General features: G+C 48.1%; 1 protein-coding gene across 1 annotated transcript; it reads left to right on the top strand.

Annotated features, from left to right (window-relative positions):
* The first annotated feature begins 61,832 nt into the window (after positions 1 to 61,832).
* AAK1 (AP2 associated kinase 1) lies at positions 61,833 to 273,677 on the top strand. Its single transcript, XM_038746417.1, has 20 exons — positions 61,833 to 63,187; positions 132,589 to 132,707; positions 152,688 to 152,796; positions 158,905 to 159,047; positions 166,392 to 166,513; positions 168,093 to 168,174; positions 169,537 to 169,669; positions 176,825 to 176,928; positions 181,663 to 181,742; positions 184,342 to 184,499; positions 189,619 to 189,815; positions 194,465 to 194,656; positions 200,338 to 200,567; positions 206,988 to 207,145; positions 211,978 to 212,085; positions 228,417 to 228,512; positions 235,556 to 235,657; positions 237,690 to 237,791; positions 243,642 to 243,752; positions 272,608 to 273,677. Exons 1-20 carry the CDS (start codon positions 63,001 to 63,003, stop codon positions 273,378 to 273,380), a joined length of 3,306 nt encoding a protein of 1,101 aa, XP_038602345.1. The 5' UTR covers positions 61,833 to 63,000; the 3' UTR covers positions 273,381 to 273,677.
* Positions 273,678 to 280,556: the final 6,879 nt, after the last annotated feature.

The following is a 280,556-nucleotide window of genomic DNA, read 5'->3' as shown; positions in this document are numbered from 1 at the left end:
CTGCTGTGTGACTTTGGGCAAGTCACTTCACTTCTCTGAGCCTCAGTTCCCTCACCTGGAAAATGGGGATGACGACTGTGAGCCCCCCGTGGGGCAACTTGATCACCTTGTATCCCCCCCAGCGCTTAGAACGGTGCTTTGCACATAGTAAGCGCTTAATAAATGCCATTATTAAATACCGTAAAAAAAAAGATTCACTAAATCTGTTTAATAGCTGATAAAGAACTGCAGAAGCCAATCTACTAAGTGCTTGGGAGAGTACAATAGTACAGTGCTCTGCACACAGTAAGCGCTCAATAAATACGACTGAATGAATGAATGAATGAATTGAACAGTGGACACGATCCCTGCTCTCTTAATAAATGCCATCATTATTATTATTATTATTATTAATTTATTTTTTAATAGCTTTCACTGAGCGCCTACTATGAGCCAGGCACTGTAGCAAGCGCTGGGGTAGGTACAAATTAATTAGGTTGGCCACAGTCCGTGTCCCTCATGGGGCTCATGGTATTTATCCCCATTTCACAGGTGAGGTGACTGAGGAACAGCAAAGTTAAGTGAGTTGCTCAAGGCCACCCGGCAAGACTGGCGGCAGAGCCGGGGCTTTATTTCTATTTATTCTGATGACTTGACACCCGTCCACATGTGTTGTTGTGTTGTCTGTCTCCCCCTTCTAGACTGTGAGCCCGTTGTTGGGTAGGGACCATCTCTATATGTTGCCGACTTGTACTTCCCAAGCGCTTAGTACAGTGCTCTGCACACAGTAAGTGCTCAATAAATACGATTGAATGAATGAATGAATACACTATAATTCTATTTATCCTGATGGTTTTGACACCTGTCTACATATTTTGTTTTCTGTCTCCCCCTTTTAGATTGTGAGCCCGCTGTTGGGTAGGAACCGTCTCTATATGTTGCCAACTTGTACTTCCCAAGCGCTTAGTACAGTGCTCTGCACACAGTAAGCGCTCAATAAATACGATTGAATGAATGAATGAATACACTATAAATCTATTTATCCTGATGGTTTTACCACTTGTCTACATATTTTGTTTTGTTGTCTGTCTCCCATTCTAGCCTGTGAGCCCGCTGTTGGGTAGGAACCATCTCTATATGTTGCCAACTTGTACTTCCCAAGCGCTTAGTACAGTGCTCTGCACACAGTAAGCGCTCAATAAATACGATTGAATGAATGAATGAATACACTATAAATCTATTTATCCTGATGGTTTTACCACTTGTCTACATATTTTGTTTTGTTGTCTGTCTCCCATTCTAGCCTGTGAGCCCGCTGTTGGGTAGGAACCGTCTCTATATGTTGCCAACTTGTACTTCCCAAGCGCTTAGTACAGTGCTCTGCACACAGTAAGTGCTCAATAAATACGATTGAATGAATGAATGAATACACTATAATTCTGTTTATCCTGATGGTTTTGACACCTGTCTACATATTTTGTTTTCTTGTCTGTCTCCCATTCTGGACTGTGAGCCCGCTGTTGGGTAGGGACCGTCTCTATATGTTGCCAACTTGGACTTCCCAAGCGCTCAGTACAGTGCTCTGCACACAGTAAGTGCTCAATAAATACGATTGAATGAATGAATGAATACACTATAATTCTATTTATCCTGATGGTTTTGACACCTGTCTACATATTTTGTTTTGCTGTCTGTCTCCCCCTTCTAGACTGTGAGCCCGCTGTTGGGTAGGAACCGTCTCTATATGTTGCCAACTTGTACTTCCCAAGCGCTTAGTACAGTGCTCTGCACACAGTAAGCGCACAATAAATATGATTGAATGAATGAATAAATACACTATAATTCTATTTATCCTGATGGTTTTGACATCTGTCTACATATTTTGTTTTGTTGTCTGTCTCCCATTCTAGACTGTGAGCCCGCTGTTGGGTAGAGACCGTCTCTATATGTTGCCAACTTGGACTTCCCAAGCACTCAGTACAGTGCTCTGCACACAGTAAGCGCTCAATAAATACGATTGAATGAATGAATGAATACACTATAATTCTATTTATCCTGATGGTTTTGACACCTGTCTACAGATTTTGTTTTGTTGTCTGTCTCCCTAGACTGTGAGCCCGTTGTTGGGTAGGGACCGTCCCTAGATGTTGCCGACTTGGACTCCCCAAGCGCTTAGTACAGTGCTCTGCACACGGTACACGCTCAATAAATACGACTGAATGAATGGACATAATTCCTGCCCCCCAGGAGCACTGTCCTAAGCACTTCGAAGTGGTACAATAGAGTTAGTTCTCTAGTTAGTTAGTTAGTTATTCCCCTTTTAGACTGTGAGCCCACTGTTGGGTAGGGACTGTCTCTATATGTTGCCAATTTGTACTTCCCAAGCGCTTAGTACGGTGCTCTGCACATAGTAAGCGCTCAATAAATATGATTGATGATGATGATGAGTTAGTGGACATGATCCCTGCTCTTAAGAAGCTTACAATGTAGCAGGGAAGACAGACACCAGAGTTCACCATTCTTATCTCAGAGTACTTTTACGTCCAAGGTCCCAAGATAATCGGTTTATGGATAAGGGTTTTTCCCAGGGATTCCTTGCTGTCTGGAAAACCTGTAGATTATCCACTAGTTTCCTGTTTTTCTCTCACTGAAATGCCAACTTCTTATCAAACCTCCCATGTCACAAATCCTTTTCGGTCTTTTATTCTTCCTCATTCTTCTTTCCCTCCACCGGCAGCGTGGGGCCTGACTCCAAGACTGGGAGCCCGAAGGACCTGGGTTCTAATCCCAGCTCTGCCACTTGTCCGCTGGGTGACCTCAGACGAGTCCCTCCATTTGAGTCTGGGCCTCAGTTTCCTCGTCTGTAAAATGGGGATTCCATCCCTGTTCTTCCTCCTACTTAGATCTCCTTCTTCTAGACTGTGAGCCCACTGTTTGGTAGGGACCATCTGTATACGTTGCCACCTTGTACTTCCCAAGCGCTTAGTACAGTGCTCTGCACAAAGTAAGCACTCAATAAATACGATTGATTGATTGATTGATTAGACCATGAGCCCCATGGGGGACCTACTTATCTTGTATTTATCCCAGCGCTTAGTATAGTGCCTGGTGCATAGTAAGAGCTAGACCAATACCACGATTAGTTATTATAATTATTATTATTGTGGAAATGATCTGAATGAAAGCAGATGAGACAAAAGAGTTGGCGCCTCTTATAAAAGGAACACATTTCCCCTGTGGTTTCCCAGTCTCACCCCAACTCTCCGACGAGATCTGAGCTTTCCAGCGTGGCTCAGTGGAAAGAGCCCGGGCTTTGGAGTCAGAGGTCATGGGTTCGAATCCCGACTCCACCACATGTCTGCTGTGTGATCTTGGGCAAGTCACTTAACTTCTCTGGGCCTCAGTTACCTCATCTGTAAAATGGGGATTAAGACCGTGAGCCCCACGTGGGACAACCTGATCACCCTGTATCCTCCCAGCGCATAGAACAGTGCTTTGCACATAGTAAGCGCTTAAAAAATGCCAATTATTATTATTATTATTATTATTATTATTATTTCCCAGAAAGAATGGAAAAGACCAATTCTGGTGACTTTTGTGCTCTGAAATCTGTTCATGACTTCCAACTCTGTTATATTGCTTTATTGTACTCTCCCAAGAGCACAGTAATAATAATAATAGTAGTAGTATTACTACAACACAGCACCTGTATATATGTTTGTACATATTTATTACTCTTTATTTATTTATCTTACTTGTACGTATCGATTCTATTTATTTTATTTTGTTAGTATGTTTGGTTTTGTTCTCTGTCTCCCCCTCCTAGACTGTGAGCCCGCTGTTGGGTAGGGACTGACTCTATGTGTTGCCGACTTGTACTTCCCGAGCGCTTAGTACAGTGCTCTGCACACAGTAAGCGCTCAATAAATATGATTGATTGATTGATTGATAGTAGTAGAATTCATTAAGCGCTTACTATGTGTCAAGCACTGTTCTAAGTGCTGGGGTAGATACAAGATCATCAGGTTGGAGACAGTCCCTGTCCCACATGGGGCTCACACTCTGAATCCCTGTTTTACAGCTGAGGGAACTGAGGCCCAGGGAGGTGAAGTGACTTGCCCAAGGTCACCCAGCAGACGAGTGGCAGAGCCAGCACTAATAATAATAATAATAATAATAATAATAATAATAATAATGGCATTTATTAAGCGCTTACTATGTGCAAAGCACTGTTCTAAGTGCTGGGGAGGTTACAAGGAGAGCAGGCTGTCCCACCGGGGGCTCACAGTCTTCAACCCCATTTTATAGATGAGGGAACTGAGGCACAGAGAGGTTAAGTGACTTGCCCAAAGTCACACAGCTAAGTGGCAGAGCCAGAATTCAAACCCATGACCCCCAACTCCAAAGCCCATGCTCTTTCCATTGAGCCACGCTGCTTCTCCCCCGTTTAGGCTGTGAGCCCACTGTTGGGTAGGGACTGTCTCTATATGTTGCCAACTTGTACTTCCCAAGCGCTTAGTACAGTGCTCTGCACACAGTAAGCGCTCAATAAATACAATTGATTGATTGATTCTCTGTCCTTCTGATTTCCAAGGCCTGTGTTCTCTTCACTAGGCCATGCTGTTACCCAAGTTCAGTGCTCTTCACACAGTAACTGCTTAATCAATCAGTCGTATTTATTGAGCTCTTACTGTGTGCCGAGCACTGGACTAAGCACTTGGGAGAGGACAATGTAAGAACATTACAAACGCATTCCCTACCCAGAGTAAGCTTACAGTCTAGACGGGGAGATAAACAGTAACAATAATAATAATAATAATAATGGCATTTATTAAGCGCTTACTATGTGCAAAGCACTGTTCAAAGCACTGGGGAGGTTACAAGGTAATCAGGTTGTTCCACAGTCTTATTCCCCTTTTTACAGGTGAGGTAACTGAGGCCCAGAGAAGTGAAGTGACTTGCCCAAAGTCACACAGCTGACAATTGGCGGAGCCGGGATTTGAACCCATGACCTCTGACTCCAAAGCCCGGGCTCTTTCCACTGAGCCACGCTGTTTCTCTAAATGTATCAATCAATCAATCGTATTTATTGAGCGCTTACTGTTTGCAGAGCACTGTATGTACTATAAATGAATACATTTCAGATAGAGACATAAGTGCTGTGGGGCTGAGTTGGAGGTGAAGAAATGGAGCAAATCAGAGTGACTCAGAAGGGAGTGGGAGAAGAGGAAATGGGGGCTTAGTCAGGGAATAATAATAATAATAATAATAGCAGTTATTAAGCACTTACTATGTGCAAAGCACTGTTCTAAACGCCAGGGAGGTTACAAGGTGATCAGGTTGTCCCACGGGGGGCTCACAGTCTTCATCCCCATTTTACAGATGAGGGAATTGAGGCCCAGAGACCTGAGGTGACTTGCCCAAAGTCAAACAGCTGATAAGTGGTGGAGCTGGGATTTGAACCCACGACCTCTGACTCCAAAGCCTGTGCCCTTTCCACTGAGCCACGCTGCTTCTCTAATTATTATTATTTAATAATAATAATGCTGGCATTTGTTAAGCGCTTATTATGTGCAAAGCACTGTTCTACAGTACGTCGGGTTGGACCAAGTCCCTGTCCCACGTGGGGCTCACAGCTTCCATCCCCATTCTACAGATGAAGTAACTGAGGCCCAGAGAAGTGAAGCAACTTGCCCAAGGTCAAAAAGCAGACAAGTGGCCGAGCCGGAATTAGAACCCATAACCTTTTGACTCCCAGGCCGGAGCTCAGGGAAGGCCTCTGGGAGGAGGTGGGCCTTCCAGAAGGCTTTGAAGGGGGGAAGAGTCACCATTTCCCGATATCGTCAATCATATTTATTGAGCGCTTACTGTGTGCAGAGCACTGTACTAAGCGCTTGTATGCGATATGAGGAGGGAAGGCGTTCCAGGCCGGAGGCAGGATGTGGGCGAGGGGTCGGTGATGAGGTAGAGGAGATGGAGGCCCAGTGAGAAGGCTGGCATTAAAAGAGCCAAATGTGTAGGCTGGGTTGGAGGAGCAGCCGCAGAGAAGCAGCGTGACTCAGTGGAAAGAGCCCGGGCTTTGGCGTTGGAGGTCATGGGTTCAAATCCCGGCTCCGCCAATTGTCAGCTGAGTGACTTTGGGCAAGTCCCTTCACTTCTCTGTGCCTCAGTTCCCTCATCTGTGAAATGGGGATGAAGACTGTGAGCCCCCCGTGGGACAACCTGATCACCTTGTCACCTCCCCAGAGCTTAGAACGGTGCTTTGCACATAGTAAGTGCTTAATACATGCTATCCTTATTATTATAGGAGCGGGCGAGGGGAATCCTTTAAAGCTGGTGGGAAGGAGTTTCTGTCTGATGCAGGGGAGTTTCAATAAACTCCCGGATTATCTTTGTCCAGAAACGCTCTGGGCATATTACTCCCCTCCTCAAAAAACTTCAATGGCTACCGATCAATCTGCGCATCAAGCAGAAACTCCTCACCCTGGGCTTCAAGGCTGTCCATCCCCTGGCCCCCTCCTACCTCACCTCCCTTCTGTCCTTCTCCAGCCCAGCCCGCACCCTCCGCTCCTCCGCCGCTAATCTCCTCACCGTTAGGCCTCGTTCTCGCCCGTCCCGCCATCGACCCCCGGCCCACGTCCTCCCCCGGGCCTGGAATGCCCCCAATCCCTCTGCCCATCCGCCAAGCTCGCTCTCTTCCTCCCTTCAAGGCCCTGCTGAGAGCTCACCTCCTCCAGGAGGCCTTCCCAGACTGAGCCCCTTCCTTCCTCTCCCCCTCGTCCCCCTCTCCATCCCCCGCCGCCTTACCTCCTTCCCTTCCCCACAGCACCTGTATATATGGATAGATGTTTGTACATATTTATTACTCTATTTATTTATTTATTTTACTTGTACATATCTATTCTATTTATTTTATTTTGTTAGCGTGTTTGGTTTTGTTCTCTGTCTCCCCCTTTTAGACTGTGAGCCCACTGTTGGGTAGGGACTGTCTCTATATGTTGCCAATTTGTACTTCCCAAGCACTTAGTACAGTGCTCTGCACATAGTAAGCGCTCAATAAATACGATTGATGATGATGATGATGATAAACAAGTGCTCAATAAATACCACTGATTGATTGATTCCCCCCACCCCCAGACCCCTGGTGTCCTTTGTTCCCCCGGCTCTCAAGTGACAAATGGCTTCCTCTGCCCTTCCCCTGGCCACTCTATGGCTAGGAGCCTTCGGCCACCCGGGCCAATAACCCGCTTGCCCACCTGCTTGCTAAGTCCCTGTTGGGTAGGGACTGTCTCTATATGTTGCCAACTTGTACTTCCCAAGCGCTTAGTACAGTGCTCTGCACACAGTAAGCGCTCAATAAATACGATTGATTGATTGATTGATTGCTAAGCATGGCTTAGTAGCTAGAGCCATGGCTTGGGAGTCAGAAGGTCATGGGTTCTAATCCCGGCTCCACCGCATGTCTGCTGTGTGACCTTGGGCAGGTCACTTCATTTCTCTGGGCCTCAGTGACCTCATCTGGAAAATAGGGATGAACCCGCTTGCTCACCTGCTTGCTAAGCGTGGCTTAGTGGCTAGAGCCCGGGCTTGGGAGTCATTCATTCATTCATTCATTCATTCATTCATTCAATTGTATTTATTGAGCACTTACTATGTGCAAAGCACTGTTCTAACCACTGGGGGGATACAAGGTGATCAGGTTGTCCCACGTGGGGCTCACAGTCTTCATCTCCATTTGACAGATGAGGTCATGGAGGCTCAGAGAAGTGAAGTGACTTGCCCAAGGTCACACAGCAGGCATGTGGCGGAGCCGGGATTCGAACCCATGACCTCTGACTCCAAAGCCCGTGCTCTTCACACTGAGCCACACCGCTTATCTAAATCAGAAGGTCATGGGTTCTAATACCGGCTTCACCGCACAATAATAATAATAATAATAATAATGGCATTTATTAAGCGCTTACTATGTGCAAAGCACTGTTCTAAGTGCTAGGGAGGTTACAAGGTGATCAGGTTGTCCCGGGGGGGACTCACAGTTTTAATCCCCATTTTACAGATGAGGTAACTGAGGCCCAGAGAAGGGAAGTGACTTGCCCAAAGTCACACAGCTGACAACTGGCGGAGCAGGGATTTGAACCCATGACCTCTGACTCCAAAGCCCGGGCTCTTTCCACTGAGCCACGCTGCTCCTGTCTGCTGTGTCTGCCGTATGTCTGCTGTGTGACCTTGGGCAGATCACTTCATTTCTCTGGGCCTCAGTTACCTCATCTGGAAAATGGGGATGAAGACTGTGAGCCCCCCGTGGGACAGAGACTGTGTCCACGCCGACTACCTCGTATCTCCCCCAGTGCTTAGAACGGTGCTTGGCACATAGTAAGCACTTAACAAGTACCATAATCATCATAATCAGTTCCCTCATCTGTAAAATGGGGATGAAGACTGTGAGCCCCCCGTGGGACAACCTGATCTCATTGTATCCTCCCCAGCGCTTGGAACAGTGCTTTGCACGCAGTAAGTGCTTAACAAATACCATCATTATTATTGTTATTACATATTTATGACTATTTATTTTACTTGTACATATTTATTTTATTTATTTTATTTTGTTAATAAGTTTTGTTGTCTGTCTCCCCCTTCTAGACTGTGAGCCCGCTGTTGGGTAGGGACCGTCTCTATATGTTGCCGACTTGGACTTCCCAAGCGCTTAGTACAGTGCTCTGCACACAGTAAGTGCTCAGTAAATACGATTGAATGAATGAATGAATCATCATGAACATCATGCTCAGCAAACAGTTTTCGCTCTAAGCCTCCATTTCCTTATCCAGGGGAAGGAAGGGGTGACTTTTTTTTTAAGTGAAAGTAAGAGAGAAAGTGCTCTAAAAATCCAACCCATCAAGGCCTAGGAAAGCAGGGCATTTCATTCAATCATATTATTGAGTGCTTACTGTGTGCAGAACACTGTAATAACAATAATCATAATAATAATAATAATAATAATAATAATAATGGTTATTAAGCGCTTACTATGTGCAAAGCAGTGTACTACTAATAATAATTATCGCATTTATTAAGCGCTTACTATGTGCAAAGCACTGTTCTAAGCGCTGGGGAGGTTACAAGATGATCAGGTTGTCCCACGGGGGGCTCACAGTCTTCATCCCCATTTTACAGATGAGGTAACTGAGGCACAGAGAAGTGATGTGACTTGCCGAAAGTCACACAGCTGACAATTGGCGGAGCCGGGATTTGAACCCATGAACTCTGACGCCAAAGCCCGTGCTCTTTCCACTGAGCCACGCTGTACTAAGCGCTTGGGAAGTGCAAATCGGATATATATATATATAGCCGATATTTCCCTATATAAATTCCCTATATATATATAGGGAAATATATATATATATATGTATATATATATATAGGGAATTTATTCAGCGCTTACTTTGTGCAACTATCCATCGTATTTACTGAGGGCTTACTATGTGCAGAGCACTGTACTAAGTGCCTGGGAGAGTCCAAAACAACAGAATTAGCAGGCACCATCTCTGCCCACAACAAACTTACAGTCTAGAGGGAGGAACAGACATTAATAGGAATAAATGAGTGATTTATAATATAGAATTTAAAGATATGGAGATAAGAGCTGTGGGGTGGGTATCGAATGTTCAAATGTCCAAAGGTCACAGATAGAAGTGTGTAGATCATCATCATCATCAGTCATATTTATTGAGCGCTTACTGTGTGCAGAGCACTGTACTAAGCGCTTGGGAAGTCCAAGTTGGCAACATATAGAGACAGTCCCTACCCAGATGGGGGGGGATGGAGAGGGGGATGAGGGGGAGAGGAAGGAAGGGGCTCAGTCTGGGAAGGCCTCCTGGAGGAGGTGAGCTCTCAGTAGGGCCTTGAAGGGCAGAAGAAGGGAGAGGGAGCCGGGTGAAAGAGGGCTTCATCAGTCCTTCTAGACTGTGAGCCCACTGTTGGGTAGGGACCGTCTCTATATGTTGCCAACTTGTACTTCCCAAGCGCTTAGTACAGTGCTCTGCACACAGTAAGCGCTCAATAAATACGATTGATGATGATGATATGGAGGGGTAGGGAATGCCAGGCTAGGGGGGAGGATGTGGGAAAGGGGTCGGCAGTGAGATAGACGAGATGGGGGCACGGTGAAAAGGTGGCAATAGATGCGCAAAGCCTGCGGGCTGGCCTGGAGTAGGAGGACAGCGAGGTGAGGTAGGAGGAGGCCAAGTGAGCCCTTTTAGACTGTTAGCCCACTGTTGGGTAGGGACCGTCTCTATATGTTGCCAACTTGTACTTCCCAAGCGCTTAGTATAGTGCTCTGCAAACAGTAAGCGCTCAATAAATACGATTGATGATGGACGGCTTTAGAGCAGATGGTGACGAGTTTTTATTCCATTGTGGAGGTGGATGGGTAACGATTGGAGGCTCTTGAGGAGTGGGGAGACGTGGACTGAACGCTTTTTTGGATAAATGATTCCCGCAGCAGAGTGAAGCGTGGACCGGAGTGGGGAGGACAAGCGGAATAGGATGAGGCCTTGGGTAAATCACTTCGTTTCTCTGGGCCTCAGTTCCCTCATCTGTCAAATTATTCCCCTCCTCCCGCTCTCCATCCCCCCCGCCTTACCTCCTTCCCTTCCCCACAGCACCTGTATATATGTATATATGTTTGTACAGACTTACTACTCCATTTATTTATTTTCTCGTACATATCTATTCTATTTATTTTATTTTGTTAATATGTTTGGTTTTGTTCTCTGTCTCCCCCTTCTAGACTGTGAGCCCACTGTTGGGTAGGGACAGTTTCTATATGTTGCCAACTTGTACTTCCCAAGAGCTTAGTACAGTGCTCTGCACACAATAAGCGCTCAATAAATATCACTGATTGATTGATTGATTGATTGAAATGGGGATCGAGACTGTGAGTCCCAAGTGGGACAGGGACTGTGTCCAACCCAATTTGCCTGCATCCACCCCAGTGCTCAGCACAGTGCCTGGCACATAGTAAGTGCTTAACAAATACCATTATTATTCATTCATTCATTCAATCGTATTTATTAAGCGCTTACTGTGTGCAGAGCACTGGACTAAGAGCTTGGGAAGTACAATCAATCAATCAATCGTATTTATTGAGTGCTTACTGTGTGCAGAGCACTGTACTAAGCACTTGGGAAGTACAAGTTGGCAACATATAGAGACGGTCCCTACCCAACAGTGGGCTCATGGTCTAGAAGACTATTATTATTATGAGTATGGTAGCAGTTTGGATGGAGAGGAAAGGATGGCTTGGATTGAGCACTTGGGAGAGTCCAATAGAGTCAGTAGACATAATCCCTGCCTTCGCGGAGCTGACAGTTTGTGCAGAGCAGTGTACTGAGCGCTTGGCATCATGCAATAGAGTTAGTATACATGATCCCTGCCTTCAAGGATCATCATCAACCTTATTTATTGAGCGCTTACTATGTGCAGAGCACTGTACTAAGAGCTTGGGAAGTACAAATTGGCAACATATAGAGACAGTCCCTACCCAACAGTGGGCTCACAGTATAAAGGGATCTTATAGCCATGGGCAGGGCACTGTATTGAGCACTTGGAAGAGTCCAATACAGTTAACACACACCATCTCTGCCCTCAAGGAGGTGACAGTCCAGCAGGGGAGAACTAGATCAGTTCGGATAGCGGCTTCCAGCAATATTCCAACCGTGTGTGTGACTCAACCTTTCTCTTCTTCACTTTTGCGGTGTCACATCTTTCCCCAGCCCCATGGAAATAATTTAGGACTTTGAGTTTAGAGGCGTCCAAAAAGGTTTGATTTATCCCTCCGGCATCCCCAAGGCAACGCAGTCAGCCCCCGCCAAACTATAATCCTGCGGACGTTGGTTCGGGGTAGGAAAGCCAGAACCAGATGTTTTTAGGGGCCACGTCGTTGGCTGAGCTCAAAACTCAAAGCAGACAACCACCAGCTGAGAATGACTTTGTTTTTTCCTGCTCCCAGTCCCCCAGCACTTAATCAATCAATCAATCAATCGTATTTATTGAGCGCTTACTGTGTGCAGAGCACCGTACTAAGCGCTTGGGAAATACAAGTCGGCAACACACAGAGACAGTCCCTACCCAACAGAGGGCTCACAGTCTAGAAATTATTAATCATATTATTAGTCATAATAATAATTCTGATATCTGTTAAGTGCTTACTATGTGCTGTACTAAGCACTGGGGTAAACACAAACATATTGTCACACAGCTGACAACTGGCAGAGCTGGGATTTGAACCCATGGCAATTTGTTGCCAATTTGTACTTCCCAAGCGCTTAGTACAGTACTCCGCACATAGTAAGCGCTCAATAAATACGATTGATGATGATGATGATGATGATGACCTTTTACTCCCAAGCCTGGGCTCTTTCCACTGAGCCACGCTGCTTCTCTAATCAGGTTGGACGAAACCCTGTCCCACGAGTCCCTGTCCCACGTGGGGCTCACAGACTTAATCCCCATTATACAGATGAGGTCCCTGAGGCCCTGAGAAGTGAAGTGACTTGACCAAGATCACACAGCAGACGGGTGGTGGAACCAGAATTAGAACCCAGGTCCTTCTGATTCCTAGACCCGGGCTCTATCCACGATGCCACGCTGCTTCTCCGAACACTGTACTACGCTCTTGGCAGGACGAAGGCCAGGGGTCAGCGGTGAAATAAATGAGATGGAGGCCCAGAAAGAAGGTTGGAACTAGAGGAGTGAAGTTTGTGGGCTGGATTGTAGGAGGAGAGTAATAATAATAATAATGATGGCATCTATTAAGCGCTTACTATGTGCAAAGCACTGTTCTAAGCGCTGGGGAGGTTACCAGGTGATCAGGTTGTCCCATGGGGGGGGCTCACAGGCTTCATCCCCATTTTACAGATGAGGTCACTGAGGCCCAGAGAAGTGAAGCCCTCTCCATCCCCCCCCCATCTTACCTTGGAGAAACAGCGTGGCTCAGTGGAAAGAGCCCGGGCTTTGGAGTCAGAGATCATGGGTTCGAATCCCGACTCCACCACATGACTGCTGTGTGACCCTGGGCAAGTCACTTAACTTCTCTGAGCCTCAGTTACCTCATCTGTAAAATGGGGATTAAGATTGTGAGCCCCACATGGGGCAACTTGATCACCTTGTATCCCCCCCAGCGCTTAGAACAGTGCTCTGCACATAGTAAGCGCTTAACAAATGCCATTATTATTATTATTATTATTATTATTACCTACTTCCCTTCCCCACAGCACCTGTATATATGTATATATGTTTGTACATATTTATTACTCTATTTATTTATTTATTTTACTTGTACATAGCTATTCTATTTATTTTATTTTGTTAGTATATTTGGTTTTGTTGTCTGTCTCCCCCTTTTAGACTGTGAGCCCACTGTTGGGTAGGGACTGTCTCTATATGTTGCCAATTTGTACTTCCCAAGCGCTTAGTACAGTGCTCTGCACATAGTAAGCACTCAATAAATACGATTGATGATGATGATGATGATGAAGTGACTTGCCCAAAGTCACCCAGCTGACGACTGGCGGAGCCGGGATTCGAACCCACGACCTCTGACTCCAAAGCCCGGGCTCTTTCCACTGAGCCACTCTGAGTAGTGAGGTGAGGTAGGAGGGGGCAGTGAGGGGTATTGATTGAGCGCTTGCTATGTGCAGAGCATTGTACTAAGCGCTTGTGAGTGTCCAATAAATATAACAGAGTTCGTGGTAGATACGTTCCCTACCCAAAGCAAGCTATCAGTCTGGAGCAGATAATGCCAATCATGGGCCAGAAATAATAATAATAATGATAATGATGGCATTTGTTAAGCGCTTACTATGTGCAAAGCACTGTTCTAAGCGCTGGGGAGGATACAAAGTGATCAGGTTGTCCCACGGGGGGCTCACAGTCTTACTATGTGCAAAGCACTGTTCTAAGCACTGGGGAGGCTACGCTTACTGTGTGCAGAGCACTGTACTAAGCGCTTGGGAAGTCCAAGTTGGCAACATACAGAGACGGTCCCTACCCAACAGTGGGCTCACAGTCTAGAAGGGGGAGACACACACATACAATGTTGCCAATTTGGACTTCCCAAGCGCTTAGTACAGTGCTCCGCACACAGTAAGCGCTCAATAAATACGATTGATGATACATATATACATCTTAGTAAAGAGCTTTACACAGTAAGCACTCAATCAATATGATGCAATGAATGAATGAATGATAAACACCACTGCCAATTTGTACTTCCCAAGCGCTTAGTACAGTGCTCTGCACACAGCAAGCGCTCAATAATACGTTAGATTGATGATGATTGATCCCCCATCTTACCTCCTTCCCTTCCCCACAGCACCTGTATATATGGATATATGTTTGTACAGATTTATTACTCTATTTACTTATTTATTTATTTTACTTGTACATATCTATCCTATTTATTTTATTTTGTTAGTATGTTTGGTTTTGTTCTTTCTATGTCTCCCCCTTTTAGACTGTGAGCCCACTGTTGGGTAGGGACTGTCTCTATATGTTGCCAATTTGTACTTCCCAAGCGCTTAGTACAGTGCTCTGCACATAGTAAGCGCTCAATAAATACGATTGATGATGACTGATTGATTGATTGATTGACCGGCTATCCCCAGCCAAGGAGCTCTCTGAGGACAAACATCTGTCTGCCTGCCCTGAGGATATTCATTCCACCACCGAGCAGATTTAGAAGCATCTTAGAAACAGCCCGAGGAGCCCAGCCAGCCAACTGTAATTATTGAGCGCTTACTATGTGCACAGCAGTGTCCTAAGCGCTTGGGAGAGTGTGGCGTGGCTCAGTGGAAACAGCCCGGGCTTTGGAGTCAGAGGTCATGGGTTCAAATCCCGGCTCTGCCAATTGTCAGCTGTGTGACTTTGGGCAAGTCACTTCACTTCTCTGGGCCTCAGTTCCCTCATCTGGAAAATGGGGATGAAGACTGTGAGCCCCACGTGGGACAACCTGAGCACCTTGTAACCTCCCTGGCGCTTAGAACAGTGCTTTGCACATAGTAAGCACTTAATAAATGCTATCATTATTATTAGCAGCTGAGTGACTTTGGGCAAGTCACTTCACTTCTCTGGGCCTCCGTTACCTCATCTGTAAAATGGGGATTAAGACTGTGAGCCCCACCTGGGACAACCTGAGCACCTTGTAACCTCCCTGGCGCTTAGAACAGTGTTTTGCACATAGTAAGCACTTAATAAATGCTATCATTATTATTAGCAGCTGAGTGACTTTGGGCAAGTCACTTCACTTCTCTGGGCCTCAGTTACCTCATCTGTAAAATGGGGATTAAGACTGTGAGCCCCACGTGGGACAACCTGAGCACCTTGTAACCTCCCCGGCGCTTAGAACAGTGCTTTGCACATAGTAAGCGCTTAACAAATATTATTATTATCATTATTATTATTATTATTATTATTATTCAAAGCACTGAGGTAGAGGTAGATACATGATGATCAGATCGGACACAGTCTCTGTCCCACATGGGGCTCACAGCCTAAGGCAGGGGGAAGAACAGGCATTACAGTTGTGGAAACTAAGGCCCAGAGAAGTGAAGTGACTGGCCCAGGGTCACCCAGCAGGCAAGTGGCATAGTAAGCGCTCAATAAATACGATTGATGATGATGAAGTGGCAAAACCGGGATTAGAACTCAGGTCCTCTGACCCCCAGGCCCAGCCTCTTTCCAGTAGGCCATGCTGCTTCTCAATAGCCACGCCGGCCAGGACAAGGAGAGTAATATTAGCCGCTATGAAAAGGAAAACCAGGGCCTGAGGGCAAGTGAGAAAACCCTATATCATCATCATCATCAATCGTATTTATTGAGCGCTTACTATGTGCAGAGCACTGTACTAAGCGCTTGGGAAGTACAAATTGGCAACACATAGAGACAGTCCCTACCCAACAGTGGGCTCACAGTCTAAAAGGGGGAGACAGAGAACAAAACCATCCTGTTTCAGTTCCTAAGTGTTAATTATTATTATATCCTCCACCTCAATCCAGGTTAGGGGTACTAAATGCTACTCATTAACAGAATCAATCACTCAGTGGTATTTATTGAACGCCCATTCTGGGCAGATAATTCTTGGGAGAGGTCAACGGAATTGATAATGCGATCCCTGTCCTCAAGGATTTACAATCTGCTGTGCGCAGTGCACTGTACTGAGCTCTTGGAAGAGCACAATAGAGTCCTGCCTTTAAGGAGCTTATGCGCCCTCCATTCTATCAATCAATCAATCGTATTTATTGAGCGCTTACTATGTGCAGAGCACTGTACTAAGCGCTTGGGAAGTCCAAATTGGCAACACATAGAGACAGTCCCTACGCAACAGTCTAAATTCTAGACTGTGAGCCCACTGTTGGGTAGGGACTGTCTCTATACGTTGCCAACTTGGACTTCCCAAGCGCTTAGTACAGTGTTCTGCACACAGTAAGCGCTCAATAAATGCGATTGATTGATTGATTGACAGATTGTCTCTATATGTTGCCAACTTGGACTTCCCAAGCGCTTAGTACAGTGCTCTGCACACAGTAAGCGCTCAATAAATACGACTGATTGATTGATTGACTGATTGTCTCTATATGTTGCCAACTTGTACTTCCCAAGCGCTTAGTACAGTGCTCTGCACACAGTAAGCGCTCAATAAATACGATTGATTGATTGTACCCCCAGCTCTGTGCTGAGCACCTTGGGGAGGGCAACAGAGTTTGTAGACATAATAATAATGGTATTTGTTAAGTGCTTACTATGTCCCAAGCGCTGTTCTAAGCACTGGCGTTGATACAGGGGGATCAGGTTGTTCCACGGGGGGCTCACACTTTCAATCCCCATTTTCCAGATGAGGGAACTGAGGCATAGACAATAATAATAACGGCATTTGTTAGGCGCTTACTATGTGCTAAGCACTGGCGTTGATACAGGCTAATCAAGTTGTTCCTCGGGGGGCTCACACTTTCAATCCCCATTTTCCAGATGAGGGAACTGAGGCATAGACAATAATAATAACGGCATTTGTTAGGCGCTTACTATGTGCTAAGCACTGGCGTTGATACAGGCTAATCAAGTTGTTCCTCGGGGGGCTCACACTTTCAATCCCCATTTTCCAGATGAGGGAACTGAGGCATAGACAATAATAATAACGGCATTTGTTAGGCGCTTACTATGTGCCAAGCATTGGCGTTGATACAGGCTAATCAAGTTGTTCCGTGGGGGGCTCACACTTTCAATCCCCATTTTCCAGATGAGGAAACTGAGGCATAGACAATAATAATAATGGCATTTGTTAGGCGCTTACTATGTGCCAAGCACTGGCGTTGATACAGGCTAATCAAGTTGTTCCTCGGGGGGCTCACACTTTCAATCCCCATTTTCCAGATGAGGGAACTGAGGCATAGACAATAATAATAATGGCATTTGTTAGGCGCTTACTATGTGCCAAGCACTGGCGTTGATACAGGAAAATCAGGTTGCCCCATGTGGGGCTCATGCTTTGAATCCCCATTTTACAGATGAGGTAACTGAGGCCCAGAGAAGCGAAGTGACTTGCCCAAAGTCACACAGCAGACAAGCGGCAGAGCCGGGATTGGAACCCATGTTCTCCGACTTCCAAGCCCGGGCTCCTTCAACTAAGCCACGCTGCTTCTCTCAATATTTATGGCATTTGTTAAGCGCTTACTATGTGCCGAGCACTGTTCTAAGCGCTGCGGTAGATACAAGGTAATCAGGTTGTCCCACGGGGGGCTCACAGTTTTAATCCCCATTTTACAGCTGAGGGAAGGGAGGCCCAGAGAAGTGAAGTGACCGGCCCAAAGTCACACAGCAGACAAGTGGCGGAGGCGGAATTAGAACCCACAACCTCTGACTCCCAAGCTTGTACTCTTTCCACTGAACACGCTGCTTTGACCCAGGAACAACAACGATGACAATAGTAACAATAATAATATTGGTTAAGCGCTTTTTAAGCACTTAGTACAGTGCTCTGCACACAGTAAGCGCTCAATAAATACGATTGATGATGATGATGATGTGTGCCAAACACTGTACTACCTATCTATTCTATTTATTTTATTTTGTTAGTATGTTTGGTTTTGTTCTCCGTCTCCCCCTTTTAGACTGTGAGCCCACTGTTGGGTAGGGACTGTCCCTAGATGTTGCCAACTTGGACTTCCCAAGCGCTTAGTACAGTGCTCTGCACACAGTAAGTGCTCAATAAATACGATTGATTGATTGATTGATTGATTGATTAGGGTGGATAGGCCCCAGACTGAGCAGCCCCTTATCCTCTGCTCCTCCTCCCTTCCCCAACGCCCCACCTCCCTCCCTCGGCCCTACCCCCTTCCCCTCCCCACAGAACTTGTGTCTATTTGTACATATTTATTACTCTATTTTATTAATAATGTGTATACAGCTATAATTCTCTTTATTTTGGTGGTATTGACACTTGTCTACTTTTTTTTTGTTTTGCTGTCTGTCTCCCCCTTCTAGACTGTGAGCCCATTGTTGGGTGGGGACCGTCTCTATCTGTTGCCAAATTTTACTTCCAAAGCACTTAGTACAGTGCTCTGCACACAGTAAGCGCTCAATAAATACGAAGAATTCCACCACTGAACCAGTCCATTATATATGTATATATGTTTGTACATATTTATTACTCTATTTATTTTGCTTGTGCGTATCTATTCTATTTATTTTATTTTGTTAGTACGTTTGGTTTTGTTCTCTGTCTCCCCCTTCTAGACTGTGAGCCCGCTGTTGGGTAGGGACTGTCTCTATATGTTGCCAGCTTGTACTTCCCAAGCGCTTAGTACAGTGTTCTGCACACAGTAAGCGCTCAATAAATATGATTGATTGATTGACTGAATGAATGAATAGGAAATAATCAGGTCCCACACAAGGTTCACAGCTAAGCGGGGAGGGAGAACGGGGATTTTTTAGTCTGACGGTCTAGAAAGGAAGATTAAGAATCAAACATGGGCTTGAATCATCATCATCAATCGTATTTATTGAGCGCTTACTGTGTGCAGAGCACTGGACTAAGCGCTTGGGAAGTACAAGTTGGCAACATATAGAGACAGTCCCTACCCAGCAGTGGGCTTACAGTCTAAAAGGGAATGACTGAATGATTGATTGCCCCTTGATCGCTTGCCCCTAATGAGCTGGACACCTACTTTACTGAGAAAATTAAAGCGATCAGGCGTGATCTCCCTAAAATCTCTTCATTCTTGCTCCTCTGCGTCACCGTCTCGCTCCCTTTATTCATCCCCCCCCACTCCCAGCCCAACAGCATTCATGTCCATATCTATCACTTCTCCAGCGCTTAGTACAGTGCCTGGCACATAGTAAGTGTACATATCTATTCTATTTATTTTATTTTGTTAGAATGTTTGGTTTTGTTCTCTGTCTCCCCCTTTTAGACTGTGAGCCCACTGTTGGGTAGGGGCTGTCTCTATATGTTGCCAATTTGTACTTCCCAAGCGCTTACTACAGTGCTCTGCACATAGTAAGCGCTCAATAAATACGATTGATGATGATGATGATAGTAAGTGCTTAACAAATACCATAACTATTATAATTACTATTATTTATTTATATTAATAATAATAATAATGGCATTTATTAAATGCTTACTATGGGCAAAGCACTGTTCTAAGCACTGGGGAGGTTACAAGGTGATCAGGTTGTCCCACAGGGGGGCTCACAGTCTTCATCCCCATTTCCCAGATGAGGTCACTGAGGCCCAGAGAAGTGAAGTGACTTGCCTAAAGTCACACTGCTGACAAGTGGCGGAGCAGGGATTTGAACCCGTGACCTCTGACTCCAAAGGCCGGGCTCTTTCCACTGAGCCACGCTGCTTCTCGATTAATGTCTGTCTCCCCCTCGAGACTGGAAGCTCGTCGTGGGCAGGGAATGCGTCTGTTTACCGTTGTACTCTCCCAGTCGCTTAGTACAGCGATCTGCCCAAGGTAAGTGCTCAATAAATGCGACTGAATTACTGTCCGGCCCGGGCTCTCTGTCCTAAGGCCGTACTGCTTCCCAACATCGTCAACATCCCGTGCAAAGAAAATACTAGAGCAGCCAAGCCACAAAAGCTTTCCAGGGAGAGGAAGATTTGAGCTCAGTCATCAGTCAATTCATGGTATTTACTGAACGCTTACTGTGTGCAGGGCACTGTACTAAGCGCTCGGGAGAGTACAAGATTTGTACTTAGTACAGAGTTGGTAGATGCTCTCTGCCCACAACAAGCTTACAGTCTAGAAGGGGAGACAAATCAATAAATCGTATTTATTGAGCACTTACTGTGTGCAGAGCACTGTACTAAGCGCTTGGGAAGTCCAAGTTGGCAACATATAGAGACGGTCCCTACCCAACAGTGGGCTCACAGTCTAGAGAAACAGTAATATACATAAATAAGTTCTGGCTATGGACGTAAGTGCTGTGGGGCTGAGGGAGCGGGGGGAGAAAGGGAGCAAGTTCAATGTTTAGAACAGTGCTTGTCACATAGTAAGTACTAAACAAATACCATAATAATTATTATCATTAGAGATTATCACAGTAAATTCATTCATTCATTCAATCGTATTTATTGAGCGCTTACTGAGTGCAGAGCACTGTACTAAGCGTTTGGGAAGTACAAATCAGCAACAGATAGAGACGGTCCCTACCCAACAACGGGCTCACAGTTCATTCAATCATATTTATTGAGCGCTTACTGTGTGCAGAGCACTGGACTAAGCGCTTGGGAAGTACAAGTTGGCAACATATAGAGACGGTCCCTACCCAACAGTGGGCTCACAGTCTAGAGAAACAGTAATATACATAAATAAGTTCTGGCTCTGGACGTAAGTGCTGTGGGGCTGAGGGAGGGGGGGAGAAAGGGAGCAAGTTCAATGTTTAGAACAGTGCTTGTCACATAGTAAGTACTAAACAAATACCATAATAATTATTATCATTAGAGATTATCGCAGAGTAAGTTCACTCATTCATTCAATTGTATTTATTGGGCGCTTACTGTGTGCAGAGCACTGTACTAAGCGCTTGGGAAGTACAAATCGGCAACAGATAGAAACGGTCCCTACCCAACAACGGGCTCACAGTTCATTCAATCATATATATTTTTAGACTGTGAGCCCACTGTTGGGTAGGGACTGTCTCTATATGTTGCCAATTTGTACTTCCCAAGCGTTTAGTACAGTGCTCTGCACATAGTAAGCGCTCAATAAATACGATTGATGATGATGATGATGATTTATTGAGCGCTTACTGTGTGCAGAGCACTGTACTAAGCGCTTGGGAAGTACAAGTTGGCAACATATAGAGACGGTGCCTACCCAACAGCGGGCTCACAGTCTAGAAGGGGGAGACGGACAACGAAACATAACATATTAACAAAATAAAATAAATAGAATAAATATATACAAGTAAAATAGAGTAATATGTACAAACATATATCCATATATACAGGTGCTGTGGGGAGGGGAAGGGGGTAAGGCGGGGGGAGAGTCAAATTACTTTGAGGGAAAGGACGTGCTTAAACCAAGGTAAACTTTACACTGCTTAGTGCCTAGCACATAGTAAGCGCTTAACAGATATCATCATTTGTAGAACTATCTGAACGTGAAAGAACTGTAATAACTGGCATGAAAGTTTTCAATGGCACGATCACAAAATTGTAATGGGGACTACACTACAGATATATACAATTAAAACTCCTACTGTAGATATGCATGTGAAAATGATCAATCAATCAATCAATCGTATTTATTGAGCGCTTACTGTGTGCAGAGCACTGTACTAAGCGCTTGGGAAGTACAAGTTGGCAACATCTAGAGACAGTCCCTACCCAACAGTGGGCTCACAGTCTTAAAGGGGGAGACAGAGAACAAAACCAAACATACTAACAAAATAAAATAGAGTAGATATGTACAAGTAAAATAAATAAATAGAGTAATAAATATGTACAAACATATATACATATATACAGGTGCTGCAAAAGTTCTTCACTTCTTTCCCTTTCTAATATCCCCATACCATAAATGATGGTATTTGTTAAGCACTTACTCTGTGCCAAGCACTGTCCTAAGTGCTGGGGTAGATCCCAGGTAATCGGATTGTCCCAAGTGGGCTCACACTTTTAATCCCCATTTTGCAGTTGAGGTAACTGAGGCACTGAGAATAATAATAATAATAATAATAATAATAATGATGGCATTATTAGAAGGGGGAGACAGACGGTTACTTTCTTTAAACAAGTACTTTATTTTTCAGTAAATACTATTAATTGACTCATAGGACCTTCTGCTGTGTGACCTTGGGCAAGCCACTTCACTTCTCTGGGCCGCAGTTACCTCATCTGTAAAATGGGGATGAAGACTGTGAGCCCCACGTGGGACAACCTGATGTCCTTGTATCTACAGGACAGTGCTTGGCACATAGTAAGCACTTAACAAATACCATCAATATTATTTTTATTACCCATAGAGTTTTCTTGATAAAAAACACAAAAGTGGTTTACCATTGCCTTCTTCCTCACAGTAAAAACTTCCCAGACTGAGCCCCCTTTTTCCTCTCCTCCTCCCCATCGCCCCCGGCCCTACCTCCTTCCCCTCCCCACAGCACTTGGATATATTTGTACATCAATCAATCAATCAATCATATTTATTGAGCGCTTACTGTGTGCAGAGCACTGTACTAAGCGCTTGGGAAGTACAAGTTGGCAACATATAGAGACGGTCCCTACCCAACAGTGAGCTCACAGTCTAGAGGGGTGGGCTCACAGTCTACATGTTAACTACTCTATTTTACTTGTACATATTTACTACTCTCTTTTATTAATGATGTGCATATAGCTATAATTCTATTTATTCTGACGGGTTTGACACCTGTCTACATGTTTTGTTTTGTTTTCTGTCTCCCCCTTCTAGACCGTGAGCCCATTGTGGGGTAGGGACCGTCTCTATATGTTGCCGACTTGGACTTCCCAAGCGCTTAGTCCAGTGCTCTGCACATAGTAAGTGCTCAATAAATACGACTGAATGAATGAATAAGTCTCTGGCATTGTCTTTGATAAACATTTTGATCACTCCATCATCCGCCCTAAAAACTCTTTCCCACTTGCTGCTGCCCGGCACAGGGGAATAGATTTTGTCTGACGCTTCGGCTTAAACCTTTCCATTAGGGATAACCCAGATCAGGGAATACCTCTCAATGGCAGACCTCTAAGCTTCACTGGCAGACGCCAACTCTCCTGCCACGGTAAGGCGTTGATTCACAGGATTCAAAAAGTTGCTATGAATTGGAAACGACTCGACATCATTCGATGATGATGATGATGATAATAATAATAATAATAATAATAATAATAATAATAATGATATTTGTTAAGCACTTAAGATGTGCCAAGCACTGTTCTAAGTGCTAGTGTAGATACCAGGTAATCAGATTGTTCCAAGTGGGGCTCACACTTTTAATCCCCATTTTGCAGATGAGGTAACTAACTGAGAATAATAATAATAATAATAATAATAATGGCATTTATTAAGCGCTTACTATGTGCAAAACACTGTTCTAAGCACTAGGGAGGTTACAAAGAGATCAGGTTGTCCCACGGGGGGCTCACAGTCTTAATCCCCATTTTCCAGATGAGGGACCTGAGGCACAAAGAAGTTAAGTGACTTGCCCAAAGTCACCCAGCTGACAATTGGCAGAGCCGGGATTTGAACCCATGACCCCTGACTCCAAAGCCCATGCTCTTTCCACTGAGCCACGACTTGCCAAAGGTCACAGACCAGATAAGTGGCGGAGCCGGGATTAGAACCCATGTCCTCTGACTCCCAAGCCTGGGCTCTTTCCACTGAGCCACGCTGATGACGATCAATTGGCTGATTATTTGTTAAATAATTGGCAAAAGCCTCCACTTAGAGACAAAGGGGCCGTTGATCATAATAATGATGACGGTATTTGTTAAGCGCTTCCTACGTGCCAGGTGCTGTATTAAGTGCTGAGGTGGATACAAGCAAACCAAGTTGGACCCAGGTCCTCTCCCACAGGGGGCTCACAGTCTCAACCCCCATTTTACAGATGAGCCAACTGAGGCCCAGAGAAGTGAAGTGACTTGCCCAAGGTCACTCAGCAGACAGGTGGTGGAGCCGGGATTCAAACCCATGACCTTCTCACTTCCAGGCCCGTGCTCTATCATCATCATCATCAATCGTATTTATTGAGCGCTTACTATGTGCAGAGCACTGTACTAAGCGCTTGGGAAGTACAAATTGGCAACATATAGAGACAGTCCCTACCCAACAGTGGGCTCACAGTCTAAAAGGGGGAGACAGAGAACAAAACCAAACATACTAACAAAATAAAATAAATAGGATAGATATGTACAAGTAAAATAAATAAATAAATGAATAGAGTAATGAATATGTACAACTCTATCCACTAGGCCAGGCTGCTTCGGGCCACCGATTAAACAATAGCATTTACTGAGCGCTTACAGTATGCAAAGCACTGACGATGCACTTGGAAGAGGCCAATACAACCGATTTGGTGGCCACGGGGCCCATTTTTGACCCTGCTCTAGGACACATATTTGCATCGCAAAACTCGTGGCAGGTGGGTTTCTGCAGCTGTGTCAACAGGTCTGGGCAGAACTTCCCGGCCCCCAGCTCCCAGAGGTCCAGTGGCTGGGGGGAGGAAGGAGGTTGTGGGGGGATCCCTGATCCTCCTAGGAGTGATTGATTCCCCCGGGGAAAGACAGGCAGGGAAAGGGGCGCACCAGGGACACCTGCTCCGCCTCTTTATCCTCCTCTTCTTCCTCCCCACCACCTTCCTTGCAGCCCCCTTCCTCCCTTTTCCCCCTCCATCTTTCCTCCTTTCATCCTTCCTCCTCCCTTTTCCTCCCTTCCTTCAATCCCTCTCCTTCGCTCCTTCCTTCCTCTCCCTCATCCCTCTCCTTCACTCCTTCCTTCCTCTCCCTCATCCCTCTCCTTCGCTCCTTCCTTCCTCTCCTTCATCCCTCTCCCACACTCCTTCCTTCCTCTCCCTCATCCCTCTTCTTCGCTCCTTCCTTCCTCTCCTTCATCCCTCTCCCTCGCTCCTTCCTTCCTCTCCTTCATCCCTTTTACTCCTTCCTTCTTCGTCATCCCTCTCCTTCGCTCCTTCCTTCCTCTCCATTCCTCTCCTTCGCTCCTTCCTTCCTCTCCTTCACTCCTTCCTTCCTCTTCTTCATCCCTCTCCTTTGCTCCTTCCTTCCTCTCCTTCATCCCTCTCCCTCGCTCCTTCCTTCCTCTCCTTCATCCCTCTCTTTTGCTCCTTCCTTCCTCTTCTTCATCCCTCTCCTTCGCTCCTTCCTTCCTCTTCTTCATCCCTCTCCTTCACTCCTTCCTTCCTCTCCTTCATTCCTCTCCTTCGCTCCTTCCTTCCTCTCCTTCATTCCTTCCTTCCTCTCCTTCATCCCTCTCCTTTGCTCCTTCCATCCTCTCCTTCATCCCTCTCCTTCACTCCTTCCTTCCTCTTCTTCATCCCTCTCCTTCGCTCCTTCCTTCCTCTTCTTCATCCCTCTCCTTCGTTCCTTCCTTCCTCTCCTTCATCGCTTTCCTTTGCTCCTTCCTTCCCTTCATCCCTCTCCTTTGATCCTTCATCCCTCTCCTTCGCTCCTTCATCCCTCTCCTTCACTCCTTCCTTCATCCCTCTCCTTCGCTCCTTCCTTCCTCTTCAACCCTCTCCTTCACTCCTTCCACCCTCTCCTTCGCTCCTTCCTTTCTCTCCTTCCCTCCTTCATCCCTCTCCTTCACTCCGTCCTTCCTCTCTTTCCCACCCTCTCTCTCTTTCCCTCCCTCCTCTCTCCTTCCCTCCTTCCTCCCTTTCCCCTTTTCCTCCACCCTCCTTCCCCCCACCTTGCCTGGTCTCATTTATTTCTATTAATGTCCTTCTCCCCCCTCTGGACTGTAAGCTCTTTGCAGACAGGAAACACCTCAACCGCCTCTGTTGTACTTAGTACAGGGCTGTACACAGAGAAGCAGCATGGCTCAGTGGAAAGAGCCCGGGCTTGGGAGTCAGAGGTCACGGGTTCTAATCCTGACTCCACCACTTGTCAGCTGTGTGACCTTGGGCAAGTCACTTCACTTCTTCTCAGTGACCTCATCTGGAAAACGGGGGTTAAGACTGGGAGCCCACCTGGGACAACCTGACTACCTTGTATCTCCCCCAGTGCTTAGAACAGTGCTTGGCACATAGTAAGCGCTTAACAAATGCCATTATTATTATTCTTATTATAGAGTAAAGCACTCAATGCCATTGTTTAATTGGCATGGATAGAATATTGTGCCAACCAGCCTCCCTTGATGGCTTCCCTGCTTCCTCCAAGCCCTCCACTGGCTCCTCGTGTCTCTCCACATCGAACAGAGAATCCTCACCTGGGCTTCAAGGCCTTCCATGATCTGCCTCGACCGCACGTCCCTCTTCCCTCTTCATCCATTTATTCCCCAACTGGCTGTCTGCCTGACCAAGAACAGCTTGCGGAGAAGCAGCGTGGCTCAGTGGAAAGAGCCCGGGCTTGGGAGTCAGCGGCCATGGGTTCCAATCCCGCCTCTGCCACTTGTCAGCTGTGTGACGTTGGGCAAGTCACTTAACTTCTCTGTGCCCCAGTTCCCTCCTCTGTAAAACGGGGATTAACACTGTGTGAGCCCCATGTGGGACAACCTGATCACCTTGTATCTCCCCCAGAGCTCAGAATAGTGCTTGGCACATAGTAAGCGCTTAACAAATACCATCATTATTATTATTATTCTAACCAGGAGTGGCCTAGTGGAAAGAGCCCGGGTCTGGGAGAAGGAACTGGGTTCTAATCCCAGCTCTGCCACTTATTCATTCCATCATATTTATTGAGCGCTTACTGTGTGCAGAGCACTGTCCTAAGCCCCTGGAAAGTACAGTACTGCTGTGTGACTGTGGGTAGGTCATTTCTCTGTGCCTCAGTTATGGGGAGGAAGTCTGTGAGCCCCATGAGGGGCTCACATGAGGGGCTCCCAGACTGAGCCCCTTCCTTCCTCTGCCCCTCGTCCCCCTCTCCATCCCCCCATCTTACCTCCTTCCCTTCCCCACAGCACCTGTATATATGTATATATGTTTGTACATATTTATTACTCTATTTATTTATTTATTTTATTTGTACATATCTATTCTATTTATTTTATTTTGTTAGCATGTTTGGTTTTGTTGTCTGTCTCCCCCTTTTAGACTGTGAGCCCACTGTTGGGTAGGGACTGTCTCTATATGTTGCCAATTTGTACTTCCCAAGCGCTCAGTACAGTGCTCTGCACATAGTAAGCGCTCAATAAATACGATTGATGATGATGATGATGACAGGGACTGTGTCTGACCTGATTAGCTTGTATCTACTCCAGTGCTCAGTACAGTGCCTGGCATACAGTAAGCGCTTAACAAAACGAGAAGCAGCGTGGCATGGTGGAGAGAGCCCAGGACTGGGAGTCCGAAGGTCATGGGTTCTAATCCGGGCTCTGCCACCTGTCTGTTGTGTGGCCTTGGGCAAGTCACTTCACTTCTCTGGGCCTCAGTTCCCTCCTCTGTAAAATGGGGATTGAGACTGTGAGCCCCACGGGGGACAGAGATTGGGTCCAACCTGATTTGCTTGCATCCACGCCAGTGCTTAGTACAGTGCCTGGCACAAAGTAAGCGCTTAACGAATGCCAAAATTATTATTGTTATTACCTATCTGGCTACTGGCCCCTGCAGGGGCCACGTGTCCGCTGTGTCACCCTAGGCAAGTCACTTCACTTCTCTGTTCCTCTAGTTCCCTCATCTGTAAAATGGGAATGAAGAGTGCAGGCCCCACATGGGACAGAGACTGTGTCCAACCTGATTTGCTTGCATCCACACCAGTGCTTAGTACAGTGCCTGGCACAAAGTAAGAGCTTAACAAATGCCAAAATTATTATTATTATTACCTGTCTGGCTACTGGCCCCTGCAGGGGCCACGTGTCCGCTGTGTCACCCTAGGCAAGTCACTTCACTTCTCTGTTCCTCAAATTCTCTCATCTGTAAAATGGGGATGAAGACTGTGGGCCCCACGTGGGACAGGAACTGTGCCCAACCCGATTTGCTTGTACCCACCCCAGTGCTTAGAACAGTGCCTGGCACATAGTAAGTGCTTAGCCAATGCCACAATTATTATTTACACAAGGGTGCTCTCAGCCCTGTCGGGTGTTGGAGCTTGGAGGCTGGGAGGACAACAAGCCATGCAGAGATGGGAATAATAATAATAATAGCATTTATTAAGCGCTTACTAGGTGCAAAGCACTGTTCTAAGTGCTGGGGAGGTTACAAGGTGATAAGGTTGTCCCACATGGGGCTCACAGTCTTAATCCCCATTTTACAGATGAGGTAACTGAGGCACAGAGAAGTGAAGTGACTTGCCCAAAGTCACACAGCTGACAATTGGTGGAGCCGGGATTCGAACCCATGACCTCTGACTCCAAAGCCCGTGCTCTTTCCACTGAGCCACGCTGCTTCTCTAAGTAAGCGCTTAAACTAGTCCTTGCCTCAGGCCTCAGCCCCCAAGCAGGACTCAGGCAGAGTAGGGGGCCCTACCCCCGTACCGGGCGGGCCACCAATCAATCAATCAATCAATCGTATTTATTGAGCGCTTACTGTGTGCAGAGTGCTGTACTAAGCGCTTGGGAAGTACAAGTCGGCAACACATAGAGACAGTCCCTACCCAACAGCGGGCTCACACCACCAGGGACCCTCCTGCCAAATCAATCCAGCAATGGCATTTTTTGAGCACTTACTATGTGCAGAGCACTGTACTAAGCACTTGGGAGAGTCCAATACAATACAGTGGGCAGACATGTTCCCTGTTCACAAGAGCATACAGATTATAGGGGGAGATGGATATTAATAATTATGGTGGCATTTATTAAACACTTACTATGTGCAAAGCACTGTTCTAAGCACTGGGGAAGGTACAAGGTGATCAGCTAGTCCCACGGGGGGCTCACAGTCTTAATCCCCATTTTACAAATGAGGGAACTGAGGCTCCCACGGCTTCAACTATCATCTCTACGCTGATGACACCCAGATCTCCATCTCTGCCCCCGCTCTCTCCCCCTCTCTCCAGGCTCGCATCTCCTCCTGTCTTCAGGACATCTCCGTCTGGATGACCGCCCGCCACCTAAAGCTCAACATGTCGAAGACTGAACTCCTTGTCTTCCCTCCCAAACCTTGCCCTCTCCCTGACTTTCCCATCTCTGTTGACGGCACTACCATCCTTCCCATCTCACAAGCCCGCAACCTGGGTGTCATCCTCGACTCCGCTCTCTCCTTCACCCCTCACATCCAAGCCGTCACCAAAACCTGCCTGTCTCAGCTCCGCAACATTGCCGAGCTCCGCCCTTTCCTCTCCATCCCAACCGCTACCCTGCTCATTCAAGCCGTCATCCTATCCCGTCTGGACTACTGCACCAGCCTTCTCTCTGATCTCCCATCCTCGTGTCTCTCCCCACTTCAATCCATACTTCATGCTGCTGCCCGGATTATCTTTGTCCAGAAACACTCTGGGCATATAACTCCCCTCCTCAGAAATCTCCAGTGGCTCCCAATCAATCTGAGCATCAGGCAGAAACTCCTCACCCTGGGCTTCCAGGCTATCCATCCATCCCCTCACCCCCTCCTACCTCACCTCCCTTCTCTCCTTCTCCAGCCCACCCTGCACCCTCCGCTCTTCTGACACCACTAATCTCCTCAGTGTACCTCATTCTTGCCCGTCCCGCCATCGACCCCCGGCCCACGTCCTCCCCCTGGCCTGGAATGCCCTCAATCCCTCTGCCCATCTGCCAAGCTAGCTCTCTTCCTCCCTTCAAGGCCCTACTGAGAGCTCACCTCCTCCAGGAGGCCTTCCCAGACTGAGCCCCTTCCTTCCTCTCCCCCTCGTCCCCCTCTCCATCCCCCCCATCTTACCTCCTTCCCTTCCCCACAGCACCTGTATATATGTATATGTTTGTACATATTTATTACTCTAATTATGTATTTATTTATTTGACTTGTACATATCTATTCTATTTATTTTATTTTGTTAGTATGTTTGATTTCGTTCTCTGTCTCCCCCTTTTAGACTGTGAGCCCACTGTTGGGTAGGGACCGTCTCTATATGTTGCCAACTTGTACTTCCCAAGCACTTAGTACAGTGCTCTGCACACAGTAAGCGTTCAATAAATATGATTGATGATGATGATGATGAAGTGACTTGCCCAAAGTCACACAGCTGATAAGTGGCGGAGCCGGAATTTGAACCCATGACCTCGGACTTCAAAGCCCGGGCTCTTTCCACTGAGCCACGCTGCTTCTTCTGGATCCTCGGGATAGTTGGGAACCCTCTCACCGGCTCCTCCTCCGCCACGGAAAGTCACCTCCGTCCTCGCTGAAAACAATTTACCAAACAAATGCCTTGGCCGGCGAAGGGAAATATTTCCAAATCGAGGGGGAGAACGGGGTGTTTGCAGAAAACAAATGAGCGCCTAGGGGAAAGATGAGGAGCGACCTTTGGGTCTGAAGGTGGGGGTGTTATGGGTGGGTGGAAGGATCGCCTGGTTGGAAACACTGAACCCCTGTTCTCCCTCCTCTACAGGCCTTGAGTCTCATTTTGGACTGGACTAATACTACTACTAACAATATTAATAATGTTGGTATTTGTTAAGCGCTTACTATGTGCCAAGCACTGTTCTAAGCGCTGGGGGAGAGAGAAGCAGCATGGCTCAGTGGAAAGAGCACAGGCTTTGGAGTCAGAGGTCATGGCTTCGAATCCCGACTCCACCACATGTCTGCTGTGTGATCTTGGGCAAGTCACTTAACTTCTCTGGGCCTCAGTTCCCTCATCTGGAAAATGGGGATTAAGACTGTGAGCCCCACATGGGACAACCTGATCACCCTGTATCCTCCCCAGCGCTTAGAACAGTGCTTTGCACATAGTAAGCGCTTAACAAATTCCAATTATTATTATTATTATTACAAGGTCATCAGGTTGTCCCACATGGGGCTCACAGTCTTACTCCCCATTTTCCAGATGAGGTAACTGAGGCACAGAGAATCAATCAATCAATCAATCGTATTTATTGAGTGCTTACTGTGTGCAGAGCACTATACTAAGCGCTTGGGAAGTTAAGTGACTTGCCCCAAATCGCACAGCCGACAAGTGGCAGAGCCGGGATTAGAACCCATGACCTCTGACTCCCAATCCCGTGCTCTTTCCACTGAGCCACGCTGCTTCTCAATATAATAATGGCACTTGTTAAGCATTTACTATGTGCCAAGCACTGTTCTAAAAACTGGGGGAGATACAAGGTATTCAGGTTGTCCCACAGGGGGTTCAATCAATCAATCGATTGTATTTATTGAGCGCTTACTGTGTGCAGAGCACTGTACTAAGCGCTTGGGAAGTACAAGTTGGCAACACACACAGTCTTAATCCCCATTTTACAGATGAGGTAAGAGGCACAGAGAAGTGAAGTGACTTGCCCCAAAGTCACACAGCTGACAAGTGGCGGAGGCGGGATTAGAATCCCTACTACTACCACTATAATAATAATAATAATAATAATAATGGCATTTGTTAAGCGCTTACTATGTGTCAAGCGCTGTTCTAAGCGCTGGGGTAGAGACAAGCTAATCAGGTTGGACACGATCCCTGTCCCACATTCATTCAATCGTTTTTATTAAGTGCTAACTGTGTGCAGAGCACTGTACTAATACCAACATTACCAAATACCAACATTATTATTCTAAGTGCTGGGGTAGATACAAGCTAATCAGATTGGACCTGATCCCTTTCCCACATTCATTCATTCAATTGTATTTGCTGAGCGCTTACGGGGTGCAGACCTCTGTTCTAAGCACCGGGGTAGATGCAAGCTAATCAGGTTGGACACAATCCCTCTCCCACATTCATTCACTCATTCATTCAATCATATTAACAATAACAATAATAATAATAATGGCATTTATTAAGCACTTACTACATACAAAGCACTGTTCTAAGCGCTGGGGAGGTTACAAGGTAGTCCCATGTGAGGCTCACAGTCTTAATCTCCATTTTGCAGATGAGGGAACTGAGGCCCAGGGAAGTGAAGTGACTTTCCCAAAGTCACATGGCTGACAAGTGGCAGTGCCGGGATTTGAACCCGTGACCTCTGACTCCAAAGCCCGGTCTCTTTCCACTGAGCCATGCTGCTTCTCTATTACTGAGCGCTTACCGCGTGCAGAGCACTGTACTAGGCGGTTGGGAGAGGACTAATGCAACAATAAACAGGCACATTCCCTGCCCACAAGGACTTGACAGTCTAGAGGGGGAGATTTACTCTACTTATTTATTTTATTTGTACAAATTTATTCTATTTATTTCATTTTGTTAATATGTTTTGTTTCGTTCTCTTTCTCCCCCTTCTAGACTGTGAGCCCACTGTTGGGTAGGGACCGTCTCTAGATGTTGCCAACTTCCCAAGCGCTTAGTCCAGTGCTCTGCACACAGTAAGAGCTCAATAAATACGACTGAATGAATGAATGAGAGCCTGGAAAGACCTCTGTTCTCAAATCCGACAATGACTCCTCCCCTCTTCAAAGCCTTACTGAAGGCCCATCTCCTCCCAGAGGCCTTCCCTGACTGCGTCCTCCTTTCCTCTTCTCCCACTCCCTTCTGCGTCCCCACTCCCAGCCCCACCCCACTTACGTCATTTTAGTTATTCCTATTCATCATCATCATCATCATCATCATCATCAATCGTATTTATTGAGCGCTTACTATGTGCAGAGCACTGTACTAAGCGCTTGGGAAGTACAAATTGGCAACACATAGAGACAGTCCCTACCCAACAGTGGGCTCACAGTCTAAAAGGGGGAGACAGAGAACAAAACCAAACATACCAACAAAATAAAATAAATAAGATAGATATGTACAAGTTAAAAAAATAAATAAATAAAGAGTAATAAATATGTACATACATATACATACATTCATTTCTATTCCTGTCTGTCTCCCCCTCTAGACTGTCAGCTTTTTATGGGCAGGGAATGTGTCCATTTACTGTTTCCTCTCCCAAGCGCTTAGTCCAGTGCTCTGCACAAAGTAAGGGCTCAATAAGTTACGACTAAATTGACAGAAATAACTAAATGACGGCTATGGACATAAGTGCTGAGGGGCGGTGGGAATGGGAGGGGATGGAAAATGTGTGCAAATCCAAGTCTAAGGGTGATGTGAAAGGGAGTGGGAAAAGAGGAAGTGAGGGTTTAGTTGGAGGAGGCATCTTGGAGGAGGAGGAAGAGGACAAGAGGGAGGGGAAGGGAAGGAGGGAGAAGGAAAAAAAGGAGGAGAAGGAGGAAGGGAAGGGGGGAGGAGGAGGAAGAGGAAGAAGAAGGGAAGGAAGAGGGATAATAATAAGAATAATGGTATTTGTTAAGTACTTACTATGTGCCCCCTTTTAGACTGTGAGCCCACTGTTGGGTAGGGACTGTCTCTATATGTTGCCAATTTGTACTTCCCAAGCGCTTAGTACAGTGCTCTGCACATAGTAAGCGCTCAATAAATGCGATTGATGATGATGATGTGCCAACTTGTACTTCCCAAGCACTTGTATCAGCCCCAGCGCCTAGAACAGTGCTTGGCACATAGTAAGTGCTTAACAAATACCATAATTATTATTAGTAGTAGTAGTACAGTGCTCTGCACACAGTAAGCGCTCAATAAATACGATTGAATCAATGAAATGCCAAACACTGTTCTAAGCGCTGAGGTAGATACAAGGAATAATGATGGCATTTGTTCATGATGGTATTTGTTAAGTGCTTACTATGTGCCAAGCGCTATTCTATACAGGAAGCAGCGTGGCTCAAGGGAAAGAGAACGGGCTTGGGAGTCGGAGGTCATGGGTTCAAATCCTGGCTCCGCCAATTGTCAGCTGTGTGACTTTAGGCAAGTCACTTCACTTCTCTGGGCCTCAGTTACCTCATCTGGAAAATGGGGATGAAGACTGTGAACCCCACTTGGGATAATCTGAACATCTTATATCCTCCCCAGTGCTTAGAACAGTGCTTTACACATAGTAAGCACTTAACAAGTGCCATCCTTATTATATACAAGGTATAATGATGGTATTTGTTAAGTGCTTACTACGTACCTAGCTGTTCTAAGCGCTGGGGGAGATACAAGGTATAATGATGGTATTTCTTAAGCGCTTACTATGTGCCAAGCACTGTTTTAAGCACTGGGGGGAGATACAAGGTAATCAGATTGTCCCAAGGGGGAATCACAGTCTTAACCCCCCTTTTACAGATGAGGGGACTGAGGCCCAGAGAAATTAAGTGACTTGCCCAAAGTCACACAGCTGACAAGAGGTGGAGCCAGGATTAGAACCCACGACCTCTGACTTGCAAGCCTGGGCTCTTGACACTGGGCCATGCTGCTTCCCAGGAAGTGGAGGAGAAGGTGGAGGAGGAGGAGGAGAGAAAAAGAGAAGGAGGAAGAGGAAGAAAAGGAGGAGGAGGAAGAAGAGGCGGAGGAGAGAGGAGGAGGAAGAGGAGAGAGAAGGAGGATCAGGAAGAGGAAGAGGAGAGGGAGGAGGAGGAACAGGAGGAGACAAGAAAAAGAGAAGGAGGAAGAGGAGGAGAAGAGGAAAAGGAGATGGAGGAAGAGGAGGAGGAGAAAGTGGAAGAAGAGGAGAGGGAAGGAGAAGCAGAAGGAGGAGGAAGAGGAGGAGAGAAGAAGAGCAGGAGGAGGAGGGAAGAGGAGAAGGAGGAGAGAGGAGGAAGAGGAGAAAGAAGAGAAAGATAAAGAGGAGGAGGAGGAGGAGAGAAGGGGAGGAACAGGAGGAGAGAAAACGAGGAGGAGGAAGAGGAAAAGGAGGAGAAGGAAGAAGAGGAGGAGGAGGGGGAGGAGGAGGGGGAAGAGGAGAGGGAAGAGGTGGAGGAGAGAAGAGGAGGAACAGGAGGAGGAAAGAAAAAGAGGAGGAGGAAGAGGAGAAAGAGGAAAAGGAGAAAGAGGAAGAGAAGGAGGAGGAATAGGAGGAAGGAGGAGGAGGAGAAAGAGGAGAGGGAAGAAGGGGAAAGAGAAGAGGAGGAGGAGAAGAGAAGAGGAGGAACAGGAGGAGGAGAGAAAAAGAGGGGGGAGAGAGGAGGAGGAGAAAGAGGAGAGGGAAGGAGGAGAGAGGAGGAGGAAGAGGAGGAGAAGGAAGAGGAGAGGGGAGAGGGAAGAGGAGGAGGAGAGGAAGAGGGATAATAATAATAATGGTAGTTGTTGAGCGAAACCCCGGGCCTCCCCGCCCCCCGGGATCCGACCCCCGAGACCCCCAAAGGCCGGGCCCCCGGGGCTCCCCAAAGCCCGGGCGGGCCTAGGCGGGCCCCGCCTCACTGCCAGGCCGGGCCCCGCTCCACCGCCCCCCGGGACCCCCAAGCCCCGAGACCCCCCCTCCCGCCGTGTCCCCCAAAGCCCCCCGAAGCCCCCCGTGCCGGTCCCCGACCTGTCACCGTCCGTCCGTCCGCCTGTCCGGGGGGAGCCCGGCCTGCTCCTGCCTTGCCTGGCCCGGCCCTGGCAGTCCTGCCCAGCCCTGCCCAGGCCTGCTCCTCCCCAAAAACCCCGGAGGCGTCTCCCCCAGCCCAGCCCAGCCCCTTCCCCGCCCCCCGGGAGGGAGGGCCAGGCAATCCTATTTTATTCATAATCATGGCTTTTGCCAAGCGCTTCCTATGTGCCAAGCACTGTTCTAAGCGTTGGGGGGGGGGGATACAAGGTCATCAGGTTGTCCCACATGAGAAGCAGCGTGGCTCAGTGGAAAGAGCCCGGGCTTTGGAGTCAGAGGTCGTGGGTTCAAATCCCAACTCCGCCAATTGTCAGCTGCGTGACTTCGGGCAAATCACTTCACTTCTCTGGGCCTCAGTGACCTCATCTGTAAAATGGGGATTAAGGCTGTGAGCCCCCCGTGGGACAACCTGATCACCTTGTAACCTCCCCAGCGCTTAGAACAGTGCTTTGCACATAGTAAGCACTTAATAAATGCCATTATTATTATTATTGGGCTCACGGTCTAATCAGCGTGGCTCGGTGGAAAGAGCCCGGGCTTTGGAGTCAGAGGTCATGGGTTCAAATCCCAACTCCGCCAATTGTCAGCTCTGTGACTTTGGGCAAGTCACTTCACTTCTCTGGGCCTCAGTGACCTCATCTGTCAAATGGGGATTAAGGCTGTGAGCCCCCTGTGGGACAACCTGATCACCTTTAACCTCCCCAGCGCTTAGAACAGTGCTTTGCACGTAGTAAGCACTTAATAAATGCCATTATTATTATTATTATTATTATTATTAATCAGAGAAGCAGCGTGGCTCAGTGGAAAGAGCCCGGGCTTGCGAGCCAGAGGTCGTGGGTTCATTCACTCATTCAATCGTATTTATTGAGCGATTACTGTGTGCAGAGCACTGTACTAAGCGCTTGGGAAGTCCAAGTTGGCAACATCTAGAGACGGTCCCTACCCAACAGCGGGCTCACAGTCTAGAAGGGGGAGACAGACAACAAGACAAAACGTGTAGACGGGTGTCAAAGTGGTCAGAACAAATAGAATTAAAGCTAGATGCACATTATTAACAAAATAAATAGAATAGTAAATAGGTACAAGTAAAATAAATAGAGTATTAAATCTGTACAGATATATATGCAAGTGCTGTGGGGAGGGGAAGGAAGTGGGGTGGGGGGTGGGGAGGAGGAGAAGAAAAAGGGGGCTCAGTCTGGGAAGGCCTCTTGGAGGAGGTGACCTTGCAACTTCCCAGGCGCTTAGAACAGTGCTTTGCACATAGTAAGCGCTTAATAAATGCCATCATCATCATCATCATCATTCCTGTAACCCACACAAATCCAAAGTAGTGCTGCCTCTTTCACTCAATCAGTGGTATTTACTGAGCGTTACTTGTGCGCAGAGTACTGCACGAAGCACTTGGGAAAGTCCAATAGACTTGGCAGACAAGATCCCTGCCCACGAGGAGCTTACAGTTCACAGTAAAGAAGATGAGACACAGCAACTCGAATTTACCTAAAATATCAATGCCTGTCATGACATTCTAATCCCAGCTCTGCCACTTGTCAGCTGTGTGACTTTGGGCAAGTCACTTCACTTTTCTGAGCCTCAGTGACCTCATCTGTAAAATGGGGATGAAGACTATGAGCCCCACGTGGGACAACCTCATCACCTTGTATCTATCCCAGCGCTTAGAACAGTGCTTTGCACATAGTAGGCGCTTAACAAATGCCATTACTATTATTATTATTATTATTAACCCCCATTTTACAGATGAGGGAACTGAGGCCCAGAGAAGTGAAGTCACTTCCCCAAGGTCACCCAGCTGACAAGCAACGGAGTCGGGATTTGAACCCATGATCTCTGACTCCCAAGCCCGGGCTCTCTCCACTGAGCCACGCTGCTTACCGTGCTTGGCACATAGTAAGTGCTTAACAAATGCCATTCATTCAATCATACATTCAATCGTATTTATTGAGCGCTTACTGGGTGCAGAGCACTGTACTAAGCGCTTGGGAAGTACAAGTCGGCAGCATAATTTTATTTTTTCTGACGATTTTGACACCCGTCTACGTGTTTTGTTTTGTTGTCTGTCTCCCCCTTCTAGACTGTGAGCCCATTGTTCGGTAGGGTCCGTCTCTAGATGTTGCCGACTTGTACTTCCCAAGCGCTTAGTACAGTGCTCTGCACACACTCAGCGCTCAATAAATATGATTGACTGAATGAATGAATGAATATAGAGACGGTCCCTCCCCAACAATGGGCTCACAGTCTAGAAGTCTAGGCTAGACTTGTCACAGTCTAGAAATGCCATTATTATTATTATTATTATTATTATTATTAAAATTGAACAATATAACACATATCCCTGGCCCACAACCAGTTTATAGTCTAGAGGGAAAGACAGATATTAATATAAGTAAAATCACAGATAGGGACATTGTGATTATTCAGTGAGCGGCCAATGAGGTCATGGGTTCAAATCCCACCTCATTCATTCATTCAATCAATAATCAATCACTCTCAGTCACTCAATCGTATTTATTGAGCGCTTACTGGGTGCAGAGCACTGTACTAAGCGCTTGGGAAGTACAAGTTGGCAAGATATTCATTCATTCATTTAATTGTATTTATTGAGCGCTTACTGTGTGCAGAGCACTGTACTAAGCACTTGGGAAGTCAAAGTTGGCAACATATAGAGACGGTCCCTACCCAACAGTGGGCTCACAGTCTAGAAGGGGGACAGAGAACAAAACAAAACACATTAACAAAATAAAATAAATAGAATAAATATGTATAAATAATACTCCGCCAATTGCCAGCTGTGTGACTTTGGGGTAGTCACTTCACTTCTCTGGGCCTCAGTTACCTCATCTGTAAAATGGGGTTAGGATTGTGAGCCCCCCGGGGGACAACCTGATCACCTGGTAACCTCCCCAGCGCTTAGAACAGTGCTTTGCACAGAGTAAGCGCTTAATAAATGCTATCATTATGATGATTATCATTAGTAGTAAGCGCTTAATAAATGCTATCATTATTATTATTAATGATCCCCATCGATTGATGGGCTGCCTGCCGCCCTTGCGCCCCCTGCTGGCCCGGCCTGGAAGTGTCCTCGAAAAAACAGGCCAGAAAAAGCATCAGGGTTTTGAAATGTGGTTTTGGAGAAGGTTTTGGCGAATTCCATGGACTGCCCCAAAGGCAAACAAATGGATTTTGGAGCAAATGAAGCTAAAGTGGTCTTTGGAAGTCCAGATGACCCGACTTGGATGAACCTATTTTGGACACATGATCAAGAGGACGGTTTCTCTGGAGAAGACACTAATGCTAGGAAAAGCCCAGGGAAAACCTGGAAGAGGCAGACAGGCAGCTAGATGGAGAGACCTAGCAACAATAACGGAAGAACTGTTAGAAAGGGTGCGGATTATGACAGAGGACAGGACGTTCATTCATTCAATCGTATTTATTGAACGCTTACTGTGTGCAGAGCACTGTACTAAGTGCTTGGGAAGTACAAGTTGGCAACATATAAAGACAGTCATCATCAATCGTATTTATTGAGCACTTACTGTGTGCAGAGCACTGTACTAAGCGCTTGGGAAGTACAAGTTGGCAACATATAAAGACAGTCCCTACACAACAATGGGCTCACAGTCTAGAAGGGGGAGACAGACAACAAAACAAAACATGTAGACAGGTGTCATATGAAGCGCTTAACAAATGCCATCATTATTGTTATTATAGTAAGCAGCTACCAATTGCGCAATTATTATTAGTTATAATAAATGAATGACAGCTAGGGACATAAATGGTGTGGGGTGGGGGGGATGAATAGAGGGAGCAAGTCAGGGTGATGCAGAAGGGAGTGGGAGAAGAGGAAAGGGGGGCTTAGTCAGGGAAGGCCTCTGGGAGGAGATGGGCCTTCAATAATAATAATAATAATGATGGGATTTATTAATCAATCAATCAATCGTATTTATTGAGCGCTTACTGTGTGCAGAGCACTGTACTAAGCGCTTGGGAAGTACAAGCTGGCAACATATAGAGACAGTCCCTACCCAACAGTGGGCTCACAGTCTAGAAGGGGGAGACAGAGACCAAAACCAAACATACTAACAAAATAAAATAAATAGAATAGATAGGTACAAGTAAAATAAATAAGTGAATGGAGTAATAAATATGTACAAACATATATACATATATACAGGTGCTGTGGGGAAGGGAAGGAGGTAAGATGGGGGTTGGAGAGGGGGATGAGGGGGAGAGGAAGGAAGGGGCTCAGTCTGGGAAGGCCTCCTGGAGGAGGTGAGCTCTCAGTAGGACCTTGAAGGGAGCGCTTACTGTGTGCAAAGCACTGTTCTAAGCACTGGATATTGCTTTGAAGGTTGAGGGGGGCGTCATTTTCTGTGGGGTTTGAGGAGGGAGGGGGTTCCAGACCAGAGGCAGGACGTGGGCCTTGTTTCCCCACTGTCGCAAGCCCCAGGTTCGTACCAACCAGGATCCTCCTGGACCGGAGGAGCCTCGGTGACGTGTAGTAGAAATCAAACCTCACCTCTGATCACTGAGGTTACCGGGAAAAGTTTTTTATTTAGTTTTACCAACGTGCAAGGGAAGGACCCATACGCACATTCACTAACTCCACTCCACCAAGGGTCCGATCCCGGTCTGCCGGTCAAGGGAACCCTTTCTGCCGACGCTTTTTTAGATTGTGAGCCCACTGTTGGGTAGGGACCGTCTCTATATGTTGCCAATTTGTACTTCCCAAGCGCTTAGTACAGTGCTCTGCACACAGTAAGCGCTCAATAAATACGATTGATGATGATGATTGATTGATTCTTCTTTCTACTTCCAAGTTCCGCTGCCTTCTGCTGCTTCTCCGACTGCCGCTCCAGTGCTGGCGTCTCTCTGCGTCTCCGCGGGCCTCTCTGCTGCTTCCAGAGAGGATTGATCGACTGGGTGTGAGTTGGGTGGCCAGGAGTTTGGTGACCGATCCACAGGCCTGTCCCCATTTTACAGATGAGGGAACTGAGGCACGGAGAAGTGAAGTGAGTTGCCCAGGGTCACACAGCAGACCCGTGGCGGAGTCGGGATGAGAATAATAATAATGATGGCATTTATGAAGCACTGACTACGTTGTCTCCCCCTTCTATTAATCAATCAATCAATCGTATTTATTGAGCGCTTACTGTGTGCAGAGCACTGGACTAAACGCTTGGGAAGTAGAAGTTGGCAACATATAGAGACGGTCCCTACCCAACAGTGGGCTCACAGTCTAAAAAAGTCTTCTAGACTGTGAGCCCGCTGTTGGGTAGGGACCGTCTCTATATGTTGCCAACCTGGACATCCCAAGCGCTTAGTCCAGTGCTCTGCACACAGTAAGCGCTCAATGAATACGATTGAATGAATGAATGAATATTTATTTTACTTGTACCTATTTATTCTATTTATTTTATTTGGTTAATATGTTTTGTTGTCTGTCTCCCCCTTCTAGACTGTGAGCCCGCTGTTGGGTAGGGACCGTCTCTATATGTTGCCAACCTGGACTTCCCAAGCGCTTAGTCCAGTGCTCTGCACACAGTAAGCGCTCAATAAATACGATTGAATGAATGAATGAACGTGCAAAGCACTGTTCTAAGCACTGGGGAGGTTACAAGGTGATCAGATTGTCCCCCGGGGGGCTCACAGTATATACAGCCCCCTTCTAGACTGTGGGCCCGCTGTTGGGTAGGGACCGTCTCTATAGGTTGCCAGCTTGTACTTCCCAAGTGCTTAGTACAGTGCTTTGCACATAGTAAGCGCTTAACAAATGCCATCATTATTATTAGTAGTAGTAGTACAGTGCTCTGCACACAATAAGCGCTCAATAAATACGATTGAATGAATGAATTCATTCGTTCAAACACATTTATTGAGTGCTTACTGTGTGCAGAGCACTGTACTAAGCGCTTGTGTTATCAAAAAGTAGGGTGCAATACAGGTTAACCGGTGTAAATGGGCCGCAGGGTTCGAGAACCCAAGGTGGTGACACAGATGGGAAAAATGATTCGGGGACATGAGTTCAAATGCAGCAGTAAAGGAGGAAGGTTGACAACCTGCCCATTCGCCTCCCGAGAGAGGTATGATTGGCAAGCAGCCCCGATCCCATTCCCACTGTTTCTTTTATTCAATCAATCGTATTTATTGAGCGCTTACTGTGTGCAGAGCACTGGACTAAGCGCTTGAGGTACAGCAACGCGGGAGCGAGCGATGGGAACTTCAGGGAACCAATTAGGACCGACAGGATGGTTGTGAATTCTCACTAGTCTCTGTTCTCACAGCCTCATACAGACGGGAGTTACTTGTCATTCATTTATTCAATCGTATTTATTGAGTGCTTACTGTGTGCAGAGCACTGTACTAAGTGCTTGGGAAGTACAAGTCAGCAACCTATAGAGACGGTCCCTACTCAACAGCGGGCTCACAGTCTAGAAGGGGGAGACAGAGAACAAAACCAAACATACTAACAAAATAAAATAAATAGAATAGTAAATATGTACAAGTAAAATAAATAGAGTGATAAATTTGTACAAACATATATACAGGGGCTGTGGGGAGGGGAAGGAGGTAGGGCGGGGGGGATGGGGAGGGGGAGAGGAATGGGGGGGCTCAGTCTGGGTTATCTGCCCTACGACTTTGCATATTCATTCATTCAATCGTATTTATTGAGCGCTTACTGTGTGCAGAGCACTGTATTAAGCGCTTGGGAAGTCCAAGTTGGCAACATATAGAGACGGTCCCTACCCAACAGCGGGCTCACAGTCTAGAAGTGGGGGACAGAGACAAAACAAAACATAATAACAAAATAAAATAAATAGAATAAATATGTACAAATAAGTACATAGACAGGTGTTACTTGTTACTGGCCTTGAAGACATCCTTCTGTTGTGGAGCCTTGCGTAAAAATACAAAAAGGAGTTGCTCTCAGCCTGCACAAAATGGAGGGTTACCGTCAGTATGCACAAAATGGAGTCAGTCATGCCAAGTCTGCTGGCATACAATCAGTCAATCAATCGTATTTATTGAGTGCTTACTGTGTGCAGAGCACTGGACTACTAAGCACTTGGGAAGTCCAAGTTGGCAACATCTAGAGACGGTCCCTACCCAACAGCGGGCTCACAGTCTAGAAGGGGGAGAGAGAGAACGAAACATATTAACAAAATAAAATAAATAGAATAAATATGTACAAATAAGTACATAGACAGGTGTTACTTGTTACTGGCCTTGAAGACGTCCTTCTGTTGTGGAGTCATGCGTAAATACAAAAAGGAGTTGCTCTCGGCCTGCACAAAATGGAGGGTTACCGTCGGTATCATCATCAATCGTATTTATTGAGCGCTTACTGTGTGCAGAGCACTGTACTAAGCGCTTGGTATGCACAAAATGGAGTCAGTCATGCCAAGTCCGCTGAAGGACAATCAATCAATCAATCAATCATATTTATTGAGCGCTTACCCGTTCACCTCCTGAGAGAGGTACGAGTGGCAAGCAGCCCCGATTCCATTCCCACTGTTTCTTATATTGAGGTACAGCAACGTGGGAGCGAGTGATGGGAACTTCAGGGAACCAATTAGGACCGACAGGATGGTTGTGAATTCTCATTAGTCTCTGTTCACACAGCCTCCTACAGACGGGAATTACTTGTCATTCATTCATTCAATTGTATTTATTGAGCGCTTCCTGTGTGCAGATCACTGTACTAAGCGCTTGGGAAGTCCAAGTTGGCAACCTATAGAGACGGTCCCTACCCAACAGCGGGCTCACGGTCTAGAAGGGGGAGACGGAGAACGAAACAAAACATATTAACAAAATGAAATAAACAAAATGAAATAAAATAAACTTGGGAAGTACAAATTGGCAATATAGAGAGACGATCCCTACCCAACAACGGGCTCATGGTCTATAAGATCGAGGCTTCCCCCACCAAGAGGACTGATCCCAGCCCAGACGCCTCAGGGGCAGCGGTCTTTGGGTCTCTAAGAAGGCATCTTGTTGTGGACTCACCAAACCCCCTCTTCCAAAACCTCCGGTGGTTGCCCATCCACCTCCACATCAAATAAAAATGGGGATTAAGACTGTGAGTCCCCTGTGGGGCCACCTCATCACCTTGTAACCTCCCCAGCGCTTAGAACAGTGCTTTGCACATAGTAAGCGCTTAATAAATGCTATCATTATTAACTAAAAACCCATCACCGTCGGCTTTAAAGCCATCCAGCCCCTCGCCCCCTCCTACCTCAGTAAGGCCCTACTGAGAGCTCACCTCCTCCAGGAGGCCTTCCCAGACTGAGCCCCCTCCTTCCTCTCCCCTCGTCCTCCTCTCCATCCCCCGGCCTTACCTCCTTCCCTTCCCCACCGCACCTGTATATCTGTTTGTACGTATCTATTACTATTTATTTATTTATTTTACTTGTACATATTGATTCTATTTATTTTATTCTGTTAATATGTTTGGTTTTGTTCTCTGTCTCCCCCTTCTAGACTGTGAGCCCACTGTTGGGTAGGGACCATCTCTATATGTTGCCAACCTGGACTTCCCAATAATAATAATAATAATAATAATAAATCAATCAATCGTATTTGTTGACCGCTTACTGTGTGCAGAGCACTGGACTAAGCGCTTGGGAAGTACAAGTTGGCAACATATAGAGACAGTCCCTACTCAACAGTGGGCTCACAGTCTAAAAGGGGGAGACAGAGAACAAAACCAAACATACTAACAAAATATGTTGCCAACTTGGACTTCCCAATAATAATAATAATAACAATCAATCAATTGTATTTATTGAGCGCTTACTGTGTGCAGAGCACTGTACTAAGCACTTGGGAAGTACAGGTTGGCAACATATAGAGACAGTCCCTACCCAACAGTGGCTCACAGACTAGAAGATAATAATGGCATTTGTTAAGCGCTTACTATGTGCAAAGCACTGTTCTAAGTGCTGGGAAGGTAACAAGGTGATCAGATTGTCCCACAGGGGGCTCACAGTCTTAATTCCCATTTTACAGATGAGGGAACTGAGGCCCAGAGAAGTGAAATGACTTGCCCAAAGTCACCCAGCTGACAATTGGCGGAGCCGGTATTCAAACCCATGACCTCTGACTCCAAAGCCCGGGCTCTTTCCACTGAGCCATACTGCTTCTCAATAATAATAATATTACTATATTATTATTATTATGGCATTTATTAAGCGCTTACTATGTGCAAAGCACTGTTCTAAGCGCTGGGGAGGTTACAAGGTGATCAGGTTGTCCCACGGGGGGCTCACAGTCTTAATTCCCATTTTACAGATGAGGGAACTGAGGCCCAGAGAAGTCAAGTGACTCGCCTAAAGTCACACAGCTGACAGTTGGCGGAGCCGGGATTAGAACCCATGACCTCTGACTCCAAAGCCCGGGCTCTTTCCACTGAGCCATGCTGCTTCTCTCCCAAGTGCTTAGTACAGTGCTCTGCACACAGTAAGCGCTCAATAAATACGACTGAATGAATGAATGACTACCTCACCTGGCTGCCCTCCTCCTCTAACGTCCACCTTCTCACTGTCCCTCCATCTCGTCTATCTCATCACCGATCCCTCTCCGTAGTGGATAGCACAGGCCCGGGAGTCAGAAGGTCATGGGTTCTCATGGTTAGAGAAGCAGTGGAAAGAGCCCGGGCTTTGGAGTCTGAGGTCCTGGGTTCAAATCCCGGCTCCGCCAATTGTCAGCTGTGTGACTTTGGGCAAGTCACTTCTCTGGACCTCAGTTACCTCATCTGTAAAACGGGGATTAAGACTGTGAGCCCCCCGGGGGACAGCCTGATCACCTTGTAACCTCCCCAGCGCTTAGAACAGTGCTTTGCACATAGAAAGCACTTAACAAATGCCATCATTATTATTATTATTATTATTGCAACCTCCCCAGCGCTTAGAACCGTGCTTTGCACGTAGTAAGTGCTTAATAAATGCCATCATTATTATTATTATTATTCTCATCCCGACTCCTCCACCTGTCTGCTGTGTGACCCCGGGCAACTCACTTCACTTCTCCGGGCCTCAGTTCCCTCATCTGTAAAATGGGGATGAAGACCGTGAGTCCCACGTGGGACAACCTGTTGACGTTGTATCTACCCCAGCTCTTAGAACAGCGCTGGACACGTACTAAGTACTTAACAAATACCATTATTATTATTATTATTCCGTGGCACAGGGGTTGTGGGTTCTAATCCCGGCCCCGCCACCTGTCTGCTGTGTGACCCCGGGCAACTCACTTCACTTCTCCGGGCCTCAGTTCCCTCATCTGTAAAATGGGGATGAAGACCGTGAGTCCCACATGGGACAACCTGATCACCTTGTAGCTACCCCAGCTCTTAGAACAGTGCTGGACAAGTACTAAGTACTTAACAAATACCATTATTATTATTATTATTATTATTATTATTATTATTATTATTATTATTATCATTATTATTATTATTCCGTGGCACAGAGGTTGTGGGTTCTAATCCCGGCTCCGCCACCTGTCTGCTGTGTGACCCCGGGCAACTCACTTCACTTCTCCGGGCCTCGGTTCCCTCATCTGTAAAATGGGGATGAAGACCGTGAGTCCCACGTGGGACAACCTGTTGACGTTGTATCTACTCAATGGAAAGAGCCCGGGCTTTGGAGTCAGAGGTCATGGGTTCAAATCCCGGCTCCACCAATTGTCAGCAGTGTGACTTTGGGCAAGTCACACTTTTTTTAGACTGTGAGCCCACTGTTTTTTTAGACTGTGAGCCCACTGTTGGGTGGGGACTGTCTCTATATGTTGCCAATTTGTACTTCCCAAGCGCTTAGTACAGTGCTCTGCACATAGTAAGCGCTCAATAAATACGATTGATGATGACTTAACTTCTCTGGGCCTCAGTTCCCTCATCTGGAAAATGGGGATTAAGACTGTGAGCCCCCTGTGGGACAACCTGATCACCTTGTAACCTCCCCAGTGCTTAGAACAGTGCTTTGCACATAGTAAGCGCTTAATAAATGCCATCGTTATTATTATTATTATTATTATTACTCCAGCTCTTAGAACAGCACTGGACACATACTAAGTACTTAACAAATACCATTATTATTATTATTATTCCGTGGCACAGAGGTTGTGGGTTCTAATCCCGGCTCCGCCACCTGTCTGCTGTGTGACCCCGGGCAACTCACTTCACTTCTCCGGGCCTCGGTTCCCTCATCTGTAAATTGGGAATGAAGACTGTGAGTCCCATGTGGGACAATCTGATCACCTTGTATCCTCCCCAGCGCTTAGAACAGTGCTCGGCACATAGTAAGCGCTTAACAAATCCCATCATTATTATTGCTATTACGTGGCACATAATAAGCGCTGAACAAACACCATTAAAAAATAGAAAAAGGAGGAATGCGGCCTGTAAGAGGATGAAATCCCGTTTTTCCTGGACTGGAGGAGGCGGCCCTTTGACCCGCCATTCCCCATATGTCCAGCGGAGGGCGCTGCTGTCACGTGGTTGGGTGGCTTTGAAGGAGGAGCCCAGATTTAATAATAATAATAATAATAATAATAATAATAATAATAATAATAATAATGGTATTTGTTAAGCGCTTACTATGTGCCAAGCACTGTTCTAAGCGCTGGGGGAGATACAGGGTTGTTATCGACAAGTAGGGTGAGAATAGGTTAACAAGATGGAGTCAGTCATGCCAAGAGAAGCAGCGTGGCTCAGTGGAAAGAGCCCGGGCTTGGGATTCGGAGGTCATGGGTTCAAATCAATCAATCGTATTGAGCGCTTACTGTGTGCAGAGCACTGTACTAAGCGCTTGGTAAGTACAAGCTGGCAACATAGAGAGACGGTCCCTACCCAACAGTGGACTCACAGTCTAACTTCTCTGTGCCTCAGTTACCTCATCTGTAAAATGGGGATTAAGACTTTGAGCCCCCCGTGGGACAAGCTGCTCACCTTGTAACCACCCCAGCGCTTAAAACAGTGCTTTCACATAGTAAACGCTTAATAAACGCCGTTATTATTATTAAGTCTGCTGGCGGACAACAAGGTTGTCCCAGGTGGGGCTCACAATCTTAATGCCCATTTTCCAGATGAGGTCACTGAGGCACAGAGAAGTTAAATGATAATAATGTTGGTATTTGTTAAGCACTTACTATGTGTCAAGCACTATTCTGAGCCCCGGGGGCAGGGGGGTACAAGTTTGTCCCACGTGGGGCTCACAGTCTTCATCCCCATTTTTACAGATGAGGGAACTGAGGCACAGAGAAGTTAAATGACTTGCCCAAAGTCACACAGCAGACAAGTGGCAGTGCTGGGATTAGAACCCACAACCTCTGACTCCCAAGGCTGGCTCTTGCCACTGAGCCATGCTGCTTCTCTACAATAATCCCCGGCTTCGGAATTGCCTAATTTAGGGGGAGGAACGTGGAAAGTACAACAGCCCCCTCAATGCCCTTTCCCATGCACTCCGTCCTGTAATTAATCATGCCCATTGTTCACCCTCAAAAATTCATTCGTTCATTCATTCAATCGTATTTATTGAGCGCTTACCGTGTGCAGAGCACTGGACTAAGCGTTTGGGAAGTACAAGTCGGCAACATATAGAGACGGTCTCTACCCAACGACGGGCTCACAGTCTAGAAGGGGGAGACAGACAACAGAACAGGTGGACAGGTGTCAAAATTGTCAGAACAAATAGAATTACAGCTAGATGCACATCATTAACAAAATAAATAGAATAGTAAATATGTACAAGTGAAATAAACAGAATAACAAATCTGTACAAATATATATACAGGTGCTTTGGGGAGGGGAAGGAGGTAGGGCGGGGAGGATGGGGAGGAGGAGAGGAAAAGGGGGGCTGAGTGTGGGAAGGCCTCCTGGAGGAGGTGAGCTCTCAGGAGGGCTTTGAAGGGAGGAAGAGAGATAGTTTGGCTGATGTTGGAAGGGAGGGCATTCCGGGATGTGGGCCGGGTTCCTCGAGGCGGGACGGGCGAGAACGAGGCCTAATGGTGAGGAGGTGAGCGGCCGCAGAGGAGCCGAGGGTGCGGGTTGGGATGGACAAGGACAGAAGGGAGGGGAGGGAGGAGGGGGTCAGGGGATGGATGGATGGATGGACAGCCTGGAAGCCGAGAAGGAGGAGTTTTTGCTTGATTCGTAGGTTGACAGGCAACCACTGGAAGATTTTTGAGGAGGGGAGTGACATGACCACAACGTTTCTGCACAGAGATGATCCTGGCAGCAGAGTGAAGTATAAACTGAAGCGGGGAGAGACAGGAGGACGGGAGATCAGAGAGGAGGCCGGTGCAGTCATCCAGTCGGGAGAGGATGAGAGACTGAACCAGCAAGGTAGCGGTTTGGATGGAGAGGAAAGGGCGGATCAACTAAGTAATCGATACTATTTATTGAGCGCTTAGAAATGACGCGGGCAGGAGAGTGAAGTAAGGACTGCAGAGAGGAGAGACTGGAGGCCGGGAGGCAGAAGCAGTAATCAAGGCAGGATTTAACGAGCGGTTGGATCGGTGTCTGTCACCAGTTCATGCCGATTCTACCCTCACAACATCTCTAGCGACCACCTCTTCCTCTCCCTCCCAACTGCTACCACGTGAGTGGCATCCAGCTTGATATTTATTTTATAATGGCATTTATTAAGCGCCTACTATGTGCAGAGCGCTGTTCTAAGCGCTGGGGAGGTTACAAGGTGATCAGGTTGTCCCACGGGGGGCTCGCAGTCTTAATCCCCATTTTACAGATGAGGGAACTGAGGACCAGAGAAGTTAAGTGACTTGTCCAAAGTCACACAGCTGACAATTGGAAGAGTCGGGATTTGAACCCATGACCTCTGACTCCAAAGCCCATGTTCTTTTCCACTGAGCCACGCGGCTTGCTCCCAGTGCCTCAGGTAAAGATGGGTAGGTGGCGTCCAGCTTGCTCCCAGCGTGTCTGGGGTGAAGGCGTTCAGCTTACTCTCAGTGGGGTTCATTCATCCAGTAGAATTTACTGAACGCTTACTATATGCAGAAGCAGCGTGGCTCAGTGGAAAGAGCCCGGGTTTGGGAGTCAGAGGTCATGGGTTCTAATCCCGACTCTGCCACTTTTCAGCTGGGTGACTTTGGGCAAGTCACTTCACTTCTCTGGGCCTCAGTTCCCTCATCTGTAAAATGGGGATTAAGACTGTGAGCCCCCCGTGGGACAACCTGATCACCTGGTAACCTCCCCAGCGCTTAGAACAGTGCTTTGCACATAGTAAGCGCTTAATAAATGCCATAATAATAATTATTATTATTTCCACACATAATAAATGTCATTATTATTATTATTATTATTGTTATTATTTCCACTGGGCCACGCTGTTGCCGAATTGTACTTTCCAAGCGCTTAGTCCGGTGCTCTGCACTCAGTAAGCGCTCAATAAATACGATTGAATGAATGAATCACTGGAGGTTTTCAAAGGGATCGTAGCGTCTGGCCTGGTCTGGTCTGGACTGGTCCGCACTGGTCCACCCTGGGAAGCCAGGCCCCAAGTCTGACTCACCGAGTCTCCAATCAATCAATCAATCAATCGTATTTATTGAGCACTTCCCGTGGGCAGAGCACTGTACTAAGCCCTTGGGAAGTACAAGTTGGCAACATACAGAGACGGTCCCTACCCAACAGTGGGCTCACAGTCTAAAAGTCTCCCCTCCCCTGATACCCCCACACCCCAATCCGTCGAAAGCAAGGCCATCTTTTAGACTGTGAGCCCACTGTTGGGTAGGGACTGTCTCTATATGTCGCCAATTTGTACTTCCCAAGCGCTTAGTACAGTGCTCTGCACATAGTAAGTGCTCAGTAAATACGATTGATGATCTGTCCCTCTGTCCGTCCCTCCGTTCGTCCTTCCGTCCTCACCCTCGGCCCTGTGGGGGGAGCGGGGAAAACCGGCCCATGGTGGGGAATTCAAACAAGGAGGACTCACAGAGAAGCAGCGTGGCCTAGTGGGTAGAGCCCGGGCCCGGGAGTCAGAAGGACCTGGGTTCTAATCCTGGCTCCGCCACTTGTCTGCTGGGTGACCTTGGCCAAGTCATTCGTTCATTCATTCATTCAATCGTATTTATCGAGCGCTTACTGTGTGCAGAGCACTGTACTAAACGCTTGGGAAGTACAAGTTGGCAACGTATACCAACACCTCCCTTCACTTCTCTAGGCCTCAGTTCCCTCGTCAGTAAAATGGGGATGAAGACTCTGAGCCCCATGTGGGACAGAGACTGTGTCCAACCTGATTTAGACTGTGAGCCCACTGCTGGGTAGGGACCGTCTCTATATGTTGCCAACTTGTACTTCCCAAGCGCTTAGTACAGTGCTCTGCACATGGTAAGCGCTCAATAAATACGATTGATGATGGTGATGATGATTTGCTTGTATCCACGCCAGCAATGCCTGGCACATAGTAAGTGCTTAGCAAATACCATTATTCTTTTTTTAATGGCATTTATTAAGCGCTTACTATGTGCAAAGCACTGTTCTAAGCGCTGGGAAGGTTACAAGGTGATCAGGTTGTCCCACGGGGGGCTTCCAGTCTTCATCCCCATTTTACAGATAAGGTAACTGAGGCCCAGGGAAGTGAAGTGACTTGCCCAAAGTCACACAGCTGGTAATTGGCAGAGCCGGGATTTGAACCCATGACCTCTGACTCCAAAGCCCAGGCTCTTTCCACTGAGCCACGCTGCTTCTCTGTAAGAAGTTTCTTCTTATTAAGTACCATAATACTATAATCATTATTATTATTATTATTATTATTATTATTATTATTATCCCCCTTCTAGGCTGTTGGGTAGGGACCGTCTGTATATGTTGCCAACTTGTACTTCCCAAGCGCTTAGTACAGTGCTCTGCACACAGTAAGCGCTCAATAAATACGATTGAATGAATGAATGAATAATAACATTATTAGACTGTGTCCAACCTGATTTGCTTGTATCCACCCCAGCGCTTAGTGCAGTTCCTGGCACATAGTAAGCCCTTAATAAACAACATAATTATTATTATCATTGCCTAAATAATAAAATTATTATCGCTGCTGATGATGGCATTTGTTAAGCGCTTTTTATGTGCCAAGCACTGTTCTAAGCACTGGGGCAGATACAAGGTAATCAGGTTGTCCCACGTGGGGTTCACGGTCTTAATCCCCATTTTACAGATGTGGTAACTGAGGCACAGAGAAGTGACTTGCCCAAGGTCACACAGCTGACAAGCGGCGGAGACGGGATTAGAACCCACAACCTCTGGTTCCCAAGCCCGGGCTCTTTCCATTAAGCGACGCTGCTTTTCATCATCGTCATCATTATTATTAGGGCGGAAGAAATGTTTCACACACCATCATCAGCATCCTCATCAAGGCATTTATTGAGCGTTCACTATGTGTCAAGCACGGCTTTAAGCGCTGGGGTGGATACAAGTTAATCAGGTCGGACACATTCCCTGCTTCACGTGGGACTCACAGTCTTCCTTCATCCCCCTTTTACGGATGAGGCAACTGAGGATCAAAGAAGTGACGTGGCTCGCCCAAGGTCACCCAGCAGAGACGAGTGGCGAGCCAGGAGGGGAAGCCAGGTCAATCAATCAATCAATCGTATTTATTGAGCGCTTACTGTGTGCAGAGCACTGCACTAAGCGCTTGGGAAGTATGTCAGCAACACATACAGTCCCTACCCAATCAATCAATCAATCAATCGTATTTATTGAGCGCTTACTGTGTGCAGAGCACTGTACTAAGCGCTTGGGAAGCACAAGGCGGCAACACATAGAGACGGTCCCTACCCAACAGCGGGCTCACAGTCTAAAAGGGGGAGACAGAGAACAAAAGCAAACATACTAACAAAATAAAATAAATAGAATAGATATGTACAAGATAAATAAATAGAGTAATAAATATGTACAAACATATATACATTTGATATATTCATTCATTCAATCATATTCATTGAGCACTTACTGTGTGCAGAGCACTGGACTAAGCGCTTGGGAAGTCCAAGTTGGCAACATTTAGAGCTGATCACATACAGTCCCTACCCAATCAATCAATCAATCGTATTTATTGAGCGCTTACTGTGTGCAGAGCACTGGACTAAGCGCTTGGGAAGTCCAAGTTGGCAACATCTAGAGACGGTCCCTACCCAACAGTGGGCTCACAGTCTAAAAGGGGGAGACAGAGAACAAAACCAAACATACTAACAAAATAAAATAAATAGAATAGATATGTACAAGTAAAATAAATAAATAAATAAATAGAGTAACAAATATGTACAAACATATACATATATGCAGGTGCAGAGTATTTATTACTCTTTATTTATTTATTTTACTTGTACATATCTATTCTATTTATTTTATTTTGTTAGTATGTTTGGTTTTGTTCTCTGTCTCCCCCTTTTAGACTGTGAGCCCACTGTTGGGTAGGGACTGTCTCTATATGTTGCCAACTTGGACTTCCCAAGCACTTAGTACAGTGCTCTGCACACAGTAAGCCCTCAATAAATACGATTGATTGATTGATTGATTGATTGATTGATTGAGGGGAATCCAGGTCCTCTGCTTCCTGGACCCCCGGGCTCTTTCCCCTAGGCCACGCTGCTTCCTTCGGTCTGGAATTTTCTTTAATTCCAGGGAAGGAAGGGGTGGGAAGGGGAAGGGGCAGGGGAAGGAGATTGAGGGGGCTTGAGGGGGAGAAGCGGAGCCAGGGAGAAGGAGGAATTTCAACCGACGATAAAGGTCGTTAAATGTGTTTTTCAGGCAGCCTGAATGTTTGCGCAGGAAAAAAGAGGCCGTTTATTTGGGAAGAAGGAACCTGGTTGGGAAGAAGGCCGGCCATTCATGAAGAAACTGGCAGGATCCTAGAATCGTTTCCTGTGTGACGTTTTCACGGGGAATGATTTCCAGCGCCTACCATCTCGAGGACTTCATCAATGGCTCCTTGTAGTCCCCCAGCACCTTTCTCGGAGGAACTCAAATCCCATTTTTACAGTCCTCCTCTTATCCACCCCCAGATTCCAATTTTGTAGATTCATTCATTCATTCAATCGTATTTATTGAGCGCTTACTGTGTGCAGAGCACTGTACTAAGCGCTTGGGAAGTACAAGTTGGCAACAGAGACGGTCCCTACCCAACAGCGGGCTCACGGTCTAGAAGGGGGAGACAGAGAACAAAACAAAACATTAACAAAATAAATAGCATATGTACAAATAAAATAAATAGAGTAATAAATATTAGGAGCTTACTATGAGCCAAGCACTACGGTGGATACAAGCAAATCAGGTTGGACACAGGCTGTCATTCATTAGACTGTGAGCCCACTGTTGGGTAGGGACTGTCTCTATATGTTGCCAATTTGTACTTCCCAAGCGCTTAGTACAGTGCTCTGCACATAGTAAGCGCTCAATAAATGTGATTGATGATGATGATGATGATCAATCGTATTTATTGAGTGCTTACTGTGTGCAGAGTACTGGACTGAGCGCTTGGGAAGATTCAAGATTCAAGATTCAAGGCAGGAGTGGTCCGGCCACTGAAAGGCGAATTCTTTCCCCAGATTAAACTCGGCAAGTTGGAGTCAGGGCAAGAAAGGCGATTCAGATTCCTTCAGAGTCATTAATAATAATGGCATTTATTAAGCGCTTACTATGCGCGAGGCACTGCTCTAAGCACTGGGAGTATACAAGGTGATCAGGTTGTCCCACGGGGGGCTCACAGTCTTCAGCCCCGTTTTACAGATGAGGTCACTGAGGCCCAGAGAAGTGAAGTATATATGTATATCATCATCATCATCAATCGTATTTATTGAGCGCTTACTGTGTGCAGAGCACTGGACTAAGCACTTGGGAAGTACAAATTGGCAACATATAGAGACAGTCCCTACCCAACAGTGGGCTCACAGTCTAAAAGGGGGAGACAGAGAACAAAACCAAACATACTAACAAAATTAAATAAATAGAATAGATATGTACAAGTAAAATAAATAAATAAATAAACAAATAAATAAATAAATAAATAAGGTAATAAATATGTACACATATATATACATAAATACAGGTGCTGTGGGGAAGGGAAGGAGGTAAGATGGGGGGATGGAGAGGGGGACGTATATATATGTTTGTACATATTTATTACTCTATTTATTTATTTTACTTGTAAATATCCATTCTATTTATTTGATTTTGTTAGTATGTTTGGTTTTGTTCTCTGTCTCCCCCATCTAGACTGTGAGCCCACTGTTGGGTAGGGACTGTATATGTTGCCAGCTTGTACTTCCCAAGCGCTTAGTAGAGTGCTCTGCACACAGTAAGCGCTCAATAAATACGATTGATTGATTGATTGATTGATTGATTGATTGAAGTGACTTGCCCAAAGTCACCCAGCTGACAAGTGGCAGAGCCGGGATGCGAACCCATGACCTCTGACTCCAAAGCCTGTGCTCTTTCCACCGAGCCACGCTGCTTCTCAAATTAGAAGCAGCCTGGCTTGACGGAAAGAGCGCGGGCCCGGGGAGTCAGAGGACCCGGGTTCGAATTTTGGCCTTGCCGATTGCTTGCCGTGTGACTTAGGGCAAGTCACTTCTCTGGGCCCCTGTTTCCTCAACTGGAAAATGGGGGTTCAATCCTTGTCCTCCCTCTTACTTAGACTGCGAGCCCACATGGGGCTGACGGGCTTCATCCCCATTTTCCAGATGAGGGAACTGAGGCCCGGAGAAGCGAAGTGACTTGCCCAAGGTCACCCAGCAGACAAGTGGTAGAGCTGAGATTAGGATGCAGGCCCTTCGCACTCCCAGGGCCGGGCTCTATCCACCAGGCCGTGTTGCTCGTGGGCAGGGGATGTGTCTACCAACTCCACTGCATTGTATTGTAATAATAATAATAACAATAATAATAATAATGACATTTATTAAGCGCTTACTATGTGCAAAGCACTGTTCTAAGCGCTGGGGAGGATACAAGGTGATCAGGTTTGTCCCACAGGGGGCTCACGGTCCCAATCCCCATTTTACAGACGAGGGAACTGAGGCCCAGAGAAGTGAAGTGACTCACCCCAAGTCACACAGCTGACAGTTGGCGGAGGCGGGATTTGAACCCATGACCTCTGACTCCAAAGCCCATCCTCTATCCACTGAGCCATGCTTGTATGTTAGAGAAGCAGCGTGGCTCAGTGGAAAGTGCCCGGTACGATACGATAAATACAATTGATTGATTGATTGATTAACCACCACCTTCTCTCCCGCTTCTGGGGGTCCTTGCTCCCAGCATACTCTGGGCCCACCAGACTGGCAAAATAATAATAATAATAATAACTTTGGCATTTATTAAGTTGACTCTGTGCCATTCATTCGATTGTATTTATTTATTGAGTGCTCACTGTGTGCAGAGCACTGTACTAAGCACTTGGAAGCAGGGTGGCTCAACGGAAAAGAGACCGGGCTTTGGAGTCAGATGTCATGGGTTCAAATCCCAGCTCCGCCAATTGTCAGCTGTGTGACTTTGGGCGAGTCACTTCACTGCTCCGGGCCTCAGTTTCCTCATCTGTAAAATGGGGATGAAGACTGTGAGCCCCCCGTGGGACAACCTGATCACCTTGTAACCTCACCAGCACTTTGACTGGTGCTTTGCACATAGTAAGCGCTTAATAAATGCCATTATTATTATTATTATTGGAAAGTATAACTCAGCAACAGATAGAGACCATCCCTACCCAACAGCGGGTTCAGGGACTGTGCGAAGCGCTGGGGTGGATACAAGCAAATCGGGTTGGACACGGCGCCTGTCCCACATGGGGCTCACAGTCTCAATCCCCATTTTACAGTTGAGGGAACTGAGGCACAAAGAAGTGAGGTGACTCGCCCAAGGCCTCACACAGTGGGCAAGTGGCAGAGCCAGGATGAGAACCCATGACCTTCTGACTCATTCATTCATTCAATCGTATTTATTGAGCGCTTACTGTGTGCAGAGCACTGGACTAAGCACTTGGGAAGTACAAGTTGGCAACATATAAAGACGGTCCTTACCCAACAGCGGGCTCAAAGTCTAGAAGAGGGGGCAGACAACAAAAAAAACCATATTAACAAAATAGAATAAATAGAATAAGTATGTACAAGTAAAATAAATAAATAGAGTAATAAATTTGTACAAACCTATATACGTATATACATAACTCCCAGACCGTGCTCTATCCACTAGGCCATGCTGGGATAAAAGCTGCTCCTGTGTGCTCTTAGTCTCATTCATTCATTCATTCAATCGTATTTATTGAGTGCTTACTGTGTGCAGAGCACTGGACTAAGCGCTTGGGATGTACAAGTTGATTGAATGAGTGAATGAACGAGCTGGATGCACATCATTAACAAAATAAATAGGATGAATGAATGAATGAACGAACAAGCTAGATGCGCATCATCATCAATCGTATTTATTGAGCGCTTACTATGTGCAGAGCACTGTACTAAGCGCTTCGGAAGTACAAATTGGCAACATATAGAGACAGTCCCTACCCAACAGTGGGCTCACAGTCTAAAAGGGGGGAGGGGGGACATCATTAACAAAATAAATAGGATGAATGAATGAATGAATGAATGAATGAATGAACGAGCTAAATGCACATCATTAACAAAATAAATAGGATGGATGAATGAATGAATGAACGAGCTAGATGCACATCATTAACAAAATTAATAGGATGAATGAATGAATGAATGAATGAATGAATGAATGAATGAACGAACGAACGAACGAACGAGGGTTCGGTGGGAGGGAGTGACGCCTGTGACGTCATCTGACCGGGGGTGAGCGGCTCCGCCCCCCTCGACCAGGACTACACTTCCCGGCAGGCTCCGCGGCGGCCGCTCCAGAACTACACTTCCCGGCAGGCCCCGCGGCGGCCGCTCCAGAACTACATTTCCCGGCAGGCCCCGCGGCGGGCAGGGCAGGAGGGGCGTGTCCCACTCCCTCCCTCCCACCCCCGCTGGACAACATTTAAATAATAATCATAATAATGATGATGATGATGATGATGGTATTAGTTAAGCGCTTATTATGTTCCAAGCACTGTTCTAAGCGCTGGGGAGGTTACAAGGTGATGAGGTTGTCCCATGGGGGGCTCACAGCCTTCAACCCCATTTTACAGATGAGGTCATTCATTCATTCATTCATTCAATCAATCAATCAATCAATCGTATTCATTCAATCGTATTTATTGAGCGCTCAGTACAGTGCTCTGCACACAGTAATTGCTCAATAAATACGATTGAATGAATGAATGAATGTGTGCAGAGCACTGGACTAAGCGCTTGGGAAGTCCAAGTTGGCAATATCTAGAGATGGTCCCTACCCAACAGCGGGCTCACAGGCTAGAAGGGGGAGACAGACAACAAAACGAAACATATTAACAAAATAAAATCAATAGAATAAATATGTACAAGTAAAATAGAGTAATAAATATGTACAAACATATATACATTCATTCATTCATTCATTCATTCATTCAATCGTATTTATTGAGCGCTGACTGTGTGCAGAGCACTGTACTAAGCGCTTGGGAAGTCCAAGCTGGCAACATCTAGAGACGGTCCCTACCCAACAGCGGGCTCACAGTCTAGAAGGGGGAGACAGACAGCAAAACCAAACATATTAACACAATAAAATAAGTAGAATAAATATGTACAACTAAAATAAATAAATAAGTAGAGTAATAAATCTGTACAAACATATACACAGTTGCTGTGGGGAGGGGAAGGAGGTAGGGGCGGGGGGGGATGGGGAGGGGGAGGGGGAGGAGGGGAACAGGAAGGAGGGGGCTCAGTGTGGGAAGGCCTCCTGGAGGAGGTGAGCTCTCAGTAGGGCTTTGAAGGGATGCCTTCCCCCCCCCCCCAACTCCGGAGCATATTTAAATGATAATAATAATAATAATAATAATAATGATAATAATAATAATAGCATTTGTTAAGTGCTTATTATGTTCCAAGTACAGTTCTAAGCACTGGGGGGGATACAAGGTGATCAGGTTGTCCCCCGTGGGGCTCACAGTCTTCATCCCCATTTTCCAGATGAGGTCACTGAGGCCCAGAGAAGTGAAGTGACTGGCCCAAGGTCACACAGCTGACAATTGGCGGAGTAGGGATTTGAACCCATGACCTCTGACTCCCAAGCCCGGGCTCTTTCCACTGAGGCACGCTGCTTCTCACCTGTATATATGTATATATGTTTGTACATATTTATTACTCTATTTATTTATTTATTTATTTTACTTGTACATATCTATTCTATTTATTTTATTTGGTTAGTATGTTTGGTTTCTTTTTCTCTGTCTCCCCCTTTTAGACTGTGAGCCCAATGTTGGGTAGGGACTGTCTCTATATGTTGCCAATTTGTACTTCCCAAGCGCTTAGTACAGCGCTCTATAGTAAGCACTCAATAAATATGATTGATTATTGATTGATTGATTCTCACATTTCTCACTTCTCACAGACTGAGCCCCCTCTTTCCTCTTCCCCTCCCCACAGCACCTGTATATATGTTTGTACAGATTTATGACTCTATGTTACTTGTACCCATTTACTATTCTATTTATTTTATTAATGATGTGCATTTAGCTTTACTTCTATTTATTCTGATGACTTGACACCTGTCCACATGTTTTGTTTTGTTGTCTGTCTCCCCCTTCTAGACTGTGAGCCAGTTGTTGGGTAGGGACCGTCTCTATCTGTTGCCAACCTGTACTTCCCAAGCGCTTAGTACAGTGCTCTGCACACAGTAAAGCGCTCAATAAATACGATTGAACTGTTAGCCTGATGTTGGGTAGGGACCGTCTATGTTACTGACTTGTACTTCCCAAGCGCTTTGAGAAGCAGCGTGGATCATTGGAAAGAGTATGGGCTTTGGAGTCAGAGGTCATGGGTTAGAATTCCGACTCCAAAACATGTCAGCTGTATGACCTTGGGCAAGTCACTTCACTTCTCTGGGCCTCAGTTACCTCATCTGTAAAATGAAGACTGTGAGCCCCCCGTGGGACAACCTGATCACCTTGTATCCCGCCCCCCCAGCTCCTGGAACAGTGCTTTGCACGTAGTAAGCGCTTAATAAATGCCATTATTATTATTATCATTAGTCCAGTGCTCTGCACACAGTAAGCGCTCAATAAATACGATTGAACTGTGGGCCCGCTGTTGGGTAGGGACCGTCTCTCTATGTTGCCAAGTTGTACTTCCCAAGCGCTTAGTACAGTGCTCTGCACACGGTAAGCGCTCAGTAAGTACGACTGACTGACTGACTGAATGAATGAATGAATGAATGAATGAATTTCCCAGTAGGCTTGGCGGCGGCAGCGGTCGGTCCCCTCTCTGTACGTAGGACTACATTTCCCAGCAGGCCTGTCGGCGCCCCCCCCCCCCCCCCGCTGCAGGACTACAATTCCCAGCAGGCCTGTCGGCGGCTTCCCCCGCTGCAGGACTACAATTCCCAGCAGGCCTGGCGGCGACTCCCCCTCTGCAGGACTACAATTCCCAGCAGGCCTGGCGGCGCCCCCCCCCCCCGCTGCAGGACTGCAATTCCCAGCAGGCCTGGCGGCGACTCCCCCTCTGCAGGACTACAATTCCCAGCAGGCCTGGCGGGGACTCCCCCTATGCAGGACTACAGTTCCCAGAACTGCAGGACTACAATTCCCAGCAAGCCTGGCGGCGGCTCCCCCTTCCCCGCAGGACTGCAATTCCCAGCAGGCCTGGCGGCGCTCCCCCCTTCCCCGCAGGACTACAATTCCCAGCAGGCCTGGCGGCGGCTCCCCCTCTGCAGGACTACAATTCCCAGCACTGCAGGACTACAATTCCCAACACTGCAGGACTACAATTCCCAGCAGGCCTGGCGGCGTGCCCGCCGTGGAGGGAGGAGGGAGGAGGGAGGAGGGAGAAGAGGAGGAGCCGTGCTCGCGCCCGCGCCCGTGCCCGCGCCCGCCGTGAGCCGAGCGGAGCGGAGCCGGTGCCGCCTCCCCCGTGCCCGCGCCCGCTCGTGCCCGCGCCCGCCGCCGCCGCCCCCCGGACCGGTCGACCCCGGTGAGGAGGGGGGAGGGGGAGGGGGAAGAAGGGGAGATGGGGGGAGGGAGAGGAGGGGGAGGGGGAGAAGGGAGATGGGGGAGGGGGAGGGGGGAGGGAGAGGAGGGGGGAGGGGGAGAAGGGAGATGGGGGGAGGGGGAGAAGGGAGATGGGGGGAGGGGGAGGGGGAGAAGGGAGAGGAGGAGGGGGAGGAGGGGGAGGGGGGAGATGGGGGGAGGAGGGGGAGGGGGAGGGGGGGAGAGGGGGCTGGGGGGAGAAGGGAAGGGGGAGGGGAGGGGGATGGGGAGAAGGGAAGGGGGAGGGGGATGGGGAGAGGGCTGGGGGGAGAAGGAAGGGGGGAGGGGAGGGGGATGGGGAGAGGGCTGGGGGAGAAGGGAGGGGGGGAGGGGAGATGGGGAGAAGGGAAGGGGGAGGGGGAGGGGAGGGGGAAAAGAAGGGGAGGGAGGGGGCTGGGAAGAGGGGAGGGAGCTGGGGAGGGAGGGGAGGGAGAGGAGGGGGTTGGAATGGGAGAGGTGGGGGCTGGGGGCAGGGCAGGGGAGGGGGGTGGGGAGGGAGAGGAGGGGGAGGGGGCCGGGGCCGCCCCCCCCCGGGGGTCTTCCTCCTCCTCCTCCTCCTCCTCCCAGCAAAGCGCTGGTCGCCGGACACGATGCGTTTTCTCGGGCGGATGACTTCCCCCCTGGCTGCGTCCTGGGCTCATCCTCCTCCTCCTCCTCCTCCTCCTGGTCCTTGTCCTCCCTCTCCTCCCGGTCCTCCCCGCCCCCCTCCTCTCCTTTTCCCATCATAGGTCGGTCCCCTTTTCCCGAGCCCAGCCTGACCGTGGCAGCGGCGGCAGGAGGCAGGAGGCAGAAGAGGAGGAGACCCGGGCCCGCGGAGCCCCCCGAACAGGCCCTTCGGGGCCCCCTCCCCGGACCCCGCCGGGCCGAAGCGTCCCAAGAAGGCCCGGAGTGGCGGGCAGAGGGCCCGGGGACGGGGATTGCCCACGGGCGCTGGCGGTAGGCCTCTGCAGAGGGCCTGGTGACGGTGGTCGCCCACAGAGTCCGGTGGCAGTCATCCGCAGAGGGCCCGGTGACGGTGATTGATTGCCCACAGAGGCCAGCAGCAGGCATCTTCAAAGGTCCCGGTGACGGTGATTGCCCACAGGGGCCGGCGGCGGGCATCTTCAAAGGTCCCGGTGACGGTGATTGCCCACAGAGGCCGGTGACAGTCCTCGGCAAAGGGCCCGGTGACGGTGATCGCCCAAAGGGGCTGGCAGCAGGCATCTGCAAAGGTTCCGGTGACGGTGATCGCCCACAGAGCCCGGTGGCGGTCATCCGCAGAGGTCCCGGTGACGGTGATCGCCCACAGAGCCCCGTGGTGGTCATCCGCAGAGGTCCCGGTGACGGTGATCGCCCACAGGAGCGGGCATCTGCAAATTCCCGGTGACGGTGATCGCCCACAGGAGCGGGCACCAGCAAATTCCCAGTGACAGTTATCTCCCACAGGCCGGTGGTGGTCATCCGCAGAGGGCCCGGTGACAGTGATCGCCCACAGAGGCCGGTGGTGGTCATCTGCAGAGGTCCCGGTGACGGTGATCGCCCACAGGAGCAGGCATCTGCAAATTCCCAGTGACGGTGATCGCCCACAGGAGCGGGCGTCTGCAAATTCCCAGTGACAGTTATCTCCCACGGGCCGGTGGTGGTCATCTGCAGAGGGCCCGGTGACGGTGATCGCCCACAGGAGCAGGCATCTGCAAATTCCCAGTGACGGTGATCACCCACAGGAGTGGGCATCTGCAAATTCCCGGTGACAGTTATCTCCCACGGGCCGGTGGTGGTCATCTGCAGAGGGCCCGGTGACGGTGATCGCCCACAGAGCCTGGTGGTGGTCATCTTCAGAGGACCCAGTGACGGTGATCGCCCACAGAGGCCGGTGGTGGTCATCTGCAGAGGTCCCAGTGACGGTGATCACCCACAGAGCCCGGTGGTCATCATCTGCAGAGGTCCCGGTGACGGTGATCGCCCACAGAGGCCGGTGGTCATCATCTGCAAATTCCCAGTGACAGTTATCTCCCACAGGGGCCGGTGGTGGTCATCCGCAGAGGGCCCGGTGACGGAGATCGCCCACAGAGGCCGGTGGTGGTCATCTTCAGAGGACCCGGTGACGGTGATCGCCCACAGAGGCCGGTGGTGGTCACCTGCAAATTCCCCGTGACAGTTATCTCCCACAGGGGCCGGCGGTGGTCATCCGCAGAGGGCCCGGTGACGGCGGTCGTGCCCAGGCCCCGGCGGGCCCCCGCGCCTGGTCACCTGGAGTCGGCGGCCCCCGCGGCCCCTTCCTCCCCCGGGGGGAGATGAAGAAGTTCTTCGACTGTCGACGGGAGCAGGGAGGCTCCGGCTCCGGTGCCAGCGGAGGAGGAGGAGGAGGGGGTGGCGGAGGAGGAGGAGGGGGCGGCGGAGGAGGTGGCGGCGGTGGCTTCGTCGGACGGGTCTTCGCCGTCGGAAGGCACCAGGTCACCGTGGACGAGGTCCTGGCCGAAGGTGAGGCCCGCCGGCCCGCGGATGCTCCGCCGTTGCGTTTCGGAGCCCCCTCCGGCCCCCCCCAAATCTCTCCCATCCCTCCCACGTCACCCCAGATTGAGAAGCAGCGCGGCTCCCTGGAAAGCGCGCGGGCTTGGGAGCCGGGGGTCGTGGGTTCAGATCCCGGCCCCGCCACTCGTCGGCTGCGTGACCTCGGCCGAGTCACTTCTCTGGGCCTCAGTGACCTCTGTCTGTAAAATGGGGAGGAAGAGGCAGCGTGGCTCAGTGGGAAGAGCGAGGGCTTTGGAGTCAGAGGGCGTGGGTCAGTTGTCAGCTGTGTGACTTTGGGCAAGTCATTCCACTTCTCTGTGCCTCAGTTACCTCATCTGTAAAATGGGGATGAAGAGTGTGAGCCCCCCTTGGGACAACCTGATCCCCTTGTAATCTCCCTAGCGCTTAGAACAGTGCTTTGCACATAGTAAGCGCTTAATAAATGCCATTATTATTATTATTATTATTATGAAGACTGTGAGCCCCCCCGTGGGACAACCTGATCACCTTGTAATCTCCCCAGCGCTTAGAACAGTGCTTTGCACATGGTAAGCGCTTAATAAATGCCATTATTATTATTATTATTATGAAGACTGTGAGCCCCCCGTGGGACAACCTGATCACCTTGTCTCCTCCCCAGCGCTTAGAGCAGTGCTTTGCCCATAGTAAGCGCTTAACAAATGCCATCCTTATTATTGTTATGCCAAATGGGCACCCCCCCCCCCCACCTTTCAGGGGGTCCCTAACAGCCTGCGTCCCCAACCGGAGTTGTGTTCGAGCTGGAGGTGGAGGGCCTGGATTTTGGACCCCCCCCTTTTCCCTGTCTCCGTTTGGTCCCCGCTCTCCCATTTTCCATCCTGGCGAGAGCGGGCATCGTCGGAGTGACGCCAGGCTCCGGGGAAGAAAAGAAAGCGCGGCCCCCTTTGCCAAGCGCTCCGTCGAGGTTCATTCTCGGGGTTCACTCGGATATCCGCGCGGCGGTCAATCGCGTCTGTCAGTCGATCGTGTTTATTGGACGCCTCTCGTGTGCAGGGCACTGTACTGAGCACTTGGGAGAGGACGGCACCACGGTATAACGAAGCCAACGGGTGGAGCTTAGCGATCAATCGTCTTTATTGAGCGCTTATCGGGTGGCTCCGCACTAAGCGCTTGGGAGAGGACGGCAGAATTGCATAACGAATCCACCGTTCGGAGCGCGTCGATCAGTCAATCGGTGGTATTTATTGAGCGCTTATCGGGTGGCACCGCACTAAGCGCTTGGGAGAGGACGGCAGAACAGTATAACGAATCCACCGTTCGGAGCGCGTCGATCAGTCAATCGGTGGTATTTATTGAGCGCGTAGTGGGTGCGGGGCACTGTACTAAGCGCTTGGGACAGAGAGTGGAGAAGCAGCGTGGCTCAGTGGATAGAGCCCGGGCTTTGGAGTCAGAGGTCAGGGGTTCGAATCCCAGCTCCACCACGTGTCAGCTGGGTGACTCTGGGCAAGTCATTTCACTTCTCTGGGCCTCGGTCACCTCATCTGGAAAATGGGGATGATGACTGTGAGCCCCCCCCCGTGGGACGACCTGATAATAATAATAATGATGGCATGTATTAAGCGCTTACTATGTGCAAAGCACTGTTCTGAGTGCTGGGGAGGTTACAAGGTGATCAGATTGTAACCTCCCCAGCGCTTAGAACAGTGTTTGTATATGTTGCCAACTTCCCAAGCGCTTAGTACAGTGCTCTGCACACAGTAAGCGCTCAATAAATACGATTGATTGATTGTTTGGTGCATACTGAGCGCTTAATAAATGCCATCATCATCATTATTATTAGTATCGCAGAACAATATGCCGAATCCACCGGAATCTGCCGGATGGAGCGTACCGGTCAGTCAAACCGCGATATTAATTGAGCGCTCACTATGTGCAGTTGGGAGAGTGCAGTACAGCAGAATTAGAAGACCTGATCCCTTCCCCCTAGGAGCTTAGCACAGTGCCTGGCACATAGTAAGCGCAAATGCCGTCTTTATTATTAGTGGGGAGCGAATGAGGGCTGAAGTGCGGTCAGACCTGAAAGGTGGGGAGGGGTCTTTTTCGATCGCGGGATGGGTGGTGGGCCCATCCCGCAGGGGTCCGGGTTGAGTGGTTGATTTGGGGGCGGTTGACCTCTGACCTTCACAGGGACCGGCCCGTAGGATTGACCTTCACAGGATTGAGGGGTGGGTGGTGGTTGATTTGGGGGAGATGGAGCCCCCCCAATCTGCTCAGGAGGCTTGGCTGTCCGGCCGAGGCGAGGTCTGGGTTCAAGGGGAGGGGGAAAGGCGCCCTTGGCCGGGATTGGGGGAGAGGATGGGGGGTTTAGGCCCTGGTCGGAGCCCCCTCCCCTCACTCTCCTCCCTGCACCCCCCAGGGTCTCCCCAGACCCCCCAGACCCCCCGCCGAGGCCCAGCCAGGGCTGTGTCTTCTGGCCAGGGGGGAGTCCTGCCCAACCTGGGGAGGGGGCCGAGGGAGGGCACGGAGAGGAGGAGATCTTTTAGACCGGTGAGCCCACCGTTGGGTCGGGACCGCCTCTCTATGTTGCCAACTTGGACTTCCCAAGCGCTTAGTCCAGTGCTCTGCACACAGTGAGCGCTCAATAAATACGATTGATTGATTGATTGATTGATTGATCTCTGGACAGAGGGCCAGTCCAGGCTGCTTGTCCTTGGTGGTTGAGGAGGTGTCCGTGGCACAGACCTGCCTGAGCAGGCTGGGGGGCTGGGGGATCTGGGGCCGCCCCGCTCTCCCCATCCCTGTCTTTCCCCTCCTCTTCCCCCCGCCGGAGCCCGCACTGCAGTGGGGGGAGGAGGAGGAGGAGGAAGAGGAGGAGAGAGCGGGCGTCCGTCCGGCACCGGGGGCTCCTTGGGGCTGCCCATCCACCCCCGGACCCTCTGCCCGCCCGGGACCTCCCCCACTCCTTCTCCTTTTCTTTCTTTTCCTCCTAATCTTCTTCCTCCTTGTCCTCCTCTTTATCCTTCTCCTCCTCTTCCTTCTCCATTCATTCAATTCAATCATATTTATTTTTTAGACTTTTAGACTGTGAGCCCACTGTTGGGTAGGGACTGTCTCTATACGTTGCCAATTTGTACTTCCCAAGCGCTTAGTACAGTGCTCTGCACACAGTAAGCGCTCAATAAATGTGATTGATGATGATATTTATGGAGCATTTACTGTGTGCAGAACACTGTACTAATCAATCAATCGTATTTATTGAGCGCTTACTGTGTGCAGAGCACTGTACTAATCAATCAGTTGTATTTGTTGAGCGCTTACTGTGTGCAGAGCACTGGACTAAGCGCTTGGGAAGTCCAAGTTGGCAACATATAGAGACGGTCCCTACCCAATAGTGGGCTCATAGTCTAGAATGGGGAGATGGAGAACAAAACCAAACATATTAACAAAGTAAAATAAATAGAATAGCTATGCAAGTAAAATAGATAAATAAGTAGTGCTTAAATACTAAGCACTTGGGAGGGACAACACAGCAATAAAGAGTGACAGTGCCCACTCACAACGAGCTCATAGTCTTGGGGCCGGGGGGAGATAGACAAATAAATAGACATCATCCTTCTCTTCCTCCTCTTCCTCTTCCTTCTCCATTCATTCAATTCAGTCGTATTTATTGAGCATTTACTGTGTGCAGAGCATTGTACTAATCAGTCAATCATATTTATTGAGCGCTTACTGTGTGCAGAGCACTGTACTAAGCGCTTGGGAAGTCCAAGTTGGCAACATATAGAGACAGTCCCTACCCAACAGTGGGCTCACAGTCTAGAAGGGGGAGACGGAGAACAAAACCAAACATATTAACAAAATAAAATAAATAGAATAGCTATGTACAAGTAAAATAGATAAATAAATAGTGCTTAAATACTAAGCACTTGGGAGGGACAACACAGCAATAAAGAGTGACAGTGCCCACTCACAACGAGCTCATAGTCTTGGGGCCGGGGGGAGATAGACAAATAAATAGACATCATCCTTCTCTTCCTCCTCTTCCTCTTCCTTCTCCATTCATTCAATTCAGTCGTATTTATTGAGCATTTACTGTGTGCAGAGCATTGTACTAATCAGTCAATCATATTTATTGAGCGCTTACTGTGTGCAGAGCACTGGACTAAGCGCTTGGGAAGTCCAAGTTGGCAACATATAGAGACGGTCCCTACCCAACAGTGGGCTCACAGTCTAGAAGGGGGAGACGGAGAACAAAACCAAACATATTAACAAAATAAAATAAATAGAATAGCTATGTACAAGTAAAATAAATAAATAGTGCTTAAATACTAAGCACTTGGGAGAGGACAACACAGCAATAAAGAGTGACAGTGCCCACTCACAACGAGCTCATAGTCTTGGAGCCGGGGGAGATAGACGTCGATACAGATAAATAGACATCATCCTTCTTTTCCTCCTCTTCCTCTTCCTTCTCCATTCATTCAATTCAGTTGTATTTATTGAGCATTTACTGTGTGCTGAGCACTGTACTAATCAATCAATCAATCAATCGTATTTATTGAGCATTTACTGTGTGCAGAGCACTGTACTAATCAATCAATCAATCGTATTTATTGAGCGCTTACTGTGTGCAGAGCACTGTCCTAAGCGCTTGGGAAGTACAAGTTGGCAACATATAGAGACAGTCCCTACCCAACAGTGGGCTCACAGTCTAGAAGGGGGAGACAGAGAACAAAACCAAACATATTAACAAAATAAAATAAATAGAATAGCTATGTACAAGTAAAATAAATAAATAGTGCTTAAATACTAAGCACTTGGGAGAGGACAACACAGCAAAAAAGAGTGACAGTGCCCACTTGCAATGAGCTCATAGTCTTGGGGCCGGGGGGAGATAGACAAATAAATAGACATCATCCTTCTCTTTCTCTTCCTTCTCCATTCATTCAATTCAGTCGTATTTATTGAGCATTTACTGTGTGCAGAGCACTGTACTAATCAATCAATCAATCGTATTGAGTGCTTTCTGTGTGCAGAGCACTGGACTAAGCGCTTGGGAAGTCCAAGTTGGCAACAAATAGAGACAGTCCCTACCCAACAGTGGGCTCACAGTCTAGAAGGGGGAGACGGAGAACAAAACCAAACATATTAACAAAATAAAATAAATAGAATAGCTATGTACAAGTAAAATAGATAAATAAATAGTGCTTAAATACTAAACACTTGGGAGAGGACAACACAGCAATAAAGAGTGACAGTGCCCACTCACAACGAGCTCATAGTTTTGGGGCCGGGGGGAGGTAGACGTCGCTACAAATAAATAGACATCATCCTTCTCTTCCTCCTCTTCCTCTTCCTTCTCCATTCATTCAATTCAGTCGTATTTATTGAGCATTAACTGTGTGCAGAGCACTGTACTAAGCACTTGGGAGAGGACAACACAGCAATAAAGGGTGACAGTGCCCACTCGCAACGAGCTCATAGTCTTGGGGCCGTGGGGAGATAGACGTCGATACAAATAAATAGACATCATCCTTCTATTCCTCCTCTTTGTCCTCCTCTTCCTCCTCCTCCTCTGTCTTCCTCTTTCTCTTCCTCCTCTTCTTCCTTCTCTTAATAATAGTAATGATGGCATTTATTAAGCACTTACTATGTGCCAAGCACTGTTCTAAGTGCTGGGGAGGTTACAATAATAATAATAATAATGAAGATGGCATTTATTAAGCACTTACTATGTGCCAAGCACCGTTCTAAGTGCTGGGGAGGTTACAATAATAATAATAATAATAATAATGATGAAGGCATTTATTAAGCGCTTACCATGTGCCAAGCACTGTCCTAAGTGCTGGGGAGGTTACAATAATAATAATGATGATGGCATTTATTAAATGCTTACCATGTGCAAAGCACTGTTCTAAGCGCTGGGGAGGTTACAAGTTTGTCCCGTGGGGGGCGCACAATCTTAATCCCCATTTTACAGATGAGGTAACTGAGGCCCAGAGAAGTGAAGTGACTACAGGGTGATCAGGTTGTCCCACGGGGGGCTCACATTAATCCCCATTTTACAGATGAGGTAACTGAGGCCCAGAGAAGTGAAGTGACTACAGGGTGATCAGGTTGTCCCACGGCGGGCTCACATTAATCCCTGTTTTACAGAAGAGGGAACTGAGGCCCAGAGAAGCGAAGTGACTTGCCCAAAGTCACACAGCTGACAATTGGCGGAGCCGGGATTTGAACTCATGACCTCTGACTCCGAAGCCCGGGCTCTTTCCACTGAGCCACGCTGCTTCTCTTCCTCCTCTTCCTCCTTCTCTTTTTCCTTCTTTTCCTCCTCTCCTTCCTTCTCTCCCTCCTCTTTTTCCTTCTCTCCCTCCTCTTCTTCCTTCTCTCCCTCCTCTTTTTCCTTCTCTCCCTCCTCTTCTTCCTTTTCATTCATTCATTCATTCAATCATATGTATTGAGCGCTTACTGTGTGCAGAGCACTGTACTAAGCGCTTGGGAAGGACAAGTCTATATGTTGCCACCGTGTACTTCCCAAGCGCTTAGTCCAGTGCTCTGCACACAGTAAGCGCTCAATAAATACGATTGATTGATTGATTGATTGACAAGTCGGCAACATAGAGAGACGGTCCCTACCCAGCAGCGGGCTCACCGTCTGGAAGGGGGAGACAGACAACGAAACAAAACATATTAACAAGATGAAATAAATAGAATAGTAAATTCATTCATTCATTCATTCAGTCGTATTGAGCGCTTACTGTGTGCAGAGCACTGTACTAAGCGCTTGGGAAGCACAAGTTGGCGACATGGACGGTTCCTTTTCTTCCTCCTTCTCCTCATTTCCCTCCAACTCAGTCTCCGCGTCCCCTTCTTGCTTCTCTTTCTCCTCCTCCTCCTCCTCCTCTTCGTCCTGGGTGGGCGACCCCCTCTCCCCCGCCCCGGTGAGGGGGGTCTTTGAAGTGGGGCCGGTTCCCCAGCAGGGCAGGGTCTTAGGGGGGTCAGGGGGCGTTGATTTGGGGGCCGTGGAGTTGTACTAGACAGGATTAGGCTCTATCCCTGCTCCGCCAATTAATAATAATAATAATAATAATAATAATAACAGCATTTATTAAGCGCTTACTATGTGCAAAGTGCCGTTCCAAGCGCTGGGGAGGTTACAAGGTGATCAGGTTGTCCCACGGGGGGGCTCGCAGTCTTCATCCCCATTTTACAGATGAGGGAACTGAGGCCCAGAGAAGTGAAGTGACTTGCCCAAAGTCACATAGCTGACAATTGGGTCACGGGTTCAAATCCCGGCTCTGCCATTTGTCAGCTGTGTGACTGTGGGCAAGTCACTTCACTTCTCTGGGCCTCAGTTCCCTCATCTGTCAAATGGGGATGAAGACTGTGAGCCCCCCCGTGGGACAACCTGATCACTTTGTAACCTCCCCAGTGCTTAGAACAGCGCTTTGCACAGAGTAAGCGCTTAATAAATGCCATCATTATTACTATTACTGTAGAATCATGAGAAGCAGCGTGGCTCAGTGGAAAGAGCCCGGGCTTTGGAGTCGGAGGTCATGGGTTCAAATCCCAGCTCCGCCAACTGTCAGCTGTGTGACTTTGGGCAAGTCACTTCACTTCCCTGGGCCTCAGTGACCTCATCTGTAAAATGGGGATGAAAACTGCGAGCCCCCCCGTGGGACAACCTGATCACCTTGTAACCTCCCCAGCGCTTAGAACAGTGCTTTGCACATAGTAAGTGCTTAATAAATGCCATTATAAAAAAAAATCATGGGTATGGACCGTCTCTATATGTTGCCAGCCTGTACTTCCCAAGCGCTTAGTACAGTGCTGTGCACACAGTAAGCGCTCAATAAATACGATTGAATGAATAAATAGATGCCATTATTATTATTATTATTTTGAGGGAGGGAGGGAGAACAGAGACTGAACCCCCATTTCATTGATAAGGGACAGGCACAGAGCGTCAATGAATCGATGGTATTTATTGAGTGCTTACTGCGTTCAGGGCGCTGTACTAAGCGCATTAAAAAGTTAAGCGATTTGCCAGGGGGTCACAGAACAGGCCCGTGGCAGAAATGGGCTTTGAAGCCCGGTCTCAAGGTGGCCAGGGAGTGATCGTGGCTCGGCACCCAACCCTCTTATTTGTACATATTTATTCTATTTATTTTGATAATATGTTTTGTTTTGTTGTCTGTCTCCCCCCTTCCAGACTGTGAGCCCGCTGTTGGGTAGGGACCGTCTCTATAGGTTGCCAACTTGGACTTCCCAAGCGCTTAGTCCAGTGCTCTGCACACAGTAAGCGCTCAATAAATACGATTGAATGAATGAATCATTCGGGCCCGGTCCCTGTCCCGTATGGGGCTCGCAGTCCGAAGGGGAGGGAGAACAGGGAGTAAATCTCCATTTTATTGATGAGGAAGCTGAGGCCCAGAGAGGTGAAATGACTGGCCCAGGGTCACACAGTAGACAAGCGGCAGACCTGGGATTAGAACTCAGGTCCTCCGACTCCTAGACTTGGGCCCTCTCTGCCGGTTCATGAGGAGTAACCGCAGATTTGTTCGGTAATAATAAATGGGGTGTTTGTTGAGCACTTATTAGCTGCTAAGCTATGCAATACTAATAATAATAATGGTATTCGTTAAGCGTTTACTATGATGTGCCAAGCACTGTTCTAAGCGCTGGGGGGGATACGAGGTCATCAGGTTGTCCCACGTGGGGCTCACAGTCTTCATCCCCATTTTACAGATGAGGTAACTGAGGCTCAGAGAAGTGAAGTGACTTGCCCAAGGTCCCATTTTCCAGAGGAGTGAACTGAGGCACAGAGAAGTTACTTGCCCAAAGTCACACAGCTGATAATAATAATAATAATAATAATAATAATGGCATTTGTTAAGCGCTTACTATGTGCAAAGCACTGTTCTAAGCGCCGGGGGGGGATACAAGGTGATCAGGTTGTCCCACGTGGGGGGGCACAGTCTTCATCCCCATTTACAGATGAGGTAACTGAGGCTCAGAGAAGTGAAGTGACTTGCCCAAGCTCACCCAGCAGACGTGTGGTGCAGGCAGGATTCGAACCCATGACCTCTGACTCCCAAGCCCGGGCTCTTTCCACTGAGCCACGCTGCTTCTCAACTGTACTAGGCTCTGGGGGGTGGATAAGGCAAGGGGCCTACCGCCTGAAGGGGAGAGACAACTGGAATTGAATCCCCATTTCACAGATGAGGGAAAGTGAGGCCCAGAGAAGCTAAGTGACTTTCCAAGGTCACCCAGCAGGCAAGTGGCAGAGCCACGAGAAGCGGCGTGGAAAGAGCCCGGGCTTGGGAGTCAGAGGACCTGGGTTCTAATCCTGCTATGTGTGTGACCTTGGGCAAGTCACTTCACTGCTTTGTGCCTCAGTTCCCTCCTCTGTAAAATAATAATAATAATAACGGCATTTGTTAAGCTCTTACTATGTGCAGAGCACGTAGGCCCCGTGGAAAGAGCCCGGGCTTGGGAGTCAGAGGACCTGGGTTCTAATCCTGCTATGTGTGTGACCTTGGGCAAGTCACTTCACTGCTTTGTGCCTCAGTTCCCTCCTCTGTAAAATAATAATAATAATAACGGCATTTGTTAAGCTCTTACTTTGTGCAAAGCACGTAGGCCCCGTGGAAAGAGCCCGGGCTTGGGAGTCAGAGGGCCTGGGTTCTAATCCCGGCTCTACCGCTTGTCTGTCGGGTGACCTTGGGCAAGTCACTTCAGTGGGCCTCAGTCCCCTCATCTGTAAAAGGAGGATGAAGACTGGGAGCCCCATGTGGGACAGGGGCTGGGTCCAACCGGAATAACCTGGAATAATAAGGATAACTGTGGGATTTGTTAGTTGCTTACTCTGTGCCAGGCGCTGTTCTAAGCGCTGAGGTAGATACTAAGTAATGCCAGGGCTTTGGGCAAGCCGCTTAACTTCTCCGTGCCTCAGTTCCCTCATCTGTAAAATGGGGATTAAGACTGTGAGCCCCACGTGGAACAGCCTGATCACCTTGTATCTTGAGAAGCAGCGTGTCTCAGTGGAAAGAGCCCGGGCTTGGGAGTCAGAGGTCATGGGTTCAAATCCCGGCTCAGCCGCTTGTCAGCCGTGTGACTTTGGGCGAGTCACTTCACTTCTCTGGGCCTCAGTTCCCTCATCTGGAAAATGGGGATGAAGACTGTGAGCCCCATGTGGGACAACCTGTTCACCTTGTATCCCCCCCAGTGCTTAGAACAGGGGGCTCACAGTCTTAATCCCCATTTTACAGATGAGCTAACTGAAGCACAGAGAAGTGAAGTGACTCGCCCAAAGTCACACAGCTGACAATTGGCGGAGCCGGGATTTGAACCCGTGACCTCTGACTCCAAAGCCAGTTCGGGCTTTGAAGCCGGGGAGAGTCATCGTCTGTGGGATATTCGTTCATTCATTCAGTCGTATTTATTGAGCGCTTACTGTGTGCAGAGCACTGTACTAAGCGCTTGGGAGAGGACAGTCTAAGCAGAGGAGGGAGGGCGTTCTAGGCCAGAGGCAGGACAGGTGTGATGGAGGCCCAGGGAGAAGGTCGGGAGTCGAGTACAGTGCTCTGCACCCAGTAAGCGCTCAATAAATACTATTGAACGAATGAGTGAATGAGAAGGGTAATATGTGGCCTGGGTTGGAGTATGAAAGGAGCTTACAGTGTAGAGGGGGAGAAGTATATAATTCTATTTATTTATTTTGATGCTATTGATGCCTGTCTACTTGTTTTGTTATCTGTCTCCCCCCTTCTAGACTGTGAGACCGTTGTTGTGTAGGGATTGTCTCTCTTTATTGCTATATTGTACTTTTTGAGCGCTTAGTTCAGTGCTGTGCACACAGTAAGCGCTCAATAAATGCGATTGAGTGAATGAATGAATGAATGAGAGTAGCGAGGTGGGAGGGGGCAAGGTGATCACTTGCTGTACGGTTCTTTGTACACAGTAAGCGCTCAGTAAATACCTTTGGCTGCTGTACAGTGCTCTGCAAATAGCGCTCAGTAAATACCTTTAATGACTGTCTTTCCGGGTTGAAGTGGAAACTCCCCGTGGGTAGGAGACTTGCCATTCCTTTGTTGTGTCATCAATCAGTTGTACTCCGCCTAAGCACTTAGGGCAGATAATGATAATAATAATGATAGTGGTATTTTTTAAGTGCTTATTATATGCCTAACACACTTGTGAGAACTGCAGTAGATATAATAATAATAATAGTGGCATTTATTAAGCACTTACTATGTGCAAAGCACCGTTCTAAGCGCTGGGGGGGATACAAGGTGATCAGGTTGTCCCACGGGGGGCTCACAGTCTTAATATGGACTAATCAGACTAATATGGACTTAGATATGGACTAATCAGATTGGACACAGTCCCTGTCCCATGTGGGGCACACAGTCTTAATCCCCATTGTACAGATGAGGTAACTGAGGGCCAGAGAAGTGAAGCGACTTGCCCAGAGTCACACAGCCAAACGGGCAGAGCCGGGATGAAAACCCACGTCCTCTGACTCCCAATCCCGGGCTGTCATTATCGGCTCAGTGGAAAGAGCCCGGGATTGGGAGTCCGAGGTCATGGGTTCAAACCCCGGCTCCGCCAATTGTCAGCTGGGTGACTTTGGGCAAGTCACTTCACTTCTCTGGGCCTCAGTTACCTCATCTGTAAAATGGGGGTGAAGACTGTGAGCCCCCCGTGGGACAATCTGATCACCTTGTAACCTCCCCAGCGCTTAGAACAGTGCTTTGCACATAGTAAGCGCTTAATAAATGCCATTATTATTATTATTATTAAGTGCCATCGAGTCATTTCCGATTCGTAGCGACTCCACGGATAGACTTTCTCCAAACGTCCTCTGCCGTCATCCGCAATCTTTCTAAAGGTTCTTCTTTTATCATTATTATGGTCTCTATCCCTCGAACCTCCGGGCTGCCTCTTCCTCGTTTTCCCCGGACTTTTCCTCGCATTAGCGTCTTTCTCCAGAGAATCCGTCCTCCCGATGATGTGTCCAGAATTTGCTCGTCTAAATTGAGTCATCTGACTTTCCAAAGACCACTTTGGCTTCATTTGCTCTAAAATCCACCGGGTCATGCTGCCCGCTTAACAACCGAGATAGTAATAATAATAATTGTGGTATGTGTCAAGCGCTTTCCTCTGGGCCAGGCGCTGTACTAAGCGCTGGGGTGGATACAAGCAAATGGGGTTGGATGCAGTCCCTGCCATTCGTTTATTCAGTTATATTTATTAAGCGCTTGCTGTGGGCAGAGCGCTGTACTAAACGCTTGGGAAAGAGCGATGCAACAATAAACAGTGACAATCCCTGCCCACAACGAGCTCACGGCCTAGGGGAGGGAAGACGGACATCAGTACAGATAAATAAAATTAGAGCTGTGGACGTAAGTTCTGTGGGGCTGGGACAGGGAGAGGGAATCAATCAATCAATCAATCAATTGTATTTATTGAGCGCTTACTGTGTGCAGAGCACTGTACTAAGCGCTTGGGAAGTACAAGCTGGCAACATATAGAGGCAGTCCCTATCATCATCATCATCATCAATCGTATTTATTGAGCGCTTACTGTGTGCAGAGCACTGTACTAAGCGCTTGGGAAGTACAAGCTGGCAACATATAGAGGCAGTCCCTACCCAACAGCGGGCTCACAGTCTAGAAGGGGGAGACAGAGAACAAAACCAAACATACTAACAAAATAAAATAAATAGAATAGATAGGTACAAGTAAAATAAGTAAATAGAGTAATAAATATGTACAAACATATATACATATAGATAGGTGCTGCGGGGAAGGGAAGGAGGTAAGATGGGGAAGCATCTTACCTTATCACGCTGCTTGGAGAAGCAGCGTGGCTCAGTGGAAAGAGCACGGGCTTTGGAGTCAGAGGTCATGGGTTCGAATCCTGGCTCTGCCACTTGTCAGCTGTGGGGCCTTGGGCAAGCCACTTAACTTCTCTGTGCCTCAGTTACCTCATCTGTAAAATGGGATTAAGACTGTGAGCCCCATGTGGGACAACCTGATCACCTTGTATCCCCCAGCGCTTAGAACAGTGCTTTGCACATAGTAAGCGCTTAATAAATGTCATTATTATAAGCGCTTAGTACAGTGCTCTGCACATAGTAAGTGCTCAATAAATACGATTGATAATGATGAAGATGGGGGGGATGGAGAGGGGGACGAGGGGGAGAGGAAGGAAGGGGCTCAGTCTGGGAAGGCTTCCTGGAGGAGGGAGGGAAGAGCGAAGAGAGCAAGGCAGGGAGACTCAGAAGGGAGGGGGAGATGAGGAAAAGAGGGGCTTATTCTGGGAAGGCCTCTTGGAGGAGATGGGCCTTCAGTAAGGCTTTGAAGTGGGGGAGAGTCACTGTCTGTGGGATGTGAGCGTGGCCCAGTGGAAAGAGCCCGGGCTTTGGAGTCAAAGGTCATGGGTTCAAACCCCGGCTCCTCCTCTTGTCAGCTGTGTGACTTGGGGCAAGTCACTTAACTTCTCTGTGCCTCAGTTCCCCCATCTGTAAAACGGGGATGAAGACTGTGAGCCCCCCGTGGGATAACCTGATCACCTTGTAACCTCCCCAGCGCTTAAAACAAGCGCTTAATAAATGCCGTTATTATTATTATTATTATTATTATGTGAGGAAGGAGGGCGGTCCAGGCCAGAGGCAGGACGTGGGGCAGGGGTCGTCGGCGGGACAGGCGAGATGGGGGCCCAGGGAGAAGGTTAGCGGCGGCAGAGGAGCGGAGGGTGCGGACTGGGCTGGAGAAGGACAGAAGGGAGGTGAGGGAGGAGGGGGCAAGATGGTAGACTCCTTTAAAGCCAAGGGTGAGGAGTTTCTGTTGGATGTGGAGGTGGATGGGCAACCACTGGAGAAGTTTGGGGCGGGGGGGTGACGTCATTCATTCAATCATATTTATTGAGTGTTTACTACTACTACTACTACTACTACTAATAATGATGGCATTTATTAATCACTTACTATGTGCAAAGCACTGTTCTAAGCGCTGGGGAGGTTACAAGCTGATCAGGTTGTCCCTCAGGGGGCTCACAGTCTCAATCCCCATTTTCCAGATGAGGTCACTGAGGCCCAGAGAAGTGAAGTGACTTGCCCAAAGTCACCCAGCTGCCAATTGGAAGAGCCGGGGTTTGGACCCGTGACCTCTGACTCCAAAGCCCGGGCTCTTTCCACCGAGCCACGCTGCTTCTGCTTCTCTACATTCATTCAGTTCCTTTATTCAGTTGGATTTATTGAGCGCTTACTGTGTGCGGAGCACTGTACTAAGCGTTTGTACATATTTATTACTCTATTTATTTGTTTATTTTATTTGTACATATCTATTCTATTTATTTTATTTTGTTAGTATGTTTGGTTTTGTTCTCTGTCTCCCCCTTTTAGACTGTGAGCCCACTGTTGGGTAGGGACTGTCTCTATATGTTGCCAGTTTGTACTTCCCAAGCGCTTAGTACAGTGCTCTGCACATAGTAAGCGCTCAATAAATACGATTGATGATGATGATGATGATGATGGGAAGTACAAGTTGGCAACATATAGAGATGGTCCTACCCAACAGTGGGTCTACACACTGTTTACTGTGTGCAGAGCACTGTACTAAGTGCTTGGGGGAGTACAGTTTGGCAGCAAGTAGAGACAATCCCTATCCAACTATGGAAAGTTTTTGTAGAAAGATAATCCAGGCATCAGAGTGAAGTATGGACTGGAGTGGGGAGAGACAGGAGGCCGGGAGATCAGCGAGGAGGCTGATGTGGTCTTCTGGGTGGGAGAGGATGGGGGATTGGATTATAATAATAATAATAATAACGATGGCATTTATTAAGCGCTTACTATGTGCAAAGCACTGTTCTAAGCGCTGGGGAGGTTACAGGGTGATCAAGTTGTCCCCCGGGGGGCTCACAGTCTTAATCCGCATTTTACAGATGAGGTCACTGAGGCCCAGAAAAGTGAAGTGACTTGCCCCAAGTCACCCAGCTGACAATTGGCAGAGCCGGGATTTGAACCCGTGAACTCTGACTCCAAAGCCCGGGCTCTTTCCACCGAGCCGCGCTGCTTCTCACGGCAGCAGTTTGGACGGAGAGAAAAGGGCGGATTTTAGCGATGCTGTGGAGGTGGGACTGTCTGGATTTGGTGGCGGATTGAATATGTGAGTCGTGAGAGAGAGGTGTCAAGGAGAACGCCAAGGTTATGGACTTGTGAGACGGGAAGGATCATGGTACATCTCCATCTGGATGTCTGCCCGCCACCTAAAGCTCAACATGTCGAAGACTGAACTCCTTATCTTCCCTCCCAAACCTTGCCCTCTCCCTGACTTTCCCATCTCTGTTGACGGCACTACCATCCTTCCCGTCTCACAAGCCCGCAACCTTCGTGTCATCCTCGACTCCGCTCTCTCATTCACCCCTCACATCCAAGCCGTGACCAAAACCTGCCGGTCTCAGCTCCACAACATTGCCAAGATCCGCCCTTTCCTCTCCATCCCAACCGCTACCCTGCTCATTCAAGAGCTCATCCTATCCCGTCTGCACTACTGCATTAGCCTTCTCTCTGATCTCCCATCCTCGTGTCTCTCTCCACTTCAATCCATACTTCATGCTGCTGCCCGGATTATCTTTGTCCAGAAATGCTCTGGGCATATCACTCCCCTCCTCAAAAATCTCCAGTGGCTACCAATCAATCTGCGCATCAGGCAGAAACTCCTCACCCTGGGCTTCAAGGCTGTCCATCCCCTGGCCCCCTCCTACCTCACCTCCCTTCTCTCCTTCTACAGCCCAGCCCACACCCTCCGCTCCTCCGCCGCTGATCTCCTCAGCGTACCTCGCTCTCGCCTGTCCCGCCGTCGACCCCCGGCCCACGTCATCCCCCGGGCCTGTAATGCCCCCAATCCCTCTGCCCCTCCGCCAAGCTCGCTCTCTTCCTCCCTTCAAGGCCCTGCTGAGAGCTCACCTCCTCCAGGAGGCCTTCCCAGACTGAGCCCCTTCCTTCCTCTCCCCCTCGTCCCCCTCTCCATCCCCCCCATCTTACCTCCTTCCCTTCCCCACAGCACCTGTATATATGTATATATGTTTGTACATATTTTTTACCCTATTTATTTATTTATTTTATTTGTACATATCTATTCTATTTATTTTATTTTGTTAGTATGTTTGGTTTTGTTCTCTGTCTCCCCCTTTTAGACTGTGAGCCCACTGTTGGGGAGGGACTGTCTCTAGATGTTGCCAATTTGTACTTCCCAAGTGCTTAGTACAGTGCTCTGCACATAGTAAGCGCTCAATAAATACGATTGATGATGGTGATGGTGCCGTCTGCCGTGATGGGAAAGTCGGAGAGGACAGGGTTTGGGTGGGAAGATAAAGAGCTCTGTTTTGGACATGGAAGTGACAGGAAGACCTCCCATGTGGGGCTCAACGTCTCGATCCCCATTTTCCAGATGAGGGAACTGAGACCCAGAGAAGTGAAACGACTTGCCCAAGGTCGCACAGCAAATGTGGCAGAGTCGGGATTAGAACCCATGACCTCGTGACGCCCAGGCCTGTGCCCTAGCCACTATAGCACTCTAGTAGATACAGTTCCTGCCCTCATGGAGCTTACAGCCCAGCGGTGGAGACAGACCCTGAAATACACGACGGAAGGGAGGGGGACAGAAAGAGAAAGGCTTTTGTCGGTCCCTGATTTGGTGAGGAAATAATGTGCCGTGGAAGGAATGACGTGGCGAAGAGCTGAAATGGTAGTTGGCTGGGGAGAAATGGGGTAGGGCTGCGAGGGGGGCAGGGAATGCGATCAGAGATGAACCAGGGAAGGCCTCTTCTAGAAGATGGAATTTAATAATAATACTAGTAATAATAATGATGATGGTATTTGTTAAGTGCTTACAATGTGCCAGGCACTGTGTAAGCGCTGGGGGAGATACAAGGTGATCGGGTTGTCCCACGTGGGGCTCACAGTCTTCATCCCCGTTTTTCAGATGAGGGAACTGAGGCCCGGAGAAGTGAAGTGACTTGCCCAAGGTCACCCAGCAGACAAGTAGCGGAGCTAGGTTCTTCAGACTCCCAGGCATGGGCTCCATCCACTTGGCCACACTGCTTCTCGAAGGCCTCGAAGATTTCACTTTTAGACTGTGAGCCCACTGTTGGGTAGGGACTGTCTCTATATGTTGCCAACTTGTACTTCCCAAGCGCTTAGTACAGTGCTCTGCACACAGTAAGCGCTCAATAAATACGATTAATGATGATGATGCTGATTTCACGAGGGCCTCCAAGAGGGAGAGAACAGTAGCTTGTACTTCCCCGAGCACTTCAGCTAATCAGTTACTTCCATCAATTTGAATCGATTAAAATCACATCTCCACGAGGCCTTCCCGCACTAAGCCCTCCTTTCCTTTCATTTATTTATTCAATCGTATTTATTAAGTGCCTACCGTGTACAGAGCACTGGACTAAGTGCTTGGGAAGTACAAGTCAGCGACATATAGACAGGGACACAGTCCCTGTCAATCAATCAATCAATCAATTGTATTTATTGAGCGCTTACTGTGTGCAGAGCACTGTACTAAGCGCTTGGGAAGTACAAGTTGGCAACATCTAGAGACAGTCCCTACCCAACAGTGGGCTCCCAGTCTAGAAGGGGGAGACAGAGAACAAAACCAAACATATTAACAAAATAAAATAAAGAGAATAGATATGTACAAGTAAAATAAATAAATAAATAGAGTAATAAATATGTACAAACATATATACATATATACAGGTGCTGTGGGGAAGGGAAGGAGGTAAGATGGGGGGATGGAGAGGAATCGTATTTATTGAGCGCTCACTGTGTGCAGAGCACTGTACTAAGCGCTTGGAAAGTACAACTGGGCAACAATTGACTGTGCCACGCGGGGCTGACGGGTTCGACCCCCATTTTGCAGGCGAGGGAACCGAGGCCCAGAGACGTGAAGCGACTTGCCCAAGGTCACCCAGCATTTCAGTCGTGTTTAGTGAGCGCTTCCTGTGTGCGGAGCACTGTACTAAGCGCTTGGGAAGTATAAATCGGCAACGTAACTGGGGCAGCAGCCGAGTTGAAGGGGCAGGATTAGCACCCGGGCCCTCTGCCTCCGAGGCCAGGCTGTTGCTCAGAATCCAGGGTTGGATAGAAACCCAAGGTGTACGAATTTAAACAGACATTTCTCAAAGTGGGAATTATTTTTTTTTTTTGGTTTCTTTTTTGGGAGAGCTCAATCTTCCGGCTCTTTCCAAGCCAGCGGCCAATCCCAACCCCTGCTGTGTTAAACGTGGCCGCCTTGTCCCGCATCTTGGGCCTGATAATAATAATAATAATGTTGGCATTTGTTAAGCGCTTACTATGTGCAAAGCACTGTTCTAAGCGCGGGGCGGGGGGGGAATACAAAGTGATCAGGTTGTCCCATGTGGGGCTCACAGTCTTAATCCCCATTTTCCAGATGAGGTAACTGAGGCTCAGAGAAGTTAAGTGACTCGCCCAAGGTCACTCAGCAGACATGTGGCGGAGTCGGGATTCGAACCCATGACCTCTGACTCCAAAGCCCGGGCTCTTTCCACTGAGCCACGCTGCTGATTCCTTTCCAGGGGAAGGGTCTTTGGGGAGCTCCACCTTGGAATGTTTTGCTGCTCCTTATCTCCGATTTGGAGGAAGATGCCCAAATCTAGCAGCAATTTAGCGGGGCTAAATTTAGTCAAATCCGGAATTCAGAATTGAGTCCTCCGGATCAGCTCCGCCACGGAGAGACCGTTTTTTTTCCCCCTCTCATCTGTTTTTGAACCGGTATTTGTCAAGCTCTTACTCTGGGCCGGGTACTGTACTAAGCGCTGGGGTGGCTAGAGGCTAATCCGGTGGGGTACAGTCCCTGTCCCACGGTGGGCTCGCGCTCTTTTATTCATTCATTCAGTCGTATTTATTGAGCGCTTACTGTGTGCGGAGCACTGTACTAAGCGCTTGGGAAGTCCAAGTTGGCAACTTATAGAGACGGTCCCTACCCAACAGCGGGCTCACAGTCTAGAAGGGGGAGACAGAGAACAAAGCAAAACATATTAACAAAATAAAATAAATAGAATAATATTTACAAATTAAATAGAGTAATAAATACGTACAAACATATACATACTCTTAATCCTCATTTCGTTAGATGAGGGAACTGAGGCACAGAGGAAGTGAAGTGACTTGGCCAAGGTCACGCAGCAGACGGGGTGGAGCAGCGTGGCTCAGTGGAAAGAGCGTGGGCTTGGGAGTCAGAGGTCATGGGTTCGAATCCCACCTCCCCCACAGGTCTGCTGTGTGACCTTGGGCAAGTCACTTCACTTCTCTGTGCCTCAGTTCCCTCATCTGTAAAATGGGAATTAAGACTGTGAGCCCCACATGGGACAACCTCATCTCCTTGTGTTCCCCCCAGCGCTTAGAACAGTGCTTTGCACATAGTAAGCGCTTAACAAATACCAGCATTATTATTATTATTAGAACCCAGACCCTCTGACTCCCCCATCCGCCTCAGCCATCCTGCGGAGAACGATAAGGCTGCAAAACGGCCGGGGGTGAGTCAATCAGTCGTATTTATTGAGCGCTTAACTGTGCACTAAGCGCTTGGGAGAGTACAGTAGAACAATAATAATAATAATATTGGCATTTATTAAGCGCTTACTATGTGCAAAGCACTGTTCTAAGCGCTGCGGAGGTTACAAGGTGATCAGGTTGTCCCACGGGGGGCTCACAGTCTTCATCCCCATTTTACAGATGAGGGAACTGAGGCCCAGAGAAGTGAAGTGACTTGCCCAAAGTCACACAGCTGGCGGACACATTCCCTGGCCATGAGGAGCTTACAGGGTAGAAGGGGAGAAATGTATAATTCTATTTATTTATTTTGATGCTATTGATTGATTCATTCAGTCGTATTTATTGAGCACTTACTGTGTGCAGAGCACTATACTAAGCGCTTGGGAAGTACTAGTTGGCAACATATAGAGATGGTCTCTACCCAACAATGTGCTCACAGTCCATAAGATGCCTGTCTACTTGTTTTGTTTTGTTGTCTGTCTCCCCGTTCTAGACTGTGAACCCCTTGTTGGGTAGGGATTGTCTCTATCTGTTGCTGAATTGGACTTCCCAAGCGCTTAGTACAGTGCTCTGTGCACAGTAAGCGCTCAATAAGTACAATTGAATGAATTGAATGAATGAATGACATAGTCCCTGTCCCCCATGGGGCTCACAGTCTTAATCCCCATTTTTCATGAGGTGACTGAGGCCCAGAGAAGTGAAGCGACTTGCTCCAGGTCACACAGCAGACAGGTGGCGGAGGGCGGATTAGAACCCAGGTCCTACTGATTCCCAGGTCTAGGCTTTATCCACTAGGCCACATTGCTTTGGAGGGACGAGTGTTCACATAAAAAGAATCTTAGTTGTATTCTCCAGATGAGGAAAAATGTCAAATTAAGCTGTTTCTCATTTGCCAACTTGTACTTCCCAAGCGCTTAGTACAGTGCTCTGCACACAGTAAGCGCTCAATAAATACGATTGATTGATTGTAGCGTTTATTATATACCAAGGACTGCTGGAAGCACCAGGGAAGACTTGTATTTTGTAAGCGTTTATTACGGACCAAGGACTGTTGGAAGCACCAGGGAAGACGCAAGATTATCACCCCGGGAAGCAGAAGCTTGGAAATGGAAAAAGCCTGGGCTTAAGAGTCAGAGGTCCTGGATTCTAATCCCATCGAATGCCATTTTATTTTTTTTTAATAGTATTTAAGCGCTTCCGTTGTGCCAGGCGTTGTTCTAAGCGCTGGGTTAGATGCAAGGTAATGAGGTCGGACACAGTCCTTGTCCCACGTTGGGCTTACAGTCTTAACGCTCATTTTACAGATGAGGGAACTGAGGCACAGAGAGGGGAAATAACTTGCTCAAGGTCACACAGCAGATATGTGGCAGAGCTGGGATTGGAACCCAGGTCCTTCCGACTTCCAGGCCTGGGTTCGACGCGTTAGGCCCCGCCTGATGAAATGGAGGGATAAGTTTTCCTGCATTAAGAATGGCATGGCATTTATTAAGCGCTTACTATGTTCTGAGCCCTGGGGAGGTTACAAGGTGATCAGGCTGTCCCACGGGGGGCTCACAGTCTTCATCCCCATTTTCCAGATGAGGGAACTGAGGTCCAGAGAAGTGAAGTGACTTGCCCCAAGTCACCCAGCTGACAGTTGGCGGAACGGGGATTTGAACCCATGACTTCTGAGGCCAAAATCCGTGCTCTTTCCACTGAGCCACGCTGCTTCTTAAAAATAGGAATCGTAATTGTATTTTGTAAGCATTTATTACATACCCAAGGACTGTTGGAAGACCCAAGAGTAATACGCTGGGAAGCAGAATCTGGGAAGTGAAAGGAGCCTGGGCTTGGGAGTCTGAGATCCTGGATTCTAATCCTGTATGAGCCACTCGTCTGCTAGTGACCTTGGGCAAGTCATTTTACTTCTCTGGGCCTCAGTTCCCTCATCTGCACAATGTGGATTCAATTCCTGTTCTCCCTCCTACTTAAAGCGTCAGCGCCATGTGGGACAGGGACCGTGTCCATCCTGCTGATCTTGTATGTACCCCACGCTTAGAGCGGTGCTTGGCATGTAGTAAACGCTTAACAGGGTCATTCATTCATTCATTCAATCGTATTTATTGAGCGCTGACTGTGTGCAGAGCACTGTACTAAGCGCTTAGGAAGTACAAGTTGGCAACATATAGAGACGGTCCCTACCCAACAGTGGGCTCACAGTCTAGAAGGGGGAGACAGGCAACAAAATAAAACATATTCACAAAGTAAAATAAATAGAATAGTAAATATGTACAAGTAAAATAGAGTGGTAAATCTGTACAAACATATATACAGGGGCTGTGGGGAGAGGAAGGAGGTAGGGCAGGGGGGGTGGGGGAGAGGAAGGAGGGGGCTGAGTGTGGGAAGGCCTCCTGGAGGAGGTGAGCTCTCAGTAGGGCTTTGAAGGGAGGAAGAGAGATAGTTTGGCAGATGTGCGGAGGGAGGGCATTCCGGGCCGGGGGAGGACGGGGGCCGGGGGTCGACGGCGGGACGGACGGGAACGAGGCACGATTCATTCACTCATTCATTCAATTGTATTTATTGAGCGCTTACTGTGTGCAGAGCACTGTACTAAGCGCTTGGGAAGTACAAGTTGGCTACAGATGAAGTAAGTGAAGCCCAGAGAAGTGACGTGACTTGGCCAAGGTCACGCAGCAGGCCGGTGGCAGAGCCAGGATAGAGACCAGCTAATTAGACGAGCCCCAGCTGTGGATTTTTCCCTCCTACTATTTATTATCATCATCATCATCAATCGTATTTATTGAGCGCTTGCTATGTGCAGAGCACTGTACTAAGCGCTTGGGAAGTACAAATTGGCAACATATAGAGGCAGTCCCTACCCAACAGTGGGCTTACAGTCTAAAAGGGGAAGACAGAGAACAAAACCAAACATACTAACAAAATAAAATAAATAGAATAGATATGTACAAGTAAAATAAATAAATAAATAGAGTAATAAAAATGTATTATTAACCACTTTGTGCTGAGTACTGGGGTGGAGACAGTATAATAAAATAATCTTGTGCCCTGGATTTTTTTCCCTCACGGTATTTATTAACCAGTTACTCCGTGCTGGAGGTTGGGTTAGAGACAAGGTAATTAGACTCTGCTGTGGATTTTTCCCTCCAGCTATTTATTAAGCACTTAGTCACTAGTATTTATCCAGCACTGACTGTGTACAGAGCACTGTACTAAGCACTTGGGAGGGTGCAGCTCTGTGCAGAGCATTGGGGTAGAGGCCAGGTAATGAGATTCGCCTCTGCTGTGGATTTTTCCCTCATGATATTAATTAACCACTTACTCTGTGCTGAACGCCAGGGTAATAATGGCATTTATGAAGCACTTGCTACGTGCAAAGCACTGTTCTAAGCGCTGGGGAGGTTACTGTGTGATCAGGTTGTCCCGCCGGGGGCTCACAATCTTAATCCCCATTTTCCAGAAGAGGTCACTGAGGCCCAGAGAAGTGAAGTGACTTGCCCAAAGTCACCCAGCTGACAATTGGCAGAGGCTGGATTTGAACCCATGACCTCTGACTCCAAAGTCCGTGCTCTTTTCCACTGAGCCACGCTGCTTCTCTAAGGGTGGGGACAAGGTAATTAGATTAGCCTCTGCCATGGATTTTTCTTTTCCCCTCATGGTATTTATTAGCCACTTAATTACTAGTATTTAATATTACTAGTATTGACTAGTATTTAATATTACCATTACTATTAAAATTACTAGTATTTAATATTACTAGTATTGAGTAGTATTTAATATTGATATTACCATTAAAATTATTAGCATTTAATATTACTAGTATTAAAATTGCTAGTATTTAATATTACTAGTATTGACTAGTATTTAATATTACTAGTATTGACTAGTATTTAATATTACTAGTATTGACTAGTATTTAATATTACTAGTATTGACTAGTATTTAATATTACTATTAAAATTACTAGTATTTAATATTACTAGTATTGACTAGTATTTCATATTACTATTAAAATTACTAGTATTTAATATTACTAGTATTAACTAGTATTTAATATTACTGTTAAAATTACTAGTATTTAATATTAGTAGTATTGACTAGTATTTAATATTACTATTAAAATTACTGGTCTTTAATATTACTAGTATTGACTAGTATTTAATATTACTATTAAAATTACTGGTATTTAATATTAGTAGTATTGACTAGTATTTAATATTACTATTAAAATTACTAGTATTTAATATTAGTAGTATTGACTAGTATTTGATATTACTATTAAAATTAGTAGTATTTACTTTTACTAGTATTGACTAGTATTTAATATTACTAGTATTGACTAGTATTTCATATTACCATTAAAATTACTAGTATTTAATATTACTAGTATTGACTAGTATTTAATATTACTATTAAAATTACTAGTCTTTAATATTACTAGTATTGACTAGTATTTAATATTACTATTAAAATTCCTAGTATTTTAACTAACTGTAACTGTACTAAGCGCTTGATACAGTGCTCTGCACACAGTAAGCGCTCAATAAATACGATTGATGATAATGATAGTATTTAATATTAGTAGTATTGACTAGTATTTAATATTACTATTAAAATTACTAGTGTTTAATATTACTATTAAAATTACTAGTATTTAATATTACTATTAAAATTACTAGTATTTAATATTAGTAGTATTGACTAGTATTTAATATTACTATTAAAATCACTAGTATTTAATATTACTCTTATTGACTAGTATTTAATATTACTATTAAAATTACTAGTATTTAATATTACTAGTATTGAGTGAAGCAGCGTGGCCTAGTGGCCAGAGCCTGGGCTTGGGAGTCAGAGGTCGTGGGTTCTAATTCTGGCCCCGCCACTTGTCTGCTGTGTGACCTCGGGTAAGCCACTTCACTTCTGTGGGCCTCAGTTACCTCATCTGGAAAATGGGATTAAGACTGTGAGCCCCAAGAGGGACAGGGACTATGTCCAACCTGATCAATTGTACATATTTACTATTCTATTTATTTTGTTAATGATGTGCATCTAGCTTTAATTCTATTTATTCTGATGACTTGACACCTGTCCACATGTTTTGTTTTGTCATCTGTCTCCCCCTTATAGACCGTGAGCCAGTTGTTGGGTAGCAACCATCTCTTTATGTTGCCAACTTGTACTTCCCAAGCGCTTAGTACAGTGCTCTGCACACAGTAAGCGCTCAATAAATACGATTGAATGAATGAATGAATGAAAATGAATGAATTAATTTGCATCTACCCCAGCACTTAGTACAGTGTCTGACACTGACACTTGGACTTCCCAAGCGCTTAGTACAGTGCTCTGCACACAGTAAGCGCTCAATAAATACGATTGAATGAATGAATGAAAATGAATGAATTAATTTGCATCTACACCAGCACTTAGTACAGTGTCTGACACTGACACTTGGACTTCCCAAGCGCTTAGTACAGTGCTCTGCACACACTAAGCGCTCAATAAATACGATTGAATGAATGAATGACACATAGTAAATGCTTAACAAATACCCCATAACAAACAAGACAACCTGATTAGCTTGTATCTACGCCAGTGCTTAGAATGGTGCTTGGCACATAGTAAGCGCTTAACAAATACCATTATTAGTATTTATTGAATGCTGATTGTGTGCTGAGCATTGTACTAAGCATTTGGGAGAATACAGCACTGCTGAATGCTGGGTTAGAGACCAGGTAACTTAATAAATGCCACCGTTATTATTATTTCCCTCATGGTATTTATTGACCACTTTCTCTGTGCTGCATGCACAGAGCACTGGGGTAGAGGCAGGGTAATTGGACTGGTATCTATCAGGGGTTTTTCCCTGATGGTATTTATTAACCACGTACTCTGTGCTAAACGTCGGGATAGAGACTAGGTAATTAGATTACCCTCTGCAGTGGATTTTTCCCTCATGGTATTTATTAAACACCTCACTCTGTGCTGAATGTTGAAGTAGAGACAAGATAATTAGATTAGCCTCTGCTGTGCGTCTTTCTTTCCCTCATGGTAGTTATTAAGCATTTACTATGTGCTGAACGCTGCGATGGGTTTTTTTCCCTCATGGTATTTATAAAGCACCTCACTCTGTGCTGAATGGTGGAGTAGAGACAAGATTAGCCTCGGCTGTGGATTTTCCTTTCCCTCGGGGTAGTTAGTAAGCATTTAGCCTGTGCTGAACGCTGCGATGGATTTTTCCCTCATGGTATTTATTAACCACTTAACTCTGTGCTGAATGTTGGAGTAGAGACAAGGTAATTAGATTAGCATCTGCTGTGGATTTTTCTTTCCCTCAAGGTAGTTGTTAAGCATTTACTCTGTGCTGAACGCTGTGATGGATTTTTCCCTCATGGTATTTATTAACCACCTCACTCTGTGCCGAATATTATAGTAGAGACAAGATTAGCCTCTGCTGTGGATTTTTCTTTCCCTCATGGTAGTTATTAAGCATTACTCTGTGCTGAACGCTGCGATGGATTTTTCCCTCATGGTATTTATTAACCACCTCACTCTGTGCTGAATGTTGGAGTGGAGACAACATAATTAGATTAGCCTCTGCTATGGATTCTCCTTTCCCTCATGGTAGTTATTAAGCATTTACTCTGTGCTGAATGCTGCGATGGATTTTTTTCCCTCATGGTATTTATTAACCACCTCACTCTGTGCTGAATGTTGGAGTAGAGACAAGATTAGCCTCTGCTGTGGAATTTTCTTTCCCTCATGGTAGTTATTAAACATTTACTCTGTGCTGAACGCTGTGATGGATTTTTCCCTTATAGTATTTATTAACCACCTCACTCTGTCCTGAATGGTGGAGTAGAGACAAGATTAGTCTCTGCTGTGGATTTTTCTTTCCCTCATGGTAGTTATTAAGCATTACTCTGTGCTGAACACTGCGCTGGATTTTTCCCTCTTGGTATTTATTAACCACCTCACTCTGTGCTGAATGTTGGAGTAGAGACAAGATTAGCCTCGGCTGTGGAATTTTCTTTCCCTCATGGTAGTTATTAAACATTTACTCTGTACTGAACGCTGTGATGGATTTTTCCCTCATAGTATTTATTAACCTCCTCACTCTGTGCTGAATGGTGGAGTAGAGACAAGATTAGCCTCTGCTGTGGATTTTTCTTTCCCTCATGGTAGTTATTAAACATTTACTCTGTGCTGAATGCTGTGATGGATTTTTCCCTCTTGGTATTTATTAACCACCTCACTCTGTGCTGAATGTTAGAGTAGAGACAAGGTAATCAGATTAGCCTCTGCTGTGGATTTTTCTTTCCCTCATGGTAGTTATTAAGCATTTACTCTGTGCTGAATGCTGCGATGGATTTTTTTTCCCTCATGGTATTTATTAAGCACCTCACTCTGTGCTGAATGTTGGAGTAGAGACAAGATTAGCCTCTCTTGTGGATTTTCCTTTCCCTCATGGTAGTTATTAAGCATTTACTCTGTGCTGAACACTGCGCTGGAGTTTTCCCTCTTGGTATTTATTAACCACCTCACTCTGTGCTGAATATTGGAGTAGAGACAAGATTAGCCTCTGCTGTGGATTTTTCTTTCCCTCATGGTAGTTATTAAGCATTACTCTGTGCTGAACGCTGCGATGGATTTTTCCCTCTTGGTATTTATTAACCACCTCACTCTGTGCTGAATGTTGGAGTAGAGACAAGATTAGCCTCGGCTGTGGATTTTTCTTTCCCTCATGGTAGTTATTAAACATTTACTCTGTGCTGAATGCTCTGATGGATTTTCCCCTCATGGTATTTATTAACCACCTCACTCTGTGCTGAATGTTGGAGTGGAGACAAGATTAGCCTCGGCTGTGGATTTTTCTTTCCCTCAAGGTAGTTATTAAGCATTACTCTGTGCTGAACGCTGCGATGGATTTTTCCCTCTTGGTATTTATTAACCACCTCACTCTGTGCTGAATGTTGGAGTAGAGACAAGATTATCCTCTGCTGTGGATTTTTCTTTCCCTCATGGTAGTTATTAAGCGTTTACTCTGTCCTGAGCTCTGGGGTGCAGATAAGGTAATTAGATTAACCTCCGGTGTAGATTTTTCCCCCATGGAATTTATTAAGTACTATATATGTATATATATATATATATATATATATGTATATATGTTTGTACATATTTATTACTCTATTTATTTTACTTGTACATATCTATTCTATTTTTTTTTATTTTGTTAGTATGTTTGGTTTTGTTCTTTGTCTCCCCCTTCTAGACTGTGAGCCTGCTGTTGGGTAGGGACTGTCTCTACATGTTGCCAACTTGTACTTCCCAAGCGCTTAGTACAGTGCTCTGCACACAGTAAGTGCTCAATAAATACGATTGAATGAATGAATGAATGAATGTTGCCGAATTGGACTGTTGTAAAGCCAAGGGTGAACAGTTTCTGTTTGATGCGGAGGTGGATGGGCAACCCATGGAGGTTGTTGAGGAGCGGGGAGACACGGCCCGAACGTTTTTGTGGCAAAATGATGCGGGCAGCAGAGTAAAGCAGCGTGACTCAGTGGAAAGAGCCCGGGCTTTGGAGTCAGAGGTCATGGGTTCAAATCCCGGCTCCGCCACTCGTCAGCTGTGTGACCTTGGGGAAGTCACTTCACTTCTCTGGGCCTCAGTTTCCTTATCTGTAAAATGGGGATTAAGACTGTGAGCCCCTCGTGGGACAACCTGATCGCCTTGTAGCCTCCCCAGTGCTTAGAACAGTGCTTTGCACATAATAAGCACTCAACAAATACCATCGTTATTAACTGGAGTGGAGAGAGACAGGAGGCCGGGAGGTCAGCAAGGAGGCAGGGTGGTTCGAGCCCAGGAACTGGGTTCTAATCCCAACTTTGTCACTTGGGACCTTGGGCAAATCACTTATGTATATATGTTTGTACGTATTTATTACTCTATTTTACTTGTACATATCTATTCTGTTTATTTTATTTTGTTAATATGTTTTGATTTGTTCTCTGTCTCCCCCTTCTAGACTGTGAGCCTACTGTTGGGTAGGGACCGTCTCTATATGTTGACAACTTGTACTTCCCAAGCGCTTAGTACAGTGCTCTGCACACAGTAAGCGCTCAATAAATCCGATTGATTAATAATAATAGTATTTGTTAAGCACTTACTATGTGCAAAGCACTGTTACAATACAGTCAGCAGACTGAGCCCCCTACTTCCTCTCCTCCTCCTCCCCCACCATCCCTCCCCGCCTTACCTCCTTCCCCTCCCCACAGCACCTGTATATATGTATATATGCGTGTATGTATTTATTTTATTTGTACATATTTATTTTATTTATTTTATTTGATTTATGTGTTTTGTTTTGTTGTCTGTCTCCCCCTTCTAGACTGTGAGCCCGCTGTTGGGTGGGGACCGTCTCTATATGTTGCCAACTTGGACTTCCCAAGTGCTTAGTCCAGTGCTCTGCACACAGTACGCGCTCAATAAATACAATTGAATGAATAAATGAATGACTTCTCTGGGCCTCAGTTCCCTCTTCTGTAAACTGGGGATGAAGACTGTGAGTCCCAGACAGCATCCAACCCGATTTGCTTATATCCACCCCAGCAGTTAGTAATAATAATAATAATAATAATGATGACATTTGTTAAGTGCTTACTATGTGCAGAGCACTGTTCTAAGCTCTGGGGGGGATACAAGGTGATCGGGTTGTCCCACATGGGGCTCACAGTCTTAATCCCCATTTTACAGATGAGGTTACTGAGGCTCAGAGAAGTTAAGTGACTTGCTCAAGGTCACACAGCAGACATCATCATCATCATCATCATCATAATAATGGCATTTGTTAAGTGTTTACTATGTGCAAAGCACTGTTCTAAGCGCTGGGGGGGATACAAGGTGATCAGGCCGTCCCACGTGGGGCTCACAGTCTTAATCCCCATTTTACAGATGAGGTAACTGAGGCTCAGAGAAGTTAAGTGTGGAAAGAGCCCGGGCTTTGGAGTCAGAGGTCACGGGTTCAAGTCCCAGCTCCGCCATTTGTCAGCTGTGTGACTTTGGGCAAGTCACTTAACATCTCTGGGCCTCAGTTCCCTCATCTGTAAAATGGGGATTAAGACTGTGAGCCCCCCGTGGGACAACCTCATCACCTGGTAACCTCTCCAGCGCTTAGAACAGTGCTTTGCACATAGTAAGCGCTTAATAAATGTCATTATTATTATTATTATTATTATTAAGTGACTTGCTCAAGGTCACACAGCAGACATAATAATAATAAGAATAATAATAATACAATGTCTGGCACATCGTAAGCGCTTAACAAATAATAATAATAATGGCATTTGTTAAGCGCTTACTATGTGCAAAGCACTGTTCTAAGCGCTGGGGGGGATACAAGGTGATCAAGTTGTCCCACATGGGGCTCACAGTCTTAATCCCCATTTTACAGATGAGGTAACTGAGGCTCAGAGAAGTTAAGAGACTTGCCCAAGGTCACACAGCAGATGTGGCGGAGCTGGGATTTGAACCCATGACCCGTGCTCTTTCCACTGAGCCACGCTGCTTCTCTAATGAAGCACTTACTATGTGCCAAGCACTGTTCTAAGCGCTGGGGGAGATCCAAGGTAATCAGGTTGTCCCACGTGGGGCTCACAGTCTTAATCTCCATTTGACAGAAGAGGCCACCGAGGCCCTGAGAAGCGAAGTGACTCGCCCGAGGTCACAGAGCAGACAAGTGGCGGGGGCAGGATTAGAACCCACGTCCTCTGACCCCCAAGCCGGTGCTCTTTCCACTAAACCACCTCAAGGACCTGGGTTCTAATCCCGACTCTGCCGCAGGTCTGCTGTAGGATCCTGGGCAAGTCCCCTCTAGGCTGTAAACTGGTCGGGAACGTGTCTGTTTGTGTGTCTACTGTAATAACAATAATAATAATAATGTATTGCAATAATAATAATGCTGGGATTTGTTAAGCGCTTACTATGTGCCAAGCACTGTTCTAAGCGCGTTATTATTATTCAGTACCATAACTGGAAGCGGCGGGTGCCCCGTCTGGCAGAGGGCGTGGGCAGAGAGTGGCACAAACAGGAAGCGAAGTCATTCTGAGGTGGCCGCGTCCGCCGGACGGGCACCCACCCCTCTAGGTCATCTCAGGACCACTCCCCGCGCCTTTAGAGAAGCAGCGCGGCTCAGTGGAAAGAGCCCGGGCTTGGGAGCCCGAGGTCACGGGTTCTAATCCCGGCTCCGCCACTTGTCCGCCGTGTGACTTTGGACAAGCCACTTTTTTTTTTTTTTGTATGGCATGTATTAAGCGCTTACTCTGTGCAAAGCACCGTTCTAAGCGCTGGGGAGGTTACCAGGTGATCAGGTTGTCCCACGGGGGGCTCACAGTCTTATTCCCCATTTTACAGATGAGGTCACTGAGGCACAGAGAAGTTGTGACTTGCCCAAAGTCACACAGCTGACAACTGGCGGAGCCGGGATTTGAACCCATGACCTTTTAGACTGTGAGCCCACTGTTGGGTAGGGATTGTCTCTATATGTTGCCAATTTGTACTTCCCAAGCGCTTAGTACAGTGCTCTGCACATAGTAAGCGCTCAATAAATATGATTGATTGATTGATTGACCTCTGACTCCAAAGCCCGGGCTCTTTCCACTTCACCTGTGTATATGTATATATGTCTGTATATATGTATATATGTTTGTACATATTTATTACTCTATTTATTTATTTATTTATTTTACTTGTACATATCTATTCTATTTATTTTATTTTGTTAGTATGTTTGGTTTTGTCCTCTGTCTCCCCCTTTTAGACTGTGAGCCCACTGTTGGGTAGGGACTGTCTCTATATGTTGCCAATTTGTACTTCCCAAGCACTTAGTACAGTGCTCTGCACATAGTAAGCGCTCAATAAATATGATTGATTGATTGATTCACTTCTCTGGGCCTCAGTTTCCTCATCTGTAGATGGGGATGAAGACTGTGAGCCCCACGTGGGACAACCTGATCACCTTGTATCCCCCCAGCGCTTAGAACAGTGCTTTGCACATAGTAAGCGCTTAACAAATACCAACATTATTATTATTATCACTGAAGCAGCCCGCGCGCCGGACGGCCCAAAGCTCTGGGGGCCGGCGGCCGTAGTTTTCGTCGTGCTTAGTGTTCGTTGTGGGCAGGGCATCTGTCTGTTTGTTGTTAATAATAATAATGTTGGTATTTGTTAAGCGCTTATTATGTGCCAAGCACCAAGCGCTGGGGTAGATACAGGGTAATCAGGTTGTTCCACGTGGGGCTCACAGACTTAATCCCCATTTTACGGATGAGGGAACTGAGGCACAGAGAAGTAAAGTGACTTGCCCAAGGTCACGCAGCAGATAAGTGGCAGAGGCAGGATTAGAACCCAGGTTCTTCGGAATCCCAGGCCCAGTTTCTATTTAGTAGGTGACACCGCTTCTCTAAGCAGCAGTCTTTTGTCTTTATATGGTATTTATTAAGTGCTTACTATAATAATAATAATTGTATTTGTTAAGCGCTTACTATGTGCAAAGCACTGTTCTAAGCGCTGGGGAGGTTACAAGGTGATCAGGTTGTCCCACGGGGGGCTCACAGTTTTAACCCCATTTTACAGATGAGGCGACTGAGGCCCAGAAAAGTGAAGTGACTTGCCCAAAGTCACACAGCTGACAATTGGCGGAGCCCGGGATTTGAACCCACGACCTCTGACTCCAAAGCCCGGGCTCTTTCCACTGAGCCACGCGGCTTCTCTGACTATGTGTCCTACTATGCGTCAAGCCCAGTTTTAAGCGCTGGGGTAGGTAGATAATTAGCAGTGTGGCTTTAGTAGAAAAGGCAGGGGCTCGGAAGTAATTAATTAATTCATTCAGTTGTACTTATTGAACGCTTACTGTGTGCAGGGCCCTCGGGAAGCAGCGTGGCTTAGCAGGAAGAGCCCGAACTTGGGAGTCAGAGGTCGTGGGTTCTTGTCAGCTGTGTGACTTTGGGAAAGCCACTTCACTTCTCTGCGCCTCAGTGACCACATCTGGAAAATGGGGATTAAGACTGTGAGCCTCATGTGGGGCAACCTAATTACTTTGTATCTTCCCCTGCGCTTAGAACAGTGCTTGGCACATAGTAAGCGCTTAGCAAATACCAGCATTATTATTATTGCAATACATTATTATTGTTATTGTTATTACAATAGACACACAAACAGACACGTTCCCAACGAGTTTACAGCCTAGAGGGGACTTGCCCAGGATAATAATAATACTGGCATTTAGTAAGCGCTTACTATGTGCAAAGCACTGTTCTAAGCGCTGGGGAGGTTACAAGGTGATCAGGTTGTCCCACCGGGGGCTCACAGTCTTCATTCCCATTTTACAGATGAGGGAACTGAGGCCCAGAGAAGTTAAGTGACTTGCCCGAAATCACACAGCTGACAACTGGCAGAGCCGGGATTTGAACCCTTGACCTCTGACTCCAAAGCCCGGGCTCTTTCCGCTAAGCCACGCTGCTCCTCTGCCCAGGATCATACAGCAGACCTGCGGCAGAGTCAGGATTAGAACCCAGGTCCTTGAAGTGGTTAGTGGAAAGAGCACCGGCTCGGGAGTCCGAGGACGTGGGTTCTAATCCTGCCCCCACCACTTGTCTGCTCTGTGACCTCGGGCGAGTCACTTCACTTCTCTGGGCCTCAGTGGCCTCCTCTGTCAAATGGAGATTAAGACTGTGAGCCCCCCATGGGACAACCTCATTACCTTGGCTCTCCCCCAGCGCTTAGAACAGTGCTTGGCACATAGTAAGCGCTTCATTAGAGAAGCAGCGTGGCTCAGTGGAAAGAGCACGGGTCATGGGTTCAAATCCCAGCTCCGCCACATCTGCTGTGCGACCTTGGGCAAGTCTTTTAACTTCTCTGAGCCTCAGTTACCTCATCTGTAAAATGGGGATTAAGACTGTGAGCCCCATGTGGGACAACTTGATCACCTTGTATCCTCCCCCCACAGCGCTTAGAACAGTGCTTTGCACATAGTAAGCGCTTAACAAATGCCATTATTATTATTATTATTATAAATACCATCATTACTATTATTATTATTCTCTGGGCCTCAGTTCCCTCATCTGTAAAATGGGGATTAAGACTGTGAGCCCCTGTGGGACAACTTGATCACCTTGTATCCCCCCCAGCGCTTAGAACAGTGCTTTGCACATAGTAAGCGCTTAACAAATGCCATTATTATTATTATTATTATAAATACCATCATTACTATTGTTATTATTCTCTGGGCCTCAGTTCCCTCATCTGTAAAATGGAGATTAAGGCTGTGAACCCGATGTGGGACAGGGACTGTGTCCAACCTAATTTGCTTGTATCCTCCCAAGCAGTTTGTTTGGTGGGGGGAATTAATAAGCGCTTAATAAATACCCCAGTTGTCATTATTATTATCCTCACTCCATGCTCAGTACAGTGCTTGGCATATAGTCAGCACTTAACAAATATCACCTGTACTTCCCAAGCGCTTAGTACAGTGCTCTGCACACAGCAAGTGCTCAATAAATACGATTGATGATGATCACTGTTATTATTATCATCATCATCATCACAGGAGGCTCACAGTCTCCAGGGGAGGGAGAGCAGGGATTGAACTGTTGGTGAAGGGAGCGTGATGATGGTGATGATGATGGCATTTGTTAAGCGCTTACTATGTGCAAAGCACTGTTCTAAGCGCTGGGGGGGGGATATTTCCCTTCAAGGCCCTACTGAGAGCTCACCTCCTCCAGGAGGCCTTCCCAGACTGAGCCCCTTCCTTCCTCTCCCCCTCGTCCTCCTCTCCATCCCCCCATCTTACCTCCTTCCCTTCCCCACAGCACCTGTATATATGTTTGTACATATTTATTCATGTCTTTATTTTATTTGTACATATCTATTCTATTTATTTTATTTTGTTAGTATGTTTGGTTTTGTTCTCTGTCTCCCCCTTTTAGACTGTGAGCCCACTGTTGGGTAGGGACTGTCTCTAGATGTTGCCAATTTGTACTTCCCAAGCGTTTAGTACAGCGCTCTGCACACAGTAAGTGCTCAATAAATACGATTGATGATGATGATACAATGTGATCACGTTGTCCCACGGGGGGCTCACAGTCTTAATCCCCATTTTTACAGATGAGGTAACTGAGGCCCAGAGAAGTTAAGTGACTTGCCCACAAGGTCACACAGCAGACTTGGGGTGGAGCTGGGATTCGAACCCATGACCTCTGACTCCAAAGCCCGGGCTCCTTCCGCTGAGCCACGCTGCTTCTCAGGGGTGACTCATCTCCGCAGGGCAGGGGAGGCTGCTGGGCTTGGCATCTGGATTTGGGCTTCTCATTAGCAAAAATCATGCTGACGTGGCCCCAAAAGGAGAAAATGAACCCCCCCTCCCCTCCCATTCCCAGAATCCCCTCAGCCTTTGGTGATGATGATCAATCAATCAATCAATCGTATTTATTGAGCGCTTACTGTGTGCAGAGCACTGTACTAAGCGCTTGGGAAGTACAAGTCGGCAACACATAGAGACAGTCCCTACCCAACAGCGGGCTGATGGTGATGATGATATTTGTTAAGCGCTCACTATGTGCAAAGCACTGTTTCATCGGGCGAACCCACCCCACTTCTAGGGAGTCTCTCCTTTCCAAAGGCCCTCACACTGACTCATCATCATCATCATCATCAATCGTATTTATTGAGCGCTAACTATGTGCAGAGCACTGTACTAAGCGCTTGGGAAGTACAAATTGGCAACATATAGAGACAGCCCCTACCCAGCAGTGGGCTCACAGTCTAAAAGGGGGAGACAGAGAACAAAACCAAACATACTAACAAAATAAAATAAATAGAATAGATATGTACAAGTAAAATAAATAAATAGAGTAATAAATATGTACAAGCATATATACATATATACAGGTGCTGTGGGGAAGGGAAGGAGGTAAGATGGGGGGGATGGAGAGGGGGGTGAGGGGGAGAGGAAGGAAGGGACTCCACGCATACTGCGGTTATTGCGTCTGAGGTCTGGGCCGTTCCCCTCTCCTCTCACTCCCAGAATCATTCATTCATTCAGTCGTATTTATTGAGCGCTTACTGTGTGCAGAGCACTGGACTAAGCGCTTGGGAAGTACAAGTTGGCAACATCTAGAGATGGTCCCTACTCAACAGCGGGCTCACGGTCTAGAAGGGGGAGACAGACGACAAAACAAAACGTCTTAACAAAATAAAATAAATAGAATAGTAAATATGTACAAGTAAAATAGAGTAATAAATCTGTACAAACATATATAAGTGTATACAGGTGCTGTGGGTAGGGGAAGGAGGTAGGGCGGGGAGGAGGGGGAGAGGAAGGAGGGGGTTCAGTCTGGGAAGGCCTCCTGGAGGAAGTGAGCTCCATCAGGCCTACAGTAAAATTCAATTCAGCCCAGCTTCCTACTATACTGTACTAAGTACAGCACTGTGTCAATCAATCAATCGTATTTATTGAGCACTTACTGTGTGCAGAGCACTGTACTAAGCGCTTGGGAAGTACAAGTGGGCAACATATAGAGACGGTCCCTATCCAACAGTGGGCTCACAGCCTAGAAGGGGGAGACAGAGAACAAAACCAAACATATTAACAAAATAAAATAAATAGAATAGATATGTACAAGTAAAATAAATAAATAGAGTAATAAATATGTACAAACATATATCTATATATACAGGTGCCGTGGGGAAGGGAAGGAGGTAAGGCGGGGGGTGGAGAGGGGGAGGAGGGGGAGAGGAAAGAGGGGGCTCAGTCTGGGAAGGCCTCCTGGAGGCCTTCTGTACTGTACTAAGCGCTTGGGAAGTACAAGTTGGCAACAACTTGACTATGTCTTTTGTTACTAGTGTATTCTCCCAAGCCCCCAGGAGGCGCCCAGTAAATACCACCGATTGATGGGAGAGGATCTGGTAAAGCTTGGCTTTCCTCCCGACTTTCTTTCCTTAGGAATGGCTCTTCAACTCAGAGCAGCAAAGGAAAAAGGCACATTGTGGTGAAAACAACAGGCAGCAGCTCCTTGCTCCCTCTTACAGATGGGTCTGTCCAAACTGGCCTTGTTGGTCACCCGGGGAGGACTATGTGGGGAGGCACTGGCCAACTGTTCCCCATTCCAGGAGGGACTAGCACTGCCAGATACTTTGGTCACTGGGTGAACCCACTCGTGGGGAGCCTCTTCTTTCCCAAGGCCTTCACACCATCTCCTCTCTCTACCCCACACCTACCCACCATCACTGCATCCAAGGTCTGGGCCGACCTCCCCCGCCCCCTCAGTTCCCAGAATCCTCCCAGCCTTTGGTCAGCAGGCGAACCCCTCCTTTCCTGAGATCACCACCCCGTCAGTCACTGCGTCCAAAGTCTGGGCCTCTCCCCTTCCTCCATCACTCCCAGAATCGTCTCAGCCTTTGGTCATAAGGTGACCCCACTGTTCGGGAGACGCTGCCTTCCGAAGGCCCCCTCACCGTCTCCCCCGCCCACCTGCGGTCACTGCGTCCGAGATCTGGGCTTCTTCCTTCCCCCGCCTCGCTCCCAGAATCTTCTCAGCCTTTGGTCACAGGACCAATCCACTCGTAGGGAGCCCCTCCTCTCTTAAGACCCTCACACCATCTCCCCTGTCCCTTTCCTCCGCCCCCCACACACCCTTGGTCATTTCTTCCGGGTCTGGGCCTCTCCCCTCCCCACCTTGCTCCCAGAATCCTCTCAGCCTTTAGTCACTGGGCATACCCACTTGGTGGGCGCTCCTCTTTTCATAAAGCCCTTACACCATCTCCTTTGTCCACGTCACATACATCCATGGCCACTGCTTCCGAGGTCTGGGCCGCTCCCTTCCCTGCCTGCTTCACTCCCAGAATCCTCTCAGCCTTTGGTTACCAGGCGAGCCCATGCGTAGGAAGCCCCTTCTTTCCTAAGGCCCTCACCCCATCTCCCATGTCCACTTTCACTTCCAGAGTCCTCTCAGCCTTTGGTTACCGGGCAAACCCATGTGTAGGAAGCCCCTTCTTTCCTCAGGCCCTCACCCCATCTCCCGTGTCCACCTCACACCCACCCACAGTCCCTGCGTCCGAGGTCTGGGCCTCTCCCTTTCCCGCCTCGCACCCAGAGTCCTCTCAACCTTTGGTTACCGGGCGAATCCATGTGTAGGAAGCCCCTTCTTTCCTAAGGCCCTCACCCCATCTCCCGTGTCCACCTCACCCGCCTACAGTCCCAGTTTCCAAGGTGTGGGCCTCTCCCTTCCCCACCCCGCTCCCAGAATCCTCTCAGCCTTTGGTTACCAGATGAGCCCATGCGTAGGAAGCCCCTTCTTTCCTAAGGCCCTCACCCATCTCCCGTGTCCACCTTCACTCCCAGAATCCTCTCAGCCTTTGATTACTGGGCAAACCCATATGTAGGTAGCCCCTTCTTTCCTAAGGCCCTCACCCCATCTCCCATGTCGAACTCACACCCACCCACAGTCCCTGCGTCCGAGGTCTGGGCCTCTCCCTCCTCCGCCTCACTCCCAGAATCCTCTCAGCCTTTGGTTACTGGGCAAATCCATGTGTAGGAAGCCCCTTTCCTAAGGCCCTCACCCCATCTCCTGTGTCCACCTCACACCCACCTACAGTCCCCGTTTCCAAGGTCTGGGCCTCTCCCTTCCCCGCCCTGCTCCCAGAATCCTCTCAGCCTTTGGTTACCGGGCGAATCCATGCGTAGGAAGCCCCTTCTTTCCTAAGGACCTCACCCCATCTCCTGTATCCACCTTCACTCCCGGAATCCTCTCAGCCTTTAGTCACTGGGCGTACCCACTTGGTGGGCGCTCCTCTTTTCATAAAGCCCTTACATCATCTCCTTTGCCCACCTCATGTACATCCGTGGCCACTGCTTCCGAGGTCTGGGCCGCTCCCTTCCCTGCCTGCCTCGCTCCCAGAATCCTCTCAGCCTTTGGTTACCGGGCGAGCCCATGCGTAAGAAGCCCCTTCTTTCCTAAGGCCCTCACACCATCTCCCGTGTCCACCTCACACCCGCCTACAGTCCCTGTTTCCGAGGTCTGGGTCTCTCCCTTCCCCGCCTCGCTCCCAGAATCCTCCCAGCCTTTGATCACCGGGCGAATCCATGCGTAGGAAGCCCCTTCTTTCCTAAGGCCCTCATCTCCCGTGTCCACCTCACACCTGCCTACAGTCCCTGTTTCCAAGGTCTGGGTCTCTCCCTTTCCCGCCTCGCTCTTAGAATCCTCTCAGCCTTTGATCACCGGGCAAATCCATGCGTAGGAAGCCCCTTCTTTCCTAAGGCCCTCATCTCCCATGTCCACCTCACACCCGTCTACAGTCCCTGTTTCCAAGGTCTGGGCCTCTCCCTTCCCCGCCCCACTCTCAGAATCCTCTCAGCCTTTGGTTACCAGGCGAGCCCACGCATAGGAAGCCCCTTCTTTCCTAAGGCCCTCACCCCATCTCCCGTGTCCACCTCACACCCGCCTACAGTCCCTGTTTCCAAGGTCTGGGTCTCTCCCTTCCCCGCCTCACTCTCAGAATCCTCTCAGCCTTTGGTTACCGGGCAAATCCATGGTAGGAAGCCCCTTCTTTCCTAAGGCCCTCACCCCATCTCCCGTGTCCACCTCCCACCCGCCCACAGTCCCTGTTTCCAAGATCTGGACCTCTCCCTTTCCCGCCTCGCTCCCGGAATCCTCTCAGCCTTTGGTCAGCGGGCAAACCCAGTTGTAGGGAGCCTCTCCCACCATCTCGCCTGTCCATCCCCCCATCACCCGCGGTTACTGCTTCCAAAGTCTGGGCCTCTCCCCTCCCTCCTCACTCCCAGAGTCATCTCAGCCTTGGGCCACCGGACGAACGAGGAAGCCGTGCCGTTAGGCCGAGGGTTGCTTTGGTCAAGGGCGGCTCTCCGGCCCCCGTGGAGCTTCCTGGGTATCGGTGGCGTTTAGACTTCAGCCTCCCGTGCCACGACTCGGAGGGAAGGGCGTAATCCGCCCCGCGTGTATCTGAGTCCCATAAAACCTTTGCCCTCCTGCCTCCCTGGGTCATTCCAGAGGTGATCTCTCCACTATCCTACTGGGGGCTTCCCTTCAGCCCCCAAATCAATCAATCAATCAATCGTATTTATTGAGCGCTTACTATGTGCAGAGCACTGTACTAAGCACTTAGTACAGTGCCCAAAGACCCTTCCCTCTTCTTTCCCCTTCCAAACGATGAGCGTTTGCCCCCCTCACTCTTGTCCCCTCTGCCCGCCACTGTCACTGTCTCCCTGGGTCATTCCAGCGTGGCTCAGTGGAAAGAGCCCGGGCTTTGGAGTCAGAGGTCATGGGTTCAAGTCCCGGCTCTGCCCATTGTCAGCTGGGTGACTTTGGGCAAGTCACTTCTCTGGGCCTCAGTTCCCTCATCTATAAAATGGGAATGAAGACCGGGAGCCCCCCGTGGGACAACCTGATCACCTTGTGTCCTCCCCAGCCCTTAGAACAGTGCTTTGCACATAGTAAATGCTTAATAAATGCCATTATTATTATTATTCATTCATTTGGTCGTATTTATTGAGCGCTTACTGTGTGCAGAGCACTGGACTAAGCGCTTGGGAAGTACAAGTTAGCAACATCTAGAGACGGTCCCTATCCAACGGCGGGCTCACAGTCTAGAAGAGGGAGACAGACAACAAAACGAAACATATTAACAAAATAAAATAAATAGAATAGTAAATATGTGCAAGTAAAATAAATAGAGTAATAAATCTGTACAAACATATATATAGGGTCCTTCTCCCTGGACTTTTCTTGCCTTCTTCCTCCATCCCCATCTTCTGGTCCTGAAGGTCTGCCTGCATGGCCTATTAGGTAGACTATAAGCCTGGGAGTCAGAAGGACCTGGGTTCTAATCCTGGCTCCGCCCCTTGTCTGCTGTGTGACCTTGGGCAAGTCACTTCTCTGGGCCTCAGTTCCCTCATCTGATTACCCTGTAATCAGAGAAGCAGCGTGGCTTAGTGGAAAGAGCACGGACTTGAGAGTCGTCACAGGACGTGGGTTCTAATTCCGGCTCTGCCACTCGTCGGCCGGGTGACCCCGGGCAAGTCACTTCACTTCTCTGGGCCTCAGTTACCTCATCTGTGAAATGGGGATTAAAAGTATGAGTCCCACGTGGGACAACCTGATTACCCTGTATCCACCCCAGTGCGTAGAACAGTGCTTGGCACGTCGTAAGCACTTAACAAATACCCCAATCATTATTATTATTAATTATTATTTTCTGGGCCTCAGTTCTCTCCTCTTTAAAATTGGGATTGAGACTGGGACGGGGGACAGGGACTCTGTCCAACCCGATTATCTTGTATTCATTCATTCAGTCGTATTTATTGAGCACTTACTGTATGCAGAGCACTGTACTAAGCGCTTGGAAAGTAGTTGGCAACATATAGAGACGGTCCCTACCCAACAACGGGCTTGCGGTCTAGAAGGGGGAGACAGACGACAAAATAAAACATGTGGACAGGTGTCAAGTCATCAGAATAAATAGAATTGTATCTCCCCCAGTGCTTAGAACAGTTCTTGACACATAGTAAGCACTTAACAAATACTATTATTATTATTGTTGTTCACCTGCATGCTTTAGGGCCCTGGACAAGTCTCTTAACTCCTTTGAGCCTCAGTTTCCTCATCTGTAAAATGCCAGCTTTCCTGATGTCTTAGATGGTGAGCTCAGAGTTGCTTAGCTTTGTACTTAGCAAAAAATAAATGCCTAACAACTCCGCACCTCGATCCGTGACCTCTGGACACTCAATATTCTCCCCTCCCACCAACCCCGCAGCTCTTCCGTACATAACTTTAAATTATAGATGATAAATTGCTTATTTGTTCATCTCAATGTCTGTCTCTCACTGTAGACTGCTATTTCATTAGGGGCAGGAATTGTGTCTGCTAATTCAATTTTATTTTACTCTCCCGAGTGCTTAGTAGCTTAGTGGGGAAGCAGCGTGGCTCAGTGGATAGAGCCCGGGCCTGGGAATCGGCAGGTCATGAGTTCTAATTCCGGCTCCGCCACTTGTCAGCAGTGTGACTTGGGGCAAGTCACTTCACTTCTCTGGGCCTCAGTCACCTCGTCTGCAAAATGGGAATGGAGAATGTGAGCCCCATATGGGACAGGGACTGTGTCCAACTTGATTTGCTTGTATCCACCCCGGCGCTTAGTACAGTGCCTGGCACATAGTAAGCACTTGACAAGTAACTACTACTACTACTACTAATGATGGCATTTGTTAAGCGCTTACCACGTGCAAAGCACTGTTCTAAGCGCGGGGGGGGGGGGGGGCGTATAAGGTGATCAGTTTGTCCCACGTGGGGCTTACAGTCTTAATCCCCATTTTACAGATGAGGTAACTGAGGCGCCGAGAAGTTAAGTGGCTTGCCCAAGGTCACACAGCAGACATGTGGCGGAGCCGGGATTCGAACCCATGACCTCTGACTCTTTCCACTGAGCCACGCTGCTTCCCCAAATACTGCTTCTTAACGAATACTGCAGTTATTGTTATTTTTAGAGGCGAAGCCAGGTGAAACTGAATTCTAGACTGTGAGCCCGCCGTTGGGTAGGGACCGTCTCTAGACGTTGACAACTTGGACTTCCCAAGCGCTTAGTACAGTGCTCAGCACACTGTAAGCGCTCAATAAATACGATTGATTGATTGAAACAGAAGAGGAGGCGGGTTTCATTTGACCTCCAGTCCATCTGCACCAGTTAGTTGAGATGTCTTTGGAGCTTGGCTCTCTGGTTTCATCAGTATTAGAGCAGTAATTGTGTGGCCAGCTCAGAACGGATTGGAAAATCAGTTATTCAGTACTTACTGAACGGCCTCCAGCTTCCTTTTTGTAAATGGTATTTGTTAAGCGCTTACTATAATAATAATAATAGTAATAATAATAATAATGGCATTTATTAAGTGCTTATTATGTGCAAAGCACTGTTCTAAGCGCTGGGGAGGTTACCAGCGCTCGGGGAAGCAGCGTGGCCCAGTGGAAAGAGCCCGGGCTTTGGAGTCAGAGGTCATGGGTTCAAATCCCGGCTCCGCCACTTGTCAGCTGGGTGACTTTGGGCAAGTCACTTCACTTCTCTGGGCCTCAGTGACCTCATCTGTAAAATGAGGATTAAGACTGTGAGCCCCACGTGGGACAAACTGATCACCTTGTAACCTCCCCAGCGCTTAGAACAGTGCTTTGCATATAGTTAGCGCTTAATAAATGCCATTATTATTATTATTATTATTTATTTTAGTTGTACATATTTACTGTTCTATTTATTTTATTTTGTTAATATGTTTTGTTTTGTTGTCTGTCTCCCCCTTCTAGACTGTGAGCCCGCTGTTGGGTAGGGACCGTCTCTTTATGTTGCCAACTTGGACTTCCCAAGTGCTTAGTAATAATAATGACATTTATTAAGCGCTTACTATGTTCAAAGCACTGTTCTAAGCGCTGGGGGGGGTACAAGGTGATGAGGTTTTGCCCCACGGGGGGCTCACAGTCTTCATCCCCATTTTACAGATGAGGGAACTGAGGCCCAGAGAAGTGAAATGACTTGCCCAAAGTCACACAGCTGACAAGTGGCAGAGCCGGGATTTGAACCCATGACCTGTGACTCCAAAGCCCGGGCTCTTTCCCACTGAGCCACGCTGCTCTGCACACAGTAAGCGCTTCATCCCCATTTTACAGATGAGGGAACTGAGGCCCAGAGAAGTGAAGTGACTTGCCCAAAGTCACACAGCTGACAAGTGGCAGAGCTGGGATTCGAACCCATGACCTGTAACTCCAAAGCCCGGGCTCTTTCCCACTGAGCCACGCTGCTCTGCACACAGTAAGCACTTCATCCCCATTTTACAGATGAGGGAACTGAGGCCCAGAGAAGTGAAGTGACTTCCCCAAGGTCACAAGAGGTGGAGTCGGGATTAGGATCTTCTAGACTGTGAGCCGGCTGTTAGGTAGGGACCGTCTCTATATGTTGCCAACTTGTACTTCCAAAGCGCTTAGTCCAGTGCTGTGCACACAGTAAGCGCTCAATAAATACGATTGAATGAATGAATGAATGAATCCAGGCCTGGGATCTTTATAACAATGATGATAACTGTGGTATTTGTGGTATTTCTGGACTGTGAGCCTGTTGTTGTCTCTCTCTATTGCCGAATTGTACTTTCCAAGTGCTTAGTACAGTGCTTGGCACACAGTAAGCGCTCAATAAATACGATTGAATGAATTTGTTAAGCGCTTACTATGTGCTGGGTGCTGTACTAAGCGCCCAGCACATAGTAGCACATTTTAGACTGTGAGCCCACTGTTGGGTAGGGGCTGTCTCTATATGTTGCCAATTTGTACGTCCCAAGCGCTTAGTACAGTGCTCTGCACACAGTAAGCGTTCAATAAATATGATTGATGATGATGATGATACAGGTGAGCCCTGTGTGGGACGAGAACTGTATCCTAACTGATCATTTTGTATCCACTGAAGTGCTTTGCACAGGGTTTGATATAAGTGCTTAATAATAATGATGGCATTTATTAAGCGCTTACTATGTGCAAAGCACCGTTTCAAGCGCTGGGGAGGTTACAAGGTGATCAGGTTGTCCCACGGGAGGCTCACAGTCTTCATCCCCATTTTACAGAGGAGGTCACTGAGGCACAGAGGAGTTAGGTGACTTGTCCAAACTCACACAGCTGACAATTGGCAGAGCTGGGATTTGAACCCATGACCTCTGACTCCAAAGCCCGGGCTCTTTCCACTGAGCCATGCTGCTTCTCCTGACAAATGCTTAACAAATGCTATTATTATTATTATTATTATTATTATTATTATTGTTGTTGTTGTTGTTGTTTCCTAATGTGTAATCTCGTGGTGCTGCCCAAATTTTAGCTTTTTTGAAAATCATCAATCGTATTTATTGAGCGCTTACTATGTGCAGAGCACTGTACTAAGCGCTTGCACTGTACTAAGCGCTTAAAGCGCTGTACTAAGCGCTGAAAATCAGATTGTTCCGTTCCCCATTGTGTTTTCCCTTCATCAATGGATATTTATTGCAGAGAAAATGAGAGTTGTGTTGGGTTAAAATGATTGTGTGAACGGGGCGGGGGGAAGGACAAACTTTGCCCATCAACACAATGGGTGAAGCATTTACTCATTCGTTCAGTCGTATTTATTGAGCGCTTCTTTTGGGCAGAGCACTGGACTAAGCGCTTGGGAGAAGACAATACAACAATAAACAGACACATTCCCTGCCCACAAGGAGCTTACAGGCTAGAGGTTGAGCTTAGGCTGGGATTTATCGGTAGTGGGTTCTAATCCCCCTCCCGCCCCTTATCTGCTGTGTGACCTTGGATAAGTCACTTAACTTCTCTGTGCCTGTTTCCTCATCTGTAAATGGGGATGAAGACTGTGAGCCCCAAGTGGGACAACCTGATTACTTTGTATCTAGTGCTTAGTACAGTGCTTGATACATAGTAAGTGCTTAACAAATGCAATTATTATTATTATTATCATTATCATTATTATTATTGTTATTATTATTATTATCGGTACTCGGAATTTAGCTAGAGTTGCCAGTATATGATTCAGTAACTTCCCTGATGAAGCTGTCTTTTCCCTGGCTCCCTCTCCCTTCTGTGGTATCTCTGCCCGGTGGATCTGTGACCTTTTTGGACATTTGATATTTGCCCCACCCCAATTAGGTCCATAGCTTTGAATTATAGATGATCAATTACTTATTTATTCACGCTAATGTCTCTCTCCCCCTCTAGACTGTAAGCCCCTCTTGGGCAGGGAATGTGTTGGCTAATTCTCTTGGATTGTAGTCTCCCAAGCACTTAATAATAATGATAATGATAATGATAATAATAATAATAATAATAATATAATACTAGCGTGGCCCAGTGGAAAGAGCCCGGGCTTTGGAGTCAGAGGTGATGGGTTCAAATCCCAGCTCCGCCAATTCATTCATTCATTCATTCAATCGTATTTATTGAGCGCTTACTGTGTGCAGAGCACTGTACTAAGCCCTTGGGAAGTACAAGTTGGATTGTCAGCTGTGTGACTTTGGGCGAGTCACTTCACTTCTCTGGGCCTCAGTTCCCTCATCTGGAAAATGGGGATTAAGACTGTGAGCCCCAAGTGGGACAACCTGATCACCTTGTATCCTCCCCAGCGCTTAGAACAGTGCTTTGCGCATAGTAAGCACTTAATAAATGCCATTATAACTAAAAACCCAACCCACACACTTGACTCTAACGCCAACCTACTCACTGTGAGCGCTTACTGTGTGCAGAGCACTGTACTAAGCGCTTGGAAAGTACAAGTGGGCCACAGATAGAGACGGTCCCTACCCAACAACGGGCTCACGGTCTAGAAGGGGGAGACAGACAACGAAACACAACACTTGGGACAGGTGTCAAGTCATCAGAACGAATAGAATTTAAGCTAGATTCACATCATTAACAAAATAAATAGTAAATATGTACAAGTAAAATAGAGTAATAAATCTGTACAAATATATATATATATATACAGGTGCTGTGGGGAGGGGAAGGAGGTAGGGCAGAAGGGATGGGGAGGGGGAGAGGAAAAAGGGGGCTGAGTGTGGGAAGGCCTCCTGGAGGAGGTGAGCGCTCAGTAGGGCTTTGAAGGGAGGAAGAGAGCGAGCTTGGCGGATGGGCGGAGGGATTGGGGGCATTCCGGGCCAGGGGGAGGACGGGGGCCGGGGGTCGATGGCGGGACGGGCGAGAGCGAGGCCCAGTGAGGAGGTGAGCGGCCGCAGAGGAGCGGAGGGTGCGGGCTGGGATGGACAAGGAGAAGGCTCTGCCATGTGTCTGCTGGGTGACCTTGGGCAAGTCACCTAACTTTCCCGTGCCTCAGTTACCTCCTCTTTTAAATCAATCAGTCGTATTTATTGAGCGCTTACTGTGTGCAGAGCACTATATTAAGCGCTTGGGAAGTACAAGTCGGCAACATATAGAGACAGTCCCTACCCAACAGTGGGCTCACAGTCTAAAAGGGGTTTGAGACTGTGTGCCCTGTGTGAGACAAGGACCGTGTCCAACCCGATTTGATTGTATCCACTCCAGCGCTTAGTACAGTGCCCTGCACAAAGGAAGAGCCTAACAGATAATAATAATAATAATAATGATGGCATTTATTAAGTGCTTACTTTTCACTCATTCATTCAGTCATATTTATTGAGCGCTTACTGTGTGCAGAGCACTGTACTAAGCGCTTGGGAAGTACAAGTTGGCAACATATAGAGACGGTCCCTACTCAACAGTGGGCTCACAGTCTAGAAGAGCTCACAGTCCAGAACTATGTGCACAGCACTATTCTAAGCACTGGAGAGGTTACAGGGTGATCAGGTTGTCCCACGTGGGGCTCCCAGTCTTCATCCCCATTTTCCAGATGAGGGAACTGAGGCCCAGAGAAGTGAAGTGACTTGCCCAAAGTCGCACAGTTGACAAGTGGCAGAGCTGGGATTCGATCCCATGACTTCTGACTCCAAAGCCCCTGCTGTTTCCACTGAGCCACGCTGCTTCTTTATTATTATAAATAATAATTATATTATTATGTATTATCTTATTATTATTATTATTCTGTTAGCTGTCAGGGCTCACAGGGAGGGCCTGCTTCAAGGAGGCAGGGGTTTATTCCTCTCTCTGGTCCCGCTGTTGGTAAGCTGGTTAAGAGCACATTCAAGCTCTGCCCTCAAGGAGCGTCCAGTCAACAGTCTGCAATCAATCAATCAATCAATCAATCAATCGTATTTATTGAATGCTTACTATGTGCAGAGCACTGTACTAAGTGCTTGGGAAGTACAAATTGGCAACACATAGAGACAGTCCCTACCCAACAGTGGGCTCACAGTCTAAAAGGGGGAGACAGAGAACAGAACCAAACATACCAACAAAATAAAATAGGATAGAAATGTACAAGTAAAATAAACAAATAAATAAATAGAGTAATAAATATGTACAACCATATATACGTATATACAGAGCACTGCAGTGCAGTCTGCAGAGCACTGTACTGAGGAAGTGGGAGAGGACAATAGACTTAGTACACATGATCCCCACCCTCAGAGAGCTTACAGTCCGTTGTGTGCAGAGCACAGTACTAAACGCTCAGGAGAGCACAGTGGACTTCTGAGGTCCAGAATTCCCACTCGGTCTTTCCCAAGCGCTCAGTACAGTCCTCAGCGCTTAATAAATATGATTGCTGCTACCATCCCTGCTGTAGAGGGGCTGACAGTCTGGTGGAGGAGGTTGAGATTAAAATACTTTAGAGAGAAGAGGAAGCAGTGTATAGGAGTGGGGGGACGGGCAAAACAGGAAATAGCGCTGTCCAGGCTCTCTCTAAAATGTGTTTCTTATCAAAGCGCCTGGAACGGTGCCCTCACCGAAGTAGCCTGTGTGGAAGGAGAGAGAGAGAGTGTGTGTGAGAGACAGAGAGAAAGACAGAGACAGAGAGGGACACGGGAGAGAGAGAGCCAGAGGGGAGAGAGAGTGTGAGAGACACTGTGTGAGAGAGAGACTGTGTGAGAGAGAGACAGCCAGAGAGAGAGAGACAGCAAGAGGGGAGAGAGAGAGAGTGTTTGTGTGTGAGAGACACAGAGAGAGAGAACCAGAGGGGAGAGAGTGTATATGAGTGAGAAAGAGAGAGTGAGAGAGACAGAGAGAGAAATAACCAGAGGGGAGAGAGAAAGAGAATGTGTATGTGAGAGACAGACAGAGAGAGAGACAGAAACAGAGTGAGAGACAGAAAGAGAGGGACAGCCAGAGGGGAGAGAGTGAGAGAGACAGAGAGACAGAGAGAGACAGAGTGAGAGAGCACAGAGCCAGAGAGAGAGAGATAACCAGAGGGGAGAGAGAGAGAGAATGTGTGTGTGTGAGAGACAGAGACAGAGTGAGAGAGAGAGAGAGAGAGACAACCAGAGGGGAGAGAGAGAGTGAGAGCGGGAGCCAGAGAGAGAAGAGTGAGAGAGACAGAGACAGAGTGAGAGACAGAAAGAGAGGGACAGCCAGAGGGGAGAGAGTGAGAGAGACAGAGAGCCAGAGAGAGACAGAGAGTGAGAGAGACAGAGACAGACAGAGTGAGAGAGCCAGAGAGATAACCAGAGGGGAGAGAGAGAGAGAATGTGTGTGTGAGAGACAGATACAGAGTGAGAGAGAGACAACTAGAGGGGAGAGAGAGAGAGAGAGACAGGGAGCCAGAGAGAGAGAGACAGAGAGTGAGAGAGACAGGGACAGAGTGAGAGACAGAAAGAGAGGGACAGCCAGAGGGGAGAGAGTGAGAGAGCCAGAGAGAGAGAGAGAGACAGAGTGAGAGAGACAGAGACAGAGTGAGAGAGAGAGACAACTAGAGGGGGGAGAGAGAGAGAGAGAGAGACAGGGAGCCAGAGAGAGAGAGTCAGAGAGTGAGAGAGAGAGGGATAGAGTGAAAGACAGAGAGGGACAGCCAGAGGGGAGAGAGTGAGAGCCAGAGAGAGAGAGAGAGACAGAGTGAGAGAGCCAGAGAGCCAGAGAGAGAGATAACCAGAGGGGAGGGAGAGAGAGAGAGAGAGAGGATGTGTGTGTGAGAGACAGAGACAGAGAGAGAGGCAACCTGAGCGGAGAGAATGAGAGAGACAGGGAGCCAGGGTGAGAGAGACAGAGAATGAGAGAGACAGAGACAGAGTGAGAGACAGAAAGAGATGGACAACCAGAGGGGAGAGAGTGAGAGAGCCAGAGAGTGAAAGAGACAGAGACAGACAGAGTGAGAGAGCCACAGGGCCAGAGAGAGAGATAACCAGCGGGGAGAGAGAGAGAATGTGTGTGTGTGTGTGTGTGTGAGAGACAGAGACAGAGTGAGAGAGAGAGAGACAACCAGAGGGGAGAGAGAGAGTGAGAGAGGGAGCCAGAGAGAGAGCAGAGAGTGAGAGAGACAGAGACAGAGTGAGAGACAGAAAGAGAGGGACAGCCAGAGGGGAGAGAGACAGAGAGTGAGAGAGACAGAGACAGAGTGAGAGAGCCAGAGAGATAACCAGAGGGGAGAGAGAGAGAGAATGTGTGTGTGAGAGACAGAGACAGAGTGAGAGAGAGAGAGACAACTAGAGGAGAGAGAGAGAGAGAGAGAGAGAGAGAGAGAGAGAGAGAGAGAGAGAGAGAGAGAGACATGGAGCCAGAGAGAGAGAGACAGAGAGTGAGAGATACAGGGACAGAGTGAGAGACGGAAAGAGAGGGACAGCCAGAGGGGAGAGAGTGAGAGAGCCAGAGAGACAGAGAGAGACAGAGTGAGAGAGACAGAGACAGAGTGAGAGAGACAGAGAGCCAGAGAGAGAGATAACCGGAGGGGAGAGAGAGAGAGAGGATGTGTGTGTGAGAGACAGAGAGAGAGAGAGGCAACCTGAGGGGAGAGAATGAGAGAGACAGGGAGCCAGAGTGAGAGAGACAGAGACAGAGTGAGAGACAGAAAGGGATGGACAGCCAGAGGGGAGAGAGTGAGACAGAGAGAGACAGAGACAGAGTGAGAGAAACAGAGAGTGAGAGAGCCAGAGACAGAGTGAGAGAGCCAGAGAGCCAGAGAGAGAAGTAACCAGAGGGGAGAGAGAGAGAGAATGTGTGTGTAAGAGACAGAGACAGAATGAGAGAGAGAGAAAGAGAGAGAGAGGCAACCAGAGGGGAGAGAGTGAGAGAGACAGGGAGCCAGAGTGAGAGAGACAGAGTGAGAGAGACAGAGACAGAGTGAGAGACAGAAAGAGAGGGACCACCAGAGGGGAGAGAGTGAGAGAGCTAGAGAGCCAGAGAGAGACAGAGTGAGAGAGACAGAATCAGAGTCAGAGAGCCAGAGAGAGAGATAACCAGAGGGGAGAGAGAGAATGTGTGTGAGAGAGACAGAGACAGACAGAGTGTGTGTGAGAGAGAGAGGCAACCAGAGGGGAGAGACAGAGTGAGAGAGACAGAGACAACCAGAGGGGAGAGACAGAGTGAGAGAGACAGACAGGGAGCCAGAGAGAGAGACAGAGAGTGAGTGAGACAGAGACAGAGTGAGAGAGACAGGGAGCCAGAGAGAGAGAGTCGGGATTTGAACCCATGACCTCTGCCTCCAAAGCCTGTGCCCTTTCCACTAAGCCACACAGCTTTTCTAGCCACGCTGCTCTTCTATGAGAGATGCACAATGAGACTCAATGAGAGACGCACAAACTCCGTGAGAGAGACTCAGTCAGGGAGAGTGTGAGAAAGGGAGAGAGGAAGTGAGGTTGAGGGTCTCTAGAACAGCATTTGTGAGGAAAAAAAGCCGTCAGAGTCAGCAGTTGAGCTTTGTGGGAATAAAAATGGGGGTGGAAGGCATCCGGTTTGAAGGGAACATTTAGACGCAGCCATCCATCCCTGAAAAAGAAATGATTTCGCTTCCTTCCTGGAGTGAAAGGAAAGCCTGGGGCCTGTTGGGGCGGCGACCACATTTTAGATTCTAGGATGTTTCTCTGTTTTCCCAGCACCTGGGGGAGGGGGGAAACCGGTGGGGAGGGTCCAATCAATCAATCAATCGTATTTATTGAGTGCTTACTGTTTGCAGATCACTGTACTAAGCGCTTGGGAAGTACGAGTTGGCAACATAGCACTTAGAACAGTGCTTTGCACATAGTAAGCGCTCAATAAATGCCATTATTATTATTATTATTATTATATAGAGACAGTCCCTAGCCAACAGTGGGCTCACAGTCTAGAAGGGGGAGAGGCTTCTGAAGCCCGCTGGGTCTTTATCGAATAATAATAATAATAATGGCATTTGTTAATAATAATAATGATGGCATTTGTTAAGCGCTTACTATGTGCAAAGCACTGTTCTAAGCGCTTGGGAGGAGACAAAGTGATCAGATTGTCCCACGTGGGGCTCACAGTCTTCATCCCCATTGTAATAATAATGATGGTATTTGTTAAGCGCTCTTACTATGTGCAAAGCACTGTTCTAAGTGCTTGGGAGGATACAAGTCCTTCCCTTCCCCACAGCACCTGTATATATGTATATATGTTTGTACATATTTATTACTCTATTTATTTATTTATTTATTTATTTATTTATTTTACTTGTACATAGCTATTCTATTTATTTTATTTTGTTAGTATGTTTGGTTTTGTTCTCTGTCTCCCCCTTTTAGACTGTGAGCCCACTGTTGGGTAGGGACTGTCTCTATATGTTGCCAATTTGTACTTCCCAAGCGCTTAGTACAGTGCTCTGCACATAGTAAGCGCTCAATAAATACAATTGATGATACAAGGTGATCAGATTGTCCCCTGTGGGGCTCACGGTCTTCATCCCCATTGTACAGATGAGGTCACTGAGGCCCAGAGAAGTGAAGTGATGTGCCGAAAGTCACACAGCTGACAAGGGGCGGAGCGGGATTTGAGCCCATGACCTCTGACTCATTCATTCATTCATTCATTCAATTGTATTCATTCATTCAGTCTTATTTATTGAGCGCTTACTGTGTGCAGAGCACTGTACTAAGCGCTTGGGAAGTACAAGTTGGCAACATATATCTCCCCTTGTATCTCCCCAGCGCTTAGCACAGTGCTTTGCGCATAGTAAGCACTTAACAAATACCATCATTATTATTATCATTATTTCTAACCATTCTTTTCCGAACGCCTTGAGCATGTGGTCTACACCTGCTGCTTCCACTTCCTCTCCTCCAGTGGTTCCAACTTGTACTTCCCAAGCGCTTAGTACAGTGCTCTGCACACAGTAAGCGCTCAATAAATACAATTGATTGATTGGTCACCTTGACCTCCTGGAATCTGGCTTTCGCCCCCTTCTCTCCAAGGAAACTGCCCTCTCAGAGGTCACCGTTAACGACCTTCTTGCCAATTAATACTCCATCTTCATCCTCCTCAACTCCTCAGCTGCCTTAAACACTGTGGACCACCCCCTTCTCCCGGAAACATTAATAATAATAATAATAATAATAATAATAATAATAATAATAATGGCATTTATTAAGCGCTTACTCTGTGCAAAGCACTGTTCTAACTGCCTGCGGAGGATACAGAGTGATCAGGTCGTCCCACGTGGGGCTCCCAATCTTAATCCCCATTTTCCAGATGAGGCCACTGAGGCCCAGAGAAGTTAAATGACTTACCCAGAGTCACACAGCTGACAGTTGGCGGAGTCGGGATTAGAACCCATGACCCCTGACTCCCAAGCCCCGTGCTCTTTCCAGTGAGCCACGCTGACTCCGTCCTCTCCCGGTTCTCCCCTTAATAATAATAATAATAATAATGTTGGTATATGTTAAGCGCTTACTATGTGTCAAGCACTGTTCTAAGCGCCCGGGGAGGGATACAAGGTAATCAGGGTTGTCCCACATGGGGCTCACAGTCTTCATCCCCCTTTTACAGATGAAGGAACTGAGGCCCGGAGAAGTGAAGTGACTTGTCCAAAGTCAAACAGCTGACAAGGATTTGAACCCATGACTTCCGACTCCAAAGCCCGGGCTCTTTCCACTGAGCCACGCTGCTTCCCTTAACTCTTTGGCTGCTGATTTTCAATCTCCTTCGCAGGCTCCTCCTCTGCCTCCCACCCCCTGACTGTGGGGGGGTCCCTCAAGATTCATTCATTCATTCAGTCGTATTTATTGAGCGCTTGCTTTGTGCAGAGCACTGTACTAAGCGCTTGGGAAGTACAGGTTGGCAACATATAGAGACGGTCCCTACCCAACAGTGGGCTCACAGTCTAGAAGATGCAGTTCCGGGTCCCCTTCTCTTCTCCATCTACACCCACTCCCTTGGAAAACTCATTCGCTTCCATGGCTTCAACTCCCAGCTATGTCTTGTTGATTTCCAAATGTCCGTCTCCAGCCCTGATCCCTCTCCTTCCCTGCAATCTTGCATTTTCTTCCTGCCTTCAGGACATTTCTACTTGGATGTCCCACTGAGACTTCCCTCTGAGACTTAGAGAAGCAGCGTGGCTCAGTGGAAAGAGCCCGGGCTTTGGAGTCAGAGGTCATGGGTTCAAATCCCGGCTCTGCCAACTGTCAGCTGTGTGACTTTGGGCAAGTCACTTCGCTTCTCTGTGCCTCAGTTACCTCATTTGTAAAATGGGGATGAAGACCGTGAGCCCCACGAGGGACAACTTGCGCAATCTGTACATATTTATTCTACTTATTTTATTTTGTTAATATGTTTTGTTTTGTTCTCTGTCTCCCCCTTCTAGACTGTGAGCCCGCTGTTGGGTAGGGACTGTCTCTATATGTTGCCAGCTTGTACTTCCCAAGCGCTTAGTCCAGTGCTCTGCACACAGTAAGCGCTCAATAAATACGATTGAATGAATGAATGAATGTAACCTTCCCAACACTTAGAACAGTGCTTTGCACATAGTAAGCGCTTAACAAATACCATCATTATTATTATTATTATTATTCCCAGTGCTAAGTACGGTGCGTGGCACATAGTGAGCGCTTAACACATGCCATCATCATCACCTCAAACTTACCATGTCCAAAACAGAACTCTTTATCGTGCCAAGCTCCTTCCCAGCCTCCCCCTGGTTTTCCCATCACTGTCACTTCCCGGCCTCATAAGCCCGGAACCTTGGCATTATCCTGGACTCCTCTCTTCAAACCGCATATTCAGTCTATCACCAAATCCTCTCAGTTTAATCTTCACAATATCACTAAACTCAATCAATCAGTCGTATTTATTGAGCGCTTACTGTGTGCAGAGCACTGGACTAACTCTCTTGCTTCCTCTCTGTCCAAGCTGCCAACCTGCCAGTCCAAGCACTTATCACATCCATTCTTTCATTCTACTGCATTTATTCATTCATTCATTCATTCAATCAGTCGTATTTATTGAGCGCTTACTGTGTGCAGAGCACTGTACTAAGCGCTTGGGAAGTACAAGTTGGCAACATATCGAGACGGTCCCTACCCAACAGTGGGCTCACAGTCTAGAAGGGGGAGACAGAGAACAAAACAAAACGTATTAACAAAATAAAATAAATAGAATAAATATGTACAAATAAAATAGAGTAATAAATACGTACAAACATATGTACATATATACAGGTTCTGTGGGGAGGGGAAGGAGGTAAGGTGGGGGGGATGGACAGGAGGAGGAGGGGGAGAGGAAGGAGGGGGCTCAGTCTGGGAAGGCCTCCTGGAGGAGGTGAGCTCTCAGTAGGGCCTTGAAGGGAGGAAGAGAGCGAGCTTGGCGGATGGACAGAGGGATTGGGGGCATTCCGGGCCCGGGGGAGGACGTGGGCCGGGGGTCGATGGCGGGACGGGCGAGAACGAGGCCTAACGGGGAGGAGATTAGCGGTCGCAGAGGAGCGGAGGGTGCGGGCTGGGCTGGAGAAGGACAGAAGGGAGGTGAGGTAGGAGGGGGCCAGGAAATGGATGGATGGATGGACAGCCTGGAAGCCCAGGGGGAGGAGTTTCTGCCTGATGCGCAGATTGATTGGTAGCCACTGGAGATTTTTGAGGAGGGGAGTGATATGCCCAGAGCGTTTCTGGACAAAGATAATCCGGGCAGCAGCATGAAGTATGGATTGAAGTGGAGAGAGACACGAGGATGGGAGATCAGAGAGAAGGCTGGTGCAGTAGTCCAGACGGGATAGGATGAGAGCTTGAACGAGCAGGGTAGTGGTTTGGATGGTGAGGAAAGGTCGGATCTTGGCAATGTTGCGGAGCTGAGACAGGCAGGTTTTGGTGACGGCTTGGACGTGAGGGGTGAAGGAGAGAGCGGAGTCGAGGATGACACCAAGTTTGCGGGCTTGTGAGATGGGAAGGATGGTAGTGCCGTCAACAGAGATGGGAGAGTCAGGGAGAGGGCAGGGTTTGGGAGGGAAGACAAGGAGTTCAGTCTTGGACATGTTGAGTTTTAGGTGGCGGGCAGACATCCAGATGGAGATGTCCTGAAGGCAGGAGGAGATGTGAGCCTGGAGAGAGGGGGAGAGAGCAGGGGCAGAGATGGAGATCTGGGTGTCATCAGCGTAGAGATGATAGTTGAAGCCGTGGGAGCGAATGAGGTCACCAAGGGAGTGCGTGTAGATCGAGAACAGAAGGGGACCAAGCACTGAACCTTGGGGAACCCCCACAGTAAGGGGATGGGAGGGGGAGGAGGAGCCTGCGAAAGAGATTGAGAATGAACGACCGGAGAGATGAGTAGAACCAGGAGAGGACGGAGTCTGTGAAGCCAAGGTCAGATAGCGTGTTGAGGAGAAGGGGGTGGGCCACATTGTCGAAGGCAGCTGAGAGGTCGAGGAGGATTAGGACAGAGTATGAGCCGTTGGATTTGGCAAGCAGGAGGTCATTGGTGACCTTTGAGAGGGCAGTTTCCGTGGAATGCAGGGACGGAAGCCAGACTGGAGGGGGTCGGGGAGGGAGTTGGTGTTAAGGAATTCGAGGCAGCGCGTGTAGACAACCCGTTCAAGGAGTTTGGAAAGGAATGGTAGGAGGGAGATGGGGCGATAACTAGAAGGTGAGGTGGGGTCAAGAGAGGGTTTTTTTAGGATGGGAGAGACATGGGGATGTTTGAAGGCAGAGGGGAAGGAACCAGTGGAGAGTGAGCGGTTGAAGATGGAAGTTAAGGAGGGGAGAAGGGACGGAGCGAGAGATTTCATGAGATGAGAGGGAATGGGGTCAGAAGCACAGGTGGCCGGAGTAGCACTTGAGAGGAGGGAGGAGGGCTCCTCTGAGGATACCGCGGGGAAGGATGGGAGAGTAGCAGAGAGTGTTGAGAGCCGGGGGGTCGGAGAAGGTGGGGGAGTGACTTTGGGGAGGTCGGACCTGATGGATTTAATTTTGTTAATGAAGTAGGAGGCCAGATCGTTGGGGGTGAGGGAAGGAGGAGGGGGAGGAACCGGGGGCCTGAGAAGGGAGTTGAATGTACGGAAGAGCTGGCGGGGATGATGGGCATGGGGGTCAAAAAGGGAGGAGAAATAGTTTTGTCTGGCAGAAGAGAGGGCTGAGTTAAGGCAGGAAAGGATAAACTTGAAGTGAACGAGGTTGGCATGGGGTTTAGACTTTGGCCAGTAGCGTTCGGCAGCTCGAGCATAAGAACGAAGGAGGCGGACAGTGGCAGTGATCCAGGGCTGTGCCATAATTGTTATTATTGTTATTATTATTATGTAGGTCAGGGACTGTGTCCGACCCGATTAGCTTGTGTCTACCCCAGTGCTGCGTACAGCGTCTGGAACAGAGTAAGCACTTAACAAATACCAGAAAAAGAAAATATCAAGTTGCCTCACCTCTCTCCATCCCTTAATGCCATAGTGGTTTACCGGGGTTGGCCACGCACAAAGATTGAATCAAGATCATAGGACGGAACCTCAGTTTTAGTGAGCGGTGGGAAAAATTGCCCAAATGGAAACCACACAGCATCACTAAGAGAAGCGGTGTGGCTCAGTGGACAACCTGATCACCTTGTATCTACCCCAGCGCTTAGAACAGTGCTTGGCACATAGTAAGCGCTTAACAAATACCAACATTATTATTATTATTAGCAAGGGGAGAACCACTTCCTCTTTCCTGTGCTGTCTTTTTCGGCTTTCCATCCAGAGATGAAACAGCAGAATGCCGAACGGTGCTCCCTAACGGTTTCTCTCACCATTCATTCATTCAGTCGTATTTATTGGGCACTTACTGTGTGCAGAGCGCTGTACTAAGCGCTTAGGAAGTCCAAGTTGGCATCATCTGGAGACGGTCCCTACCCAACAGCGGGCTCATAGTCTAGAAGTCTACATATTTATTACTCTATTTTATTTGTACATATCTATTCTATTTATTTTAGTTTGTTAATACGTTTTGTTTTGTTGTCTGTCTCCCCCTTCTAGACTCTGAGCCCGCTGTTGGGTAGGGACCGTCTCTATATGTTGACAACTTGTACTTCCCAAGCGCTTAGTACAGTGCTTTGCACACAGTAAGCGCTCAATAAATACGATTGATTGATTGATTGATTAGAAGGACCCCCAACGCATTCCGTTTCAAGGCAAATAAACAGTGGCTTCTCTGCTCCCGTGAAACGTGTCTTTTCGTGATCAAAAATGCAATTTAGGCAAAGCAGAAATAATATCCCCGCAGGAAATCCTGGAGTGGGAAGCAGGTGACGGCTCATCTCCAGAGAGGTTGAGCGCCCGGAAACTACTCGGTACTCGGAAAGTAGCCAGATAGAGGCAGAGGAAATTCAAATTAGTCCATGTTTCCACTGGTTAGAAAGATTTTTAGGAGGCAGAGGGAAAAGGAATGGAACCTAATGGGATTATCGATTGAGATAATCGTTTAGACTGTGAGCCCACTGTTGGGTAGGGACTGTCTTTATATGTTGCCAACTTGTACTTCCCAAGTGCTTAGTACAGTGCTCTGCACACAGTAAGCGCTCAATAAATACGATTGATTGATGGATAGAGAAGCAGCGTGGCTCAGTGGAAAGAGCATGGGCTTTTGGAGTCAGAGGTCATGGGTTCAAATCCCGGCTCTGCGGCTTGTCAGCTGTGTGACTTCGGGCAAGTCACTTCTCTGCGCCTCAGTTACCTCATCTGGAAAATGGGAGTGAAGACTGTGAGCCCCCTGTGGGACAACCTGATCACCTTGTAACCTCCCCAGGGCTTAGAACAGTGCTTTGCACGTAGTAAGCGCTTAATGAATGCCGTTATTATTATTATGTTCATTAATTCAATCATTTATTCAGTCAAATTTATTGAGCGCTTACTGTGTGAAGAACACTGCACTAAACACTTGGGACAGTATAAAACAAGAACAAATGGACGCATTCCCACTCAACAATGAGTTTACAAAATTCTGGATATCCTTGTCTTTTTTTTTTCTATGGTAATAATAATAATAATGTTGGCATTTGTTAAGCACTTACTATGTGCAAAGCACTGTTCTAAGCGCTGGGGAGGATACAAAGTGATCAGGTTGTCCCATGTGGGGTTCACAGTCTTAATCCCCATTTTACAGATGAGGTAACTGAGGCTCAGAGAAGTTATGTGACTTGCCCAAGGTCACACAGCAGACACGTGGCGGAGCCGGGATTCGAACCCATGACCTCTGACTCCAAAGCCCGGGCTCTTTCCACTGAGCCACGCTGCTTCTGGTACATGTCAAGTGCTTATCAATCAATCAATCAATCAATCATATTTATTGAGCGCTTACTGTGTGCAGAGCACTGTACTAAGCACTTGGGAAGTATGTGCCAGGTACTGTATTAAGCGCTGGGGTAGATAGAATCTAGTCCGGTTGGACGCAGTCAACGTCCCACATAGGGCTAACAGCCTTAATCCCCATTTTCCGGGAGGATGATGATGAGCGGTTTTGCCACCTGTCTCCATGTTTTGTTTTGTTGTCCGTCTCCCCCTTCTAGACTGCGAGCCCGTTGTTGGGTAGGGACCGTCTCTAGAGGTTGCCGACTTGTACTTCCCAAGCGCTTAGTACAGCGCTCTGCACACAGTAAGCGCTCAATAAATTTGATTGAATGAATGAGAGGTATAAGATAATCAGGTGGCAAGAGTCCTTATCCCACACGGGACTTCTAGCATAGGTGGGAAGAAGAGCAGAAATCAGAACTCTTATGCGAGAAGCAGCGTGGCTCAGTGGAAATCAATCAATCAATCAATCAATCGTATTTATTGAGCGCTTTCTGTGTGCAGAGCACTGTACTAAGCGCTTGGGAAGTACAAGTCGGCAACACATAGAGACAGTCCCTACCCAGCAGCGGGCTCACAGTCAAGAAGGGGGAGACAGAGAACAAAACCAAACATACTAACAAAATAAAATAAATGATGATGATGATGATGGCATTTGTTAAGCGCTTACTATGTGCAAAGCACTGTTCTGAGCGCTGGGGAGGATACAAGGTGGGACTCACAGTCTTCATCCCCATTTTACAGATGAGGTAACTGAGGCCCAGAGAAGTTAAGTGACTTGCCCAAAGTCACACAGCTGACAATTGGCAGAACCGGGATTTGAACCCATGACCTCTGACTCCAAAGCCCGGGCTCTTTCCAATGAGCCACAAGCCTTCTTAATAATAATAATAATAATTATTATTATTATTATTATAGCATTATAACAAGTCCCATAATTACTACTCTATTAAAATAATTATTACTATAATTATTATAGCATTATAACAAGTCCCATAATTATCACTCTATTAAAGTAATTATTACTATAATTATTATAGCATTATAACAAGTAATAGAATAGATATGTACAAGTAAGATAAATAAATAAATAAATAGAGTAATAAATATGTACAAACATATCATCATCATCATCAATCGTATTTATTGAGCGCTTACTATGTGCAGAGCACTGTACTAAGCGCTTGGGAAGTACAAATTGGCAACATATAGAGACAGTCCCTACCCAACAGTGGGCTCACAGTCTAGAAGGGGGAGACAGAGAACAAAACCAAACATACTAACAAAATAAAATAAATAGAATAGATATGTACAAGTAAAATAAATGAATAAATAAATAAATAGAGTAATAAATATGTACAAACATATATACATATATACAGGTGCTGTGGGGAAGGGAAGGAGGTAAGATGTGGGGGATGGAGCATATATACATATATACAGGAAAGAGCCTGAGCTGGGGAGTCGGAGGATGAGGGTTCTAATCCTGCTCCGCCACCTGTCTGCTGCGTGACCTTGGGCAAGTCACTTCACTTCTCTGGGCCTCAGTGACCTCATCTGCAAAATGGGGATGAAGACTGTGAGCCCCATGTGGGACAACCCGATTTTACCTTGTATCTACCCCGGAGCATAGAACAGTGTTTGGCATGTAGCAAGCACTTAACAAATACCATAATAATAAGAATAGCCCCATTTTACACGTGAGGGAATTAAGGCACAGAAAAGGGAAGTGACTTGGCCAAGGTCTTACAGCAGGGATTGGGGGAAGCAGCATGGCTTAGTGGAAAGAACATGAGCCTGGGAACCAGAAGACCAGGGTTCTAATCCCGGCTCAGCCACTTTCTATTGTATTGTATCTCTTGAGCTCTTATTGTGTGCAGAGCACTGTATTAAGTAATAATTTTGGTATTTGTTAAGCACTTAGCTGTGTGCCAAGCACTGTTCTAAACACTGGAGAGGATACAAAGTGATCAGGGTGTCCCATGTGGGGCTCACCATCTTAATCCCCATTTTGCAGTTGAGGTAACTGAGGCCCAGAGAAGTGACTTGCCCAAAGTCACACAGCTGACAAGTGGCGGAACCTGAATTAGAACCCATGACCTCTGACTCCCAAGCCCGGGCCCTTTCCACTGAGCCTGGGCTTGGGAGAGAACAACAGAATGATATAACAGACGCATTCCCTGCCCACAAACGAGCGTACAGTCTAGAGGGGGAGGCAAGCATGAATAATAATAATAATGATAATAATGATGATGGCATTTCTTAAGCGCTTACTATGTGCAAAGCACTGTTCTAAGCACTGGGGTAGATACACAGTAATCAAGTTGCCCACGTGGGGCTTACAGACTTAATCCCGTTTTCCAGATGAGGTAACTGAGGCCCAGAGAAGTGAAGTGACTTGCCCAGAGTCACACAGCTGACAAGTGGCGGAGCTGGGATTTGAACCCGTGACCTCTGACTCCAAAGCCCGGGCTGTTTCCACTAAATTACAGACATGGACATAATAATTATAATAATAATGATGATGGCATTTCTTAAGCACTTACTATGTGCAAAGCACTGTTCTAAGCGCTGGGGTAGATACACAGTAATCAAGTTGCCCACGTGGGGCTCACAGACTTAATCCCCATTTTCCAGATGAGGTAACTGAGGCCCAGAGAAGTGAAGTGACTTGCCCAGAGTCACCCAGCTGACAAGTGACGGAGCTGGGATTTGAACCCGTGACCTCTGACTCCAAAGCCCGGGCTCTTTCCACTAAATTACAGACATGCCGTGGGGTTGGGTGGGGGGTTATGGTGAGTTTAGGGAGCAAGGAAGGGGGGTGCAGGAGGTAGTGGGAGAAGAGGAAAACGGGGCTTAGTCAGGGAAGACCTCTGGGAGGAGGCGGGCCTTAAATAAGGCTTTGAAGCGGATTTGAGGAGGGAGGGCGTTCCAGGTTGGAGGCAGGACGTGGGCGAGCGGTCGGTGACGAGGTAGATGAGATGGGGGTCTTCTAGACTGTGAGCCCACTGTTGGGTAGGGACCGCCTCTATATGTTGCCAACTTGTACTTCCGAAGCGCTTAGTACAGTGCTGTGCACACAGTAAGTGCTCAATAAATACGATTGATCGATGGTTGGAGGTGCAGTGAGGAGTTTGGCATCAGAGGAGCGAAGCATCCGGGCTGGGATGGAGGAGGAGAGCAGCCAGGTGAGGTAGGAGGGGATTGACTGCTTTAAAGCGATGGGAAGGAGTTTCTGTTGGGTGTGGGGGTGGATAGGCAACCCTGAAGGTTCATGAGGAAGGGAAGGGAATTATTATTATTATTATTATGAGGAGTGGGGAAACACGGACCGAACGTTTATGTAGAAAAATGATCCGGGCAGCAGAGTGAAGTATGGTCCGGAGCCGGGAGAGACAGGAGGCAGGAAGGTTCAGCAAGGAGGCTGATGCGTTCATCCAGGCTGGATAGGATAAGTAATAATAAATAATAATAATGGCATTTGTTAAGCACTTACTACGTGCAAAGCTATGTGTGTTCTAAGCGCTGGGGGGGTTCCAAGGTGATCAGGTTGTCCCACGTGGGGCTCACAGTCTTCATCCCCATTTTACAGATGAGGTAACTGAGGCCCAGAGAAGTGAAGTTATTTGCCCAAGGTCACACAGCGGACAAGTGGCAGAGCCAGAATTATTATTATTATTATTATTAATAAAATGGCATTTAGTAATAATAATGGCACTTGTTAAGCACTTACTATGTGCAAAGCACTGTTCTAAGCGCTGGGGAGGATACAAGGTGATCAGGTTGTCCCACGTGGGGCTCACAGTCTTAATCCCCATTTTACAGATGAGGTAACTGAGGCCCAGAGAAGTGAAGCGACTTGCCCAAAGTCACACAGCTGACAACTGGCGGAGCTGGGATTTGAACCCATGACCTCTGAGCGCTGGGGTAGATACACAGTAATCAAGTTGCCCACGTGGGGCTCACAGTCTTAATCCCCACTTTACAGGGGAGGTCACTGAGGCTCAGAGAAGTTACGTGACTTGCCCAAGTTCACACAGCAGAAGTGGCGGAGCCGGGATTCGAACCCGTGACCTCTAACTCCACAGCCCGGGCTCTTTCCACTGAGCCACGTGCCTGGATTAACGGCGCATGGAGAGGAAAGGGCGGATTTTTAGCGACGCGGTGAAGGTTGAACCGACGGGATTTGGCGGCAGATGGAATACGTGGGTTGAATGAGAGAGAGGAATCAAGGATGATGCCAAGGTTACGGGCTTGTGAGACGGGAAGGATGGTGATGCCGTCTACAGTGATGGGAAAGTGAGGGGGATGACAGGGTTTGGGTGGGAGGAGGAGTTCTGTTTTAGACATGCTAAGCTTAAGGTGACGGGGCGGGGGGACATCCAAGTAGAGGTGTCTTGAAGGCCGGGGGAAATGCGAGACTGCAGAGAGATCAGGGATGGAGATTGGGGAATCATCCGCATAGAGGTGGTCGTCGAAGCCGTGGGAGAGCGAATGAGTTCTCCAAGGGAGGGGGTGGAGATGGAGAAGAGAAGGGGACCCAGAACTGAGCCTTGGGGGACCCCCTCAGTGAGGGGTGGGAGGCAGAGGAGGAGTCCATGAAAGAGTCGGAGAAGGAGGGGTCAGAGACAGAGGAGGAGAACCAGGAGAGGACGGAGTCAGTGAAGCCGAGGCTGGATGACGTTTCCAGGAGAAGGGGGCGGTCCGCAGTGTCGAAGGAAGCTGAGAGGTCAAGAAGGATTAGGATGGAGCAGAAGCCCTTGGATTTGGCAAGGAGGAAATCATCGGTGACCTCTGAGAAGGCCGTTTCCGTGGAGCGAAGGGGACGGAAGCCAGATTGGAAGGAGGTCGAGGAGAGAATCGGAGGAGAGGAACTTGAGACCGTGGGTGGAGACGACTCGCTCGAGCAGTTTGGAACGGAAGGGTAGGAGGGAGATAGGGCAAAGTCTGGAGGGAACCATGGGGTCAAGGGAGGGTTTTTTTTAGGATAGGGAAGTATTCTTCATCATCATCAATCGTATTTATTGAGCGCTTACTGTGTGCAGAGCACTGTACTAAGCACTTGGGAAGTACAAATTGGCAACATATAGAGACAGTTCCTACCCAACAGTGGGCTCACAGTCTAAAGGGGGGGGAGACAGAGAACAAAACCAAACATAGTAACAAAATAAAATGAATAGAATGGATATGTACAAGTAAAATAAATAAATAAATAGAGTATGATGGGGGGAAAAGAAGGAGGCTGCAGCCTTCCTGTACCGCCCACAGAGGATGATGGGGAAGAAAAGGAGGCTGCAGGGCCGGGAGGCCCGGCGATCTGCTCCCCGGGGGGAAGGAAGCTCAATCTGATACCCTGGAAAGTGCCTAGGCAAGAAGAAGGGGAACCCCGGCCTATCGAGGCCCTGCCAACTTGTACTATATGTTGCCAACTTGTATTTCCCAAGCTCTTAGTACAGTGCTCTGCACACAGTAAACGCTCAATAAATACGATTGATTGATTGATTTGGGAGGCCCCAGGCCTTGGAAGCCAGTTCAGCCTTGCCCCTGGAGACTTCAAGGAGAAATCAGTCCTTCAGTCAGCGGTCTTTAAAATAATACTGGTCAGTGAGGACGCGTCCTTTCCAAGCTGTTTCCTCAGGCGACCAGCAAGGGAGAGGGGAAAGGTACCAGGCTACCCACGGTCCAGTCAATCACCCCGTCCTATTTATTGAGCGCTTTCCGTGTGCTCGGCACTGCACTGAGCGCTCGGGAGAGGACAGTACAAGAACCTCGTTGTCGAGGCGCGTAACCCGTAGGCTTACACGCATTCTTCTAGACTGTGAGCCCGCTGTTGGATAGGGACCGTCGCTGTACGTTGCCAACTTGTACTTCCCAAGTGCTTAGTACAGTGCTCTGCACAAAGTAAGCACTCAATAAATACGATTGAATGAATGAATGAATGAATTCAGTAGCCTTCCCAGACTGAGCCCCCCTTTTTGCTCTGCTCCTCCTCCCCTCCCCATATGTTGCCAACTTGTACTTCCCAAGCGCTTAGTACAGTGCTCTGCACACGGTAAGCGCTCAATAAAGACGATTGAATGAATTGAATGAATGAATCAATGAGCATGTTGGAAAGCAGTGGGGAAGAAGCCATAGGTGAGGGAACAGTTGAAGATGGGAGGAAAGGAGAGAGGGGACAAGCATTTTGATAAAGTGCAGTGGGAAAGAGTCAGATGCGCAGATGGAGGAGGTGGATTTTGAGAGAAGGCAGGAGATCTCCTCTTGAGATACTGCTGCTGGGAAGGATGGGAGACGGGCATCAATAGCCTCAAAATAAATAGAATTATAGATACACACCATTAATAAAATAAGTAGCGTGTCTTCTCCAGAGAATTAGTCCTCCTGATGTTGTGTCCAAAATACTTTCATCTATATATGTATATATATATGTATTCATGTATATATGTATATATGTTTGTACATATTTATTACTCTATTTTACCTGTACATATCTATTCTATTTATTTTAGTTTGTTAGTATGTTTGGTTTTGTTCTCTGTCTCCCCCTTTTAGACTGTGAGCCCACTGCTGGGTAGGGACTGTCTCTATATGTTGCCAACTTGTACTTCCCAAGCGCTTAGTATAGTGCTCTGCACACAGTAAGCGCTCAATAAATGCGATTGATGATGATGATGATGATGATGGGAGAGTTGAAGAAGGGGCAGAAGGAGGAGGGAAGGGAGATTTTAGGGATGTTAGTTTCTGAGAGGGCAGAGTTGAAGCAGGCAAGGATAAATTCGAGGTAGAGGAGGGCGGCCCCATAGCTAGATTTCCATCAACAGTGCTGTGCGGCTCGTGCTCAAGAATGAAGGAGGTGGATTTTGGAGGACATTCATTCATTCAATCGTATTTATTGAGCGCTTACTGTGTGCACAGCACTGTGCTAAATGCTTGGAAAGTACAGTTTGGCAACAGAGACAATCCCTACCCAACAACGGGCTCACAGTCTAGAAGGGGTGAGACAGACAACAAAACAGAACAAGTAGACAGGCATCAGTAGCGTCAATATAAATAAATAGAATTGTAGATATAGACACATCATTAGTAAAAAAAATAGAATAATGAATATGTACATATATACACAAGTGCTGTGGGGAGGGGAAGGGGGTAGAGCAGAGGGAGGGAGTAGGGACGATGGAGAGGGGAGGAGGAGCAGAGGAAAAGGGGGGCTGAGTGTGGGAAGGCCTCCTGGAGGAGGTGAGCTCTCAATAGGGCTTTGAAGGGGGAAAGTGTGCTAGTTTGGCGGATGTGGGGAGGGAGGGCATTCCGGGCCAGAGGCGGGATGTGGGCTGGGGGTCGACGGCAGGACAGGCGAGAACGAGGCCCAGTGAGGAGGTGAGCGGCCGCAGAGGAGCGGAGGGTGCGGGCTGGGATGGACAAGGACAGAAAGGAGGTGAGGGAGGAGGGTCGAGGGGATGGACAGCCTGGAAGCCGAGAGTTAGGAGTTTTTACTTGAAATGGAGGTTGATAGGCAACCATTTAGTCATAAAGTCATTCATACGCCCGGCTTTTCTTTGTCCAGAAAGGCTCTGGGCATGTTCCTCCCCTCCTCAAAAATCTCCAGTGGCTACCAATCAATCTGCGCATCAGGCAGAAACTCCTGACCCTGGGCTTCCAGGCTGTCCATCCATCCATCCATCCCCTGGCCCCCTCCTACCTCACTCCCTTCTCTCCTTGTCCAGCCCAGCCCGCACCCTCCGCTCCTCCGCCGCTAGTCTCCTCACCATTAGGCCTCGTTCTCACCTGTCCCGCCGTCGACCCCCGGCCCACGTCCTCCCCCTGGCCCGGAATGGCCCTCCCTCCCCACATCCGCCAAGCTAGCTCTCTTCCTCCCTTCAAGGCCCTACTGAGAGCTCACCTCCTCCAGGAGGCCTTCCCAGACTAAACCCCCTCCTTCCTCTACCCCTCTTCCCCCTCCTCATCCCCCCGCCATACCTCCTTCCCCTCCCCACAGCACCTGTATATATGTATATATGTTTGTACGTATTTATTACTCTATTTTATTTGTACATGTTTATTCTATTTTATTTTGTTAATATGTTTTGTTTTGTTCTCTGTCTCCCGCTTCTAGACTGTGAGCCCGCTGTTGGGTAGGGACCGTCTCTATATGTTGCCAACTTGTACTTCCCAAGCACTTAGTACAGTGCTCTGCACACAGTAAGCGCTCAATAAATATGATTGAATGAAAGAATGAATGAAACAGGCCAGATATGTGGGGAGGTAGGTGAGTGGGAGAGGAGGGAGGCGAGGAGGTTGTGGTCAGAGGGATTTGGGGGTTGGGGAGGGGAGAGATTGTGTGGTGGCTAGAGATGATGAGATTTTTAGACTGTGAGCCCACTGTTTTTAGACTGTGAGCCCACTGTTGGGTAGGGACTGTCTCTATATGTTGCCAATTTGTACTTCCCAAGCGCTTAGTACAGTGCTCTGCACATAGTAAGCACTAAATAAATATGATTGATGATGATGATGATCTAGCAGATGTCCAAGTTGGCGAGGGAGGGAGGAGCAGGAGGTCAGCGGAGTCGAGGAACAATAGGGAGTGGGAAGTGAAAGTGTCTTCAGGGACATCTGTGTGGATGTTGAAGTCCTCAAGGATCATCATCATCATCAATCGTATTTATTGAGCACTTACTGTGTGCAGAGCACTGTACTAAGTGCTTGGGAAGTACAAGTTGGCAACATAAAGAGACAGTCCCTACCCAACAGTGGGCTCACAGTCTAAAATCAGTGTAGGATGGAAAAAGAAAGAATGTGAGAAAGGGATCAAAATGGCTCAGAAAGTTGGAGGTGGGGCTTGAGGGGCGGTAGATAATAATAATGATGGCACTTATTAAGCACTTACTACGTGCAAAGCACTCTTCTTCTAAGCACTGGGGAGGTTACAAGGGGATCAGGTTGTCCCACGGGGGGCTCACAGTCTTCATCCCCGTTTTCCAGTGAGGGAACTGAGGCCCAGAGAAGTTAAGTGACTTGCCCCAAGTCACACAGCTAATTGGCGGAGCCAGGATTTGAACCCATGACCTCTGACTCCAAAGCCCGGGCTCTTTCTATCGAGCCACGCTGCTTCCACGTGTCTGCTGTGTCAATTCAGGCAAGTCACTTGACTTCTCTGTGCCTGTTACCTCGTCTGTAAAATGGGGATGAAGAGTGTGAGCCCCACGTGGGACAGGGGCTGTGTCCAAGCCAATTACCTTGTATCTACCCCAGCGCTTAGTACAGTGCCTGGCACAATACGCTTAACAAATACCGCACGCGGAAAAAAAAGAGGAAATTAGGGTTTAGCAGAGCTGAGATAAAAGTTGGGGCCTTCTGGGCTGGTCCCAGTAGGCCACGAGTCTTTCACGGGACAGGTCGTCATGGAAATTCCCCTCCCTGCCCCTCATCTGTAGGCCTTCCCCCCACGAGAAAAGGGGGGTTCCCCGGCCGAGCTTGGCAGCCCCCTGAAATCAATCGGTCGGTCCGACCGTGGTGTTTATTGTGCGCTTCCTGTGAGCAGAACACTGCCCTAAGCGCTTGGGAGAGTCCAGTAATAATAATAATAATAATAATAATTTTGGTATTTGTTAAGCACTTACTATGTGCAGAGCACTGTTCTAAGCGCTGGGGAGGGTACAAAGTGATCAAGTCGTCCCCTGTGGGGCTCGCAGTCTTAATCCCCATTTTACAGATGAGGTAACTGAGGCACAGAGAAGTGAAGTGACTTGCCCCGAGTCACACAGCTGAAAAAGCGGCGGAGCTGGGATTTGAACCCACGATCTCTGACTCCCAAGCCGATGCTCTGCCCACTGACCCACACTGCTTCTCTTGCCCCAAAGCAATTGGTACGTGGACAACTTGTGGTAATGGTCACATAATGATGGCATTTATTGATAATAATAATGGCATTTATTAATCAATCAATCAATCAATCGTATTCATTGAGCGCTTACTATGTGCAGAGCACTGTACTAAGCGCTTGGGAAGTACAAATTGGCAACACGTAGAGACAGTCCCTACCCAACAGTGGGCTCACAGTCTAAAAGGGGGAGACAATCAATCAATCAATCAATCGTATTTATTGAGCGCTTACTATGTGCAGAGCACTGTACTAAGCGCTTGGAAAGTACAAATTGGCAACACATAGAGACAGTCCCTACCCAACAGTGGGCTCACAGTCTAAAAGGGGGAGACAATCAATCAATCAATCAATCGTATTTATTGAGCGCTTACTATGTGCAGAGCACTGTACTAAGCGCTTGGGAAGTACAAATTGGCAACACATGAGACAGAGAACAGAACCAAACTTACCAACAAAATAAAATAAATAGGATAGAAACGTACAAGTAAAATAAATAAATAAATAAATAGAGTAATAAATCTGTACAACCATATATACAGGTGCTGTGGGGAAGGGAAGGAGGTAAGATGGGGGGATGGAGAGGGGGACGAGGGGGAGAGCTTACTATATATATATATAGTAAGCTTATAGTATTAAGCGCTTATAGTATTAAGCGCTCACTATGTGCAAGGCACTGTTCTAAGCGCTGAAGTAGAGGAAAGCTGCCGGTTCCGGGCCCGTCCAGCCCCGGTGTCCGTGGATAAGCTCAGCGGCTCAGCTCCTGGTGTCTCCTTGCAGGCGGCTTCGCCATCGTGTTCCTGGCGCGGACCAGCAACGGGGTGAAGTGTGCCCTGAAGCGGATGTTCGTCAACAACGACCACGACCTCCAGGTTTGCAAGAGGGAGATCCAGATCATGGTAAGTGAGCCCCCCACCCCGGCCCCCAAATGGTTAAATCAATCAATCAATCAATCAATCGTATTTATTGAGCGCTTCCTGTGTGCAGAGCACTTCAAGGAGACAGCGCCAAAGGCGTAGGCATTTCATTCATTCAGTCGTATTTATGGAGCGCTTACTGTGTGCGGAGCACTGGACTAAGCGCTTGGGTCCGCAAATCGGCAACATCTAGAGACGGTCCCTACCCAACAACGGGCTCACGGTCTAGGAGGGGGAGACAGACAACAAAACAAAACATGTGGACGGGTGTCAAGTCGACAGAACAAATAGAATTAAAGATGAATGCACGTCATTAACAAAATAAATTGAATAGTAATAATAATAATAATGATGGCATTTATTAAGCGCTTACTATGTGCAAAGCACTGTTCTGAGCGCTGGGGAGGTAACAAGGTGATCAGGTTGTCCCACGGTGGGGCTCACAGTCTTAATCCCCGTTTTACAGATGAGGTCACTGGGGCACAGAGAAGTGAAGTAATATCTATTAGTGAAGTTTATTATTATTATTATTATTTATAAGTGAAGTAATATTTATTACTCTATTTATTTTACTTGTACATATCTATTCATTTTATTTTGTTAGTATGTTTGGTTTTGTTCTCTGTCACCCCCCTTTTAGACTGTGAGCCCACTGCTGGGTAGGGACTGTCTCTATATGTTGCCAGCTTGTACTTCCCAAGCGCTTAGTACAGTGCTCTGCACACAGTAAGCGCTCAATAAATACGATTGATTGATTGATTGATTGAAGTGACTTGCCCAAAGTCACACAGCTGACAGTTGGCGGAACTGGGATTTGAACTCACAACCTCTGACTTCCAAGCCCAGGCTCTTTCCACTGAGCCACACTGCTTCTCATGTACATGTAAATATGTATAAGTAAAATAAATAGAGTAATTAATCTGTACAAACATATATATAGGTGCTGTGGGGAGGGGAAGGAGGTAGGGCGGGGGGGGGAGAGGAGGAGAGGAAAAAGCAGTGTGGCTCAGTGGAAAGAGCCCGGGCTTTGGAGTCAGAGGTCATGGGTTCAAATCCCGACTCCGCCAATTATCAGCTGTGTGACTTTGGGTAAGTCACTTCACTTCTCTGGGCCTCAGTTCCCTCATCTGTAAAAATGGGGATGAAGACTGTGAGCCCCCCGAGGGACAACCTCATCACCTTGTAACCTCCCTAGCGCTTAGAACAGTGCTTTGCACATAGTAAGCGCTTAATAAATGCCATTATTATAAAAAGGGGGCTCAGTGTGGGAAGGCCTCCTGGAGGAGGTGACCTCTCAGTAGGGCTTTGAAGGGAAGAAGTCTTCTGGACTGTGAGCCCTCTGTTGGGTAGGGACCGTCTCTATATGTTGCCAACTTGGACTTCCCAAGCGCTTTGTCCAGTGCTCTGCACACAGGAAGCGCTCAATAAATACGATTGAATGAATGAAAGAAGAGAGCTAGCTTGGCTTAGCTGGCTTAGCTAGGCAACACAGAAGGGAGTGGGAATAGCGGAAGGGAGGGCTTAGTCAGGGAAGGCCTCTTGGAGGAGGAGATGGGCCTTCAGTAAGGCTTTGAAGAGGAGGGAGAGGGATTGTGTGTGGGATTAGAGGAGGGAGGTCATTCATCATCATCATCATCATCATCATCAATCGTATTTATTGAGCGCTTACTGTGTGCAGAGCACTGGACTAAGCGCTTTCCATTCCAGGCCAGAGGCGGGACGTGGGCCGGGGGTGAGCGGTGAGAGATGAGATTCATTCAATCATTCATTCATTCATTCAATCGTATTTATTGAGCACTTACTGTGTGCAGAGCACTGGACTAAGCGCTTGGGAAGTCCAAGTTGGCAACATATAGAGACGGTCCCTACCCAACATTATCATTATTGTTATTCTCTGGGCCTCAGTGACCTCATCTGTAAAACAGGGATGAAGACTGGGAGCCCCCCGTGGGACAACCTGATCACCTTGTAACCTCCCCAGCGCTTAGAGCAGTGCTTTGCACATGGTCAGCGCTTGACAAATGCCATCATTATCCAGTGCTTAGAGCAGTGCTAATTATTAATAATTAGTTATTATTATTAATAATGATGGCATTTGTTAAGCGCTTACTATGTGCAAAGCGCTGTTCTGAACACTGGGGAGGTTACAAGGTGATCGGGTTGTCCCACGTAGGGCTCACAGTCTTAATCCCCATTTTCCAGACGAGGGAACTGAGGCCCAGAGAATAAATAAATAGTAATAAATAATGTTGGCATTTGTTAAGCGCTTACTATGTGCATAGCACTGTTCTAAGCACTGGGGGGGATACAAAGTGATCAGGTTGTCCCATGTAGGGTTCACAGTCTTAATCCCCATTTTACAGATGAGGGAACTGAGGCTCCGAGAAGTTAAGTGACTTGCCCAAAGTCACACAGCAGACATGTGGCGGAGTCGGGATTCGAACCCATGACCGCTGACTCCAAAGCCCGGGCTCTTGCCACTGAGCCACGCTGCTTCTCTGAATACGATTGAATGAATTGTGGAATTTGTTAAGCACTCATTTTTGTGTCAAGCACGGTTCTAAACGCTGAGGTTGATACAAGGGAATCTTGTCGGTCACAGCCCGTCCCGCATGGATCTTAAAGTCTTAAAGAAGCAGCATGGACTAGTGGGTAGTATCCATTAGTCGGAAGGGAGTCAGAAGGGCCTGGGTTCTAATCCAGCCTCTGTCACTTGTCTGCTGTGGGACCTTGGGTAAGTCACTTTACGTCTCTGGACCTCCGTTAACTCACCTGTAAAATTGGATTTAAGACGGTGAGCCCCACGTGGGACGGGGACTGTGTCATCATCATCATCATCAATCGTATTTATTGAGCGCTTACTGTGTGCAGAGCACTGTACTAAGCGCTTGGGAAGTACAAGTTTGCAACATATCATCATCATCAATCGTATTTATTGAGCGCTTACTATGTGCAGAGCACTGTACTAAGCGCTTGGGAAGTACAAATTGGCAACATATAGAGACAGTCCCTACCCAACAGTGGGCTCACAGTCTTGATTAGCTGGTATCCACCCCGGCGCTTAGTACAGTGCCGGGCCGATAGTAAACTCTTAACAAATACCATTAAAAAAAGAAATTAGGAGGAGGAGGACTAGGGATTGAATCCCCATTTTACTGTTCTGGGCAGGGAACGTATCTGCTTATTCTGTTGTACTCTCCAAGCCCTGAGTACAGTGCTCTGCACATAGTAAGTGCCCAATAACCACTGACTGTTTGATTTTACAGCTGAGGAAACTAAGGCCCAGGTAAATTAGAATGACTTGCCCAAGGTCACCCAGCAGACAAGCAGAATCCGGCGGCAGAATTATTCCTCGCAAAGGGAACATGCACCGTAAGCAGAGGCAGATTGAATTTCAAACATCTGAGGGGGATCTGAAATAAAAGATCTAAAACCAATGTTTCCCCTGGCAGAAGAAACCTTTTTAGAGCATTCTGGATCCGCCCCAATGGAAGAAGGGAGCTGAGTCACCATGATGCAATAATAATCATTATGGTATTTCATTCATTCATTCAATCATATTTATTGAGCGCTTACTCTGTGCCGAGCACTGGACTAAGCGCTTGGGAAGTACAAATAGGCAACATCTGGGTGACTGTGGGCAAGTCACTTCATCATCATCATCATCATTGATCGTATTTATTGAGCGCTTACTGTGTGCAGAGCACTGTACTAAGCGCTTGGGAAGTACAAATTGGCAACATATAGAGACAGTCCCTACCCAACAGTGGGCTCACAGTCTAAAAGGGGGAGGCAGAGAACAAAACCAAACATACTAACAAAATAAAATAAATAGAATAGATATGTACTAGTAAAATAAATAAATAAATAGATAAATAGAGTAATAAATATGTACAAACATATATAGATATATACAGGTGCTGTGGGGAAGGGAAGGGGGTAAGGCGGGGGGGATGGAGAGGGGGACGAGGGGGAGAGGAAGGAAGGGGCTCAGTCTGGGACTGAGCTTCACATCTCTGGGCCTCGGTTCCCTCATCTGGAAAATGGGGATGAAGACTGTGAGCCCCCCGTGGGACAACCTGATCACCTTGTATCCCCCCAGTGCTTAGAACAGTGCTTTGCACATAGTGAGCGCTTAACAAATACCATCATTATTATTATTGTTATTATCTAGAGACGGTCCCTACCCAACAGCGGGCTCACAGTCTAGAAGGGGGAGACAGACAGCAAAACAATATTTGTTAAGCGCTTACTAGGTGCCCGGCACTCTACTAAGCGCTGGGGTGGATACAACCTAATCGGGTTGGACCCAGTCCCTGCCCCACGTGGGGCTCAGAATCTCAATCCCTATTTTTCAGATTGAGGTAACTGGGGCCCAGAGAATAATAATAATAATAATAATAATAATAATGATAGCATTTATTAAGTGCTTACTATGTGCAAAGCACTGTTCTAAGCGCTGGGGAGGTTACAAGGTGATGAGGTTGTCTCACAGGGGGCTCACAGTCTTAATCCCCATTTTACAGATGAGGGAACTGAGGCCCAGAGAAGTGAAGGGACTTGTCCAAAGTCACACAGCAGACAAGTGGCCGAGTCGGGATTAATAATAATAATGAGTGATAATAATAATAATAATGTTGGTATTTTTTAAGCGTTTACTATGTGCCAAGCACTGTTTTAAGCGCTGGGATAATAATGATGGTATTTGTTAAGGGCTTACTATGTGCCAAGCACCATTCTAAGCACTGGGGTAAATACAAGCTTATCAGGTTGTCCCATGTGGGGCTCACAGCCTTCACCCCCATTTTCCAGATGAGGGAACTGAGGCTCAGAGAAGTGAAGTGACTTGCCCAAAGTCACCCAGCTGACAATTGGCAGAGTCGGGATTTGAACCCATGACCTCTGACTTCAAAGCCCGGGCTCTTTCCGCTGTGACATGCTGATTCTCCAACCTTCTGACTCTCAGGCCCGGCCTCGATCCACTAGGCCACGCTGCTTCTCTGATGTCCATATGAGTTGTTTAAAAGGCTGTGTATCTCTAGATTACAGCAGCGTGGCTCAGTGGAAAGAGCCTGGGCTTTGGAGTCAGAGGTCATGGGTTCAAATCCCCGCTCTGCCACTTGTCAGCTGTGTGACTTTGGGCAAGTCACTTCACTTCTCTGGGCCTCAGTTCCCTCATCTGGAAAATGGGGATGAAGACTGTGAGCACCCCTATGGGACAACCTGATCGCCTTGTAACCTCCCTGGCGCTTAGAACAGTGCTTTGCACATAGTAAGTGCTTAATAAATGCCATCATTATTATTATTACAAGGTCCTTGAGGGCAGGGATATCTAGAGAAGCAGCATGGCTCAGTGGAAAGAGCCCGGGTTTGGGAGTCAGATGTCATGGGTTCAAATCCTGACTCCGCCAGTTGTCAGCTGTGTGACTTTGGGCAAGTCACTTAATTTCTCTGTGCCTCAGTGACCTCATCTGTAAAATGGGGATTAAGACTGTGAGCCCCCCCATGGGACAACCTGATCACCCTGTAACCTTCCCAGCGCTTAGAACAGTGCTTTGCACATAGCAAGTGCGTAATAAATGCCATCATTATTATTATTACAAGGTCCTTGAGGGCAGGGTTATCTAGAGAAGCAGCATGGCTCAGTGGAAAGAGCCCGGGCTTGGGAGTCAGAGGTCATGGGTTCAAATTCCGACTCCGCCAGTTGTCAGCTGTGTGACTTTGGGCAAGTCACTTCACTTCTCTGGGCCTCAGTTCCCTCATCTGGAAAATGGGGATTAAGACTGTGAGCTCCTCCGTGGGACAACCTGATCACCTTGTAACGTCCCCAGCGCTTAGAACAGTGCTTTGCACATAGCAAGTGCTTAATAAATGCCATCATTATTATTATTACGAGGTCCATGAGGGCAGGGATATCTAGAGAAGCAGCATGGCTCAGTGGAAAGAGCCCGGGCTTGGGAGTCAGAGGTCATGGGTTCAAATCCCCGCTCTGCCACTTGTCAGCTGTGTGACTTTGGGCAAGTCACTTAATTTCTCTGGGCCTCAGTGACCTCATCTGTAAAATGGGGATTAAGACTATGAGGTTTCCATGGGACAACCTGATCACCTCGTAACCTCCCTGGCGCTTAGAACAGTAAGCGCCTAGTAAATGCCATCATTTTTATTATTATTATTACAAGGTCCTTGAGGGCAGGGGTGTCTAGTACCACTTGTTTGCTGAGTGACCTTGACTCCCGTCCCCCTGCCCTCCACCCACCCTGGTCTCCTCCTCCTCCCTGTCGCCTTCCTTCGGCTTCTGCTTTGGAGGTTGGAATCAGTAAAGCCTGCTCGCTCCCTGTGGTCGGAAGGAGGGAATAGCTTCCCCCACCCTCACAGTCCATAACGCTGCATTCCCGGGAATGTCAAGGACTTGGAAAAGGTGTAAGCCCGTGACGTCCACCAGATAATAATAATAATAATGGCATTTATTAAGCGCTTACTATGTGCAAAGCACTGTTCTAAGCTCTGGGGAGGTTACAAGGTGATCAGGTTGTCCCACGGGGCGCTCACAGGCTCACCAGATGCAGAAGGACTTAACTCTGAAATTAAGAGAAGCAGCGTGGCTCAGTGGAAAGGGCCCGGGCCCGCACTTTGGAGTCATCACCATCATCATCAATCATATTTATTGAGCGCTTACTATGTGCAGAGCACTGTACTAAGCGCTTGGGAAGTACAAATTGGCAACATATAGAGACAGTCCCTACCCAACAGTGGGCTCACAGTCTAAAAGGGGGAGACAGACAACAAAACCAAACATACTAACAAAATAAAATAAATAGAATAGATATGTACAAGTAAAATAAATAAATAAATAGAGTAATAAATATGTACAAACATATATACATATATACAGGTGCTGTGGTCGGAGTCGGAGGTCATGGGTTCAAATCCTGGCTCCACCACTTGTCAGCTGGGTGACTTTGGGCAAGTCACTTCACTTCTCTGGGCCTCAGTTACCTCATCTGTAAAATGGGGATGAAGACTGTGAGCCCCCCGTGGGGCAACCTGATCACCTTGTAACCTCCCTAGCGCTTAGAACAGTGCTTTGCACATAGTAAGCGCTTAATAAATGCTATTATCATTATTATTATTAACTCTGGGCCCTCAAACAACTAAGAGAGGCAGCCCCAGGCCTGACACCCAAAGGGCTCCATGTCCTGGGGAGGGCCGTGGATGTGAGGAAAACCTCAACCTCTCTCAGTTAGTTGTATGTGGTGAGCGCTTCACTGTGTGCAGAGCACTGGACTAAGCACTTGGGAGAGCCCAATAGGACAGGCACATTCCCCGCCCACGAGGAGCTTCCAGTTTCCCTCTCCTCTCCCTTTTGGCATCGGAGGTGCACTCTAGGACATTTCATTTTTCTTTCCCCCTGGGGGAGAAGCGGTGTGGCCTAGTGGATAGAGCCCAGGCCTGGGACTCAGCCTTACTTATAACGTCTAAACCTCACCGGCTCCACCGTGACCCTTCAATCCCCCCCTCCAATCGACCCATCCTGGTCCTCTTCTCCCACCTCACTTCCCCCGCCCCATCCCTGTCATCCTAATTTTAATTAATCGTTAATTACTGTATCTGTTAAGCGCTTACTATGTGCCAAGCACTGTTTTGAGCACCCAATACAAGGCAATCAGGCTGTCCCCCAAGGGGCTCACAGTCTTCCTCCCCATTTTCTAGATGAGGGAACTGAGGCACCGAGAAGTTAAGTGGCTTTGCCCAAGGTCACACAGCAAAGTGGCAGAGCCGGGATTAGAACCCAGAGAAGCAGTGTGCCTCAGTGGAAAGAGCACAGGTTTGGAGTCATAGGTCGTGGGTTCGAATCCCGGCTCCGCCAATTGTAAGCTGTGTGACTTTGGGCAAATCACTTCACTTCTCTGGGCCTCAGTGACCTCATCTGGAAAATGGGGATTAAGACTGTGAGCCCCACGTGGGACAACCTCATCACCTTGTAACCTCCCCAGCGCTTAGAACAGTGCTTGGCACATAGTAAGCGCTTAATAAATGCCATTATTATTATTATTATTATTATTATTATTATGTCCTCTGACTCCCAAGCCTGTGTTCTTTCCACTGAGCCATCCTGTCCCAGTTCTTTCAATCCCAGTGTCACCCTTCATTCCCTTCCCCCATTGTCGACCCCCATCAACTCTCTCGTCCAAATCCTTTCCACCCCTTGTTCCGTCCTTTCCCCCAGAACCTCCACCCCACCCCCCCAGCCTCAATCATGTATGGCCTATGGACCCCCCTGTTCCATCAGAAGAAAGATTCCCTTCATCCTTGACCTGTTCCTTTCTCAGTCCCTCCTCCTCATTCATTCATTCATTCATTCAATCGTATTTATTGAGCGCTTACTGTGTGCAGAGCACTGGACTAAGGGCTTGGGAAGTACGAGTTGGCAACATCTAGAGACGGTCCCTACCCAACAATGGGCTCACGGTCTAGAAGGGGGAGACAGACAACAAAACAAAACATGTTCTATACTGTGAGCCCACTGTTGGGTAGGGACCGTCTCTATATGTTGCCAACTTGCACTTCCCAAGCGCTTAGTACAGTGCTCTGCACACAGTAAGTGCTCAATAAATACGATTGATTGATGTAGACAGGTGTCAAAATCGTCAGGACAAATAGAATTAAAGCTAAATGCACATCATTAACAAAATAAATAGTAAATATGTACAAGTAAAATAGAGTAATAAATCTATACAAATATATATACAGGTGCTGTGGGGAGGGGAAGGAGGTAGGGTTGGGGGGATAGGGAGGAGGAGAGGGAAAAGGGGGCTCAGTGTGGGAAGGCCTCCTGGAGGAGGTGAGCTCTCAGTAGGGCTTTAAAGGGAGGAAGAGAGCTAGCTTGGGGGATGTGCAGAGGGAGGGCATTCCGGGCTCCGGGGGATGACGTGGTCCAGGGGTCGATGGCGGGACGGGCGAGAATGAGGCACGGTGAGGAGGTGAGCGGTGGCAGAGGAGCGGAGGGTGCGGGCTGGGCTGGACGAGGACAGAAGGGAGGGGAGGGAGGAGGGGGCCAGGGGATGGACAGCCTTGAAGCCGAGAGTGAGGAGTTTTTGCCTGATGCTTGGGTTGACTGGTAGCCACTGGAGATTTTTGAGGAGGGGAGTAACATGTCCAGAGCATTTCTGCCCAAAGATGATCCGGGCAGCCGCGTGAAGTATAGACTCGCCATCCCTGAAACCTGGCTGTCCCCTGACCCCACGGTCTCCCCTGCCGCTCTCTCCAGCGGAGGCCCCCTCTCCTCCCACTCCCCCAGACTCACTGGGAAAGGAGGAGGTGTGGGCTTCCTCCTGGCGCCCCACTTCTGCTCTCTCAGCATCCCACCTCCCCCATCCCTTTCTTTCCCTTGCTGCGAAGCCCATTTCATCCGCCCCCATCACCCAATCCGGATTCTAGTCGCGGTCATCTACCGCCTCCCAGGTCCCACCTCCCACTTCCTTAACCGTTCTGATTCCACTGTCGCGTTCCTTCTCTCTTTCTCCATCCCTACCGTCCATCCTTGGGGACTTGGATAGCCACAAGCAAGTTCCTGATGACCCCTTCCGCCGCCCGCCTTCCATCACTCCTCAACTCCGCTGACCTCCTGCTTCACCCCATCTCGTCTTCTCCCCAACTTGGACGCCCTCGATATCATCTCTGTCCACTGCTCAATCTCTCCCCTCACCAACTCTGGAATCCCTCTATCCCACCACAGCCTTCTAGACTGTGAGCCCGCTGTTGGGTAGGGACCGTCTCTATATGTCGCCAACTTGTACGTCCCAAGCGCTTAGTACAGTGCTCTGCACACAGTAAGCGCTCAATAAATACGATTGAGCCTCCTCACTTGTCTTCTCTCCCACACACCTCCTCCCTGTAAATCTCCAGCCCAGCCCACACCCTCCGCTCCTCTGCGGCCGCTCACCTCCTCACCGGGCCTCGTTCTCGCCCGTCCCACCATCGACCCCCGGCCCACGTCCTCCCCCTGGCCCGGATTGCCCTCCCTCCGCACATCCGCCAAACTATCTCTCTTCCTCCCTTCAAAGCCCTACTGAGAGCTCACCTCTTCCAGGAGGCCTTCCCACACTCAGCCCCCTTTTTCCTCTCCTCCTCCCTATCCCCCCCACCCTACCCCCTTCCCCTCCCCACAGCACCTGTATATATATTTGTACAGATTTATTACTCTATTTTACTTGTACATATTTACTATTCATTTTGTTAATGATGTGCATTTAGCTTTAATTCTATTTGTCCTGATGATTTTGACACCAGTCTACATGTTTTGTTTTGTTGTCTGTCTCCCCGTTCTAGACCGTGAGCCCATTGTTGGGTAGGGACCATCTCCATATGTTGCCGACTTGTACTTCCCAAGCGCTTAGTCCAGTGCTCTGCACACAGTAAGCACTCAATAGATGATTGAATGAATGAAATCTGTACCGCTCCCCTACAGAGACTTCCAATTTCTAGACCCCAGCCAATTTTCTCAACTCATCTTAGAGAAGCAGCATGGCTCAGTGGAAAAGAGCCCGGGCTTGGGAGTCAGAGGTCATGGGTTCAAATTCCGGCTCTGCCAACTGTCAGCTGTGTGACTTTGGGCAAGTCACTTCACTTCTCTGTGCCTCAGTGACCTCATCTGTCAAATGGGGATTAAGACTGTGAGCCTCCCGTGGGACAACCTGATCACCTTGTAACCTCCCCAGCGCTTAGAACAGTGCTTGGCACATAGTAAGCGCTTAACAAATCCCATTATTATTATTATTATTATTATTATTATTATTATTGTTATTATTATTATTAGTATTATTATCTTGCCCCACTTAGCCTCCATATGCAAACCAGCTTCCCTAGTGACCAAATAGACACTCTCAATGCCACCCCTTCGACTGAAATCAACTCACTCGCTCCCCTACCCCTTCATCGCTCTCATATCAATAACCCACAGCGCTTGAACCACTGAGGGTTGCTGCCAGACATCTAAATATCAGGCCAATTTGATCCACTTCAAGTTTATCCTTGCATTCTTTTAGGACAGTGCATTGCACCTAGTAAGCGCTTAATAAATGCCATCATTATTATTATTATTCTTTCACTCTGCCCCCTCCTCCACCCAGCAAAACTATTTCTCAACCCTTATTGACAGCCATGCACATCACCCTCGCCAGTTGTTCCAGACATTTAACTCTCTTCTCAGGCCTCCTGCCGCCACCATTCCTTGCCCCGAGTGAGCTGGCCACCTACTTTATTAAGAAAATTGTCACTATCAGGCGTGATCTCCCGAAAATCTCCCCTGTTCCTCCTCCATCCCCCCTTGTCCTTCCCCCTCTTCAACTCTCCCATCGTTCCCAGCTGTATCTCTAGAGGAGATCTCCTACCTTCTCTCAAAATCCCCCCCCTCCACCTGTGCATTGGATCCCATTCCTTCCCACCGTATCCAAACACTTGCTCCCTCCCCTCTGACAACCGTCTTCAACCGTTCACTCTCCAATGGCCTCTTCCCCACCTCTTTCAAACCTGGCCACGTCTCCCCTATCCTAAAAAAACTCTCCCTTGACCCCAAGCCTCCCTCCAGTTATCGCCCCATCCCTCCTACCCTTCCTCTCCAAACTCCTCCAGCGAGTTGTCTACACACTAAGCGCTTGGAAAATGCAATTCGGCAACAGACAGAGACAATCCCTACCCAACAACGGGCTCACAGTCTAGAGTCAAGTTCGTCTCCTCCAGTTCTCTCCTTGACCCCCTCCAATCTGGCTCCCGTCCCCTTCTCTCCGCAGAAACCACCCTCTCAAAGGTCACGGGTGATCTCCTCCTTACCAAATCCAACGGCCTCTATTCCATTATCATCATCATCAATCGTATTTATTGAGCGCTTACTATGTGCAGAGCACTGTACTAAGCGCTTGGGAAGTACAAATTGGCAACATATAGAGACAGTCCCTACCCAACAGTGGGCTCACAGTCTAAAAGGGGAAGACAGAGAACAAAACCAAACATACTAACAAAATAAAATAAATAGAATAGATATGTACAAGTAAACTAAATAAATAAATAAATAGAGTGATAAATATGTACAAACATATATACATATATACACCCTCCTCGACCTCTCAGCTGCCTTCGACACTGTGGCCCTGGAAACGTTATCCCACCTTGGCTTCGCCGACACTGTCCTCTCCTGGTTCTCCTCTCATCTCTCCGGCCGCTCATTCTCAGTCTCCTTCGGGGGCCCCTCCTTTCATTCATTCATTCCATCGTACTTATTGAACGCTTACTGGGTGCAGAGCACTGTACTAAGCGCCTGGTCCCCTGTGATCCGGTTGTTTGCTGGAAGGCACTGACAGCGGTTGAGGGAGGTGGTTGGGTTTAGGTGATACAGAAGGCGTCCAAAATGAAGTTCTCGTATCAGTCAATACCTAATGCCATCATTATTATTATTATAATGCCAAGGTTACGGGCTTGAAGTTCTCGTATCAGTCAATACCTAATGCCATCATTATCAATCAATCAATCGTATTTATTGAGCACTTACTATGTGCAGAGCACTGTACTAAGCGCTTGGGAAGTACAAATTGGCAACACATAGAGACGGTCCCTACCCAACAGTGGGCTCACAGTCTAAAAGGGGGAGACAGAGAATGAAACCAAACATACCAACAAAATAAAATAAATAGGATAGAAATGTACAAGCAAAATAAATAAATAAATAAATAAATAGAGTATTATTATTATTATTATTATTATTATTATTATTATTATAATGCCAAGGTTACGGGCTTGTGAGACAGGAGGATGGTGGTATTGTCTATAGTGATGGGAAAGTCGGGGGTTTGTGTGGGAAGATAAGGAGCTCAGTTTTCGACCTGTTAAATTGGAGGGGACAGCAGGTTATCCAAGCATAAATACCTAATGGTATTTATTAGGTGCTTACTGTGTGCAGAACACTGTACTAAGCGCCCAGTCCCCTGTGATCTCAGCTGGCCCTGACTGTGGGCGGGGGTGGTGGGTCGGGAGGGCGAGAGTTTCAAGCGATACTGAAAGCCCCCAAAGTGAAGTTGCATTACCAAGTGACCTAATAGTAACAATAATAATGATGGCATTTGTTAAGCACTTACTATGTGCAAAGCACTGTTCTAAGCGCCGGGGAGGATACAAGGTGATCAGGTTGCCCCAGGTGGGGCTCACAGTCTTAATCCCCATTTTCCAGATGAGGGAACTGAGGCACAGAGAAGTTAAGTGACTTGCCCAAGGTCACCCAGCTGACAGTTGGCGGAGCTGGGATTTGAACTCGTGACCTCTGACTCCCAAGCCCGGTTTCTTTCCATTGAGCCACGCTGCTTCTCGAATCTGAAAACTGACCTCTGAATCAACCCGTATTTCTCCGGTCAGTTGGTCAGATCATCATCATCATCATCAGTCGTATTTATTGAGCGCTTACTATGTGCAGAGCGCTGTACTAAGCGCTTGGGAAGTACAAATTGGCAACATCTAGAGACAGTCCCTACCCACCAGTGGGCTCACAGTCTAAAAGGGGGAGACAGAGAACAAAACCAAACATACTAACGAAATAAAATAAATAGAATAGATATGTACAAATAAAATAGAGTAATAAATCTGTACAAACATATATCCATATATACAGGTGCTGTGGGGAAGGGAAGGAGGTAAGATGGGGGGGATGGAGAGGGGGACGAGGGGGAGAGGAAGGAAGGGGCTCAGTCTGGGAAGGCCTCCTGGAGGAGGTGAGCTCTCAGCAGGGCCTTGAAGGGAGGAAGAGAGCTAGTTCCCTCTCTGAAACCCCAAGGCTGTGGAGGCCACTTCACTGACGCTGTCCTCTCCTTGTTCCCCGCCTTCTCTCTCTGGCCGCTCATTCTCTTTCGTGGACTCAATCAATCAATCAATCGTATTTATTGAGCGCTTACTAAATACTCCTCCCCTGCCTCCTGCCCCCTAACTCTGGGGGGGTCCATCAAGGTTCAGTTCCGGGTCCTCTTCTGTTCTCCGTCTACACCTACTCCCTTGGAGAACTTATTCGCTCCCGAGGCTTCAGCTCCCATCTCTATGTGGACGTCCCCCAAATCCACTTCTCCGGCCCTGATTTCTCTCCGTCTCTGCAGTCTCACATTTCCTCCTGCCTTCAAGACACCTCTGCTTGGGTAACCTGCTGTCCCCTCCAATCTAGCAGGTCGAAAACTGAGCTCATCATCATCATCATCAATCGTATTTATTGAGCGCTTACTATGTGCAGAGCACTGTACTAAGCGCTTGGGAAGTACAAATTGGCAACATATAGAGACAGTCCCTACCCAACAGTGGGCTCACAGTCTAAAAATAAGATAAGGAAGATAAGCTCCTTATCTTCCCACACAAACCCCCGACTTTCCCGTCACTGTAGACAATACCACCATCCTCCCTGTCTCACAAGCCCGTAACCTTGGCATTATAATAATAATAATGGCATTTGTTAAGCACTTACTATGTGCAAAGCACTCTCTAAGCACTGGGGAGGATACAAGGTGATCAGGTTGTCCCGTGTGGGGCTCACAGTCTTAATCCCCATTTTACAGATGAGGCCCAGAGACGTGAAGCGACCTGCCCAAAGTCACACAGCTGACAGGTGGCGGAGCTGGGATTTGAACCCATGACCTCTGACTCCCAAGCCCGGGCTCTTTCCATTGGGCCACGCTGCTTCTCTATTATCCTCAGCAGCGTGGCTCAGTGGCAAGAGCCTGGGCTTGGGAGTCAGAGGTCATGGGTTCAAATCCTGCATCTGCCAATTGTCAGCTGTGTGACTTTGGGCAAGTCACTTAATTTCTCTGGGCCTCAGTTACCTCATCTGTAAAATGAGGTAAGGAGGCAGTTCAGGAGATTTTACCAGCATTATATGTCCTCATATATCACACAGACATAAATCCCAGCCCGCACCCTCTGCTCCTCTGCTGCTAATCTCCTCACCGTACCTCGTTCTCGCCTGTCCTGCCATCAACCCCCGGCCCATGTCCTCCCCCGGGCCCGGAATGCCCCCAATCCCTCTGCCCATCCGCCAAGCTCGCTCTCTTCCTCCCTTCAAGGCCCTGCTGAGAGCTCACCTCCTCCAGGAGGCCTTCCCGCACTCAGCCCCTTCCTTCCTCTCCCCCTCGTCCCCCTCTCCATCCCCCCCATCTTACCTCCTTCCCTTCCCCACAGCACCTGTATATATGTATATATGTTTGTACAGATTTATTACTCTATTTATTTATTTTGCTTGTACATATCTATTCTATTTATTTTATTTGGTTAATATGTTTGGTTTTGTCTCCCCCTTTTAGACTGTGAGCCCACTGTTGGGTAGGGACTGTCTCTATATGTTGCCAATTTGTACTTCCCAAGCGCTTAGTACAGTGCTCTGCACACAGTAAGCGCTCAATAAATACGATTGATGATGATGATGATGATAAAATGGGGATGAAGACTGTAAGCCCCATGTGGGACAATCTGATCACCTTGTATCCTCCCCAGCGCTTAGAACAGTGCTTTGCACATAGTAAGCGCTTAACAAATGCCATCATTATTATTATTATTATTATTATTATCTCTCTCATTCAACCCACGTATTCAGTCTGTCACCAGATCTTGTCAGTTCAACCTTCACAACATGGCTAAAATCTACCCTCCCCTCTGCATCCAAACTGCTTCCACATTAACCCAAACACTTAACCTACAGCACCTTGATTTCCGCGTCACCCTTCCGTCCGACTTCCCAGCCTCCTGTCTCTCCCGACTCCGGCCCGTACTTCGCTCTGCTGCCCAAATAATTTTTCTGCAGAGACGTTCAGGCCGTGGTATCCCACTCCTCAAGAATATCCAGTAGTTGCCCATCCACCTCCGCATAAAAAAGAAATTCCTGCCCCTCAGATCTAAGGCCATCCATCCCCTTGCCCCCCTTAATTCCTCTCACTGCTCTCCCACCCCAATCCAGCCTGCACATTTTGCTCCTCTCAATATATTATTATTATTAGTTATTATTATTATTACTATGGAGAAGCAGCGTGGCTCAGTGGAAAGAGCCCGGGCTTTGGAGTCAGGGGTCATGGGTTCGTATCCCGGCTCTGCCAATTGTCAGCTGTGTGGCTTTGGGCAAGTCACTTCACTTCTCTGGGCCTCAGTTCCCTCATCTGGAAAATGGGGATTAAGACTGTGAGCCCCCCGTGGGACAACCTGATCTTCTTGTAATCTCCCCAGCGCTTTGTACAGTGCTTTGCATATAGTAAGCGCTTAATAAATGCTATTATTATTATTATTATTATTATTATACCAAGCTACTCACTGTATGACCTTGACTATCTTCACCGCTGACCCCTCGCCCACATCGTGCCTCTGGCCTGGAAGACCCTTCCTTAACAAATACTACAGTTATTATTATTATTACTATGGAGAAGCAGCATGGCTCAATGGAAAGAGCCCAGGCTTGGGAGTCAGAGGTCATGGGTCCAAATCCCGGCTCCGCCAATTGTCAGCTGCGTGACTCTGGGCAAGTCACTTCACTTCTCTGGGCCTCAGTTCCCTCATCTGGAAAATGGGGATGAATAATAATAATAATAATAATAATGATGGCATTTGTTAAGCGCTTACTATGTGTAAATCAATCAATCAATTGTATTTATTGAGCGCTTACTGTGTGCAGAGCACTGTACTAAGCGCTTGGGAAGTACAAGTTGGCAACATATAGAGACAGTCCCTACCCAACAGTGGGCTCACAGTCTAAGCACTGTTCTAAGCGCTGGGGGGGATACAACGTGATCAGGTTGTCCCACGTGGGGCTCACAGTCAATCCCCATTTTCCAGATGAGGGAACTGAGGCTCAGAGAAGTTACGTGACTTGCCCAAGGTCACACAGCAGACATGTGGAGGAGCAGGGATTCGAACTCATGACCTCTGACTCCATTTTACAGATGAGGTAACTGAGGCTCAGAGAAGTAAGTGACTTGCCCAAGGTCACACAGCAGACATGTGGGGGAGCTGGGATTCGAGCCCATGACCTCTGACTCCAAAGCCCGGGCTCTTTCCACTGAGCCACGCTGCTTCTCTAGATGAAGACTGTGAGCCCCACTGGGGACAGCCTGATCACCTTGTATCCTCCCCAGCGCTTAGAACTGTGCTTTGCATATAGTAAGCGCTTAATAAATGCCATCATTATTATTATTACTACGTCTGACAGTAACTCTCCCGTGCTTCAAAGCCTTACTGAAGGCCCATTTCCTCCCAGAGGCCTTCCCAGACAAAGCCCCTCTTTCCTCTTCTCCCACTCCCTTCTGCGTCCCCCTGACTGGCTCCCTTTATATTCATCCCCAACTATGTTGCCAACTTGTACTTCCCAAGCGCTTAGTACAGTGCTCTGCACACAGTAAGCGCTCAATAAATACAATCAATTGATTGATGGATTGATCCCCCCCTCCCAGCCCCACAGCACTTTTGTCCATATCTGTCCTTTCTTTTATTTCTATCAATGTCTATCTCCCCCTCTAGACTGTAAGATCATTTTGGGCAGGGAATGTGTCAGTGATGTTGTTGTGTCATATGCTCCCAAGCACTTAGTACAGTGCTTTGCGCACAGTAAGTGCTTAACATATCTATTCTATTTATTTTATTTTGTTAGTAAGTTTGGTTTTGTTCTCTGTCTCCCCCTTCTAGACTGTGAGCCCGCTGTTGGGTAGGGACTGTCTCTATATGTTGCCAGCTTGTACTTCCCAAGCGCTTAGTACAGTGCTCTGCACACAGTAAGCGCTCAATAAATACGATTGATTGATTAATAAGTACAGTTCATTGAATATATCTGTCCCAGTGCTTAGAACCGTGTTTGGCACAAAGTAAGCGCCTAACAAATGCCGTAAAAATAAAGTCACTTCGCTTCTCTGGGCCTCTTAGTACAGTGCTTTGCACACAGTAAGTGCTTAATAAGTACAGTTCATTGATTATATCTATCCCAGTGATTAGAACAGTGGCACAAAGTAAGCGCCTAACAAATGCCATAAAAATAAAGTCACTTCACTTCTCTAGGCCTCGGTCTTCTCATCTGTAAAATGTCTGTGGTTCTTCTCCCTTTAGACTATGTTGGAACAAGGACTGTGTCCAACCTGACTGTTTCTGCCTGGGTAATAATATCAATCAATCAATCAATCAATCGTATTTATTGAGCGCTTACTATGTGCAGAGCACTGTACTAAGCGCTTGGGAAGTACAAATTGGCATCACATAGAGACAGTCCCTACCCTACAGTGGGCTCACAGTCTAAAAGGGGGAGACAGAGAACAGAACCAAACATACCAACAAAATAAAATAAGTAGGATAGAAATGCACAAGTAAAATAAATAAATAAATAAATAAATAGAGTAATAAATATGTACAACCATATATCCATATATACAGGTGCTGTGGGGAAGGGAAGGAGGTAAGACGGGGGGATGGAGAGGGGGACGAGGGGGAGAGAAAAGAAGGGGCTCAGTCTGGGAAGGCCTCCTGGAGGAGGTGAGCTCTCAGCAGGGCCTTGAAGGGAGGAAGAGAGCTAGCTTGGCGGATGGGCAGAGGGAGGGCATTCCAGGCCCGGGGGATGACATGGGCCTGGAATGTCATTATTATTATTAATAATAATAATAATAATGATGGCATTTGTTAAGCGCTTACTATGTGCAGAGCACTGTTCTAAGCGCTGACATAGGATGTGCTTAGCAAACACCCCAGTTTATTATTATTATTGTCATTATCATTATTATTTATAATAATAACAAAATGGATTTCCAGCACCACAGGTGGACAGGAGGCAGTATCAACCTTGGAGCCTTTTGGGGATAGTCTTTTTTTTTTACTCTTTTTTTATGGTATTTGTTAAGCGCTTACTATGTGCCAGGCGCCGTTCTAAGCGCCGGCGTTAGAACAAGGACATCAGGTTGGACACGGTCCACATCGCCAATGGGGCTCACTGTCTTCATCCACACTTTCCAGATGAGGGAACTGAGGCCCAGAGAAGTGAAGTGATTTGCCCAAGGTCCCGCAGCGGACAAGTGGCGGAGTCATTCATTCATTCAATCGTATTTCTTGAGCGCTTACTGTGTGCAGAGCACTGTACTAGAATATATACCTATATCTATAGAATATATGCAGTCTAGAATATATCCTGCCTCGTCCCCCTCTCCATCCCCCTCGTCTTACCTCCTTCCCTTCCTCACAGCACCTGTATATATGTATATATGTTTGTACATATTTATTACTCTATTTATTTATTTTACTTGTACATATCTATTCTATTTGTTTTATTTTGTCAATATGTTTGGTTTTGTTCTCTGTCTCCCCCCTTCTAGACTGTGAGCCCACTGTTGGGTAGGGACCATCTCTAGATGTTGCCAACTTGGACTTCCCAAGCGCTTAGTCCAGTGCTCTGCACATAGTAAGCGCTCAATAAATACGATTGATGATGATGATGATGTTGCCAACTTGGACTTCCCAAGCGCTTAGTCCAGTGCTCTGCACACAGTAAATGCCCAATAAATATGATTGATTGATTGGTTGATTGATAGAAGCCAGGATTAGAACCCAGCTCTTTCCATCTCCCAGACCTGGGCTGCATCCTCTAACAATAATAATGATGGCATTTATTGAGCGCTTACTACATGCAAAGCACTGTTGCTTCCCAGTTTGGTGAGGTGGGTTCAGCGGGGCAGGTTTTCCAGGGTGCCGCGGGCCAGCTGGGGATTTGCCAGGTGGCCAACACGGAGCTGGCTCGGCTCACCGATTGCCCAGCCCTGGGAGGGCTTCGGGGTGCTGCCCAGGGGAGCCTCTCATCCGTGGTCTGCTTCCACTGTTGGGTAGGGACCGTCTCTATATGTTCCCAACTTGTACTTCCCAAGCGCTTCGTACAGTGCTCTGCACGCAGTGAGCGCTCAATAAATACGATTGACGATGGTGTTCTGCTTTCAGAGGGATCTGTCGGGGCACAAGAACATCGTCGGCTACATCGACTCCAGCATCAACAGCGTGAGCAGCGGCGACGTTTGGGAGGTCCTCATCCTCATGGACTTCTGCCGCGGTGAGTCGGGGCGCCGCCTCCCCCGCAGCTTGCCAACTTGTACTTCCCAAGCGCTTAGTACAGTGCTCTGCACACAGTAAGCGCTCAATAAAGACGATTGATGATGATGAAAACCGGGCTCTCCTCCATCCTATCGGTTAGTCCAGGACTTTCGTGCAATTAATTCTTACATTTTGCCTACGCCTGCTGTGGTTCCTAGTCCCACAGCAGTCATTAGCTCCGTGAGTCCTGTTTTACTGGTATTGATTAAACTGGTGCTTTCTTTAATATCCCGGTGTCCTGTGAGAGCCAGTACCTTTTTGCCTTTACCTGGGAAAGTCGTCAACTATCCCCCCTCATCCCCCTCTCCATCCCCCCCATCTTACCTCCTTCCCTTCCCCACAGCACCTGTATATATGTATATATGTTTGTACGTATTTATTACTCTATTTATTTTACTTGTACATATCTATCCTATTTATTTTATTTTGTTAGTATGTTTGCTTTTGTTCTCTGTCTGCCCCTTTTAGACTGTGAGCCCACTGTTGGGTAGGGACTGTCTCTATATGTTGCCAATTTGTACTTCCCAAGCGCTTAGTACAGTGCTCTGCACATAGTAAGCGCTCAATAAATACGATTGATGATGATGATGATGATGGACGAGGCTTCCCCAGGGTTTTGTCCGCTCCCCAACTATCTTTTCGAGAGAATTGTGCGGAGCCCTAGCTCCCCTCAAATTACCCGAAGGGATCAGTATGTTCCAGTATGTGGATGACATCCTTATTGCCGGGGACACGGAGGATCTGTGTCGGTCAGGTTCCCTCCAGGTCATCATCATCATCAATCGTACTTATTGAGCGCTACTATGTGCAGAACACTGTACTAAGCACTTGGGAAGTACAAATTGGCAACATATAGAGACAGTCCCTACCCAACAGTGGGCTCACAGTCTAAAAGGGGGAGACAGAGAACAAAACCAAACATACTAACAAAATAAAATAAATAGAATAGATATGTACAAGTAAAATAAATGGAGTAATAAATATGTACAAACATATATACATATATACAGGTGCTGTGGGGAAGGGAAGAAGGTAAGATGGGGGGGATGGAGAGGGGGACAAGGGGAAGAGGAAGGAAGGGGCTCAGTCTGGGAAGGCCTCCTGGAGGAGGTGAGCTCTCAGCAGGGCCTTGAAGGGAGGAAGAGAGCGAGCTTGGCGGATGGGCAGAGGGATTGGGGGCATTCCAGGCCCGGCTGATGACGTGGGCCGGGGGTCAATGGCGGGTCCTAGTTTGTTTGCAGCAGCTTGGTCTTAAAATTAGTTGCGAGAAACTGCAGTGGTGTCAGTCCCAGGTAAAATAGACTGTGAGCCCACTGTTGGGTAGGGACTGTCTCTATATGTTGCCAACCTGTGCTTCCCAAGCGCTTGGTACAGTGCTCTGCACGCAGTAAGCACTCAATAAATACGATTGATTGACTGATTCCCAGCTCAGAAGATCAGGGAGACCCTGGGAGGGTGGGGAGATGGGAAAGTCGGGAAGGCGGGGAGACCAGGAAGACCCAGGAGTCCGAGAGGCCAGGGAGATGGGGAAACCCGGGAGACCAGGAAGACGTGGGTGGCTGGGGAGATTGGGGGGGGGTGCCTAGACTGTGAGCCCACTGTTGGGTAGGGACTGTCTCTATATGTTGCCAACTTGGACTTCCCAAGCGCTTAATACAGTGCTCTGCACACAGTAAGCGCTCAATAAATACGATTGATGATGGGGAGACCGGGAGACCAGGAAGACGCAGGAGTCTGAGAGGCCGAGGTGGTGGGGTGATCCAGGGAACGCAGGAGGCGTGATGGAACGACCGATCCTTTAATAATAATAATAATAATAATGGTATCTGTTAAGCACTTACTGTGTGCCAGGCACTGTACCAAGCGCTGGGGTGGAAACAAGCAAATCGGGTTGGGTGCAGTCCCCGTCCCCCGTGGGGCTCACGGTCTCAATCCCCATTTTCCAGATAAGGGAACTGAGGCCCAGAGAAGTGAAGTGACTTGCCCAAGGTCACACTGTACTTGTATTTCCAACTTGTACTACCCAAGCGTTTAGTACAGTGCTCTACACACAGTAAGCGCTCAGTAAATACGATCAGACTGTAAGCCCACTGTTGGGTAGGGACCGTCTCTGTATGTTGCCAACTTGTACTTCCCAGGCACTTAGTACAGTGCTCTGCACACAGGAAGCGCTCAGTAAGTACAATTGAATGAATGAATGATTGAAAGTGGTGGTGTTGGGATTCGAACCCATGACCCTCTGATTCCCAGGCTCAGGCTGTAGCCACTATGCCTGAGAAGCAGAGTGGCTCAGTGGAAAGAGCCCGGGCTTTGGAGTCAGAGGTTCAGATCAGTTCGGTTCAGATCCCGGCTCCTCCAATTGTCAGCTGAGTGACTTTGGACAAGTCACTTCTCTGCGCCTCAGTTCCCTCATCTGGAAAATGGGGATGAAGCAGCGTGGCTCAGTGGAAAAAGCACGGACTTTGGAGTCAGAGGTCATGGGTTCAAATCCCGGCTCCGCCACTTGTCAGCTGTGTGACTTTGGGCAAGTCACTTCACTTCTCTGGGCCTCAGTTCCTTTATCTGTAAAATGGGGATGAAGACTGTGAGCCCCACGTGGGACAACCTGATCACCTTGTAAATTCCCCAGCGCTTAGAACAGTGTTTTGCACATAGTAAGCGCTTAATAAATGCCATTATAATTATTATTATTATGAAGACTGAGCCCCCCGTGGGACAACCTGATCACCTTGTAACCTCCCCAGCGTTTAGAGCAGTGCTTGGCACGTAGTAAGCGCTTAACAAATGCCATCATCATCATTATTATTATTATTATGCCGTGCTGCTGCTTTGGCACTTGAGGCCTTGGGTTCGCCAACAGTAAGGGCAAAGAAGAGGCGGATGTGATGGCTGTTTTTTTGAATTGGGTAAGTCAGTTTCCTCTTCATGCTGTCACTTCTTCAGTATCCTCCACACAAACAAACACACACACAAACACACAAACACACTCTCTCTCTCTCTCTCTCTCACATATGCTCATATCTCTGTTTCCTCCTCTGCAAATGAGGATGATAATAATCACACCTCCCTGCCCGCCTACCTCTTAGGGTTGTCGAGAGGGCAAAAATATGAGAAATAATGTGCGGGGGCTTTGGAAGTGAAAGCACTACACAAAAACCAAGTTATTACTATAGACAGACCCACATGCGTACGTAATCAATCAATCAATCAATCGTATTTATTGAGCACTTACTGTGTGCAGAGCACTGGACTAAGCGCTTGGGAAGTACAAGTCGGCAACACATAGAGACAGTCCCTACCCAACAGCGGGCTCACAGTCTAGAAGGGGGAGACAGAGAACAAAACCAAACATACTAACAAAATAAAATAAATAGAATAGATATGTACAAGTAAGATAAATAAATAGAGTAATAAATATGTACAAACATCTATCCATATATGCAGGTGCTGTGAGGAAGGGAAGGAGGTAAGATGGGGGGGATGGAGAGAGGGACGAGGGGGAGAGGAAGGAAGGGACTCAGTCTGGAAAGGTCTCCTGGAGGAGGATAGATGGATTCTTTATCCACGTAAGTGGATAAAGAAGCAGCGTTCCGGCTCCGCCACTTCTCAGCCGTGTGACTTTGGGCAAGTCACTTCACTTCTCAGTTCCCTCATCTGGAAAATGGGGATGAAGACTGTGAGCCCCATGGGGGACAACCTGATTACCTGATTACCTTGGATCTCCCCCAGCGCTTAGAACTCTCCATCCCCCCATCTTACCTCCTTCCCTTCCCCACAGCACCTGTATATATGTATATATGGTTGTACATATTTATTACTCTATTTATTTATTTATTTATTTATTTTACTTGTACATTTCTATCCTACTTATTTTATTTTGTTGGTATGTTTGGTTCTGTTCTCTGTCTCCCCCTTTTAGACTGTGAGCCCACTGTTGGGTAGGGACTGTCTCTATGTGATGCCAATTTGTACTTCCCAAGCGCTTAGTACAGTGCTCTGCACATAGTAAGCGCTCAATAAATACGATTGATTGATTGATTGATTAGAACGGTGCTTGGCACATGGTGAGCGCTTAACAAATATCATCATCATCTTCAAACAACATAGGTGTATGCCCCCACCCACCACAAGACTAATGATAACAATGATGGCATTTATTAAGCGCTTACTATGTGCCAAGCACTGTTCTAAGCACTGTGGAGGTTACAAGGTGATCAGGTTGTCCCACAGGGGGCTCACAGTCTTCATCCCCATTTTCCAGATGAGGGAACTGAGGCCCAGAGAAGTGAAGTGACCTGCCCAAAGTCACACAGCTGACAATTGGCGGAGCCGGGATTTGAACCCATGACCTCTGACTCCAAAGCCCGCGCTCTTTCCACTGAGTCACGCTGCTTCTCTATATACAACCAAGTAAACATGCAATCACAAGTATACATTCACACATACACAAGTACATACTTAAACATGCATAATAATAAATACAATGTTTGTTAAGTGCTTACTACGTGCCAGGCTCTGTGCTAAGCACTGGGGTAGATTTATTCATTGTCTTATTTATTGAGCATTTACTGTGTGCAGAGCACTGTACTAAGCGCTTGGGAAGTACAAATCGGCAACATAAGATGGTAGTTGTGAAGCGCTTACTATGTGTCAAGCACTGTTCTAAACTCTGGGGTAGACACGAGCTTGTATTGCGCTTGGGAGAGCAGAGAATGTGTCTGTTAATTAATTAATTCATTCATTCAATGGTATTTATTGAGCGCTTACTGTGTGCAGAGCACTGTACTAAGCGCTTGGGGTGTTTATTGTTGTAGTGTCCTATCCCAAGCTATTAGTCCAGTGCTCTGCGCACAGTAAGCACTCCATGAGAAGCAGCGTGGCTCAGTGGAAAGAACCCGGGCTTTGGGGTCGGAGGTCATGGGTTCAAACCCCAGCTCCGCCAATTGTCAGCTGTGTGACTTTGGGCAAGTCACTTCACTTCTCTGGGCCTCAGTTCCCTCAACTGTAAAATGGGGATGAGGACTGTGAGCCCCCCGTGGGACAACCTGATCGCCTTGTAACCTCCCCAGCGCTTAGAACGGTGCTTTGCACATATATGTTTGTACATATTTATTACTCTATTTATTTATTTTACTTGTACATATCTATTCTATTTATTTTATTTTGTTAGTATGTTAGGTTTTGTTCTCTGTCTCCCCCTTTTAGACTGTGAGCCCGTTGTTGGGTAGGGACTGTCTCTATATGTTGCCAATTTGTACTTCCCAAGCGCTTAGTACAGTGCTCTGCACATAGTAAGCGCTCAATAAATACGATTGATGTTGATGATATTTTCTAGACTGTGAGCCCACTGTTGGGTCGGGACCGTCTCTATATGTTGCCAACTGTACTTCCCAAGTGCTTAGTCCAGTGCTCTGCACATAGTAAGCGCTCAATAAATACGATTGATGATGATGATGATGATATTTTCTAGACTGTGAGCCCACTGTTGGGTCGGGACCGTCTCGATATGTTGCCAACTGGTACTTCCCAAGTGCTTAGTCCAGTGCTCTGCACATAGTAAGCACTCAATAAATACGATTGATGATGATGATGATATTTTCTAGACTGTGAGCCCACTGTTGGGTCGGGACCGTCTCTATATGTTGCCAACTGTACTTCCCAAGTGCTTAGTCCAGTGCTCTGCACGTAGTAAGCGCTCAATAAATACGATTGATGATGATGATGATTATGATATTTTCTAGACTGTGAGCCCACTGTTGGGTCGGGACCGTCTCTCTATGTTGCCAACTTGTACTTCCCAAGCGCTTCGTCTGGTGCTCTGCATACGGGAAGCGCTCAATAAATACGATTGAATGAATGAATGAATGACTAGTAAGCGCTTAATAAATGCCATTATTATTATTATTATTATAAATACGATTGAATGAATAAATCAGTTCATTCACTGTACTTCCCAAGCGCTTAGTACAGTGCTCTGCACATAGGAAGCGCTCAATAAATACGATTGATGATGATGATGATGATGATGATAAATGACGGATTTCTGGCGTCTTTCGTCCCCGGGCAGGAGGCCAAGTGGTGAACCTGATGAATCAGCACCTGCAGACGGGCTTCACGGAGGCGGAGGTCCTGCACATCTTCTGCGACACCTGTGAGGCCGTCGCCCGCCTCCATCAGCGGAAGGTCCCCATCATCCACCGCGACCTGAAGGTGAGCGGCCGAGCCCGGGCCTGGGGGCGTCCAGAAGGACCTGGGCTCTCATCCGGCGCTTAGAACAGTGCTTGGCGCGTAGTAAGCGCTTAACAAACACCACCGTTATTATCCGTGCCGAGCACGGTAGATAAAAGCGAATCAGGTGAGCCTGTCATCATCATCATCATCAATCGTATTTATTGAGCGCTTACTGTGTGCAGAGCACTGTACTAAGCGCTTGGGAAGTCCAAGTTGGCAACATCTAGAGACAGTCCCTACCCAACAGCGGGCTCACAGTCTAGAAGGGGGAGACAGAGAACAAAACCAAACATATTAACAAAATAAAATAAATGGACAGTACAGATATGTACTGTCCCCCATGGGGCTCACGGTCCTAGCAGTGTGGCTGCAAAAGTAGAGAAGCAGCGTGGCTCAGTGGAAAGAGCCCAGGCTTTGGAGTCAGAGGTCATGGGTTCAAATCCTGGCTCTGCCGATTGTCAGCTGTGTGACTTTAGGCAAGTCACATCACTCCTCTGTGCCTCAGTGACCTCATCTGTAGAGTGGGGATTAATCAATCAATCAATCAGTCGTATTTATTGAGCGCTTACTTTGTGCAGAGCACTGTACTAAGCACTTGGGAAGTACAAGTTGGCAGTGAGCCCCCCATGGGACAACCTGATCACCTTGTAACCTCCCCAGCGCTTAGAACGGTGCTTTGCACATAGTAAGCACTTAATAAATTCCATTATTATTATTATTATTATTATTATTATAAAAGTAGCGTGGCCCAGTGGAAAGAGGCCGGGTTTGGGAGTCAGAGGTTGTGGGTTCTAATCCTGACTCCGCTACTTGTCAGCTGTGTGACTTTAGGCAAGTCACTTCACTTCTCTGGGCCTCAGTGACCTCATCTGTAAAGTGGGGATTAATCAATCAATCAATCAATCACTCGTATTTATTGAGTGCTTACTTTGTGCAGAGCACTGTACTAAGCGCTTGGGAAGTACAAGTTGGCAGTGAGCCCCCCATGGGACAACCTGATCACCTTGTAACCTCCCCAGCGCTTAGAACGGTGCTTTGCACATAGTAAGCGCTTAATAAATGCCATCATAATTATTATTATTATTATTATAAAAGTAGCATGGCCCAGTGGAAAGAGGCCGGGCTTGGGAGTCAGAGGTCGTGGGTTCTAATCCTGACTCCGCTACTTGTCAGCTGTGTGACTTTAGGCAAGTCACTTCACTTCTCCGGGCCTCAGTTCCCTCATCTGTAAAGTGGGGGTGAAGATGGTGAGCCCCACGTGGGACAACCTGATCATCATCATCAATTGTATTTATTGAGCGCTTGCTATGTGCAGAGCACTGTACTAAGCGCTTGGGAAGTACAAATTGGCAACAGATAGAGACAGTCCCTACCCAACAGTGGGCTCACAGTCACCTTGTATCCTCGTCAGCGCTTAGAACAGCGCTTTGCACATAGTAAGCGCTTAACAAATGCCATCATTATTATTATCCCCATCTTAGAAATGAGGGAACTGGAGCCCAAAGAAGTGAAGCGACTTAGCCAAGGTCACACAGCAGATGTGTGGCGGAGTCGGGATTAGAACTCAGGGCTGGGGGAGAATACCCAGGAGGGCATTAGCCATGGTCACTGTCTCTCGGGGGGCTTCCAGCTCTCCCTCTGGCTCAATCCTGAGGCGTTGGGGGTAAAGGGGAAACCCACCGTACCCATTCCTAAGGAACTGGTGAGCATGGGCCCCTAAAGGTCTCTGCCCCCCTCAGGGCGCTGGGACAGAGGATGGCGAGGACAAAATAACAACAATAATAACAACGATGGCATTTATTAAGCGCTTACTATGTGTGAAGCACTGTTCTGAGCGCTGCGGGGGGATACCGCGTGATCAGGTTGCCCCACGTGGGGCTCACAGTCTTAATCCCCATTTTACAGATGAGGTCACTGAGGCCCAGAGAAGTTAAATGGCTTGCCCAAAGTCACGCAGCGGACAAGTGGCGGAGCTGGGATTAGAACCCATGACCCCTGGCTCCCAAGCCCGGGCTCTTTCCACTGAGCCGCACTGCTTCTCAGAAGCCATCTCTAAGCCTCAGAAACAGAGAAGCAGTGTTGCCTAGCGGAGAGAACTCAGCCCTGGAAAATCAGCGGACCAGGGTTCTAATCCCGGCCCCGCCACTTGTCTGCTGTGTGATCACGGGCAAGCCACTTGACTTCTCTGTGCCTCAGTTCCCTCATCCGTGGGATTCTATTCTATTTATTTTGTTAATGAGGTGCATTTAGCTTTAATTCTATTTGTTCTGACGACATATTTATTACTCTATTTATTTATTTATTTTACTTATACATATCATCATCATCATCATCAATCGTATTTATTGAGCGCTTACTATGTGCAGAGCACTGTACTAAGCGCTTGGGAAGTACAAATTGGCAACATATACAGACAGTCCCTACCCAACAGTGGGCTCACAGTCCAAAAGTCACATGTCTATTCTATTTATTTTATTTTGTTAGTATGTTTGGTTTTGTTCTCTGTCTCCCCCTTTTAGACTGTGAGCCCACTGTTGGGTAGGGACTGTCTCTAGATGTTGCCAATTTGTACTTCCCAAGTGCTTAGTACAGTGCTCTGCACATAGTAAGTGCTCAATAAATACGATTGATGATGATGATGATGATGACTTGACACCTGTCTACATGTTTTGTTTTTGTTGTCTGTCTCCCCCTTCTAGACTGTGAGTCCACTGTTGGGTAGGGACTGTATATGTTGCCAACTTGTACTTCCCAAGCGCTTAGTACAGTGCTTTGCACACAGTAAGCGCTCAATACGATTGATGATGATGATGAACTACTACTGAGAGCTCACCTCCTCCAGGAGGCCTTCCCAGACTGAGCCCCCTCCTTCCTCTCCCCCTCCTCTCCCTCTCCATCCCCCCGGCCTTACCTCCTTCCCTTCCCCACAGACCTGTATATATGTATATATGTTTGTACATATTGATTACTCTATTTATTTTACTTGTACTTATCTATTCCATTTATTTTATTTGGTTAATATGTTTGGTTTTGTTCTTTGTCTCCCCCTTCTAGACTGTGAGCCCACTGTTGGGTAGGGACTGTCTCTATATGTTGCCAACTTGTACTTCCCAAGCACTTAGTACAGTGCTCTGCACACAGTAAGTGCTCAATAAATATGATTGATTGATTGATTAAGACCGGAAGCCCCATATGGGACAGGGGCTGTATCCAACCTGATTAGCTTCTATCTACCTCAGTGTTTGATCCAGTGCCTGGCATAGAGTAAGTGCTTAACAGGTAGCATTAAAAAAAAAGGGGGAACAAGTGAGTCCCTCCCAGACCCCCATCATTCATTCATTCATTCATTCAATCATATTTATTGAGCGCTTACTATGTGCAGAGCACTGTAATAAGCCCTTGGGAAGTCCAAGTTGGCATCATATAGAGATGGTCCCTACCCAACAGCGGGCTCACAGTCTAGAAGGGGGAGACAGAGAACAAAACAAAACACATTAAAATAAAATAAATAGAATAAATATGTACAAATAAAATAAATAAATATGATGGCATTGGTTAAGCGCTTACTATGTGCCAAGCACTGTTCTAAGCGCTGATGAAATGCCAGTCGCCTCTTGACTCAGGACAAATTCCTGTGAGGCAGGGAATGGCTGGCCAGCCTCCTTCCTTTTAGACTGTGAGCCCACTGTTGGGTAGGGACTGTCTCTAAATGTTGCCAACTTGTACTTCCCAAGCGCTTAGTCCAGTGCTCTGCATACAGTAAGCGCTCAATAAATACGATTGATTGATTGATTCTCGTGAAGGAGGGAATGGACTGCCCCGCCGCTCCTCGACCCCAGGGCAGGCTTCCTGTGAGGAGAAGGGATCGGATGGTCAGTCTCCGGTTGGCCCCGGGGCAGAGCTTCTTGTGAGCCGGGGAATGGACGGCCAGTTGCTGCTTAGCCCAGGGTGGAGCTTCCTTTGAGGCAGGAAATGGATGACTAGTTGCCACTTGGCCCTGGGAAAAGCTTCCTGTGAGGCAGGGAATGGGATGGTCAACCTCCCGTTGGATCCCGGGCAGAGGTTCCTGTGAGCCGGGGAATGGACGGCCAGCCACCGCTTGGCCCAGCGCGGAGCTTCCTGTGGGGCAGGGAATGGCTGTGAGCCCACTATTGGGTCGGGACCGTCTCTATCTGTTGCCAACTTGTACTTCCCAAGCGCTTAGTCCAGTGCTCTGCACACAGGAAGCGCTCAATAAATACGATTGATGATGATGACGGTCAGTTGCCGTTCGGCCCAGGGCGGAGCTTCCCGTGAGGCAGGGAATGGACGGCCAGCCGCCGCTTGGCCCCGGGGCAGAGCTTCCTGTGAGGTGGGAATCGGATGATGATGGTATTTGTTAAGCGCTTACTATGTGCCAAACACTGTTCTAAGCGCTGCGGGGGGAATACAAGGTAATCAAGGTTGTCCCATGGGGGGCTCCCAGTCTTCATCCCCATTTTACAGATGAGGGAACTGAGGCAAAAAGAAGTTAAGTGACTTCCCCTTCTCCCCCTCCCCCCCATCCCCCTGCCTTACCTCCTTCCCCTCCCCACAGCACCTGTATCTATGTTTGTACAGATTTATTACTCTATTTATTTTACTTGTACATATTCATTCTATTTATTTTATTTTGTTAATGTGTTTTGCTTTGTTGTCTGTCTCCCCCTTCTAGACTGTGAGCCCGCTGTTGGGTAGGGACCGTCTCTATATTACTTCCCAAGCTCTTAGTCCAGCGCTCTGCACACAGTAAGCACTCAATAAATACGGTCGAATGAATGAATTCCTTCCCCTCCCCACGGCGCCTATACAGATGTATATATGTTTGTACATGTTTATTGCTCCATTTATTTATTTATTTTACTTGTACATATTGATTCTATTTATTTTATTTTGTTAATATGTTTTGCTTTGTCATCATCATCATCAATCGTATTTATTGAGCGCTTACTGTGTGCAGAGCACTGTACTAAGCACTTGGGAAGTACGAGTTGGCAACATATAGAGACAGTCCCTACCCAACAGTGGGCTCGTCTGTCTCCCTCTTCTAGACTGTGAGCCCGCTGTTGTGTAGGGGCTGTCTCTAGATGTTGGCAACTTGTACTTCCCAAGCACTTAGTACAGTGCTCTGCGCACAGTAAGTGCCCAATAAATACAATTGAATGAATGAATGAATGACTTGCCCAAAGTCACACAGCTGACAAGTGGCGTAAGCTGGGATTTGAACCCATGACCTCTGACTCCCAAGCCCGGGCTCTTTCCACTGAACCACGTTTCTTCTCCAATTAGATGCTTCTCCATTGGATGGTCAGTCTCCCGTTGGCCCAGGACAGGGCTTCCTGTGAAACAGGGAATGAATGGCCAGTGGCCGGTTGGCCCAGGGCAGAGCTTCCTGTGAAGCAGTCAATCAATCAATCAATCAATCGTATTTATTGAGCACTTACTGTGTGCAGAGCACTGTACTAAGTGCTTGGGAAGTCCAAGTTGGCAACATATAGAGACGGTCCCTACCCAACAGCGGGCTCACAGTCTAGAAGGGGGAGACGGAGAACAAAACCAAACATATTAACAAAATAAAATAAATAGAATAGATATGTACAAGTAAAATAAATAAATAAATGGAGTAATAAATATTACTCTAGCAGGGAATAGACGGTCAACCTCCAGTTGACTCCGGGGCAAGAGCTTCTCGTGAGGCAGGTAACGGGCAGCCAGTTGCTGCTTAGCCCAGGATGAGGCAGAAATGGATCGTCATCATCATCAATCGTATTTACTGAACGCTTACTATGTGCAGAGCACTGTACTAAGCGCATGGGAAGTACAAATTGGCAACATCTAGATTGCCGCCTGGCCCTGGGAAGAGCTTCGTGTGAGGCAGGGAATCGGGTGCTCGGCTTCCAGTTGGCGCCTTGGGCAGAGCTTCCTGTGAGGTAGGGAATGGTCAGCCAGTTGCCTCTTGGCCCAAGGCACAATTTCCTGTGAAGCAGGGAATAGATGGTCAACCTCCGGTTGGCCCTGGGACAGAGCTTCTTGTGAGGCAGGGAATGGACGGCCAGTTGCTGCTTAGCCCAGGATGGAGCTTCGTGTGAGGCAGAAATGGATGGCTAGTTGCCGCCTTGGCCTGGGAAGAGCTAAGCATCAGGCAGAAACTCCTCACCCTGGGCTTCAAGGGTGTCCATCCATCCCCTGGTCCCCTCCTACCTCACCTCCCTTCTCTCCTTGTCCAGCCCAGCCCGCACCCTCCGCTCCTCTGCCACCGCTAATCTCCTCACCATCCCTCATTCTCGCCCGTCCCACCGTCGACCCCCGGCCCACGTCCTTCCCCTGGCCCGGAATGCCCCCAATCCCTCCCCACATCCACCAAGCTCGCTCTCTTCCTCCCTTCAAAGCCCTACTGAGGGCTCACCTCCTCCAGGAGGCCTTCCCAAACTGAGCCCCCTTTTTCCTCTCCTCCCCATCCCCATCACCCTACCTCCTTCCCCTCCCCACAGCACCTGTATATAGGTTTGGACAGATTTATCACCCTATTTATTTATTTATTTTACTTGTACATATTTATTCCATTTATTTTATTTCATTCATTCATTCAATCGTATTTATTGAGCGCTTACTACGTGCAAAGCACTGTTCTAAGCGCTGGGGGGGGATACAAGGGGATCAGGTCGTCCCACGAGGGGCTCACAGTCTTAATCCCCGTTTTCCAGATGAGGTAACTGAGGCCCAGAGAAGTGAAGTGCCTTGCCCAGAGTCACACGGCTGACAATTGGCAGAGCCGGGATCCGAACCCACGACCTCTGACTCCAAAGCCCGGGCTCTTCCCATTGAGCCACGCCGCTTCTCTGGTTTCTATGTTTCGTTTTGTCGCCTGTCCCCCCCTTCTAGACCGTGAGCCCGCTGTTGGGTAGGCACCGTCTCTCTACGTTGCCGACTTGTACTTCCCGAGCGCTTAGTCCAGTGCTCTGCACACAGTAAGCGCTCAGTAAATACGACTGAATGAAAGAATGAGTGAAAGAGCTTCCTGTGAGGCAGAGAATTGGGTGCTCAGCCCTTGGGCAGAGCTTCTAGACTGTGAGCCCACTGTTGGGTAGGGACCGTCTCTATATGTTGCCAACGTGTACTTCCCAAGCGCTTAGTACAGTGCTCCGCACACAGTAAGCGCTCAATAAATACGATTGATTGATTGATTGATTCCTGTGAGGTAGGGGATGGCCGGCCAGTTGCCCCTAGGCCCAAGGGCCGGGCTTTTTGTGAGACTGGGAAGCCTGGCTGGCTCTGAACGGGCCGGCGGGCCGGGGTGTCTTCCAGGTGGAGAACATTCTGCTGCACGATCGGGGCCACTACGTCCTGTGCGACTTTGGCAGCGCCACCAACAAGTTCCAGAACCCGCAGGCCGAAGGCGTGAGCGCCGTGGAGGACGATATCAAAAAGTAGGTGGCCGCGGTTCTCGGGGGCGGCTGGGTTAGTAAGAATAATAATAATAATAATAATGGCACTTATTAAGCGCTTACTCTGTGCAAAGCACTGTTCTAAGCGCTGGGGAGGTTACAAGGTGATCAGGTTGTCCCACGGGGGGGCTCACAGTCTTCATCCCCATTTTACAGATGAGGTCACTGAGGCCCAGAGAAGTGAAGTGACTTGCCCAAAGTCACACCGCCACTCGGGGATCACAGTCTAACAATCAGCCAGTCAATCGCATTTATTAATAATAATGATGGTATTTAAGTAATTACTCCGTGCCAAGCGCTGTTCTAAGCACTGGGGGAGATACAGGGCCATCAGGTTGTCCCAGGTGGGCTCACAGTCTTCATCCCCATTTTCCAGATGAGAGAACTGAGGCACAGAGAAGTTAAGTGACTTGTTCAAAGTCACACAGCTGATAAGGGGCAGAGCCGGGATTAATAATAATAATAATAATAATAATGTTGGTATTTGTTAAGTGCTTCCTATGTGCAAAGCACTGTTCTAAGCGCTGGGGTAGATACAAGGTAATCAGGTTGTCCCACGGGGGGCTCACAGTCTTCATCCCCGTTTTACAGATGAGGTAACTGAGGCCCAGAGAAGTGAAGTGACTTGCCCAGAGTCACCCAGCTGACAAGTGGCAGAGCCGGAATTAGAACCCATGACCTCTGCTCACATCTGACCTCTGATCGTGACCTCTGATCACCTTGTAACCTCCCCAGCGCTTAGAACAGTGCTTTGCACGTAATAAGCTCTTAACAAATGCCATCATTATTATTAGTATAAGGGAGGGCAGATGGGATGGGGAAATGGGGGGTGATCACCTTGTAACCTCCCCAGCGCTTAGAACAGTGCTTTGCACATAATAAGCGCTTAACAAATGCCATCATTATTATTATTATTATAAGGGAGGGCGGACGGGATGGGGAAATGGGGGGTGATCACCTTGCAACCTCCCCAGCGCTTAGAACAGTGCTTGGCACATAATAAGTGCTTAACAAATGCCATTATTATTATTATTATTATAAGGGAGGGCGGACGGGATGGGGAAATGAGGGGTGATCACCTTGCAACCTCCCCAGTGCTTAGAACAGTGCTTTTGCACATAATAGGCGCTTAACAAATGCCATCATTATTATTATTATTATAAGGGAGGGTGGACGGGATGGGGAAGTGAGGGATGATCACCTTGTAACCTCCCCAGCGCTTAGAACAGTGCTTGGCACATAATAAGCGCTTAACAAATGCCATCATTATTATTATTATTATAAGGGAGGGCAGACGGGATGGGGAAATGAGGGATGATCACCTTGTAACCTCCCCAGCGCTTAGGACAGTGCTTGGCACATAATAAGTGCTTAACAAATGCCATCATTATTATTATTATTATAAGGGAGGGCAGACGGCATGGGGAAATGACGGGTGAGTCAGGGAAGGCCTCTTGGAGGAGATGCGATTTGGGGAGGGCTTTGAGGGCGGGGAGAGCGTTGGACTGTGCTAACCGCCCCTCCCTCGGCCGCGTGAACCGAATCCACGTCGTGTTTGTAGGTACACCACGCTTTCCTACCGAGCGCCCGAAATGATCAACCTCTACAGCGGCAAAGCCATCACCACCAAGGCGGACATTTGGGTAAGTGTCAAACCAATCAGCCGTATTTATTGAGCGCTTACCGCGCGCGGGACGCTGTATTTAGACACTGCTTATTCATTCATTCATTCAATCGTATTTATTGAGCGCTTACTGTGTGCGGGGCACTGTACTAAGCGCTTGGGAAGTACAAGTTGGCAACAGATAGAGACGGTCCCTACCCAACAGCGGGCTCACAGTCTAGAAGGGGGAGACGGACAACAAAACAAAGACATGTTAACAAAATAAGATAAAGAGAATAAATATGTACAAATAAAGTAGAGTAATAAATCAGTACAAACATATACATATATACAGGTGCTGTGGGGAGATGAAGGAGGTAAGGCAAGGGGGAGGAGGGGGAGAGGAAGCGCTTACTATGTGCCAAGCACTGTTCTAAGCGCTGGGTTGTCCCACGTAGAGTGCACAGTCTTGAGCCTGTAGTTGGGTAGGGACCGTCTCTCTATAATAATAATAATAATAATGATGGCATTTGTTAAGCGCTTACTATGTGCCAAGCACTGTTCTAAGCACTGGTTGTCCCATGTGAGGCTCAGCATGGCTCAGTGGAAAAGAGCCCGGGCTTTGGGGTCCAAGGTTGTGGGTTCATATCCCCGCTCTGCCAATTGTCACACAGTAAGCGCTCAATAAATACGATTGATTGATTGATTGATTGATTGTCAGCTGTGTGTTTTGTTCTCTCTCTCCCCCTTCTAGACTGTGAGCCCACTGTGGGGTAGGGACCGTCTCTATATGTTGCCAACTTGTACTTCCCTAAGCGCTTAGTACAGTGCTCTGCACACAGTAAGCGCTCAATAAACACGATTGATGATGATATAAACAGAATTATATAGTCATTCATTCAATCATATTTATTGAGCACATACTGTGTGCAGAGCACTGTACTAAGCGCTTGGAAAGTCTAATTCGGCAACAGATAGGGACAGTCCCTGCCCAACAACGGGCTCCCAGGCTAGAAGCAGCGTGGCTCAGTGGAAAGAGCCTGGGCTTGGGAGTCAGAGGTCATGGGTTCTAATCCCGGCACCGCCACTTATCAGCTGGGTGACTTCGGGCAAGTCACTTCACTTCTCTGGGCCTCGATTCCCTCATCTGTAAAATGGGGATGAAAACAGGGAGCCCCACGTGGGGCAACCTGATCGCATTGTATCCCCACTAGCGCTTAGAACAGGGCTTCGAACGCTTAAGAAATGCCATCATTGTACTTCCCAAGCGCTTAGTACAGTGCTCTGCACACAGTAAGCGCTCAATAAATACGATTTATTATTATTATTATTGTTGTTGTTGTTATTATTATTATTATTATTATTATTGAGTGACGTTCCTTTCTTTCTCTTCTGCCTTCAGGCCATGGGCTGCTTGTTGTATAAACTATGCTACTTCACTCTGCCGTTCGGAGAGAGCCAGGTGGCCATCTGCGACGGGAACTTCACCATTCCCGATAATTCCCGGTATTCCCAGGACATGCATGGCCTCATAAGTGAGTATCCGCCTTCCCTCCCTCTCCTTCGGGGCCAAAGCGGGTCCTCGGAAGGCGAGGGTGGGGAAATGGGGTGAGGGAGAGGGGGTCTAAGGGGGCAAAATGGGGCGGCCAAGCAGCGGGTTGGGCAGCAGGGTCTTGATTTGAACAGGCCATGTCCAGCTGAGAGATGCCCTTTCATTCATTCATTCAGTCAGTCGTATTTATCGAGTGCTTACGGTGTGCAGAGCACTGTACTAAGCGCTTGGAAAGTACAAGTCGGCCGCAGATAGAGACAATCCCTACCCACCAACGGGCTCACAGTCTAGAAGGGGGGGACAGGCAACAAAACAAAACAAGGAGACAGGCGTCAGTGCCATCAAAATAGATAAATAGAATTATAGCTATTCATTCATTCAATTGTATTTATTGAGCTCTTACTGTGTGCAGAGCACTGTACTAAGCGCTTGGAAAGTACAAGTCGGCCGCAGATAGAGACAGTCCCTACCCACCAACGGGCTCACGGTCTAGGAGGGGGGAACAGACAACAAAACAAAACAAGGAGACAGGCATCAGTGCCATCAAAATAGATAAATAGAATTATAGCTATTCATTCATTCAGTCGTATTTATTGAGCACTTACAGTGTGCAGAGCACTGTACTAAGCGCTTGGAAAGTACAAGTTGGCCGCAGATAGAGACGGTCCCTACCCACCGACGGGCTCACAGTCTAGGAGGGGGGAACAGACAACAAAACAAAACAAGGAGACAGGCATCAGTGCCATCAAAATAGATAAATAGAATTATAGCTATTCATTCATTCAGTCGTATTTATTGAGCACTTACAGTGTGCAGAGCACTGTACTAAGCGCTTGGAAAGTACAGGTCGGCCGCAGATAGAGACAATCCCTACCCACCAACGGGCTCACAGTCTAGAAGGGGGGGGACAGACAACAAAACGAAACAAGGAGACAGGCCTCAGTGCCATCAAAATAGATAAATAGAATTATAGCTATTCATTCATTCAGTCGTATTTATTGAGCGCTTACAGTGTGCAGTGCACTGTACTAAGCGCTTGGAAAGTGCAAGTCGGCCGCAGATAGAGACAATCCCTACCCACCAACGGGCTCACAGTCTAGAAGGGGGGGACAGGCAACAAAACAAAACAAGGAGACAGGCCTCAGCGCCATCAAAATAGATAAATAGGATTATAGCTATTCATTCATTCAATTGTATTTATTGAGCGCTTACATTGTGCAGAGCACTGTACTAAGCGCTTGGAAAGTACAAGTCGGCCGCAGATAGAGACAGTCCCTACCCACCAACGGGCTCACAGTCTAGGAGGGGGGGAACAGACAACAAAACAAAACAAGGAGACAGGCGTCAGTGCCATCAAAATAGATAAATAGAATTATAGCTATTCATTCATTCGATCGTATTTATTGAGCGCTTACAGTGTGCAGAGCGCTGTACTAAGCGCTTGGAAAGTACAAGTCGGCCGCAGATAGAGACAGTCCCTACCCACCAACGGGCTCACAGTCTAGGAGGGGGGGACAGACAACAAAACAAAACAAGGAGACAGGCGTCAGTGCCATCAGAATAGATAAATAGAATTATAGCTATTCATTCATTGTCGTATTTATTGAGCGCTTACTGGGTGCAGAGCACTGTACTAAGCGCTTGGAAAGTACAAGTCGGCCGCAGATAGAGACAATCCCTACCCACCAACGGGCTCACAGTCTAGAAGGGGGGGACAGGCAACAAAACAAAACAAGGAGGCAGGCGTCAGCGCCATCAAAATAGATAAATAGAATTATATCCATTCATTCAATCGTATTTATTGAGCGCTTACTGTGTGCAGAGCACTGTACTAAGTGCTTGGAAAGTACAAGTTGGCCGCAGATAGAGACGGTCCCTACCCACCGACGGGCTCACAGTCTAGGAGGGGGGGACAGACAACAAAACAAAACAAGGAGACAGGCGTCAGTGCCATGAAAATAGATAAATAGAATTATAGCTATTCATTCATTCAGTCGTATTTATTGAGCGCTTACAGTGTGCAGAGCACTGTACTAAGCGCTTGGAAAGTACAAGTCGGCCGCAGATAGAGACAGTCCCTACCCACCAACGGGCTCACAGTCTAGGAGGGGGGGGACAGGCAACAAAACAAAACAAGGAGACAGGCGTCAGTGCCATCAAAATAGATAAATAGAATTATAGCTATTCATTCATTCATTCAATTGTATTTATTGAGCGCTTACAGTGTGCAGAGCACTGTACTTAGCTCTTGGAAAGTACAAGTCGGCCACAGATAGAGACAATCCCTACCCACCAACGGGCTCACAGTCTAGAAGGGGGGGACAGGCAACAAAACAAAACAAGGAGGCAGGCGTCAGCGCCATCAAAATAGATAAATAGACTTATAGCTATTCATTCATTCAGTCGTATTTATTGAGCGCTCACTGTGTGCAGAGCACTGTACTAAGCGCTTGGAAAGTACTAGCCGGCTGCAGATAGAGACAATCCCTACTCACCAACGGGCTCACAGTCTAGAAGGGGGGGACAGACAACAAAACAAAACAAGGAGACAGGTGTCAGTGCCATCAAAATAGATAAATAGAACTATAGCTATTCATTCATTCATTCAATCGTATTTATTAAATAATAATAATAGTGGCATTTATTAAGCACTTACTATGTGCAAAGCACTGTTCTAAGCGCTGGGGAGGTTACAAGGTGATCAGGTTGCACCACGGGGGGCTCACAGTCTTAATTCCCATTTTACAGATAAGGGAACTGAAGCACAGAGAAGTTAAGTTTTAGAGTTTCAGACTGTGAGCCCACTCTTGGGTAGGGACTGTCTCTATATGTTGCCAACTGGTACTTCCCAAGCACTTAATACAGTGCTCTGCACACAGTAAGCGCTCAATAAGTACGATTGATTGATTGATTAAGTGACTTGCCTAAAGTCACCCAGCTGACAAGTTCAAGTCATGGCCGCAGATAGAGACAGAGAGTCCCATGACCCCGACTCCAAAGCCCGGGCTCTTCAAACTGAGCCACGCTGCTTCTCTATGATTGTTTATATTCTCATTCTTTATTGAGCGCTTACTGTGTGCAGAGCACCGTACTAAGCGCTTGGGAAGTACAAGTACCCAACAGCGGGCTCACAGTCTAGAAGCGCTTAGGACAGTGCTCTGCACATAGTAAGCGCTCAATAAATACGATTGATTGAAATAAATGCGATTGATTGAAACAGAAACGGCCATTGCAGGGACGGCCGCTCCGCCGACCCTGGGTCACTGGCACCGGCTGTCGGCGGAACGACTGAACGAGCGCGGCAGCCTCGGGGTGGATTAGACTGTAAACTCTTTGAGGTCAGGTATAACAATGGTATTTGTTAAAAGCGCTTACTACGTGCCAGGCACTGCACTAAGCGCTGGGGTGGATACAGGTAAATCAAGTTGGACACAATCCCTGTTCCACACGGGGCTCACGGTCATAAGGAGAAGCAGCGTGGCTCAGTGGAAAGAGCCCGGGCTTCGGAGCCAGAGGTCATGGGTTCAAATCCCGGCTCCGCCACTTCATCATCAATCGTATTTCTTGAGCGCTTACTATGTGCAGAGCACTGTACTAAGCGCTTGGGAAGTACAAACTGGCAACGTATAGAGACAGTCCCTACCCAACAGTGGGCTCACAGTCTAAAAGGGACACACTTGTCAGCTGGGTAACTTTGGGCAAGTCACTTCACTTCTCCGGGCCTCAGTTCCCTCATCTGGAAAATGGGGATGAAGACTGTGAGCCCCCCATGGGACAACCTGATCACCTGGTAACCTCCCCAGCGCTTAGAACAGTGCTTTGCACATAGTAAGTGCTTAACTCTGATCTCCCATCCTCGTGTCTCTCTCCACTTCAATCCATACTTCATGCTGCTGCCCGGATTATCTTTGTCCAGAAACGCTCTGGACATATTACTCCCCTCCTCAAAAACCTCCAATGGCTACCGATCAATCTGCGCATCAGGCAGAAACTCCTCACCCTGGGCTTCCAGGCTGTCCATCCCCTGGCCCCCTCCTACCTCACCTCCCTTCTCTCCTTCTCCAGCCCAGCCCGCCCCCTCCGCTCCTCCACCGCTAATCTCCTCCCCATACCTCGTTCTCGCCTGTCCCGCCATCGACCCCCGGCCCCCGTCCTCCCCCGGGCCTGGAATGCCCCCAATCCCTCTGCCCATCCGCCAAGCTAGCTCTCTTCCTCCCTTCAAGGCCCTGCTGAGAGCTCACCTCCTCCAAGAGGCCTTCCCAGACTGAGCCCCTTCTTTCCTCTCCCCCTCGTCCCCCTCTCCATTCCCCCGTCTTACCTCCTTCCCTTCCCCACAGCACCTGTATGTATGTATATATGGTTGTACATATTTATTACTCTATTTATTTATTTATTTATTTATTTTACTTGTACATTTCTATCCTACTTATTTTATTTTGTTGGTATGTTTGGTTCTGTTCTCTGTCTCCCCCTTTTAGACTGTGAGCCCACTGTTGGGTAGGGACTGTCTCTATGTGATGCCAATTTGTACTTCCCAAGCGCTTAGTACAGTGCTCTGCACATAGTAAGCGCTCAATAAATACGATTGATTGATTAATTGATTGATTAACAAATACCATTATCATTATTATTATTATTAAAGAGCACGGGCTCTGGAGTCAGAGGTCATGGGTTCAAATCCCGGCTCCGCCACTTGTCAGCTGGGTGACTCTGGGCAAGTCACTTCACTTCTCCGGGCCTCAGTTCCCTCATCTGGAAAATGGGGATGAAGACTGTGAGCCCCCCGTGGGACAACCTGATCACCTGGTAACCTCCCCAGCGCTTAGAACAGGGCTTTGAACATAGTAAGCGCTTAATAAATGCCATTATTATTATTATTATTATTATTATAATCCTCATTTACAGATGAGGTGCCTGAGGCACAGAAAAGTGAAGTGATGATGATGATGATGATGATGGTATTAAGCACTGGGGGGATACTAGGTAATCGGGTTGTTCCACATGGGGGGCTCACAGTCTTCATCCCCATTATACAGATAATAATAATAATAATAATGGCATTTATTAAGCGCTTACTATGTGCAGAGCACTGTTCTAAGCGCTGGGGAATTTACCAGGTGATCAGGTTGTCCCATGTGGGGCTCACAGCCTTAATCCCCATTTTACAGATGAGGTAACTGAGGCCCAGAGAAGTTAAGTGACTTGCCCAAAGTCACCCAGCTGACAAGTACTGGAGCTGGGATTTGAACCCATGACCTCTGACTCCAGAGCCCGTGCTCTTTAATAATAACAATAATAATAATAATAATAATGGTATTTGTTAAGCACTTACTATGTGCAAAGCCCTGTTCTAAGCGCTGGGGAGGTTACAAGGTGATCAGGTTGTCCCACGGGGGGCTCACAGTTTTAATCCCCATTTTATAGATGAGGTAACTGAGGCCCAGAGAAGTTAAGTGACGTGCCCAAAGTCACCCAGCTGACGAGTGGTGGAGCCGGGATTTGAACCCATGACCTCTGACTCCAGAGCCCGGGCTCTTTCCACTGAGCCACACTGCTTCCCTAATGATACAGATGAGGGAACTGAGGCACAATAATAAATACATACGTGCCGTTGGGAGGGGAAGGGGGTAGAGCAGAGGGAGGAAGTCGGGGCGATGGGGAGGGGAGGAGGACGGTGTCACTTCTAGTCACTTCTAGACCGTGAGCCCACTGTTGGGTAGAGGGACCGTCTCTACATGTTGCCAACTTGTTCTTCCCAAGCGCTTAGTACAGTGCTGTGCATACAGGTAGCGCTCAATAAATACGACTGACTGAATGAATGAATGAGGAGCAGAGGAGAAACGGGGGCTGAGTGTGGGAAGGCCTCCTGGAGGAGGTGAGCTCTCAGTAGGGCTTTGAAGGGGGGAAGAGAGCGAGCTTGGCGGTTTGGTTTAGGGGTTTGGCACTCTGGTCAGCCAATCAATCAATCAATCGTATTTATTGAGCGCTTACTGTGTGCAGAGCACTGGACTAAGCGCTTGGGAAGCCCAAGTTGGCCCTCTGGGTACGTTACCCGCTTAGCAGATACCCCAAATCCAGCCGCCGGGGATCCTGGCCTAGTTACCCTTGTAATTCTTCCCCTTTTCGACTGTGAGCCCACTGTTGGGTAGGGACTGTCTCTATATGTTGCCAATTTGTACTTCCCAAGCGCTTCGTACAGTGCTCTGCACATAGTAAGCGCTCAATAAATACGATTGATGATGATGATGATTCACTCATTCGGTCATATTTACTGTGGGCGGAGCACTGTACTAAGCGCTCTAAGCCTGCTGGTGGTTCTGGGGAAAGAACCCGCCTCTGGGAATCAGGATGTGTCCAATATGTTGCCAACTTGCACTTCCCGATCACCGTGTAACCTCCCCAGCGCTTAGAACAGTGCTTTGCACGTAGTAAGTGTTTAATAAATGCCATTATTATTATTATTATTAATGGACATGATCCCTGTCCTGAAGGAGATGACAGTCTACTATGTGCAGAGCACTGTGCTGAACGCTTGGGAAGTGACAGTAGAGTTGATGGACACGATCCCCGCCCTCAAGGAGCTGACAGTGTTCCAGGGGCAGAGCACTGTACTAAGCGCTTAGGAGAGGACAGTAGAGTCAATGGACACGATCCCTGCCCTCAAGGAGCTGCCAGTCCACTGCGTGCAGAGCACTGTACTGAACGCTCCAGAGAGGACAATAGAGTTAGTGGAGACAGTCCGTCTCCTCAAGGATCTGACGGTTTTCTACATATTTATTACTCTATTTATTTATTTTACTTGTATATATCTATTCTATTTATTTTATTTTGTTGGTGTGTTTGCTTTTGTTCTCTGTCTTCCCCTTTTAGACTGTGAGCCCACTGTTGGGTAGGGACCGTCTCTAGATGTTGCCAACTTGGACTTCCCAAGCGCTTAGTACAGTGCCCTGCACACAGTAAGCGCTCAATGAATACGATTGATGATGTGCTAAACGCTTGGGAGAGGCCGGTAGAGTCGGTAAGGACGATCCTGCCTGACCTGAGAGTCCAGAGGGGCTAGGATGCGCGTTACCACGGCAACCTCAGGGCGCGGGGACCAGTCGGGATTTCTCCTGACCGTCGACTCCATCTGTTTCAGGGTACATGCTGGAGCCCGATCCCGACAAGAGGCCGGATATTTATCAAGTGTCCTACTTTTCCTTTAAGCTGGTCCGTAAAGAGTGCCCCGTTCCCAACGTCCAGGTACGTGGACTCGCCGGCTGGCCCCGGGGCCCGGAGGGAGGACGAAATCGCCCTCGGAGACGCTCTCCGGCCGGGCGTCTCCGGAAAACCGCCCCTCCCCGGGGCGCGGAATCCGTCTTCCCGTAACTCGGATTCGCAGCGTTGGCCCTCAGCTCTTGGCAGGAGCCCAAACTCCCCTCAGCGGGATGCGCAGATGGGAAAGAAACCGAAGTCCCGTTTTTAATTAATTGTGCCTTCCTCGGTTAGGGTTCGTTGGGTGCCCAGGGAAGGCAGAGCTCCGTGCTGATGGCCTACTGAAGGCGGAATGCCGGAATGGGCCCGCGCCTTGTCCCTCACGGGGCTCACGGTCTTCATTTCCAGGCCAGGGAACCGAGGCACGGGGAAGTGAAGCGACGTATCACAGTGGTCAAGTGGCAGAGCCGGGATTAGAACCCAGGTCCTTGTGACTTATTAAGAGCTCACCATCTTCACCACCATTTTACAGATGAGGGAACTGAGGCACAGAGAATAATAATAATAATGATGATGATGGTATTTGTTAAGCGCTTACTATGTGCAAAGCACTGTTCTAAGCGCTGGGGAGGTTACAAGGCGATTAGATTGTCCCGTGGAGGGCTCGCAGTCTTAATCCCCATTTTACAGCCGAGGCCCAGAGAATAATAATAATAATAATAATGATGGCATTTGTTAAGCGCTTACTATGTGCAGAGCACTGTTCTAAGCGCTGGGGAGGCTACAAGGCGATCAGGTTGTCCCACGGGGGGCTCGCAGTCTTAATCCCCATTTTACAGATGGGGTAACTGAGGCCCAGAGAGTACCAATAATAATAATAATGATGGCATTTGTTAAGCGCTTACTATGTGCAGAGCACTGTTCTAAGCGCTGGGGAGGCTACGAGGCGATCAGGTTGTCCCACGGGGGGCTCGCAGTCTTAATCCCCATTTTAAGATGGGGTAACTGAGGCCCAGAGAGTACCAATAATAATAATAATGATGGCATTTGTTAAGCGCTTACTATGTGCAGAGCACTGTTCTAAGCGCTGGGGGGGATACAGGGTGATCAAGTTGTCCCACGTGGGGCTCACAGTCTTAATCCCCATTTTACAGATGAGGGAACTGAGGCTCAGAGAAGTGAAGTGACTTGTCCAAGGTCACACAGCAGACGTGGCTGAGCCGGGATTCGAACCCATGACCTCCGACTCCAAAGCCCGGGCTCTTTCCAATGAGCCACGCTGCTCTGGGCCCGGGCTGTAGCCACTGTGTCACCCGATTATCCCAGGAGCAATCCCGCAAACGTGGCTGGCCGGGGGCGGGATGGCCCCCGTCTTCCCAAGGGAAGCAGCGTGGTGTAGTGAATAGATCCCGTTCTGGAAGACAGAAGGACCTGGGTTCTAATCCCGGCTCCGCCACTTGGCTGCTGTGGGACCTTGGGCAACTCGCTTCATTTCTCTGGGCCTCAGTTCGCCCCTCTGGGAAACGGGGACTGAGACGGCGAACCCCACGCGGGACGGGGACTGCATCCAACTTGGTTTGCTCGCATCCACCCCAGCGCTTAGTTCAGTGCCCGGCACATAGTAAGCGCTTAACGAATTCCACAATTATTTATTTATTATTAAGGGGAGGCCCCTGTCTTCCCGGTGGGCGGTTCCCATCTCCTCGAAGGGAGGCCCCCATTTTCCCAGTGGGCGGCTTCCGTTTTCCTGGCGGGTGATCCCCGTCTTCCTGGTGGGCGGCTCCCATCCTTAGAGAAGCAGCATGGGTCCGTGGAACGAGCACGGGCTTTGGAGTCAGAGGTCATGGGTTCAAATCCTGACTCCGCCGCTTGTCAGCTGTGTGACTTTGGGCAAGTCACTTCACTTCTCTGTGCCTCAGTTACCTCATCTGTCTAATGGGGATTAAGACCGTGAGCCCCTCGTGGGACAACCTGATCACCTTGTAACCTTCCCAGCACTTAGAACACTGCTTTGCACATAGTAAGCGCTTAACAAATGCCATTATTATCAACTTGTACTTCCCAAGCGCTTAGTACAGTGCTCTGCACACAGTAAGCGCTCAATAAATATGATTGATTGATTTTGATGGGGGGCACTGGCTGCCACATCAGGCAGCCCCCTTCTTCCCGGAGGACGGGCCCTGTCTTCCTGCGGGCGGCCCCGGCCTCCTCCATTCATTCATTCAATCGTATTTATTGAGCGCTTACTGTGTGCAGAGCACTGTACTAAGCGCTTGGGAAGGACAAGTCGGCACCATATAGAGACGGTCCCTACCCACCAACGGGCTCACGGTCTAGAAGGGGGAGACGGACGACAAAACCAAACATGGGGACAGGTGTCAAGTCGTCAGAACAAATAGAAATAAAGCTAGAGGCACATCATTAACAAAATCAATCAATCAATCAATCGTATTTATTGAGCGCTTACTATGTGCAGAGCACTGTACTAAGCGCTTGGGAAGTACAAATTGGCAACACATAGAGACAGTCCCTACCCAACAGTGGGCTCACAGTCTAAAAGAGGTCTAAAATAAAATAAAATAAAGTCTAAAATATATAGAATAGTAAATATGTACCAGTAAAATAGAGTGATAAATCTATATGTTGCCAATTTGTACTTCCCAAGCGCTTAGTACAGTGCTCTGCACATAGTAAGCGCTCAATAAATACGATTGATGATGATGATGATAAATCTGTCCAAACATCTATACAGGTGCTGTGGGGAGGGGAAGGAGGTAGGGCGGTGGGGATGGGGAGGAGGAGAGGAAAAAGAGGCTAGACTTTGAGCCCACTGTTGGGTAGGGACTGTCTCTATACGTTGCCAACTTGGACTTCCCAAGCGCTTAGTACAGTGCTCTGCACACAGTAAGCGCTCAATAAATACGACTGAATGAATGAGGGGGTGAGCGCTCAGTAGGAGCTCTGCGGGTGGTTTCCGTCTTCCTGGTGGGCAAGGCCGTCTTCCCGGTGGGTGGCCCCGTCTTCTCTGCGTCTTCTTGGCCCGTCTGTCTTCCCGGAGGGTGGCACCGGCCTCCGCAATGGGAGGCCGCCGTCTTCCCGGCGGGCATTTCATTCATTCATTCAATCGTATTTATTGAGCGCTTACTGTGTGCGGAGCACTGTACTAAGCGCTCGGGAAGTCCAAGTCGGCAACATAGAGAGACGGTCCCTACCCAACAATGTACTCACAGTCTAGAGCAGTGCTCAGCATATTCAGTCATTCATTCAGTCGTATTTATTGAGCGCTTACTGTGTGCGGAGCACTGTACTAAGCGCTCGGGAAGTCCAAGTCGGCAACATAGAGAGACGGTCCCTACCCAACAGTGGGCTCACAGTCTACAGCAGTGCTCAGCATATTCATTCATTCATTCATTCGTATTTATTGAGCGCTTACTGTGTGCGGAGCACTGTACTAAGCGCTTGGGAAGTCCAAGTCGGCAACATAGAGAGATGATCCCTACCCACAATGAGCTCACAGTCTAGAGCAATGCTCAGCGTATTCATTCATTCATTCAATCGTATTTAATGAGCGCTTACTGTGTGCGGAGCACTGTACTAAGTGCTCGGGAAGTCCAAGTCGGCAACATATAGAAACAGTCCCTACCCAACAGTGGGCTCACAGTCTACAGCAGTGATCAGCATATTCATTCATTTATTCAATCGTATTTATTGAGCACTTACTGTGTGCGGGGCACTGTACTAAGCGCTTGGGAAGTCCAAGTTGGCAACACAGAGAGACAGTCCCTACCCAACAATGGGCTCACAGTCTAGAACAGTGCTCAGCATATTCAGTCATTCATTCGATCATATTTATTGAGCGCTTACAGTGTGCGGAGCACTGTACTAAGTGCTTGGGAAGTCCAAGTCGGCAACATAGACAGTCCCTACCCAACAGCAGGCTCACAGTCTTGAACAGTGCTCAGCATATTCATTCATTCATTCAGTCATATTTATTGAGCGTTTACTGTGTGCGGACCACTGTACTAAGCGCTCGGGAAGTCCAAGTTGGCAACATATAGAAATGGTCCCTACCCAACAGTGGGCTCACAGGCTACAGCAGTGCTCAGCATATTCATTCATTCATTCAATCGTATTTAATGAGCGCTTACTGTGTGCGGAGCACTGTACTAAGTGCTTGGGAAGTACAAGTCGGCAACATAGACAGTCCCTACCCAACAGCAGGCTCACAGTCTAGAACAGTGCTCAGCATATTCATTCATTCAGTCGTATTTATTGAGCGTTTACTGTGTGCGGAGCACTGTACTAAGCGCTCGGGAAGTCCAAGTCGGCAACATAGACAGTCCCTATCCAACAGCAGGCTCACAGTCTAGAACAGTGCTCAGCATATTCATTCATTCATTCAATCGTATTTATTGAGCGCTTACTGTGTGCGGAGCACTGTACTAAGCGCTCAGGAAGTCCAAGTCGGCAGCGTATAGAGACGGCCCGTACCCACCAACGGGCTTACAGGGTAGAAGGCGGCCCCTATCATCATCAATCGTATCTATTGAGCGCTTCCTGTGTGCAGAGCGCCGTACTAAGCGCTCGGGAAGTCCAAGTCGGCAACATCTAGAGACGGTCCCTACCCAACAGTGGGCTGACAGTCTAAAAGGTGGGTGGCACGGGCCTCCTCAGCGGGCGGGCGGGCCCTTCCCCTCCCGGGCTGGGGTCACGGTGGCGGGGCGGCCCGGGCCTTCCTCGGATGAGCGGTCCGAGCCCGCGTGGTGTCGGTTGGTTGTCCAGAACTCTCCCCTGCCCGCCAAGCTGCCCGAGCCCGTGAAAGCCAGCGAGGCGGCTGCCAAGAAGACCCAGCCCAAGGCCCGGTAAGACCCGCTGCTCGGGGCCGGGGGGCGGGCGGGTGGGTGGGTGGGGGGCGGCAAGGTGGTCCTGGACGACGAGCGTGGGATTCGGGGGGTCACAGGATCCGCCTCCGAGTCCCTGCCCCATCGCTTGCCTGCCCCGTGACCTGGGCCGAGTCATTTAAGCGGAAAGAGCCCGGGCTTTGGGGTCAGAGGTCGTGGGTTCAAATCCCACCTCCGCCAACGGTCAGCTGGGTGACTGTGGGCAAGTCACTTTGCTTCTCTGGGCCTCAGTTCCCTCACCAGGAAAATGGGGGTGAAGACTGGGAGCCCCCCAGGGGACAACCCGATCACCTTGTAACCTCCCCGGCACTTAGAACAGTGCTTTGCACGCAGTAAGCGCTTAACAAATACCAGCATCATTATTATTATTATTCTCTGTGCCTCAGTTCCCTCATCTGTAAAATGGGGATTAAGATTGTGATCCCCCTGTTGGGACAACCTGATCACCTTGTAACCTCCCCAGCACTTAGAACAGTGCTTTGCACATAATAAGCGCTTAACAAATGCCATCATTATTATTATTATTATTATTCTCTGGGTCTCAGTGTCTTACCTGTAAAATGGGGATGAAGACTGTGAGCCCCCTGTGGGACAACCTCATCACCTTGTAATCTCCCCGGCACTTAGAACAGTGCTTTGCACGCAGTAAGCGCTTAACAAATACCATCATTATTATTATTCTTATTCTCTGGGCCTCAGTGTCTTATCTGTCAAATGGGGATGAAGACTGTGAGCCCCCCCGAGGGACAGCCTGATCACCTTGTAACCTCCCCAGCGCTTAGAACAGTGCTTTGCACATAATAAGCGCTTAACAAATGCCATCATTATTATTATTATTATTCTCTGTGCCTCAGTGACCTCATCTGTAAAATGGGGATGAAGACTGTGAGCCCCCCGTGGGACAGCCTGATCACCTTGTAACCTCCCCAGTGCTCAGAACAGTGCTTTGCACATAGTAAGTGCTTAACAAATGCCATCATTTTTATTATTATTCTCTGTGCCTCAGTGTCCTCATCTGTAAAATGGGGATGAAGACTGTGAGCCCCCCGTGGGACAGCCTGATCACCTTGTAACCTCCCCAGTGCTTAGAACAGTGCTTTGCACATAGTAAGTGCTTAACAAATGCCATCATTATTATTATCATTCTCTATGCCTCAGTGACCTCATCTGTAAATTGGGGATGAAGACTGTGAGCCCCCTGTGGGACAGCCTGATCACCTTGTAACTGCACCAGCGCTTAGAACAGTGCTTTGCACATAGTAAGCGCTTAACAAATACCATCATCATTATTAGTAGTAGTAGTATTTAACTTCTCAGGAAGGAGCATTGCCGAGTGCATAGATTCATTCATTCAATCGTATTTATTGAGCGCTTACTGTGTGCAGAGCACTGTACTAAGTGCTTGGGAAGTCCAAGTTTGCAACATCTAGAGACAGTCCCTACCCAACAGCGGGCTCACGGTCTAGAAGGGGGAGGCAGACAACAAAATGAAACATATTAACGAAATAAAATAAGTAGAATGAATATGTACAAATAAAATAAATAAATAGAGTAATCAATATGTACAAACATATATACGTATGAGCCCACTGTTGGGTAGGGACCGTCTCTATATGTTGCCAACTTGTACTTCCCAAGCGCTTAGTACAGTGCTCTGCGCACAGTAAGCGCTCAGTAAATACGATTGAATGAATGAAGCAGCGTGGCTCAATGGAAAGAGCCCGGGCTTTGGAGTCTGGGTTCATGGGTTCAAATCCCGGCTCTGCCAATTGTCAGCTGTGCGACTTTGGGCAAGTCACTTCACTTCTCTGTACCTCAGTTCCCTCATCTGTAAAAAATGGGGATTAAGACTGTGAGCCCCCCGTGGGACAACCTGATCATCTTGTAATAATAATAATAATAATAATGATGGCATTTATTAAGCGCTTACTATGTGCAAAGCACTGTTCTAAGCGCTGGGGGGATACAAGGTCATGAGGATGTCCCACGTGGGGCTCACAGTCTTCATCCCCATTTTCCAGATGAGGGAACTGAGGCCCAGAGCAGTGAAGTGACTTGCCCAAAGTCACCCAGCTGACAAGTGGCAGAGCCGGGATTTGAACCCATGACCTCTGACTCCAAAGCCCGGGCTCTTTTCCACCGAGCCACGCCGCTTCCCCGTAACCTTGTAACCTCCCCAGCGCTTAGAACAGTGCGTTGCGCATAGTAAGCGCTTAACAAATACCATCCAAAAAAAAAAAAATTGTCAGCCGTGCGACTTCGGGCAAGTCACTTAACTTCTCTGTGCCTCAGTTCCCACATCTGTAAAATGGGGATTAAGGCCGTGAGCCCCCCGTGGGACAACCCGATCACCTTGTAAGTGCTTAATAAATGCCATTATTATTATTGTTATAATGAATGAATCCATCAATCGTATCTATTGAGCGCTTCCTTTGTGCAGAGCACTGTACTAAGCGCTTGAATGAGGGAATATCCAGGTGCTGTGGGGAGGGGAAGGAGGTGATGGGGAGGGGGCTCGGAGGAGCCGGAGCGAGCCCCCCGTCTCCCGGGCCCGTTGCAGCCTCACGGACCCGATCCCCACGACGGAGACGTCCATCGCCCCCCGCCAGAGACCGAAGGCGGGCCAGACGCAGCCCGGCGCGGGCATCCTCCCCATCCAGCCGGCCCTCACGCCGCGCAAGAGGCCGGTGGTGGTGCAGCCCCCCGCTCCGTCCGCAGGTCAGTCCGGGGGGCCACGGGCCCGGCCGATCCCCCGGCAAAATCCGCCGCTCCCGGCCTGGCCCCGGGGGGGCGGAAGGCGGGTGGGCTAGGGACCACCGAGGTTAGGAGGTTTACTCATTCACTCAGTCCTATTTATTGAGCGCTCACTGAAGAGCCCACTGTTGGGTAGGGACTGTCTCTGTATGTTGCCAACTTGGACTTCCCAAGCGCTTAGTCCAGCGCTCTGCACACAGTAAGCGCTCAATAAATACGATTGATTGATTGACCGTCTCTGTATGTTGCCAGCTTGGACTTCCCAAGCGCTTAGTCCAGCGCTGTGCACACAGTAGGCGCTCAATAAATACAATTGATGGATTGATTGACCGTCTCTGTATGTTGCCAACTTGGACTTCCCAAGCGCTTAGTCATCATCATCATCATCAATCGTATTTAATAAATAAATAATAATAATTATAATCAATAAATATAATAATAATAATCAATAAATACGATTGATGGATTGATTGACCGTCTCTGTGTGTTGCCAGCTTGGACTTCCCAAGCGCTTAGTCCAGCGCTCTGCACACAGTAAGCGCTCAATAAATACCATTGATTGATTGATCGACTATCTCTGTATGTTGCCAGCTTGGACTTCCCAAGCGCTTAGTCCAGCGCTCTGCACACAGTAAGCGCTCAATAAATACGATTGATGGATTGATTGACCGTCTCTGTATGTTGCCAGCTTGGACTTCCCAAGCACTTAGTCCGGCGCCCTGCACACAGTAAGCGCTCAATAAATACAATTGATGGATTGATTGACCGTCTCTGTATGTTGCCAGCTTGGACTTCCCAAGCGCTTAGTCCAGCGCTGTGCACACAGTAAGCGCTCAATAAATACGATTGATGGATTGATTGACCGTCTCTGTATGTTGCCAGCTTGGACTTCCCAAGCGCTTAGTCTGGCGCTCTGCACACAGTAAGCACTCAATAAATACGATTGATGGATTGACCGTCTCTGTATGTTGCCAGCTTGGACTTCCCAAGCGCTTAGTCCAGCGCTCTGCACACAGTAAGCGCTCAGTAAAGACGATTGATTGATTGATTGACCGTCTCTGTATGTTGCCAACTTGGACTTCCCAAGCGCTTAGTCCAGCGCTGTGCACACAGTAAGCGCTCAATAAATACGATTGATGGATTGATTGACCGTCTCTGTATGTTGCCAGCTTGGACTTCCCAAGCGCTTAGTACAGCGCTCTGCACACAGTAAGCGCTCAATAAATATGATTGATTGATTCATTGACCGTCTCTGTATGTTGCCAACTTGGACTTCCCAAGCTCTTAGTCCAGCGCTCTGCACACAGTAAGCGCTCAATAAATACGATTGATTGTTGCCAACTTGGACTTCCCAAGCGCTTAGTCCAGTGCTCTGCACACAGTAAGCGCTCAATAAATACGATTGATTGATTGACCGTCTCTGTATGTTGCCAGCCTGTACTTCCCAAGCGCTTAGTACAGATCTCTGCACACAGTAAGCGCTCAATAAATACGATTGATTGATTGACCGTCTCTGTATGTTGCCAACTTGGACTTCCCAAGCGCTTAGTACAGCGCTCTGCACACCGTAAGCGCTCAATAAATACGATTGATTGACTGCAGAGCGCTGGACTAAGCGCTGGGAAAGTAATATAGAGACGGTCCCTACCCAACAGCTGGCTGACAGTCTAGAAGGGGGTGACAGACAACAAAGCAAAACATCTTAACAAAATAAAATAAATAGAATCAATATGTACAAGTAAAATAAATCAATAAATGGAGTAATAAATATGTACAAACATATATACTTATGCATAGGCGCTGTGGGGAGGGGAAAGAATTCATTCATTCGATCATATTTATTGAGCGCTTACTGTGTGCAGAGCGCTGGACTAAGCGCTTGGGAAGTAATATAGAGACGGTCCCTACTCAACAGCGGGCTCACAGTCTAGAAGGGGGAGACAGACAACTAAAGCAAAAAATATTAACAAAATAAAATAAATAGAATCAATATGTACAAGTAAAATAAATAAATAAATGGAGTAATAAATGCATACAAACATATATACATATGTATAGGCGCTGTGGGGAGGGAAAGGAATTCATTCATTCGATCGTATTTATTGAGCGCTTACTGTGTGCAGAGCACTGGACTAAGCACTTGGGAAGTAATATAGAGACGGTCCCTACCCAACAGTGGGCTCACAGTCTAGAAGGGGGAGACAGACAACAAAACAAAACATGTTAACAAAATAAAATAAATAGAATCAATATGTACAAGTAAAATGAATAAATAAATGGAGTAATAAATATGTACAAACATATATACATATGTATAGGCACTGTGGGGAAGGGAAGGAATTCATTTGATCGTGTTTATTGAGCGCTTACTGTGTGCAGAGTGCTGGACTAAGCGCTTGGGAAGTAATATAGAGACGGTCCCTACCCACCAGCGGGCTCACAGTCTAGGAGGGGAGACAGACAACAAAGCAAAACATGTTAACAAAATAAAATAAATAGAATCAATATGTACAAGTAAAATGAATAAATAAATGGAGTAATAAATATGTACAAACATATTTACATATGTATAGGCACTGTGGGGAGGGGAAGGAATTCATTCAATTGTATTTACTGAGCGCTTACTGTGTGCAGAGCACTGGACTAAGAGCTTGGGAAGTAATATAGAGACAGTCCCTACCCACCAGCGGGCTCACAGTCTAGAAGGGGGAGACAGACAACTAAAGCAAAAAATATTAACAAAATAAAATAAATAGAATCAATATGTGCAAGTAAAATAAATAAATAAATGGAGTAATAAATGCGTACAAACATATATACATATGTATAGGCGCCATGGGGAGGGGAAGGAATTCATTCACTCGATCATATTTATTGAGCGCCTACTGTGTGCAGAGCACTGGACTAAGTGCTTGGGAAGCCCAAGTTGGCAACATACAGAGATGGTCCCTACCCAACAGCGGGCTTACGGTCTAGAAGAGGCGCCCAGAACACGCGATGGATTGCCCTGCCCACAGTGATTGCTCAATGGATGCCATTGATTGATTAACAGAGGCCATTCAATCATTCAGTCATATTTATTGAGCGCTTACTGTGTGCAGAGCACTGGACTAAACGCTTAGGAAGTCCAAGTTGGCAACAGATAGAGATGGTCCCTACCCAACAACGGGCTCAGAGTCTAGAAGGGGGAGACAGACAACAAAGCAAGACATATTAACAAAATAAAATAAATAGAATAGTAAATATGTACAAGTTAAATAAATAGAGTAATAAATATGTACAACCATATATACATACATATAGGCGCTGTGGGGAGGGGAAGGAATTCATTCAATCGTATTCATTGAGCGCTTACTGTGTGCAGAGCACTGGACTGAGCGCTTGGGAAGTCCAAGTTGGCAACATATAGAGACGGTCCCTACCCAACAGCGGGCTCACAGTCTAGAAGGGGGAAATAGACAACGGTTGGGTAGGGACCATCTATATGTTGCCAACTTGTACTTCCCAAGCGCTTAGTACAGTGCTCTGAACACAGTAAGCACTCAATAAATATGATTGAATGAATGAATGAATGAAAGCAAAACAGGTGGACAGGTGTCAAGTCGTCAGAACAAATAGAAATAAAGCTAGATTTCATTCAGCCATATTTTGTGAGCGCTTACTTGTGCAGAGCACTGTACGAAGCGCTTGGGAAGTCCAAGCGGGCAACATCTAGAGACGGTCCCTACCCAACGATGGGCTCACAGTCTAGAAGGGGGAAACAGACAACGGTTGGGAAGGGACCGTCTATATGTTGCCAACTTGTACTTCCCAAGCACTTAGTACAGTGCTCTGAACACAGTAAGCACTCAATAAATATGATTGAATGAATGAATGAATGAAAACAAAACAGGTGGACAGGTATCAAGTCGTCAGAACAAATAGAAATAAAGCTAGATTTCATTCAGCCATATTTAGTGAGCGCTTACTGTGTGCGGAGCACTGTACGAAGCGCTTGGGAAGTCCAAGCGGGCAACATCTAGAGACGGTCCCTACCCAACTATGGGCTCACAGTCTAGAAGGGGGAGACAGACAACAAAACCAAACAAGGTGGACAGGTGTCAAGTCATCAGAACAAACAGAAATAAAGCTAGATTTCATTCAGCCATATTTACTGAGCACTTACTGTGTGCGGAGCACTGTACGAAGCGCTTGGGAAGTCCAAGTGGGCAACATCTAGAGACGGTCCCTACCCAACGATGGGCTCACAGTTCTATCGTATTTATTGAGCACTTACTGTGTGAAGAGCACTGGACTAAGCGCTTGGGAAGTCCAAGTTGGCAACATCTAGAGACGGTCCCTACCCAACAGCGGGCTCACAGTCTAGAAGGGGGAAACAGACAACGGTTGGGAAGGGACCGTCTATATGTTGCCAACTTGTACTTCCCAAGCTCTTAGTACAGTGCTCTGAACACAGTAAGCACTCAATAAATAAGATTGAATGAATGAATGAATGAATGAAAACAAAACAGGTAGACAGGTGTCAAGTCGTCAGAACAAATAGAAATAAAGCTAGATTTCATTCAGCCATATTTAGGGAGCGCTTACTGTGTGCGGAGCACTGTACGAAGCGCTTGGGAAGTCCAAGCGGGCAACATCTAGAGACGGTCCCTACCCAACGATGGGCTCACAGTCTAGAAGGGGGAAACAGACAATAGTTGGGTAGGGACTGTCTATATGTTGCCAACTTGTACTTCCCAAGCACTTAGTACAGTGCTCTGAACACAGTAAGCACTCAATAAATATGATTGAATGAATGAATGAATGAATGAAAGCAAAACAGGTGGACAGGTGTCAAGTCATCAGAACAAATAGAAATAAAGCTAGATTTCATTCAGCTATATTTAGTGAGTGCTTACTGTGTGCGGAGCACTGTACGAAGCGCTTGGGAAGTCTAAGCGGGCAACATCTAGAGATGGTCCCTTCCCAACGACGGGAGCGTGGTCTGGAAGAGGTGGGGAGGGGAAGACTCGCTGGGAAGTCGGGGTGGCGGGGTGGGATTCCCTCCCGGTGAACGCTCAGCGTGGACACGTTCTGGTTGCAGGCCCCTCGGCCCTGGGAATGGGTCAGCCCGGACTCCCGGCCGGCGCTCAGCCCCAAGCGCCTACCAAGCAGACGCCACCACCGCCGCCTGCCGCCGCCGCCGCCGCCTCCCACCCGCCGCCCGCCGCCCAGCCCCCGGCCCAAGGGACGCCCCAACGCCAACCTCAGCTCTTCCTCAAGCCGCAGCCGGGCCAGCAGGTGAGGGAGCCCGCGCGGCCTTCGCTCGCCATCTCTCATCCATTCATTCACTCATTCAATCGTATTTATTGAGCGCTTACTGTGTGCAGAGCACTGGACTAAGCGCTTGGGAAGTCCAAGTTGGCAACATATAGAGACGGTCACCACCCAACAGTGGGCTCACAGTCTAGTTTCCCTCAGACCCCAGGTCACCAGCTCAGCCCCGACTACAGGTCCCAGCCTTTTGACTCTCTCCCTTTCATTCATTCAATGGTATTTATTGAGCGCTTACTGTGTGCAGAGCACTGGACAGAGCGCTTGGGAAGGACAAGTTGGCAACATCTAGATACGGTCCCTACCCAACAGCGGGCTCACAGTCTAGAAGGGGGAGACAGAGAACAAAACAAAACATATTCACCAAATAAAGTAAGTAGAATAAATATGTTCAAGTAAAAAATCAATAAATAAAGTAATAAATACCTACAAACATATATACAGGGGCTGTGGGGAAGGGAATCAATCAATCAATCGTATTTATTGAGCACTTACTGTGTGCAGAGCACTGGACTGAGCGCTTGGGAAGGACAAGTTGGCAACATCTAGAGACGGTACCTACCCGACAACGGGCTCACAGTCTAGAAGGGGGAGACAGAGAACAAAGCAAAACATATTCACAAAATAAAATAAGTAGAATAAATGTGTACAAGTAAAATAAATCAATAAATAAAGTAATAAATACCTACAAACATATATACATATATGCAGGGGCTGTGAGGAAGGGAATCAATCAATCAATCAGTCGTATTTATTGAGAGCTTACTGTGTGCAGAACACTGGACTGAGCACTTGGGAAGGACAAGTCGGCAACATCTAGAGACGGTCCCTACCCAACAGCAGGCTGACAGTCTAGAAGGGGGAGACAGACAACAAAACCAAACATGCTAACAAAATGAAATAAGTAGAATAAATATCATCATCATCAATCGTATTTATTGAGCGCTTACTGTGTGCAGAGCACTGGACTAAGCGCTTGGGAAGTACAAATTGGCAACATATAGAAACGGTCCCTACCCAACAGTGGGCTCACAGTCTAAAAGGGGGAGACAGAGAACAAAACCAAACATGCTAACAAAATAAAATAGAATAGATATGTGCAAGTAAAATAAATAATTAAATAAATAAATAGAGTAATAAATATGTACAAACATGTATACATATACACAGTATGTACAATATGTACAAATATGTACAAGTAAAATAAATAAATAGAGTAATAAATACCTACAAACATATATACATATATATAGGTGCTGTGGGGAAGGGAATCAATCAATCAATCATATTTATTGAGCGCTTACTGTGTACAGAGCACTGGACTGAGTGCTTGCGAAGGACAAGGTGGCAACATCTAGAGACGGTCCCTACCCAACAGCGGGCTCACAGTCTAAAAGGGGGAGGCAGACAACAAAACAAAACATATTAACAAAATAAAATAAGTAGAATAAATATGTACAAGTAAAATAAATAAATAAATAGAGTAATAAATACCTACAAACATATATACATATATACAGGTGCTGTGAGGAAGGGAATCAATCAATCGTATTTATTGAGCGCAATAACAATAATAATACTGATGGTATTTGTTAAGCGCCTAAGAGATACAACTGAATGAACTTAGTCCATTGCTCTGCATACAGTAAGCGCTCGTAGGTCCCGTTGAGCGGATGAGCGAACGCCGTACAGTGCTCTGCATGCAGTCTTAATCCCCATTTTACAGATGAGGTCACTGAGGCCCAGAGCATAATAATAATTATATGTATTGAGAAGCAGCGTGGCGCAGTGGAAAGAGCCCGGGCTTGGGAGCCAGAAAATGGGGATTAAGACTGTGAGCCCCCAGTGGGACAACCTGATCACCTTGTAACCTCCCCAGCGCTTAGAACAGTGCTTTGCACCTAGTATGCGCTTCCTAAATGCCATTATTATTATTCTAGTAAGCGCTTAACAAATACCAACATTATTATTATTATTGTTATTCTCTGGGCCTCAGTGACCTCATCTGTAAAATGGGGATGAAGACTGTGAGCCCCATGTGGGACAACCTGATTACCTTGGCTCTCCCCCAGCGCTTAGAACAGTGCTTTGCACATAGTAAGCGCTTAATAAATGCCATTATGATTATTACAGTAAGCGCTTAACAAATACCAACATTATTATTATTGTTGTTATTCTTTGGGCCTCAGTGACCTCATCTGTGAAATGGGGATGAAGACTGTGAGCCCCATGTGGGACAACCTGATTACCTTGTATCTACCCCAGCGCTTAGAACAGTGCTTTGCACATTTGTAAGCGCTTAATAAATGCCATTATTATTATTACAGTAAGCGCTTAACAAATACCAACATTATTATCATTGTTATTCTCTGGGCCTCAGTGACCTCATCTGTAAAATGGGAATGAAGATTGTGAGCCCCATGTGGGACAACCTGATTACCTTGTATCTCCCCCAGCGCTTAGAACAGTGCTTTGCACATAGTAAGCGCTTAATAAATGCCATTATTATTATTCTAGTAAGTGCTTAACAAATACCAACATTATTATTATTATTGTTATTCTCTGGGCCTCAGTGACCTCATCTGTAAAATGGGGATGAAGACTGTGAGCCCCATGTGGGACAACCTGATTACCTTGTATCTCCCCCAGCACTTAGAACAGTGCCTTGCACATAGTAAGCGCTTAATAAATGCCATCATTATTATTATTATAGTAAGTGCTTAACAAATACCAACATTAATATTATTATTATTGTTATTCTTTGGGCCTCAGTGACCTCATCTGTAAAATGGGAATGAAGATTTTGATCCCCATGTGGGACAACCTGATTACCTTGTATCTCTCCCAGTGCTTAGAACAGTGCTTTACACATAGTAAGCGCTTAATAAATGCCATTATGATTATTACAGTAAGCGCTTAACAAATACCAACATTATTATTATTATTGTTATTCTTTGGGCCTCAGTGACCTCATCTGTCAAATGGGGATGAAGACTGTGAGCCCCATGTGGGACAACCTGATTACCTTGTATCTACCCCAGTGCTTCGAACAGTGCTTGGCACATAGTAAGCGATTAACAAATACCAACATCATTATTATTATTATTATTCTCTGGGCCTCAGTGACCTCATCTGTAAAATGGGGATGTAGACTGTGAGCTCCCCGGGGGACAAACTGATCACCTTATAACCTCCCCAGCGCTTAGAACGATGCTTGGCACATAGTAAGCGATTAACAAATACCAACATTATTACTATTATTATTCTCTGGGCCTCAGTGACCTCATCTGTAGTGACCTCATCTGTAAAATGGGGGTGAAGACTGTGAGCCCCCCGGGGGACAACCTGATTACCTTGTAACCTCCCCAGCGCTTAGAACGGTGCTTGGCACATAGTAAGCGCTTAACAGATACCATCATTATTATTATGTGAGGAGTGAGGGCATTCCGGTCTGGAGGCAGAATGCGGGCCAGGGGTCGGCGGCGAGATAGGCGAGATGGGAGCCCAGGGGTTCGGCAGTGAGATAGACGAGATGGGGGCCCAGGGGTTCGGCAGTGAGATAGACGAGATTGGCAGGGAGGTTGGCATTAGAGGAGCAAAGCAGAGTGCGGGCTGGGTTGGAGGGGGAGAGCAGCCAGGTGAGGCATCGGAGGTGGCGTTGAGGGTGGCATTGGTCGCAGGCCCGGAGGAATCAATCAGTCAATCAATCGTATTTATTGAGCGCTTACTGTGTGCAGAGCACTGGACTAAGCGCTTGGGAAGTCCAAGTTGGCAACATATAGAGACAGTCCCTACCCAACAGTGGGCTCACAGTCTAAAAGGAGGAGACAGGGAACAAAACCAAACATACTAACAAAATAAAATAAATAGAATAGATAGGTACAAGTAAAATTAATAAATAGAGTAATAAATCTGTACAAACATATATCCATATATACAGGTGCTGTGGGGAAGGGAAGGAGGTAAGATGGGGGGGATGGAGGGGGGGACGAGGGGGAGAGGAAGGAAGGGGCTTCCTTCTCCCCCTTTTAGACTGTGAGCCCACTGTTGGGTAGGGACTGTCTCTATGTGATGCCAATTTGTACTTCCCAAGCGCTTAGTACAGTGCTCTGCACATAGTAAGCGCTCAATAAATACGATTGATTGATTGATTGATTGATTGATTGAAGGGGCTGAGTGTGGGAAGGCCTCCTGGAGGAGGTGAGCTCTCAGTAGGGCCTTGAAGGGAGGAAGAGAGCTAGCTTGGCGGATGGGCAGAGGGATTGGGGGCATTCCGGGCCCGGGGGAGGACGGGGGCCGGGGGTCGATGGCGGGACGGGCGAGAACGAGGCCTAACGGGGAGGAGATTAGCGGCAGAGGAGCGGAGGGTGCCGGCTGGGCTGGAGAAGGACAGAAGGGACGGGAGGGAGGAGGGGGCCAGGGGATGAATGGACAGCCTGGAAGCCCAGGATGAGGAGTTTCTGCCTGGTGCACAGATTGATTGGTAGCCACTGGAGATTTTTGAGGAGGGGAGTAACATGCCCAGAGCGTTTCTGGACAGAGACAATCCGGGCTGCAGCATGAAGTATGGAAGCCCGGTCTCTCACCCTCCCATCTCTCCCTTCCTCCCGCCTCAGTTCCAGGCCCTGCAGCCTCCGATGGCGGCCTTCGCCGGCCCGCCTCAGGGAGCCACGCCGGCGCCGATGCCCAACTTCTACCAGCCGCCGCCGCCGGGCCACCACCCCGCCCTGCAGCAGAAGCCCGCCGGGGCCGCCGGCCCCCCGAAACAGCAGCCCCAGGCCCAGCCGGCCGCCCCCCAAGAGCCAGCGGTGAGTTCCGGGGAGGGCGGGCGATACCCCGGAGCCGCCAGGAAGGGAAGAAGCCCTAGATTCAGTCATATTTACTAAGCGCTTACTGTGTGCAGAGCACTTGGAAAGTACAGTGCAACAATAGAGACGTTCCGGACTTCATTCATTCATTGAATCGTATTTATTGAGCGCTTACTGTGTGCAGAGCACTGGACTAAGCACTTGGAAAGTACAGTGCAACAATAGAGACGCTCCGGACTTCATTCATTCATTTATTGAATCGTATGTATTGAGCACTTACTGTGTGCCAAGCACTGGACTAAGCACTTGGAAAGTACAGTGCAACAGTAGAGACACTCCAGACTTCATTCATTCATTCATTCATTGAATCGTATTTATTGAGCGCTTACTGTGTGCAGAGCACTGGACTAAGCACTTGGAAAGTACAATACAACAATAGAGACGCTCCGGACTTCATTCATTCATTCATTCATTCATTGAATCATATTTATTGAGCACTTACTGTGTGCAGAGCACTGGACTAAGCATTTGGAAAGTACAATGGAACAATAGAGATGCTCCGGACTTCATTCATTCATTCATTGAATCATATGTATTGAGCGCTTATTGTGTGCAGGGCACTGGACTAAGCACTTGAAAAGTACAACAATAGAGACGTTCCGGACGTAATTCATCCATTCATTCATTGAATTGTATTTATTGAGCGCTTACTGTGTGCAGATCACTGGACTAAGCACTTGGAAAGGACAATGCAACAATAGAGATGCTCCGGACTTCATTCATTCATTTATTGAATTGTATTTATTGAGTACTTACTGTGTGCAGAGCACTGGACTAAGCACTTGGAAAGTACAATGCAACAACAGAGACGGTCCGGACTTCATTCATTCATTCATTCATTGAATCGTATTTATTGAGCACTTACTGTGTGCAGAGCACTGGACTAAGCACTTGGAAAATACAACGCAACAATAGAGACGTTCCGGACTTCATTCATTCATTGATTGAATCATATTTATTGAGCGCTTACTGTGTGCAGAGCACTGCACTAAGCGCTTGGGAAGTACAAGTTGGCAACATCTAGAGACAGTCCCTACCCAACAACGGGCTTACAGTCTAGAAGACGTAATAATAACGATGGTATTTAAGCGCTTACTGTGTGCAGAACACTTGGAAAGTACAATGCAACAATAGAGACGCCCCGGACTTCATTCATTCATTTATTCATTGAATAGTATTTATTGAGCGCTTACTGTGTGCAGAGCACTGGACTAAGCACTTGGGAAGTACAAGTTGGCAACATCTAGAGACGGTCCCTACCCAACAGCGGGCTCACAGTCTAGAAGACTTAATAATAACGATGGTATTTGTTAAGCGCTTACTGTGTGCTGGGCACTTGGAAAGTACAATGCAACAATAGAGATGCTCCGGACTTAATTAATTAATTCATTCACTGAATCGTATTTATTGAGCGCTTACTGTGTGCAGAGCACTGCACGAAGCACTTGGAAGAAGTACAAGTTGGCAACATCTAGAGACAGTCCCTACCCAACAACGGGCTCACAGTCCAGAAGATGTAATAATAACGATGGTATTTGTTAAGCGCTTACTATGTGCAGAGCACTTGGAAAGTACAGTGCAACAATAGAGATGCTCCGGACTTAATTCATTCATTCATTCATTGAATTGTATTTATTGAGCGCTTACTGTGTGCAGAGCACTGCACTAAGCACTTGGGCAGTACAAGTTGGCAACATCTGGAGACAATCCCTACCCAACAACAGGCTCTCAGTCTAGAAGACGTAAAAATAACGATGCTATTTAAGCGCTTACTGTGTGCAGAGCACTTGGAAAGTACAATGCAACAATAGAGACGCTCCGGACTTCATTCATTCATTCATTCATTGAATCGTATTTATTGAGCGCTTACTGTGTGCAGAGCACTGGACTAAGCGCTTGGGAAGTACAAGTTGGCAACAACTAGAGACAGTCCATACCCAACAACGGGCTCACGGTCTAGAAGACGTAATAATAACAATGGCATTTGTTAAGCACTTACTGTGTGCAGAGCACTTGGAAAGTACAATGCAACAATAGAGATGCTCCGGACTAATTCATCCATTCATTCATTGAATTGTATTTATTGAGCGCTTACTGTGTGCAGAGCACTGTACTAAGCGCTTGGGAAGCAGAAGTTGGCAACATCTAGAGACGGTCCCTACCCAACAGCGGGCTCACAGTCTAGAAGACTTAATAATAACGATGGTATTTGTTAAGCGCTTACTATGTGCGAAGCACTGTTTAAGCACTGGGGGGATACCAGGTGATCAGATTGTCCCAGGTGGGCTCGCAGTCTTCAACCCATTTTCCAGATGAGGTAACTGAGGCACAGAGACGGGAAGTGATTTGCCCGAGGTCACCCAGCTGACAATTGGCGGAGCCAGGATTTGAACCCATGACCTCTGTCTCCCAAGCCGGGGCTCTTTCCACTGAGCCACGCTGCTTCTCTAAGCAAGGAGCGTCTACCTGGCACTAAGCCCTGGACGAGGCAGGTGGAGCAGGCGGACACCTAATAATGATAATAATGCTACTTGATAAGCGCTTACTATGCGCCAGACACTGTTGTGAGCGCTGGGGTAGCTACAAGTTAATTAGGCCGGATACAATCCCTGTCCCACGCGGGCTCACCGTCTTCATCCCCTTTTTCCGGATGAGGGAACTGAGGCCCAGAGAAGTGAAGTGACTTGCCCAAGGTCACACAGCTGACAATTGGCAGAGCCGGGATTAGAACCCAGGTCCCCCAACTCCCAGGCCTGGGCTGTGTCCAGTAGGCCATACTGCCTCTTGCTGTGTGACTTTGGGGAAGTCACTTAACTTCTCTGAGCCTCAGCTCCCTCATCTGTAAAATGGGGGCTTAGGCTGTGAGCCCCACGTGGGACAACCTGATCACCTTAGATCACCAGCGCTTAGAACAGTGTTTTGCACATAGTGTGCGCTTAACAAATACCATCATTAGTATTATTATTATTATTACTAATGTTAAGAGGAATAATTTAGTAAGAAGAATTGTGGAATCTGAAGTGCTTACTGTGACCCCACTGTCTAGACTGTGAGCCAACTTGTTGCCAACTTGTACTTCCCAAGCGCTTAGTACAGTGCTCTGCACACAGTAAGCGCTCAATAAATACGATTGATGGATTGATTGATTGTACCAGGCGTTGTAATAATACTAATGATGGGGTTTATGAAGTGCTTACTATGTGCTAAGCACCGTTCTAAGCGCTGGAGAGGGCACAAGGTGATCAGGTTGTCCCGTGGGGGGCTCACAGTCTTCATCCCCATTTTCCAGGTGAGGGAACTGAGGCCCAGAGAAGTGAAGTGACTTGCCCAGAGTTACACAGCTGACAAGTGGCGGTGGCAGGACTTGAACCCACGACCTCTGACTCCAAATCCCACCCCCTGTTTGTCAGTCATTGAGTGCTTACTGTGTGCAGATCACTGTACTAAGCGCTTGGGAGAGGACAATAGAAAAATGAACAGACATTCCCTGCCCACAGTGAGCTTCCAGTCAGTCAATCATATTGCAGCAGCATGGCTCAGTGGATTTATGGGTTCGAATCCTGACTCTGCCAATTGTCAGCTGTGTGACTTTGGGCAAGTCACTTCACTTAACTGGGCCTCAGTTCCCTCATCTGTAAAATGGGGATTAAGGCTGTGAGCCCCCTGTGGGGCAATCTGATCACCTTGTAACCACCCCAGTGCTTAGAACAGTGCTTTGCACATAGTGAGCGCTTAATAACATATTAAGCATATGCCATCATTAAACATATGCCGTCATTATTGTTATTATTATGTGCCAAGCACTGTTCTAAGCACTGGGTTAGATGATGATGATGATAGTATTTGTTAAGTGCTTACTATGTGCCAAGCACTGTTCTAAGTGCTGGGGGAGATGCAAAATTATCAGGATGTCCCAAGTGGGGCTCACAGTCTTCATCCCCATTTTCCAGATGAGAGAACTGAGGCCCAGAGAAGTGAAGTGACTTGCCCAAAGTCACCCAGCTGACAAGTGGCGGAGGCAGGATTAGAACCCATGACCTCTGACTCCGAAGCCCGGGCTCTTTCCACTGAGCCACGCTGCTTTTCTAGATGCAATGTAATCAGGTTGGACATGGTCCCTGTCCCACATGGGGCTCACAGGCTTCATCCCTATTTTACAGATGAGGTCACTGAGGGACAGGGAAGTTAAGTCACTTACCCAAGGTAACACAGCAGACAATAATAATAATAATAATAATAATAATAATGGTATTTGTTAAGTGCTTACTATGTGCCAAGCACTGTTCTAAGCTCTGGGGGAGCTACAAAGTCATCAGGTTGTCCCATGTGGGGCTCACAGTCTTTATCCCCATTTTACAGATGAAGTCACTGAGGTACGGGGAAGTGAAGTGACTTGCCCAGGGTCACACAACATACAGGTGGCAGAGCTGGGATTAGAACCCAGGACCTTCTGACTTCCAAGCTCATGCTCTATCTACTAAAGTCATCCTTTCGATCCCCCCCGCCTTACCTCCTTCCCTTCCCCACAGCACCTGTATATATCAATCAATCGTATTTATTGAGCGCTTACTGTGTGCAAAGCACTGTACTAAGCGCTTGGGAAGTCCAAGTTGGCAACGTATAGAGACAGTCCCTACCCAACAGCGGGCTCACAGTCTAGAAGGGGGAGACAGAGAACAAAACCAAACATACTAACAAAATAAAATAAATAGAATAGATATGTACAAGAAAAATAGAGTAATAAATATGTACAAACATCTATACATATATACAGGTGCTGTGGGGAAGGGAAGGAGGTAAGACGGGGGGATGGAGAGGGGGAGGAGGGGGAGAGGAAGGAGGGGGCTGAGTTTGGGAAGGCCTCCTGGAGGAGGTGAGATCTCAGTAGGGCCTTGAAGGGAGGAAGAGAGCGAGCTTGGCGGATGGGCAGAGGGATTGGGGGCATTCCAGGCCCGGGGGAGGATGTGGGCCGAGGGTCGACGGTGGGACGGGCGAGAACGAGGCCTAACGGGGAGGAGATTAGCGGCGGAGGAGCGGAGGGTGCCGGCTGGGATGGACAAGGACAGAAGGGAGGGGAGGGAGGAGGGGGCCAGGGGATGGATGGATGGATTGACAGCCTGGAAGTCCAGGGGGAGGAGTTTCTGCCTGATGCGCAGATTGATTGGGAGCCACTGGAAATTTTTGAGGAGGGGAGGAACATGCCCAGAGCGTTTCTGGACAAAGACAATCCGGGCAGCAGCGTGAAGTATGGCTTGTCCCCCTCTCCATCCCCCCCGCCTTACCTCCTTCCCTTCCCCACAGCACCTGTATATATGGATATATGTTTGTACAGACTTATTACTCTATTTTACCTGTGCATATCTATTCTATTTATTTTATTTTGTCAATATGTTTGGTTTCGTCTCCGTCTCCCCCTTCTAGACTGTGAGCCCGCCGTTGGGTAGAGACCGTCTCTATAGGTTGCCGACTTGGACTTCCCAAGCGCTTAGTCCAGTGCTCTGCACGCAGTGAGCGCTCAGTGAATACGACTGACTGATTGATTGACAGTAGGGGAGTCGGGCGGACACGTTCCCTGCCCGCAAGGATCTCACGGTCCGGTTTTGTTCCGCCTCCGTCCGCAGGCTCCCGCCCGCCCGCCGCAGCCGGCCCAGGCCTCGGCCTCCCCGCCTCCCGGCCTCCAGGGCCCGAAGCTGGGCTCCCTCACGCCGCCGTCGTCGCCCAAGGCCCAGCGGGCCGGCCACCGCCGCATCCTCAGCGACGTCACCCACAGCGCCGTCTTCGGGGTCCCGGCCAGCAAGTCCACCCAGCTGCTGCAGGCCGCCGCCGCCGAGGCCGGCCTCAACAAGTCCAAGTAATAATAACAATAATAATAATGGTATTTGTTAAGCGCTTACTACGTGCCAAGCACCGTTCTAAGCGCTGGGGGAGATACAAGGTCATCAGGTTGTCCCACGTGGGGCTCACAGCCTTCACCCCCATTTTACAGATGAGGGAACTGAGGCACAGAGAAGTGAAGTCACTTGCCCAAATAATAATAATGGCATTTATTAAGTGCTTACTATGTGCAAAGCACCGTTCTAAGCGCTGGGGAGGTTACAAGCTAATAATAATGATGGTATGTGTTAAGCGCTCAGTATGTGCCAAGGACTGTTCTAAGCGCTGGGGAGGTTACAAGCTAATAATAATGATGGTATGGGTTAAGCGCTCAATATGTGCCAAGTACTGTTCTAAGCGCTGGGGAGGTTACAAGCTAATAATAATGATGGTATGGGTTAAGCGCTCAATATGTGCCAAGTATTGTTCTAAGCGCTGGCGGGGGGATACAAGCTAATAACAATAATAATGATAGTATTTATTAAGTGCCTACTACATGCCAAGCACCGTTCTAAGCACTGGGGGAGATACGAGGTCATCAGGTTGTCCCACGTGGGGCTCACAGTCTTAATCCCCATTTTACAGATGAGGGAACTGAGGCACAGAGAAGTGAAGTCACTTGCCCAAATAATAATAATGGCATTTATTAAGTGCTTGCTATGTGCCAAGGACTGTTCTAAGCGCTGGGGAGGTTACAAGCTAATAATAATGATGGTATGTGTTAAGCGCTCAATATGTGCCAAGTACTGTTATAAGCGCTGGGGAGGTTACAAGCTAATAATAATGATGGTATGTGTTAAGCGCTCAATATGTGCCAAGTACTGTTCTAAGCGCTGGGGGGGATACAAGCTAATAACAATAATAATGATAGTATTTATTAAGTGCCTACTACGTGCCAAGCACCGTTCTAAGCACTGGGGGTAGATACGAGGTCATCAGGTTGTCCCACGTGGGGCTCACAGTCTTAATCCCCATTTTACAGATGAGGGAACTGAGGCACAGAGAAGTGAAGTCACTTGCACAAATAATAATAATGGCATTTATTAAGTGCTTACTATGTGCAAAGCGCTGGGGAGGTTACAAGCTAATAATAATGATGGTATGTGTTAAGCGCTCAATATGTGCCAAGTACTGTTCTAAGCGCTGGGGAGGTTACAAGCTAATAATAATGATGGTATGTGTTAAGCGCTCAATATGTGTCAAGTACTGTTCTAAGCGCTGGGGGGGGAATACAAGCTAATAACAATAATAATGATGGTATTTATTAAGTGCCTACTACATGCCAAGCACCATTCTAAGCACTGGGGGAGATACGAGGTCATCAGGTTGTCCCACGTGGGGCTCACAGTCTTAATCCCCATTTTACAGATGAGGGAACTGAGGCACAGAGAAGTGAAGTCACTTGCCCGAATAATAATAATGGCATTTATTAAGTGCTTGCTATGTGCCAAGGACTGTTCTAAGCGCTGGGGAGGTTACAAGCTAATAATAATGATGGTATGTGTTAAGCGCTCAATATGTGCCAAGTACTGTTCTAAGCGCTGGGGAGGTTACAAGCTAATAATAATGATGGTATGGGTTAAGCGCTCAATATGTGCCAAGTACTGTTCTAAGCGCTGGGGAGGTTACAAGCTAATAATAATGATGGTATGGGTTAAGCGCTCAATATGTGCCAAGTACTGTTCTAAGCGCTGGCGGGGGGATACAAGCTAATAACAATAATAATGATAGTATTTATTAAGTGCCTTCTACGTGCCAAGCACCGTTCTAAGCACTGGGGGTAGATACGAGGTCATCAGGTTGTCCCACGTGGGGCTCACAGTCTTAATCCCCGTTTTACAGATGAGGGAACTGAGGCACAGAGAAGTGAAGTCACTTGCCCAAATAATAATAATGGCATTTATTAAGTGCTTACTATGTGCAAAGCACTGTTCTAAGTGCTGGGGAGGTTACAAGCTAATAATAATGATGGTATGTGTTAAGCGCTCAATATGTGCCAAGTACTGTTCTAAGCGCTGGGGAGGTTACAAGCTAATAATGATGATGGTATGTGTTAAGCGCCCAATATGTACCAAGTACTGTTCTAAGCGCTGGGGGGAGGGGGAATAAAAGCTAATAACAATAATAATGATGGTATTTATTAAGTGCCTACTACGTGCCAAGCACTGTTCTAAGCATTGGGGGAGATACAAGGTCATCAGGTTGTCCCACGTGGGGCTCACAGCCTTCACCCCCATTTTACAGATGAGGGAACTGAGGCACAGAGAAGTGAAGTCACTTGCCCAACTAATAATGGCATTTATTAAGTGCTTACTATGTGCAAAGCACTGTTCTAAGCGCTGGGAAGGTTACAAGCTAATAATAATGATGGTATGTGTTAAGCGCTCAGTATGTGCCAAGGACTGTTCTAAGCGCTGGGGAGGTTACAAGTTACAAGCGTCTCTAGATGTTGCCGACTTGTACTTCCCAAGTGCTTAGTATAGTGCTCTGCACACAGTAAGCGCTCAATAAATATGATTGATTGATTTAGAGAAGCAGCGTGGCTCGGTGGAAAGAGCCAGAGGCTGCCGGTTGTCAGCTGAGTGACTTTGGGCAAGTCACTTCACTTCTCTGGGCCTCAGTGACCTCATCTGGAAAATGGGGATTAAGACTGCGAGTCCCCCGTGGGACAACCTGATCACCCTGTAACCTCCCCAGCGCTTAGAACAGTGCTTTGCACATAGTAAGCACTTAATAAATGCCATGATTATTATTATTATGGGTTCAAATCCTGGCTCCGCCAATTGTCAGCTGTGTGACTTGGGGCAAGTCACTTCACTTCTCTGGGCCTCAGTTCCCTCATCTGTAAAATGGGGGTGAAGACTGTGAGCCCCACGTGGGACAACCTGATCAACTTGTAACCTCCCCAGCGCTTAGAACAGTGCTTTGCACATGGTAAGTGCTTAATAAATGCCATTATTATTATTATTATTATGGGTTCAAACCCTGGCTCCGCCAGTTGTCGGCTGTGTGACTTGGGGCAAGTCACTTCACTTCTCTGGGCCTCAGTGACCTCATCTGGAAAATGGGGATGAAGACTGAGCCCCCCGTGGGACAACCTGATCAACTTGTAACCTCCCCAGCGCTTAGAACAGTGCTTTGCACATAGTAAGCGCTTAATAAATGCCATTATTATTATGGGTTCAAACCCTGGCTCCGCCAGTTGTCAGCTGTGTGACTTGGGGCAAGTCACTTCACTTCTCTGGGCCTCAGTTACATAATCTGGAAAATGGGGGTGAAGACTGTGAGCCCCCCGAGGGACAACCTGATCTCCTTGTAAGAACAGTGCTTTGCACATAGTAAGCGCTTAATAAATGCCATAAAAAAACCCCGAAACTCCGGGCCATAAGGCTCAGACCAGGGCCCAGGCCCGAGTCCAACTCGGCCATCGCGGGCTGACATCCCGGCTATGCCCACCCTGGGGTCCAGAAGCAGGCAGACCCCCGACATCCGCAAGCTGTCCTCCGTCCCCTGAGCCCTTTGTTGGGTAGGGACCATCTCTGTTGCCGATCTGTACTTCATTCATTCAGTTGTATTTACTGAGCGCTTCCTGTGTGCAGAGCACTGGACTAAGCGCTTGGGAAGTACAAGTCGGCAACGGATAGAGACGGTCCCTACCCAACAACGGGCTCACGGTCTAGAAGGGGGAGACAGACCATTCATTCATTCATTCAGTCAGTCAATCGTATTTATTGAGCGCTTACTGTGTGCAGAGCACTGTACTAAGTGCTTGGAAAGTACAACTTGGCAACAAGTTGGACAACACCCCAAGCGCTTGGTCCAGTGCTCTGCCCACAGGAAGCGCTCAATAGATATGACTGAATGAATGAACCGACCAAGGCCTGCTTGTCTCAGCCTATCGGAGGGGTGAAAGCTCAATTTGAATAATAATATAATAATAATAATGATGGCATTTATGACTGTGAGCCCACTGTTGGGTAGGGACCGTCTCTATATGTTGCCAACTTGTACTTCCCAAGCGCTTAGTACAGTGCTCTGCACACAGTAAGCGCTCAATAAATACGATTGAATGAATGAATGAATATTAAGTGCTTGCTATGTGCAAAGCTTGGGGCTTGGGGTGAAAGCTCAATTTGAATAATAATAATAATGATGATGGCATTTATTAAGCGCTTACTATATGCAAAGCACTGTTCTAAGCGCTGGGGCGGTTACAAGGGGATCAGGTTGTCCCACGGGGGCCTCCCAGTCTTCATCCCCATTTTACAGATGAGGTAACTGAGGCACAGAGAAGTGAAGTGACTTGCCCAAAGTCACACAGCTGACAATTGGCGGAGCCAGGATTTGAACCCACGACCTCTGACTCCAAAGCCCAGGCTCTTTCCACTGAGCCACGCTGCTTCTCAGCAGGCTCACAGTCTAGAAGGGGGAGATGGACAACAGACAGACAACTTCCCAAGCGCTTAGTCCAGTGCTCTGCCCACAGGAAGCGCTCAATAAATACAATTGAATGAATGAACCGGCCAAGGCCTGCTTGCCTCAGCCCCCCTCAGCCTCTCGGGCCTTGGGGTGAAAGCTCAATTTGAATAATAATGTAATAAATGTAATAATGTAATGAATAATAATAATAAAGCCCGGGCTCTTTCCACTGAGCCACACTGCTTCTCATGGCAGGGTGGCTGGAGCCCAGGCTTGGGAGTCAGAAGGTTGTGGGTTCTAATCCTGGCCCCGCCACTTGTCTGTTGTGTGACCTTGGATAAGTCACTTCCCTTCCCTGGCCCTCGGTGACCTCATCTGGAAAAAGCGGATCGAAACGATGAGCCCCACGTGGGACAGGGACTGTGTCCAACCCGATTTTCTCGAATCCACCCCAGCGCTTAGTATGGTGCCTGGCACATAGCAAGCGCCTAGAGAAGCAGCGTGGCTCAGTGGAAAGAGCCCGGGCTTGAGAGTCAGAGGTCATGGGTTCAAATGCCGGCTCCGCCGATTGTCAGCTGTGTGACTTTGGGCAAGTCGCTTCACTTCTCTGGGCCTCAGTTCCCTCATCTGTATAATGGGGATGAAGACCGTGCGCTCCCTTGGGACAACCTGATCACCTTGTATCCCCCCCAGTGCTTAGAACAGTGCTTAGTAAGCACTTAACAAATGCCATTCATTATTATTAACAAATACCACGGCTGTTATTATTTTTTTATGGCATTTATTAAGCGCTTACTACGTGCAAAGCACTGTTCTAAGCGCTGGAGAGGTTACACGGTGATTAGGTTGTCCCCCGGGGGGCTCACCGTCTTAATCCCCATTCACAGATGAGGGAACTGAGGCCCAGAGAAGTTAAGTGGCTTGCCCAAAGTCACCCAGCTGACAATTGTGGGTAGGGACTGTCTCTATATGTTGCCAACTTGTACTTCCCAAGCGCTTAGTACAGTGCTCTGCACACAGTAAGCGCTCAATAAATGCGATTGATTGATTGATTGATTGATTGAATTGGCAGAGCCGGGATTTGGACCCATGACCCAGGCCCAGAGAAGTGAAGTGACTTTCCCAAGGTCGCACAGTAGCCGGGATCCGAACCCACGGCCTCCGACTCCAAAGCCCGGGCTCCTTCCGCTGAGCCACGCTGCTTCTCATCTTGTTAGATGCTTGGAATGGGGAAACTTCTTACCTCCTTCCCTTCCCCACAGCACCTGTATATGTGTATATATGTTTGTACATATTTATTGCTCTATTTATTTATTTATTTATTTTGCTTGTACATATAATAATAATAATAATGGCATTTATTAAGCGCTTACTATGTGCAGAGCACTGTTCTAAGCGCTGGAGAGGTTACAAGATGATCAGGTTGTCCCACGGGAGGGCCCCACAGTCTTCATCCCCATTTTACAGATGAGGGAACTGAGGCCCAGAGAAGTGAAGGGACTTGCCCAAAGTCACACAGCTAATTGGCGGAGCTGGGATTTGAACCCATGACCTCTGACTCCAAAGCCCGGGCTCTTTCCCACTGAGCCACGCTGCTTCTCTTGAGCCACGCTGCTTCTCTATATCTATTCTATTTAATTTATTTATTTAATTTATTTATTTATTTATTTATTTTATTTATTTTATTTTATTCTATTTATTTTATTTTGTCAGTATGTTTGGTTTTGTTCTCTGTCTCCCCCTTTTAGACTGTGAGCCCGCTGTTGGGTAGGGACCGTCTCTAGATGTTGCCAACTTGTACTTCCCAAGCGCTTAGTCCAGTGCTCTGCACACAGTAAGCGCTCAATAAATACGATTGATGAGGATGAACCGGAGGGGCGCGGGAGCGGATCCGGGCGGGAAGGGGGAGGCGGATGGGTTCCGTGTCTCCCGCTCCCGTCGGTGACCTGTCTCCGTGGGGCGGCGGGGGGCTTCCCAGGTCGGCGACCACCACTCCTTCGGGTTCCCCGCGGACTTCCCAACAGAACGTCTACAACGCTCCCGACGTCTCCACCTGGAACCCCTTCGATGACGACAATTTCTCCAAACTCACCGCCGAGGAGCTTCTGAACAAGGACTTTGCCAAGCTGACCGACGGTGAGTGAGTTGGGGGACCCAACCCCACTGCGGGCCGGGGCGGGAGATATAATCAGCATAATACCAGTAATAATAGTAATTGTGGTATTTAATAAATAATGGCGTTTATTAAGTGCTTACTATGTGCACTGTTCTAATAATAGAATAATTAGAATAGAATAATTAGACTGTGAGCCCACTGTTGGGTAGGGACCGTCTCTATATGTTGCCAATTTGTACTTCCCAAGCGCTCTGCACACAGTAAGTGCTCAATAAATACGATTGATGATGATGATGATGGCATTTGTTAAGCACTTACTCTGTGTGAGCATAATAACGATAATAATTGTAATTGTGGTATTTAATAAATAATGGCGTTTATTAAGTGCTTACTATGTGCACTGTTCTAATAATAATAATAATAATCATGGCATTTGTTAAGCACTTACTCTGTGTGAGCATAATAATGATAATAATAGTAATTGTGGTATTTAATAACTAATGGCGTTTATTAAGTGCTTACTATGTGCACTGTTCTAATAATAATAATAATGCTCTATATGTTGCCAATTTGTACTTCCCAAGCGCTTAGTACAGTGCTCTGCACACAGTAAGCGCTCAATAAATATGATTGATGATGATGATGATGGCATTTGTTAAGCACTTACCCTGTGTGAGCATAATAACAATAATAATAGTAATTGTGGTATTTAATAAATAATAGCATTTATTAAGTGCTTACTATGTGCACTGTTCTAATAATAATAATAATGATGGCATTTGTTAAGCACTTACTCTGTGTGAGCATAATAACGATAATAATAGTAATTGCGGTATTTAATAAATAATGGTGTTTATTAAGTGCTTACTATGTGCACTGTTCTAATAATAATAATGATGCTCTATATGTTGCCAATTTGTACTTCCCAAGCGCTTAGTACAGTGCTCTGCACACAGTAAGCGCTCAATAAATACGATTGATGATGATGATGATGATGATGGCATTTGTTAAGCACTTACTCTGTGTGAGCATAATAACAATAATAATAGTAATTGTGGTATTTAATAAATAATGGCGTTTATTAAGTGCTTACTATGTGCACTGTTCTAAGAATAATAGTGATGGCATTTGTTAAGCACTTACTCTGTGTGAGCATAATAACAATAATAATAGTAAAATTGTGGCATTTAATAAATAATGGTGTTTATTAAGTGCTTACTATGTGCACTGTTCTAAGAATAATAATGATGGCATTTAAGTACTTACTCTGTGTGAGCATAATAACGATAATAATAGTAATTGTGGTATTTAATAAATAATAGCGTTTATTAAGTGCTTACTATGTGCACTGTTCTAATAATAATAATAATGATGGCATTTGTTAAGCACTTATTCTGTGTGAGCATAATAACAATAATAATAGTAATTGTGGTATTTAATAAATAATGGCGTTTATTAAGTGCTTACTATGTGCACTGTTCTAATAATAATAATGATGATGGCATTTGTTAAGCACTTACTATGTGTGAGCATAATAACAATAATAATAGTAATTGTGGTATTTAATAAGTAATGGTGTTTATTAAGTGCTTACTATATGCACTGTTCTAATAATAATAATGATGATGGCATTTGTTAAGCACTTACTGTGTGTGAGCATAATAACAATAATAATAGTAATTGTGGTATTTAATAAATAATGGCATTTATTAAGTGCTTACTACGTGCACTGTTCTAATAATAATAATAATGATGGCGTTTGTTAAGCACTTACTATGTGCAGAGCACTGTTCTAAGCGCTGGGGGGAATACAAGGTGATCAAGTTGTCCCACGGGGGGCTCACAGTCTTAATCCCCATTATCCAGATGAGGGAACTGAGGCTCAGAGAAGTGAAGTGACTTGCCCAAGGTCACACAGCAGACATGTGGGGGAGCCGGGATTCGAACCCATGACCTCGGACTCCAAAGCCCGGGCTCTTTCCACTGAGCCACGCTGCTTCTCTAAGCACTGGAGAGGTTACAAGGTGATCAGGTCGTCCCCCGGGGGGCTCACAGTCTTAATCCCCATTTACAGATGAGGTAACTGTATATACGTTTGTACGTATTAATTACTCTATTTATTTACTTATTTTACTTGTACATATCTATTCTATTTATTTTATTTTATTAATATGTTTTGTTTCGTTCTCTGTCTCCCCCTTCTAGACTGTGAGCCCACTGTTGGGTAGGGACTGTCTCTATATGTTGCCAACTTCTACTTCCCAAGCGCTTAGTACAGTACTCTGCACACAGTAAGCGCTCAATAAATACGATTGATTGATTGAGGCACAGAGAAGTTACATGACTTGCCCAAAGTCACACAGCTGACAGTTGGTGGAGCCGGGATTTGAACCCCTGACCTCTGACTCCAAAGCCCGGGCTCTTTCCACTGAGCCACGCTGCTTCTGAGTGGTATTTGTTAAGCACCTACTATATCAATCAATCAATCGTATTTATTGAGCGCTTACTGTGTGCAGAGCACTGTACTAAGCGCTTGGGAAGGACAAGTTGGCAACATATAGAGACAGTCCCTACCCAACAGCGGGCTCACTAATAATAATAGTAATTGTGGTATTTGGTATAATTGTGGTATAGAGAAGCAGTGTGGCTTAGTGGAAACAGCACTTGCTTGGGAAGTACAACTTAATACTAATAATAATGATGGCATTTATTAAGCTGTTGCTATGTGCAAAGCACTGTTCTAAGCACTGGGGAGGTTACAAGGTGATGAGGTTGTCCCCCGGGGGGCTCACAGTCTTCATCCCCATTTACAGATGAGGTAACTGAGGCAAAGAGAAGTGAAGTGACTTGCCAAAGTCACACAGCTGACAGTTGGCAGAGCCAGGATTTGAACCCGTGACCTCTGACTCCAAAGCCTGGGCTTTTTCCACTGAGCCACGCTGCTTCAGCTGCTCCGCTGAGTGACCTTGGGCAAACTACTTCATTTCTCTGGGCCTCAGTGACCTCATCTGTAAAATGGAGGTGAAGACCGTGAGCCCCAAGTGGGACAACCTGATTACTTTGTGTCTTCACCAGCGCTTAGGACAGTGCTGGGCACATAGTAAGCACTTAACAGATACTGAAGCAGCGTGACTCAGTGGAAAGAGCCCGGGCTTTGGAGTCAGAGGTCATGGGTTCGAATGCCGGCTCCGCCACACGTCTGCTGTGTGACCTTGGGCAAGTCACTTAACTTCTCTGAGCCTCAGTTACCTCATCTGTAAAAGGAGGATTAAGACTGTGAGCCCCACGTGGGACAACCTGATCACCTTGTATCCCCCCCAGTGCTTAGAACAGTGCTTTGCACATAGTAAGCGCTTAACAAATTCTATCATTATTACTATTATTATACCATCATTGTTATTATTATTATTATATTATTATTATTTAGAAGCAACGTGGCTCAATGGAAAGAGCCCGGGCTTGGGAGTCAGAGGTCATGGGTTCACATCCAGCTCCGCCACATGTCTGCTGTGTGACCTTGGGCAAGTCACTTCACTTCTCTGGGCCTCGGTGACCTCATCTGTAAATAATAATACTAACAATAATGATGGCATTTGTTAAGTGCATACTCTGTGCAAAGCACTGTTCTGAGCGCTGGGGAGGCTACAAGGTTATCAGGTTGTCCCATGGGGGGCTCACAGTCTTCATCCCCATTTTCCAGATGAGGGAACTGAGGCCCAGAGAAGTGAAGTGACTTGCCCAAAGTCACACAGCTGACAACTGGCGGAGCCAGTTGTCTCCCCCTCTAGACTGTGAACCCCCTGTTGGGTAGGGACCGTCTTTATATGTTGCCAACTTGGACTTCCCAAGCGCTTAGTACAGTGCTCTGCACACAGTAAGCACTCAATAAATACAGTTGATTGATTCATTGATTGATTGAACCCATGACCAAAGCCCGTGGTCTTTTCCACTGAGCCACAAGTGGGGATGAAGTCGGTCCCCCCGTGGGACAACCTGATCACCTTGTATCCCCCCCAGCACTTAGAACAGTGCTTTGCACATAGTAAGCGCTTCTAGACTGTGAGCCCACTGTTGGGTAGGGACCGTCTCTATATGTTGCCAACTTGGACTTCCCAAGCGCTTAGTACAGTGCTCTGCACACAGTAAGCGCTCAATAAATACAGTTGATTGATTGATTGATTGAACCCATGACCTCTGACTCCAAAGCCCGTGGTCTTTTCCACTGAGCCACAAGTGGGGATGAAGTCTGTGAGCCCCCCGTGGGACAACCTGATCACCTTGTATCCCCCCCAGCGCTTAGAACAGTGCTTTGCACATAGTAAGCGCTTCTAGACTGTGAGCCCACTGTTGGGTAGGGACCGTCTCTATATGTTTCCAACTTGGACTTCCCAAGCGCTTAGTACAGTGCTCTGCACACAGTAAGCGCTCAATAAATACAGTTGATTGATTGAATCCAAGACCTGACTCCAAAGCCCGTGGTCTTTTCCACTGAGCCACAAGTGGGGATGAAGTCTGTGAGCCCCCCGTGGGACAACCTGATCACCTTGTATCCCCCCCCAGCGCTTAGAACAGTGCTTCGCACATAGTAAGCGCTTCTCGACTGTGAGCCCCCTGTTGGGTAGGGACCATCTCTATATGTCGCCAACTTGGACTTCCCAAGGGCTTAGTCCAGTGCTCCGCACACAGTAAGCTCTCAATAAATACGATTGATTAGCCAATGCCGTCATCATTATTATTATTACCAAATGTGATTTTTTTAAAAAAGCGTAGCAGCAACCGCCGCCCACGAAGAAGGGCGTCCCGGTCGGGAGCGGGCGCCCAAAAAGCTGCCGTTGTGTTTGCGCCCTCACAGGCCGACCCCCCGAGAAGCCGGCCGGCCCCAGCGAGACGCCCCCGCCGCCTCCGCCCACCCCTCAGCCCGACGCCTTCCGACCCGCCGCCGCCTTCCCTGCCGGGACGGGTAAGGCCACAAAACCCCGGGCTCACGCGCCCGTCACTCCCTCGGACGCTCACGCAGTCTCCGGAAATTACTGAGCGCTTACGGTGGGCAGTACACCCTATTCGTTCATCATCATCATCGTCCATCGTATTTATTGAGCGCTTACTGTGTGCAGAGCACTGTACTAAGCGCTTGGGAAGTCCAAGTTGGCAACATGTAGAGACGGTCCCTACCCACCAGTGGGCTCACAGTCTAAAAGAGGGAGACAGAGAACAAAACCAGACTAACAAAATAAAAGAAATAGAATAGATCTGTACAAGTTAAATAAATAAATAAATAAATAAATAGAGTAATAAATATCATCATCATCATCAATCGTATTTATTGAGCGCTTACTATGTGCAGAGCACTGTACTACGCGCTTGGGAAGTCCAAGTTGGCAACATATAGAGACAGTCCCTACCCACCAGTGGGCTCACAGTCTAAAAGGGGGAGACAGAGAACAAAACCAAACATACTAACAAAATAAAATAAATAGAATAGATAGGTACAAGTAAAATAAATAAATAAATAGAGTAATAAATATCATCATCATCAACAATCGTATTTATTGAGCGCTTACTATATGCAGAGCACTGTACTAAGTGCTTGGGAAGTACAAATTGGCAACATATAGAGACGGTCCCTACCCACCAGTGGGCTCACAGTCTAAAAGGGGGAGACAGAGAACAAAACCAAACATACTAACAAGATAAAAGAAATAGAATAGATATGTACAAGTAAAATAAATAAATAAATAGAGTAATAAATATCATCATCATCATCAATCGTATTTATTGAGCGCTTACTATGTGCAGAGCACTGTACTAAGCGCTTGGGAAGTACAAATTGGCAACATATAGAGACGGTCCCTACCCAACAGTGGGCTCACAGTCTAAAAGGGGGAGACAGAGAACAAAGCCAACCAGACTAACAAAATAAAAGAAATAGAATAGATATGTACAAGTAAAATGAATAAATAAATAAATAGAGTAATAAATATCATCATCATCATCAATCGTATTTATTGAGTGCTTACTGTGTGCAGAGCACTGTACTAAGCGCTTGGGAAGTACAAATTGGCAACATCTAGAGACAGTCCCTACCCACCAGTGGGCTCACAGTCTAAAAGGGGGAGACAGAGAACAAAACCGAACAGACTAACAAAATAAAAGAAATAGAATAGATATGTCCAAGTAAAATAAATAAATAGAGTAATAAATATCATCATCATCATCAATCGTATTTATTGAGCGCTTACTATGTGCAGAGCACTGTACTAAGCGCTTGGGAAGTACAAATTGGCAACATACAGAGACGGTCCCTACCCAACAGTGGGCTCACAGTCTAAAAGGGGGAGACAGAGAACAAAGCCAACCAGACTAACAAAATAAAAGAAATAGAATAGATATGTACAAGTAAAATGAATAAATAAATAAATAGAGTAATAAATATCATCATCATCATCAATCGTATTTATTGAGTGCTTACTGTGTGCAGAGCACTGTACTAAGCGCTTGGGAAGTACAAATTGGCAACATCTAGAGACAGTCCCTACCCACCAGTGGGCTCACAGTCTAAAAGGGGGAGACAGAGAACAAAACCGAACAGACTAACAAAATAAAAGAAATAGAATAGATATGTCCAAGTAAAATAAATAAATAGAGTAATAAATATCATCATCATCATCAATCGTATTTATTGAGCGCTTACTATGTGCAGAGCACTGTACTAAGCGCTTGGGAAGTCCAAGTTGGCAACATATAGAGACAGTCCCTACCCACCAGTGGGCTCACAGTCTAAAAGAGGGAGACAGAGAACAAAACCAGACTAACAAAATAAAAGAAATAGAATAGATATGTACAAGTAAAATAAATAAATAAATAAATAAATAGAGTAGTAAATATCATCATCATCATCAATCGTATTGAGCGCTTACTGTGTGCAGAGCACTGTACTAAGAGCTTGGGAAGTCCAAGTTGGCAACATATAGAGACGGTCCCTACCCAACAGCGGGCTCACAATCTAAAAGGGGGAGACACAGAACAAAACCGAACATACTAACAAAATAAAAGAAATAGAATAGATATGTCCAAGTAAAATAAATAAATAAATAGAGTAATAAATATCATCATCATCATCAATCGTATTTATTGAGCGCTTACTATGTGCAGAGCACTGTACTAAGCGCTTGGGAAGTACAAATTGGCAACATCTAGAGACGGTCCCTACCCAGCAGTGGGCTCACAGTCTAAAAGGGGGAGACAGAGAACAAAACCAAACATACTAACAAAATAAAAGAAATAGAATAGATATGTACAAGTAAAATAAATAAATAAATAGAGTAATAAATATGTACAAACATGTATACAGGTGCTGTGGGGAAGGGAAGGAGGTATGTGTTCACTTACTGAGCGCTCAGACTGTGAGCCCGTTGTTGGGTAAGGGACCGTCTCTAGATGTTGCCGACTTGTACTTCCCAAGCGCTTAGTCCAGTGCTCTGCACACAGTAAGCGCTCAATAAATACGATCGAATGAATGAATGGTGCGGCGGATAGGCCCGGGACTCTTCCCTTAGAGAAGCGGCGTGGCTCAGTGGGAAGAGCCCGGGCCTTAGAGTCAGAGGTCATGGGTTCGAATCCCGGCTCTGCCAATTGTCAGCTGTGTGACTTTGGGCAAGTCACTTCGCTTCTCTGGGCCTCAGTTACCTCATCTGGAAAATGGGGATTAAGACTGTGAGCCCCCCGTGGGACAACCTGATCCCCTTGTATCCCCCCAGCGCTTAGAACAGTGCTTTGCACACAGTAAGCGCTCAATAAATACGATTGAATGAATGAATGAATGACTCAGAAGGTCATGAGTTTGAATCCCGGCTCCGCCATTTGTTAATGAGAAGCAGCGTGGCTTTCATTCATTCATTCATTCATTCATTCATTCAACCGTATTTATTGAGCGCTTACTGTGTGCAGAGCACTGTACTAAGCGCTTGGAAAGTACAATTTGGCAACATGTAGAGACGGTCCTTACCCAACAGCGGGCTCGCAGTCTGGAATCACAGTCACAGTCTAGTCTTAGTGGCAAGAACCCGGGCTTAGGGGTTAGAAGTCATGGGTTCTAATTCTGGCTCCGCCACTTGTCCGCTGTGTGACTTGGGGCAAGTCACTTCACTTGTCTGGGCCTCAGTTCCCTCATCTGTCAAATGGGGATGAAGACTGTGGGTCCCACGTGGGACAACCTGATCACCTTGTATCCACCCCAGTGCTTAAAACAGTGTTAGTGATGCGCATCTAGCTATAATTCTATTTGTTCTGACGATTTTGACACCTGTCTACATGTTCTGTTTTGTTGTCTGTCTCCCCCTTCTAATAATAATGATAATAATGGCATTTATTGAGCGCTTACTATGTGCAAAGCACTGTTCTAAGCACTGGGGAGGTTACAAAGTGATCAGGTTGTCCCATGCGGGGCTCACAGTCTTCATCCCCATTTTACAGATGAGGTCACTGAGGCTCTAGACTGTGAGCCCGTTGTTGGGTAGGGACCGTCTCCCTATGTTGCCGACTAGTACTTCCCAAGTGCTTAGTCCAGTGCTCTGCACACAGTAAGCGCTCAATAAATACGATTGATTGTTTGATTAGTACAGTGCTGTGCACACAGTAAGCGCTGAGTAAATATGATTGAATGAATGAATGAATGCTTGGCCGTCATCATCATCATCATCATTTGTCTGCTGGGTGACCTTGGGCAAAGCACTTCACTTCTCTGGGCCTCAGTTCCCTCATCTGAAAAATGAGGATGGAGACTGTGTGGGACCGGGACAGCGTCCCACCCGATTTGCTTGTGTCCACCCCAATGCTTACTACAGTGCCTGGGACATAGTAAGTGCTTAACAAATACAACAATTATTATTCTTATTATTGTTACTAAGAGCTTGGGAGAGGACAATAGAAAAATAATCAGACATATTCCCTGCCCACAACGAGCTGACAGTCTAGGGGGACGGACGGACAGGAATAGAAAGAAATAAATGAGAGATGTGGACGTAAGCGTGTGGGGCTGGCAGGGGGGATAATAATAATAATAATGGCATTTATTAAGCGCTTACTATGTGCAAAGCACTGTACTAAGCGCTGGATGGAGAAAGGGAGCGAGGCAGGGCGGCGCAGAAAGGAGTGGAAGAAAAAGAAATGTGCGCATCTGTGGCCAAGTGGAAAGAACACGGGCCTGGGAATCATCATCATCATCGTCAATCGCATTTATTGAGCGCTTACTATGTGCAGAGCACTGTACTAAGCGCTTGGGAAGTACAAATTGGCAACATATAGAGACAGTCCCTACCCAACAGTGGGCTCATAGTCTAAAAATCATTGGGAATCATTGGGAGCCGGGAATATGTCTCCCGATTGTGTTGTAGGGTGCTTAGTACTAAGCCAAATGCTTAGTACAGTGCTTAGTGTTGTGCTGAGTAATATTAATAATGGTGGTATTTGTTAAGCGCTTACTATGTGCAAAGCCCTGTTCTAAGCGCTGGGGAGGTTGCAAGGTGATCAGGTTGTCCCCCGGGGGGCTCACAGTTTTCATCCCCATTTTCCAGTTGAGGTCACTGAGGCGACTTGCCCCAAGTCACGTAGCTGACAGCTGGCGGAGCCGGGATTTGAACCCATGATCTCTGACTCCAAAGCCCCTGCTCTTTCCACTGAGCCACACTGCTTCTCACTGCTCAGTACAGTCTCCGCACACAGCAAGTCCTTAATGTACACTATTTCTATTAGTGTGTTTTGAGCACTTACTCTCTGCAGAGAACTGTACTGAGCGCTCTCTAAGTACAGTAGAGTTAGTGATAATAATAATAATAATAATAATGTTGGTATTTGTTAAGCACTTACTATGTGCCAAACACTGTTCTAAGCACAGGGGAAGATAAAAGGTATTTAGGTTGTCCCACATGGGGCTCACAGTCTTCCTCCCCATTTTCCAGTAGACTTAGTGATGATAATAATAATAATAATAGTAATGTTGGTATTTGTTAAGCACTTACTATGTGCCAAACACTGTTCTAAGCGCAGGGGAAGATACAAGGTAAGTAGGTTGTCCCACGTGGGGCTCACAGTCTTCCTCCCCATTTTCCAGATGAGGGAACTGAGGCCCAGAGAAGTTAAGTGACTTGCCCAAGGTCATACAGCTGACAAGTGGCAGATAAGACTTGTGAGCCCTACTTGGGACAACGACTGCGTCCAGCCCGACTATCCTGTATCTACCCCAGCATTTGGAACATACTAATAATACATAAATAATAATAATGATGACATTTATTAAGCGCTCACTATGTGCAAAGGACTGTTCTAAGCGCTGGGGAGTTTACGAGGTGATCAGGTTGTCCCACGTGGGGCTCACAGTCTTCATCCCCATTTTCCAGATGAGGGAACTGAGGCCCAGAGAAGTTAAGTGACTTACCCAAGGTCACACAGCCTTTTAGACTGTGAGCCCACGGCTGGGTAGGGACTGTCTCTATATGTTGCCAACTTGTACTTCCCAAGCGCTTAGTCCAGTGCTCTGCACACAGTAAGCGCTCAATAAATACGATTGATGATGAAGTGGCAGATAAGACTGTGAGCCCTACTTGGGACAGCGACTGCGTCCAACCTGACTATCCTGTATCTACCCCAGCATTTGGAACATACTAATAATACATAAATAATAATAATGATGGCATTTATTAAACATTTACTATGTGCAAAGGACTGTTCTAATTGCTGGGGAGTTTGCAATGTGATCAGATTGTACCACGGGGGGCTCACAGTCTTCACCCCCATTTTCCAGATGAGGGAACTGAGGCCCAGAGAAGTGAAGTGACTTGCCCAAAGTCACACAGCTGACAAGTGGCGGAGCCGGGATTTGAACCCATGACCTCTGACTCCAAAGTCCGGGCTTTTTCCATTGGGCCACGCTGCTTCCGCTTGTTGCCAACTTGTACTTCCCAAGTGCTTAGTACAGTGCTCTGCACACAGTAAGCTCTCAATAAATACGATTGAATGAATGAATGAATAGTAAACACTTAACATAAAGCATAACAATTATTAATAATAGTAGTGATATTTTCTTGTGGTATTTGTTAAGCACTTACAACTTCCTAGGCAGTGAACTGAACGTCCCAGGCACTGGGGTAGATGGAAGCTAACCAGTGTGTCCCAAATGGGGCTCATATAGTCTTAATCCCCATTTTACGGATGAGGCCCAGAGAAGTTAAGTGACTTTCCCAAGGTCACACAGTAGACCGAGGAAGAGCCGGGATTAAAACCTAGGTCTTTCTGAAACCCTGGTCCATGTTTGATCTGCTAATAAAACTAATAATAATCAATCAATCAATTGTATTCATTGAGCGCTTACTGTGTGCAGAGCACTGTACTAAGCGCTTGGGAAGTGCAAGTTGGCAACATAATAATAATTATAATAATAATAATAAATGATAAAATAATAAAAAGTGCTTAAAATTTGTTAAGCCACTTACTATGTGCCGAGCACTGTTCTAAGCGCTGGGGTAGAGACAGGGTAATCAGGTTGTCCCACGTGGGGCTCACAGGCTTCATCCCCATTTTACAGATGAGGCCCAGAGAAGTTAAGTGACTTTCCCAAGGTCACACAGTAGACCGGGGGAGAGCCGGGATTCAAACCTAGGTCTTTCTGAATCCCCGGTCCATGTTCGATCCGCTAATAAAAATAATAATAATCAATCAATCGATCAATCGTAGTCATTGAGCGCTTACTGTGTGCAGAGCACTGTACTAAGCGCTTGGGAAGTACAAGCAGGCAACATAATAATAATAATAATAATAATAATAATAATAATAATAATAATAATAATAAATGATAAAATAATAAAAAGTGCTTAAAATTTGTTAAGCACTTACTCTGTGCCGAGCACTGTTCTAAGCGCTGGGGTAGATACAGGGTAATCAGGTTGTCCCACGTGGGGCTCACAGGCTTCATCCCCATTTTACAGATGAGGGAACTGAGGCCTAGAGAAGTGACTTGCCCACGGTCACACAGCAGACATGTGGTGGAGCCGGGATTAGAACCCATGACCTCTGACTCCCAAGCCTGGGCTCTTTCCACTGAGCCACGTTGCGTCAAAATCCCTGCCCTCCAGAAGCTGACAGTCTGGTGCTAGAGACGATCACTGAAGGAAACCGACGTAATAATAATGGTGGTATTTGTTAAGCGCCTACTTTGTGCCAAGCACTGATCTAAGCGCCGGGGTAGATACAAGTTAATCAGGCTGGACACAGTCCGTGTCCCACGTGGGGCTTAGAGTCTTAATCCCCATTTTACAGATGAAGCCCAGAGAAGTTAAGTGACTGTCCCAAGGTCACACAGTAGATGGGGGGAGAGCCGGGATTAAAACCTAGGTCTTTCTGAATCCCCGGTACACGTTCGATCCACTAATAATACTAATAAATAATGATGGCATTTGTTAAGTGCTTGCTCTGTGCCGAGCACTGTTCTAAGCGCTGGGGTTGATACAGGGTAATCAGGTTGTCCCACGTGGGGCTCATCTCTCCTTTTTTCTCTTTCTCTCTCACAGACACAGACACACACACACAAAAACACACACACACACACACACACACACACACACACACACACACACACACACACACACACACACACACACACGTGAATCAACGGCCAAAGCCCTTCGGGCTCAAATGGACCTTTCCCGCCTTCCGGGTTCAGTTTTCCATTTTCTCTAATAAAACGTCCAAACTCCTACCAAATCCCAGCCCCACAGCCCTTACGTCCGGAGCCGTCTATTTATTTATAAAATGATAATAATAATGGTGGTATTTGTTAAGCGCTTACTGTGTGTCAAGCACTGGGGAGGATACAAAGTGATCAGGTTGTCCCACGTGGGGCTCACAGTCTTCAGCCCCATTTGACAGATGAGGGAACTGAGGCCCAGAGAAGTGAAGTGACTTGCCCAAGGTCACACAGCCGACAAGTGGAAGAGCCGGGATTAGAACCCATGACCTCTGACTCCCAATAATAATAATAACGATGGCATTTGTTAAGCGCTTACTATGTGTCAAGCACTGTTCTAAGCGCTGGGGGAGATACAAGGTGATCAGGTTGTCCCACATGGGGCTCACAGGCTTCATCCCCGTTTTACAGATGAGGGAACTGAGGCCCAGAGACGTGACCTGCCCAAGGCCACACAGCAGACATGTGGTGGAGCCAGGATTAGAACCCAGGTCCTTATGACCACAGGCCAGGGCTATAATCACTAAGCTGTGCCACGTGAACCTCTGGCCCATTCATTCATTCATTCAATCGTATTTATTGAGCGCTTACTGTGACTCCCAAGCCTGGACTCTTGCCACTGAGCCACGTTGCGTCAAAATCCCTGCCCTCCAGAAGCTGACAGTCAGGTGCTAGAGACGATCACTAAAGGAAACCAACGTCATAATAATGATGGTATTTGTTAAGCGCCTACTTTGTGCCAAGCACTGATCTAAGCGCTGGGGTAGATACAAGTTAATCAGGCTGGACACAGTCCCTGTCCCACGTGGGGCTTAGAGTCTTAATCCCCATTTTACGGATGAGGCCCAGAGAAGTTAAGTGACTGTCCCAAGGTCACACAGTAGACCGGGGGAGAGCCGGGATTAAAACCTAGGTCTTTCTGAATCCCCGATCCACGTTCGATCCACTAATAATACTAATAAATAATGATGGCATTTATTAAGCGCTTGCTCTGTGCCGAGCACTGTTCTAAGCGCTGGGGTTGATACAGGGTAATCAGGTTGTCCCACGTGGGGCTCATCTCTCCTTTTTTCACACACACACACACACACACACACACACACACACACACACACACACACACACACACACACACACACACACACACACACACACACACGTGAATCAACGGCCAAAGCCCTTCGGGCTCAAATGGACCTTTCCCGCCTTCCAGGTTCAGTTTTCCATTTTCTCTAATAAAATGTCCAAACTCTTACCAAATCCCAGCCCCACAGCCCTTACGTCCGGAGCCGTCTATTTATTTATAAAATGATAATAATAATGGTGGTATTTGTTAAGCGCTTACTATGTGCCAAGCACTGGGGAGGATACAAAGTGATCAGGTTGTCCCACGTGGGGCTCACAGTCTTCATCCCCATTTGACAGATGAGGGAACTGAGGCCCAGAGAAGTGAAGTGACTTGCCCAAGGTCACACAGCTAAGTGGAAGAGCCGGGATAAGAACCCATGACCTCTGACTCCCAATAATAATAATAATAATGATGGCATTTGTTAAGCGCTTACTATGTGTCAAGCACTGTTCTAAGCGCTGGGGGAGTTGCAAGGTGATCAGGTTGTCCCACATGGGGCTCACAGGCTTCATCCCCATTTTACAGATGAGGGAACTGAGGCCCAGAGAAGTGACCTGCCCAAGGTCACACAGCAGACATGTGGTGGAGCCAGGATTAGAACCCAGGTCCTTATGACCACAGGCCCGGGCTATAATCACTAAGCTGTGCCGTGTGAACCTCTGGCCCATTCATTCATTCATTCAATCGTATTTATTGAGCGCTTACTGTGACTCCCAAGCCTGGACTCTTTCCACTGAGCCACGTTGCGTCAAAATCCCTGCCCTCAAGAAGCTGCCAGTCTGGTGCTAGAGACGATCACTAAAGGAAACCGATGTCATAATAATGATGGTATTTGTTAAGCGCCTACTTGGTGCCAAGCACTGATCTAAGCGCCGGGGTAGATACCAGTTAATCAGGCCGGACACAGTCCCTGTCCCACATGGGGCTCACACTCTTAATCCCCATTTTACAGCTGAGGTAACTAAGGCCCAGAGAAGTCAAGTGACTCGCCCAAGGTCACGGTATAGACGCGTGGCGGAGCCAGGATTAGAACCCAGGTCCTTATGACCGCAGGCCCGGGCTATAATCGCTAAGCTGTGCCGCGTGAACCTCTGGCCCATTCATTCATTCATTCAGTCGTATTTATTGAGCGCTTACTGTGCGCAGAGCACTGTACTAAGCGCTTGGGAAGTACAAGTCGGCAACATATGGAGACGGTCCCTACCCAACAGCGGGCTCACAGTCTAGAACTTTTATTTTGTTTTATTTTGTTAGTATGTTTGGTTTTGTTCTCTGTCTCACCCTTCTAGACCGTGAGCCCGCTGTTGGGTAGGGACCGTCTCTATATGTTGCCAACTTGGACTTCCCAAGCGCTTAGTACAGTGCTCTGCGCACAGTAAGCGCTCAATAAATAGGATTGATGATGATGATGATGATTAGGCCCAATTAGGGAAGAAAGCAAGCCTGAGGAAATAATTGCTTTTACCTTGTTTTTCCAGGCTAGCTCCCAAGAAGATTTTGGACAATATTGTCTCTCCAGACTTGTCACCTCTCTCTGTTCCATCTTTAATAAAAGACTAATAATAATAATAATAATAATTGTGGTATTTGTGAAGTGCTTACTCTGTGCCGGACACTGTTCTAAGCACTGGAGTGTATACAAGGTGATGAGCTTGTCCCACGTGGGGCTCACAGCCTTAATCTCCATTTTACAGATGAGGGAACTGGGGCCCAGAAAATAATAATAATAATAATAATAATAATGTTGGTATTTGTTAAGCGCTTACTATGTGCCAAGCACTGTTCTAAGCACTGGGATAGATACAGGGTAATCAGGTTGTCTCACGTGGGGCTCACAGTCTTAATCTCCATTTTACAGATGAGGGAACTGGGGCCCAGAAAATAATAATAATAATAATAATAATGTTGGTATTTGTTAAGCGCTTACTATAATAATAATAATAATGATGGCATTTATTAAGTGCTTACTATGTGCAAAGCACTGTTCTAAGCGCTGGGGTAGAAACAAGGTAATCAGGTTGTCCCACGTGGGGCTCACAGCCTTAATCTCCATTTTACAGATGAGGGAACTGGGGCCCAGAAAATAATAATAATAATAATAATGTTGATATTTGTTAAGCGCTTACTATGTGCCAAGCACTGTTCTAAGCGCTGGGATAGATACAGGGTAATCAGGTTGTCCCACGTGGGGCTCACAGTCTTAATCTCCATTTTACAGATGAGGGAACTGGGGCCCAGAAAATAATAATAATAATAATAATGTTGGTATTTGTTAAGCGCTTACTATAATAATAATAATAATGATGGCATTTATTAAGTGCTTACTATGTGCAAAGCACTGTTCTAAGCGCTGGGGTAGAAACAAGGTAATCAGGTTGTCCCACGTGGGGCTCACAGTCTTCCTCCCCATTTTCCAGATGAGGTAACGGAGGCCCAGAGAAGTTAAGTGACTCACCCAAGGTCACACAGCTGACAAGTGGAGGAGCCGGGATTAGAACCCACGACCTCCGGCTCCCCAGCCCGTGGTCTTTCCACTGAGCCACGCTGCTTATTGATGGTATTTGTTAAGCGCTTACTATGTGCCAAGCACTGTTCTAAGCGCTGGGGTAGATACAAGGTAATCAGGTTGTCCCACGTGGGGCTCACAGTCTTCCTCCCCATTTTACAGATGAGGGAACTGAGGCCCAGAGAAGTTAAGTGACTTGCCCAGGGTCACACAGCTGACAAGTAGAGGAGCCGGGATTAGAACCCACGACCTCCGGCTCCCCAGCCCGTGGTCTTTCCACTGAGCCACGCTGCTTCTTGATGGTATTTGTTAAGCGCTTACTATGTGCCAAGCCCTGTTCTAAGCGCTGGGGTAGATACAAGGTAATCAGGTTGTCCCACGTGGGGCTCACAGTCTTCCTCCCCATTTTCCAGATGAGGTAACGGAGGCCCAGAGAAGTTAAGTGACTCACCCAAGGTCACACAGCTGACAAGTGGAGGAGCCGGGATTAGAACCCACGACCTCCGGCTCCCCAGCCCGTGGTCTTTCCACTGAGCCACGCTGCTTATTGATGGTATTTGTTAAGCGCTTACTATGTGCCAAGCCCTGTTCTAAGCGCTGGGGTAGATACAAGGTAATCAGATTGTCCCACGTGGGGCTCACAGTCTTCCTCCCCATTTTACAGATGAGGGAACGGAGGCCCAGAGAAGTGAAGTGACTTGCCCAAGGTCACACAGCTGACAAGTGGAGGAGCCAGAATTAGAACCCACAACCTCCGGCTCTCCAGCCTGTGGTCTTTCCACTGAGCCACGCTGCTTATTGATGGTATTTGTTAAGCACTTACTATGTGCTTAACTAGACTGTGAGCCCACTGTTGGGTAGGGACCGTCTCTTTATGTTGCCAACTTGGACTTCCCAAGCGCTTAGTACAGTGCTCTGCACACAGTAAGCGCTCAATAAATACGATTGAATGAATGAATGCCAAGCACTGTTCTAAGCACCGGAGTAGATACATGGTAATCAGGTTGTCCCACTTGGGGCTTACAGTCTTAATCCTCATTTTACAGGAGGTCACTGAGGCCCAGAGAAGCGAAGTGACTTGCCTAAGGTCACACAGCAGACAAGTGACGGAGCCGGGATTAGAACCCAGGGCCTTTGGCTCCCAGGCCTGGGCTCTGCCCACTAGGCCATGCTGCTGATTAGCAGTCTTCTAGACTGTAAGCCCACTGTGGGGTAGGGACCGTCTCTATCTGTTGCCAACTTGTACTTCCCAAGCGCTTAGTACAGTGCTCTGCACTCAATAAGCGCTCAGTAAATACGACTGAATGAATGAACACTATGTTAATCAGGAGAATAAATAAGACGTTTTAAGTGTAGATGTAGAGAGCAAATAAGAGCTAAATAGAGGCAATCCGGATAATTATTCTTAATAACAATTATGCTGTTTTTAAGCGCTTACAATATGCCAAGTACTGTACTAAGCGTTAAGCTAGGTACCAGATAAGCAGATTGGACATGTTCTCTGTCCCACAGAGGGCTCATGGTCTAAGGGGGAGGGAGAACAGAGAAGCAACGTGGCTCAGTGGAAAGAGCCCGGGCTTTGGAGTCAGAGGTCGCGGGTTCAAATCCCGGCTCCGCCAATTGTCAGCTGGGTGACTTTGGGCAAGTCACTTCGCTTCTCTGGGCCTCAGTGACCTCATCTGGAAAATGGGGATTAAGACTGTGAGCCCCCCGTGGGACAACCTGATCACTTTTGTAACCTCCCCTGTGCTTAGAACGGTGCTTTGCACAGTAATCAATCAATCAATCAATCGTATTTATTGAGCGCTTACTATGTGCAGAGCACTGTACTAAGCGCTTGGGAAGTACAAATTGGCAACACATAGAGACAGTCCCTACCCAACAGCGGGCTCACAGTCTAAAAGGGCTAAACAGAGAACAAAACCAAACATACCAACAAAATAAAATAAATAGGATAGAAATGTACAAGTAAAATAAATAAATAAATAAATAAATAGAGTAATAAATATGTACAACCATATATACATATACATACATATACATATATACATATATACAGTAAGCGCTCAATAAATACGATTGATTCATTTGCACATAGTAAGCACTTAATAAATGCCATCGTTATTAACAGTTATCATCTCTCTAGACTATAAACTCATTGTGGCCAGGGAATGTGTCTCCCAACTCTGTTGTGTTGTACTTTCCCAGACGCTTAGTACAGAGCAGTCATTCATTCAGTCGTATTTATTGGGCGCTTACTGTGAGCAGAGCACTGCATACAGTCTGCTGTGGGCAGGGAATGTCACTGGTTTTTGCCATGTTGTACTTTCCCAAGTGCCTATTATAGCGCTCTGCACCCAGTAAGCGCTCAATAAATACGATTGGAAAGAGCCCGGGCTTGAGAGTCAGAGGTCATGGGTTCTAATCCCGGCTTCTCTGTGTGACTTCTCTGTGCCTCAGTTCCCTCATCTGTCAAATGGGGATGAAGACTGTGAGCCCCACGTGGGACAACCTAATCATCTTGTATCCTCCCCAGCGCTTAGAACAGTGCTTGGCACATAGTAAGTGCTTAATAAATGCCATCATTATTAGCAGTTATCATCTCTCTAGACTATAAACTCATTGTGGCCCGGGAATGTGTCTCCCAACTCTGTTATGTTGTACTTTCCCAGACGCTTAGTACAGAGCACTGCATACAGTCTGCTGTGGGCAGGGAATGTCACTGGTTTTTGCCATGTTGTACTTTCCCTAGTGCCTATTATAGCGCTCTGCACCCAGTAAGCGCTCAATAAATACGATTGGAAAGAGCCCGGGCTTGAGAGTCAGAGGTCATGGGTTCTAATCCTGACTCCGCCGTTTGTCAGCTGTGTGACTTCTCTGTGCCTCAGTTCCCTCATCTGTCAAATGGGGATGAAGACTGTGAGCCCCACGTGGGACAACCTGATCACCTTGTATCCCCCCCAGCGCTTAGAACGGTGCTTTGCACATAGTAAGCGCTTAACAGATGCCATCATTATTATTATTATGATCCAATAAATGAATAATAAATATGATTGTTTAATTGATCCCCATTTTACAGATGAGAAAACTGCGGCATGGAGAGTAGTAACTTCCTTAAACTCCCACAGCAGGTAAGTGGCAGAGCCGGGATTGTAACCCAGGTCTTCTGACTCCCGGGATCGGATTCGTTCCACTAGGCCTCACTGGAAGTCGGAAGGTCATGGGTTCTAATCCTGCCTCTGCCACTTGTCTGCTGTGTGAATTTAGGCCACAGTTGTCGGCTGTGTGACTTTGGGCAAGTCACTTCACTTCTCTGTGCCTCAGTGACCTCATCTGCAAAATGGGGATTAAGACTGTGAGCCCCAGTGGGACAACCTGATCACCTTGTAACCTCCCCAGCGCTTAGAACAGTGCTTTGCACATAGTAAGTGCTTAATAAATGCCATTATTATTATTATTATTATTATTATTATTATTAATGCTCGGCACAGAGTAAGTGCTCAGTCGATACGGCCAGCTGACCTCCCGGGATTAGAACCCAGGTCCTCCTCATTTTTAGGCATCATCAGGGCCAAACTTAATCTGTTCAGGTTTTAAGCCCTGGCCTCACTTCTCTGTGCCTCAGTTCCCTCATCTGTCAAATGGGGAATAGGATTGTGAGCCCTCCATGGGACAACCTGATCACCTCGTAACCTCCCTAGCGCTTAGAACAGTGCTTTGCCTTGTGATAAATGTTAGTTTCATGCAAGATGGTTTCAGGTTTGCTTTAAAGCCGGGTATGTTTGTGGGTGGATACTTTAGATGGCCCGTCTCCCCGGCTCCCTCACGCTTCCTGCTTTTCGGTCAAACGATAGTATTTGTTGAGCGCTTCCTGTGTGCAGAGCATTGTGCTAAGCCCTTGGGAGAGTCCAATACAACAGAGCAATTAGACCCTTTTCCTGCTTAAAGTCGAGAGGAGGGAGACCGACATTAATAGAGGAGAAGCAGTGTGGCCTAGTAGATAGAGCCCAGGCCCGGGAGTCAGAAGGACCTGGGTTCTAATCCCGGTGCCGCCACTAGTCAGCTGGGTGACCTTGGTCAAGTCACTTTACTTCTCTGGGCCTCAGTTCCCTCATCTGGAAAATGGGTTTTAAGACTGAGCCCCATGGGAGACAGGGATTGGGTCCAACCTGCTTAGCTCGTAGCTATTCCAGCACTTAGAACAGTGCCTGGCACATAGTAAGCGCTTAGCAAATACCGCAATTATTATTGTTATTATTATTCATTATTATTTTCCGGGCCTCAGTTACCTCATCCGTAAAATGGGGATGAAGACTTTGAGCCCCATGTGGGACAGGGACTGGGTCCAACCTGATGAGCTTGGGAAGAGAAGCAGCGTGGCTCAGTGGAAAGAGCCCGGGCTTTGGAGTCCGAGGTCATGGGTTCAAATCCCAGCCCCGCCAATTGTCAGCTGCGTGACTTTGGCACAAGTCCCTTAACTTCTCTGTGCCTCAGTTACCTCATCTGTAAAACGGGCATTAGGATTGTGAGCCCTCCGTGGGACAGCCTGATCACCTTATAACCTCCCAGAGCTTAGAGCAGTGCTTTGCACCTAGTAAGAGCTTGATAAATACCATCATTATTATTATTATTATGAGTTTGTATCAATTTCAGCCTGGCACCTAGTAAGTGTTTAAAAAATACCATTTAAAGAAAAGAATGCAAATGAATAAATTATGGATATGGCCACATCTTTTATTTTCTTTTTTCTTTCCCTCTTTCATCCTCTGTGGTCTTCCCCTCGTCTCCTCCTTGTCATCCTCCTCTCCTTCGTCCCCGTCCTCCTCCTCTTCCTCCTCGTCATCCCCTTCTTCCTTCTCCTCCTCCTCCTCGTCGTCCTCCTCATCGCCCTCCCGCCTCCGCCCGCACCGGTTTCTCCAGCTGAAAAGACGAAAGAGGTCGTGGGCGTGGATGCCGGCCCCCCGCTCCTGAACGTGTCGGCTCCTTTCATTGCCGCCCCTCTGTCCGACGCTCCAGGTAAGCAAATCTGGTTCCTGTCCCGATTCCCGCTCTTCCTTAGAGTCTCCTTCCCCAGGTCCGGAAATCCAAGGACGATGACGTTATCCCGACTCCGGCGGCAACGCCGATCGTGGAGTTCAGACTTCACAGATGCCGTAATCGATCAATCCTATTTGTTGAGCTCACAGAGACCAATTTTTTACTTCTAGCCCCATTAATAATAATAATAAGAAGAATAATGGTATTTGTTAAGCGTCTACTAAGTGCGAAGCACTGTTCTAAGCGCTGGGGAGGTTACAAGGTGATCAGGCTGTCCCATGGAGGGCTTTTAGACCGTGAGCCCACTGTTGGGTAGGGACTGTCTCTATATGTTGCCAACTTGTACTTCCCAAGCGCTTAGTACAGTGCTCTGCACACAGTAAGCGCTCAATAAATACGATTGATGATGATGTTGATGACTGTATATGTTGCCAACTTGTACTTCCCAAGCGCTTAGTCCAGTGCTCTGCACACAGTAAGCGCTCAATAAATACGATTGATGATGATGATGATGACTGTCTCTATATGTTGCCAACTTGGACTTCCCAAGCGCTTAGTACAGTGCTCTGCACACAGTAAGCACTCAATAAATACGATTGATTGATTGATTGATTGATTGATCAGGTTGTCCCACGGGGGGCTCACAGTTTTAATCCCCATTTTACAGATAAGGGAACTGTGGGACAGAGAAGTGAAGTGACTTGCCCAAAGTTACACAGCTGACAGTTGGCGGAGCCGGGATTTGAACCCATGACCTCTGACTCCAAAGCTAGGGTTCTTTCCACTGAGCCACGCTGCTTCCCCATTAGGGAGTGGTGGTTGATGGGGAGCATTTCCTCGACGAGGCAAACTTCAAGCAATGCAGAGTTTGTTTCTATACAGTCGATACAGCATCCGAGCTTCACACGTGTTCAAAGGACACAGATCATTGCGTGTACTTCAGTAATAATAATAATAATAATAATAATAATAATAATAATGGCATTTGTTAAGGCTTACTATGTGCAAAACACTGTTCTAAGCACTTGGAGGATGCAAGGTGATCACGTTGTCCCACGGGGGGCTCACAGTCTTCATCCCCATTTTACAGATGAGGGAAGTGAGGCTCAGAGAAGTTGAGTGACTTGCCCAAGGGCACACAGCAGACGTGGGGGATTTATTTTATTTTATTTTGTTAGTATGTTTGGTTTTGTTCTCTGCCTCCCCCTTTTAGACTGTGAGCCCACTGTGGGGTAGGGACTGTCTCTATATGTTGCCAATTTGTACTTCCCAAGCGCTTAGTACAGTGCTCTGCACATAGTAAGCGCTCAATAAATATGATTGATGATGATGATGTGGGGGAGCCGAGATTAGAACCCACGACCTCCGACTCCCAACCCCGGGCTCCTTCCACTGAGCCACGCTGCTTCTCAAGCAGCGGTAAATTCAAGCAGTTCAGTACAAGCAGCGGTAAATTCTACTAGGGGTATTTATTGGGCCCCGCCTGGTTCTCTCCATCATAAGGATCTAGTGGGTAAATACTTCTAGACCGTGAGCCCACTGTTGGGTAGGGACCGTCTCTATATGTTGCCAACTTGGACTTCCCCAGTGCTTAGTACAGTGCTCTGCACACAGTAAGCGCTCAATAAATACGATTGACTGATTGATTGATTGATGGGCAGGTGAGGAAACCTGAATTGGCTTCTTCCTGACTCAAGACACAGTAAACGAAATGCTAAGCGCTCAGTACAGTGCTCTGCACACCGTAAGCGCTCAGTAAATAGGATTGAATGAATGAAATGCTAGGCACATTTTAAGCTCTGGGGGTGGATAATAATAATAATGATAATGATGGCATTTATTAAGCGCTTACTATGTGCAAAGTGCTGTTCTAAGGCTGGGGAGGATACAAGGTGATCAGGTTGTCCCCCTGGGGCTCACAGTCTTAATCCCCATTTTGCAGATGAGGTCACTGAGGCACAGAGAGGTGAAGTGACTTGCCCAAAGTCACACAGCCGACAATTGGCAGAGCCGGGATTCGAACCCATGACCTCTGACTCCAAAGCCTGTGCTCTTTCCACTGAGCCACGCTGCGCGGATTGGACGCAGTCCCTGTTCCATTTGGGTCCCCATGTGGGGATTTATTTATTTATTTATTTTATTTGTGCATATTGTTCTATTTTATTTTGTTAATATGTTTTGTTTAGTTCTCTGTCTCCCCCTTCTAGACTGTGAGCCCGCTGTTTGGTAGGGACTGTCTCTATATGTTGCCAACTTGTACTTCCCAAGCGTTTAGTACAGTGCTCTGCACACAGTAAGCGCTCAATAAATACCATTGAATGAATGAATGGGTCTCACAGTCTCGATCCCCATTTCCCAGATGAGGTAACTGAGGCCCAGGGAAGTGAAGTGACTTACCCAGGGTCACACAGCAGATAAATGGCGGAGCCGGGATTAGAATCAGTCAATATCAATCGTATTTATCGGGCGCTTACTGTGTGCAGAGCACTGTACTAAGCGATTAGAACCCACGACCTTCTGATTCCCAAGCCCGGGCTCTTGCCACCAAGCCATGCTGCTTCTCCACTAAGCCGGGATTAAATTCCAGGCCAGAGGGAGGATGTGGGCGGGGAGTCGGAGGTGAGATAGACGGGATGGAGGTCCATCGGTTGGCGTGAGAGGCGCGAAGTGGGCGGGCTGGGTCAGAGCAGGAGAGCATTCATTCATTCAGTAGTATTTATTGAGCGCTTACTGTGTGCAGAGCACTGTACTAAGCGCTTGGGAAGTGCAAGTTGGCAACATATAGAGACGGTCCCTACCCAACAGTGGGCTCACAGTCTAGAAGCAGCGAGGGAGGATGGCTTCAAAGTCGACCCTGACGAGTTTTTATTTGATGAGGAAGTGGATGGGCAGCCGCTGGAGGTTCTTGAAGACTGGGGTGACATGGACTGAATGTTTATTGCGGAAAAATAACGCGGGCAGCAGAGTGAAGTAGGGACCGGCGTGGGGAAAGATGGTTCCCAACCGCTTAGTCCAGTGCTCTGCACACAGTAAGTGCTCAATAAATATAATTGGATGAATGAATGAATGAAAGATGGGAGGCAGGGAGGCCAGCGAGGAGGCTGATGCAGTAATCAAGGCGGGATCTAAGTGCTTGGATCGGCGTAGTAGCCGTTTAGAGGGAGAGGGAAGGGTGGATTTCAGGGATGTTGTGAAGGTAGAACTGACAGGATTTGGTGAGGGATTACTATCGCTGTTTCTGCTCAGTGGAAAGAGCCCGGGCTTGGGAGTCGGAGGTCATGGGTTCTAATAATAATAATAAATAATAATGGCATTTATTAAGCGCTTACTATGTGCAAAGCACTGTTGTTGTTCTATTTATTTCATTTTGTTAGTATGTTTGGTTTTGCTCTCTGTCTCCCCCTTCTAGACTGTGAGCCCACTGTTGGGTAGGGACTGTCTCTATATGTTGTCAGCTTGTACTTCCCAAGCGCTTAGTACAGTGCTCTGCACACAGTAAGTGCTCAATAAGTACGATTGATTGATTGATTGATTGATTAGCCCTGCTCCGCCACTTGTCAGCTGTGTGACTTTGGGCAAGTCGCTTAACTTCTCTGTGCTTCAGTTACATCATCATCAAATACGATTGATTGATTGATCTATAAAATGTCGATTAAGACTGTGAGCCCCATGTGGGACAAGCTGATTACCTTGTATCCCCCCAGCGCTTAGAACAGTGCTCGGCACATAGTAAGTTCTTATCAAATGCCATCATTATTACTAACTACTGCTGCTGCTGCTTCTACTAATATTACCCTTGTGAGGGAAAAAGACCCTGTTCATTCATTCATTCATTCATTCATTAGTATTTATTGAGCGCTTATTGTGTGCAGATCATTTCATTCATTCATTCAATTGTATTTATTGTGCGCTTACTGTGTGCAGAGCACTATACTAAGCGCTTGGAAAGTACAATTCGGCAACAGATAGAGACAATCCCTACCCAACGACGGGCTCACAGTCTAGAAGGGGAGAATTGACTGTGTGCAGAGCGCCGCACTAAGCGCCTGGGAAGTCCAAATCGGCCACAGACAGAGACGGTCCCTACCCACCACCGGGCACTGTACTAAGTGCTTGGGAGAGTCCAATACAACAGACTCGGTAGACGGAATCGCTGCCCTCGAGGAGCTTCTTGGTAAGTACAATTCGGCAACAGATAGAGACAATCCCTACCCAACAACGGGCTTACGGTCTAGGAGGGGGAAGACAGACAACAAAGCAAAACAATCATCATCAATTGTATTTATTGAGCGCTTACTATGTGCAGAGCACTGTACTAAGCGCTTGGGAAGTACAAATTGGCAACATATAGAGACCAGTACCTACCCAACAGTGGGCTCACAGTCTAAAAGACAGTAAGCAGTCAATAAATAAAATTGAATGAATGAATGAAATGGTCTGCACGCAATAAGCGCTCAATAAATACAATCAGGCATCAATAGCAGAAATAAAAATAAATAGAATTATAAATATAGACACATCATTAGTAAAATAAATAGATTAATAAATATGTACAGATATGCACGAGTGCTGTGGGGCTGGGAGGGGGGTAGAGCAGAGGGAAGGAGTTGAGGCGATGGGGAGGAGGAGAGGAAAAGGGGGGTTCAGTGTGGGAAGGCCTCCTGGAGGAGGTGAGCGCTCAGTTGGGCTTTGAAGGGAGGAAGAGAGCTAGTTTGGTGGATGTGGGGAGGGTGCGGGCTGGGCTGGAGAAGGACAGAAGGGAGGTGAGGAAGGAGGGGGCCAGGGGATGGATGGACAGCCTGGAAGCCCAGAGGGAGGAGTTTTTGTTTGATAGCAAACCCTGACTTGATATTTTGTATAATAATAGTAATAATAATTCTAGACTGTGAGCCCGCTGTTGGGTAGGGACCGACTCTATATGTTGCCAACTTGTACTTCCCAAGCGCTTAATACAGTGCTCTGCACACAGTAAGCGCTCAATAAATACGATTGAATGAATGAATAATAATGGCATTTACTAAGCGCTTACTATGTGCAAATCAATCAATCGTATTTATTGAGCACTTACTGTGTGCAAAGCACTGTTCTAAGCGCTGGGGAGGTTACAGGGTGATGAGGTTGTCCCACGGGGGGATCACAGTCTTCATCCCCATTTTACAGATGAGGCCCAGAGAAGTGAAGTGACTCGCCCAAGGTCACACAGCTGACGAGTGGTGGAGCCGGGATTTGAACCCATGACCTCTAACTCCAAAGCCCAGGCTCTTGCCTCTGAGCCATGCTGCTTCTCAGAATGAACCTAGGGTCTAGTACAGTCTTGGCACATAATAATAGTAATGATAATGCTTCTTAAGGACTTACTATGTTTCAGGTACTACTGAGCGCTGTAATTTACTTATTTATAATAATAATAATAGTGATGGTATATGTTAAGTGCTTACTATGTGCCAGGCACTGTATTAAGTGCTGAGGTGGAGACAGGCAAATCAAGTTGGACACAGTCCCTGTCCCACGTGGGGCTCACAGTCTCAATCCCCATTTACAGAAGCAGCGTGGCTCAGGGGAAAGAGCCCGGTCTTTGGAGTCAGAGGTCATGGGTTCAAATCCCCGCTCTGCCAATTGTCAGTTGTGTGACTTTGGGCAAGTCACTTAACTTCCCTGTGCCTCGGTTACCTTATCTGTAAAATGAGGATTAAGACTGTGAGCCCCCTCCGGGGGACAACCTGATCACTTTGTAACCTCCCCAGCGCTTAGAACAGTGCTTTGCACATAGTAAGCGCTTAATAAATGCCATCATCATTATTATTATTATTTGGAGTCAGAGGTCACGGGTTCAAATCCCGGATCCGCCAAGTGTCAGCTGTGTGACTTTGGGCAAGTCACTTCACTTCTCTGGGCCTCAGTTTCCTCACCTGTAAAATGAGGATTAAGGCTTTGAGCCCCACGTGGGACAACCTGATCACCTTGCAACCTCCCCAGCGCTTAGAACAGTGCTTTGCACATAGTAAGCACTTAGTAAATGCCATCATTCTTCTTATTATTATTATGGGGTAACAGAGGCCCAGAGAAGTGAAGTGACTTGCCCAGGGTCACACAGCTGACACTTGGCGGAGCCAGGAGTAGAACCCATGGCCTTCTCACTATTTATTACACTATTTATTTATTTATTTATTTATTTTGCTTGTACATGTCTATTCTATTTATTTTATTTTGTTAGTATATTTGGTTTTGTTCTCTGTCTCCCCCTTTTAGACTGTGAGCCCACTATTGGTTGGGGCATCACTATTAGGGAAGCAGCGTGGCTGAGTGGAAAGAGCACGGGACTTGGGAGTCAGAGGTCATGGGTTCAAATCCCAGCTCCGCCACGTCAGCTGTGTGACTTTGGGCAAGTCACTTAACTTCTCTATGCCTCAGTTACCTCATCTGTAAAATGGGGATTAAAAGTGTGAGCCCCCCGTGGGACAATCTAATCACCTTGTAACCTCCCCAGCGCTTAGAACAGTGCTTTGCACATAGTAAGCGCTTAACAAATGCCATCATCATTATTATTATTATTATTGGGTAGGGACTGTCTCTATATGTTGCCAACTTGTACTTCCCAAGTGCTTAGTACAGTGCTGTGCACACAGTAAGCGGTCAATAAATACGATTGATGATGATGATGGCCTTCTGACTCCCAAGCTGTGCTCTAGCCACTGTGGCATGCTGCTTCCATGCATCTTATATTAATGTCTGTCTCCCCCTCTAGACTGTAAGCTCACTGTGGGCAAGGACTATGTCTTTATTGCTGCATTGTCCTCTCCCAAGCGCTTAGTACAGTGCTGTTTACCCTGTAAGCGCTCAATAAATGCGATTGAAAGAATGAACAAATGCCTTACAATAAATAAATACGGGGAGGGGCCGGGGTCTGGTGGATTTGAGCTGTAATCCTTCTTGCGGGCGATGTGCCTTTCGCGCTGTGTGTCGATTCCGGCATCTTATTTTCCTTTCCTTTGTGCCTTCTCTCTCCTCCCTGCTCCATCTAGAAAAACTGATCGAGTGTCTCAAATCTCCCGAGACTTCGCTTCTTCTTCCCGAACTCTTGCCTCTGACAGATCCCTTCAGTAGCTCCTCGGACGCTGCAAATGGTAAAAGAGATCTCTTTTTCTCTTTCTCTGCCCGGGAAGGATTGGGCAGGCCGGGGCTTGGTCGCGTTGTTCCAGGAGCTGGACTCAAAAGGGATTGAGAATCAATCAATCAATCAGTCGTATTTATTGAGGGCTTACTGTGTGCAGAGCACTGTACTAAGCGCTTGGGAAGTACAAGTTGGAAGCGGCGTGGCTTAGTGGAAAGAGCACGAGCTTGGGAGTCGGAGGTCGTGGGTTCTAATCCCAGCTCCGCCCCTTGTCAGCTGTGTGACTTTGGGCGAGTCACTCCACTTCTCTGGGCCTCAGTTCCCTCATCTGTAAAATAGGGATTAAGATTGTGAGCTCCACGTGGGACAACCTGATCACCTTGTTTCCTCCCCAGCACTTAGGACAGTGCTGTGCAAATAGTAAGAGCTTAACAAATACCAAAATTATTATTATATTATAGGGTTTAAGAGGTGACTATCAGTGTCCCCTCCCTCATTCCAGTGAATTTTGGATATAAGGGCACCATTTGGCCATCTGACCATCTTGCCAGGGTCCCTGGGCTAATCTGATAGACTGGAGTGGCATTTCCCACCTGCCACCCCCGACCCCCAGCCCTAGACATTTTTTCTGACTCTCTAAGACCCATCGGAGTGCTCTCACCCTCTCTCTTTGTCTCTCTTCTCTCCCTCCCTCCACACCTCTCTCTGACTCCCTCTCTCCTCTCTTTTTTCTCCCTCCTCCTCCTCTCTCTCTCCCTCCCCACCTCTCTCTCTGACTCCCTCTCACCTCTTTCTTTCCTCTCTCCCTCCTCCCTTCTCTCTTCTGTCTTCTCTCCCTCCTCACCTCTCTCTCCTCTCTCCCTCCTCCTCCTCCATCTCTCTTCTCTCTTCTTTCCCTCCCCACCTCTCTCCGACTCCCTCTCTCTTCTCTCCCCCCCTTCCTCTCCCTCCCCACCTCTCTCTCTGACTCCCTCTCTCCTCTCTCCCTTTTCCTCTCTCTCATCTCCTCTCCCTCCCCACCTCTCTCCTCTGACTCCCTCTCTCCCCTTTCCCTTCTCTTCTCTCATCTCCTCTCCCTTCCCACCTCTCTCCCCTCTCCCTCGTTGTCTTTTCCTCCCTCCCTCAACTCCTCTCTTCTCTCTCTCACTCTCCTCTCTCTCCCTCCCCACCACTCTCGGACTACACTTTCATGTCACTCTCCCTCCCCTCCTCTTGAATCTCTCTCCTCTGTCCTCCTCCCCACTTTTCTCTCTGACTCCTCTCCCCTCTCTCCCCTCATCTCTCCCCCCATCTCTCTCTTCTCTCTCCCTCCCCACCTCTCTCTCTGACTCTGACTTCTGTACCTTCTCTCCTTCTCATCTCTCTTTCCCTCCTCTCCTCTCCTCTCTCTGGCTCCTTCTCTGTCCTCTCTCTTCCTTCCCACTTCTTTCTCTGACTCCTTCTCCATCGTCTCTCTCTCCCCCTCATCTCTCGCCTCTTTCTCCCTCTCCTCTTATCTCCTCTCCCCCCACCTCTCTCTGACTCATTCTCTGTCATCTCTCCCCTTTCTCTCCCTCCCCTCCTCTCTCATCTCTGTGTCCTATTTTTTCCTCCCCACCTCTCTCTGACTCCTGTATTCTTTCCCTCTCATCTCTCTCTTCTCTTTCTCCCTCTTCACCGCTCTCTGACTCCTTTGTTATCTTTCCCTCATCTCTCTTCCCTCCCCTTCTCTCTTTTTTCTTTTCTTCCCCACCTGTCTGACTCCTCTGTCATCTCTCTTCCCTCCCCTTCTCTCTTTTTTCTCTTCTTCCCCACCTGTCTGACTCCTCTGTCATCTCTCTCCCCCTCCCAATCTCTTTCTTCTCTCTCTTTCTCCACCTCTTTCTGACTCCCTCTCTCACCTCTCTGTCTCCCCATCTCTCTCTGATTCTTCTTCTCCCTCTCCTCATCCTTCTCTGCTCCTCTCTTCCTCTTTCTCTCTGTCTCTCTCGGACTCTCTGACTCTCATCTGGCCTAACTCCGTTCCTCTCCTGTGCTTCCTCACCCTCCTCTCCCTGCGGCGAAAGGCAAAACGGAGGTGGTCGTGGACAGCCTCATCCCAGGCCTGGAGCCCCCGATGCCTCAGCGTCTCTTATCTCAGACGGACTCCATCACATCAAACCGAACAGGTTGGTAAAGGTCCCTCTCCTCCTCCCCCACAACCTCCAGCCTCCGCGGAAAGGCTGATTGACCCTGAGAAGCGACTCCGTGCCCACTCCTTCCATCCCCCGAACCTCCACCCATGGTAGATGAGTACTGGTACTGATTTCCTTGAGATCCTGCCATTTGGGCCTCTGGCCTGGCCTTCAGCCAGTCTCTGAGGGAAAATTTATTCATTCCTTCATTTGTTGAGCACCGGCTGTGTGCAGAGTACTGTACTAAGCAGTTGGAAGAGTATGACAAGCAGACACGTTCCCTGCCCACAGTGAGGTGACAGTCTAGAGGGGGAGACAGACATTAATAGAAGTAAAGTACAGATTTGGACATGAGTACTGCGGGGCAGGGAGCGGGGGGATGAATAAAGGGAGCAAGTCAGGGTGACACGGAGTGGGAGAAGAGGAAAGGAGGGTTTAGTCAGGAAAGGCCTCTTGGAGGAGATGGGCCTTCGATAAGGTTTTGAAGAGGTTATGCACTTAGTACAGTGCCCTGCAATCAATCAATCAATCAATCGTATTTATTGAGCACTTACTGTGTACAGAGCACTGTACTAAGCGCTCAGTAAGCGCTCAATAATACGATTGAAGAGGGGGAGAGTCACTGTCACCACTTCTCTGGGCCTCAGTTCCCTCATCTGGGAATGGGGGTTGGAGACTTGGAGCCCCACGTGAGACAGGGACTGTGTCCAACCTGATTTGCTGGTATCCACCCCAGTTCCTAGTACAGTGCCTGGCACATAGTAAGCGCTTAACAAATATCATAATTATTATTATATCAGGGTGACACAGAAGGGAGTGAGAGTTGTGGAAAAGCGGGGCTTAGTCTGGGAAGGCCTCTTGGAGGAGATGGGCCTTCAGTAAGGTTTTGAAGAGGGGGAGAGTCATTGTCTGTGGGATTTGAGGAGGGAGGGCATTCCAGGCCAGTGGCAGGAGTTGGCGGCGAGATAGAAATCGACCTTTCCCTTGTGCTGCTTGGTTTACCTCTCGTGGGTGGCAAATTTCCTCTTGGTCGAACTGGCTCTCCTGTCGCTTTCCTTACCCGCTCCTCACAACACAAACCCTCCGGTCCCGTGATTAATTTAACCTCACCCTGATCCTCTTCGCTTGGTGAAAAACCAACCAAGCCGGGATCCAGTTCAGCAGGGCCCAGTTGGCGTTAGGGCCACCGAACTTTCTGAGGTACATTTTTCTCATCAGGCATTTTTTCCTCACTCCTTTGGGTCCCACTCGCGTTATTTAAGTATGGGATTTTTTCCAGTTGGCATTAGGGCCACCGAACTTTCTGAGGTACATTTTTCTCATCGGGCATTTTTTTCCTCACTCCTCTGGGTCCCACTCACATTATTGAAGTATGGGATTTTTGCCGCCCAGAGTGACGATCAATTGATCGAGTTTCCACTCGAAGTCCACACGGCTCTGGTTTTGCTAGATCCCCCCTTGAACAGCCCCACTTTACGCTTGGAAACTGTTTTCATGAAGAGCAGCCTGCCCTTGTGGGCAGAACACAGGCCTGGGAGTCCAAAAGACCTGGGTTCTAATCCAGCTCCGTCCTTGGGCTGCTGTGTGACCTTGAGAAAGTTAGTTCACTTCTCTGAGCCTCAGCTAACTCATCTGGAAAAAGGGGATTAAGACTGTGAGCCCTTTGTTCATTCAATCATTCAATTCAATCATATTTATGGAGCGCTTACTGTGTGCAGAGCACTGTACTAAGCACTTGGGAAGTACAAGTCGGCAACATATAGAGACGGTCCCTACCCAACAGTGGGCTCACAGTCTAGAACGGGGAGAAAGACAACGAAACAAAACATGTGGACAGGTGTCAAGTCGTCAGAACAAATAGAATTAAAGTTCTATTTAGAATTAATAGAATTAAAGTTTGTGAGACTCATATCATCATCATCAGTCGTATTTATTGAGCGCTTACAGTGTGCAGAGCACTGTACTAAGCGCTTGGGAAGTACAAGTTGGCAACATATAGAAACGGTCCCTACCCAATAGTGGGCTCACAGTCTAAAAGGGGGAGACAGAGAGCAAAACCAAACATACCAAGAAAATAAAATAAATAGAATAGATATTTACAAGTAAAATAAATAAATAAATAAATAGAGAAATAAATATGTACAAACATGTATTCATATATACAGGATATGTATATATGTATATGTCCAACCCAATTAACCTTATCTACCCCAGTACTTGAGAAGCAGCGTGGCTCAGTGGACAAGTGCTTAGTACAGTGCTCTGCACACAGTAAGCGCTCAATAAATACAATTGATTGATTGATTGATTGACAGAGCCCGGGCTTTGGAGTCAGAGGTCATGGGCTCAAATCCCGGCTCCGCCGCCTGTCAGCTGGGTGACTTTGGGCAAGTCACTTCACTTCTCTGGGCCTCAGTTACCTCATCTGTCAAATGGGGATGAAGACTGTCAGGACAACCTGATCACCTTGGGCCTCAGTTCCCTCATCTGTCAAATGGGGATGAAGGCTGTGAGCCCCCCGTGGGACAACCTGATCACCTTGGAACCTCCCCAGCGCTTAGAACAGTGCTTTGCACATAGCTTTCATTCATTCATTCAATCATTTTTATTGAGCCCTTACTGTGTGCAGAGCACTGTACTAAGCGCTTGGGAAGTACAAATTGGCAACATATAGAGTCGGTCCCTACCCAACAGTGGGCTAACAGTCTAGAGCGCTATATATGCCAGTATTATTATTATTATTTTTACAGTGGCTGGCACATAGTAAGTGCATAACAGATACCACAGTTATCATCACCATCATCATTATTAGGATGTACTTGTACTTCCCAAGCACTTAGTACAGTGCTCTGCACACGGTAAGCGCTCAATAAATACGATCGATGATGATGATGATGATTAGGAGATGGTCACAGCTTCTGTGATAGGCCAACGGCAACCAGTCCTGGCTGTTTCCATGGGTACATCACCCCCCCACCAGCCCCCCTGACGGGTCTCAGTTCTGACAGGAAGCCGGAGCTCTGGAAATATCAAATTTGGAGAGAACTGTGGGCCGGCTCCCTTCCATTCATTTATTCAATCGTACTTTTTGAGCGCTCACTGCGTGCAGAGCACTGTACTAAGCGCTTGGGAAGTCCAAGTTGGCAACATACAGAGACGGTCCATACCCAACAACGGGCTCACAGTCTAGAAGTGACAGTCTAGTCACTCTCTTGAGCCACCGTTCTCCCCAGATCAGCCTCATTAAGAGTCAACTCGATGGAAGCAATGATAGTTTATTTATTTCTTTTTTTAACGGTATTTGTTAAGTGCTTACTGTGGGCCAGACACTGTTCTAAGCGCTGGGGTCCATAATAATAATAATAATAATGGCATTTATTAAGGACTTACTATGTGCAAAGCACCGTTCTAACCACTGGGGAGGTTACAAGGTGATCAGGTTGTCCCACGGGGGGCTCACAGTCTTCATCCCCATTTTACAGATGAGGGAACTGAGGCACAGAGAGGTTAAGTGACTTGCCCAAAGTCACACAGCTGACAGTTGGCAGAGCCGGGATTAGGACCCATGACCTCTGACTCCCAAGCCCGGACTCTTTCCACTGAGCCAGGCTGGATCTTTCTCTTCCTTCCGTGACTTGTTAATCCACTGGTCAAGCGGCAGGCAGGCCCCAAACCTAATCCCAATCCTAGAAAATAATAATAATAATAATAATAATGGCATTTATTAAGCGCTTACTACGTGCAAAGCACTGTTCTAAGCGCTGGGGAGATTACAAGGTGATCAGGTTGTCCCTCAGGGGGCTCACAGTCTTAATCCCCATTTTCCAGATGAGGTCACTGAGGCCCAGAGAAGTGAAGTGACTTGCCCAAAGTCACACAGCTGACAGTTGGCGGAGCCGGGGTTTGAACCCGTGACCTCCGACTCCAAAGCCCGGGCTCTTTCCACTGAGCCACGCTGCTTCTCTGAAGCAGCATGGCCTAGTGGCTAGAGCACAGGCCTGGGAGACCCAAGGTCACAGGTTCTAATCCTGACTCCGGCACACGTCTGCTCCGTGACCTTGGGCAAGTCAGTTCACTTCTCCGGCCCTCAGGTCCCTCATCTGTCAAATGGGGATTGAGACTGCGAGCCCCATGGGAGGCAGGGACTGTGTCCAAACTAATTTGCTTACAATAATAATAATCATAATGATGGCATTTTGTTAAGCGCTTACTGTGTGCCCAACACCGTTCTAAGCGCTGGGGTAGATACAAGGTCATCAGGTTGTCCCACGTGGGGCTCTCACTCTTAATCCCCATTTTCCAGATGAGGTCACTGAGGCACAGAGAAGTGAAGTATCTTGCCCCTTTTGTTAAGCACTTACTGTGTGCCCAACACTGTTCTAAGCGCTGGGGTAGATACAAGGTCATCAGGTTGTCCCACGTGGTGCTCTCACTCTTAATCCCCATTTTCCAGATGAGGTCACTGAGGCACGGAGAAGTGAAGTATCTTGCCCCTTTCGTTAAGCGCTTACTGTGTGCCCAACACTCTTCTAAGCGCTGGGTAGATACAAGGTCATCAGGTTGTCCCACGTGGGGCTCTCACTCTTAATCCCTATTTTCCAGATGAGGTCACTGAGGCCCAGAGAAGTGAAGTATCTTGCCCCGGGTCACCCAGCAGACAAGTAGTGGAGCCGGGATTAGAACCCACGGCCTCTGACCCCCAAACCCGGGCTCTTGCAACTAAGCCACGCTGCTTCTCTACTTACGGCTGTTAGAACGGTGCTCGGCACGTAAAGAAACAGCGTGGCTCAGTGGAAAGAGCCCAGGCTTTGGAGTCAGAGGTCGTGGGTTCAAATTCCAGCTCCGCCAATTGTCAGCTGTGTGACTTTGGGCAAGTCGCTTCACTTCTCTGGGCCTCAGTTACCTCATCTGGAAAATGGGAATTAAGACCCTGACCCCCCCCAGGGGACAACCTGATCACCTTGTAACCTCCCCAGCGCTTAGAACAGTGCTTTGCACATAGTAAGCGCTTAATAAATGCCATCATCATTATTATTATCATTTTTCATTCATTCATTCAATCGTATATATTGAGCGCTTACCGTGTGCAAGAGCACTGTACTAAGCACTGTCTCCCCCTTTTAGACTGTGAGCCCACTGTTGGGTAGGGACTGTCTCTATGTGATGCCAATTTGTACTTCCCAAGCGCTTAGTACAGTGCTCTGCACATAGTAAGCGCTCAATAAATACGATTGATTGATTGATTGATTGGGAATTACAAGTCAGCAACATATATCCCTTCTAAACTGTGAGCCCGTCATTGGGTAGGGACCGTCTCTATATGTTGCCAACTTGTTCTTTAGAGAAGCAGCGTGGCTCAGTGGAAAGAGCCCGGGCTTTGGAGTCAGAGGTCATGGGTTCAAATCCCCACTCTGCCAATTGTCACTTGTGTGACTTTGGGCAAGTCACTTCACTTCTCTATGCCTCAGTTCCCTCATCTGTAAAATGGGGACTAAGACTGTGAGCCCCCCGTGGGACAACCTGATCACCTTGTATCCCCCCAGCGCTTTGAACAGTGCTTTGCACATAGTAAGCGCTTAACCAATACCATCATTATTATTATTATTATTATAAATACGATTGAATGAATGAATGAATATAGAGACAGTCCCTACTTAACAAGTACTCTTATTATTATCATTATTAATGATCCATCATTGGTGCTTGTTGAGCGCTTATTATGTGCCGAGCACTGCACTGAGCGCTCAGGAGAGCCCAAGACAGCAAAGTAGCAGATGGGTTCCTTGATTCTAACCATGTCGTTGTGCGTATCACTTTCCTCTGCCGATGGATGGGACGCCTCAGACTCTCTGAAGGGCGAAGACTCTCTGCTCGACTGCTCCCTGCTCTCCAACCCTGCCGCCGACCTCCTGGAAGAGTTCACTCCCATGGCCGTCTCCGCCTCGGCTCACAAAGGTAAATAATAATAATAATAATAATGATAATAATAATAATAATAATAATAATAATAATAATAATAATGATAATAATAATGACCGTCCTCGTTAAGCACTTTCTACGTGCCTTCGCTCATTCAGTCGGCTCGATTGAACTCTTCTTGTGTGCGAGCCCTGGGGAGAGTCAGTCGGTCAGTCGTATCTATTGAGCGCTTCTGGGGCGCAACACACTGGACTAAGCGCTTGGGAGAGAACAACAGAGCAATAAAAAGAGACATTCCCCGCCCACATCCTGCGCCCTTCCCGTCCGAGGACTCTGGATGGGAGCCGCGCGGCCCGGTCGGTCGATCGTATTTCTTGAGCGCTTACTTTCGTCCGTTCATTCGATGGTGTTTATTAAGCGCTTACTGTGGGCAGAGCACTGTACTAAGCGCTTGGGAGGGTCCAACAGAACAATAAACGCATTCCTTGCCCCCAGTGAGGGCAAAGTCTAGAGAGGGAGGATGAGCCCGAGGAACCAGGGCTTAGTTGGGGACGGCCTCTTGGTGGAGGTGGGAATTTTTAAATAAAGCTTTGAAGGAGGGGAAAGTGGATGTCTACCAGATACGGAGGTTTTTCTTTTAGGGTATTTGGAAGTGCTGTTTTAGGGTATTTGTAAGTGCTGTTTGCCAGACACTGTACTAGGCGCTGGGACACACACAAATTCATTCATACCGCGTGCAGAGCATTTTACTAAGTGCTTGGGAGAGGACAATAGAATAAAAGAACAGACACATTCCCCTCCCACAACGAGCTTACAGTCTAGTCAGTCAGTCAATGGTATTTATTGAGTGCTGACTGTGTGCAGAGCACTGGAATAAGCGCTTGGAAGGGTCCAACAGAAAAATAAACACATTCCTTGCCCCCAGTGAGGTCAAGGATGAGCCAGAGGAACCAGGGCTTAGTTGGAGATGGCTTCTTGGTGGAGGTGGAAATGTTTAAATAAAGCGTTGAAGGTGGCGAAAGTGGGTGTCTACCAGATATGGAGGTTTTTCTTTTAGGGTATTTGTAAGTGCTGTTTTAGGGTATTTGGAAGTGCTGTTTGCCAGACACTGTACTAAGCGCTGGGGCACACACAAATTCATTCATACTGCGTGCAGAGCATTTTACTAAGTGCTTGGGATAGGACAAGAGAATAAAAGAACAGACACATTCCCTGCCCACAACGAGTTTACAGCCTAGTCAGTCAGTCAGTGGTATTTATTGAGCGCTGACTGTGTGCAGAGCACTGGAATAAGCGCTTGGGGGGTCCAGCAGAACAATAAACACATTCCTTGCCCCCAGTGAGGTCAAGGATGAGCCAGAGGAACCAGGGCTTAAATGGGGACGGCTTCTTGGTGGACGTGGGAATTTTTAAATAAAGCTTTGAAGGTGGGGAAAGTGGGTGTCTACCAGATACGGAGGTTTTTCTTTTAGGGTATTTGGAAGTGCTGTTTGCCAGACACTGTACTAAACACTGGGACACACACAAATTCATTCATACCGCGTGCAGAGTATTTTGCTAAGTGCTTGGGATCGGACAAGAGAATAAAAGAACAGACACATTCCCCGCCCACAACGAGTTTGCAGTCTAGTCAGTCAGTCAATGGTATTTATCAGTCAGTGGTATTTATTGAGCGCTTACTGTGTGCAGAGCACTGGAATAAGCACTTGGGAAGGTCCAACAGAACAATAAACACATTCCTTGCCCCCAGTGAGGTCAAAGTCTAGAGAGGGAGGATGAGCCCGAGGAACCAGGGCTTAGTTGGGGACGGCCTCTTGGTGGAGGTGGGAATTTTTAAATAAAGCGTTGAAGGTGGGGAAAGTGGGTGTCTACCAGATATGGAGGTTTTTCTTTTAGGGTATTTGTAAGTGCTGTTTTAGGGTATTTGCAAATGCTGTTTGCCAGACACTGTACTAAGCGCTGGGGCACACACAAATTCATTCATACCGCGTGCAGAGCATTCTACTAAGTGCTTGGGAGAGGACAATAGAATAAAAGAACAGACACATTTCCCCCCCCACAACGAGCTTACAGGCTAGTCAGTCAGTCAGTGGTATTTACTGAGCGCTGACTGTGTGCAGAGCACTGGAGTAAGCATTTGGGAGAGGACAGAGAAGCAACGTGGCCTAGTAGCAAGAGTCGGGGAATGAGGGCTCCGCCACTTGTCTGCTGTATGACCTTGGGCAAGGCACTTCACTTCTCTGTGCCTCAGTTACCTCATCTGGAAAACGGGGATTAAAAGTGTGAGCCCCACATGGGACAACCTGATGACCCTGTATCTTCCCCAGTGCTTGGCACGTAGTAAGCCGTTAACTAATACCATAATTATTATCGTTATGATTATTATTAATAATAACAATGGAACAGACACATTCCCTGCCCACAGCAAGTTTACATTCTAGAGTCAGTCAGTCAGTCAGTGGTATTTATTGAGTACTTACAGGGTGCAGAGTACTATAGTAGGTGCTTGGGAGAGGACATTATGACTATAGAACAGACATATTCCCCGCCCACAGCGAGCTGACAGTCTGGAGACTCATTCATTCATTCATTCAATCGTATTTATTGAGCGCTTACTGTGTGCAGAGCACTGGACTAAGGCGTTTGGGAAGTCCAAGTCGGCAACATACAGAGACGGTCCCTACCCAACAATGGGCTCACAGTCTAGAAGGAGGAGACGGGCCACAAAACAAAACATGTGGACAGGTGTCCAGTTGTCGGAATAAATAGAAATAAAGCTAGAGGCACATCATTAACAAAATGAATAGAATAGTAAATATGTACGAGTAAAATAAATAGAGGGATAAATCTGTGTAAACATATATACAGGGGCTGTGGGGAGGGGAAGGAGGTAGGGTGGGGGGGGATGGGGAGGAGGAGAGGAAAAAGGGGGCTCAGTCTGGGAAGGCCTTCTGGAGGAGGTGAGCTCTCAGTAGGGCTTTGAAGGGAGGAAGAGAGTTAGATGAGCTTACAGTATAGAGAAGCACTGTTTTAAGCACTGGGGTGGACACAAGATAATTAGGTTGGAGCCCCCGGGGGGCTCACGGCCTTACTCCCCATTTTACAGATGAGGGAACTGAGTCACTGAGAAATGAAGTGACTTGCCCGAGGTCACCCAGCAGGCATGCGGCGGAGCCAGGACTAGAACTCAGGTCCTTTTGACTCTCAGGCCCGAGCTCTTTCCACTTTCCGACCCCCCGGCGTCCATTGCTGCCGGCGAGAGGAGGGGGAGGGAGAGTGGCCCCCTGAGAAGGCCTGGGGGTCAAGAGGACTTGTCAGTCCATCCTATTTAATAATAATGGCATTTATTAAGCGCTTACTATGTGCAAAGCACTGTTCTAAGCGCTGAGAAGGATACAAGGTGATCAGGCTGTCCCACGGGGGCTCCGAGTCTTCATCCCCATTTTACGGATGAGGTCACTGAGGCCCAGAGAAGGGAAGTGACTTGCCCAAAGTCACACAGCCGACAGTTGGCAGAGCCGGGACTTGAACCCATGACCTCTGACTCCAAAGCCTGGGCTCTTGCCACTGAGCCACGCGGGTGCGGAGCACTAGACTAAGCGCTTGGGAGAGGACAATACAACAATGAACAAACACATTCCCTATCCACAACGAGCTGGGTTCTAATCCTGACCCCGTCACTTGTCTGCTGTGGGATCTTAGGCGAGTCACTTCACGTCTCTGGGCCTCAGTGACCTCGTCTGGAAAATGGGGATTAATCAATCAATCAATCAATCGTGTTTATTGAGCGCTTACTGTGTGCAGAGCACTGTACTAAGCGCTTGGGAAGTACAAGTTGGCAACATATAGAGACGGTCCCTACCCAACAGCGGGCTCACAGTCTAAAAGGGGGAGACAGAGAACAAAACCAAACATACCAACAAAATAAAATAAATAGAATAGATATGTACAAGTAAAATAAATAAAGTAAAATAATTAAGACCGTGAGCCCCGTGTGGGACAGGGACTCTGGCCAACCCGATTAGCCTGTATTTAGCCCAGTGCTTAGTACAGTGCCCGGCACATAGTAAGTGCTTAACGAATACCATAAGAAAAAAAAAATTGTCACGCTGGTTATTATTGTTATGGTATTTGTTAAGGGCTTATGGTGTGTCAGGCACTGTTCTAAGTGCTGGGCTTAAATTAATTGATTAATTAAATTAATTGATTAAATTAATCCGATGAGACACAATCCATGTCTCACACGAGGCTCACAGTCTAGGAGGGAAAACAGGTACTAATCTTCTAGACTGTGAGCCCGCTGTTGGGTAGGGACCGTCTCTATATGTTGCCAACTTGGACTTCCCAAGCGCTTAGTACAGTGCTCTGCACACAGTAAGCGCTCAATAAATACGATTGAATGAATGAATGAATCTGGAAAATGGGGATTAAGACTGTGAGCCCCCCGTGGGACAACCTGATCACCTTGTAACCTTCCCAGTGCTTAAAGCAGTGCTTTGCACATAGGACTTGCTTAATAAATGCCATCATTATTATTAATAAAAATTAGTAATAATTGTGGTATTTGTTAAGTTAGATACAGGACAGTTGGGATGGAGACAGTCCTTGTCCCACATGGGGTTCGCAGACTGATTGGGCCCCAGCCCTTTCCCAGAAGCCAAGTCAACGGTCAACTTAATAATAATAGTAGTATTTGTTAAGCACTTCATCATCATCATCAATCGTATTTATTGAGCGCTTACTGTGTGCAGAGCACTGTACTAAACGCTTGGGAAGTACAAGTTGGCAACATATAGAGACAGTCCCTATGCAACAGTGGGCTCACAGTCTAAAAGAGTGTGCTTGGTGCCAGGCACTGTACTAAGCTTACTTGGTGCCAGGCACTGTATTAAGCGCTCGAATGGATACAAGCAAATCGGGGTGGACTCAATCCCTGTCCCACATAGGGCTCGCAGTCCTCACAGTCCTCATCCCCATTTTACATCTTACAGAAGCAGCGTGGCTCAGTGGAAAGAGCCCAGGCTTTGGAGTCAGAGGTCATGGGTTCAAATCCCGGCTCCGCCAATTGTGAGCTGTGTGACTTTGGGCAAGTCACTTCACTTCTCTGGGCCTCGGTTCCCTCATCTGTGAAATGGGGATTAAGACCGTGAGCCCCCTGTGGGACAACCTGATCACCTTGTAACCTCTCCAGCGCTTAGAACAGTGCTTCGCACATAGTAAGCGCTTAATAAGTGCCATCATTATTATTATTATCATTATTAGGTTGTATCCACCCCAGTGCTTAGTACAGTGCCTGGCACATAGCGCTCAACAAATATCATAATCATTAATTATTATTATTAAGAGAGGGTCAGCAGGGGCCGAATCTGGGGAAGTGTCACTTCCAAAACGGGAACTCCCCGGAATCCTGGAGCAGAAACCGTAATGGGAACGGAGAGGAAAAATCCCCCGCTTCTGAGTCCCACAGGAGCTGACTCACAGTGATCTGAGTCCCATCTGGTGTCTCTATATGTTGCCAGCATGTACTTCCCAAGCTTAGTACAGTGCTCTGCACACAGTAAGCGCTCAATAAATACAATTGATTGATTGATTGATTGATCTGGTGGAGAATCGATCATTCGTTGGTATTTATTGAGCGCTTATGGTGGGCAGAGCACCGTACTAAGTGCTTGGGAGAGGACAGTGCAGCAGAGTCGCTAGACACGATCCCTGCCCACAGCGAGCTTCCGGTCTAGGGGGAAGAGAAGAGAAATAAACAATTTTTAGTTAGGTCCATGAGGGCTGTGGAGTTGGGGGCGTCAGATCATCATCATCATCATCAATCGTATTTATTGAGCGCTTACTGTGTGCAGAGCACTGTACTAAGTGCTTGGGAAGTACAAATTGGCAACATATAGAGACAGTCCCTACCCAACAGTAGGCTCACAGTCTAAAAGGGGGAGACAGAGAACAAAACCAAACCTACTAACAAAATAAAATAAATAGAATAGATATGTACTTAGATGCCCCAAAGTCACACAGACGACGCAGAAGGGAGAGAGAGCCGGGGAAAAGAGGATTTGGCGGGGAAGGCCGCTTGGACAAAGTGAGACTTAAAAAGGCTTTGAAGGAGGGAAGCGTGATCGTCTGGCGGATATGGAGGGGGAGGGAATTCCAGACTGTGGGAAGGTTATGGGCGAGAGACGAGATAGATTGGTGGAGGGACGGTGAGAGGGTTGGAATTGGAGGAGCCAAATGTGCGGGCTGGGTTATCGAAGGAGAGCGGGCACCAGTATGGACTGGACTGGGGAGAGGTTGGAGGCAGGGAGGTCAAGGACCCCTTCCCGCCTCCCTCCTCGCCCGGATTCCTGGGTCCCGCGGAGGACCTTCTCTCCGTGCACGTGCGTCCCGTGAGCGGGGATTCGTCCCTGACTCAGTGAGGCTCACCGAGCCGTGACTTTGTGCTCCCAGCTCTCAGGATGCTTGGGGACTGCTTACGTTGAACTCCAGGAGGCCTTCCCAGACTGAGCCCCTTCCTTCCTCTCCTCCTCGTCCCCCTCTCCATCCCCCCATCTTACCTCCTTCCCTTCCCCACAGCACCTGTATATATGTATATATGTTTGTACGTATTTATTACTCTATTTATTATTTTACTTGTACATATCTATCCTATTTATTTTATTTTGTTAGTACGTTTGGTTTTGTTCTCTGTCTCCCCCTTTTAGACTGTGAGCCCACTGTTGGGTAGGGACTGTCTCTATATGTTGCCAATTTGTACTTCCCTAGTGCTTAGTACAGTGCTCTGCACATAGTAAGCGCTCAATAAATACGATTGATGATGATGAGCGGCAAGGTGAGGTAGGAGGGGGCGGACGGCTTTGAAGCCGAAGGTGACGAGTTTCTCTTTGGCGCTGAGGTTGAGGGGCAAGAGGAGGGGGAAGACACAGACTGAACGTTTCTGTAGAACAATGATCCGGGCACCAGTATGGACTGGACTGGGGAGAGGTTGGAGGCAGGGAGGTCAAGGACCCCTTCCCGCCTCCCTCCTCGCCCGGATTCCTGGGTCCCGCGGAGGACTTTCTCTCCGTGCACGTGTGTCCCGTGAGCGGGGATTCGTCCCTGACTCAGTGAGGCTCACCGAGCCGTGACTTTATGCTCCCAGCTCTCAGGAAGCTTGGGGACTGCTTACGTTGAGCTCCGACCCGCGCGGCGACGAGGCCGAGGGCACTCAAAACCCAAGAACCGCCGGGGAGGTCGTAACACGAACCGTGTTAAAAAAAAAAAATGAGAGCGGGGCGGGGAGGGGAAAGAATTCTCAATCCATCAGTGGTATTTCTTGAGCGTTTACAGCAGAGCACTGTACGAAGCGCTTGGGGGTCTCCAGTGCGACTGAATTAGCAGATACGGTCCCTGTCCGGAATGAACCACAGCCCTCTCCCCCATTCCCACCCCTTCTCTTCTCTCCCAGAAAAGGAAAGCCGCTTTCCTTTCCCCACCCCCAATTTGGCAACCCCCTCTTCTTTCCGCGCCCAGATACTTCGTTCTCCTCCCCGCTTAATTGATCTGCGCGATCGACTCTCTCGGTCAATTTTTGACTCCGACTCATCGTTTGGTTTCTCTGCATCATCATCATCAATCGTATTTATTGAGCGCTTACTATGTGCAGAGCACTGTACTAAGCGCTTGGGAAGTACGAATTGGCAACACATAGAGACAGTCCCTACCCAACAGTGGGCTCACAGTCTGCATTTAACCGACGCCTTTGAGGTCGGCGCGTGGGCCCGTTTAGAAATTTCAACTCCCAAGAGAGGCCCAGCCTTCACCCGGCTCGAGACCGTAAGCTCGTCGCGGGCAGGGAATGCGTCTGCTTATTGTCGGATTAGAGAAGTAGGGTGCCGTAGCAGAGAGAGCACGGAGTCAGAAGGTCACGGGTTCTAATTCCCGCTCCTCCACTTGCGGATGTGTGACCTTGGGCAAGTCACTTCACTTCTCTGGGCCTCAGTTCCTCATCTGTAAAATGGGGATGGAGACTGTGAGCCCTACGCGGGACAGGGACTGCGTCCAACCTGATCCACCTCAGCGCTTAGTACAGTGCCTGGCACACAGTAAGCACTCGACAGATATCATAATTACTCTCCCAAGTGCTTAGTAAAATAATAATAATAAAGAGAAGCAGCATGGCTCAGTGGAAAGAGCCCGGGCTTGGGAGCCGGAGGTCATGGGTTCTAATCCCGGCTGCGCCACTTGTCAGCTGGGTGACTTTGGGCAAGTCACTTCACTTCCAGCACTTAGAACAGTGCTTTGCCCATAGTAAACGCTTAATAAATGCCATTATTATTAGTCTCTGGGCCTCAGTTACCTCATCTGTAAAATGGGGATTAAGACTGTGAACCTCATGTGGGACAACCTGATTACCTCATATCCTCCCAAGCGCTTAGAACAGTGCTTGGCACATAGTAAGCGCTTAACAGAAGTCATCGTTATTATCAATATTAAGCGCTCAGTAAATATGACCGACTGACGCATTCTGTCTTCTGAGCAAAAATCAGTCAATCGATGGTATTTTGTGAACACTGCGTGCAGAGCACTGTACTAAGCACCCAGGGACATGCAGTCCATTGGAGTCTTTCGGGATGAACCCTGCCCAAGAAGAAGTAGCGGGGCCTATTAGAAAGAAGATGGACCAAGGGATCAGAGGACCTGGGTTCTAATCCCGCCTCTGTCAAGTGTTTGCTGGGTGATCTTGGTCGAGTCACTTCACCTCTCTGTGCCTCAGTTCTCCTGTTGCCCCTCCTAACTTAGACTGTGAGTCCCACGCGGGACAAGGACTGTGTCCGATCTGATTCGCGCGCACCCCCACAGCGCTTAGAAAGGTGTTTGCCACATAGTAAGCGCTTAGCAAATGCCCTAAAAAAGGAGCCAGTCAGTCAAGTGGCATTTATTGAGCACTTACTGTGTGCAGGGCACTGTGCTAAGCGCTTGGGATCGTCCAATAGAACAGTATTGCAGACGCATTCCACACCCACAACGAGCTTCCAGTCTAGAGAAGCGGCGTGGCCCAGGGGAAAGGGCATGGGCTTGGGAGTCCGAGGTCATGGGTTCAAATCCCGGCTCTGCCACTTGTCAGCTGTGTGACTTTGGGCAAGTCACTTCTCTGGGCCTCAGTTCCTTCATCTGTAAAATGGGGATGAAGGCTGTGAGCCCCCCGTGGGACAACCTGATCACCTTGTATCCTCCCCAGCGCTTTGAGCAGTGCTTGGCACATAGTAAGCGCTTAACAAATGCCATCATCATTATCATTATTATTACTATTATTATTATTATTATTATTAGAGGGGCCTACGGTCTCGAGTTTAAAGTCACCAGGGGGCCTGTGGGCATCTAACATTTCCTGCTTTTTCTAACTTGGGTCTCCAACTGTCTCCGCTCCTCCGCTTTCCCTTCCCACCCGAAGCCTCAGAAGATAGTAATCTGATAGCAGGCTTTGACACCCCTGAGGACCCTGAGAAGTTGGCAGAAGATGAATTTGATCCAATCCCAGTGTTGATATCCAAAAACTCCCAAGGTAAGAGTGGAAGCGGGGAGAGAGAAGAGCTGAGATGGGTTATCGATGGCTTAGAACCACGTCGGATCGCGTGCGGATTAGCCACGGGCTTTTCCCGCTGTGTCCTCCCGGGATGACGGTCCCCTTGGAGCGGGTGTGTCTTTAGGCTGAGAGAAGGGACGGAATTCGGTTCCCCCGGTTGATCCCGATCCAGCTTGGACACTGAAGACAAGGCAGCCTTCCCACCACCCTGCTAGACTCCGTCGATGGTACTTACTGAGCGGTTTCTGTGTGCGGGGCGCTTGGGAGGCCACAGTGCCGCAGAGCGGGTCGATTCAATCCCTGCCCGCGAGGAGCTTGCGGTCTGCAGGGAGAGGAAGACGTTCAGAGAGGTTACAGATCATCATCGATCGTATTTATTGAGCGCTTACTATGGGCAGAGCACTGGGCAGATGGAGGAAGTAGGAGAGTGGAAGGTTGTGGACAAAAGTGCCACGGGGCTGGGGTGATTACTAAAGTGCAGGATGGTTATTGAGTGCTTACCATTTATTGAGTGCTTGTACTAAGCGCTTGGGAGAGTGTGATCTAAGAAGAGTTGGTGGACGCGTTCCCTGCCCTCAACAAGCCCACAGTCGAGAGGGAGGACGCTTAGTACGCTGCGAGGTAAGACGAACACGGTTTACCGTAAACGCTCCCGTGGTAATCAGTCAACCGTATTCCTCCAGCGCTTACTGTGTGCCGAGCACTGTACTCGACACGTGAGAGACGACCCTCTAACAGTAGAACAGGTGTGTTCCCCGTAGCGGGGCTTAGTGGAAAGAGCCCGGGCTTGGGAGTCGGAGGATGTGGGTTCTAATCCCACCTCCGCCACGTGTCTGCCGTGTGACCCTGGGCAAGTCACTTCACTTCTCTGGACCTCCGCTGCCTCATCTGTAAAATGGGGATTAAAAGTGTGAGCCCCACGTGGGGCAACCTGGTTAAACCTGTGTCTGCCCCAGCGTTTAGATCAGTGCCTGGCACATAGTAAGCGCTTAACAAATACCATAATTATTATTATTATTATTCCCTGCCCACAGTGAGCTTGCAGTCTAGAGGAGGTCTGTTCTTCCAGACATAAAAACACATCCAATTTGTACTTCCCAAGCGCTTAGTACAGTGCTCTGCACATAGTAAGCGCTCAATAAATACGATTGATGATGATGATGATATACACACACACTCACACGCATGGATTTGGTAGCGTTGTTAGCTACCGTGCGACACAACTGTCTAGAGGTCTGTTGAAGCGTGTAACTGGGAATGTAGTTCCTTTCTGGGGGAGATTCAGTTGGCGGAAATAATTCCCCCCGCCGGAGTCAGTCGTTCATTCATCCCGTTGTACTTACTGAGCGCCGACTGTGGGCAGAGCGACGGACTAAAGCGCTTGGGAGAGGCTAGCGGGATAATACGCCGACACAGTCCCTGCCCACGACGAGCTTGGCCGTGCCTCGAGGGACCCGCGTGATTGCTCAGCCGGTCGACGACGGCGGCAACGCTCAGCAAAGCGTAAATTGCCCCCGGCGGGGGTCCTGCCCCCGACCGTACAACAGATCGATCGGTGGTGTTTATTGAGTGCTTACGGTGTGCAGAGCACTGAACTAAGCGCTTGGGACTGGGAGAGGACAGTACGGCAGGATGGCTCCATCGGTAGTACTGAGCGATCACCTCCTGTTTGCAGGGCACCGACCTATATGTTGCCAACTTGTACTTCCCAAGCGCTTAGTACAGTGCTCTGCACACAGTAAGCGCTCAATAAATACGATTGATTGATTGATTGAGAGTCCCCTGAAGTTAGTAGACACAATCCTCACCCTCAGATGATTAATAAAACGGGTTTTATTGAGCACCCAGCATGAGGAGCACTGTACTGATCGCCTGGGATAGAATGGGAAAGTTAATAGCCACGATTCCTGCCCTCAAGGAGCTGACAGTCTATTATGTGCACAGCACTGTACTGAGTGCTTAGGAGAGTCTGATAGAGGGAGTAGGCAACATCATGGCAGAGTCTGTAGAGCCCAGGTTTGGGAGTCAGAAGGTCACGGGTTCTAATCCCGGCTCCCCCGTTTGTCTGCCGTGTGACCTTGGGTAAGTCACTTCACTTCTCTCTGCCTCAGTTGCTTCATCTGTAAAATGGGGGTGGTAGCTGTGAGCCCCGCGGGGGACAGGGACTGCGTCTGACACGATTTGCTTGTATCCCCCCCTCAGAGCTTAGTACAGTGCCCGGCACGTAGTAAGCGCTTCACAAATGCCATAATTTTAGAATTATCATTATTATTATCCCCGCCCTCAAGGGCTTTACAGTCTGTTATGTGCACAACACTGTGCTGGGCGTTTGGGAGAGCGCAATAGAGTTAGCAGATCCGATGTCCTCGGGGAGATTCCAGTCTTCCGGGTGTGGAGCCCTGGACTGAACGCTTGGGAGATGAAAGTGGATTGAGTAAATACGATCCCTGCCCTCAAAGGAGCTTCCAGGTAGTAGGGAAAGCAGATGCTCAAATAATTTACAGAGAGGAGAGGGGAAGGAAAGGGGGACATATCCATAGAAGCAGCGTGGCTCAGTGGAAAGAGCACGGGTTTGGGAGTCAGAGGTCATGGGTTCAAATCCCGGCTCTACCCATTGTCAGCTGGGTGACTTTGGGCAAGTCACTTCACTTCTCTGTGCCTCAGTTCCCTCATCTGTAAAATGGGGATGAAGACTGTGAGCCCCCCGTGGGACAACCTGATCACCTTGTAACCTCCCCAGCGCTTAGAACAGTGCTTGGCACATAGTAAGCGCTTAGTAAATGCCATTATTATTATTATTATAGCCAGGAATTAGGTCTTTGCAGGCCCCGCTTTAAAGAGAGAGGTTCACTCATTCAGCCGTATTTATCTAGCGAGCGCTTACCGTGTGCAGAGCGCTGGACTGAGCGCTTGGGAAAGTCCCCTACGATAATATAGAGGGACACTCCCTGCCCACAGCGGGCTCACGATCTAGGGGTTGAACGTCCCGTCATCATCATCATCATCAATCGTATTTATTGAGCGCTTACTATGTGCAGAGCACTGGACGAAGCGCTTGGGAAGTACAAATTGGCAACATATAGAGACAGTCCCTACCCAACAGTGGGCTCACAGTCTAAAAGGGGGAACAAAACCAAGCATACTAACAAACCGTCGGGGTTTGATAGGGGCCGGCCATCCTCTGCTGCTTCTGCCGTTCCCGCGGGTTAAAAAATCGCTTTTCTAGCCGGCGGTTTGGTTTCTCTCGCCGTCCGCTTGTTTTCTCTGCCTCTCCGTGGCTCGCGCTGCCGCTCTAACCCTTAACCTTCTGTGTTCTGTCCCGCATCTCTGTCTCTCCCGTCTGTTGCAGGTGGGCATTCTAGAAACAGCAGCGGCAGCTCTGAATCCAACCTGCCCAACCTAGCCAGGTCTTTGTTGCTGGTGGATCAGCTTATAGACCTGTAGACGCCCGCCCCGCCCCGGCCCCGGCCTGCTCACAGCCCACCGCGGCAGTGCTCTTCCCCGCAGGCCCCCGTAACCCCCGCCGGCTCATCAGCCCCCCCGGGGACGGGAAGGGGGGCTCAACCTTCCAACTGGGTGGGGGGCGGGAGGGGTTATATAATCCGCAGTTCGGGGCCGGGGGGCCTCCCCCGCCCGCTCCCTCCCAGGAATGCCGAGGGAAAGATTCCCGGCTTCCTCCAGATCCCGCTTCGGAATCCGGTCCCGTCCCTCCCCCGCCTCCAGTAGAGTGGTTTCGTCAGTCCCCCGCTTCACACACACACCCCCACCGTGGTCCCCCTCCATCTGTGCAAGCCGCCCCGAGGTGAGGAGCGACTTGCGACGGCGGCCCCATGCACGAGGCCCGCGCCGCCTCCCCCGTTGGCGGAAGCCGCCGCGAAGCGAGAGGCGGCTTCCGCGAGGCCCGTCCTCCAAATGGCCCCCGCTCCCTGGCTCCCGGGAGGGACGGCCACCCCTCCGCCCCCCGCCACACTCCTAGCCCACGCCGCGTTGGCACGAGCCGCCCGGAGGTGAGGAGCGGCTTCCTGGCAGCCACACGGCCCCCCCAACTTGTCTGGCTCGGCCTCCCCCTCACCGCCTCCCGTTGGCACGAGCCGCCCCGAGGTGAGGAGCGCCTTCCGACGGCTCGGCCCTCCGACCGCTCTCCGGTTCCCGGTAGGAATGACCTCCACCCCCCCTCGCCCCGCCGACCCCCATCGCCGCCCCGAGGTGAGGAGCGGTTTCTGGCTCCATCCCACCATCCGCAAGCCCCCAACTTGGCTGGCCCCCAATGGGATGAGCCTCCCCGAGGTGAGGAGCCGCTTCCTACGGCTCGGCCATCCACACGGCCCCCGCTCATCTGGCTTCCGATAGAACCGTCTCCCCTACTGTTGTCCCCCTTTGGCACGAGCCACGACTTCCGACAGCTCAGCCATCCGTCCGTCCCAAACGGTCCCCTCTCCATGGCTCCCGGTAGCAACGGCCTCCCCCCCTTACCCATCCCAGCCCCTGCCGGCCTCCGCCTCAAAGGCCTCCAGATCCGTTTTCCAGTTTTCCCGTCCTTCCCTCCTGCTTCAGCCCCCAGGAGACGAGCCCGTGGGCCCGCTTCTCCCCCGTAGGCATTTCCCGGGGGGACGTGGAGGATGATTTGGGGCCGGGGGTTGGGAGGGGGACATCTAGTTAAGCGCTATCAGACCCAAACCCGGTAGATTTCACCAAGGGATGTCCTCCAGTTGCGGGGAGGACGGGACTTTCTCTCCACCTCCCTCCGCCCTCAAACTGGGAGAGAGAACCGCCCTCCCTCGAGATCCGCGATTCAGACGTGACCACGGGATCGATCCCGAGAGGCGCTTACTCGGCTCTGTCCTAAGCGCAGATATCAGAATGAGACCAAAACGTTCAGTGGAGACTCAGGGGGTCTTTCTGTTCGGGTCCCCCGGGACCTAGCGGGGAGGGAGGGCGGGACGGGGCATTGGGCGGAAGGTGTCGTAGCAGAAATGGCTGTATTTTTCTCGTGATTTTTATTTTGGATCCAATACTGTAAATTGTGTATAAACGATGACGCGGAGCGGCTGTTCGGGTTCCGCTGGGCGACGGAGTCAAGTCCAGGGGTCTGGCCCGAAGCCCGGTCCCTCCCCCCGACACCCCTTCCCCGATCCATGGTATTCACTGAGCGCTTACTGTGGGCAGAGCACTGTATTAAGCGCTTGGGTGAGTCCAGTACAACGGACAATTACAGATGGGGAAACGGCCGAGTGTAAAGATGTGGACTTAAGCCCTGTGGGGCCGAGGGTGGGTTGAATGCCACTCGGTGGTATCTACTGAGCGCTTACTCAGTGCCGAGCACTGTACTAAGCGCTCGGGAAAGGGCAAGTCCCCACCGGGCAGCGTGTAAGCCACCCAGGCGGGGAGATCATTTAAACTTGTCTGTCCTCGGAGGCGAAAGGCGCGTCCTATCCGGGCGGGCAGCCGTCCTGACCTCAGTGTCCCTCCTCGGTGGCTCTTCCGCCTCCCTCCTTGATGCTTTTAGCCTGGAGGCTCTTGAGTTCCTGTCCCTGGACTTCCAAGCCGGAGAGACTCCAGAATTCCCCACTGAACTTCCAACCCCATCTGTGCCCTCGAGGGACTCCACTGTAGCCAGTCGACTTCAAGCCCAATGCTCGCCCCGTATATGTAGCTTCGTTCATCCCGGTGTGTGTGTTCTCCCTCAGGGGGAAAGACTATTTAAAAAACAACTCACGTATGGTGTTCTTCCCTTATAAGATGAGGAGGAGGAAGGCAGGAAGACCCCCCTAGCTATCCCCTTTGAAGTTCTGTGGTCTTCCCGGAAGCGCATAGTCATTTAGCCCTGACATCTCTTTGTAAATAAAAATCCACATCAATCCTGTCGACTCTCCGCTCAGTCCGTGTAATTTCTCTTCCTTACGGTGGCGTTTCTTTCTCGCAAGGGACGTTGGCAAATCCCCGGCCAAGCTTGGGCGGAGGACAGGGAGGCTGGTTACTGTGGTGAAAAGGGGATTTCTCCTCCCACCCGTCAGAGGTTCAATGGCAGGAGAATATTTGGGGGGCCGACCGCGGACATAAGCGAGGACAAGAGGCCGTCCGCAGTCAGGTCGAGCGATCCGCTGCGTCGGTCGAGGGCCTGCTCCGGGCTGAAGCCCGTCTTCCCCGTTCGAAAGGGGATGCTCCTTGAGGGTCGGGAACGTGCCGCCGCCTCTGTATTCTGGACTTCCCGGACGCTTAGTACGGCACACCCCGCTGGGCGCTCCATAAGTGCTAGCGCGATGATACCCGTAAGCCCCTGGAGAGAGTCGGATAGGATGGGGAGGCGTTGGCCCTCGAGGGCCTTCATCATCATCATCATCAATTGTATTTATTGAGCGCTTACTATGTGCAGAGCACTGTACTAAGCGCTTGGGAAGTACAAATTGGCAACAAATCACCTTCCAATTCTGCCGCGGAGACGGGTGCTCCAAGAAATCGCGGGAAGGGGGAAGTTGGGGCAGCAGCGGTCCGGAGGCTGTGGGGAAAAAATACCGTCGGAAGAGGAGCTGGCTCTCCGCTGGGAATGAGGTGCGTGAACACGCGTGTGATCGAGTGTCTCCGAAAAGACGTCCAGATCGGGAAATGGAGGCCAAGGGAAGCGAGGCGGCTCTACGCTTGCCTAGGGAAAAACGTACCCGTTCCGGAAGAGTTGGCCGTGAGCTCCTAGATGTGGATTCCAGCTCCGCCTCACGACGAACGGAGCCGCGGCCGCTTCCTGAGAAAGGGAAGGACGGATCATCTGCCGCAGACGCGACGTTTTCAAACCCGGCGGTTCTCCGCCGTCCGGTTTGGAGTTTACGGAGCAGCCTGGAGGTGTGAAAAGAAAATTAAGTATGAAATCTCGGGGGGACTTTCCCTCTTAGTGATGGGGGAATTTATGAAGCGTTGACTGTGCGCTTAGCACCGGGGTAGACACAAGGCCCCCAGATCCGACCCAGGCCCGGACCTCCACGCGACTCTCATAATCTCTCGTATCCCCGTGGGGAAACGGAGGCCCAGAGAGGTTAATCGATTCGCTCGAGGTCACCCTGTGGAAGAGCTGGGATTAGTACAGTGCTCTGCACATAGTAAGCGCTCAATAAATACGATTGATGATTAGAACCAGGGATTCTGACTCCCAGCACCGGGCTCTTTCTGCTGGGCCATGTTGTGACCTCCCATTGGACCCTCCGGCGTGTCTAATTGATTTTGCGCGGATGGAAGGGGCAAGCAAGTAATGACCACAATGTCATTACTTCATCCTAATTCAATCAATCAATCGTATTTATTGAGCGCTTACTGTGTGCAGAGCACTGTACTAAGCGCTTGGGAAGTACAAGTTGGCAACATATAGAGACAGTCCCTACCCAACAGTGGGCTCCCAGTCTAATTCCAATTGGGGACTTTGCGTCCCCCAGCAGACCACTGGGCAATGACCTCCTGAGCTTCAGTGCCGGTTTGATGACATTAAGTAGGAGGAGCACCGCTCGGGAAAACAAGGAATAGAAAACTATTCCCACCTTTTCCCAATCAGTCATATGTTTTGAGTGCTTACGGTGTTCGGGGCACTGTACTAAGCCCTTGGGAGAGGGCAAGACAACAATCTAACAGGTACATTCCCCTCCCACAGTGAGCTTACGGTCTAGGCGGGAAGACAGACATTCTTCGAAATATCAGAGTAGGGTGACTGTGGCGAATGGGCCGGAGGACCTGGGTTCTAATCCCCGCCCTATCACTGGCCTGCGGAGAGACCTTGAGCAAGTCACTTCTCTTTCCTCCTTTCCCTCACCTGCAAAATGGGGAGTCCTTCCCTGTTCTCCTTTCTGCCTAGACGGTGAGCCCGGTGTGGGATCTGATTATCTCGTCTCTACCCCAGTGCTTAATGCAGGGCTTGGCACATAGTAAGTGCTTAACAAATACTATTATTATTATTTAATATAGTTATTTTTATTATCTGAAGGGTCTGTGCCGTATGAGTCGCTGGAAATAGTCGTGGCAGCGACGGTATTTATCGAGACGCAGCCTGAGGTAGTCGCTAGAGCACAAACCTGGGAGTCAGAAGGTCATGGGTTCTAATCCTGAGCCCGCCACATATCTGCTGTGTGACCTTGGGCAAGTCACTTCGCTTCTCCGTGCCTCAGTTCTCTCATCTGTCAGAATGGGATGAAGACTGTGTCCAGCCTGATCTGTATGTATCACCCAGCGCTTAGTACAGCGCTTGGCACATCTAGACTCAGCCCATTGTTGGGTAGGGACCGTCTCTAAATGTTGCCAAATTGTATTTTCCAAGCGCTTAGTCCAGTGCTCTGCACACAGTAGCGCTCAATAAATACGATTGAATGAATGAATGAATTAACACATAGTAAGCGCTTAAGCAATACTACAATTATTATTATTATTATAAAGGGCTGTTCGTTCAATCGTATTTATTGAGCGCTTACTGTGTGCAGAGCACTGTACTAAGCACTTGGGAAGTACAAAGGAAGGGCTATGTGTAGAGCACCCTAGGAGAGGATATGTGGGTGGGAAATTAGACGCAGTCCCTGCCCCCTGAGAAAGTAGATGGGCAAATAGCATTTGCCCTGTGAGGAGGGAGAGATGGGGTCCAGTTCCCTCTGAAGCCTTTGGGTTTGGCCCGGGCTGTCGGAACCGCCGCATTCTGGGGATGTTCTGGGATTCAGGGAGGTTATTTGGAGTTTCCTTGGGAGAAGGGGAGAGGGCTTGTCAGGTTGGGGAGGGGGATCCGGAGTCCTGAGGCGGGCAGGGGCATTTTAGACTGAGTTTAGGCCCCTCGGCCTGGATCCTGGGGAGGGGGCACACCGGGAAGACCCAGCAGACGCCATGAGAGCCCATCAATCAATCAACCAATCAATCATATTTATTGAGCACTTACTGTGTGCAGAGCACTGTACTAAGCGCTTGGGAAGTCCAAGTTGGCAACATATAGAGACGGTCCCTACCCAACAGTGGGCTCACAGTCTAAAAGGGGGAGACAGAGAACAAAACCACATTAACAAAATAAAATAAATAGAATAGATATGTACAAGTAAAATAGAGTAATAAATATGTACAAACATTTATACAGGTGCTGTGGGGAAGGGAAGGAGGTAAGACGGAGGGGATGATGATGGGGAGGAAGGAGGGGGCTCAGTGTGGGAAGGCCTCCTGGAGGAGGTGAGCTCTCAGTAGGGCCTTGAAGGGAGGAAGAGAGCGAGCTTGGCGGATGTTGGGAGGGAGGCTATTCCAGGCCAGGGGGATGACATGGGCCGGGGGTCGACAGTGGGACAGGCGAGAACGAGGGATGGTGAGGAGATTAGCGGCAGAGGAGCGGAGGGTGCGGGCTGGGCAGTAGAAGGAGAGAAGGGAGGTGAGGTAGGAGGGGGCCAGGGGATGGACAGCCTTGAAGCCCAGGGTGAGGAGTTTCTGCCTGGTGCGCAGATTGATTGGTAGCCACTGGAGATTTTTGAGGAGGGGCTATCAGTCACACTCTCACACTCTCCCAGCCTCCCCCTCCCCAGAGAGGATTGAATACGATTGAACGAATGAATGAAAAGGCAGGCCGATCAATCAGAGAAGCGGCACGGCCTAGTGGCTAGAGCCCGGGCCCGGGCCCCCCAAGCACCTGGATTCCAGTCCCTGCTCCGCCACGTATCTGCCGCGTGACCTCGGGCGAGTCGCTTCACTTCTCTGGGCCTCAGTTCTCTCATCTGTAAAACGGGGATGAAGGCTGTGAACCCCATGTGGGACACCGGCCGTGTCCACCCTGAGTAGCTTGTATCTGCTTGGAGAAGCAGCGTGGCTCAGTGGAAAGAGCCCGGGCTTTGGAGTCAGAAGTCAGGGGTTCAAATCCCAGCTCCGCCAATTGTCAGCTGTGGGACTTCGGGCAAGTCACTTCACTTCTCTGGGCCTCAATCAATCAATCAATCGTATTTATTGAGCGCTTACTGTGTGCGGAGCACTGTACTAAGCGCTTGGGAAGTACAAGTTGGCAACATATGGCCTCAGTTCCCTCATCTGTCAAATGGGGATGAAGACTGTCCCGTGGGACAACCTGATCACCTCGTAACCTCCCCAGTGCTTAGAGCAGTGCTCTGCACATAGTAAGCACTTAATAAACGCCATCATTATCATATTATTACCCCCAGCGTTTAGTAAAGTGTCTGGCACATAGTAGGTGCTGGACAAATATCATTATTATTATTCAGAGGGCCTTTCCACCTACCGGTGCCCTACGAGTAGCTTGGAGGCAGGCAGATGCTGAAATATATTCCAGGTGGGAGGAAGAGGGAGGAGGAGGCAGTCACATCCGTAAATTAGGGTTTAGGAAATAAGCCTCATCGCCCGTCGACCGACCGCTTGGGCTCACCCACGCTGTCCGGATACAACTCGTAGATGCCGCTCCGCCGCAGAGGAACCAGACTTCATCCACCGTCTTCATCCTCCTCTCTTCAGCCCTTCCGAAGATCCCAGGTCCCAAGCTTAGCAGGTCCCGGATGAACAGGATCGGAGGCAGACCACTTAGGACGCTTCCCTCCGATCCGTCGGGAGACAACCCCAGCTGGAATCTCATCCTGTCCTTCCGGGAAGAGTCAGTCGTCCTCTTCTCGACTCTCGCCTGGAGCCTCCTGACGCTTGGGCTTTGTCTTCCCGAACCGGATTAGGGGACCAATCCCTTCCACTGAAAAATAACCTCTAAGAAGATGCTCTGAGGTTATTTTTTCTCCACCGTCACCCAAGCCCCCGGCTCTTTTCTGTGCCCGCGTCCTCAAACGGGCTTCGAAATAGCAGCCGTTCCCAAAGTTGCAAGGAACTCCAGTTCGCTGTAGCATGGAAAACTCAGAGAGCATTCCGCACACTGCCGGATTTCCTGATCCGAGGGACTCAAAGTGGCAAGCTTCCTAGAAATCTTCATAACGTCCTCCAGGGAGGTCGAGCGAGAGGAGGTACGTCAGTCGTTGGGCGGTATTTATTGAACGCTTATTGCGTACGGAGCACTGCACTGAACCCCCTGGAGAGTCCGGTATAACAGAGCCGGTAGACACGTTCCCTGCCCACAAGGAGCTTCCGGCCTAGAGGGTGCACGAAACCATTTTCTCCGGGGAAAAGCTGAAAAATTATTCCGTGGGTCTCGCATGAGAAAATAGGACCCGTAGCCTTAGAGAAAGACTCCTTAGGTACCCATTCAGGGGACTACAATCTTGATTAACACTGAGCATGCTTAGAAATAACATAACTTTAAAATAGCTGCCGCGTTTTCCCGAGCCGGAATCGTGCCAGGGACAGGGAGGTGGGGTGATAAGAAAGTATAAATAAATCGTTGACGGAAGAAGGCGGCGAAGACATCTTGGAGGGAGAGGGGAAAATACCCTCGTCGGGGAGAGGGACCGGATTTTCTTTCACGTCTCGTGGCGAAGGTTGGAAGTTTTATCCGTATTAAAGACCGCACCGTGGTGGAATGACGAGGGGTGGAGCCGGGATGGGATCCACTTTTATCTACCCCAGCGCTGACCGTAGTTAGCGCTCGACAGATCACGGTTTTCAAAGTTATTGTAAATCTGGGTGATGGGCTTGGCCCGTGAGCAGGAGGGTGGGCGTTGATTGAACTCAGCCTGCCGTCTGTGTGGAGCGTTTGGGAAAATACAGTCGTGGAGGTAGACAGGATCCCTGGCCTCAAGGAGCTCACAGTCTACTACCGTGAGCTCCTTGCGGGCAGGGAATGTCTGTTTATTTGTATATCGTGCTCTCCCGAGCACTTAGAACTGCGCTCTGCACACAGCAGGGCACTGTACTAAGCGCTTTAGTATCCACCCCATTTGGAGGGGGTGAGATTCAGTCTTTGGGGGCCTTCCGAATCCATCCCAGCTTGGAGGTGAGGCTGACCGGGAATCTGGGACTGTGAGTTAATCGACCGCTCAGCGGCATTTCGCGAACGCTGGCTACGTGCGGAGCACTGGACTAAGCGCTTGGGAGGGTACGGTGCGATGGAATTAGCAGACACCTTCTCTGCCCGTAACGAGGTGTTATGGGGGGGACGTTTTGGTTTGAGGGCGGAGGGCGTTGGCCGTGCGCTCGGGATTTGGGATGGTTTGGTTGCTGTCGCCCGAGGACCCGAGTTCTGATGCTTAGCCGAGCCCCTTTGGGAAATCTGTGGATCGGTAAGGACGCGGAAGGGGAGGGCAGTTGGAGTGGAAACTCAGCCGGGACCATTAGGGAAAGGGAAGCAATCAATCAATCAATCAATCAATCAATCGTATTTATTGAGCGCTTACTATGTGCAGAGCACTGTACTAAGCGCTTGGGAAGTACAAATTGGCATCACATAGAGACAGTCCCTACCCAACAGTGGGCTCACAGTCTAAAAGGGGGAGACAGAGAACAGAACCAAACATACCAACAAGGAAGCAGAGAACAGAGAAGCAGCGTGGCTCAGTGGAAAGAGCCCGGGCTTTGGAGTCAGAGGTCGTGGGTTCAAATCCCGGCTCCGCCACTTGTCAGCTGTGTGACTCTGGGCAAGTTACTTCTCTGTGCCCCAGTTCCCTCACCTGTAAAATGGGGATGAAGGCCGTGAGCCCCACGTGGGACAACCTCATCACCTTGTATCCCCCACCCCAGCGCTTAGAAGAGTGCTTTGCACATAGTAAGCGCTTAGCAAATACCATTATTATTATTATTATTATTAAGGGTAGGAGAAACCAGGGGGAGGTTACTGAGTACCGGCTCCCTGAATGTACTACAGTCAGGTCAATCAATCGATGGACAGAGAGCTGGCTCCTTCCTATAGCCAGAAAATCAATCAATCAATCAATGGAGAGAGAGCTGCCTCCATGGATGCCCTAGAGCCAAGACAGTCAATCGATCAATCAGTCAAGCAGCATGGCCCGGCGGATAGAGAACAGATCCGGGAGCTAGAAGGTCATGGGTTCTAATTCCGGCTCTGCCACCCACCTGCCGCGTGACCTCGGGCAAGTCACGTCATTCCTCCGGACCTCAGTTCTCTCATCTGTAAAGTGGGGGCTGTTATCGATAACAAAATAGGTTAACACAGTATAAATCGGCCGCAGGGTTCTTGTTTATTACTTATTACTTATTTATTACTCTATTTATTTATTTATTTATTTTACTTGTACATTTCTATCCTATTTATTTTATTTGTTGGTATGTTTGGTTCTGTTCTCTGTCTCCCCCTTTTAGACTGTGAGCCCACTGTTGGGTAGGGACTGTCTCTATGTGTTGCCAATTTGTACTTCCCAAGCGCTTTGTACAGTGCTCTGCACATAGTAAGCGCTCAATAAATACGATTGATTGATTGATTGATTGATTCTTGTACCCAGGGTGGTGATGCAGATAGGAAAAATGACTCGGAGACAGGAGTTCAGATAGAGCAGGAAAGAAGGAAAGTGGCTACCTGCCCGTTCACCTCCCGGGAGAGGGACGAGTGACAAGCAGCCCCGATCCGAATATCACTGTGTCTTTTATTGAGTTACAGCAACATGGGAATGGGGCATTTGGAAATTACAGGAATTTCAGGAATTGGGACCGGCAGGATGTTACAAATTATGTTTGTTCTCCGTTCCCAGGCCTTGCATAGATAGGTAATAGGGATGTAAATTCTCTTCGGATGGGTGTTACTTGTTGATGGCCTTGAAGGCATCTGTTACAGACTTGTTCTCTCGGCCTGCAGAAATGGAGGGTTACTGTCAGCATATACAAAATGGAGTCAGTCATGTCAAGTCCGCTGTGGACAACAGGGGTGAAGACTGTGAGCAGAGAAGCAGCGTGACTCGGTGGAAAGAGCCCGGGCTTGGGAGTCAGAGGTTATGGGTTCAAATCCCGGCTCCGCCCATTGTCGGCTGTGTGATTTGGGGCCAGTCACTTAATTTCTCTGGGCCTCAGTTCCCTCATCTGTAAAATGGGGATTAAAGACTGTAAGCCCCACGTGGGACAGCCTGATCACCTTGTATCCTCCGCAGCGCTTAGAACAGTGCTTTGCACATGGTAAGTGCATAACAAATGCCATCATACTATTATTATTATCTGGGACAGGGACTGGATCTGACACAACTAACTTCTATCTACTCCGGCGCTTTGAACGGTGTCTAGCACATAGTAGGTGCTAAACAAATACCGTTATTATTATTATTATTATTCAATGGAGAGAGAGCTGGCTCCCTGGATGCCCTGTAACCAGGTCGGTCAATCGATCCATCTGTCAATCAGTGGACAGAGAGTTAGTCAGAGACAGCCAGACCTGAACATAGGCCAGCAAAGCAAGACACACAGGAACGCACATTGTGCTGTCTAAAAATATTTTGACAATTCTGGCGCTTCGCTAATTTGCACCGGATTGTTGTCCCCGTTTAGCCCAAATTAATGCGGTTTTAATGCGTCGATAAACTCACACCGATTCACCCCAGTCTTTGTATTTCCCTTTGGACTTATCAAGTCCTTCTGCTGTAGTAAGCACTGGGATAGATACACAGTGATAATAATAATAATGATGATGGCATTTGTTAAGCGCTTACTATGTGCCAAGCACAGTTTGAAGCTCTGGGGGAGATACAAGATGATCAGGTTGTCCCCTGTGGGGCTCACAGTCTTCATCCCCATTTTCCAGATGAGGGAACTAAGGCCCAGAGAAGTGAAGTGACTTGCCCAAGTCACACAGCTAAGTGGTGGTGCTGGGATTAGAACCCATGACCTCTGACTCCCAAGCCCGAGCTCTTTCCACTGAGCCACGCTGCTTCTCGGGAACTTACAGTATACCATGTGCAGGGCATTGACCTGTACGCTTGGGAGAATACGAGAGAATAATTAGTGGACACAATCCCTCCCTCAAGGAGCTTGCAGTCTACTGCGTGCAGAGCACTGTGCTTAGGAGTTAGAAGGCGTGAGCCCTCAAAAAACTGGGTATAGAGCACTTGGGAGTCTATAATAATAATAATAATGGCATTTATTAAGCGCTTACTATGTGCCAAGCCCTGTTCTAAGCGCTGGGGGAGATACAGGGTGATCAGGTTGTCCCACCATCTTCATCCCCATTTTACAGATGAGGTAACTGAGGCCCAGAGAAGTGAAGTGACTTGCCCAAAGTCACACAGCTGACTGAGCCGGGAAGACATGAACCCCAATCCTAAGAAGTTGGCAAAATAATTCCCACTCTTCAGTCTTGTCTGAAGAGGACCCCCACCTTAGAATCGTGCTGTCCGTCGGCTTCCTGTTGCTTTGTCAATCAATCAATCGTATTTATTGAGCGCTTCCTGTGTGCACAGCACTGTACTCAGCGCTTGGGAAGTCCAAGTTGGCATCATAGAGAGACAGTCCCTACCCAACAGCAGGCTCATCATCATCATCAATCGTATTTATTGAGCGCTCACTGTGTGCAGAGCACTGTACTAAGGCTCACGGTCTAGAAGACCGTTCGGCAGTCGATTGCTTGTGTTGTCCCCCGGGGAAGCGTGGCGAGGGGTTAACGGGGTCGCTGTGGGGACCGTTTTTTAGCCAAGAGGATCCCCCCGCACGCCTGCTTCAGTTGGGAACTGTGAGCCCACTGTTGGGTAGGGACTGTCTCTAGATGTTGCCAATTTGTACTTCCCAAGCGCTTAGTACAGTGCTCTGCACATAGTAAGCGCTCAATAAATATGATTGATGATGAACGAATGCTGCCGTAACCATGGCGACAGCAGCATCTTCCAACTCAGAGGGAGGCGGTACTTTCACTGGCTTCTGTCGCCGTGGTCGGGAGATCCGGCCCGGGGAGGAAGCCCTCCGAGTCCAACCGGAATGGACAGTCTACTTTTCTGAGGCAGGAGAACCACCTTAGAGGCCAAAACTCCCAACCGAAACCAAGAGGCTCTACACCGCAACTCCGTCAAGCTGTGGCATTTATCGAGCACTTACGGGGGGCAGACGCGCGGCGAGGTCCTGGGATGCTTTTCCCCGTCCACACAATTGAGGCCCGAGACCCTCCTTCCCGCCCCGGTTCTCTCCGGGCAACGTAGTTTGAGCGCGAGCTCATCGAAGGAAAAGTGATACAAAGGAAAAAGCATCCACGACGTGCGGAAAGCGTACGGGGCCGAACGTGGGAGTTGGACGTGGGTTTGCGAATGACCCTAGAGGCCTCCGATCGATCGGCGGTGTTTATTGAGCGCCGGCCGTGTGCAGAGCACTGTACTGAGCGCTCGGGAGAGTCCGATACGACTGAGTCGGTAAACGCGTTCCCCGCCCACGACGACCTTACGGTCTGGAGCTCGGCGTATAGTAAGTCAAACCTGTTAGGAAGGAGATAAACGTTCGGCTTTTTCGTTAGCGTGGTTACCGAGCTGAGCGCTTTTTACAGGGCTAGGACGTGGATGAAGGGGTCTAGACTTCGGAGGAACAGAGATAGTATTTTTGTACAGTATCTTATAAAATGTTTCCTTTTACCTACACTGTCTTTATTCTACAGTGTAATGTATCTAAGTGAATAGTTTCCCAATAAACGGATTTTGATGCCTCTCTACCGCGTATGGTGTCTTTTAATTTCAGTGGAGATCCGTGACTAGAGAGACCGCACCATTATTTGGAATATGTTGGGGGTTTTTTATAAGATAGTTTCTTACTATGTGCCGGGCACTGTATTAAGCGCCGAGGTACAGACAAGGTAATGGGGTTGGACACGGTTCGTGTCCCTCGTGAGCTTGCCATGTTAACCCCCACGGTACGGCTGAGGTCCAGAGGAACGAAGCGACTCGCCCAAGGTCGCACGGCGGACAAGTGGCGGAGCGGGGATTGGAACCCGCGACCCTCTGAGTCCCAGGCCCGGGTTGCGTCCACTAGGCCACACTGCTTCTCTCGCGGCCCAAGCGTCGGTGCGGGGAGGGCGGAGAGGAGGGGGGGAAGACGGGAAAAGACGGGAATTTCGATTCCACCCAATGTCGTCGCCAGTGGGAAAGGGACCCCCGTCAAGCTCGCCCTCCCCTCCTCCTCACTCAGTGACTGACCTCATTGATCTGAACTCTCTCCGTTTGGTTTACAATGACCTTTTTTCCCGTCCTTTGGCTAAAATGTGCCCGATGGCATGCTCCTAACCCGCTAATCTTTCCTTGAAGGTAAGCGCTTTTGCATTCTCTACGTGTCTGTGTGGCGCCAAAGCCAAAGCAGCTCGGCGGTTCCCACCATCATCATCATCAATCGTATTTATTGAGCGCTTACTATGTGCAGAGCACTGTACTAAGCGCTTGGGAAGTACAAATTGGCAACATATAGAGACGGTCCCTACCCAACAGTCGGTAGCCTGGTTCGGGTTATGCTGGCCGTCTGGCACCCACCCTGTTCCCCGGAGAGGTTCATTTCCCCCGAGCTGAAAACGAAATCCGGGAGAATCCCTTGCCGAAGGTGGTGGGCTTCAGCCGTGTACAGCGATGCCTTTAAAAACATTCATTCATTCCATCATATTTATTGAGCGCTTACTGTGTGCAGAGCACTGGACTAAGCGCTTGGAAAGTCCAATTCAGCAACATATGGAGACGATCCCTACCCAACAACGGGCTCACGGTCTAGAAGGCGGGGAGACAGACAACTAAAACAAAGCAAGCAGACAGGTATCAAGTAATAATAATACTTTTTAAATTCTTGCAATGTGCCCAGCACTGCTCTAAACACCGTGAATCAGGGCAGACACGGTCCCCGTCCCACACGGGGCTCACACTCTTTATCCCCATGCTACAGATGAGGTCACCGAGGGCCAGAGAAGTGAAGTGACTTGTCCAAGGTCACACAGCAGACAAGTGGCCGAGCCAGGATTAGAACTCAGGACCTCTGACTCCCAGTCCTGGGCTCTAGCCACTAAGCCAGGCTGCTTCCCAGCCTTTTTTGGTCGCTTCCCAAGTTCCTGCCTCCGTCAGTGGAGTTGGGGGTCCGTGCTGTGCTGGCGATTTGGGGTCAACTAAAATGATGCTTCCTCTCTGACAGCTTCTCTTATGGTGCGTGACAGAGTACGTTGGATCAATAATATCCAATCAATCAGTCCATCATATTTATTGAGCGCTTACTGTGTGCAGAGCGCTGTACTAAGCGCTTAGGAGAGTACAATGCAACAGGCTCGGTAGCCACGAGGGAGAATAGTAATGATGACAGGACCATCTTGCTTTTTCCTTCAATCTTATTTATTTAGCGCTTACTGTGTGTCCAGCGCTTTGCTTTCCCGAGGGCGCGCTTATTTTTCCCAAAGCGCTTTCCCCTCAGCGATCTCGCTTCATCCTCACGCCACATCCCAGGGAGAGGCGGCGATCCGCGGCGAGGAAATTGAGGCCCAGAGAGGTCAGGCGACTTGCCCGAGGTCACACAGCCAGCTGGGACCGGAAGCGGGTCTCATTCATTCAATCGTATTTCATCAATCATCAATCGTATTTATTGAGCGCTTACTGTGTGCAGAGCACTGTACTAAGCGCTTGGGAAGTACAACTTGGCAACATATAGAGACAGTTCCTACCCAACAGTGGGCTCACAGTCTGAAAGGGGGAATTAATTTGAATTTGAATGTATTTGAATATGATCGACCCGGGGGTCAATCTCCTGACCCCTGGGGCCCGGGGTTTTCCGAGCCACCTCAGAACCTCTCCTTGGGCCGGGTCAATCAATCAATCAATTGTATTTATTGAGCGCTTACTGTGTGCAAAGCACTGTACTAAGCGCTTGGGAAGTACAACTTGGCAACATATAGAGACAGTCCCTACCCAACAGTGGGCTCACAGTCTGAAAGGGGGAATGAATTTGAATTTGAATGTATTTGAATGAATATGATCGAGCCGGGGGTCAATCTCCTGACCCCTGGGGCCCGGGATTTTCCCGAGCCATGGGGGTCAATCTCCTGACCGCCGGGGCCCGGGCTATTCCAAGCCACCTCGGAACCTCTCCTTGGGCCGGGTCAATCAATCGTATTTATTGAGCGCTTACTGTGTGCAGAGCACTGTACTAAGCGCTTGGGAAGTACAAGTTGGCAATATATAGAGACAGTCCCTACCCAACAGTGGGCGGGAATCGGGTGGAGGGGTCCTCCCGGCCGGGCCCCCGGGGAACGTCGAGTTGCGTTGGATGTCGCCGTGTCTAACATTGTCATCTCCCTCTCTCCACCTCCCGGCACGCGGCGCGTCCTTCCCGCCGCGGGAGACGGGGCCGGGTCGTGTTCCGGCCCGCGGGCCCGATCCCCCGCCTCGGCTGTCCTTTTCCATTCTCCGTGTCCGTCGTTTCGGCCGTGGGACGCGTCGGGGGCCGGGCGAGGGGCCGTCTCCCGTCCCCCCAACCGCGGCCTCCCGCAGGACTGACGCCATGTTCCCGTGTCCCGTGTAGGTCTCCGGAGAGCGCCCGGCGTGGTCCGAGGAGCCGGCGGACGTGAGGGGAGCGGGCCCCCGGCCACTCCGGGCCCCCCGGGCGGCCCCGGGCCGTCGCCCCACCTCGAGGCGGACTTCCTGGCCCGTGGGGGCCCCTCCGGCCGCAGCTCCTTCCACAGCAGCGAGGAAGAAGGGCCCGACCCCGAAGGAGACGTGTTGGACTCCAGCGGGTCCCGCCCTTTGCTCATGGACTCGGAGGAGGAGGAGGAGGAAGAGGAGGCGCCGACGACGGTTCGGGGGTCGTCCCCCGGGCCCGCCGCCATCGCCACGGCGCCTTTCCGGCCGTCCGGGACGGCGGGCGGCCACGACGACGACGGAGACGTGTTCAGCCGAGCCCCGTTCTTGGGCCGCGGCGGGCGGGCCCGCGAGGCGGACGTGTTCCTGAGGGCCCCGTTCGCCAAGAGGGAGGGCCCGGAGGAGCCCCCCGGCCCGTCGGCTCCGTGGCCCCCCTCGGCCCCGTCCCCCGGGCCCCGACTGCCGGCGGGGGGCTTCCTCCAGACGGCCAGAAGCCCTCCCCGTTCGGGCCCGGATGCCGGGGGTCCCGCGGCCGCCGCCAAGGCCTTCCGCCCGCAGGCCCTGGCCAAGTATTCCCGGCACTACGGCCCCGAGGGCCCGGCCGGAGCCGGAGCCGGGCCGGTCCGCTCCCTCCCGCCCAGGACTACGGAGCCGGCCCCCGCCGACCCCTTCGCCTCGGCCCCCTTTCCGTCCAGATCGGTCAGGCACAGACCGTAAGCGCGTCCGCCCCGGCCTCGGGCCTCCTCCCCCGGGGAAACGGTCGGGTGGACGAGGCGGGGGGCGGACGGGCCGGCCGCGAAACCCGGCCCCTTCCCCGGCTGCTCTTCGAAGCCGGACGCATGGCTCGCTGCATGGAATCGTACCCGAGGGGCTACCGAGGAATGAACTGGGGCTACCGAGGGGCTTCCAGGGGTAAGTCGTGAGGAAAACGGGCTACCGACCGGGAATAAGGCTCTTCTTGAGCAGAAGAGCGTCTGGCGAAGGTTTCAGAGCCGGCCACCAATCAATCAATCAATCAATCGTATTTATTGAGCGCTTACTGTGTGCAGAGCACTGTACTAAGCGCTTGGGAAGTACAAGTTGGCAACATATAGAGACGGTCCTTACCCAACAGTGGGCTTACAGTCACCACCGCCTCCTCAGTGCTCTGAAAGAAATCGTTCTGTCGGATGGGCCGGCGGAGACCGAATAGGACCCTTCCTACCCGACGGATGGCTCCAGGAGGACGCTTGAACTTCTCCATCCGCCGATACCCGGCAAGCCTCCGGCTCGGTTTGGCGGAAAAGCGAGGAGAAACCCGCACCCCTGCGGGCTCCGTGATCCCGGATTTCCGGGCGTCCGTCGGTGATCCGGAACCGGGGGAGGAGACGGCCGTCGACTTCCTAAACGGAAGGACCGGAGTCGGGGGGTCCGCTCGTCGTCCCCCCTCAGCAAAATCGAACCCGGTCTCGGGCGCCGTTAGTATTAGGCCTCAGTAGCGGGGACGCGGCGAGCGAGCGGATCGCGTCGTTTTTCTTTCCGTTAACGGAGACTGAATTTCGCCCCGTGGTGAAACGGACCGTCGCGCTCCTGTCGGCGCCGTGGTTCCCGCTGCAGTAGCGTAGGAGAGGACGCTTTAGGGGAAGAGCGAAGCCGCTTACGCTAGACAACTCGGAAGTAATAAGGCCCGGTAGCTCGATGCAATAATATATAGGACTCGCTGGTCACGGCCAAGCTGTGAAATCGTTTCCCTTGAGGATCTTTTCTTTCTGTGCCTTCTTGCTGAGAAAAGAAGGAGGAGTGTGTAGGCGTGTTTGGGTTTTACAGAGAAAATGTACCTAAAGAGTGGCTATCATCCTTTAGTTGAAAGTACAGACTTCTGGGTAGCTACTCTCCCTGCGGCCTGTGGGAGCAAATTATATCAATAACTGGAATACAGTGTCTTTTATTTTTGTTTTTTTTTTTTACTATCATATCCTACTGTCTCTCTGGAAAGGCCTGGTATGTCCAAAGATTCTCCAGTCGTGCCCGTCGGAGGCCGTCGGGTTGATTCTTGAAGGCGTCCCCCCCCGAACTACCGTTGTTGGAAAGATTAGCTTTTTAGGGTGGATCGGGCCTTGGCGGACGGGATAAAAGCTCGGAGAGGGTCCCGAGACCACCCTCCTCGCCCAACCGGTGTTTCCCCTAAGACTCAGGCACGTTCGCCCTCCGCCCACCGGAGCAGCGAAGGATTTGGAGACGACGGGGCCGCGTCTCCCGGCCGGTAGTGAAACGTTCTCGGGTCGGGGGGGAGTCTCTGGGTGGGAACCACCGCCCCTCGGGAATATTTCAGCTCGACCCTCCCTCTGACAGCCGCCTGCCCGGCACCCGGGCGGCACTTCCCGACCGAGGCCCCCCTTCCTTCGGACGCCGCTCGGGAATGGTTGGAAACGCATTCCCGGCGCTCGGTTGGCTCCGCGCCGACTTCACTGAGAAATGGAGGGAGCGGAAGTCTCCGCTTGCTCAGCATCCAGCTCGCTTGACGGAGGCGACCCTTTGGATAATGGGAAGAGTGAAATTCCGCTTCGGGTAATAAATTAAACCCGCAAGATTCCTCAGTTTGACACCTAACGGGTCCATCACTCAGCTGGGGCGTCTGTGCTGTCGTGTTTTCTTCAATAGGGAGTCCCAATTTTTTAACAGCCTACGGACCAAAACGCTGCAAGAGCGCGCTCACTCTTAACAACGTTTGCTTTTCGTAAAGGGAAGATTTGTATCCTTAAAAAAAATAAAATAAAATAAAGGGAAGATTTGTATCCTTAAAAAAAAAACAAACAAATCCTCATAGTGTAAACCCGCTCTGGGGGAGGTCTGCCGGCTCTGTTGTAGTGTACTCTCCCAAGCACTTAGTACAGTGCTCTGCTCACGGTGAGCGCTCAGTAAATACTACTGATTGGTAGTGTGTTTAGCTGGCTCGGTGTAAATCTGTGTGAGTGTGTGCGGATCATCTAGGAAGGGCAGAAACTCAACTGTTCTTCGGCCGTGACTGTGCTGTTGACGGGCGCTATCAGTCAACGGCAATTATTGAGCGCTTACTATGTGCAGAGCATTGTCCTAAGCGCTTGGGAGAGCTCGGAACAACAAAATCGGTAGACAACGTTCGCTGCCCACAGTGAACCTCGAAACAAGATGACCAAAGAGTGTCCCTGTGACCCAGTGTAACACAACGCGACGAATGTCGTACCAAAAAAGCATTCCGCTTCCCGTAAAAATTCCATACTTGTTGTTTTCTTCACTTTGAACGGCGCTTAAACGCCCATCCCCGTTCTCGGGGAGGGGATCATTCATTCATTCGGATTTATTGAGCGCTTACTGTGTGCAGAGCACTGGACTAAGCGCTTGGGAAGTACAAGTTGGCAACATAGTGATCGAGTTCATTACACAGAGGAGCAGCGTGGCCCAGTGGAAAGAGCCTGGGCTTTGGAGTCAGAGGTCGTGGGTTCAAATCCCGGCTCCGCCGATTGTCAGCCGGGTGACTTTGGGCAAGTCGCTTCACTTCTCTGGGCCTCAGTACACCTCATCTGGAAAATGGGGATGAAGACCGTGAGCCCCCCGAGGGGCAACCTGATCACCTTGTAACGTCCCCAGCGCTTAGAACAGTGCTTTGCACATAGTAAGCGCTTAATAAATGCCATTATTATTATTATTATTATTACAGGCCCCGGCCTTCCGGTGTGTGTTTATTTTTCGACCCTGATGCAGTAATTCATTCATTCAGTCGTATTTATTGAGCGCTTACTGCGTGCCAAGCACTGGACTAAGCGCTTGGGAGAGTCCAATACAACAAACAGACACATTCCCTGACCACAACGAGATCACAGTCTGGATGGGGTTGGGTGACGGGGGAGACAGACATTCATAAGAGAAGCAGCGTGGCTCAGTGGAAAGAGCCCGGGCTTCGGAGTCAGAGGTCATGGGTTCTAATCCCACCTCTGCCACTTGTTAGCTGTGTGACTTTGGGCAAGTCACTTCACTTCTCTGGGCCTCAGTTCCCTCATCTGTCAAATGGGGATGAAGACTGTGAGCCCCACGGGGGACAGGGACTGTGTCCATCCTGATTGCCTGGTGTCTACCACCATGCTCAGTACAGTGCCCAGCATATAATAATAATAATAGTAATGGCATTTATTAAGCACTTACTTTGTGCAAATTCATTCGTTCATTCATTCAATCATATTTATTGAGCGCTTACTGTGTGCAGAGCACTGGACTAAGCGCTTGGGAAGTACAAGTTGGCAACATATTCATTCCTTCATTTATTCAATCATATTTATTGAGCGCTTACTGTGTGCAAAGCACTGTACTAAGCGCTTGGGAAGTACAAGTTGGCACCATATTCATTCATTCATTCATTCAATCGTATTTATTGAGCGCTTACTGTGTGCAGAGCACTGTACTAAGCGCTTGGGAAGTAAAGGTTGGCAACATATAGAGACAGTCCCTACCCAACAGCGGGCTCACAGTCTAGAAGGGGGAGACAAACAACAAAACAAAGCCTATAAACTAAATAAAATAAATAGAATAAATATGTACAAGTAAAATAAAGGCCCTTACTGATGGCGTGGCACTCTTGGGTGGTTTCTCTCTCTCTGTCTCTCTCTGTTTCTCTCATAGCCGATTGTTTGGACGAAGAACTGTTCGGGAGTTATAAACTCGAGTACATCACATTCAAATGGATCTGATGAAAATTAAAAAAAAATTTATGGCCTGTCTGAGTCACTTTTCATTAATTCATTGATTCAGTCGTATCCATTCATTCAATCGTATTTATTGAGCAATTACTGTGTGCAGAGCACTGTACTAAGCGCTTGGGAAGTCCAAGTTGGCAACATCTAGAGACGGTCCCTACCCAACAGCGGGCTCACAGTCTAGAAGGGGGAGACAGACAACAAAACAAAGCCTATAAACCAAATAAAATAAAGACAATATGTACAAGTAAAATAAATAAATATTGAGCACTTCACTTCACTGGGCCTCCGTTCCTTCATCCGTGAAATGGGATGAAGACTCCCATTTCACAGTGGGCTCACCTGTATATATGTATATATGTTTGTACATATTTGTTACTCTATTTATTTCACTCGTACATATCTATTCTATTTATTTTATTTTGTTAGTCTGTTTGGTTTTGTTCTCTGTCTCCCCCTTTTAGACTGTGAGCCCGCTGTTGGGTAGGGACCGTCTCTATATGTTGCCAACTTGTCCTTCCCAAGCGCTTAGTCCAGTGCTCTGCACACAGTAAGCGCTCAATAAATACGATTGATGATGATGATTGAGCACTGACCATGTGCAGAGCACTGGACTAAGCGCTGGGGTAGATACAAGGTCATCGGGTTGCCCCACGTGGGGCTCGCGGTCTTAATCCCCATTTTCATTCATTCCTTCATTCATTCAATCGTATTTATTGAGCGCTTACTGTGTGCAAAGCACTGGACTAAGCGCTTGGGAAGTCCGAGTTGGCAACATCTAGAGACGGTCCCTACCCAACAGCAGGCTCACAGTCTAGAAGGGGGAGACAGAGAACAAAACAAAGCCTATAAACCAAATGAAATAAATAGAATAAATATGTACAAGTAAAATAAATATTGAGCACTGACCATGTGCAGAGCACTGGACTAAGCGCTGGGGTAGATACAAGGTCATTGGGTTGCCCCACGTGGGGCTCACGGTCTTAATCCCCATATTCATTCATTTATTCATTCATACCATTATTATTATTATTCATTCATTCATTCATTCAATCGTATTTATTGAGCGCTTACTGTGTGCAGAGCACTGGACTAAGCGCTTGGGAAGGACAAGTTGGCAGATGAGGTCACTGAGACCCAAAGAAGCAGCGTGGCTCAGTGGAAAGAGCCCGGGCTTTGGAGTCAGACGTCGTGGGTTCAAATCCCGGCTCCGCCGATTGTCAGCTGGGTGACTTAGGGCAAGTCACTTCACTTCTCTGGGCCTCAGTTCCCTCATCTGTAAAATGGGGATGAAGACTGAGCCCCCCGTGGGACAACCTGATCACCTTGTAACCTCCCCAGCACTTAGAACAGTGCTTTGCACATGGTAAGTGCTTAATAAATGCAATTATTATTATTATTATTATTATAACAAATGCCATGCTAGAGAAGCAGCGTGGCTCAGTGGAAAGAGCCCAGGCTTGGGAGTCAGAGGTCATGGGTTCAAATTCCAGCTCCGCCACTTGTCAGCTGTGTGACTTTGGGCACGACGCTTCACTTCTCTGGGCCTCAGTTCCCTCATCTGTAAAATGGGGATGAAGACTGCGAGCCCCCCGTGGCACAACCTGATCACCTTGTAACCTCCCCAGCACTTAGAGCAGTGCTTTGCACATGGTAAGTGCTTAATAAATGCCATTATTATTATTATTATTATAACAAATGCCATGCTAGAGAAGCAACGTGGCTCAGTGGAAAGAGCCCGGGCTTGAGAGCCAGAGGTCGTGGGTTTTAATCCCGTCTACACCACTTGTCAGCTGGGTGACTTTGGGCAAGTCACTTCACTTCTCTGGGCCTCAGTTCCCTCATCTATAAAATGGGGATGAAGACTGTGATCCCTACGTCGGACAACCTGATTACCTTGTATCTCCCCCAGCGCTTGGAACAGTGCTGGGCACATAGTAAGCGCTTAACAAGTACAAACATTTATTTTTTATTTTATAACTAATTACAATAATACCACTGAGGATGATGGAATCGTGCATACAACACGACAAGCACTGTGCTAGGCGCTGGAGTAGAATGCCAACATTTATTTTTTATTCTATAACTATAATAATGCCACTGAGGACGATGGAATCGTGCATACAATGCGACAAGCACTGTGCTAGGCAGTGGAGGAGAAAGCCAACATTTATTTTTTATTTTATAACTAATTATAATAATACCACTGAGGATGATGGAATCGTGCATACAACACGACAAGCACTGTGCTAGGCGCTGGAGTAGAATGCCAACATTTATTTTTTATTTTATAACTAAATATGTAGAAGTAAAATAAACAGAATAATAAATACCCGTGACCTCTGATTGATTGATTGATTGATTGATTGAATTCCCTCCCAGCACTTAGAACAGTGCTTCACACATAGTAAGCGCTTAACAAATGCCATCATCATTATTATTATTGAATTCCCCCCAGCGCTTAGAACAGCGCTTCACACATAGTAAGCGCTTAACAAATGCCATCATCATTATCATTGAACTCCCCCCCCCAGCGCTTAGAACAGTGCTTCACATAGTAAGCGCTTAACAAATCAATCAATCAATAGTATTTATTGAGCGCTTACTGTGCGCAGAGCACTGTACTAAGCGCTTGGGAAGTCCAAGTTGGCAACATCTAGAGACGGTCCCTACCAAACCGTGGGCTCACAGTCTAAAAGGGGGGGACGGACAACAAAACCAAACATACTAACAAGATAAAATAAATAGAATAGATATGTGCAAGTAAAATAGAGTAATAAATATGTACAAGTAAAACAAACAGAGTAATAAATATGTACGAACATATATACATATATACAGGTGCTGTGGGGAAGGGAAGGAGGTATTATTATCAATGAATTTCCCGCCAGCGCTTAGAACAGTGCTTCACACATAGTAAGCGCTTAACAAATGCCATCATCATTATTATTAATGAATTCCCCCCCAGCGCTTAGAACAGTGCTTCACACATAGTAAGCGCTTAACAAATGCCTTCATCATTATTATCATTATTGAATCCCCCCCATCGGTTAGAATAGCGCTTCACACATAGTAAGCGCTTAACAAATGCCATCAACATTATTAATTCTGAATTCCCCCCCAGCGCTTCGAACAGTGCTTCACACATAGTAAGCGCTTAACAAATGCCATCATCATTATTATCATT

This window comes from Tachyglossus aculeatus, chromosome 5, assembly GCF_015852505.1.
Source record: "Tachyglossus aculeatus isolate mTacAcu1 chromosome 5, mTacAcu1.pri, whole genome shotgun sequence".
Taxonomy (NCBI): Eukaryota; Metazoa; Chordata; class Mammalia; order Monotremata; family Tachyglossidae; genus Tachyglossus; species Tachyglossus aculeatus.
The sequence above is the reverse complement of the archived record's forward strand: the minus strand, read 5'-3'. Positions and strand labels throughout refer to the sequence as shown.

Bases quoted from the DNA above. Each gene is read 5' to 3' on its own strand.
- AAK1 (XM_038746417.1), top strand. From the start codon at position 63,001: ATGAAGAAGTTCTTCGACTGTCGACGGGAGCAGGGAGGCTCCGGCTCC. The intron at 132,708-152,687 runs GTAAGTGAGCCC...TTCTGCTTTCAG, and splicing joins AGAGGGAGATCCAGATCATG to AGGGATCTGTCGGGGCACAA. The intron at 194,657-200,337 runs GTGAGTTCCGGG...CTCCGTCCGCAG, and splicing joins CCGCCCCCCAAGAGCCAGCG to GCTCCCGCCCGCCCGCCGCA.